This window comes from Haematobia irritans, chromosome 5, assembly GCF_050003625.1.
Source record: "Haematobia irritans isolate KBUSLIRL chromosome 5, ASM5000362v1, whole genome shotgun sequence".
Lineage (NCBI taxonomy): Eukaryota > Metazoa > Arthropoda > Insecta > Diptera > Muscidae > Haematobia > Haematobia irritans.
Genome location: NC_134401.1, coordinates 148,823,155 through 149,111,512, shown reverse-complemented (window position 1 = coordinate 149,111,512; position 288,358 = coordinate 148,823,155). Strand labels below are relative to the sequence as shown.

At 31.4% G+C, this 288,358-nt stretch overlaps 8 protein-coding genes and 1 long non-coding RNA gene across 12 annotated transcripts; 5 read left to right on the top strand and 4 right to left on the bottom strand.

Moving 5' to 3' along the window:
• Positions 1-77,490: 77,490 nt before the first annotated feature.
• Positions 77,491-79,195, bottom strand: Nup50 (nuclear pore complex protein Nup50). The gene has a single exon (XM_075310934.1). The coding sequence runs from the start codon at positions 79,109-79,111 to the stop codon at positions 77,669-77,671; it is 1,443 nt and encodes a 480-aa protein (XP_075167049.1). The 5' UTR covers positions 79,112-79,195; the 3' UTR covers positions 77,491-77,668.
• A 3,082-nt stretch (positions 79,196-82,277) lies between these two features.
• Positions 82,278-186,298, top strand: Asap (ArfGAP domain of ASAP). Of its 3 annotated transcripts, none has more exons than XM_075308769.1 (17): positions 82,278-83,117; positions 83,368-83,670; positions 137,617-137,689; positions 142,619-142,764; positions 142,832-143,086; positions 152,030-152,115; positions 155,335-155,774; positions 155,850-156,009; positions 156,157-156,432; positions 162,969-163,449; positions 163,513-163,632; positions 163,723-164,080; positions 166,628-167,143; positions 167,222-167,298; positions 167,492-167,539; positions 177,407-177,610; positions 184,830-186,298. In XM_075308769.1, the coding sequence occupies exons 2-17, from the start codon at positions 83,542-83,544 to the stop codon at positions 185,025-185,027; spliced, it is 3,567 nt and encodes a 1,188-aa protein (XP_075164884.1). In that variant the 5' UTR covers positions 82,278-83,117; positions 83,368-83,541; the 3' UTR covers positions 185,028-186,298. The 3 variants fall into 3 exon arrangements, with proteins under 3 accessions (XP_075164884.1, XP_075164886.1, XP_075164885.1); XM_075308770.1 differs by having other exon boundaries at positions 82,288-82,407; XM_075308771.1 differs by lacking the exon at positions 167,492-167,539 and having other exon boundaries at positions 82,278-83,670.
• On the bottom strand, positions 174,617-176,366 carry LOC142237449 (uncharacterized). The gene is made up of 2 exons (XM_075308772.1): positions 175,632-176,366; positions 174,617-175,579 (listed from the first exon to the last, which is right to left on the bottom strand). Exon 2 carries the CDS (start codon positions 175,319-175,321, stop codon positions 174,782-174,784), a length of 540 nt encoding a protein of 179 aa, XP_075164887.1. The 5' UTR covers positions 175,322-175,579; positions 175,632-176,366; the 3' UTR covers positions 174,617-174,781.
• Positions 186,299-208,751: 22,453 nt separating the features above from the next.
• On the bottom strand, positions 208,752-213,231 carry Mitf (transcription factor Mitf). Its single transcript, XM_075308730.1, has 2 exons — positions 213,055-213,231; positions 208,752-212,827 (listed from the first exon to the last, which is right to left on the bottom strand). Exon 2 carries the CDS (start codon positions 212,353-212,355, stop codon positions 209,668-209,670), a length of 2,688 nt encoding a protein of 895 aa, XP_075164845.1. The 5' UTR covers positions 212,356-212,827; positions 213,055-213,231; the 3' UTR covers positions 208,752-209,667.
• Positions 212,896-213,651, top strand: LOC142237422 (uncharacterized). Its single transcript, XR_012722484.1, has 2 exons — positions 212,896-213,118; positions 213,225-213,651. It is a non-coding gene; the product is annotated as an uncharacterized LOC142237422 (long non-coding RNA).
• A 3,289-nt stretch (positions 213,652-216,940) lies between these two features.
• On the top strand, positions 216,941-219,514 carry Sec6 (Exocyst complex component Sec6). Its single transcript, XM_075310572.1, has 3 exons — positions 216,941-218,041; positions 218,104-218,871; positions 218,941-219,514. The coding sequence occupies exons 1-3, from the start codon at positions 217,070-217,072 to the stop codon at positions 219,415-219,417; spliced, it is 2,217 nt and encodes a 738-aa protein (XP_075166687.1). The 5' UTR covers positions 216,941-217,069; the 3' UTR covers positions 219,418-219,514.
• Positions 219,515-224,259: 4,745 nt separating this feature from the next.
• On the top strand, positions 224,260-261,710 carry LOC142240300 (spermine oxidase-like). 2 transcript variants are annotated; one of them, XM_075312011.1, is made up of 2 exons: positions 224,260-224,483; positions 259,711-261,710. In XM_075312011.1, exon 2 carries the CDS (start codon positions 259,829-259,831, stop codon positions 261,338-261,340), a length of 1,512 nt encoding a protein of 503 aa, XP_075168126.1. In that variant the 5' UTR covers positions 224,260-224,483; positions 259,711-259,828; the 3' UTR covers positions 261,341-261,710. The 2 variants fall into 2 exon arrangements, with proteins under 2 accessions (XP_075168126.1, XP_075168127.1); XM_075312012.1 differs by lacking the exon at positions 224,260-224,483 and adding an exon at positions 224,724-224,807.
• A 7,925-nt stretch (positions 261,711-269,635) lies between these two features.
• On the top strand, positions 269,636-271,421 carry LOC142238625 (spermine oxidase-like). The gene has a single exon (XM_075310313.1). The coding sequence runs from the start codon at positions 269,692-269,694 to the stop codon at positions 271,354-271,356; it is 1,665 nt and encodes a 554-aa protein (XP_075166428.1). The 5' UTR covers positions 269,636-269,691; the 3' UTR covers positions 271,357-271,421.
• Positions 271,422-274,275: 2,854 nt separating this feature from the next.
• pyd3 (beta-ureidopropionase pyd3) lies at positions 274,276-286,308 on the bottom strand. Its single transcript, XM_075310913.1, has 4 exons — positions 286,040-286,308; positions 275,285-275,547; positions 274,596-275,215; positions 274,276-274,521 (listed from the first exon to the last, which is right to left on the bottom strand). The coding sequence occupies exons 1-4, from the start codon at positions 286,141-286,143 to the stop codon at positions 274,351-274,353; spliced, it is 1,158 nt and encodes a 385-aa protein (XP_075167028.1). The 5' UTR covers positions 286,144-286,308; the 3' UTR covers positions 274,276-274,350.
• Between the last annotated feature and the right edge of the window lie 2,050 nt (positions 286,309-288,358).

The following is a 288,358-nucleotide window of genomic DNA, read 5'->3' as shown; positions in this document are numbered from 1 at the left end:
TGAAAATTCTAAAAAATTCAAATTTTTTATATGAAAAACTTAAATTGGCCATATCTCCTTAAATATGCGTCCTAGAACCAAAAGGAGGTTAATTCGTGACCACCCCCCAAAAATCAAAATTTTGATGAAAATCCTCAAAAAATCAAATTTTTTATATGAAAAACTTAAATTGGCCATATCTCCTTAAATATGCGTCCTAGAGCCAAAAGGAGGTTAATTCGTGACCACCCCCCAAAAATCAAAATTTTGATGAAAATCCTAAAAAAATCAAATTTTTTATATGAAAAACTTAAATTGGCCATATCTCCTTAAATATGCGTTCTAGAGCCAAAAGGAGGTTAATTCATGACCACCCCCCAGAAATCAAAATTTTGATGAAAATCCTAAAAAATTCAAATTTTTTATATGAAAAACTTAAATTGGCCATATCTCCTTAAATATGCGTCCTAGAGCCAAAAGGAGGTTAATTCGTGACCACCCCCCAAAAATCAAAATTTTGATGAAAAACCTCAAAAAATCAAATTTTTTATATAAAAAACTTAAATTGGCCATATCTCCTTAAATATGCGTCCTAGAACCAAAAGGAGGTTAATTCGTGACCACCCCCCAAAAATCAAAATTTTGATGAAAATCCTCAAAAAATCAAATTTTTTATATGAAAAACTTAAATTGGCCATATCTCCTTAAATATGCGTCCTAGAGCCAAAAGGAGGTTAATTCGTGACCACCCCCCAAAAATCAAAATTTTGATGAAAATCCTAAAAAAATCAAATTTTTTATATGAAAAACTTAAATTGGCCATATCTCCTTAAATATGCGTCCTAGAGCCAAAAGGAGGTTAATTCATGACCACCCCCCAGAAATCAAAATTTTGATAAAAATCCTAAAAAATTCAAATTTTTTATATGAAAAACTTAAATTGGCCATATCTCCTTAAATATGCGTCCTAGAGCCAAAAGGAGGTTAATTCATGACCACCCCCCAAAAATCAAAATTTTGATGAAAATCCTAAAAAATTCAAATTTTTTATATGAAAAACTTAAATTGGCCATATCTCCTTAAATATGCGTCCTAGAGCCAAAAGGAGGTTAATTCATGACCACCCCCCAGAAATCAAAATTTTGATAAAAATCCTAAAAAATTCAAATTTTTTATATGAAAAACTTAAATTGGCCATATCTCCTTAAATATGCGTCCTAGAGCCAAAAGGAGGTTAATTCATGACCACCCCCCAAAAATCAAAATTTTGACGAAAATCCTAAAAAATTCAAATTTTTTATATGAAAAACTTAAATTGGCCATATCTCCTTAAATATGCGTCCTAGAGCCAAAAGGAGGTTAATTCATGACCACCCCCCAAAAATCAAAATTTTGATGAAAAACCTCAAAAAATCAAATTTTTTATATGAAAAACTTAAATTGGCCATATCTCCTTAAATATGCGTCCTAGAGCCAAAAGGAGGTTAATTCGTGACCACCCCCCAAAAATCAAAATTTTGATGAAAATCCTAAAAAAAATCAAATTTTTTATAGGAAAAACTTAAATTGGCCATATCTCCTTAAATATGCGTCCTAGAGCCAAAAGGAGGTTAATTCATGACCACCCCCCAAAAATCAAAATTTTGATGAAAAACCTCAAAAAATCAAATTTTTTATATGAAAAACTTAAATTGGCCATATCTCCTTAAATATGCGTCCTAGAGCCAAAAGGAGGTTAATTCGTGACCACCCCCCAAAAATCAAAATTTTGATGAAAATCCTAAAAAAATTAAATTTTTTATATGAAAAACTTAAAATGGCCATATCTCCTTAAATATGCGTCCTAGAGCCAAAAGGAGGTTAATTCGTGACCACCCCCCAAAAATCAAAATTTTGATGAAAATCCTCACAAAATCAAATTTTTTATATGAAAAATTTAAATTGGCCATATCTCCTTAAATATGCGTCCTAGAGCCAAAAGGAGGTTAATTCATGACCACCCCCCAAAAATCAAAATTTTGATGAAAATCCTAAAAAATTCAAATTTTTTATATGAAGAACTTAAATTGGACATATCTCCTTAAATATGCGTCCTAGAGCCAAAAGGAGGTTAATTCGTGACCACCCCCCAAAAATCAAAATTTTGATGAAAATCCTAAAAAAATCAAATTTTTTATATGAAAAACTTAAATTGGCCATATCTCCTTAAATATGCGTCCTAGAGCCAAAAGGAGGTTAATTCATGACCACCCCCCAGAAATCAAAATTTTGATAAAAATCCTAAAAAATTCAAATTTTTTATATGAAAAACTTAAATTGGCCATATCTCCTTAAATATGCGTCCTAGAGCCAAAAGGAGGTTAATTCATGACCACCACCCAAAAATAAAAATTTTGATGAAAATCCTAAAAAATTCAAATTTTTTATATAAAAAACTTAAATTGGCCATATCTCCTTAAATATGCGTCCTAGAGCCAAAAGGAGGTTAATTCATGACCACCCCCCAAAAATCAAAATTTTGATGAAAATCCTAAAAAATTCAAATTTTTTATATGAAAAACTTAAATTGGCCATATCTCCTTAAATATGCGTCCTAGAGCCAAAAGGAGGTTAATTCATGACCACCCCCCAAAAATCAAAATTTTGACGAAAATCCTAAAAAATTCAAATTTTTTATATGAAAAACTTAAATTGGCCATATCTCCTTAAATATGCGTCCTAGAGCCAAAAGGAGGTTAATTCGTGACCACCCCCCAAAAATCAAAATTTTGATGAAAATCCTAAAAAAATCAAATTTTTTATATGAAAAACTTAAAATGGCCATATCTCCTTAAATATGCGTCCTATAGCCAAAAGGAGGTTAATTCGTGACCACCACCCAAAAATCAAAATTTTGATGAAAATCCTAAAAAAATCAAATTTTTTATATGAAAAACTTAAATTGGCCATATCTCCTTAAATATGCGTCCTAGAGCCAAAAGGAGGTTAATTCATGACCACCCCCCAGAAATCAAAATTTTGATAAAAATCCTAAAAAATTCAAATTTTTTATATGAAAAACTTAAATTGGCCATATCTCCTTAAATATGCATCCTAGAGCCAAAAGGAGGTTAATTCATGACCACCACCCAAAAATCAAAATTTTGATGAAAATCCTAAAAAATTCAAATTTTTTATATAAAAAACTTAAATTGGCCATATCTCCTTAAATATGCGTCCTAGAGCCAAAAGGAGGTTAATTCATGACCACCCCCCAAAAATCAAAATTTTGATGAAAATCCTAAAAAATTCAAATTTTTTATATGAAAAACTTAAATTGGCCATATCTCCTTAAATATGCGTCCTAGAGCCAAAAGGAGGTTAATTCATGACCACCCCCCAAAAATCAAAATTTTGACGAAAATCCTAAAAAATTCAAATTTTTTATATGAAAAACTTAAATTGGCCATATCTCCTTAAATATGCGTCCTATAGCCAAAAGGAGGTTAATTCGTGACCACCCCCCAATAATCAAAATTTTGATGAAAATCCTCACAAAATCAAATTTTTTATATGAAAAATTTAAATTGGCCATATCTCCTTAAATATGCGTCCTAGAGCCAAAAGGAGGTTAATTCATGACCACCACCCAAAAATCAAAATTTTGATGAAAATCCTAAAAAATTCAAATTTTTTATATGAAAAACTTAAATTGGCCATATCTCCTTAAATATGCGTCCTAGAGCCAAAAGGAGGTTAATTCATGACCACCACCCAAAAATCAAAATTTTGATGAAAATCCTAAAAAATTCAAATTTTTTATATAAAAAACTTAAATTGGCCATATCTCCTTAAATATGCGTCCTAGAGCCAAAAGGAGGTTAATTCATGACCACCCCCCAAAAATCAAAATTTTGATGAAAATCCTAAAAAATTCAAATTTTTTATATGAAAAACTTAAATTGGCCATATCTCCTTAAATATGCGTCCTAGAGCCAAAAGGAGGTTAATTCGTGACCACCCCCCAAAAATCAAAATTTTGATGAAAATTCTAAAAAATTCAAATTTTTTATATGAAAAACTTAAATTGGCCATATCTCCTTAAATATGCGTCCTAGAACCAAAAGGAGGTTAATTCGTGACCACCCCCCAAAAATCAAAATTTTGATGAAAATCCTCAAAAAATCAAATTTTTTATATGAAAAACTTAAATTGGCCATATCTCCTTAAATATGCGTCCTAGAGCCAAAAGGAGGTTAATTCGTGACCACCCCCCAAAAATCAAAATTTTGATGAAAATCCTAAAAAAATCAAATTTTTTATATGAAAAACTTAAATTGGCCATATCTCCTTAAATATGCGTTCTAGAGCCAAAAGGAGGTTAATTCATGACCACCCCCCAGAAATCAAAATTTTGATGAAAATCCTAAAAAATTCAAATTTTTTATATGAAAAACTTAAATTGGCCATATCTCCTTAAATATGCGTCCTAGAGCCAAAAGGAGGTTAATTCGTGACCACCCCCCAAAAATCAAAATTTTGATGAAAAACCTCAAAAAATCAAATTTTTTATATAAAAAACTTAAATTGGCCATATCTCCTTAAATATGCGTCCTAGAACCAAAAGGAGGTTAATTCGTGACCACCCCCCAAAAATCAAAATTTTGATGAAAATCCTCAAAAAATCAAATTTTTTATATGAAAAACTTAAATTGGCCATATCTCCTTAAATATGCGTCCTAGAGCCAAAAGGAGGTTAATTCGTGACCACCCCCCAAAAATCAAAATTTTGATGAAAATCCTAAAAAAATCAAATTTTTTATATGAAAAACTTAAATTGGCCATATCTCCTTAAATATGCGTCCTAGAGCCAAAAGGAGGTTAATTCATGACCACCCCCCAGAAATCAAAATTTTGATAAAAATCCTAAAAAATTCAAATTTTTTATATGAAAAACTTAAATTGGCCATATCTCCTTAAATATGCGTCCTAGAGCCAAAAGGAGGTTAATTCATGACCACCCCCCAAAAATCAAAATTTTGATGAAAATCCTAAAAAATTCAAATTTTTTATATGAAAAACTTAAATTGGCCATATCTCCTTAAATATGCGTCCTAGAGCCAAAAGGAGGTTAATTCATGACCACCCCCCAGAAATCAAAATTTTGATAAAAATCCTAAAAAATTCAAATTTTTTATATGAAAAACTTAAATTGGCCATATCTCCTTAAATATGCGTCCTAGAGCCAAAAGGAGGTTAATTCATGACCACCCCCCAAAAATCAAAATTTTGACGAAAATCCTAAAAAATTCAAATTTTTTATATGAAAAACTTAAATTGGCCATATCTCCTTAAATATGCGTCCTAGAGCCAAAAGGAGGTTAATTCATGACCACCCCCCAAAAATCAAAATTTTGATGAAAAACCTCATAAAATCAAATTTTTTATATGAAAAACTTAAATTGGCCATATCTCCTTAAATATGCGTCCTAGAGCCAAAAGGAGGTTAATTCGTGACCACCCCCCAAAAATCAAAATTTTGATGAAAAACCTCAAAAAATCAAATTTTTTATATGAAAAACTTAAATTGGCCATATCTCCTTAAATATGCGTCCTAGAGCCAAAAGGAGGTTAATTCGTGACCACCCCCCAAAAATCAAAATTTTGATGAAAATCCTAAAAAAATTAAATTTTTTATATGAAAAACTTAAAATGGCCATATCTCCTTAAATATGCGTCCTAGAGCCAAAAGGAGGTTAATTCGTGACCACCCCCCAAAAATCAAAATTTTGATGAAAATCCTCACAAAATCAAATTTTTTATATGAAAAATTTAAATTGGCCATATCTCCTTAAATATGCGTCCTAGAGCCAAAAGGAGGTTAATTCATGACCACCCCCCAAAAATCAAAATTTTGATGAAAATCCTAAAAAATTCAAATTTTTTATATGAAAAACTTAAATTGGACATATCTCCTTAAATATGCGTCCTAGAGCCAAAAGGAGGTTAATTCATGACCACCCCCCAAAAATCAAAATTTTGATGAAAAACCTCAAAAAATCAAATTTTTTATATGAAAAACTTAAAATGGCCATATCTCCTTAAATATGCGTCCTAGAGCCAAAAGGAGGTTAATTCGTGACCACCCCCCAAAAATCAAAATTTTGATGAAAATCCTCACAAAATCAAATTTTTTATATGAAAAATTTAAATTGGCCATATCTCCTTAAATACGCGTCCTAGAACCAAAAGGAGGTTAATTCGTGACCACCCCCCAAAAATCAAAATTTTGATGAAAATTCTAACAAATTCAAATTTTTTATATGAAAAACTTAAATTGGCCATATCTCCTTAAATATGCGTCCTAGAACCAAAAGGAGGTTAATTCGTGACCAGCCCCCAAAAATCAAAATTTTGATGAAAATCCTCAAAAAATCAAATTTTTTATATGAAAAACTTAAATTGGCCATATCTCCTTAAATATGCGTCCTAGAGCCAAAAGGAGGTTAATTCGTGACCACCCCCCAAAAATCAAAATTTTGATGAAAATCCTAAAAAAATCAAATTTTTTATATGAAAAACTTAAATTGGCCATATCTCCTTAAATATGCGTCCTAGAGCCAAAAGGAGGTTAATTCATGACCACCCCCCAAAAATCAAAATTTTGACGAAAATCCTAAAAAATTCAAATTTTTTATATGAAAAACTTAAATTGGCCATATCTCCTTAAATATGCGTCCTAGAGCCAAAAGGAGGTTAATTCATGACCACCCCCCAAAAATCAAAATTTTGATGAAAAACCTCAAAAAATCAAATTTTTTATATGAAAAACTTAAATTGGCCATATCTCCTTAAATATGCGTCCTAGAGCCAAAAGGAGGTTAATTCGTGACCACCCCCCAAAAATCAAAATTTTGATGAAAATCCTAAAAAAAAAACAAATTTTTTATAGGAAAAACTTAAATTGGCCATATCTCCTTAAATATGCGTCCTAGAGCCAAAAGGAGGTTAATTCATGACCACCCCCCAAAAATCAAAATTTTGATGAAAAACCTCAAAAAATCAAATTTTTTATATGAAAAACTTAAATTGGCCATATCTCCTTAAATATGCGTCCTAGAGCCAAAAGGAGGTTAATTCGTGACCACCCCCCAAAAATCAAAATTTTGATGAAAAACCTCAAAAAATCAAATTTTTTATATGAAAAATTTAAATTGGCCATATCTCCTTAAATATGCGTCCTAGAGCCAAAAGGAGGTTAATTCGTGACCACCCCCCAAAAATCAAAATTTTGATGAATATCCTAAAAAAAATCAAATTTTTTATAGGAAAAACTTAAATTGGCCATATCTCCTTAAATATGCGTCCTAGAGCCAAAAGGAGGTTAATTCGTGACCACCCCCCAAAAATCAAAATTTTGATGAAAATCCTAAAAAAATCAAATTTTTTATATGAAAAACTTAAATTGGCCATATCTCCTTAAATATGCGTCCTAGAGCCAAAAGGAGGTTAATTCATGACCACCCCCCAAAAATCAAAATTTTGACGAAAATCCTAAAAAATTCAAATTTTTTATATGAAAAACTTAAATTGGCCATATCTCCTTAAATATGCGTCCTAGAGCCAAAAGGAGGTTAATTCATGACCACCCCCCAAAAATCAAAATTTTGATGAAAAACCTCAAAAAATCAAATTTTTTATATGAAAAACTTAAATTGGCCATATCTCCTTAAATATGCGTCCTAGAGCCAAAAGGAGGTTAATTCGTGACCACCCCCCAAAAATCAAAATTTTGATGAAAATCCTAAAAAAAATCAAATTTTTTATAGGAAAAACTTAAATTGGCCATATCTCCTTAAATATGCGTCCTAGAGCCAAAAGGAGGTTAATTCATGACCACCCCCCAAAAATCAAAATTTTGATGAAAAACCTCAAAAAATCAAATTTTTTATATGAAAAACTTAAATTGGCCATATCTCCTTAAATATGCGTCCTAGAGCCAAAAGGAGGTTAATTCGTGACCACCCCCCAAAAATCAAAATTTTGATGAAAAACCTCAAAAAATCAAATTTTTTTATATGAAAAACTTAAATTGGCCATATCTCCTTAAATATGCGTCCTAGAGCCAAAAGGAGGTTAATTCATGACCACCCCCCAAAAATCAAAATTTTGATGAAAAACCTCAAAAAATCAAATTTTTTATATGAAAAACTTAAATTGGCCATATCTCCTTAAATATGCGTCCTAGAGCCAAAAGGAGGTTAATTCGTGACCACCCCCCAAAAATCAAAATTTTGATGAAAATCCTAAAAAAAATCAAATTTTTTATAGGAAAAACTTAAATTGGCCATATCTCCTTAAATATGCGTCCTAGAGCCAAAAGGAGGTTAATTCGTGACCACCCCCCAAAAATCAAAATTTTGATGAATATCCTAAAAAAAATCAAATTTTTTATAGGAAAAACTTAAATTGGCCATATCTCCTTAAATATGCGTCCTAGAGCCAAAAGGAGGTTAATTCATGACCACCCCCCAAAAATCAAAATTTTGATGAAAAACCTCAAAAAATCAAATTTTTTTATATGAAAAACTTAAATTGGCCATATCTCCTTAAATATGCGTCCTAGAGCCAAAAGGAGGTTAATTCGTGACCACCCTCCAAAAATCAAAATTTTGATGAAAATCCTAAAAAATTCAAATTTTTTATATGAAAAACTTAAATTGGACATATCTCCTTAAATATGCGTCCTAGAGCCAAAAGGAGGTTAATTCATGACCACCCCCCAAAAATCAAAATTTTGATGAAAAACCTCAAAAAATCAAATTTTTTATATGAAAAACTTAAATTGGCCATATCTCCTTAAATATGCGTCCTAGAGCCAAAAGGAGGTTAATTCGTGACCACCCCCCAAAAATCAAAATTTTGATGAAAATCCTAAAAAAAATCAAATTTTTTATAGGAAAAACTTAAATTGGCCATATCTCCTTAAATATGCGTCCTAAAAAAAAAAACTTAAATTGGCCATATCTCCTTAAATATGCGTCCTAGAGCCAAAAGGAGGTTAATTCATGACCACCCCCCAAAAATCCAAATTTTGATGAAAATCCTAAAAAATTCAAATTTTTTATATGAAAAACTTAAATTGGCCATATCTCCTTAAATATGTGTCCTAGAGCCAAAAGGAGGTTAATTCATGACCACCCCCAAAACATCAAAATTTTGATGAAAAACCTCAAAAAATCAAATTTTTTATATGAAAATCTTAAATTGGCCATATCTCCTTAAATATGCGTCCTAGAGCCAAAAGGAGGTTAATTCGTGACCACCCCCCAAAAATCAAAATTTTGATGAAAATCCTAAAAAAATCAAATTTTTTATATGAAAAACTTAAAATGGCCATATCTCCTTAAATATGCGTCCTAGAGCCAAAAGGAGGTTAATTCGTGACCACCCCCCAAAAATCAAAATTTTGATGAAAATCCTCACAAAATCAAATTTTTTATATGAAAAATTCAAATTGGCCATATCTCCTTAAATATGCGTCCTAGAGCCAAAAGGAGGTTAATTCATGACCACCCCCCAAAAATCAAAATTTTGATGAAAAACCTCAAAAAATCACATTTTTTATAAGAAAAACTTAAATTGGCCATATCTCCTTAAATATGCGTCCTAGAACCAAAAGGAGGTTAATTCGTGACCACCCCCCAAAAATCAAAATTTTGATGAAAATCCTAAAAAAATCAAATTTTTTATATGAAAAACTTAAATTGGCCATATCTCCTTAAATATGCGTCCTAGAGCCAAAAGGAGGTTAATTCATGACCACCCCCCAGAAGTCAAAATTTTGATGAAAATCCTAAAAAATTCAAATTTTTTATATGAAAAACTTAAATTGGCCATATCTCCTTAAATATGCGTCCTAGAGCCAAAAGGAGGTTAATTCATGACCACCCCCCAAAAATCAAAATTTTGATGAAAATCCTAAAAAATTCAAATTTTTTATATGAAAAACTTAAATTGGCCATATCTCCTTAAATATGCGTCCTAGAGCCAAAAGGAGGTTAATTCATGACCACCCCCCAAAAATCAAAATTTTGATGAAAATCCTAAAAAATTCAAATTTTTTATATGAAAAACTTAAATTGGCCATATCTCCTTAAATATGCGTCCTAGAGCCAAAAGGAGGTTAATTCATGACCACCCCCCAAAAATAAAAATTTTGACGAAAATCCTAAAAAATTCAAATTTTTTATATGAAAAACTTAAATTGGCCATATCTCCTTAAATATGCGTCCTAGAGCCAAAAGGAGGTTAATTCATGACCACCCCCCAAAAATCAAAATTTTGATGAAAAACCTAAAAAAATCAAATTTTTTATATGAAAAACTTAAATTGGCCATATCTCCTTAAATATGCGTCCTAGAGCCAAAAGGAGGTTAATTCGTGACCACCCCCCAAAAATCAAAATTTTGATGAAAAACCTCAAAAAATCAAATTTTTTATATGAAAAATTTAAATTGGCCATATCTCCTTAAATATGCGTCCTAGAGCCAAAAGGAGGTTAATTCATGACCACCCCCCAAAAATCAAAATTTTGATGAAAAACCTCAAAAAATCAAATTTTTTATATGAAAAACTTAAATTGGCCATATCTCCTTAAATATGCGTCCTAGAGCCAAAAGGAGGTTAATTCGTGACCACCCCCCCAAAAATCAAAATTTTGATGAATATCCTAAAAAAAATCAAATTTTTTATAGGAAAAACTTAAATTGGCCATATCTCCTTAAATATGCGTCCTAGAGCCAAAAGGAGGTTAATTCATGACCCAAAAATCAAAATTTTGATGAAAAACCTCAAAAAATCAAATTTTTTTATATGAAAAACTTAAATTGGCCATATCTCCTTAAATATGCGTCCTAGAGCCAAAAGGAGGTTAATTCGTGACCACCCCCCAAAAATCAAAATTTTGATGAAAATCCTAAAAAATTCAAATTTTTTATATGAAAAACTTAAATTGGACATATCTCCTTAAATATGCGTCCTAGAGCCAAAAGGAGGTTAATTCATGACCACCCCCCAAAAATCAAAATTTTGATGAAAAACCTCAAAAAATCAAATTTTTTATATGAAAAACTTAAATTGGCCATATCTCCTTAAATATGCGTCCTAGAGCCAAAAGGAGGTTAATTCGTGACCACCCCCCAAAAATCAAAATTTTGATGAAAATCCTAAAAAAAATCAAATTTTTTATAGGAAAAACTAAAATTGGCCATATCTCCTTAAATATGCGTCCTAAAAAAAAAACTTAAATTGGCCATATCTCCTTAAATATGCGTCCTAGAGCCAAAAGGAGGTTAATTCATGACCACCCCCCAAAAATCCAAATTTTGATGAAAATCCTAAAAAATTCAAATTTTTTATATGAAAAACTTAAATTGGCCATATCTCCTTAAATATGTGTCCTAGAGCCAAAAGGAGGTTAATTCATGACCACCCCCCAAAAATCAAAATTTTGATGAAAAACCTCAAAAAATCAAATTTTTTATATGAAAAACTTAAATTGGCCATATCTCCTTAAATATGCGTCCTAGAGCCAAAAGGAGGTTAATTCGTGACCACCCCCCAAAAATCAAAATTTTGATGAAAATCCTAAAAAAATCAAATTTTTTATATGAAAAACTTAAAATGGCCATATCTCCTTAAATATGCGTCCTAGAGCCAAAAGGAGGTTAATTCGTGACCACCCCCCAAAAATCAAAATTTTGATGAAAATCCTCACAAAATCAAATTTTTTATATGAAAAATTCAAATTGGCCATATCTCCTTAAATATGCGTCCTAGAGCCAAAAGGAGGTTAATTCATGACCACCCCCCAAAAATCAAAATTTTGATGAAAAACCTCAAAAAATCACATTTTTTATAAGAAAAACTTAAATTGGCCATATCTCCTTAAATATGCGTCCTAGAACCAAAAGGAGGTTAATTCGTGACCACCCCCCAAAAATCAAAATTTTGATGAAAAACCTCAAAAAATCAAATTTTTTATATGAAAAACTTAAATTGGCCATATCTCCTTAAATATGCGTCCTAGAGCCAAAAGGAGGTTAATTCATGACCACCCCCCAGAAGTCAAAATTTTGATGAAAATCCTAAAAAATTCAAATTTTTTATATGAAAAACTTAAATTGGCCATATCTCCTTAAATATGCGTCCTAGAGCCAAAAGGAGGTTAATTCATGACCACCCCCCAAAAATCAAAATTTTGATGAAAATCCTAAAAAATTCAAATTTTTTATATGAAAAACTTAAATTGGCCATATCTCCTTAAATATGCGTCCTAGAGCCAAAAGGAGGTTAATTCATGACCACCCCCCAAAAATCAAAATTTTGATGAAAATCCTAAAAAATTCAAATTTTTTATATGAAAAACTTAAATTGGCCATATCTCCTTAAATATGCGTCCTAGAGCCAAAAGGAGGTTAATTCATGACCACCCCCCAAAAATAAAAATTTTGACGAAAATCCTAAAAAATTCAAATTTTTTATATGAAAAACTTAAATTGGCCATATCTCCTTAAATATGCGTCCTAGAGCCAAAAGGAGGTTAATTCATGACCACCCCCCAAAAATCAAAATTTTGATGAAAATCCTAAAAAAATTCAAATTTTTTATATGAAAAACTTAAATTGGCCATATCTCCTTAAATATGCGTCCTAGAGCCAAAAGGAGGTTAATTCATGACCACCCCCCAAAAATCAAAATTTTGACGAAAATCCTAAAAAATTCAAATTTTTTATATGAAAAACTTAAATTGGCCATATCTCCTTAAATATGCGTCCTAGAGCCAAAAGGAGGTTAATTCATGACCACCCCCCAAAAATCAAAATTTTGACGAAAATCCTAAAAAATTCAAATTTTTTATATGAAAAACTTACATTGGCCATATCTCCTTAAATATGCGTCCTAGAGCCAAAAGGAGGTTAATTCATGACCACCCCCCAAAAATCAAAATTTTGACGAAAATCCTAAAAAATTCAAATTTTTTATATGAAAAACTTAAATTGGCCATATCTCCTTAAATATGCGTCCTAGAGCCAAAAGGAGGTTAATTCGTGACCACCCCCCAAAAATCAAAATTTTGATGCAAATCCTAAAAAAAATCAAATTTTTTATAGGAAAAACTTAAATTGGCCATATCTCCTTAAATATGCGTCCTAGAGCCAAAAGGAGGTTAATTCATGACCACCCCCCAAAAATCAAAATTTTGATGAAAAACCTCAAAAAATCAAATTTTTTATATGAAAAACTTAAATTGGCCATATCTCCTTAAATATGCGTCCTAGAGCCAAAAGGAGGTTAATTCGTGACCACCCCCCAAAAATCAAAATTTTGATGAAAATCCTCACAAAATCAAATTTTTTATATGAAAAATTTAAATTGGCCATATCTCCTTAAATATGCGTCCTAGAGCCAAAAGGAGGTTAATTCATGACCACCCCCCAAAAATCAAAATTTTGATGAAAAACCTCAAAAAATCAAATTTTTTATATGAAAAACTTAAATTGGCCATATCTCCTTAAATATGCGTCCTAGAGCCAAAAGGAGGTTAATTCGTGACCACCCCCCAAAAATCAAAATTTTGATGAAAATCCTAAAAAAATCAAATTTTTTATATGAAAAACTTAAAATGGCCATATCTCCTTAAATATGCGTCCTAGAGCCAAAAGGAGGAGGTTAATTCGTGACCACCCCCCAAAAATCAAAATTTTGATGAAAAACCTCAAAAAATCATATTTTTTACATGAAAAACTTAAATTGGCCATATCTCCTTAAATATGCGTCCTAGAGCCAAAAGGAGGTTAATTCGTGACCACCCCCCAAAAATCAAAATTTTGATGAAAATCCTAAAAAAATCAAATTTTTTATATGAAAAACTTAAAATGGCCATATCTCCTTAAATATGCGTCCTAGAGCTAAAAGGAGGTTAATTCGTGACCACCCCCCAAAAATCAAAATTTTGATGAAAATCCTAAAAAAATCAAATTTTTTATATGAAAAACTTAAAATGGCCATATCTCCTTAAATATGCGTCCTAGAGCCAAAAGGAGGTTAATTCGTGACCACCCCCCATGAAATGAAAAATTTAAATTGGCCATATCTCCTTAAATATGCGTCCTAGAGCCAAAAGGAGGTTAATTCATGACCACCCCCCAAAAATCAAAATTTTGATGAAAATCCTAAAAAATTCAAATTTTTTATATGAAAAACTTAAATTGGCCATATCTCCTTAAATATGCGTCCTAGAACCAAAAGGAGGTTAATTCGTGACCACCCCCCAAAAATCAAAATTTTGACGAAAATCCTAAAAAATTCAAATTTTTTATATGAAAAACTTAAATTGGCCATATCTCCTTAAATATGCGTCCTAGAGCCAAAAGGAGGTTAATTCGTGACCACCCCCCAAAAATCAAAATTTTGATGAAAATCCTAAAAAAATCAAATTTTTTATATGAAAAACTTAAATTGGCCATATCTCCTTAAATATGCGTCCTAGAGCCAAAAGGAGGTTAATTCATGACCACCCCCCAGAAATCAAAATTTTGATGAAAATCCTAAAAAATTCAAATTTTTTATATGAAAAACTTAAATTGGCCATATCTCCTTAAATATGCGTCCTAGAGCCAAAAGGAGGTTAATTCATGACCACCCCCCAAAAATCAAAATTTTGATGAAAATCCTAAAAAATTCAAATTTTTTATATGAAAAACTTAAATTGGCCATATCTCCTTAAATATGCGTCCTAGAACCAAAAGGAGGTTAATTCGTGACCACCCCCCAAAAATCAAAATTTTGACGAAAATCCTAAAAAATTCAAATTTTTTATATGAAAAACTTAAATTGGCCATATCTCCTTAAATATGCGTCCTAGAGCCAAAAGGAGGTTAATTCGTGACCACCCCCCAAAAATCAAAATTTTGATGAAAATCCTAAAAAAATCAAATTTTTTATATGAAAAACTTAAATTGGCCATATCTCCTTAAATATGCGTCCTAGAGCCAAAAGGAGGTTAATTCATGACCACCCCCCAGAAATCAAAATTTTGATGAAAATCCTAAAAAATTCAAATTTTTTATATGAAAAACTTAAATTGGCCATATCTCCTTAAATATGCGTCCTAGAGCCAAAAGGAGGTTAATTCATGACCACCCCCCAAAAATCAAAATTTTGATGAAAATCCTAAAAAATTCAAATTTTTATATGAAAAACTTAAATTGGCCATATCTCCTTAAATATGCGTCCTAGAGCCAAAAGGAGGTTAATTCATAACCACCCCCCAAAAATCAAAATTTTGATGAAAATCCTAAAAAATTCAAATTTTTTATATGAAAAACTTAAATTGGCCATATCTCCTTAAATATGCGTCCTAGAGCCAAAAGGAGGTTAATTCATGACCACCCCCCAAAAATCAAAATTTTGATGAAAAACCTCAAAAAATCAAATTTTTATATGAAAAACTTAAATTGGCCATATCTCCTTAAATATGCGTCCTAGAGCCAAAAGGAGGTTAATTCGTGACCACCCCCCAAAAATCAAAATTTTGATGCAAATCCTAAAAAAAATCAAATTTTTTATAGGAAAAACTTAAATTGGCCATATCTCCTTAAATATCCGTCCTAGAGCCAAAAGGAGGTTAATTCATGACCACCCCCCAAAAATCAAAATTTTGATGAAAAACCTCAAAAAATCAAATTTTTTATATGAAAAACTTAAATTGGCCATATCTCCTTAAATATGCGTCCTAGAGCCAAAAGGAGGTTAATTCGTGACCACCCTCCAAAAATCAAAATTTTGATGAAAAACCTCAAAAAATCAAATTTTTTATATGAAAAACTTAAATTGGCCATATCTCCTTAAATATGCGTCCTAGAGCCAAAAGGAGGTTAATTCGTGACCACCCCCCAAAAATCAAAATTTTGATGAAAATCCTCACAAAATCAAATTTTTTATATGAAAAATTTAAATTGGCCATATCTCCTTAAATATGCGTCCTAGAGCCAAAAGGAGGTTAATTCATGACCACCCCCCAAAAATCAAAATTTTGATGAAAAACCTCAAAAAATCAAATTTTTTATATGAAAAACTTAAATTGGCCATATCTCCTTAAATATGCGTCCTAGAGCCAAAAGGAGGTTAATTCGTGACCACCCCCCAAAAATCAAAATTTTGATGAAAATCCTCACAAAATCAAATTTTTTATATGAAAAATTCAAATTGGCCATATCTCCTTAAATATGCGTCCTAGAGCCAAAAGGAGGTTAATTCATGACCACCCCCCAAAAATCAAAATTTTGATGAAAAACCTCAAAAAATCACATTTTTTATAAGAAAAACTTAAATTGGTCATATCTCCTTAAATATGCGTCCTAGAACCAAAAGGAGGTTAATTCGTGACCACCCCCCAAAAATCAAAATTTTGATGAAAATCCTAAAAAAATCAAATTTTTTATATGAAAAACTTAAATTGGCCATATCTCCTTAAATATGCGTCCTAGAGCCAAAAGGAGGTTAATTCATGACCACCCCCCAGAAGTCAAAATTTTGATGAAAATCCTAAAAAATTCAAATTTTTTATATGAAAAACTTAAATTGGCCATATCTCCTTAAATATGCGTCCTAGAGCCAAAAGGAGGTTAATTCATGACCACCCCCCAAAAATCAAAATTTTGATGAAAATCCTAAAAAATTCAAATTTTTTATATGAAAAACTTAAATTGGCCATATCTCCTTAAATATGCGTCCTAGAGCCAAAAGGAGGTTAATTCATGACCACCCCCCAAAAATCAAAATTTTGATGAAAATCCTAAAAAATTCAAATTTTTTATATGAAAAACTTAAATTGGCCATATCTCCTTAAATATGCGTCCTAGAGCCAAAAGGAGGTTAATTCATGACCACCCCCCAAAAATAAAAATTTTGACGAAAATCCTAAAAAATTCAAATTTTTTATATGAAAAACTTAAATTGGCCATATCTCCTTAAATATGCGTCCTAGAGCCAAAAGGAGGTTAATTCATGACCACCCCCCAAAAATCAAAATTTTGATGAAAAACCTAAAAAAATCAAATTTTTTATATGAAAAACTTAAATTGGCCATATCTCCTTAAATATGCGTCCTAGAGCCAAAAGGAGGTTAATTCGTGACCACCCCCCAAAAATCAAAATTTTGATGAAAAACCTCAAAAAATCAAATTTTTTATATGAAAAATTTAAATTGGCCATATCTCCTTAAATATGCGTCCTAGAGCCAAAAGGAGGTTAATTCATGACCACCCCCCAAAAATCAAAATTTTGATGAAAAACCTCAAAAAATCAAATTTTTTATATGAAAAACTTAAATTGGCCATATCTCCTTAAATATGCGTCCTAGAGCCAAAAGGAGGTTAATTCGTGACCACCCCCCAAAAATCAAAATTTTGATGAATATCCTAAAAAAAATCAAATTTTTTATAGGAAAAACTTAAATTGGCCATATCTCCTTAAATATGCGTCCTAGAGCCAAAAGGAGGTTAATTCATGACCACCCCCCAAAAATCAAAATTTTGATGAAAAACCTCAAAAAATCAAATTTTTTTATATGAAAAACTTAAATTGGCCATATCTCCTTAAATATGCGTCCTAGAGCCAAAAGGAGGTTAATTCATGACCACCCCCCAAAAATCAAAATTTTGATGAAAAACCTCAAAAAATCAAATTTTTTATATGAAAAACTTAAATTGGCCATATCTCCTTAAATATGCGTCCTAGAGCCAAAAGGAGGTTAATTCGTGACCACCCCCCAAAAATCAAAATTTTGATGAAAATCCTAAAAAAAATCAAATTTTTTATAGGAAAAACTTAAATTGGCCATATCTCCTTAAATATGCGTCCTAAAAAAAAAACTTAAATTGGCCATATCTCCTTAAATATGCGTCCTAGAGCCAAAAGGAGGTTAATTCATGACCACCCCCCAAAAATCAAAATTTTGATGAAAAACCTCAAAAAATCAAATTTTTTTATATGAAAAACTTAAATTGGCCATATCTCCTTAAATATGCGTCCTAGAGCCAAAAGGAGGTTAATTCGTGACCACCCCCCAAAAATCAAAATTTTGATGAAAATCCTAAAAAATTCAAATTTTTTATATGAAAAACTTAAATTGGACATATCTCCTTAAATATGCGTCCTAGAGCCAAAAGGAGGTTAATTCATGACCACCCCCCAAAAATCAAAATTTTGATGAAAAACCTCAAAAAATCAAATTTTTTATATGAAAAACTTAAATTGGCCATATCTCCTTAAATATGCGTCCTAGAGCCAAAAGGAGGTTAATTCGTGACCACCCCCCAAAAATCAAAATTTTGATGAAAATCCTAAAAAAAATCAAATTTTTTATAGGAAAAACTTAAATTGGCCATATCTCCTTAAATATGCGTCCTAAAAAAAAAACTTAAATTGGCCATATCTCCTTAAATATGCGTCCTAGAGCCAAAAGGAGGTTAATTCATGACCACCCCCCAGAAGTCAAAATTTTGATGAAAATCCTAAAAAATTCAAATTTTTTATATGAAAAACTTAAATTGGCCATATCTCCTTAAATATGCGTCCTAGAGCCAAAAGGAGGTTAATTCATGACCACCCCCCAAAAATCAAAATTTTGATGAAAATCCTAAAAAATTCAAATTTTTTATATGAAAAACTTAAATTGGCCATATCTCCTTAAATATGCGTCCTAGAGCCAAAAGGAGGTTAATTCATGACCACCCCCCAAAAATCAAAATTTTGATGAAAATCCTAAAAAATTCAAATTTTTTATATGAAAAACTTAAATTGGCCATATCTCCTTAAATATGCGTCCTAGAGCCAAAAGGAGGTTAATTCATGACCACCCCCCAAAAATAAAAATTTTGACGAAAATCCTAAAAAATTCAAATTTTTTATATGAAAAACTTAAATTGGCCATATCTCCTTAAATATGCGTCCTAGAGCCAAAAGGAGGTTAATTCATGACCACCCCCCAAAAATCAAAATTTTGATGAAAATCCTAAAAAAATTCAAATTTTTTATATGAAAAACTTAAATTGGCCATATCTCCTTAAATATGCGTCCTAGAGCCAAAAGGAGGTTAATTCATGACCACCCCCCAAAAATCAAAATTTTGACGAAAATCCTAAAAAATTCAAATTTTTTATATGAAAAACTTAAATTGGCCATATCTCCTTAAATATGCGTCCTAGAGCCAAAAGGAGGTTAATTCATGACCACCCCCCAAAAATCAAAATTTTGACGAAAATCCTAAAAAATTCAAATTTTTTATATGAAAAACTTACATTGGCCATATCTCCTTAAATATGCGTCCTAGAGCCAAAAGGAGGTTAATTCATGACCACCCCCCAAAAATCAAAATTTTGACGAAAATCCTAAAAAATTCAAATTTTTTATATGAAAAACTTAAATTGGCCATATCTCCTTAAATATGCGTCCTAGAGCCAAAAGGAGGTTAATTCGTGACCACCCCCCAAAAATCAAAATTTTGATGCAAATCCTAAAAAAAATCAAATTTTTTATAGGAAAAACTTAAATTGGCCATATCTCCTTAAATATGCGTCCTAGAGCCAAAAGGAGGTTAATTCATGACCACCCCCCAAAAATCAAAATTTTGATGAAAAACCTCAAAAAATCAAATTTTTTATATGAAAAACTTAAATTGGCCATATCTCCGTAAATATGCGTCCTAGAGCCAAAAGGAGGTTAATTCGTGACCACCCCCCAAAAATCAAAATTTTGATGAAAATCCTCACAAAATCAAATTTTTTATATGAAAAATTTAAATTGGCCATATCTCCTTAAATATGCGTCCTAGAGCCAAAAGGAGGTTAATTCATGACCACCCCCCAAAAATCAAAATTTTGATGAAAAACCTCAAAAAATCAAATTTTTTATATGAAAAACTTAAATTGGCCATATCTCCTTAAATATGCGTCCTAGAGCCAAAAGGAGGTTAATTCGTGACCACCCCCCAAAAATCAAAATTTTGATGAAAATCCTAAAAAAATCAAATTTTTTATATGAAAAACTTAAAATGGCCATATCTCCTTAAATATGCGTCCTAGAGCCAAAAGGAGGAGGTTAATTCGTGACCACCCCCCAAAAATCAAAATTTTGATGAAAATCCTAAAAAAATCAAATTTTTTATATGAAAAACTTAAAATGGCCATATCTCCTTAAATATGCGTCCTAGAGCCAAAAGGAGGTTAATTCGTGACCACCCCCCATGAAATGAAAAATTTAAATTGGCCATATCTCCTTAAATATGCGTCCTAGAGCCAAAAGGAGGTTAATTCATGACCACCCCCCAAAAATCAAAATTTTGATGAAAATTCTAAAAAATTCAAATTTTTTATATGAAAAACTTAAATTGGCCATATCTCCTTAAATATGCGTCCTAGAGCCAAAAGGAGGTTAATTCATGACCACCCCCCAAAAATCAAAATTTTGATGAAAATCCTAAAAAATTCAAATTTTTTATATGAAAAACTTAAATTGGCCATATCTCCTTAAATATGCGTCCTAGAACCAAAAGGAGGTTAATTCGTGACCACCCCCCAAAAATCAAAATTTTGACGAAAATCCTAAAAAATTCAAATTTTTTATATGAAAAACTTAAATTGGCCATATCTCCTTAAATATGCGTCCTAGAGCCAAAAGGAGGTTAATTCGTGACCACCCCCCAAAAATCAAAATTTTGATGAAAATCCTAAAAAAATCAAATTTTTTATATGAAAAACTTAAATTGGCCATATCTCCTTAAATATGCGTCCTAGAGCCAAAAGGAGGTTAATTCATGACCACCCCCCAGAAATCAAAATTTTGATGAAAATCCTAAAAAATTCAAATTTTTTATATGAAAAACTTAAATTGGCCATATCTCCTTAAATATGCGTCCTAGAGCCAAAAGGAGGTTAATTCATGACCACCCCCCAAAAATCAAAATTTTGATGAAAATCCTAAAAAATTCAAATTTTTTATATGAAAAACTTAAATTGGCCATATCTCCTTAAATATGCGTCCTAGAACCAAAAGGAGGTTAATTCGTGACCACCCCCCAAAAATCAAAATTTTGACGAAAATCCTAAAAAATTCAAATTTTTTATATGAAAAACTTAAATTGGCCATATCTCCTTAAATATGCGTCCTAGAGCCAAAAGGAGGTTAATTCGTGACCACCCCCCAAAAATCAAAATTTTTATGAAAATCCTAAAAAAATCAAATTTTTTATATGAAAAACTTAAATTGGCCATATCTCCTTAAATATGCGTCCTAGAGCCAAAAGGAGGTTAATTCATGACCACCCCCCAGAAATCAAAATTTTGATGAAAATCCTAAAAAATTCAAATTTTTTATATGAAAAACTTAAATTGGCCATATCTCCTTAAATATGCGTCCTAGAGCCAAAAGGAGGTTAATTCATGACCACCCCCCAAAAATCAAAATTTTGATGAAAATCCTAAAAAATTCAAATTTTTTATATGAAAAACTTAAATTGGCCATATCTCCTTAAATATGCGTCCTAGAACCAAAAGGAGGTTAATTCGTGACCACCCCCCAAAAATCAAAATTTTGATGAAAATCCTCAAAAAATCAAATTTTTTATATGAAAAACTTAAATTGGCCATATCTCCTTAAATATGCGTCCTAGAGCCAAAAGGAGGTTAATTCATGACCACCCCCCAGAAGTCAAAATTTTGATGAAAATCCTAAAAAATTCAAATTTTTTATATGAAAAACTTAAATTGACCATATCTCCTTAAATATGCGTCCTAGAGCCAAAAGGAGGTTAATTCGTGACCACCCCCCAAAAATCAAAATTTTGATGAAAAACCTCAAAAAATCAAAATTTTTATATGATAAACTTAAATTGGCCATATCTCCTTAAATATGCGTCCTAGAGCCAAAAGGAGGTTAATTCGTGACCACCCCCCAAAAATCAAAATTTTGATGAAAAACCTCAAAAAATCAAATTTTTTATATGAAAAACTTAAATTGGCCATATCTCCTTAAATATGCGTCCTAGAACCAAAAGGAGGTTAATTCGTGACCACCCCCCAAAAATCAAAATTTTGATGAAAATCCTCAAAAAATCAAATTTTTTATATGAAAAACTTAAATTGGCCATATCTCCTTAAATATGCGTCCTAGAGCCAAAAGGAGGTTAATTCGTGACCACCCCCCCAAAAATCAAAATTTTGATGAAAATCCTAAAAAAATCAAATTTTTTATATGAAAAACTTAAATTGGCCATATCTCCTTAAATATGCGTCCTAGAGCCAAAAGGAGGTTAATTCATGACCACCCCCCAGAAATCAAAATTTTGATGAAAATCCTAAAAAATTCAAATTTTTTATATGAAAAACTTAAATTGGCCATATCTCCTTAAATATGCGTCCTAGAGCCAAAAGGAGGTTAATTCATGACCACCCCCCAAAAATCAAAATTTTGATGAAAATCCTAAAAAATTCAAATTTTTTATATGAAAAACTTAAATTGGCCATATCTCCTTAAATATGCGTCCTAGAGCCAAAAGGAGGTTAATTCATGACCACCCCCCAAAAATCAAAATTTTGATGAAAATCCTAAAAAATTCAAATTTTTTATATGAAAAACTTAAATTGGCCATATCTCCTTAAATATGCGTCCTAGAGCCAAAAGGAGGTTAATTCATGACCACCCCCCAAAAATCAAAATTTTGACGAAAATCCTAAAAAATTCAATTTTTTTATATGAAAAACTTAAATTGGCCATATCTCCTTAAATATGCGTCCTAGAGCCAAAAGGAGGTTAATTCGTGACCACCCCCCAAAAATCAAAATTTTGATGAAAATCCTAAAAAAAATCAAATTTTTTATAGGAAAAACTTAAATTGGCCATATCTCCTTAAATATGCGTCCTAGAGCCAAAAGGAGGTTAATTCATGACCACCCCCCAAAAATCAAAATTTTGATGAAAAACCTCAAAAAATCAAATTTTTTATATGAAAAACTTAAATTGGCCATATCTCCTTAAATATGCGTCCTAGAGCCAAAAGGAGGTTAATTCGTGACCACCCCCCAAAAATCAAAATTTTGATGAAAATCCTAAAAAAATCAAATTTTTTATATGAAAAACTTAAATTGGCCATATCTCCTTAAATATGCGTCCTAGAGCCAAAAGGAGGTTAATTCATGACCACCCCCCAAAAATCAAAATTTTGATGAAAATCCTAAAAATTCAAATTTTTTATATGAAAAACTTAAATTGGCCATATCTCCTTAAATATGCGTCCTAGAGCCAAAATGAGGTTAATTCATGACCACCCCCAAAAATCAAAATTTTGATGAAAAACCTCAAAAAATCAAATTTTTTATATGAAAAACTTAAATTGGCCATATCTCCTTAAATATGCGTCCTAGAGCCAAAAGGAGGTTAATTCGTGACCACCCCCCAAAAATCAAAATTTTGATGAAAATCCTAAAAAAATCAAATTTTTTATATGAAAAACATACAATGGCCATATCTCCTTAAATATGCGTCCTAGAGCCAAAAGAAGGTTAATTCGTGACCACCCCCCAAAAATCAAAATTTTGATGAAAATCCTCAAAAAATCAAATTTTTTATATGAAAAACTTAAATTGGCCATATCTCCTTAAATATGCGTCCTAGAGCCAAAAGGAGGTTAATTCATGACCACCCCCCAGAAATCAAAATTTTGATAAAAATCCTAAAAAATTCAAATTTTTTATATGAAAAACTTAAATTGGCCGTATCTCCTTAAATATGCGTCCTAGAGCCAAAAGGAGGTTAATTCATGACCACCCCCCAAAAATCAAAATTTTGATGAAAATCCTAAAATATTCAAATTTTTTATATGAAAAACTTAAATTGGCCATATCTCCTTAAATATGCGTCCTAGAGCCAAAAGGAGGTTAATTCATGACCACCCCCCAAAAATCAAAATTTTGATGAAAAACCTCAAAAAATCAAATTTTTTATATGAAAAACTTAAATTGGCCATATCTCCTTAAATATGCGTCCTAGAGCCAAAAGGAGGTTAATTCGTGACCACCCCCCCAAAAATCAAAATTTTGATGAAAAACCTCAAAAAATCAAATTTTTTATATGAAAAACTTAAATTGGCCATATCTCCTTAAATATGCGTCCTAGAACCAAAAGGAGGTTAATTCGTGACCACCCCCCAAAAATCAAAATTTTGATGAAAATCCTCAAAAAATCAAATTTTTTATATGAAAAACTTAAATTGGCCATATCTCCTTAAATATGCGTCCTAGAGCCAAAAGGAGGTTAATTCGTGACCACCCCCCAAAAATCAAAATTTTGATGAAAATCCTAAAAAAATCAAATTTTTTATATGAAAAACTTAAATTGGCCATATCTCCTTAAATATGCGTCCTAGAGCCAAAAGGAGGTTAATTCATGACCACCCCCCAAAAATCAAAATTTTGACGAAAATCCTAAAAAATTCAATTTTTTTATATGAAAAACTTAAATTGGCCATATCTCCTTAAATATGCGTCCTAGAGCCAAAAGGAGGTTAATTCATGACCACCCCCCAAAAATCAAAATTTTGATGAAAAACCTCAAAAAATCAAATTTTTTATATGAAAAACTTAAATTGGCCATATCTCCTTAAATATGCGTCCTAGAGCTAAAAGGAGGTTAATTCGTGACCACCCCCCAAAAATCAAAATTTTGATGAAAATCCTAAAAAAAATCAAATTTTTTATAGGAAAAACTTAAATTGGCCATATCTCCTTAAATATGCGTCCTAGAGCCAAAAGGAGGTTAATTCATGACCACCCCCCAAAAATCAAAATTTTGATGAAAAACCTCAAAAAATCAATTTTTTTATATGAAAAACTTAAATTGGCCATATCTCCTTAAATATGCGTCCTAGAGCCAAAAGGAGGTTAATTCGTGACCACCCCCCAAAAATCAAAATTTTGATGAAAATCCTAAAAAAATCAAATTTTTTATATGAAAAACTTAAATTGGCCATATCTCCTTAAATATGCGTCCTAGAGCCAAAAGGAGGTTAATTCATGACCACCCCCCAAAAATCAAAATTTTGATGAAAATCCTCAAAAAATCAAATTTTTTATATGAAAAACTTAAATTGGCCATATCTCCTTAAAAGGAGGTTAATTCATGACCACCCCCCAAAAATCAAAATTTTGATGAAAATCCTAAAAAATCAAATTTTTTATATGAAAAACTTAAATTGGCCATATCTCCTTAAATATGCGTCCTAGAGCCAAAAGGAGGTTAATTCATGACCACCCCCCAGAAATCAAAATTTTGATGAAAATCCTAAAAAATTCAAATTTTTTATATGAAAAACTTAAATTGGCCATATCTCCTTAAATATGCGTCCTAGAGCCAAAAGGAGGTTAATTCATGACCACCCCCCAAAAATCAAAATTTTGATGAAAAACCTCAAAAAATCAAATTTTTTATATGAAAAACTTAAATTGGCCATATCTCCTTAAATATGCGTCCTAGAGCCAAAAGGAGGTTAATTCGTGACCACCCCCCAAAAATCAAAATTTTGATGAAAATCCTAAAAAAAATCAAATTTTTTATAGGAAAAACTTAAATTGGCCATATCTCCTTAAATATGCGTCCTAGAGCCAAACGGAGGTTAATTCATGACCACCCCCCAAAAATCAAAATTTTGATGAAAAACCTCAAAAAATCAAATTTTTTATATGAAAAACTTAAATTGGCCATATCTCCTTAAATATGCGTCCTAGAACCAAAAGGAGGTTAATTCGTGACCACCCCCCAAAAATCAAAATTTTGATGAAAATCCTAAAAAAATCAAATTTTTTATATGAAAAACTTAAATTGGCCATATCTCCTTAAATATGCGTCCTAGAGCCAAAAGGAGGTTAATTCATGACCACCCCCCAGAAATCAAAATTTTGATGAAAATCCTAAAAAATTCAAATTTTTTATATGAAAAACTTAAATTGGCCATATCTCCTTAAATATGCGTCCTAGAGCCAAAAGGAGGTTAATTCATGACCACCCCCCAAAAATCAAAATTTTGACGAAAATCCTAAAAAATTCAATTTTTTTATATGAAAAACTTAAATTGGCCATATCTCCTTAAATATGCGTCCTAGAGCCAAAAGGAGGTTAATTCATAACCACCCCCCAAAAATCAAAATTTTGATGAAAAACCTCAAAAAATCAAATTTTTTATATGAAAAACTTAAATTGGCCATATCTCCTTAAATATGCGTCCTAGAGCTAAAAGGAGGTTAATTCGTGACCACCCCCCAAAAATCAAAATTTTGATGAAAATCCTAAAAAAAATCAAATTTTTTATAGGAAAAACTTAAATTGGCCATATCTCCTTAAATATGCGTCCTAGAGCCAAAAGGAGGTTAATTCATGACCACCCCCCAAAAATCAAAATTTTGATGAAAAACCTCAAAAAATCAAATTTTTTATATGAAAAACTTTAATTGGCCATATCTCCTTAAATATGCGTCCTAGAGCCAAAAGGAGGTTAATTCGTGACCACCCCCCAAAAATCAAAATTTTGATGAAAATCCTAAAAAAATCAAATTTTTTATATGAAAAACTTAAATTGGCCATATCTCCTTAAATATGCGTCCTAGAGCCAAAAGGAGGTTAATTCATGACCACCCCCCAAAAATCAAAATTTTGATGAAAATCTTCAAAAAATCAAATTTTTTATATGAAAAACTTAAATTGGCCATATCTCCTTAAAAGGAGGTTAATTCATGACCACCCCCCAAAAATCAAAATTTTGATGAAAAACCTCAAAAAATCAAATTTTTTATATGAAAAACTTAAATTGGCCATATCTCCTTAAATATGCGTCCTAGAGCCAAAAGGAGGTTAATTCGTGACCACCCCCCCAAAAATCAAAATTTTGATGAAAAACCTCAAAAAATCAAATTTTTTATATGAAAAACTTAAATTGGCCATATCTCCTTAAATATGCGTCCTAGAACCAAAAGGAGGTTAATTCGTGACCACCCCCCCAAAAATCAAAATTTTGATGAAAATCCTCAAAAAATCAAATTTTTTATATGAAAAACTTAAATTGGCCATATCTCCTTAAATATGCGTCCTAGAGCCAAAAGGAGGTTAATTCGTGACCACCCCCCAAAAATCAAAATTTTGATGAAAATCCTAAAAAAATCAAATTTTTTATATGAAAAACTTAAATTGGCCATATCTCCTTAAATATGCGTCCTAGAGCCAAAAGGAGGTTAATTCATGACCACCCCCCAGAAATCAAAATTTTGATGAAAATCCTAAAAAATTCAAATTTTTTATATGAAAAACTTAAATTGGCCATATCTCCTTAAATATGCGTCCTAGAGCCAAAAGGATGTTAATTCATGACCACCCCCCAAAAATCAAAATTTTGATGAAAATCCTAAAAAATTCAAATTTTTTATATGAAAAACTTAAATTGGCCATATCTCCTTAAATATGCGTCCTAGAGCCAAAAGGAGGTTAATTCATGACCACCCCCCAAAAATCAAAATTTTGACGAAAATCCTAAAAAATTCAATTTTTTTATATGAAAAACTTAAATTGGCCATATCTCCTTAAATATGCGTCCTAGAGCCAAAAGGAGGTTAATTCATGACCACCCCCCAAAAATCAAAATTTTGATGAAAAACCTCAAAAAATCAAATTTTTTATATGAAAAACTTAAATTGGCCATATCTCCTTAAATATGCGTCCTAGAGCTAAAAGGAGGTTAATTCGTGACCACCCCCCAAAAATCAAAATTTTGATGAAAATCCTAAAAAAAATCAAATTTTTTATAGGAAAAACTTAACTTGGCCATATCTCCTTAAATATGCGTCCTAGAGCCAAAAGGAGGTTAATTCATGACCACCCCCCAAAAATCAAAATTTTGATGAAAAACCTCAAAAAATCAAATTTTTTATATGAAAAACTTTAATTGGCCATATCTCCTTAAATATGCGTCCTAGAGCCAAAAGGAGGTTAATTCGTGACCACCCCCCAAAAATCAAAATTTTGATGAAAATCCTAAAAAAATCAAATTTTTTATATGAAAAACTTAAATTGGCCATATCTCCTTAAATATGCGTCCTAGAGCCAAAAGGAGGTTAATTCATGACCACCCCCCAGAAATCAAAATTTTGATGAAAATCCTAAAAAATTCAAATTTTTTATATGAAAAACTTAAATTGGCCATATCTCCTTAAATATGCGTCCTAGAGCCAAAAGGAGGTTAATTCATGACCACCCCCCAAAAATCAAAATTTTGATGAAAATCCTAAAAAATTCAAATTTTTTATATGAAAAACTTAAATTGGCCATATCTCCTTAAATATGCGTCCTAGAGCCAAAAGGAGGTTAATTCATGACCACCCCCCAAAAATAAAAATTTTGACGAAAATCCTAAAAAATTCAAATTTTTTATATGAAAAACTTAAATTGGCCATATCTCCTTAAATATGCGTCCTAGAGCCAAAAGGAGGTTAATTCATGACCACCCCCCAAAAATCAAAATTTTGATGAAAATCCTAAAAAATTCAAATTTTTTATATGAAAAACTTAAATTGGCCATATCTCCTTAAATATGCGTCCTAGAGCCAAAAGGAGGTTAATTCATGACCACCCCCCCAAAAATCAAAATTTTGATGAAAATCCTAAAAAATTCAAATTTTTTATATGAAAAACTTAAATTGGCCATATCTCCTTAAATATGCGTCCTAGAGCCAAAAGGAGGTTAATTCATGACCACCCCCCAAAAATCAAAATTTTGATGAAAATCCTAAAAAATTCAAATTTTTTATATGAAAAACTTAAATTGGCCATATCTCCTTAAATATGCGTCCTAGAGCCAAAAGGAGGTTAATTCATGACCACCCCCCAAAAATAAAAATTTTGACGAAAATCCTAAAAAATTCAAATTTTTTATATGAAAAACTTAAATTGGCCATATCTCCTTAAATATGCGTCCTAGAGCCAAAAGGAGGTTAATTCATGACCACCCCCCAAAAATCAAAATTTTGATGAAAATCCTAAAAAAATTCAAATTTTTTATATGAAAAACTTAAATTGGCCATATCTCCTTAAATATGCGTCCTAGAGCCAAAAGGAGGTTAATTCATGACCACCCCCCAAAAATCAAAATTTTGACGAAAATCCTAAAAAATTCAAATTTTTTATATGAAAAACTTAAATTGGCCATATCTCCTTAAATATGCGTCCTAGAGCCAAAAGGAGGTTAATTCATGACCACCCCCCAAAAATCAAAATTTTGACGAAAATCCTAAAAAATTCAAATTTTTTATATGAAAAACTTACATTGGCCATATCTCCTTAAATATGCGTCCTAGAGCCAAAAGGATGTTAATTCATGACCACCCCCCAAAAATCAAAATTTTGACGAAAATCCTAAAAAATTCAAATTTTTTATATGAAAAACTTAAATTGGCCATATCTCCTTAAATATGCGTCCTAGAGCCAAAAGGAGGTTAATTCGTGACCACCCCCCAAAAATCAAAATTTTGATGCAAATCCTAAAAAAAATCAAATTTTTTATAGGAAAAACTTAAATTGGCCATATCTCCTTAAATATGCGTCCTAGAGCCAAAAGGAGGTTAATTCATGACCACCCCCCAAAAATCAAAATTTTGATGAAAAACCTCAAAAAATCAAATTTTTTATATGAAAAACTTAAATTGGCCATATCTCCTTAAATATGCGTCCTAGAGCCAAAAGGAGGTTAATTCGTGACCACCCCCCAAAAATCAAAATTTTGATGAAAATCCTCACAAAATCAAATTTTTTATATGAAAAATTTAAATTGGCCATATCTCCTTAAATATGCGTCCTAGAGCCAAAAGGAGGTTAATTCATGACCACCCCCCAAAAATCAAAATTTTGATGAAAAACCTCAAAAAATCAAATTTTTTATATGAAAAACTTAAATTGGCCATATCTCCTTAAATATGCGTCCTAGAGCCAAAAGGAGGTTAATTCGTGACCACCCCCCAAAAATCAAAATTTTGATGAAAATCCTAAAAAAATCAAATTTTTTATATGAAAAACTTAAAATGGCCATATCTCCTTAAATATGCGTCCTAGAGCCAAAAGGAGGTTAATTCGTGACCACCCCCCAAAAATCAAAATTTTGATGAAAAACCTCAAAAAATCAAATTTTTTACATGAAAAACTTAAATTGGCCATATCTCCTTAAATATGCGTCCTAGAGCCAAAAGGAGGTTAATTCGTGACCACCCCCCAAAAATCAAAATTTTGATGAAAATCCTAAAAAAATCAAATTTTTTATATGAAAAACATAAAATGGCCACATCTCCTTAAATATGCGTCCTAGAGCCAAAAGGAGGTTAATTCGTGACCACCCCCCAAAAATCAAAATTTTGATGAAAATCCTAAAAAAATCAAATTTTTTATATGAAAAACTTAAAATGGCCATATCTCCTTAAATATGCGTCCTAGAGCCAAAAGGAGGTTAATTCGTGACCACCCCCCATGAAATGAAAAATTTAAATTGGCCATATCTCCTTAAATATGCGTCCTAGAGCCAAAAGGAGGTTAATTCATGACCACCCCCCAAAAATCAAAATTTTGATGAAAATTCTAAAAAATTCAAATTTTTTATATGAAAAACTTAAATTGGCCATATCTCCTTAAATATGCGTCCTAGAACCAAAAGGAGGTTAATTCGTGACCACCCCCCAAAAATCAAAATTTTGATGAAAATCCTCAAAAAATAAAATTTTTTATATGAAAAACTTAAATTGGCCATATCTCCTTAAATATGCGTCCTAGAGCCAAAAGGAGGTTAATTCATGACCACCCCCCAAAAATCAAAATTTTGATGAAAATCCTAAAAAATTCAAATTTTTTATATGAAAAACTTAAATTGGCGATATCTCCTTAAATATGCGTCCTAGAGCCAAAAGGAGGTTAATTCATGACCACCCCCCAAAATCAAAATTTTGATGAAAATCCTAAAAAATTCAAATTTTTTATATGAAAAACTTAAATTGGCCATATCTCCTTAAATATGCGTCCTAGAGCCAAAAGGAGGTTAATTCATGACCACCCCCCAAAAATCAAAATTTTGACGAAAATCCTAAAAAATTCAAATTTTTTATATGAAAAACTTAAATTGGCCATATCTCCTTAAATATGCGTCCTAGAGCCAAAAGGAGGTTAATTCATGACCACCCCCCAAAAATCAAAATTTTGATGAAAAACCTCAAAAAATCAAATTTTTATATGAAAAACTTAAATTGGCCATATCTCCTTAAATATGCGTCCTAGAGCCAAAAGGAGGTTAATTCGTGACCACCCCCCAAAAATCAAAATTTTGATGCAAATCCTAAAAAAAATCAAATTTTTTATAGGAAAAACTTAAATTGGCCATATCTCCTTAAATATGCGTCCTAGAGCCAAAAGGAGGTTAATTCATGACCACCCCCCAAAAATCAAAATTTTGATGAAAATCCTAAAAAAATCAAATTTTTTATATGAAAAACTTAAATTGGCCATATCTCCTTAAATATGCGTCCTAGAGCCAAAAGGAGGTTAATTCATGACCACCCCCCAGAAATCAAAATTTTGATGAAAATCCTAAAAAATTCAAATTTTTTATATGAAAAACTTAAATTGGCCATATCTCCTTAAATATGCGTCCTAGAGCCAAAAGGAGGTTAATTCATGACCACCCCCCAAAAATCAAAATTTTGATGAAAATCCTAAAAAATTCAAATTTTTTATATGAAAAACTTAAATTGGCCATATCTCCTTAAATATGCGTCCTAGAGCCAAAAGGAGGTTAATTCATGACCACCCCCCAAAAATCAAAATTTTGATGAAAATCCTAAAAAATTCAAATTTTTTATATGAAAAACTTAAATTGGCCATATCTCCTTAAATATGCGTCCTAGAACCAAAAGGAGGTTAATTCGTGACCACCCCCCAAAAATCAAAATTTTGACGAAAATCCTAAAAAATTCAAATTTTTTATATGAAAAACTTAAATTGGCCATATCTCCTTAAATATGCGTCCTAGAGCCAAAAGGAGGTTAATTCGTGACCACCCCCCAAAAATCAAAATTTTGATGAAAATCCTAAAAAAATCAAATTTTTTATATGAAAAACTTAAATTGGCCATATCTCCTTAAATATGCGTCCTAGAGCCAAAAGGAGGTTAATTCATGACCACCCCCCAGAAATCAAAATTTTGATGAAAATCCTAAAAAATTCAAATTTTTTATATGAAAAACTTAAATTGGCCATATCTCCTTAAATATGCGTCCTAGAGCCAAAAGGAGGTTAATTCATGACCACCCCCCAAAAATCAAAATTTTGATGAAAATCCTAAAAAATTCAAATTTTTTATATGAAAAACTTAAATTGGCCATATCTCCTTAAATATGCGTCCTAGAACCAAAAGTAGGTTAATTCATAACCACCCCCCAAAAATCAAAATTTTGACGAAAATCCTAAAAAATTCAAATTTTTTATATGAAAAACTTAAATTGGCCATATCTCCTTAAATATGCGTCCTAGAGCCAAAAGGAGGTTAATTCATGACCACCCCCCAAAAATCAAAATTTTGATGAAAAACCTCAAAAAATCAAATTTTTATATGAAAAACTTAAATTGGCCATATCTCCTTAAATATGCGTCCTAGAGCCAAAAGGAGGTTAATTCGTGACCACCCCCCAAAAATCAAAATTTTGATGCAAATCCTAAAAAAAATCAAATTTTTTATAGGAAAAACTTAAATTGGCCATATCTCCTTAAATATGCGTCCTAGAACCAAAAGGAGGTTAATTCATAACCACCCCCCAAAAATCAAAATTTTGACGAAAATCCTAAAAAATTCAAATTTTTTATATGAAAAACTTAAATTGGCCATATCTCCTTAAATTTGCGTCCTAGAGCCAAAAGGAGGTTAATTCATGACCACCCCCCAAAAATCAAAATTTTGATGAAAAACCTCAAAAAATCAAATTTTTTATATGAAAAAATTAAATTGGCCATATCTCCTTAAATATGCGTCCTAGAGCCAAAAGGAGGTTAATTCGTGACCACCCTCCAAAAATCAAAATTTTGATGAAAAACCTCAAAAAATCAAATTTTTTATATGAAAAACTTAAATTGGCCATATCTCCTTAAATATGCGTCCTAGAACCAAAAGGAGGTTAATTCGTGACCACCCCCCAAAAATCAAAATTTTGTGAAAATCCTCAAAAAATCAAATTTTTTATATGAAAAACTTAAATTGGCCATATCTCCTTAAATATGCGTCCTAGAGCCAAAAGGAGGTTAATTCGTGACCACCCCCCAAAAATCAAAATTTTGATGAAAAACCTCAAAAAATCAAATTTTTATATGAAAAACTTAAATTGGCCATATCTCCTTAAATATGCGTCCTAGAGCCAAAAGGAGGTTAATTCGTGACCACCCCCCAAAAATCAAAATTTTGATGCAAATCCTAAAAAAAATCAAATTTTTTATAGGAAAAACTTAAATTGGCCATATCTCCTTAAATATGCGTCCTAGAGCCAAAAGGAGGTTAATTCATGACCACCCCCCAAAAATCAAAATTTTGATGAAAATCCTCAAAAAATCAAATTTTTTATATGAAAAACTTAAATTGGCCATATCTCCTTAAATATGCGTCCTAGAGCCAAAAGGAGGTTAATTCATGACCACCCCCCAAAAATCAAAATTTTGATGAAAATCCTAAAAAAATCAAATTTTTTATATGAAAAACTTAAATTGGCCATATCTCCTTAAATATGCGTCCTAGAGCCAAAAGGAGGTTAATTCATGACCACCCCCCAAAAATCAAAATTTTGATGAAAATCCTAAAAAATTCAAATTTTTTATATGAAAAACTTAAATTGGCCATATCTCCTTAAATATGCGTCCTAGAGCCAAAAGGAGGTTAATTCAAAATAAATAAAAAATTCAAATTTTTTATATGAAAAACTTAAATTGGCCATATCTCCTTAAATATGCGTCCTAGAGCCAAAAGGAGGTTAATTCATGACCACCCCCCAAAAATCAAAATTTTGATGAAAAACCTCAAAAAATCAAATTTTTATATGAAAAACTTAAATTGGCCATATCTCCTTAAATATGCGTCCTAGAGCCAAAAGGAGGTTAATTCGTGACCACCCCCCAAAAATCAAAATTTTGATGCAAATCCTAAAAAAAATCAAATTTTTTATAGGAAAAACTTAAATTGGCCATATCTCCTTAAATATGCGTCCTAGAGCCAAAAGGAGGTTAATTCATGACCACCCCCCAAAAATCAAAATTTTGATGAAAAACCTCAAAAAATCAAATTTTTTATATGAAAAACTTAAATTGGCCATATCTCCTTAAATATGCGTCCTAGAGCCAAAAGGAGGTTAATTCGTGACCACCCTCCAAAAATCAAAATTTTGATGAAAAACCTCAAAAAATCAAATTTTTTATATGAAAAACTTAAATTGGCCATATCTCCTTAAATATGCGTCCTAGAACCAAAAGGAGGTTAATTCGTGACCACCCCCCAAAAATCAAAATTTTGTGAAAATCCTCAAAAAATCAAATTTTTTATATGAAAAACTTAAATTGGCCATATCTCCTTAAATATGCGTCCTAGAGCCAAAAGGAGGTTAATTCGTGACCACCCCCCAAAAATCAAAATTTTGATGAAAATCCTAAAAAAATCAAATTTTTTATATGAAAAACTTAAATTGGCCATATCTCCTTAAATATGCGTCCTAGAGCCAAAAGGAAGTTAATTCATGACCAGCCCCCAGAAATCAAAATTTTGATGAAAATCCTAAAAAATTCAAATTTTTTATATGAAAAACTTAAATTGGCCATATCTCCTTAAATATGCGTCCTAGAGCCAAAAGGAGGTTAATTCATGACCACCCCCCAAAAATCAAAATTTTGATGAAAATCCTAAAAAATTCAAATTTTTTATATGAAAAACTTAAATTGGCCATATCTCCTTAAATATGCGTCCTAGAGCCAAAAGGAGGTTAATTCATGACCACCCCCCAAAAATCAAAATTTTGATGAAAATCCTAAAAAAATCAAATTTTTTATATGAAAAACTTAAATTGGCCATATCTCCTTAAATATGCGTCCTAGAGCCAAAAGGAGGTTAATTCATGACCAACCCCCAAAAATCAAAATTTTGACGAAAATCCAAAAAATTCAAATTTTTTATATGAAAAACTTAAATTGGCCATATCTCCTTACATATGCGTCCTAGAGCCAAAAGGAGGTTAATTCATGACCACCCCTCAAAAATCAAAATTTTGATGAAAATCCTAAAAAAAATCAAATTTTTTATATGAAAAACTTAAATTGGCCATATCTCCTTAAATATGCGTCCTAGAGCTAAAAGGAGGTTAATTCGTGACCACCCCCCAAAAATCAAAATTTTGATGAAAATCCTAAAAAAAATCAAATTTTTTATAGGAAAAACTTAAATTGGCCATATCTCCTTAAATATGCGTCCTAGAGCCAAAAGGAGGTTAATTCGTGACCACCCCCCAAAAATCAAAATTTTGATGAAAATCCTAAAAAAATCAAATTTTTTATAGGAAAAACTTAAATTGACCATATCTCCTTAAATATGCGTCCTAGAGCCAAAAGGAGGTTAATTCGTGACCACCCCCCAAAAATCAAAATTTTGATGAAAAACCTCAAAAAATCAAATTTTTTATATGAAAAACTTAAATTGGCCATATCTCCTTAAATATGCGTCCTAGAGCCAAAAGGAGGTTAATTCGTGACCACCCCCCAAAAATCAAAATTTTGATGAAAAACCTCAAAAAATCAAATTTTTTATATGAAAAACTTAAATTGGCCATATCTCCTTAAATATGCGTTCTAGAACCAAAAGGAGGTTAATTCGTGACCACCCCCCAAAAATCAAAATTTTGATGAAAATCCTAAAAAAATCAAATTTTTTATATGAAAAACTTAAATTGGCCATATCTCCTTAAATATGCGTCCTAGAGCCAAAAGGAGGTTAATTCATGACCACCCCCCAAAAATCAAAATTTTGATGAAAATCCTCAAAAAATCAAATTTTTTATATGAAAAACTTAAATTGGCCATATCTCCTTAAATATGCGTCCTAGAGCCAAAAGGAGTTAATTCGTGACCACCCCCCAAAAATCAAAATTTTGATGAAAATCCTAAAAAAATCAAATTTTTTATATGAAAAACTTTAATTGGCCATATCTCCTTAAATATGCGTCCTAGAGCCAAAAGGAGGTTAATTCGTGACCACCCCCCAAAAATCAAAATTTTGATGAAAATCCTAAAAAAATCAAATTTTTTATATGAAAAACTTAAATTGGCCATATCTCCTTAAATATGCGTCCTAGAGCCAAAAGGAGGTTAATTCATGACCACCCCCCAAAAATCAAAATTTTGATGAAAATCCTCAAAAAATCAAATTTTTTATATGAAAAACTTAAATTGGCCATATCTCCTTAAAAGGAGGTTAATTCATGACCACCCCCCAAAAATCAAAATTTTGATGAAAAACCTCAAAAAATCAAATTTTTTATATGAAAAACTTAAATTGGCCATATCTCCTTAAATATGCGTCCTAGAGCCAAAAGGAGGTTAATTCGTGACCACCCCCCAAAAATCAAAATTTTGATGAAAATCCTAAAAAAAATCAAATTTTTTATAGGAAAAACTTAAATTGGCCATATCTCCTTAAATATGCGTCCTAGAGCCAAACGGAGGTTAATTCATGACCACCCCCCAAAAATCAAAATTTTGATGAAAAACCTCAAAAAATCAAATTTTTTATATGAAAAACTTAAATTGGCCATATCTCCTTAAATATGCGTCCTAGAACCAAAAGGAGGTTAATTCGTGACCACCCCCCAAAAATCAAAATTTTGATGAAAATCCTCAAAAAATCAAATTTTTTATATGAAAAACTTAAATTGGCCATATCTCCTTAAATATGCGTCCTAGAGCGAAAAGGAGGTTAATTCGTGACCACCCCCCAAAAAAAATCAAATTTTTTATATGAAAAACTTAAATTGGCCATATCTCCTTAAATATGCGTCCTAGAGCCAAAAGGAGGTTAATTCATGACCACCCCCCAGAAATCAAAATTTTGATGAAAATCCTAAAAAATTCAAATTTTTTATATGAAAAACTTAAATTGGCCATATCTCCTTAAATATGCGTCCTAGAGCCAAAAGGAGGTTAATTCATGACCACCCCCCAAAAATCAAAATTTTGATGAAAATCCTAAAAAATTCAAATTTTTTATATGAAAAACTTAAATTGGCCATATCTCCTTAAATATGCGTCCTAGAGCCAAAAGGAGGTTAATTCATGACCACCCCCCAAAAATCAAAATTTTGACGAAAATCCTAAAAAATTCAATTTTTTTATATGAAAAACTTAAATTGGCCATATCTCCTTAAATATGCGTCCTAGAGCCAAAAGGAGGTTAATTCATGACCACCCCCCAAAAATCAAAATTTTGATGAAAAACCTCAAAAAATCAAATTTTTTATATGAAAAACTTAAATTGGCCATATCTCCTTAAATATGCGTCCTAGAGCTAAAAGGAGGTTAATTCGTGACCACCCCCCAAAAATCAAAATTTTGATGAAAATCCTAAAAAAATCAAATTTTTTATATGAAAAACTTAAATTGGCCATATCTCCTTAAATATGCGTCCTAGAGCCAAAAGGAGGTTAATTCGTGACCACCCCCCAAAAATCAAAATTTTGATGAAAATCCTAAAAAAATCAAATTTTTTATATGAAAAACTTAAATTGGCCATATCTCCTTAAATATGCGTCCTAGAGCCAAAAGGAGGTTAATTCATGACCACCCCCCAAAAATCAAAATTTTGATGAAAATCCTAAAAAAAATCAAATTTTTTATAGGAAAAACTTAAATTGGCCATATCTCCTTAAATATGCGTCCTAGAGCCAAAAGGAGGTTAATTCATGACCACCCCCCAAAAATCAAAATTTTGATGAAAAACCTCAAAAAATCAAATTTTTTATATGAAAAACTTAAATTGGCCATATCTCCTTAAATATGCGTCCTAGAGCCAAAAGGAGGTTAATTCGTGACCACCCCCCAAAAATCAAAATTTTGATGAAAAACCTCAAAAAATCAAATTTTTTATATGAAAAACTTAAATTGGCCATATCTCCTTAAATATGCGTCCTAGAACCAAAAGGAGGTTAATTCGTGACCACCCCCCAAAAATCAAAATTTTGATGAAAATCCTAAAAAAATCAAATTTTTTATATGAAAAACTTAAATTGGCCATATCTCCTTAAATATGCGTCCTAGAGCCAAAAGGAGGTTAATTCGTGACCACCCCCCAAAAATCAAAATTTTGATGAAAATCCTAAAAAAATCAAATTTTTTATATGAAAAACTTAAAATGGCCATATCTCCTTAAATATGCGTCCTAGAGCCAAAAGGAGGTTAATTCGTGACCACCCCCCAAAAATCAAAATTTTGATGAAAATCCTCACAAAATCAAATTTTTTATATGAAAAATTTAAATTGGCCATATCTCCTTAAATATGCGTCCTAGAGCCAAAAGGAGGTTAATTCATGACCACCCCCCAAAAATCAAAATTTTGATGAAAATTCTAAAAAATTCAAATTTTTTATATGAAAAACTTAAATTGGCCATATCTCCTTAAATATGCGTCCTAGAACCAAAAGGAGGTTAATTCGTGACCACCGCCCAAAAATCAAAATTTTGATGAAAATCCTCAAAAAATCAAATTTTTTATATGAAAAACTTAAATTGGCCATATCTCCTTAAATATGCGTCCTAGAGCCAAAAGGAGGTTAATTCATGACCACCCCCCAGAAATCAAAATTTTGATGAAAATCCTAAAAAATTCAAATTTTTTATATGAAAAACTTAAATTGGCCATATCTCCTTAAATATGCGTCCTAGAGCCAAAAGGAGGTTAATTCATGACCACCCCCCAAAAATCAAAATTTTGATGAAAATCCTAAAAAATTCAAATTTTTTATATGAAAAACTTAAATTGGCCATATCTCCTTAAATATGCGTCCTAGAGCCAAAAGGAGGTTAATTCATGACCACCCCCCAAAAATCAAAATTTTGATGAAAATCCTAAAAAATTCAAATTTTTTATATGAAAAACTTAAATTGGCCATATCTCCTTAAATATGCGTCCTAGAGCCAAAAGGAGGTTAATTCATGACCACCCCCCAAAAATCAAAATTTTGACGAAAATCCTAAAAAATTCAAATTTTTTATATGAAAAACTTAAATTGGCCATATCTCCTTAAATATGCGTCCTAGAGCCAAAAGGAGGTTAATTCATGACCACCCCCCAAAAATCAAAATTTTGATGAAAAACCTCTAAAAATCAAATTTTTTATATGAAAAACTTAAATTGGCCATATCTCCTTAAATATGCGTCCTAGAGCCAAAAGGAGGTTAATTCGTGACCACCCCCCAAAAACTTAAATTGGCCATATCTCCTTAAATATGCGTCCTAGAGCCAAAAGGAGGTTAATTCATGACCACCCCCCAGAAATCAAAATTTTGATGAAAATCCTAAAAAATTCAAATTTTTTATATGAAAAACTTAGATTGGCCATATCTCCTTAAATATGCGTCCTAGAGCCAAAAGGAGGTTAATTCATGACCACCCCCCAAAAATCAAAATTTTGATGAAAATCCTAAAAAATTCAAATTTTTTATATGAAAAACTTAAATTGGCCATATCTCCTTAAATATGCGTCTTAGAGCCAAAAGGAGGTTAATTCGTGACCACCCCCCAAAAATCAAAATTTTGATGAAAAACCTCAAAAAATCAAATTTTTTATATGAAAAACTTAAATTGACCATATCTCCTTAAATATGCGTCCTAGAACCAAAAGGAGGTTAATTCGTGACCACCCCCCAAAAATCAAAATTTTGATGACAATCCTCAAAAAATCAAATTTTTTATATGAAAAACTTAAATTGGCCATATCTCCTTAAATATGCGTCCTAGAGCCAAAAGGAGGTTAATTCGTGACCACCCCCCAAAATTTTGATGAAAATCCTAAAAAAATCAAATTTTTTATATGAAAAACTTAAATTGGCCATATCTCCTTAAATATGCGTCCTAGAGCCAAAAGGAGGTTAATTCATGACCACCCCCCAGAAATCAAAATTTTGATAAAATCCTAAAAAATTCAAATTTTTTATATGAAAAACTTAAATTGGCCATATCTCCTTAAATATGCGTCCTAGAGCCAAAAGGAGGTTAATTCATGACCACCCCCCAAAAATCAAAATTTTGATGAAAATCCTAAAAAATTCAAATTTTTTATATGAAAAACTTAAATTGGCCATATCACCTTATGAAAAACTTAAATTGGCCATATCTCCTTAAATATGCGTCCTAGAGCCAAAAGGAGGTTAATTCATGACCACCCCCCAAAAATCAAAATTTTGATGAAAATCCTAAAAAATTCAAATTTTTTATATAAAAAACTTAAATTGGCCATATCTCCTTAAATATGCGTCCTAGAGCCAAAAGGAGGTTAATTCATGACCACCCCCCAAAAATCAAAATTTTGATGAAAATCCTAAAAAATTCAAATTTTTTATATGAAAAACTTAAATTGGCCATATCTCCTTAAATATGCGTCCTAGAGCCAAAAGGAGGTTAATTCATGACCACCCCCCAAAAATCAAAATTTTGATGAAAAACCTCAAAAAATCAAATTTTTTATATGAAAAACTTAAATTGGCCATATCTCCTTAAATATGCGTCCTAGAGCCAAAAGGAGGTTAATTCGTGACCACCCCCCAAAAATCAAAATTTTGATGAAAATCCTAAAAAAAATCAAATTTTTTATAGGAAAAACTTAAATTGGCCATATCTCCTTAAATATGCGTCCTAGAGCCAAAAGGAGGTTAATTCGTGACCACCCCCCAAAACTCAAAATTTTGATGAAAATCCTAAAAAAATCAAATTTTTTATATGAAAAACTTAAATTGGCCATATCTCCTTAAATATGCGTCCTAGAGCCAAAAGGAGGTTAATTCATGACCACCCCCCAAAAATCAAAATTTTGATGAAAATCCTAAAAAATTCAAATTTTTTATATGAAAAACTTAAATTGGCCATATCTCCTTAAATATGCGTCCTAGAGCCAAAAGGAGGTTAATTCATGACCACCCCCAAAAAATCAAAATTTTGATGAAAATCCTCACAAAATCAAATTTTTTATATGAAAAACTTAAATTGGCCATATCTCCTTAAATATGCGTCCTAGAGCCAAAAGGAGGTTAATTCGTGACCACCCCCCAAAAATCAAAATTTTGATGAAAATCCTAAAAAAAATCAAATTTTTTATAGGAAAAACTTAAATTGGCCATATCTCCTTAAATATGCGCCCTAGAGCCAAAAGGAGGTTAATTCATGACCACCCCCCAAAAATCAAAATTTTGATGAAAATCCTAAAAAATTCAAATTTTTTATATGAAAAACTTAAATTGGCCATATCTCCTTAAATATGCGTCCTAGAGCCAAAAGGAGGTTAATTCATGACCATCCCCCAAAAATCAAAATTTTGATGAAAAACCTCAAAAAATCAAATTTTTTATATGAAAAACTTAAATTGGCCATATCTCCTTAAATATGCGTCCTAGAGCCAAAAGGAGGTTAATTCATGACCACCCCCAAAAATCAAAATTTTGATGAAAAACCTCAAAAAATCCAATTTTTTATATGAAAAACTTAAATTGGCCATATCTCCTTAAATATGCGTCTTAGAGCCAAAAGGAGGTTAATTCGTGACCACCCCCCAAAAATCAAAATTTTGATGAAAATCCTATAAAAATCAAATTTTTTATATGAAAAACTTAAATTGGCCATATCTCCTTAAATATGCGTCCTAGAGCCAAAAGGAGGTTAATTCGTGACCACTCCCCAAAAATCAAAATTTTGATGAAAATCCTAAAAAAATCAAATTTTTTATATGAAAAACTTAAAATGGCCATATCTCCTTAAATATGCGTCCTAGAGCCAAAAGGAGGTTAATTCGTGACCACCCCCCAAAAATCAAAATTTTGATGAAAATCCTAAAAAAAATCAAATTTTTTATAGGAAAAACTTAAATTGGCCATATCTCCTTAAATATGCGTCCTAGAGCCAAAAGGAGGTTAATTCATGACCACCCCCCAAAAATCAAAATTTTGATGAAAATCCTAAAAAATTCAAATTTTTTATATGAAAAACTTAAATTGGCCATATCTCCTTAAATATGCGTCCTAGAGCCAAAAGGAGGTTAATTCATGACCACCCCCCAAAAATCAAAATTTTGATGAAAATCCTAAAAAATTCAAATTTTTTATATGAAAAACTTAAATTGGCCATATCTCCTTAAATATGCGTCCTAGAGCCAAAAGGAGGTTAATTCATGACCACCCCCCAAAAATCAAAATTTTGATGAAAAACCTCAAAAAATCAAATTTTTTATATGAAAAACTTAAATTGGCCATATCTCCTTAAATATGCGTCCTAGAGCCAAAAGGAGGTTAATTCGTGACCACCCCCCAAAAATCAAAATTTTGATGAAAATCCTAAAAAAAATCAAATTTTTTATAGGAAAAACTTAAATTGGCCATATCTCCTTAAATATGCGTCCTAGAGCCAAAAGGAGGTTAATTCATGACCACCCCCCAAAAATCAAAATTTTGATGAAAAACCTCAAAAAATCAAATTTTTTATATGAAAAACTTAAATTGGCCATATCTCCTTAAATATGCGTCTTAGAGCCAAAAGGAGGTTAATTCGTGACCACTCCCCAAAAATCAAAATTTTGATGAAAATCCTAAAAAATCAAATTTTTTATATGAAAAACTTAAATTGGCCATATCTCCTTAAATATGCGTCCTAGAGCCAAAAGGAGGTTAATTCGTGACCACCCCCCAAAAATCAAAATTTTGATGAAAATCCTCACAAAATCAAATTTTTTATATGAAAAACTTAAATTGGCCATATCTCCTTAAATATGCGTCCTAGAGCCAAAAGGAGGTTAATTCGTGACCACCCCCCAAAAATCAAAATTTTGATGAAAATCCTAAAAAAATCAAATTTTTTATATGAAAAACTTAAAATGGCCATATCTCCTTAAATATGCGTCCTAGAGCCAAAAGGAGGTTAATTCGTGACCACCCCCCCAAAAATCAAAATTTTGATGAAAATCCTCACAAAATCAAATTTTTTATATGAAAAATTTAAATTGGCCATATCTCCTTAAATATGCGTCCTAGAGCCAAAAGGAGGTTAATTTATGACCACCCCCCAAAAATCAAAATTTTGATGAAAATTCTAAAAAATTCAAATTTTTTATATGAAAAACTTAAATTGGCCATATCTCCTAGAGCCAAAAGGAGGTTAATTCATGACCACCCCCCAAAAATCAAAATTTTTATGAAAATCCTAAAAAATTCAAATTTTTTATATGAAAAACTTAAATTGGCCATATCTCCTTAAATATGCGTCCTAGAGCCAAAAGGACCATGACCACCCCCCAAAAATCAAAATTTTGATGAAAAACCTCAAAAAATCGAATTTTTTTATATGAAAAATTTAAATTGGCCATATCTCCTTAAATATGCGTCCTAGAACCAAAAGGAGGTTAATTCGTGACCACCCCCCAAAAATCAAAATTTTGATGAAAATCCTAAAAAAATCAAATTTTTTATATGAAAAACTTAAATTGGGCATATCTCCTTAAATATGCGTCCTAGAGCCAAAAGGAGGTTAATTCGTGACCACCCCCCAAAAATCAAAATTTTGATGAAAATCCTAAAAAAATCAAATTTTTTATATGAAAAACTTAAATTGGCCATATCTCCTTAAATATTCGTCCTATAGCCAAAAGGAGGTTAATTCATGACCACCCCCCAAAAATCAAAATTTTGATGAAAATCCTAAAAAATTCAAATTTTTTATATGAAAAACTTAAATTGGCCATATCTCCTTAAATATGCGTCCTAGAGCCAAAAGGAGGTTAATTCATGACCACCCCCCAAAAATCAAAATTTTGATGAAAAACCTCAAAAAATCAAATTTTTTATATGAAAAACTTAAATTGGCCATATCTCCTTAAATATGCGTCCTAGAGCCAAAAAGAGGTTAATTCGTGACCACACCCCAAAAATCAAAATTTTGATGAAAATCCTAAAAAAAATCAAATTTTTTATATGAAAAACTTAAAATGGCCATATCTCCTTAAATATGCGTCCTAGAGCAAAATCAAAATTCAAAATTTTGATGAAAATCCTCACAAAATCAAATTTTTTATATGAAAAACTTAAATTGGCCATATCTCCTTAAATATGCGTCCTAGAGCCAAAAGGAGGTTAATTCATGACCACCCCCCAAAAATCAAAATTTTGATGAAAATCCTAAAAAATTCAAATTTTTTATATGAAAAACTTAAATTGGCCATATCTCCTTAAATATGCGTCCTAGAGCCAAAAGGAGGTTAATTCATGACCACCCCCCAAAAATCAAAATTTTGATGAAAAACCTCAAAAAATTAAATTTTTTATATGAAAAACTTAAATTGGCCATATCTCCTTAAATATGCGTCCTAGAGCCAAAAGGAGGTTAATTCGTGACCACCCCCCAAAAATCAAAATTTTGATGAAAATCCTAAAAAAATCAAATTTTTTATAGGAAAAACTTAAATTGGCCATATCTCCTTAAATATGCGTCCTAGAGCCAAAAGGAGGTTAATTCGTGACCACCCCCCAAAACTCAAAATTTTGATGAAAATCCTAAAAAAATCAAATTTTTTATATGAAAAACTTAAATTGGCCATATCTCCTTAAATATGCGTCCTAGAGCCAAAAGGAGGTTAATTCATGACCACCCCCCAAAAATCAAAATTTTGATGAAAATCCTAAAAAATTCAAATTTTTTATATGAAAAACTTAAATTGGCCATATCTCCTTAAATATGCGTCCTAGAGCCAAAAGGAGGTTAATTCATGACCACCCCCAAAAAATCAAAATTTTGATGAAAATCCTCACAAAATCAAATTTTTTATATGAAAAACTTAAATTGGCCATATCTCCTTAAATATGCGTCCTAGAGCCAAAAGGAGGTTAATTCGTGACCACCCCCCAAAAATCAAAATTTTGATGAAAAACCTCAAAAAATCAAATTTTTTATATGAAAAACTTAAATTGGCCATATCTCCTTAAATATGCGTCCTAGAGCCAAAAGGAGGTTAATTCATGACCACCCCCAGAAATCAAAATTTTGATGAAAATCCTAAAAAATTCAAATTTTTTATATGAAAAACTTAAATTGGCCATATCTCCTTAAATATGCGTCATAGAGCCAAAAGGAGGTTAATTCGTGACCACCCCCCAAAAATCAAAATTTTGATGAAAATCCTAAAAAAAATCAAATTTTTATATGAAAAACTTAAATTGGCCATATCTCCTTAAATATGCGTCCTAGAGCCAAAAGGAGGTTAATTCATGACCACCCCCAGAAATCAAAATTTTGATGAAAATCCTAAAAAATTCAAATTTTTTATATGAAAAACTTAAATTGGCCATATCTCCTTAAATATGCGTCCTAGAGCCAAAAGGAGGTTAATTCATGACCACCCCCCAAAAATCAAAATTTTAATGAAAATCCTAAAAAATTCAAATTTTTTATATGAAAAACTTAAATTGGCCATATCTCCTTAAATATGCATCCTAGAGCCAAAAGGAGGTTAATTCATGACCACCCCCCAAAAATCAAAATTTTGATGAAAGTCCTAAAAAATTCAAATTTTTTATATGAAAAACTTAAATTGGCCATATCTCCTTAAATATGCGTCCTAGAGCCAAAAGGAGGTTAATTCATGACCACCCCCCAAAAATCAAAATTTTGACGAAAATCCTAAAAAATTCAAATTTTTTATATGAAAAACTTAAATTGGCCATATCTCCTTAAATATGCGTCCTAGAGCCAAAAGGAGGTTAATTCATGACCACCCCCAAAAAATCAAAATTTTGATGAAAATCCTCACAAAATCAAATTTTTTATATGAAAAACTTAAATTGGCCATATCTCCTTAAATATGCGTCCTAGAGCCAAAAGGAGGTTAATTCGTGACCACCCCCCAAAAATCAAAATTTTGATGAAAAACCTCAAAAAATCAAATTTTTTATATGAAAAACTTAAATTGGCCATATCTCCTTAAATATGCGTCCTAGAGCCAAAAGGAGGTTAATTCATGACCACCCCCAGAAATCAAAATTTTGATGAAAATCCTAAAAAATTCAAATTTTTTATATGAAAAACTTAAATTGGCCATATCTCCTTAAATATGCGTCATAGAGCCAAAAGGAGGTTAATTCGTGACCACCCCCCAAAAATCAAAATTTTGATGAAAATCCTAAAAAAATCAAATTTTTATATGAAAAACTTAAATTGGCCATATCTCCTTAAATATGCGTCCTAGAGCCAAAAGGAGGTTAATTCATGACCACCCCCAGAAATCAAAATTTTGATGAAAATCCTAAAAAATTCAAATTTTTTATATGAAAAACTTAAATTGGCCATATCTCCTTAAATATGCGTCCTAGAGCCAAAAGGAGGTTAATTCATGACCACCCCCCAAAAATCAAAATTTTGATGAAAATCCTAAAAAATTCAAATTTTTTATATGAAAAACTTAAATTGGCCATATCTCCTTAAATATGCATCCTAGAGCCAAAAGGAGGTTAATTCATGACCACCCCCCAAAAATCAAAATTTTGATGAAAGTCCTAAAAAATTCAAATTTTTTATATGAAAAACTTAAATTGGCCATATCTCCTTAAATATGCGTCCTAGAGCCAAAAGGAGGTTAATTCATGACCACCCCCCAAAAATCAAAATTTTGACGAAAATCCTAAAAAATTCAAATTTTTTATATGAAAAACTTAAATTGGCCATATCTCCTTAAATATGCGTCCTAGAGCCAAAAGGAGGTTAATTCATGACCACCCCCCAAAAATCAAAATTTTGATGAAAAACCTCAAAAAATCAAATTTTTTATATGAAAAACTTAAATTGGCCATATCTCCTTAAATATGCGTCCTAGAGCCAAAAGGAGGTTAATTCGTGACCACCCCCCAAAAATCAAAATTTTGATGAAAATCCTAAAAAAATCAAATTTTTTATATGAAAAACTTAAAATGGCCATATCTCCTTAAATATGCGTCCTAGAGCCAAAAGGAGGTTAATTCATGACCACCCCCCAAAAATCAAAATTTTGATGAAAAACCTCAAAAAATCAAATTTTTTATATGAAAAACTTAAATTGGCCATATCTCCTTAAATATGCGTCCTAGAGCCAAAAGGAGGTTAATTCGTGACCACCCCCCAAAAATCAAAATTTTGATGAAAATCCTCACAAAATCAAATTTTTGATATGAAAAATTTAAATTGGCCTATCTCCTTAAATATGCGTCCTAGAGCCAAAAGGAGGTTAATTCATGACCACCCCCCAAAAATCAAAATTTTGATGAAAATCCTCACAAAATCAAATTTTTTATATGAAAAATTTAAATTGGCCATATCTCCTTAAATATGCGTCCTAGAGCCAAAAGGAGGTTAATTCATGACCACCCCCCAAAAATCAAAATTTTGATGAAAATTCTAAAAAATTCAAATTTTTTATATGAAAAACTTAAATTGGCCATATCTCCTAGAGCCAAAAGGAGGTTAATTCATGACCACCCCCCAAAAATCAAAATTTTGATGAAAATCCTAAAAAAATCAAATTTTTTATATGAAAAACTTAAAATGGCCATATCTCCTTAAATATGCGTCCTAGAGCCAAAAGGAGGCTAATTCGTGACCACCCCCCCCAAAAATCAAAATTTTGATGAAAATCCTCACAAAATCAAATTTTTTATATGAAAAATTTAAATTGGCCATATCTCCTTAAATATGCGTCCTAGAGCCAAAAGGAGGTTAATTCATGACCACCCCCCAAAAATCAAAATTTTGATGAAAATCCTAAAAAATTCAAATTTTTTATATGAAAAACTTAAATTGGCCATATCTCCTTAAATATGCGTCCTAGAGCCAAAAGGAGGTTAATTCATGACCACCCCCCAAAAATCAAAATTTTGATGAAAAACCTCAAAAAATCAAATTTTTTATATGAAAAACTTAAATTGGCCATATCTCCTTAAATATGCGTCCTAGAGCCAAAAGGAGGTTAATTCGTGACCACCCCCCAAAAATCAAAATTTTGATGAAAATTCTAAAAAATTCAAATTTTTTATATGAAAAACTTAAATTGGCCATATCTCCTAGAGCCAAAAGGAGGTTAATTCATGACCACCCCCCAAAAATCAAAATTTTGATGAAAATCCTAAAAAAATCAAATTTTTTATAGGAAAAACTTAAATTGGCCATATCTCCTTAAATATGCGTCCTAGAGCCAAAAGGAGGTTAATTCGTGACCACCCCCCAAAACTCAAAATTTTGATGAAAATCCTAAAAAAATCAAATTTTTTATATGAAAAACTTAAATTGGCCATATCTCCTTAAATATGCGTCCTAGAGCCAAAAGGAGGTTAATTCATGACCACCCCCCAAAAATCAAAATTTTGATGAAAATCCTAAAAAATTCAAATTTTTTATATGAAAAACTTAAATTGGCCATATCTCCTTAAATATGCGTCCTAGAGCCAAAAGGAGGTTAATTCATGACCACCCCCAAAAAATCAAAATTTTGATGAAAATCCTCACAAAATCAAATTTTTTATATGAAAAACTTAAATTGGCCATATCTCCTTAAATATGCGTCCTAGAGCCAAAAGGAGGTTAATTCGTGACCACCCCCCAAAAATCAAAATTTTGATGAAAAACCTCAAAAAATCAAATTTTTTATATGAAAAACTTAAATTGGCCATATCTCCTTAAATATGCATCCTAGAGCCAAAAGGAGGTTAATTCATGACCACCCCCCAAAAATCAAAATTTTGATGAAAATCCTAAAAAATTCAAATTTTTTATATGAAAAACTTAAATTGGCCATATCTCCTTAAATATGCGTCCTAGAGCCAAAAGGAGGTTAATTCATGACCACCCCCCAAAAATCAAAATTTTGACGAAAATCCTAAAAAATTCAAATTTTTTATATGAAAAACTTAAATTGGCCATATCTCCTTAAATATGCGTCCTAGAGCCAAAAGGAGGTTAATTCATGACCACCCCCCAAAAATCAAAATTTTGATGAAAAACCTCAAAAAATCAAATTTTTTATATGAAAAACTTAAATTGGCCATATCTCCTTAAATATGCGTCCTAGAGCCAAAAGGAGGTTAATTCGTGACCACCCCCCAAAAATCAAAATTTTGATGAAAATCCTAAAAAAATCAAATTTTTTATATGAAAAACTTAAAATGGCCATATCTCCTTAAATATGCGTCCTAGAGCCAAAAGGAGGTTAATTCATGACCACCCCCCAAAAATCAAAATTTTGATGAAAAACCTCAAAAAATCAAATTTTTTATATGAAAAACTTAAATTGGCCATATCTCCTTAAATATGCGTCCTAGAGCCAAAAGGAGGTTAATTCGTGACCACCCCCCAAAAATCAAAATTTTGATGAAAATCCTAAAAAAATCAAATTTTTTATATGAAAAACTTAAAATGGCCATATCTCCTTAAATATGCGTCCTAGAGCCAAAAGGAGGTTAATTCGTGACCACCCCCCCAAAAATCAAAATTTTGATGAAAATCCTCACAAAATCAAATTTTTTATATGAAAAATTTAAATTGGCCATATCTCCTTAAATATGCGTCCTAGAGCCAAAAGGAGGTTAATTCATGACCACCCCCCAAAAATCAAAATTTTGATGAAAATTCTAAAAAATTCAAATTTTTTATATGAAAAACTTAAATTGGCCATATCTCCTAGAGCCAAAAGGAGGTTAATTCATGACCACCCCCCAAAAATCAAAATTTTGATGAAAATCCTAAAAAATTCAAATTTTTTATATGAAAAACTTAAATTGGCCATATCTCCTTAAATATGCGTCCTAGAGCCAAAAGGAGGTTAATTCATGACCACCCCCCAAAAATCAAAATTTTGATGAAAAACCTCAAAAAATCAAATTTTTTATATGAAAAACTTAACTTGGCCATATCTCCTTAAATATGCGTCCTAGAGCCAAAAGGAGGTTAATTCATGACCACCCCCCAAAAATCAAAATTTTGATGAAAATCCTAAAAAAATCAAATTTTTTATATGAAAAACTTAAAACGGCCATATCTCCTTAAATATGCGTCCTAGAGCCAAAAGGAGGCTAATTCGTGACCACCCCCCCAAAAATCAAAATTTTGATGAAAATCCTCACAAAATCAAATTTTTTTATATGAAAAATTTAAATTGGCCATATCTCCTTAAATATGCGTCCTAGAGCCAAAAGGAGGTTAATTCATGACCACCCCCCAAAAATCAAAATTTTGATGAAAATCCTAAAAAATTCAAATTTTTTATATGAAAAACTTAAATTGGCCATATCTCCTTAAATATGCGTCCTAGAGCCAAAAGGAGGTTAATTCATGACCACCCCCCAAAAATCAAAATTTTGATGAAAAACCTCAAAAAATCAAATTTTTTATATGAAAAACTTAAATTGGCCATATCTCCTTAAATATGCGTCCTAGAGCCAAAAAGAGGTTAATTCGTGACCACCCCCCAAAAATCAAAATTTTGATGAAAATTCTAAAAAATTCAAATTTTTTATATGAAAAACTTAAATTGGCCATATCTCCTAGAGCCAAAAGGAGGTTAATTCATGACCACCCCCCAAAAATCAAAATTTTGATGAAAATCCTAAAAAATTCAAATTTTTTATATGAAAAACTTAAATTGGCCATATCTCCTTAAATATGCGTCCTAGAGCCAAAAGGAGGTTAATTCATGACCACCCCCCAAAAATCAAAATTTTGATGAAAAACCTCAAAAAATCAAATTTTTTTATATGAAAAATTTAAATTGGCCATATCTCCTTAAATATGCGTCCTAGAACCAAAAGGAGGTTAATTCGTGACCACCCCCCAAAAATCAAAATTTTGATGAAAATCCTAAAAAAATCAAATTTTTTATATGAAAAACTTAAATTGGCCATATCTCCTTAAATATGCGTCCTAGAGCCAAAAGGAGGTTAATTCGTGACCACCCCCCAAAAATCAAAATTTTGATGAAAATCCTAAAAAAAATCAATTTTTTTATATGAAAAACTTAAATTGGCCATATCTCCTTAAATATGCGTCCTAGAGCCAAAAGGAGGTTAATTCGTGACCACCCCCCAAAAATCAAAATTTTGATGAAAATCCTAAAAAAATCAAATTTTTTATATGAAAAACTTAAAATGGCCATATCTCCTAGAGCCAAAAGGAGGTTAATTCATGACCACCCCCCAAAAATCAAAATTTTGATGAAAAACCTCAAAAAATCAAATTTTTTTATATGAAAAATTTAAATTGGCCATATCTCCTTAAATATGCGTCCTAGAACCAAAAGGAGGTTAATTCGTGACCACCCCCCAAAAATCAAAATTTTGATGAAAATCCTAAAAAAATCAAATTTTTTATATGAAAAACTTAAATTGGCCATATCTCCTTAAATATGCGTCCTAGAGCCAAAAGGAGGTTAATTCGTGACCACCCCCCAAAAATCAAAATTTTGATGAAAATCCTAAAAAAATCAAATTTTTTATATGAAAAACTTAAAATGGCCATATCTCCTTAAATATGCGTCCTAGAGCCAAAAGGAGGTTAATTCGTGACCACCCCCAAAAATCAAAATTTTGATGAAAATCCTCACAAAATCAAATTTTTTATATGAAAAATTTAAATTGGCCATATCTCCTTAAATATGCGTCCTAGAGCCAAAAGGAGGTTAATTCATGACCACCCCCCAAAAATCAAAATTTTGATGAAAATTCTAAAAAATTCAAATTTTTTATATGAAAAACTTAAATTGGCCATATCTCCTAGAGCCAAAAGGAGGTTAATTCATGACCACCCCCCAAAAATCAAAATTTTGATGAAAATCCTAAAAAATTCAAATTTTTTATATGAAAAACTTAAATTGGCCATATCTCCTTAAATATGCGTCCTAGAGCCAAAAGGAGATTAATTCATGACCACCCCCCAAAAATCAAAATTTTGATGAAAAACCTTAAAAAATCAAATTTTTTATATGAAAAACTTAAATTGGCCATATCTCCTTAAATATGCGTCCTAGAACCAAAAGGAGGTTAATTCGTGACCACCCCCCAAAAATCAAAATTTTGATGAAAATCCTAAAAAATTCAAAAATTTTATATGAAAAACTTAAATTGGCCATATCTCCTTAAATATGCGTCCTAGAGCCAAAAGGAGGTTAATTCATGACCACCCCCCCAAAAATCAAAATTTTGATGAAAAATCCTAAAAAATTCAAATTTTTTATATGAAAAACTTAAATTGGCCATATCTCCTTAAATATGCGTCCTAGAGCCAAAAGGAGGTTAATTCATGACCACCCCCCAAAAATCAAAATTTTGATGAAAATCCTCAAAAAATCAAATTTTTTATATGAAAAACTTAAATTGGTCATATCTCCTTAAATATGCGTCCTAGCGCCAAAAGGACCTTAATTCATGACCACCCCCCAAAAATCAAAATTTTGATGAAAATCCTAAAAAATTCAAAATTTTAATATGAAAAACTTAAATTGGCCATATCTCCTTAAATATGCGTCCTAGAGCCAAAAGGACCTTAATTCATGACCACCCCCCAAAAATCAAAATTTTGATGAAAATCCTTAAAAAATCAAAATTTTTATATGAAAAACTTAAATTGGCCATATCTCCTTAAATATGCGTCCTAGAGCCAAAAGGAGGTTAATTCGTGACCACCCCCCAAAAATCAAAATTTTGATGAAAATCCTTAAAAAATCAAATTTTTTATATGAAAAACTTAAATTGGCCATATCTCCTTAAATATGCGTCCTAGAGCCAAAAGGAGGTTAATTTGTGACCACCTCCCAAAAATCAAAATTTTGATGAAAATCCTAAAAAAATCAAATTTTTTATATGAAAAACTTAAATTGGCCATATCTCCTTAAATATGCATCCTAGAGCCAAAAGGACCCTAATTCATGACCACCCCCCAAAAATCAAAATTTTGATGAAAATCCTCAAAAAATCAAATTTTTGATATGAAAAACTTAAATTGGTCATATCTCCTTAAATATGCGTCCTAGAGCCAAAAGGACCCTAATTCATGACCACCCCCCAAAAATCAAAACTTTGATGAAAACCCTCAAAAAATCAAATTTTTTATAGGAAAAACTTAAATTGGCCATATCTCCTTAAATATGCGTCCTAGAGCCAAAAGGAGGTTAATTCATGACCACCCCCCCCCCCCCCTAACATAAAATTTTGATGAAAATCCTCAAAAAATCAAATTTTTTATAGGAAAAACTTAAATTGGTCATATCTCCTTAAATATGCGTCCTAGAGCAAAAGGGACCTTAATTCATGACCACCCACCCAAAAATTAAAATTTTGATGAAAATACTCAAAAATTCAAATTTTTTATAGGAAAAACTTAAATTGGTCATATCTCCTTAAATATGCGTCCTAGAGCCAAAAGGACCATAATTCATGACCACCCCCCCAAAAATCAAAATTTTGATGAAAATCCTCAAAAAATCAATTTTTTTTATAGGAAAAACTTAAATTTCCCATATCTCCTTAATATGCGTCCTAGAGCCAAAAGGAGGTTAATTCATGACCACACTCCAAAAATCAAAATTTTGATGAAAATCCTAAAAAATTCAATATTTTAATATGAAAAACTTAAATTGGCCATATCTCCTTAAATATGCGTCCTAGAGCCAAAAGGAGGTTAATTCATGACCACACCCCAAAAATCAAAATTTTGATGAAAATCCTAAAAAATTCAAAATTTTAATATGAAAAACTTAAATTGGCCATATCTCCTTAAATATGCGTCCTAGAGCCAAAAGGAGGTTAATTCGTGACCACCCCCAAAAATCAAAATTTTGATGAAAAACCTCAAAAAATCAAATTTTTTATAGGAAAAACTTAAATTGGCCATATCTCCTTAAATATGCGTCCTAGAGCCAAAAGGAGGTTAATTCGTGACCACCCCCCCAAAAATCAAAATTTTGATGAAAAACCTCAAAAATCAAATTTTTTATAGGAAAAACTTAAATTGGCCATATCTCCTTAAATATGCGTCCTAGAGCCAAAAGGAGGTTAATTCATGACCACCCCCCACAAATCAAAATTTTGATGAAAATCCTAAAAAATTCAAAATTTTAATATGAAAAACTTAAATTGGCCATATCTTCTTAAATATGCGTCCTAGAGCCAAAAGGAGGTTAATTCATGACCACCACCCAAAAATCAAAATTTTGATGAAAATCCTAAAAAATTCAAAATTTTAATATGAAAAACTTAAATTGGCCATATCTCCTTAAATATGCGTCCTAGAGCCAAAAGGAGGTTAATTCGTGACCACCCCCCAAAAATCAAAATTTTGATGAAAATCCTCAAAAAATCAAAATTTTTTATATGAAAAACTTAAATTGGCCATATCTCCTTAAATATGCGTCCTAGAGCCAAAAGGAGGTTAATTCGTGACCACCCCCCAAAAATCAAAATTTTGATGAAAATCCTAAAAAATTCAAATTTTTAATATGAAAAACTTAAATTGGCCATATCTCCTTAAATATGCGTCCTAGAGCCAAAAGGACCCTAATTCGTGACCACCTCCAAACATCAACATTTTGATGAAAATCCTCAAAAAATCAAATTTTTTATATGAAAAACTTAAATTGGCCATATCTCCTTAAATATGCGTCCTAGAGCCAAAAGGATGTTAATTCGTGACCACCCCCAAAAATCAAAATTTTGATGAAAAACCTCACAAAATCAAATTTTTTATATGAAAAACTTAAATTGGGCATATCTCCTTAAATATGCGTCCTAGAGCCAAAAGGACCTTAATTCATGACCACCCCCCAAAAATCAAAATTTTTATGAAAAACCTCAAAAAATCAAATTTTTTATAGGAAAAACTTAAATTGGCCATATATCCTTAAATATGCGTCCTAGAGCCAAAAGGAGGTTAATTCGTGACCACCCCCCAAAAATCAAAATTTTGATGAAAAACCTCACAAAATCAAATTTTTTATAGGAAAAACTTAAATTGGCCATATCTCCTTAAATATGCGTCCTAGAGCCAAAAGGAGGTTAATTCGTGACCACCCCCCCAAAAATCAAAATTTTGATGAAAATCCTACAAAAAATCAAATTTTTTATATGAAAAACTTAAATTGGCCATATCTCCTTAAATATGCGTCCTAGAGCCAAAAGGAGGTTAATTCATGACCACCCCCCAAAAATCAAAATTTTGATGAAAATCCTCACAAAATCAATTTTTTTATATGAAAAACTTAAATTGGCCATATCTCCTTAAATATGCGTCCTAGAGCCAAAAGGAGGTTAATTCGTGACCACCCCCCAAAAATCAAAATTTTGATGAAAATCCTCAAAAAATCAAATTTTTTATATGAAAAACTTAAATTGGCCATATCTCCTTAAATATGCGTCCTAGAGCCACAAGGACCTTAATTCATGACCACCCCCCAAAAATCAAAATTTTGATGAAAATCCTCAAAATATCAAATTTTTTATACGAAAAACTTAAATTGGCCATATCTCCTTAAATATGCGTCCTAGAGCCAAAAGGAGGTTAATTCGTTACCACCCCCCAAAAATCAAAATTTTGATGAAAATCCTCAAAAAATCAAATTTTTTATATGAAAAACTTAAATTGGCCATATCTCCTTAAATATGCGTCCTAGAGCCAAAAGGAGGTTAATTCGTGACCACCCCCCAAAAATCAAAATTTTGATGAAAATCCTAAAAAATCAAATTTTTTATATGAAAAACTTAAATTGGCCATATCTCCTTAAATTTGCGTCCTAGAGCCAAAAGGAGGTTAATTCGTGACCACCCCCCAAAAATCAAAATTTTGATGAAAATCCTCAAAAAATCAAATTTTTTATATGAAAAACTTAAATTGGCCATATCTCCTTAAATATGCGTCCTAGAGCCACAAGGACCTTAATTCATGACCACCCCCCAAAACTCAAAATTTTGATGAAAATCCTAAAAAAATCAAATTTTTTATATGTAAAACTTAAATTGGCCATATCTCCTTAAATATGCGTCCTAGAGCCAAAAGGAGGTTAATTCGTGACCACCCCCCAAAAATCAAAATTTTGATGAAAATCCTCAAAAAATCAAATTTTTTATATGAAAAACTTAAATTGGCCATATCTCCTTAAATATGCGTCCTAGAGCCAAAAGGAGATTAATTCGTGACCACCCCCCAAAAATCAAAATTTTGATGAAAATCCTAAAAAATTCAAAATTTTAATATGAAAAACTTAAATTGGCCATATCTCCTTAAATATGCGTCCTAGAGCCAAAAGGAGGTTAATTCATGACCACCCCCCAAAAATCAAAATTTTGATGAAAATCCTAAAAAATTCAAAATTTTAATATGAAAAACTTAAATTGGCCATATCTCCTTAAATATGCGTTCTAGAGCCAAAAGGAGGTTAATTCGTGACCACCCCCCAAAAATCAAAATTTTGATGAAAATCCTAAAAAAATCAAATTTTTTATAGGAAAAACTTAAATTGGCCATATCTCCTAAATATGCGTCCTAGAGCCAAAAGGTTAATTCATGACCACCCCCCAAAATCAAAATTTTGATGAAAAACCTCAAAAAATCAAATTTTTTATATGAAAAACTTAAATTGGCCATATCTCCTTAAATATGCGTCCTAGAGCCAAAAGGAGGTTAATTCGTGACCACCCCCCAAAAATCAAAATTTTGATGAAAAACCTCAAAAAATCAAATTTTTTATATGAAAAACTTAAATTGGCCATATCTCCTTAAATATGCGTCCTAGAACCAAAAGGAGGTTAATTCGTGACCACCCCCCAAAAATCAAAATTTTGATGAAAATCCTAAAAAAATCAAATTTTTTATATGAAAAACTTAAATTGGCCATATCTCCTTAAATATGCGTCCTAGAGCCAAAAGGAGGTTAATTCATGACCACCCCCCAAAAATCAATATTTTGATGAAAATCTTAAAAAAAATCAAATTTTTTATATGAAAAAATTTTTTTATATGAAAAACTTTTTTTATAAGAAAAACTTAAATTGGCCTTATCTCCTTAAATATGCGTCCTAGAGCCAAAAGGAGGTTAATTCGTGACCACCCCCCAAAAATCAAAATTTTGATGAAAAACCTCAAAAAATCAAATTTTTTTTATATGAAAAACTTAAATTGGCCATATCTCCTTAAATATGCGTCCTAGAGCCAAAAGGAGGTTAATTCATGACCACCCCCCAAAAATCAAAATTTTGATGAAAATCCTCACAAAATCAATTTTTTTATATGAAAAACTTAAATTGGCCATATCTCCTTAAATATGCGTCCTAGAGCCAAAGCAGGTCAATTCGTGACCACCCCCCAAAAATCAAAATTTTGATGAAAATCCTAAAAATATCAAATTTTTTATATGAAAAACTTAAATTGGCCATATCTCCTTAAATATGCGTCCTAGAGCCAAAAGGAGGTTAATTCATGACCACCCCCCCAAAAATCAAAATTTTGATGAAAAACCTCACAAAATCAAATTTTTTATATGAAAAACTTAAATTTGCCATATCTCCTTAAATATGCGTCCTAGGAGGTTAATTTGTGACCACCTCCCAAAAATCAAAATTTTGATGAAAATCCTAAAAAAATCAAATTTTTTATATGAAAAACTTAAATTTGCCATATCTCCTTAAATATGCGTCCTAGAGCCAAAAGGAGGTTAATTCGTGACCACCCCCAAAAATCAAAATTTTGATGAAAATCCTCACAAAATCAAATTTTTTATATGAAAAACTTAAATTGGCCATATCTCCTTAAATATGCGTCCTAGAGCCAAAAGGAGGTTAATTCGTGACCCCCCCCCCCCCCCAAAAATCAAAATTTTGATGAAAATTCTAAAAAAATTCAAAATTTTAATATGAAAAACTTAAATTGGCCATATCTCCTTAAATATGCGTCCTAGAGCCAAAAGGAGGTTAATTCGTGACCACCCCCCAAAAATCAAAATTTTGATGAAAAACCTCAAAAAATCACATTTTTTATATGAAAAACTTAAACTGGCCATATCTCCTTAAATATGCGTCCTAGAGCCACAAGGACCTTAATTCATGACCACCCCCCAAAACTCAAAATTTTGATGAAAATCCTAAAAAAATCAAATTTTTTATATGTAAAACTTAAATTGGCCATATCTCCTTAAATATGCGTCCTAGAGCCAAAAGGAGGTTAATTCGTGACCACCCCCCCCCCCCGCCCTAAAATAAAATTTTGATGAAAATCCTCAAAAAATCAAATTTTTTATAGGAAAAACTTAAATTGGTCATATCTCCTTAAATATGCGTCATAGAGCCAAAAGGACCATAATTCATGACCACCCCCCCAAAAATCAAAATTTTGATGAAAATCCTCAAAAAATCAATTTTTTTTATAGGAAAAACTTAAATTTCCCATATCTCCTTAATATGCGTCCTAGAGCCAAAAGGAGGTTAATTCATGACCACCCCCCAAAAATCAAAATTTTGATGAAAACCCTCAAAAAATCAAATTTTTTATAGGAAAAACTTAAATTGGCCATATCTCCTTAAATATGCGTCCTAGAGCAAAAGGGACCTTAATTCATGACCACCCCCCCAAAAATTAAAATTTTGATGAAAATCCTCAAAAATTCAAATTTTTTATAGGAAAAACTTAAATTGGTCATATCTCCTTAAATATGCGTCATAGAGCCAAAAGGACCATAATTCATGACCACCCCCCCAAAAATCAAAATTTTGATGAAAATCCTCAAAAAATCAATTTTTTTTATAGGAAAAACTTAAATTTCCCATATCTCCTTAATATGCGTCCTAGAGCCAAAAGGAGGTTAATTCATGACCACCCCCCAAAAATCAAAATTTTGATGAAAACCCTCAAAAAATCAAATTTTTTATAGGAAAAACTTAAATTGGCCATATCTCCTTAAATATGCGTCCTAGAGCCAAAAGGAGGTTAATTCATGACCACCCCCCCCCCCCGCCCTAAAATAAAATTTTGATGAAAATCCTCAAAAAATCAAATTTTTTATAGGAAAAACTTAAATTGGTCATATCTCCTTAAATATGCGTCCTAGAGCAAAAGGGACCTTAATTCATGACCACCCCCCCAAAAATTAAAATTTTGATGAAAATCCTCAACAATTCAAATTTTTTATAGGAAAAACTTAAATTGGTCATATCTCCTTAAATATGCGTCATAGAGCCAAAAGGACCATAATTCATGACCACCCCCCCAAAAATCAAAATTTTGATGAAAATCCTCAAAAAATCAATTTTTTTTATAGGAAAAACTTAAATTTCCCATATCTCCTTAATATGCGTCCTAGAGCCAAAAGGAGGTTAATTCATCACCCCAAAAATCAAAATTTTGATGAAAATCCTAAAAAATTCAATATTTTAATATGAAAAACTTAAATTGGCCATATCTCCTTAAATATGCGTCCTAGAGCCAAAAGGAGGTTAATTCATGACCACACCCCAAAAATCAAAATTTTGATGAAAATCCTAAAAAATTCAATATTTTAATATGAAAAACTTAAATTGGCCATATCTCCTTAAATATGCGTCCTAGAGCCAAAAGGAGGTTAATTCGTGACCACCCCCCAAAAATCAAAATTTTGATGAAAAACCTCAAAAAATCAAAATTTTTATAGGAAAAACTTAAATTGGCCATATCTCCTTAAATATGCGTCCTAGAGCCAAAAGGAGGTTAATTCGTGACCACCCCCCCAAAAATCAAAATTTTGATGAAAAACCTCAAAAATCAAATTTTTTATAGGAAAAACTTAAATTGGCCATATCTCCTTAAATATGCGTCCTAGAGCCAAAAGGAGGTTAATTCATGACCACCCCCCACAAATCAAAATTTTGATGAAAATCCTAAAAAATTCAAAATTTTAATATGAAAAACTTAAATTGGCCATATCTTCTTAAATATGCGTCCTAGAGCCAAAAGGAGGTTAATTCATGACCACCACCCAAAAATCAAAATTTTGATGAAAATCCTAAAAAATTCAAAATTTTAATATGAAAAACTTAAATTGGCCATATCTCCTTAAATATGCGTCCTAGAGCCAAAAGGAGGTTAATTCGTGACCACCCCCCAAAAATCAAAATTTTGATGAAAAACCTCAAAAAATCAAATTTTTTATAGGAAACACTTAAATTGGCCATATCTCCTTAAATATGCGTCCTAGAGCCAAAAGGAGGTTAATTCGTGACCACCCCCCAAAAATCAAAATTTTGATGAAAATCCTTAAAAAATCAAAATTTTTTATATGAAAAACTTAAATTGGCCATATCTCCTTAAATATGCGTCCTAGAGCCAAAAGGAGGTTAATTCGTGACCACCCCCCAAAAATCAAAATTTTGATGAAAATCCTAAAAAATTCAAATTTTTAATATGAAAAACTTAAATTGGCCATATCTCCTTAAATATGCGTCCTAGAGCCAAAAGGACCCTAATTCGTGACCACCCCCAAACATCAACATTTTGATGAAAATCCTCAAAAAATCAAATTTTTTATATGAAAAACTTAAATTGGCCATATCTCCTTAAATATGCGTCCTAGAGCCAAAAGGATGTTAATTCGTGACCACCCCCCAAAAATCAAAATTTTGATGAAAAACCTCACAAAATCAAATTTTTTATATGAAAAACTTAAATTGGGCATATCTCCTTAAATATGCGTCCTAGAGCCAAAAGGACCTTAATTCATGACCACCCCCCAAAAATCAAAATTTTTATGAAAAACCTCAAAAAATCAAATTTTTTATAGGAAAAACTTAAATTGGCCATATATCCTTAAATATGCGTCCTAGAGCCAAAAGGAGGTTAATTCGTGACCACCCCCCAAAAATCAAAATTTTGATGAAAAACCTCACAAAAGCAAATTTTTTATATGAAAAACTTAAATTGGCCATATCTCCTTAAATATGCGTCCTAGAGCCAAAAGGACCTTAATTCATGACCACCCCCCAAAAATCAAAATTTTGATGAAAATCCTCAAAAATCAAATTGTTGATATGAAAAACTTAAATTGGTCATATCTCCTTAAATATGCGTCCTAGAGCCAAAAGGAGGTTAATTCGTGACCACCACCCAAAAATCAAAATTTTGATGAAAACCCTCAAAAAATCAAATTTTTTATATGAAAAACTTAAATTGGCCATATCTCCTTAAATATGCGTCCTAGAGCCAAAAGGAGGTTAATTCGTGACCACCCCCCAAAAATCAAAATTTTGATGAAAAACCTCACAAAATCAAATTTTTTATAGGAAAAACTTAAATTGGCCATATCTCCTTAAATATGCGTCCTAGAGCCAAAAGGAGGTTAATTCGTGACCACCCCCCCAAAAATCAAAATTTTGATGAAAATCCTACAAAAAATCAAATTTTTTATAAAGGGTGATTTGTTAAGAGCTTGATAACTTTTTTTTTAAAAAAAAACGCATAAAATTTGCAAAATCTCATCGGTTCTTTATTTGAAACGTTAGATTGGTCCATGACATTTACTTTTTGAAGATAATTTCATTTAAATGTTGACCGCGGCTGCGTCTTAGGTGGTCCATTCGGAAAGTCCAATTTTGGGCAACTTTTTCGAGCATTCCGGCCGGAATAGCCCGAATTTCTTCGGAAATGTTGTCTTCCAAAGCTGGAATAGTTGCTGGCTTATTTCTGTAGACTTTAGACTTGACGTAGCCCCACAAAAAATAGTCTAAAGGCGTCAAATCGCATGATCTTGGTGGCCAACTTACCGGTCCATTTCTTGAGATGAATTGTTCTCCGAAGTTTTCCCTCAAAATGACCATAGAATCGCGAGCTGTGTGGCATGTAGCGCCATCTTGTTGAAACCACATGTCAACCAAGTTCAGTTCTTCCATTTTTGGCAACAAAAAGTTTGTTAGCATCGAACGATAGCGATCGCCATTCACCGTAACGTTGCGTCCAACAGCATCTTTGAAAAAATACGGTCCAATGATTCCACCAGCGTACAAACCACACCAAACAGTGCATTTTTCGGGATGCATGGGCAGTTCTTGAACGGCTTCTGGTTGCTCTTCACTCCAAATGCGGCAATTTTGCTTATTTACGTAGCCATTCAACCAGAAATGAGCCTCATCGCTGAACAAAATTTGTCGATAAAAAAGCGGATTTTCTGCCAACTTTTCTAGGGCCCATTCACTGAAAATTCGACGTTGTGGCTCGTTAGTAAGTCTATTCATGATGAAATGTCAAAGCATACTGAGCATCTTTCTCTTTGACACCATGTCTGAAATCCCACGTGATCTGTCAAATACTAATGCATGAAAATCCTAACCTCAAAAGAATCACCCTTTATGAAAAACTTAAATTGGCCATATCTCCTTAAATATGCGTCCTAGAGCCAAAAGGAGGTTAATTCATGACCACCCCCCAAAAATCAAAATTTTGATGAAAAACCTCAAAAAATCTAATTTTTTATATGAAAAACTTAAATTGGCCATATCTCCTTAAATATGCGTCCTAGAGCCAAAAGGAGGTTAATTCATGACCACACCCCAAAAATCAAAATTTTGATGAAAATCCTAAAAAATTCAAAATTTTTATATGAAAAACTTAAATTGGCCATATCTCCTTAAATATGCGTCCTAGAGCCAAAAGGAGGTTAATTCATGACCACCCCCCAAAAATCAAAATTTTGATGAAAATCCTAAAAAATTCAAATTTTTTATATGAAAAACTTAAATTGGCCATATCTCCTTAAATATGCGTCCTAGAGCCAAAAGGAGGTTAATTCATGACCACCCCCCAAAAATCAAAATTTTGACGAAAATCCTAAAAAATTCAAATTTTTTATATGAAAAACTTAAATTGGCCATATCTCCTTAAATATGCGTCCTAGAGCCAAAAGGAGGTTAATTCGTTACCACCCCCCAAAAATCAAAATTTTGATGAAAATCCTAAAAAAATCAAATTTTTTATATGAAAAACTTAAATTGGCCATATCTCCTTAAATATGCGTCCTAGAGCCAAAAGGAGGTTAATTTGTGACCACCTCCCAAAAATCAAAATTTTGATGAAAATCCTAAAAAAATCAAATTTTTTATATGAAAAACTTAAATTGGCCATATCTCCTTAAATATGCATCCTAGAGCCAAAAGGACCCTAATTCATGACCACCCCCCAAAAATCAAAATTTTGATGAAAATCCTCAAAAAATCAAATTTTTGATATGAAAAACTTAAATTGGTCATATCTCCTTAAATATGCGTCCTAGAGCCAAAAGGACCCTAATTCATGACCACCCCCCAAAAATCAAAACTTTGATGAAAACCCTCAAAAAATCAAATTTTTTATAGGAAAAACTTAAATTGGCCATATCTCCTTAAATATGCGTCCTAGAGCCAAAAGGAGGTTAATTCATGACCACCCCCCCCCCCCCCCTAACATAAAATTTTGATGAAAATCCTCAAAAAATCAAATTTTTTATAGGAAAAACTTAAATTGGTCATATCTCCTTAAATATGCGTCCTAGAGCAAAAGGGACCTTAATTCATGACCACCCCCCCAAAAATTAAAATTTTGATGAAAATACTCAAAAATTCAAATTTTTTATAGGAAAAACTTAAATTGGTCATATCTCCTTAAATATGCGTCCTAGAGCCAAAAGGACCATAATTCATGACCACCCCCCCAAAAATCAAAATTTTGATGAAAATCCTCAAAAAATCAATTTTTTTTATAGGAAAAACTTAAATTTCCCATATCTCCTTAATATGCGTCCTAGAGCCAAAAGGAGGTTAATTCATGACCACACTCCAAAAATCAAAATTTTGATGAAAATCCTAAAAAATTCAATATTTTAATATGAAAAACTTAAATTGGCCATATCTCCTTAAATATGCGTCCTAGAGCCAAAAGGAGGTTAATTCATGACCACACCCCAAAAATCAAAATTTTGATGAAAATCCTAAAAAATTCAAAATTTTAATATGAAAAACTTAAATTGGCCATATCTCCTTAAATATGCGTCCTAGAGCCAAAAGGAGGTTAATTCGTGACCACCCCCAAAAATCAAAATTTTGATGAAAAACCTCAAAAAATCAAATTTTTTATAGGAAAAACTTAAATTGGCCATATCTCCTTAAATATGCGTCCTAGAGCCAAAAGGAGGTTAATTCGTGACCACCCCCCCAAAAATCAAAATTTTGATGAAAAACCTCAAAAATCAAATTTTTTATAGGAAAAACTTAAATTGGCCATATCTCCTTAAATATGCGTCCTAGAGCCAAAAGGAGGTTAATTCATGACCACCCCCCACAAATCAAAATTTTGATGAAAATCCTAAAAAATTCAAAATTTTAATATGAAAAACTTAAATTGGCCATATCTTCTTAAATATGCGTCCTAGAGCCAAAAGGAGGTTAATTCATGACCACCACCCAAAAATCAAAATTTTGATGAAAATCCTAAAAAATTCAAAATTTTAATATGAAAAACTTAAATTGGCCATATCTCCTTAAATATGCGTCCTAGAGCCAAAAGGAGGTTAATTCGTGACCACCCCCCAAAAATCAAAATTTTGATGAAAATCCTCAAAAAATCAAAATTTTTTATATGAAAAACTTAAATTGGCCATATCTCCTTAAATATGCGTCCTAGAGCCAAAAGGAGGTTAATTCGTGACCACCCCCCAAAAATCAAAATTTTTATGAAAATCCTAAAAAATTCAAATTTTTAATATGAAAAACTTAAATTGGCCATATCTCCTTAAATATGCGTCCTAGAGCCAAAAGGACCCTAATTCGTGACCACCTCCAAACATCAACATTTTGATGAAAATCCTCAAAAAATCAAATTTTTTATATGAAAAACTTAAATTGGCCATATCTCCTTAAATATGCGTCCTAGAGCCAAAAGGATGTTAATTCGTGACCACCCCCCAAAAATCAAAATTTTGATGAAAAACCTCACAAAATCAAATTTTTTATATGAAAAACTTAAATTGGGCATATCTCCTTAAATATGCGTCCTAGAGCCAAAAGGACCTTAATTCATGACCACCCCCCAAAAATCAAAATTTTTATGAAAAACCTCAAAAAATCAAATTTTTTATAGGAAAAACTTAAATTGGCCATATATCCTTAAATATGCGTCCTAGAGCCAAAAGGAGGTTAATTCGTGACCACCCCCCAAAAATCAAAATTTTGATGAAAAACCTCACAAAATCAAATTTTTTATAGGAAAAACTTAAATTGGCCATATCTCCTTAAATATGCGTCCTAGAGCCAAAAGGAGGTTAATTCGTGACCACCCCCCCAAAAATCAAAATTTTGATGAAAATCCTACAAAAAATCAAATTTTTTATATGAAAAACTTAAATTGGCCATATCTCCTTAAATATGCGTCCTAGAGCCAAAAGGAGGTTAATTCATGACCACCCCCCAAAAATCAAAATTTTGATGAAAATCCTCACAAAATCAATTTTTTTATATGAAAAACTTAAATTGGCCATATCTCCTTAAATATGCGTCCTAGAGCCAAAAGGAGGTTAATTCGTGACCACCCCCCAAAAATCAAAATTTTGATGAAAATCCTCAAAAAATCAAATTTTTTATATGAAAAACTTAAATTGGCCATATCTCCTTAAATATGCGTCCTAGAGCCACAAGGACCTTAATTCATGACCACCCCCCAAAAATCAAAATTTTGATGAAAATCCTCAAAATATCAAATTTTTTATACGAAAAACTTAAATTGGCCATATCTCCTTAAATATGCGTCCTAGAGCCAAAAGGAGGTTAATTCGTTACCACCTCCCAAAAATCAAAATTTTGATGAAAATCCTCAAAAAATCAAATTTTTTATATGAAAAACTTAAATTGGCCATATCTCCTTAAATATGCGTCCTAGAGCCAAAAGGAGGTTAATTCGTGACCACCCCCCAAAAATCAAAATTTTGATGAAAATCCTAAAAAATCAAATTTTTTATATGAAAAACTTAAATTGGCCATATCTCCTTAAATTTGCGTCCTAGAGCCAAAAGGAGGTTAATTCGTGACCACCCCCCAAAAATCAAAATTTTGATGAAAATCCTCAAAAAATCAAATTTTTTATATGAAAAACTTAAATTGGCCATATCTCCTTAAATATGCGTCCTAGAGCCACAAGGACCTTAATTCATGACCACCCCCCAAAACTCAAAATTTTGATGAAAATCCTAAAAAAATCAAATTTTTTATATGTAAAACTTAAATTGGCCATATCTCCTTAAATATGCGTCCTAGAGCCAAAAGGAGGTTAATTCGTGACCACCCCCCAAAAATCAAAATTTTGATGAAAATCCTCAAAAAATCAAATTTTTTATATGAAAAACTTAAATTGGCCATATCTCCTTAAATATGCGTCCTAGAGCCAAAAGGAGATTAATTCGTGACCACCCCCCAAAAATCAAAATTTTGATGAAAATCCTAAAAAATTCAAAATTTTAATATGAAAAACTTAAATTGGCCATATCTCCTTAAATATGCGTCCTAGAGCCAAAAGGAGGTTAATTCATGACCACCCCCCAAAAATCAAAATTTTGATGAAAATCCTAAAAAATTCAAAATTTTAATATGAAAAACTTAAATTGGCCATATCTCCTTAAATATGCGTTCTAGAGCCAAAAGGAGGTTAATTCGTGACCACCCCCCAAAAATCAAAATTTTGATGAAAATCCTAAAAAAATCAAATTTTTTATAGGAAAAACTTAAATTGGCCATATCTCCTAAATATGCGTCCTAGAGCCAAAAGGTTAATTCATGACCACCCCCCAAAATCAAAATTTTGATGAAAAACCTCAAAAAATCAAATTTTTTATATGAAAAACTTAAATTGGCCATATCTCCTTAAATATGCGTCCTAGAGCCAAAAGGAGGTTAATTCGTGACCACCCCCCAAAAATCAAAATTTTGATGAAAAACCTCAAAAAATCAAATTTTTTATATGAAAAACTTAAATTGGCCATATCTCCTTAAATATGCGTCCTAGAACCAAAAGGAGGTTAATTCGTGACCACCCCCCAAAAATCAAAATTTTGATGAAAATCCTAAAAAAATCAAATTTTTTATATGAAAAACTTAAATTGGCCATATCTCCTTAAATATGCGTCCTAGAGCCAAAAGGAGGTTAATTCATGACCACCCCCCAAAAATCAATATTTTGATGAAAATCTTAAAAAAAATCAAATTTTTTATATGAAAAAATTTTTTTATATGAAAAACTTTTTTTATAAGAAAAACTTAAATTGGCCTTATCTCCTTAAATATGCGTCCTAGAGCCAAAAGGAGGTTAATTCGTGACCACCCCCCAAAAATCAAAATTTTGATGAAAAACCTCAAAAAATCAAATTTTTTTTATATGAAAAACTTAAATTGGCCATATCTCCTTAAATATGCGTCCTAGAGCCAAAAGGAGGTTAATTCATGACCACCCCCCAAAAATCAAAATTTTGATGAAAATCCTCACAAAATCAATTTTTTTATATGAAAAACTTAAATTGGCCATATCTCCTTAAATATGCGTCCTAGAGCCAAAGCAGGTCAATTCGTGACCACCCCCCAAAAATCAAAATTTTGATGAAAATCCTAAAAATATCAAATTTTTTATATGAAAAACTTAAATTGGCCATATCTCCTTAAATATGCGTCCTAGAGCCAAAAGGAGGTTAATTCATGACCACCCCCCCAAAAATCAAAATTTTGATGAAAAACCTCACAAAATCAAATTTTTTATATGAAAAACTTAAATTTGCCATATCTCCTTAAATATGCGTCCTAGGAGGTTAATTTGTGACCACCTCCCAAAAATCAAAATTTTGATGAAAATCCTAAAAAAATCAAATTTTTTATATGAAAAACTTAAATTTGCCATATCTCCTTAAATATGCGTCCTAGAGCCAAAAGGAGGTTAATTCGTGACCACCCCCAAAAATCAAAATTTTGATGAAAATCCTCACAAAATCAAATTTTTTATATGAAAAACTTAAATTGGCCATATCTCCTTAAATATGCGTCCTAGAGCCAAAAGGAGGTTAATTCGTGACCCCCCCCCCCCCCCAAAAATCAAAATTTTGATGAAAATTCTAAAAAATTTCAAAATTTTAATATGAAAAACTTAAATTGGCCATATCTCCTTAAATATGCGTCCTAGAGCCAAAAGGAGGTTAATTCGTGACCACCCCCCAAAAATCAAAATTTTGATGAAAAACCTCAAAAAATCACATTTTTTATATGAAAAACTTAAACTGGCCATATCTCCTTAAATATGCGTCCTAGAGCCACAAGGACCTTAATTCATGACCACCCCCCAAAACTCAAAATTTTGATGAAAATCCTAAAAAAATCAAATTTTTTATATGTAAAACTTAAATTGGCCATATCTCCTTAAATATGCGTCCTAGAGCCAAAAGGAGGTTAATTCGTGACCACCCCCCCCCCCCCGCCCTAAAATAAAATTTTGATGAAAATCCTCAAAAAATCAAATTTTTTATAGGAAAAACTTAAATTGGTCATATCTCCTTAAATATGCGTCATAGAGCCAAAAGGACCATAATTCATGACCACCCCCCCAAAAATCAAAATTTTGATGAAAATCCTCAAAAAATCAATTTTTTTTATAGGAAAAACTTAAATTTCCCATATCTCCTTAATATGCGTCCTAGAGCCAAAAGGAGGTTAATTCATGACCACCCCCCAAAAATCAAAATTTTGATGAAAACCCTCAAAAAATCAAATTTTTTATAGGAAAAACTTAAATTGGCCATATCTCCTTAAATATGCGTCCTAGAGCAAAAGGGACCTTAATTCATGACCACCCCCCCAAAAATTAAAATTTTGATGAAAATCCTCAAAAATTCAAATTTTTTATAGGAAAAACTTAAATTGGTCATATCTCCTTAAATATGCGTCATAGAGCCAAAAGGACCATAATTCATGACCACCCCCCCAAAAATCAAAATTTTGATGAAAATCCTCAAAAAATCAATTTTTTTTATAGGAAAAACTTAAATTTCCCATATCTCCTTAATATGCGTCCTAGAGCCAAAAGGAGGTTAATTCATGACCACCCCCCAAAAATCAAAATTTTGATGAAAACCCTCAAAAAATCAAATTTTTTATAGGAAAAACTTAAATTGGCCATATCTCCTTAAATATGCGTCCTAGAGCCAAAAGGAGGTTAATTCATGACCACCCCCCCCCCCGCCCTAAAATAAAATTTTGATGAAAATCCTCAAAAAATCAAATTTTTTATAGGAAAAACTTAAATTGGTCATATCTCCTTAAATATGCGTCCTAGAGCAAAAGGGACCTTAATTCATGACCACCCCCCCAAAAATTAAAATTTTGATGAAAATCCTCAACAATTCAAATTTTTTATAGGAAAAACTTAAATTGGTCATATCTCCTTAAATATGCGTCATAGAGCCAAAAGGACCATAATTCATGACCACCCCCCCCAAAAATCAAAATTTTGATGAAAATCCTCAAAAAATCAATTTTTTTATAGGAAAAACTTAAATTTCCCATATCTCCTTAATATGCGTCCTAGAGCCAAAAGGAGGTTAATTCATCACCCCAAAAATCAAAATTTTGATGAAAATCCTAAAAAATTCAATATTTTAATATGAAAAACTTAAATTGGCCATATCTCCTTAAATATGCGTCCTAGAGCCAAAAGGAGGTTAATTCATGACCACACCCCAAAAATCAAAATTTTGATGAAAATCCTAAAAAATTCAATATTTTAATATGAAAAACTTAAATTGGCCATATCTCCTTAAATATGCGTCCTAGAGCCAAAAGGAGGTTAATTCGTGACCACCCCCCAAAAATCAAAATTTTGATGAAAAACCTCAAAAAATCAAAATTTTTATAGGAAAAACTTAAATTGGCCATATCTCCTTAAATATGCGTCCTAGAGCCAAAAGGAGGTTAATTCGTGACCACCCCCCCAAAAATCAAAATTTTGATGAAAAACCTCAAAAATCAAATTTTTTATAGGAAAAACTTAAATTGGCCATATCTCCTTAAATATGCGTCCTAGAGCCAAAAGGAGGTTAATTCATGACCACCCCCCACAAATCAAAATTTTGATGAAAATCCTAAAAAATTCAAAATTTTAATATGAAAAACTTAAATTGGCCATATCTTCTTAAATATGCGTCCTAGAGCCAAAAGGAGGTTAATTCATGACCACCACCCAAAAATCAAAATTTTGATGAAAATCCTAAAAAATTCAAAATTTTAATATGAAAAACTTAAATTGGCCATATCTCCTTAAATATGCGTCCTAGAGCCAAAAGGAGGTTAATTCGTGACCACCCCCCAAAAATCAAAATTTTGATGAAAATCCTAAAAAATTCAAATTTTTAATATGAAAAACTTAAATTGGCCATATCTCCTTAAATATGCGTCCTAGAGCCAAAAGGACCCTAATTCGTGACCACCCCCAAACATCAACATTTTGATGAAAATCCTCAAAAAATCAAATTTTTTATATGAAAAACTTAAATTGGCCATATCTCCTTAAATATGCGTCCTAGAGCCAAAAGGATGTTAATTCGTGACCACCCCCCAAAAATCAAAATTTTGATGAAAAACCTCACAAAATCAAATTTTTTATATGAAAAACTTAAATTGGGCATATCTCCTTAAATATGCGTCCTAGAGCCAAAAGGACCTTAATTCATGACCACCCCCCAAAAATCAAAATTTTTATGAAAAACCTCAAAAAATCAAATTTTTTATAGGAAAAACTTAAATTGGCCATATATCCTTAAATATGCGTCCTAGAGCCAAAAGGAGGTTAATTCGTGACCACCCCCCAAAAATCAAAATTTTGATGAAAAACCTCACAAAAGCAAATTTTTTATATGAAAAACTTAAATTGGCCATATCTCCTTAAATATGCGTCCTAGAGCCAAAAGGACCTTAATTCATGACCACCCCCCAAAAATCAAAATTTTGATGAAAATCCTCAAAAATCAAATTGTTGATATGAAAAACTTAAATTGGTCATATCTCCTTAAATATGCGTCCTAGAGCCAAAAGGAGGTTAATTCGTGACCACCACCCAAAAATCAAAATTTTGATGAAAACCCTCAAAAAATCAAATTTTTTATATGAAAAACTTAAATTGGCCATATCTCCTTAAATATGCGTCCTAGAGCCAAAAGGAGGTTAATTCGTGACCACCCCCCAAAAATCAAAATTTTGATGAAAAACCTCACAAAATCAAATTTTTTATAGGAAAAACTTAAATTGGCCATATCTCCTTAAATATGCGTCCTAGAGCCAAAAGGAGGTTAATTCGTGACCACCCCCCCAAAAATCAAAATTTTGATGAAAATCCTACAAAAAATCAAATTTTTTATAAAGGGTGATTTGTTAAGAGCTTGATAACTTTTTTTTAAAAAAAACGCATAAAATTTGCAAAATCTCATCGGTTCTTTATTTGAAACGTTAGATTGGTCCATGACATTTACTTTTTGAAGATAATTTCATTTAAATGTTGACCGCGGCTGCGTCTTAGGTGGTCCATTCGGAAAGTCCAATTTTGGGCAACTTTTTCGAGCATTCCGGCCGGAATAGCCCGAATTTCTTCGGAAATGTTGTCTTCCAAAGCTGGAATAGTTGCTGGCTTATTTCTGTAGACTTTAGACTTGACGTAGCCCCACAAAAAATAGTCTAAAGGCGTCAAATCGCATGATCTTGGTGGCCAACTTACCGGTCCATTTCTTGAGATGAATTGTTCTCCGAAGTTTTCCCTCAAAATGACCATAGAATCGCGAGCTGTGTGGCATGTAGCGCCATCTTGTTGAAACCACATGTCAACCAAGTTCAGTTCTTCCATTTTTGGCAACAAAAAGTTTGTTAGCATCGAACGATAGCGATCGCCATTCACCGTAACGTTGCGTCCAACAGCATCTTTGAAAAAATACGGTCCAATGATTCCACCAGCGTACAAACCACACCAAACAGTGCATTTTTCGGGATGCATGGGCAGTTCTTGAACGGCTTCTGGTTGCTCTTCACTCCAAATGCGGCAATTTTGCTTATTTACGTAGCCATTCAACCAGAAATGAGCCTCATCGCTGAACAAAATTTGTCGATAAAAAAGCGGATTTTCTGCCAACTTTTCTAGGGCCCATTCACTGAAAATTCGACGTTGTGGCTCGTTAGTAAGTCTATTCATGATGAAATGTCAAAGCATACTGAGCATCTTTCTCTTTGACACCATGTCTGAAATCCCACGTGATCTGTCAAATACTAATGCATGAAAATCCTAACCTCAAAAGAATCACCCTTTATGAAAAACTTAAATTGGCCATATCTCCTTAAATATGCGTCCTAGAGCCAAAAGGAGGTTAATTCATGACCACCCCCCAAAAATCAAAATTTTGATGAAAAACCTCAAAAAATCTAATTTTTTATATGAAAAACTTAAATTGGCCATATCTCCTTAAATATGCGTCCTAGAGCCAAAAGGAGGTTAATTCATGACCACACCCCAAAAATCAAAATTTTGATGAAAATCCTAAAAAATTCAAAATTTTTATATGAAAAACTTAAATTGGCCATATCTCCTTAAATATGCGTCCTAGAGCCAAAAGGAGGTTAATTCATGACCACCCCCCAAAAATCAAAATTTTGATGAAAATCCTAAAAAATTCAAATTTTTTATATGAAAAACTTAAATTGGCCATATCTCCTTAAATATGCGTCCTAGAGCCAAAAGGAGGTTAATTCATGACCACCCCCCAAAAATCAAAATTTTGACGAAAATCCTAAAAAATTCAAATTTTTTATATGAAAAACTTAAATTGGCCATATCTCCTTAAATATGCGTCCTAGAGCCAAAAGGAGGTTAATTCGTTACCACCCCCCAAAAATCAAAATTTTGATGAAAATCCTAAAAAAATCAAATTTTTTATATGAAAAACTTAAATTGGCCATATCTCCTTAAATATGCGTCCTAGAGCCAAAAGTAGGTTAATTCGTGACCACCCCCCAAAAATCAAAATTTTGATGAAAAACCTCAAAAAATCACATTTTTTATATGAAAAACTTAAACTGGCCATATCTCCTTAAATATGCGTCCTAGAGCCAAAAGGAGGTTAATTCGTGACCACCCCCCAAAAATCAAAATTTTGATGAAAAACCTCAAAAAATCAAATTTTTTTTATATGAAAAACTTAAATTGGCCATATCTCCTTAAATATGCGTCCTAGAGCCAGAAGAGGGTCAATTCGTGACCACCCTCCAAAAATCTAAATGTTGATGAAAATCCTCAAAAAATCAAAATTTTTATATGAAAAACTTAAATTGGCCATATCTCCTTAAATATGCGTCCTAGAGCCAAAAGGAGGTTAATTCGTAACCACCCCCCCAAAAATCAAAAATTTTGATGAAAATCCTAAAAAATCAAATTTTTTATATGAAAAACTTAAATTGGCCATATCTCCTTAAATTTGCGTCCTAGAGCCAAAAGGAGGTTAATTCGTGACCACCCCCCAAAAATCAAAATTTTGATGAAAATCCTCAAAAAATCAAATTTTTTATATGAAAAACTTAAATTGGCCATATCTCCTTAAATATGCGTCCTAGAGCCAAAAGGAGGTTAATTCATGACCACACCCCAAAAATCAAAATTTTGATGAAAATCCTAAAAAATCAAATTTTTTATATGAAAAACTTAAATTGGCCATATCTCCTTAAATTTGCGTCCTAGAGCCAAAAGGAGGTTAATTCGTGACCACCCCCCAAAAATCAAAATTTTGATGAAAATCCTCAAAAAATCAAATTTTTTATATGAAAAACTTAAATTGGCCATATCTCCTTAAATATGCGTCCTAGAGCCACAAGGACCTTAATTCATGACCACCCCCCAAAAATCAAAATTTTGATGAAAATCCTAAAAAAATCAAATTTTTTATATGTAAAACTTAAATTGGCCATATCTCCTTAAATATGCGTCCTAGAGCCAAAAGGAGGTTAATTCGTGACCACCCCCCAAAAATCAAAATTTTGATGAAAAACCTCAAAAAATCACATTTTTTATATGAAAAACTTAAACTGGCCATATCTCCTTAAATATGCGTCCTAGAGCCAAAAGGAGGTTAATTCGTGACCACCCCCCAAAAATCAAAATTTTGATGAAAATCCTAAAAAATCAAATTTTTTATATGAAAAACTTAAACTGGCCATATCTCCTTAAATATGCGTCCTAGAGCCAAAAGGAGGTTAATTCGTGACCACCCCCCAAAAATCAAAATTTTGATGAAAATCCTAAAAAATCAAATTTTTTATATGAAAAACTTAAATTGGCCATATCTCCTTAAATATGCGTCCTAGAGCCAAAAGGAGGTTAATTCATGACCACCACCCAAAAATCAAAATTTTGATGAAAATCCTAAAAAATTCAAAATTTTAATATGAAAAACTTAAATTGGCCATATCTCCTTAAATATGCGTCCTAGAGCCAAAAGGAGGTTAATTCGTGACCACCCCCCAAAAATCAAAATTTTGATGAAAAACCTCAAAAAATCAAATTTTTTATAGGAAACACTTAAATTGGCCATATCTCCTTAAATATGCGTCCTAGAGCCAAAAGGAGGTTAATTCGTGACCACCCCCCAAAAATCAAAATTTTGATGAAAATCCTAAAAAATTCAAAATTTTAATATGAAAAACTTAAATTGGCCATATCTCCTTAAATATGCGTCCTAGAGCCAAAAGGAGGTTAATTCATGACCACCCCCCAAAAATCAAAATTTTGATGAAAATCCTAACAAATTCAAAATTTTAATATGAAAAACTTAAATTGGCCATATCTCCTTAAATATGCGTCCTAGAGCCAAAAGGAGGTTAATGCGTGACCACCCCCCAAAAATCAATATTTTGATGAAAATCTTAAAAAAAATCAAATTTTTTATATGAAAAACTTTTTTTATATGAAAAACTTAAATTGGCCTTATCTCCTTAAATATGCGTCCTAGAGCCAAAAGGAGGTTAATTCGTGACCACCCCCCAAAAATCAAAATTTTGATTAAAAACCTCAAAAAATCAAATTTTTTTTATATGAAAAATTTAAATTGGCCATATCTCCTTAAATATGCGTCCTAGAGCCAGAAGAGGGTCAATTCGTGACCACCCTCCAAAAATCAAAATGTTGATGAAAATCCTCAAAAAATCAAAATTTTTATATGAAAAACTTAAATTGGCCATATCTCCTTAAATATGCGTCCTAGAGCCAAAAGGAGGTTAATTCGTAACCACCCCCCCAAAAATCAAAAATTTTGATGAAAATCCTAAAAAAAAAATCAAATTTTTTTATATGAAAAACTTAAATTGGCCATATCTCCTTAAATATGCGTCCTAGAGCCAAAAGGACCTTAATTCATGACCATCCCCCAAAAACCAAAATTTTAATGAAAAACCTCAAAAAATAAATTTTTTTATAAGAAAAACTTAAATTGACCATATCTCCTTAAATATGCGTCCTAGAGGCAAAAGGAGGCTAATTCGTGACCACCCCCCAAAAATCAAAATTTTGATGAAAATCCTCAAAAAATCAAATTTTTTATATGAAAAACTTAAATTGGCCATATCTCCTTAAATATGCGTCCTAGAGCCAAAATGAGGTTAATTCGTGACCACCCCGAAAAAATCAAAATTTTGATGAAAATCCTAAAAAATCAAATTTTTTTGTATGAAAAACTTGTTTTGGCCATATCTCCTAAATATATGTCCTAAAGCGAAAAGGAGGTTAATTCGTGACCACCCCCCAAAAATCAAAATTTTGATGAAAATCCTCAAAAAATCAAATTCTTTATATGAAAAACTTAAATTGGCTATATCTTCTTAAATATGCGTCCTAGAGCCAAAAGGTGGTTAATTCGTGACCACCCCCCAAAAATCAAAATTTTGAGGAAAAACCTCAAAAAATCAAATTTTTTATATGAAAAACTTAAATTGGCCATATCTCCTTAAATATGCGTCCTAGAGCCAAAAGGAGGTTAATTCGTGACCACCCCCCAAAAATCAAAATTTTGAGGAAAATCCTCAAAAAATCAAATTTTTTACATGAAAAACTTAAATTGGTCATATCTCCTTAAATATGCGTCCTAGAGCCAAAAGGTGGTTAATTCGTGACCACCCCCCCAAAAATCAAAATTTTGATGAAAATCCTAAAAAAAAAATCAAATTTTTTTATATGAAAAACTTAAATTGGCCATATCTCCTTAAATATGCGTCCTAGAGCCAAAAGGAGGTTAATTCGTGACCACCCCCAAAAATCAAAATTTTGATGAAAATCTTCAAAAAAATCCAAATGTTAATAAGAAAAACTTACTTTGCCCATATATCCTTGTGTATGCATCCTACAGGGTAAGGGAGGATAATTCGTCGATACACCCAAAAAACCAATGTTTGGATGATAACCTCAAAAAAATCAATTTTCTGTATGATAACTAGTTTTGTCCATATGTCGTTAAATATGTGTTCTGCTTATTTAGAGTGAATGTAAGTGCTACAAAATTCTGTTTGCAGGAATCTTGATAAAGTTAACTAGATCTTTAAGGATCGAAATGAATGGAGCTGCCGATGTGCCCCAATGCATGTAGTACAGATTCGCCCCTTTACTGTATCCATATTTCGGCTGTTTAAAGAGCTCTCTGCATTGTATTCCATTGTCCTAAAAAAGCCAACCAATTAGGGCGACATATTCTTAAAAGTAACCTCGCCTATGTATATTGATTGTGCGATAACTCAAGAGTGGTATTTCGGTAGATTTAATGACGAATAAGCAATTTTGAATGATTAGCCATTTTCTAACTAAGTTCATGTATTTCTAGATGGAATGTGAGTTGAAAATCTATGAAGCCTTCGAGGTTATTGATGCAATTCTATCTCTGACTATAGCTGATAATTTTGCCTCTTTAATGCTATCAGGAGAATGTGTAGCCTGAAACAGAAAAATGGAAGCATCTGGTTTGTTAATTATTCATGATGCAGAGTTGATACCTTACCAATAATATAAATATTTGTTGCCTATATTATATGGCAAATGTTCCTTGAAATAATTATTTGTTTTTTATAATAAAAACTTGTATTTTAATATCCTATTGTTTGTTTTTGGAAATCTAAAATAGAAAGTAACATGGCATAGGTATTTCCGTATATTTAAAGATAATTTTTGAAGTTCTTCATTTTGCAGTCCTTTGTAAGAATCAAAATAACTTCCATTTTTGCTCTCCTCGTCTATTTCTTATGTTTTTCAATTTCAGCCAATAAATCGTCAGCTTCTTCGCCATTTTTGACACGCAGTAACATAGGTGTTGGTTTTTCCACATCAGGTGTTGGGATACAAACCATCATTACATTATTCTTTCCCATTCGCTGGGCAGGAATGGCCGAACTTAATATCAGGTTAACCAATATGTTACCCAGATTAGTATCGGCTCTTACTATCAATTGTGTTTTTCCACTCGACTCTACTGGCTTCAGATAGAGTGTGCCTACACCTTTATCCACAAAGTTTCCATCTTTCTTAACATAGACTTTACATTTCTTTGAATATACGGCATCTTCTTCCACCACTTGCTTGAATTCATTTTTGGGTGGTTCCTCTTCTTCGTCATCATTGTCATTGGATGCCGTAGTTGCTGGAGCTTCTGGTGGCTTAATGTTTCCAAATGAGAATGGTGTGGCACCAGGTGTAAAAGAAAATGGTTTTGGTGCCGAGCTAGATCCTTCGGTAGTTGTGGTTGGTTTCCCAAAAGTAAAACCTGTACTAGCTGTGGTAGTTGATGAAGATGTTGCTGTTGAAGTTTCGCTACTAGATTTTAAGCCAAATGAGAAAGTACTGCTTGCTGCTGGCTTTGTTTCATTTGTTGATTTATCATCGGGCTTTTTCAAACCGAAGCTAAAACCATTTGTTTTTCCGGGGGATCCTGTAGATGCAGATGCATTGGTACCAAAGGAAAATTTAGGAGGTGTTGTTGCAGCAGCTGCAGGTTTTGCAGAGGAATTAGTATCAGAAAACTTAAACGTTCCAATGCTAGATGATGAAGTTGAAATGCTGGATAATTTATTGTCCCCCGTAGTTGTTGATGTGCCAGCACTTGTGCTTGACGATGTTGATTTCTCTTTATCTAGCTCAGCTAAATATTTTTCATAATCTTTAAAAATCGGAGTTAATATACATAAGGGATTTTTGTCCACATGGGTTTTTATCCATTCGCTAACCGCTTGATTCAGTCCCTTAAGTTTGGAATAGTATTCCGACGATGATTTATTGGAAGTATCATCTTTGGTTTCTTTAGAATTTGATGTTGCTGCAGAGCCCGATCCAAAGGTAAATGTTGATGTTGTAGGCTTTTGAGGTTCCACGGGAGCGCTAGGTTCGGTTGGTTTTTCGGCAGCAGGTATTTTTGATAGAAATGAAAACGGCGAAGATGCAGCTGTTGTTGAAGTTGCTGGTGTTTTTCCAAATCCAGAGAAACCACTAAATACACTTTTTGTTGCAGAACCACTGTCGCCGGTATCAGTTCCTGCCACTCGCCGCCTTGCTGCTTTCTTGATAACACGATTTTTGAGCTCGTCTTCATTGGCTGTCTTGAATGTACCACGTTCCTCTGGTTCTTCATCACGATCCCAGTTATCATGATTTAAATCTGAAGTTGCTTGTCGTTTACCAGACATGGCTTTTAATATCTTGTATTTTTACTCGCGCTTTGTAACCAAACTTGTGGTTGTCGGTTAGAGGCCCTAATCGATAATTCGGTAATCGAAATATCTTAACTCGTTATCGATAATAGTCGCTTTTAATCATTATGTTTCTTTGTATTATGCGCTTTACAGACAATCAGTTATTCCGGACGACAGTGCTCGCGTCGAACATATCCCATATATTGTGCACATTATAAGTTAAGTCCGAAGGCATAATCGATACTGCTGCATGTTTATGGGATCGATAACACATTTACCGATTATTTAGTCATCGCCGACAAGTCGTATCGATCCGACACACTATAAGATTCTTTACAAACACCGACATTCCGTCCGGAATAACTGATAGTCTGTAAAGGTGGGTATTAAGTTCGAGTTTAGCCGCTAAAATCGTAATTTTTTCACGATTACTTTTCTTTAATAATCCATTTGAAGGAATATAAACTTTGTGAAAATTTGCTTTGGGATATTCCCCATCAAGTTATAATGAAATCTGCGACAAATATGTATAATTTTATGACGTATTTTACTCATTTAGTTTTCACTTTAGTGAAAATTAGCGGCTAAACTCGAACTTAATACCCACCTTAAAGCGCATTAACGCCTTGCCCCGAAAGAACAGACCAAAACATTAATAGGCCTGTTTGCATACTTTGCAAATAAAAATTATCCAGTAACACCCATAAACAATAGAGTCAGATAGATGATTCATATTTCTACGGAAAAATGGGTCAAATATTGATTTTCTGACATTTCGTTTTGACTTTTTCGTAAAGAGTCAGTACGAAACATTAATTTTACGGCATTTACTTTGGTGTTTTTCGTAAAGAGCTCAGCTGTTCATATTACATTTCGCATTTGCGCGGTTTTGGTTACAATTTTTTGTGGACACATGAATATATATTTATTTATCGGTGCTCTTATCTCCTTTGTTTATTCTTAATCTTCGAAACTGTCCAACATAATTTGACATGGTTGAACCATCTATATCGGTATATGATCTATGGTAAAAACTTGAAAGAGAGTACGGATAGATGTTACTCTCTACGCTAAAATAGGCATACATGTACGCGAACGCGATCTTTACAAGCACAGACATTACGTCCGGATAAACTATAGTCGAAACGGCGCATAAAGTATCTTGTGCGTCGTTCACACTATATGTTTATCCGGACGATAATGCCTGTAATGCACTTTACAGACTATTAGTTATTCCGGACGGAATGTCGGTATTTGTAAAGAATCTTACAGTGTGTCGAATCAATACGACTTGTCAGCGATGACTAAATAATCGGCAAATGTGTTATCGATCCCATGGGCATGCAGCAGTATCGATTATGTCTTCGGACTTAATTTATAATGTGTCTAATATATGGGATATGTTCGACACGAGCACCTATGGTGGAGGGTATAAAAATAATTGAAAATTGTTAATGAAATCAATTAATTATACCCTGCGCCACACTGTGGAACAGGGTATTATAATTTAGTGCATATGTTTGTAACACCCAGAAAGAGATGAGATAGACAAATGGTGTCTTTGGCAATAATGCTCAGGGTGGGTCCCTGAGTCGATATAACCATGTCCGTCTGTCCGCCCGTCCGTCCCTCCGTCCGTCCCTCCGTCCGTCCCTCCGTCCGTCCCTCCGTCCGTCCGTCCGTCCGTCTGTCTGTGAACACATTTTTGTGATCAAAGTCTAGGTCGCAATTTAAGTCCAATCGCCTTCAAATTTGGCACATGTTCATGTGTGCGTAAAAGTGTTAAAAGGTCTGTAAATAATAAACAATTTATTTGAGGAATATTTGGAACATATATTAACAACTTTTAAAAGCGATTAGCTGGATTAAAATTTGTGTACACAGCCCTGTTTTTTTGTTGTAGACTTAAATGAATTTTTGCTACCGAAAATTTCGCTAGAGGTGCATACCGGCCTTTAGCCGTGAAGGACTAAAAGAAAACAGAGTACTCGTTTATCCAGGACAGCTCCAAAAATATACAACACTGTCATCAGCTGTTTAAAAACAATCACATAGACCAAGGAAGGTATAGACATCTCAAGTGAATTCACAGCGCTGTAGTTTGTCTGCACACCGTAGATGGCTCTTTTTCGTCTGCAATTGAGTGATTTTTTAATTTGGCTTTAATTTGTTTTCTTTTCTTTGTTCTCTCGTTGAAACACCAAATATTGTGAAAGTTTATAAAATACTATTCATCCACACCTTTTTTGTAATGCAAATTGACTAATTTATACGGTTATTCTCGTTTTCCAAAAATAAATTGAGTCACTTGACTGCGCAATTGAGTGGAATGACTGCGCACTGCAAATAAACAAAACCATGGTGAATTATCAAGGTATGTCTCTATATTTTCTTAGTCTATGACAATCACAGAAGAGAAGTGAAATCTTGCATTTTTAATGTATGAAATGCTCCAATTAGTAATAAATTTTACTGGTGCGATTATTTATGACACTATACCACTTTGAATTTCATGTTTTTCGATAAATTAGTCATAATAAAGCGCTATTGTGAATCGATGAAGCGTCACTTTATCAAAACACAATCTGGCAAGATCGGCGCGACTTGCACTGATGAGATGTTCTGGATAGAACACCAGTGCAACGATGTTCTGGATAGCCCATACAAATGTTGTATCCAGTGCAAAAAGAAAACAGGCCTAGTGTTCGTGTCGCACATATCCCAAATATTTGCCACACTATAAGTTATGCTCGAAGACATAATCGATATTGCAGATTGTTTATGGGATCGATAACACATTTACCGATTATTTAGTAATCGCCGACATTTCGAATCGATTGGCCACACTGTAAGATTCTTTACGAACACAGTCATTCCGTCCGGAAAAACTTATAGTCTGCTCGACTCATTATCGCTCTCATTAAAAAGTCTCAGAGTCGATGTCGTCGTACATATCTTATAGTGTGGCTAACATCTGGCATATGTCTAGTCCGGATAAACTTCTAGTTAGAATGACGTTTCAATTTAGTGATTCTCTATTAATATTTACGCTCCATTCATTTCAACAAAGCCGTTGCAATGTGTATTATGACGCCGTTGGACATATTCTATTTGCCTTGGCTTTGTTGCCCAGTCTCAATGGAACACTTTTGAATTTGGATGGGGTGAAAGAAGAAGTAATATCAAAAGTCTCGATGTATGAAGTGGTTGTTTCCGAAAAACGCAGTAATATCAAAAGAAACAGAAATGTGTAAAACATAATAATAGAGTGTCAAGTGATTTTCGCATAAGTGAGTGGCCATTCAATTAAAATATAGCAGAACAAAAATGCCAAAATTGTTTAATTCTTTGCGAGAAGTAGAGGCAAAAAATGGGTGTTGCTACAAACACCAATCAACAACAACAACGCTTCTGGCTTTGGCCAAGAAAGTAAAATAAAATTAAGAAAAAAAGAAGAAAAAACATACTAAAGTGTTATTGTAGTATAATAGTGAATGCTTTTGATCTGCAAAATTGTCAATAAGTGGAAAAATCATCTATGCAATGCGAAATTCATAATTACTTTTTTAACCATTGAGTTGAGTAGTATAATAAATTACAAACAATGATAAACAACCCTTCCTGTCGAAAATGATTACCTTTATTGCCATTGCCATCCATAATAATGTGGATTATTTAATGAAGTTCAAATAAAATATAAAATTAGGCATACTTTGGTGGTGATTCTAGGCAGAATCTTGGTTATTACAATAAACAAATAATTACAACAATAATGCACAAGAAAGAGGATTTTTAAGTAAAATGTCTATGGCTATCTGATGGCCAAAGTGAATTAAAATTGTGAATTAATTAAAAATTACCACATCACATCCAACATCACCGTATTATATTTATATTTGTTGAGTTGTAAACTCAAATCGCAACTATACCTCAAGCAGGATATTTTAGTTATAAACAACAACAACAACAACAACAACTGCCTATTGTTATACTCAAGAGTGTGAGACATCCATAATTGAACAAAAAAAAAAACATTACGTCTGAATTGATTGGTCTACTGTGTACATTGTGTTCTAATAAACCCTTCCTATTTATTCTCGGGTCGTTATAACTTTGCATGCTTGTGTGTGTGTGTGTGTCCGTGTATATTAACATCCTTTGTCCTGTTGTATCGCTTGTGTTAGACAGCTGTTTTAAATTTCTCAATCGCGCCTTCCTTTGGTATAATTCTGTATCATTATTGTCGCCAGCTGAATTTTCGAAGATCGTATATTAGTGTAGATCAAGGACAACAACTACACCATCACATATTAACTTGTGTATAGTATAGAGCACTGGACACCCCGCGGTGGAGGAATTAGAAATTCCCAACCCAATATACTAAGGAGTGTGCCAAGGGTACATTCATCTACTTGAAAAGAAAAATGCCTCCTGCACTTATAAATATTGCGGAGTTTGTGGAAGAAACTCGAGATGATTACAATTCGCCAACCACATCAACATTTGCATCTCGAATGCCGGAATGCCGTCAAACGATAGCAGTTTTAGAAGAGGTGAGTTAAAAAATTCTATATGTAGAGAGTATAGTGTTTAATGTGCCCATCAGTGGGATGAAATTGTGGTCGAAATTTTAAGGGAATCATTCCCTGGGAATGAAAAATTGCAAAAATCCATTATATTATTATTTATTTTTTTTTATTTCATATTTATACTTATAAGTAAATTGTAGGCATAAGCGAGGATAAAGCTACGACATCGAAGCTCTTAACCCTTCAAATTATATTATTATGTTTAAATTACCAGACTTTTTATATGTTTCCTACACTGATAACATATAGATCAAACCATAATGGTGTATTTGTCAGAAACTGGACACTCTTTCCAACAATAGTTACAATTTGATGACATATTTTAGAGGTGACATATCTTATTGTTTCAAAGAAGAAAGTTCTATAAAAAAGGACATTCCGACTCACACTTGAAAAGAAGCCACCTCGTCATTGAGCTAAACACCAAATTGCGTATCACTCATAGATAAGAGAGATGTGTGCCGCCTGTGGTCGGTCATGAGCATCGGTGGGTAGCGTATTCCACCTGTGGATTCTATTCAGGAACATTTTGTTCTGCATATGAAAGTATTTCGAATCGGTAAGGACGATACATCCACCAATTACAATTGTTATTTGTAAGAGTATCTTGTGTAGGACTATCTTGTATTCTGTCCTAAGAATCTGTTTCACATTCTTAATATTAACAAGTAAGAAAAGTCTAAAGTCGGGCGGGGCCGACTATATTATACCCTGCACCTCTTTCTAAATGTGTTATGCGCTATGTATAAGTGTGTATGTTCCCATATCGATATATTTAAATCTGACCCGATCTGGACAAAAAGTTGTTAGACTTCAATAATAATAAATTAAAAAGAAAATCATAGTTGTTAGACGTATACAAAATCTTTAGACCTAAAATTTTAGACGGCAATGTCCAGGGGTGGAACACAATGTGTGTAAAAAACAAGTAAGGAAAGTCTAAAGTCGGGCGGGGCCGACTATATTATACCCTGCACCACTTAGTAGATCTAAATTTTCGATACCATATCACATTCGTCAAACGTGTTGGGGGCTATATATAAAGGTTTGCCCCAAATACATACATTTAAATATCACTCAATCTGGACAGAATTTGATAGACTTCTACAAAATCTATAGAAATTTATGTCGGCTAATGCACTAGGATGGAACACAATGTTACTAAAAAAATATGGGAAACATTTAAATCTGAAGCAATTTTAAGGAAACTTCGCAAAAGTTTATTTATGACTTATCGCTCGATATATATGTATTAGAAGTTTAGGAAAATTAGAGTCATTTTTACAACTTTTCGACTAAGCAGTGGCGATTTTACAAGGAAAATGTTGGTATTTTGAACATTTTTGTCGAAATCAAAAAAAAACATATATATGGGAGCTATATCTAAATCTGAACCGATGTCAAGCAAATTTGGCAAGCATAGCTACAATGCTAATTCTACACCCTCTGCAAAATTTCAACTAAATCGGAGTTACAAATTGGCCTCTGTGGTCATATGAGTGTAAATCGGGCGAAAGCTATATATGGGAGATATATCGAAATCTGAACCGATTTCAACCAAATTTGGCACGCATAGTTACAATGCTAATTCTACTCCCTATGCAAAATTTCAACTAAATCGGAGCAAAAAATTGGCCTCTGTGGGCAATTGAGGGTAAATCGGGCGAAAACTATATATGAGAGCTATATCTAAATCCGAACCGATTTGGCTGATATTTTGCAAGTTTTTCGAGACTCATAAAATATTCGGATGTACGAAATTTGAGGAAGATCGGTTGATATACACGCCAATTATGACCAGATCGGTGAAAAATATATATGGCAGCTATATCTAAATCTGAACCGATTATTTCCAAAATCAATAGGGATCGTTATCACAATGGACTGAATAGTCTAAGTGAGCCTGAATCTTAATCGGGCTGCCACTTTAATCTAACCTTTGAGCCGAAACAGGACCCTATACCAAATTTTAGGACAATCGGACTAAAACTGCGAGCTGTACTTTGCACACAAAAATACAACAGACGGACAGACAGACGGACATCGCTAAATCGACTCAGAATTTAATTCTAAGCCGATCCGTATACTAAAAGGTTGGTCTATGATTACTCCTTCTTGGCGTTACATACAAATGCACAAACTTATTATACCCTGTACCACAGTAGTGGTGAAGTTTAAATCTAAACCAATTTTGAGACAACTTCACAAACATGTATTTATGATATATCGGTCGAGTATAAGAATTATAGGAAAACTGGAGGCATTTTTACAAGTTTTCGACTTAGCATTGGAGATTTTATGAGGAAATTGTGGGTATTTTGGCAATTTTTGCTCAGATCGGAAAAACATATATATGGAAGCTATATCTAAATCTGAACCGATTTAAACAAAATTAGGCATGCATAGCTATAATGTTAATTTTACTCCCTGTGCAAAATTGAATTACAACTTTGACCTCTGTGTTCATATTACGGAAAATCGGACGAAAGATATATATGGAAGCTATACCTAAATCTGAACCGATTTCAACCAAAATTAGCATGCACATCAACAACCCTAATTCTACTGCCAGTGCAAAATAAAATTTGGCATAGTTGACTACAGAACTACTAGTTTTCCATGTGCAAAATTTCAACCACCTTGGGATAAAACTCTGGCTTCAGGGGACAAATAGGCGCATATCGGGGGAATGATATATATGGGAGCTATATCTAAATCTGAACCGATTTCAATAAAATTGTGCATACTTGACTATAGTACAAATTGTTCTCCTCGTACAAATATTCAAGCAAATTAAGTAAAAACTATGGCTTCTACGGCCATATACGTGCATATCGGGCGAAAGATATATATGGGAGCTATATCTAAATCTAAACCGATTTCTTCCAAAATCAATAGGGTTCTATTCTGACCCAAAACCGAAACTTGTGCCAAATATGAAGTCGATTGGACTAAAACTGAGACCTAGACTTTGATGACAAAAATGTGTTCACTGACAGACAGACGGACATGACTAGATCGACTCAGGGACCCATCCTGAGCATTATTGCCAAAGACACTATGTGTCTATCTCGCCACCTTCTGGGTGTTGCAAACATATGCACTAACTTATAATACCCTGTTCCACAGTGTGGCGCATGGTATAAAAAGTGGACGATAAATAAAATTCTAAAAATATGCTCTGCTCTTTGTGGTCATAAGAATTTCATTAATATAAAATTCTTATACCTTAGCTCCCTGATAGGTGATTCTATTTTAAATCAATTGATTTAATTGTTACTATCATAGAATACAAATATATGACCGAGAAATGTTCGCTTAACATATGAATCAAATATATCTTTAAGGTTTTTAGGGGTCAATTAACAAATTGACTTTTCTCGAACTGTTGATTATAAAAATTCATTTTGGACAATTAGATTTTTGTTAAAATGAATACTCAATTGAATGTGAAGTCGCACGAATTACTATCAATAACATTTCTGAATGGTGTATAGACATGACCAAAACTAATACAAATAACCAAAAATATAAGGAGTTGATCAGAATGGATCTCGATTATCTATAGCCGAATGCTTAGCGGCTATAGCCTAATGCCTAGCGGCTAGTCGGGATACTGAATATATTATGGCTTATTTTTCATTCCATCCATCTGAAATTTGGAAAGTGATGTCGATATTCACCTCCAGGCAACAATATAGAAATTCGGAAAATGAAGTCTATATTCATCTCCAAGTAACCATACAAAAATCGGCCTAAATCGATCCATAGTTATATAGGCCTATATAACCCACTATAAGATTTGATAACTTGGTCCTCCTGTAGGCTTATTGTTCAGAAATTAAATTTGGAAACAGATGTCGGTACTCATCTTGAAGTAACCAAACGCACAAATATGACCCCGATCCAAAGAATTTACTTTTTGAGAGTCCTGCTCACCTTTAACCCGATCCGTTTGAAATGATGCCGATATTCATCTTTACAGACAAATTTTTTTTTCTGATTCAATCACGAAATTAATTGATCCAATAATTGGTTAACCCTTTCACAACTGATGTCCAAGTTTTCAGAGCAAGCTCATATAGCTCTTGAAGTAATTGAGGTAGGTTTTCAAAATGAAAATTTTTGTTCTACATGCTGTTAGTACAAGTAAAAACAGAAGAAAAATAAAAGTTTTTATCATTAGGTTTATTTCGGTAGTGAAAGGGTTAATTGAACTGTCTTCAATCACAAAATTGATAGTAACAACCACAGTGTTAATAGGGCATAAAAAATACTTAATTAAAAAACAAGTAAGGAAAGTCTAAAGTCGGGCGGGGCCGACTATATTATACCCTGCACCACTTTGTAGATTTACATTTTCGATACCATATCACATCCGTCAAATGTGTTGGGTGCTATATATAAAGGTTTGTCCGAAATACATACATTTAAATATCACTCGATTTGGACAGAATTTGATAGACTTTTACAAAATCTATAGACTCAAAATGTAAGTTGGCTAATGCACTAGGGTGGAACACAATTTTAGTAAAGAAATATGGCAAACATTTAAATCTGAAGCAATTTTAAGGAAACTTCGCAAAAGTTTATTTATATTAGAGTAATTTTTACAACTTTTCGACTAAGCAGTGGCGATTTAATAAGGAACATGTTGGTATTTTGACCATTTTTGTCGAAATCAGAAAAACATATACATGGGAGCTATATCTAAATCTGAACCGATTTCACGCATAGCTAGAATGCTAATTCTACTCCCTGTGCAAAATTTCATCTAAATCGGAGTTAAAAATTGGCATCTGTGGTTATATGAGTGAAAATCGGGCGAAAAATATATACGGGAGCTATATCTAAATCTGAACCAATTTCAACCGAATTTGGTACAATTACCGATTCTATTAAACGTACTCCTTGTGAAAAAATTTGAAGCAAGTCAGGGCAAAACTTTGGCTTTTGAGGCCATATAAGTCCAAATCGGACGAAAGATATATATGGGAGCTATATCTAAATCTGGACCGATTTCAATCAAATTTGGCACACATTGTACTCCTTGTGCAAAATTGCAAGCTAATCGGGATAAAACTCTGGCTTCTGGGTCCATATAAGTGCATATCGGGCGAAAGATATATATGGGAGCTATATCTAAATCTGAATCGATTTCAACCAAATTTGGCACATATAGCTACAATGCTAAATCTACTCCCTGTGCAAAATTTCAACCAAATTTTGCCAAAACTCTGGCTTTTAGGACCATATTAGCCCATATCGGGCGTAAGTTATATATGGGAGCTATATCTAAATCTGAACCGATTTCAATCAAATTTTGCACACATGACTATACTGCTAATTGTACTCCTAGTGCAAAATTTCAACCAAATTCGGCCAAAAATCTGGCTTCTGGGGCCATATAAGTCCATATCGGGCGAAAGATATATATGGGAGCTATATCTAAATCTGAACCGATTTCAGTCAAATTTTGCACACTTGACTATACGACTAAGTGTTATGTTTGTACAAAATTTCAAGCACATCGGTATAAAACTCTGGCTGCTGGGTCCATATTAGTGCATACCGGGCGAAAAATATATATGGGAGCTATATCTAAATCTGAACCGATTTCTTCCAAAATCAATAGGGTTCTATTCTGTCCCAAATTAGGAACATGTGCCAAATTTGAAGGCGATTGGACTTAAATTGCGACCTAGACTTTGATCACAAAAATGTGTTCACAGACAGACGGACGGACGGACGGGCGGACAGACGGACATGGTTATATCGACTCAGGGACCCACCCTGAGCATTATTGCCAAAGACACCATGTGTCTATCTCGTCTCCTCCTGGGTGTTACAAACATATGCACAAACTTATAATACCCTGTTCCACAGTGTGGCGCAGGGTATAATTAATTGATTTCATTAACAAATTTCAATTAATTTTTTAATTAATTCAAATAAAAATTTAATTAATGTTAATTGCAAAACTCAATTAATTTTTTACTTAAAAACTTAACTATTTTCAATTAATTTCTGAACTGGCTTTGTGTTTTTAGTTTGATTAAATTTTTTGAAATAAATTTTTAATTAATAATTAAAAAAAATCCATCACTTTTTAAACTGACTAACACAGAAAAAATTTCACGAAAATTTATCCAATTAAAATTTTAATTGACTTAAAAAAGATTCAATTAAAAGTTTAATTGATTCAACAAATTTTTTAATTGAAACAAAAACCAATCACAAAAATTAATAATATCAATTAATTTTTTAATTAGATCAATTAATTGGCTTTCAATTAATTTTTTAATTGATACTATCATTTCTGTGATTTAAGACATTTCAATTAAAAAATTAATTGGATCAATTAATTTCGTTATTGAATCAGAAAAAAAATTATTGTGCGTAGTCTTCCGAGTTTGATTAAAGAATTAATTTTATCAATTAATTTTTTAATTAAAAATTTATCTTAATGTTTTTACCTTGATTAAAAAAAGTTATTTCTAGCAATTAATGTATTAGTTGATAAATTTTTCAAATTCAATCAACTTTTTAATAGGAAATATTTTGGTGACATTAGTCAAACCAAAAAAATTGTAACAAAAATTGCTCCATATCGTTCCATAATTAGATATAGCCCCCATATAGAAGGATCAACAGATATGACTTCTCGATATTTCTGAATGTTTCGATCAGTTTGAATTTATTTCGATATTCATCCTTAAGTAAGCAAAAATTTTTCTATATCTGTCCATAATTGAATATAGTCGCCATATAGACCGATCTAAAGATTTGACTTCTTGATCGTCCTGAAGGCTTATTTTTCGCTTCTTTGGTCTTCAATAATTTTGATATTTATCAATAAGTAACCACACAAAAATTGTTCCAAGCCGGTCCATAATTAAATATAACCCCCATATAAACCGATCTACAGACTTAACTTCTCGAGGTTGTTAAATGCTTATAATTCACCTGAACAGCCTGAGATGATGTTGATATTCATAAATAAGTTACCATACAAAAATTGGTCCATAACCAAATACAGACAGTGACCAGGCCTCTGAAGGTCGACTTTTCAACCAACCTTTCGACTATTAGAAGGTTATGATTAAACAACTCGAAAAATGGATCGCCACTTAAAAGTACAAATATCTAAAATTGGCTTGGTGACTTCTGTAATATAGGCTAACTGAATTCGATGCATAAATACAATTTTTGCAAAATATTGAAAAAGCCATTAAGTCGATTTTATCAATATGGGGGAAAATGCAAAAAAATTTTTAAAAAGACGACAAGTCATATTTTTCCCGATTGCAAAGTTGACTTTCAAATATGATTCAAAATATGAAAGCGCCAAAAAAAAATAAAATGGTCGACTCTGATTGTTGCCTTAATGTTTGACTCATCACGTCAATGTGATCTGGGCTCTGGTTAGCAGACTGATATCGTTACTTGTTAGTACCAAAACCATTACTCCAATAATTCGAGAGATTTCCTGGCTAATAAGTATTAGTGGACGATGTGAGATATACCATACTTCGTCATTCCATATGCAACATAAAAAATTCTAATTAAATAAAATAAATAAATGATCAGATACATTCTTCAGGCGCCAAGATGTTTGTTCAACTCTTATAAAAATTCACCTATTAACAGCATAAATAGCACAGACACACAGACACAATGAGAAAAAAGTCGCATGTGATCTAGCACCAATATAATTCTGTATCCCCATTTGGAGGGTGCATTTAATTCGAATTGATAAAAAAACCTTTGGTTTTCGCTTATTTATTATTCCTCTATTTTCTTTTCGAAACTAGAACAGATTCCCTACCCAAAAGGGGAAAAATATTTCAAATTGTAGTATATGAAGGAGACATCATCATATTTTGAGTAACAGATGTGGAAGATGACCCAACGTCTAGAGATTCATGAATAAGTGTCCATGCTAAATTGGCATAATGCCAAAATAAAGTGATTTTCTTACATTTTTTCGTATGTATTTTTGCGTGAGTGTGCGAATGGTGTGAGCATTTAAAATGCCTCTAATAAATTTAAAGCTATTTCTACGGTAGTATGTGTGAGTGCGTGTATGTGTGTGTGTGTTTTTTTTTCTTCAAATTTTCCTTCTCACTGCAACAGAACGTAAACCACGGGCCCTCTTTCATTCCATCTGCTTGTATAACCGGGGGACTGACAGAATGTTTTGCCTTAATATTTGTCTGACCCAAAATCCATTGCATCCATCTCGTGAATAAAAGAAAATAACTAAAGGAATAACAAATACCACAACCACCACCACCATCATCATCATCATTGACAGCAACACCAGAAGCCAAGCAAAATCATCACCAACCGTAGCAGTTGTCGGCCGTATCAACAACAGCGCATTAGCCGCACATTTTTAAGCCAAGAAAAAAGAAAATAATCACGTCATTCGCATTGGCTCATCTTCGCGATACATATACCTATCTCCCTATTCACATCCTCTGTAAACGTGCCCCGCTTCTCTTTCGCCAAGGTATTCACATAGGTTAAGATGCCAGAACAAATTGATTTTATTTAATTAGTTTCAAATGTGAAATACATTTGGGATGCAACCATTTAGCCATTCGATTAGAAGATGTCTCTGTTTTTACTCAATTTTTTCTTCTCAATGAGATCTAGTACGGAAATAAATTGAGGATAGCTAATTAATTGAAAGAAGTTTTGCTTTTAATTCTCTAATTAAGTGGAATCTGAATTACACCAAAGTGATCCCGCAATCTTTACGCTGTTTTAACACTACGAGAAATTGATAAACCCCAGGATCGATATAGAACTCGTCATTGGCGTGCATGGAATAGTCTCAGTTAGGGTCCAAATGTAAGAAATGGACCGGTCACTAGTGTGTTGTCATTGACGGGGTAAATTTACACTGTAGGAAATGACATGGACTTATTCTAATGAACATGTCCTAGGATAGTCGTCCTTAGATGGGTCCCTATGAGCAAGACTTAGGAATCTGTTTCATTCATGAGGATGCGAACCGTCACCAGAAAGGAACAAGATGGTTCAAAAACAAAATGTTCTATAGAAATAAAATTTTGACAAAATTTTCTATGGAAATAAAATTTTGTGAAAATTATCTATAGAAATTAAATTTTGTGAAAATTATCTATAGAAATTAAATTTTGACAAAATTTTCTATGGAAATAAAATTTTGTGAAAATTATCTATAGAAATTAAATTTTGTGAAAATTATCTATAGAAATTAAATTTTGACAAAATTTTCTATAGAAATAAAATTATGACAAAATTTTCAATAGAAATAAAATTTTGACAAAATTTTTTATAGAAATAAAATTTTGACAAAATTTTCTATAGAAATAAAATTTCAAGAAAATTTTCTAAAGAAATACAATTTTGACAAAATGTTCTATAGAAATAAAATTTTGACAAAATTTTCTATGGAAATAAAATTTTGTGAAATTTATCTATAGAAATTAAATTTTGACAAAATTTTCTATAGAAATAAAATTTTGGCAAAATTTTCTATAGAAATAAAATTTAGACAAAATTTTCTATAGAAATAAAATTATGACAAAATTTTCAATAGAAATAAAATTTTGACAAAATTTTTTATAGAAATAAAATTTTGACAAAATTTCTTATGGAAATAAAATTTTGACAAAATTTTCAATAGAAATAAAATTTTGACAAAATGTTCTATAGAAATAAAATTTTGACAAAATTTTCTATAGAAATAAAATTTCTATAGAAGAAAATTTTATTTTCTATAGAAATAAAATTTTGACAAAATTTTCTATAGAAATAAAATTTTGACAAAATTTTCTATAGAAATAAAACATTTGACAAAATTTTCTATAGAAATAAAATTTTGAGAAAATGTTCTATAGATATAAAATGTTGACAAAATTTTCTATAGAAATAAAATTTTGACTAAATTTTCTATAGAAATAAAATGTTGACAAAATTTTCTATTGAAATAAAATGTTGACAAAATTTTCTATAGAAATAAAATGGTGGCAAAATTTTCTATAGAAATAAAAATTTAACAAAATTTTCCATAGAAATGAAATTTTGACAAAATTTTCTATAGAAATAAAATTTTAACAAAATTTTCTATAGAAATAAAATTTTGACAAAATTTTCTATAGAAATAAAATTTTGGCAAAATTTTCTATAGAAATAAAATTTTGGCAAAATTTTCTTTGGAAATAAAATTTTGACAAAATTTTCTATAGAAATAAAATTTGGACAAAATTTTCTATAGAAATAAAATTTTCACAAAATTTTCTATAGAAATAAAATTTTCTATAGAAATAATATGTTGACAAAATTTTCTATAGAAATAAAAATTTAACAAAATTTTCCATAGAAATAAATTTTTATTTAGAATTATAATATAAAATAAAATAAAAAAATAAAATTTTTGACAAACTTTTCTATAGAAATAAAATTTTGACAAAATTTTCTATGGAAATAAAATTTTGACAAAATTTTCTACAGAAATAAAATTTTAAGAAAATTTTCTATAGAAACAAAATTTTAAGAAAATGTTCTATAGAAACAAAATTTTGTATAGAAATAAAATTTTGACAAAATTTGTATAGAAATAAAATTTTGACAACATTTTCTATAGAAATAAAATGTTGACAAAATTTTCTATAGAAATAATATTTTGACAAAATTTTCTATAGAAATAAAATTTTGTTTGTTGTTTTGATCCCAGCTTTAAAACCATTGTGTTGACTAAACTACAAGAGTTGCTTAACCAACCGAGGAAAAGAATGTTTGTTAAATTTATTTGGGCAAAGCCTTATAGACTGCAAGATGGTTGGATGGACGCACGTTTCGGAATTACCACATTCCTCATCAGCATCCTCTACTTGTAGCAAAGCTATCAACCAATTATCATAATTTCAGGTAGTTCGCTAAACCCAAAGTGAACCACACTTGAACCTCAAATCGATGATTTGATGGTGGCAAAGGAAAAGAGGGATGTTTGTATGAATTTATTTCGGCATAAATTTTGAGATTTATATGTGAGAGATAGATCTTTGTAAAAGCGAATAATTCAAAACTTGTTTGGGATATTATTTTATGGCCTACGTGAAGGCAGTGCTACTGGAGAGAAATGTGCTCTATATGCGAAAGATATATTTTTGTTCTCTCTCCTGGTAAAGATAATTCTTTAGAGGAAGAGACATTGTACGAAATTTTTGGGTCCGCCAAGAGATCCTTGGACTATCCTAAGGCCTTCTCTTATAATTTTTAGCTTTTTCGTATTCATTAAACTCTGAATCGTAAAATCCATTACATCAAAAGTAGAATTTTCTAAATACATAAAAACAAAATGTCGACATTTCAAAGGTATTCAAGGGTAAATTTTGAAAAAACCGAAATTATACTTTGTTAAATTTTAAAAAAGTGCAAAGCCTTTATTTGATAAACTTATGGAATTTTTAAATAAACTATCTTTACAAAATTACTAAAAAATTCAAAAATATTGATAAGAGCACCAATTGATGTTGAGTTACAATTCCTATTCAGAATATGGAGAATTTCACACAATTTTCATTGGGTTTTTCATCACCCAAATGTTAAACATTTTATAATAACTTAATTTTATTTTATAAGGTGTCATATCATTTTGCTCCCATTTTAGGGTCTATGTTAATATATAGCATTTTTAAACACCTAATTAGGTTCCCGAAAAAAATAAAGAAAACCTAAAATTTTTTGTAATCTTTTGTGTTTGGGGAGGAGAAAAACACATAATCCGTTAAGTGTTAGTTTTGGGTGTTTGTTGAATACATTTTCCATTTCTCTAATACGATGATGATGACGGTTAGGTGGTAGCCTGTTCGTCGAAATCTTCATGTTGCTTGTGTTATTCTGCAAATTTGTTTCGATTGCCACTCGTGTTTCTTGGTCATAAAAACGAATATTATAATTTTTCTTCAATGTATTTTTGATGTTCTGTTCTAGTTTTCTATTTCTAGAAATGTGGGTATTATTCACTGAACACAACACTTTATACATCGGAAATATTATTTCATGTTTCTTGTGGTATTTGTGTATTTTGTTTGGATCGAAATATTTTTGAAATAATAAATCATTGCTATTGACAAACAAAAAAAAAAAAAAAAAGAAAAACATATTCGAATATATTTTTATTTTACATTATTAGGCCTGTGACACACTTATTGAGGGTGTGTAGTCACCAGTGGGTCGATGTGGCAGCATCCACTTAACATTAAATGTCTTAAGTGGTGATATTTTGAAATAATTGATGTTTGATGACAAATGTTTTAAAATATGATGACATCGATGAACTGTGATTTTTTTGAAAAGAATTCCCATATTTATCGTGATCATGTATTCAAGTTGTTTGATATTCCCAAACTGCTTGATCGAGTCTAAATTGTTTCTAATATTTTATGATCTTTGAAATTGATCTATTTTTTTTGTTGATATAATATAAATAGTCGATATGATCATATGGAAACAACCATGGAGTAATGCAAGTCCGCCTTAGATTGTCATGAATAAGAGTTTTGTGATGAACGCAACGATTTCATTATAGCCTCACAGGACAGGACTTCTCCCAATAATAGAAAACAGGCCTAAAGTGGACAATTAGGGAACCATCGTCATACAAAGGTTACCATGCCCTACTTGCAAAGAAAGGATCATGAGTTTATTCCCATTTTCGACCAAATACCAAAAACTTTTTTTAGTGGTAGATTATCCTCTCTCTGCAATGCTAGCGATATTTCTGAGTGTTTCAAAGCTTCTCTAAGTGATTCACCGCATAGTAAAACGTCGTTCGGACTCGGCTATGAAAAGAGGAGTATCCCCGTCATTAAGCTAAAATCGTTCATCAGTCATAATAAAAATGAAGTTAACAGGTTGGCTGATAAGTCCCCGGTCTAACAAAGAAAAATATATTTTGTTGTCAAAATTCGTTTTTATTATTCAACATAGTTCCCTTCAAGAGCGATACAACGATGACAACGACCTTCCAATTTTTTGAAACCATTTTGGTAGTACTCCTTCGGTTTTGCCTCAAAATAGGCCTCAGTTTCGGCGATCACCTCTTCATTGCAGCCACATTTTTTCCCTGCGAGCATCCTTTTGAGGTCTGAAAAAGTCGCTGGGGGTCAGATCTGGAGAATACGGTGGGTGGGGAAGCAATTCGAAGGCCAATTCATGAATTTTTTCCATCGTTCTCAATGACTTGTGGCACGGTGCGTTGTCTTGGTGGAACAACACTTTTTTCTTCTTCATATGGGTCCGTTTTGCCGTGATTTCGAACTTCAAACGCTCCAATAACGCCATATAATAGTCACTGTTGATGGTTTTCCCTTCTCAAGATAATCGATAAAAATTATTCCATGCGCATCCCAAAAAACAGAGTCCATTACTTTGCGCGCTTCGGAGACGGTTCACCGGTCGCGGTCCACTCAGCCGACTGTCGATTGGACTCAGGAGTGTAGTGATGGAGCCATGTTTCATCCATTGTGACATATCGACGGAAAAACTCGGGTGTATTACGAGTTAACAGCTGCAAACACCGCTCAGAATCACCAACACGTTGTTGTTTTTGGTCACCCATCTTGCACAGAGCTTCCGCATATCCAAATATTGATGAATGATATGACCAACACGTTCCTTTGATACCTTTAAGGACTCTGCTATCTCGATCAACTTCATTTTACGGTCGTTCAAAATCATTTTGTGGATTTTTTTTGATGTTTTCGTCGGTAACCACCTCTTTCGGGCGTCCACTGCTTTCACCGTCCTCCGTGCTCATTTCACCACGCTTGAATTTTGCATACCAATCAATTATTGTTGATTTCCCTGGGGCAGAGTCCGGAAAGTCATTATCAAGCCATGTTTTTGCTTCCACCGTATTTTTTCCCGTCAAAAAACAGTATTTTATCAAAACACGAAATTCCTTTTTTTTCAATTTTTTCACAATAACAAAAGTTGCTTCACAAAAGACGCTCTATCTCACAAACTAATTGACTTACAGACGTCAAATTTTGACACGATGCATTTAATACTAGCGACGCCATCTATGTGTCAGACCGGGGACTTATCAGCCAACTCTTGTAGTACCACAATAGACTGTGGATAGTCTAAGTGTGTCTAATATAACGCGCTGTCACTGCACCTAACCTATTCTATCCACAATTTTAAAAGTTCAAAATTCGGACACAGCGTCGGGTTATTTTTAAACCTTCAAAAACCCACACATTCCCATTAAAAACTGTTCCAACATGGGTTATATACATTCATACGTAAAGTCAATTGAATACTAAAGCTCATGAGCCAACTCCCATAGAGTCCTGTCATAATGTTGCTTTCAAAACTTCAGTATTATATCCCCGCTCTAGCCCCATGGTACATCTATGTGGAAACCAGAATCGTACCCTCTGTGTGAAGGCATATAATTGGCGCGAATAAGGACTCGCTATTAAATTACGTTTTCCTGATTTACGATAAATTTTTGGCTTCAAAATTGGAACCATCAACTTTTTTTCCTCACTACATTCTAGTGTAGTTTTTTTTATATCTTAGTACAGTTCCGGTGCACGTAAGGGAAAATAAATCCGTTTCAGCGACACCTAAAAGCCTGATTAATAAATTTCAGACTCACTTAGACTATTCAGTCCATTGTGAAAAAATGAGTTATATACGAAAGGTGACTATTGTGGCCAAATGGAAACAGATGGGGTTCCAGATTTATACGTCAAACATAGATATTTTAGTTTTCTATCAGTTGTTACATGTGGATATTGCAAAATGTGTCTGGGAGTCTCAATATATGGCTGGGAAAAAGTGGAGGCACTGCTTCTCGAGAGACATTTCTTCATGACTTCTGTGGAAAAAAGATGGGGTTACAGATTTATATGTGAAAGATCCATATTTTAGATATATAGCTTACCAAATTGTGTGGAAGGTGCTCTTCGAGATGCGTCCACAATTGTCAAATGGACATATGGAATTATGGACATCCAGAATTATATGTAAAAGATAGATATTTAATTTCTAGACTGCAAAATGGGAAAAATGTGCATCCATATATATAAGTAAGAAATAGATTTGTCAGGCCTCTACCCGATGGTAGAAACGACGATTTTCGACGATTTTTTTAAGTATTAGTAATATTCTCACAAAAAAAAATATTTTTTGTCTTCAATCACTAAATTTTTAATTGAAATGTTTTTAATCACAGAAATGATAGTATCAATCACCAAAGCCAATTAAAAATTAATTGTTCCAATTAAAAAAATAATTGATACAATTAATTTTTGTGTTTGTGATTGATTTTTGTTTCAATTAAAAATGTATTGCAAACATTAAATTTTTAATTGAATAGATTTTGAAATTCTATTAAAATTTTAATTGAAAAAACTTATTATATTCGAATTTCAATTTATTCACATATCAATAAAATATTTTTCTAATTACGAATGTTTAAAAAAAATGCATAGATTCTGTTTTCTTGTAATTTAGCATTGTTTTTTGCCACACATACTTCGTCTTCATTTTGTTGAACACTACGAAGAATGTGGTTTGAAGGAATGGAGGTTTACAACTTTGGATTTTGTGATGGCCGATTCCGACTAGCATCTCATATTTCTCTCCATTCTCCAATATCTTCTTTTTTATGTTTTTGTTTTTTTTACTGCTTCAAGTATGCATAACCTGAACAATATATGTATCCATACAGATATCGTTTCTTACGTTATCAGATAACGTCATTTGTTATTTGATAACAAATCGCTACTGAAATGGTGGTAGCTTTGAGACATAAGTACTACTACTACTACCATACATAGCTAACACCATCGATTGTATTGCAAAACTATGGGGTATTATTTCTTTATTTCTTTTTTTTTTGTATAATGGACTTGGTAATAAAAACAATGACTTATTGGACTTGTGATTATATTCTTTGGAATTTCATGACTGAAATTGTTCATAAAGAAGGTTGATTGATAAAAATAACTTTATTTCCTATATTTTATCACAATTTCAAAACAATTAAATGTCCTAATCAAATCGATTTTATTAGAATTCCAATCATTTATATTTTTAAAGAAAGTAGAACATAAAATAAATTCCTTACGTTTAAATAAAAACTCCTTATAAATTTAATACAGTTTCAGGATTATATACGAATACCAAAAAATTCCTGTCGATGAAATTTTCTTTCTGAATTATCCATCCAGTGGGGATAAGATTTAGAGAATATGTGGAAAGTGAAGGAAAATAAATCCGAAAATTAATATTCGTTTCAGCGCTACCTTTATGTGAAAAAATGCATTATAAACGAATACGAATATATACATAACAAACCCCCGTTTGATATAAATCTTCTGAATCATAGTAATGCAGCATATAGGAAAGAGAAAAAGTATATACAGTATTAAGTTCGGCCGGGCCGAATCTTAAATACCCACCACCATGAATCAAATATAATAGTTTCCTTTGAAAATTTCAGGGGGGTTTGATGACAGACATTTTCCCAAGCAGATCAGTTCAACAAGTGCGCTTCCCACAGATAAATGTAAAGATTTTACCTATGAAGACCAGATCAGATTCTGAATTTATAAGAACCATTTTTTGTTTGAGTTTTAGAGGAATCATAAAAATCTCTTGTAAGTGTGCAAGAAAATGATGAAATAACGCCTTGATTTAAAATCTATAATCTGTGGATTTTCATCCCAATTATTTAAATGACTATGAGAAGTAAAATCTGGAAATTTTGAATTCAGTTTCAAGCAATTTTCATGATCAGAGCGCCTTCTATACCCTCAATAAGTGAAATCGGTCTATATGGAGGCCTTACCAAATGGACCGATAAAACTAAATCATATACACTTTGTTATGTGTCTAAAATGCCAGTATATTTTCAGTTTGTGGCAAATCGGATAAAAACTAATATTTCTAGAAACCCTAGGAGTTAAATCGGGAGTTCGGTGTAATGGGGGCTATACCAAAACATGGAAATATACACACAGTATTCAGCACATTTAATTGTAGTTCTAGAATCTCGACCCCAAATCGGAGGGCCGGTTTATAAGGGGGCTATATCAAAAACTGTACCGATACTCAATATATTCGGCACACCCCTTTATGGTCCTAGAATACCTCTAAATTTCCAATTTCAAGCAAATTGGATAAAAACTACGGATTGTAGAAGCCCAAGAAGTAAAATCGGGAGATCGGTCTATATGGAGGCTATATCAAAACATGGACCGATACTCACCATTTCCGGCACACCTCCTTATGGTCCTACAATACCTCTAGATTTCCAATTTCAGGTAAATTGGGTAAAAATTACGGATTCTAGAGACCAAGAAATAAAATCGGGAGATCGGTCTATATGGGGGCTTTAGGGTCCTAGAGTACCTCTAGATTTCAAATTTCAGGTAAATTGTGTAAAAATTACGGATTCTAGAAGACCAAGAAATAAAATCGGGAGATCGGTCTATATGGGGGCTATATTAAAACATGGACCGGTACTCACCATTTTCGACACACGTCTTTAGGGTCCTAGATTACCTCTAGATTTCAAATTTCAGGTAAATTGGATTAAAACTACGGATTCAGAACCAAAACATGGACCGATAGGCACAATTTTCGGTACACTTTTTGATGGTCCTAAAATACCTCTAGATTTCCAATTTCTGGCAAATTGGATAAAAGCTACAGTTTTTATAAGCCCAAGACCCCAAATCGGGAGGTACTATATCAAACTTGGGGACTATATCAAAACTTGACCGATATAGCCCATCTTCGAACTTGACCTGCATGCAAACAAAAGACGAATCCGTGCCAAATTTCAGGACGATAGCGCATTTATTGAAGGCTGTAGCGTGATTACAACAGACAGACAGACGGACATGCTTATATCGTCTTAGAATTTCTCCCTGATCAAGAATATAAATACTTTATATGGTCGGAAATCGATATTTCGATGTGTTACAAACGGAATGACAAACTTATTATACCCCCGTCACCATTCTATGGTGGTGGGTGTAAAAATGTGACCATTGTGGCCTTTTTTGCAAAAGAACATCGGAAGTGGAAAAAAATCGATATGGGATCCAGGAATGCGCTTTAAAAGAAATGTGTGTGGACTTGTCTAAAAGGACTGCATGAGAAGTAAAAAAAATTGATGGGGGATTCTGGGATGCGCTTTAAAAGAAATGTTTGTGGAACAACTTCCAATTTTTTTTATTTTGCTAGGATATAGGCTCTGAAACGAATTTTCATATACAGATTTATTTTCCCTTTCATTCTATTTGATAAATTTATCTTAAAAATATTTGAATCGAAATTTTTATCAAAATTCTTAAATAAAGATACAAACCTTTGGATCCACTTCATTTTTTTTTTTTTGAGTGAAAGTAAAACTCTCGTTATTTTTTAGTTTAGTAAATAATGTGAATTGTCTTTGTAAATTCCATGTGTGCTTTCATTTTTTATGTCACATTCCATGATTAGAACTTAAAATTAAAAAAATTAATATGTAAAAAAATGTTTGCATCATTTTTTTTTGGCAGAGAGTAACAACCTGAAACACTTTCGCCTTATGCCGCCACAAAAAAAACACACATCTTGAAATTTTACTTTTGTTTTATGAAACGGTGCTTTTTCTTTGTTGCATGTATACCCCTTCTCATTCATCTCAAAAGACAATTTCATATGCAAATATTAACAAAATATGATAAACGAATTTCTCGATATTATTGTTCTTTAAATAATGTGAATGAGCTGAGATATAGTCGAGAAATCAGGTTTCAAGTGAGAATGAATAACGTACGACCAAACAAACAAACAAACAAAAAAAGACTACGCAGATTGTCAATGGATTTGAATACGACAACGACGACGACAACGACGTACACCAAGCAAAACGTCGACAATAACAAAATGCAAAACTATTGTTTTATTTCATTTGTGGTTGATTAAAACAATGAACAAAACACATAAAAATGTCAAGAGACTGAATTGTGAACCCGTTCTAAAACTAAAAACTGAAAATGAATGAATTGCTCTCTATGCATATAAAAGATGAAAACAATGTTCTTTTCTTCTTTTTTCAAGATTTATTGGGGTTAATAGAGTACAAAAAGTCTACAATGAATGGCATAGTGAGATTGCACTTAGCATAGTGTCAAATGTGTATTTTTGGCAACTAATCCTTAAAAGATCGAGGGTTATTTGAAAAGGATAACGTTAAAGAAATGTCGCTCTAACAAAATTTAATGTTCATACGTAATAGTGAGGGGTTAAATAATGTAAGACGCATGTGAAAATTTGTCCTGAGTTTTATTCGAAACAAAAAATGATTTTTTATTACGCCATTTAATAGAATCGTACAAGAGAGAATGTGTCATAGCTTAGGGAACGTCTCTTTTTTCGTTTTTTTGGAAATCAATCTCATATTTCTAGATTTTATTTATGATGTTAGCAGCCATATACTAGCGCAATGTGTTCCTCCAAGAGCTCCGGAGGTCAAATATGGGGGTCGGTTTAAATGGGGGTTATATATAATTAACACCGGTGTAGACCAATTTTTGCATGGTTGTTTGATACCATATACTAACACCACGTACCAAATTTCTACCGGATCGGGTAAATTTTTCTCTTGCAAGGGGCTCCGGAGCTCATATCTGGAGGTGGGTTTATATGGGGGCTATATATAATTATGAACCGATATGGACCAATTCCTGCATTGTTGTTAGAGACCATATACTAACACCACGTACCAAATTTCAACCGCATCGGATGAATTTTGCTCATCCATGAGGCTCCGGAGATCAAATCTGGGGATCGGTTTATATGGGGGCCATATATCATTATGGTTGTTAGAGACCATATACTAACACCATGTACCAAATTTCAGCCAGCTCGTATGAAATTTGCTTCTCTTAGAATCTCCGTTAGCCAAATATGGGGATTGGTTTATATGGGGGCTACATATAATTATACTCGATATGGACCAATTTTTGCATGGCTGTTAGAGGCCATATACTAACACCATGTACCAAATTTCAACCGGATCGGATGAATTTTGCTCATCCAAGAGGCTCCGCAAGCCAAATCTGGGGGTCCGTGGACCGATATGGCCCATTTGCAATTCCATCCGACCTACATCAATAACAACTACTTGTATCGGTATTTCTGTTTCGTATATGGAACATTACTCCGATTCGCGAAGTTTTTTGGCAAACATTTTTTATACCAATCGAAATCTATCGTTTCAGTGTATATCTGGCTGAAATTGGCTTTCATATCCCTTATCGTTTGGCCAATTTCTATGGAGGATTTTTTGTTTTCTTATATAACAAATTTTTCCATACATAGGTGGCGCTGAAACGAATATTCATATACGGAATTATTTTCCCTTACACCCTCATTCCAGAGCTTTCATTTTCAGTATCTCAATATGTCAAATTTCATTTGTTCTATTTATTATCAATTACAGAATTATCTACCTTTTGGGTTATCCAAGGTCTTGTCTCTCTATATAGTCCGATGAAATAAAAAATAAATAACTATAGCCGAGGTGAAGTACCAATATTGAAAAAAATTTTTTTTCTTGTTCCTTGGGCGATGCAAAGTGTATAGAATTCACAAATTGTATCGCCTTTTATTGTTGTTTCGCATTTCGTGTTAAATTTGCCAGGTGCTAATTTTTCAAAATGTCCCAAACATACGACTAAATACATTCGTTTCTAAATAACAAATGTTTCCAACAACCTATTTACCAAAAATTTTTGTATTTTATGACTTTGCTAATTTATTAATGACATAAGACACGGGTCTTAATAGTCACCATCAAAGATTATAGTAAACATTTTTGCTATATTGGTTGCTAATATTAGAGTCTATTTCGTAATTTACTTCTACTCCATTTCATTCAAAAGGGAGCTTTTGAAGGACGCGTGTTTTCTATGTTTATTGGTTCAGTAATCACCATCATTCGCCGGACAACACACCCTTTATTTGCATTCCAACATTCCATATTTTTGATTTTGCTTTTTTCTCCCTTTTTTTTATCAAATAATCATATAATTCTGACACTTGTGCTAATTGTACAATGGGCAGCTATTGTGAATGTTAGCTTGCATGCAGAGTACAATGAAAAGTTAAAAAAGTGATATAAATGAGGCCTTTTAATACAAGGCTCAACATTTCTATACAATTTTATCAAAAGACAAAATTCTTATAAAATTTTATCTAAAGACATATTTTCTATGAAATTTTATCTAAAAACAAAATTTCTATGAAATTTCATCTAAAGACAAAATTTCTATGAAATTTTATCTAAAGACAAAATTTCTATGAAATTTTATCTAAAGACAAAATTTCTATGAAATTTTATCTAAAGACAAAATTTCTATGAAATTTTATCTAAAGAAAAAATTTCTATGAAATTTTATCTAAAGAAAAAATTTCTATGAAATTTTATCTAAAGCCGAAATTTCTATGAAATTTTATCTAAAGACAAAATTTCTATGAAATTTTATCTAAAGACAAAATTTCTATGAAATTTTATCTAAAGACAAAATTTCTATGAAATTTTATCTAAAGAATCTCTATGAAATTTTATGTAGTCATATTTTCTATGAAATTTTATCTAAAGCCAAAATTTCTATGAAATTTTATCTAAAGACCAAATTGTCTTTGAAATTTTATCTAATGACAATATTTCTATGAAATTTTATTTAAAGACAAAATTTCTATGAAATTTTATCTAAAGACAAAATTTCTATGAAATTTTATCTAAAGACAAAATTTCTATGAAATTTTATCTAAAGACAAAATTTCTATGAAATTTTATCTAAAGACAAAATTTCTATAAAATTTTATCTAAAGACAAAATGTCTATGAAATTGTATCTAAAGACAAAATTTCTATGAAATTTTATCTAAAGACAAAATTTTTATGAAATTTTATCTAAAGATAAAATTTCTTTAAAATTTTATATAAAGAGAAAATTTCTATGCAATTTTGTATAAAAACAACATTTCTGTGGAATTTTATCTAAAGACAAAATTTCTATGAAATTTTATCTAAAGACCAAATTTCTAAATTTCTTATCTAAAGACAAAATTTTCTATGAAATTTATCACAAAAGAAAAATTATTAATTTTTATCTAAAGAAAAAAAATTATATTAAATTTTATCTAAAGACAAAATTTCTATGAAATTTTATCTAAAGACAAAATTTCTATGAAATTTTATCTAAAAACAAAATTTCTATGAAATTTTATCTAAAGAGAAAATTTCTATGCAATGTTATATAAAGACAAAATTTCTATGGAATTTCTATGCAATTTTTGTATAAAAACAAAATTTCTGTGGAAATTTATCTAAAGACAAAATTTCTATGAAATTTTATCTAAAGACACAATTTCTATGAAATTTTATCTAAAGCCGAAAAATTCTATAAAATTTTATCTAAAACAAAATTTCTATAAAATTTTATATAAAGACAAAATTTCTATGAAATTTGATCTACAGACAAAATTTCTATGAAATTTGATTCAAAGACAAAATTTCTATGAAATTTTATCTAAAGACATTATTTCTATAAAATTTTATCGAAAGACAAAATTTCTATGAAATTTTATCTAAAACAAAATTTCTATGAAATTTTATATAAAGACAAAATTTCTATGAAATTTTATCTAAAGCCGAAATTGGTATTTGATCTAAAGACAAATTTTCTACGAAATTTTATATAAAGAGAAAATTTCTATAAAATTTTATCAAAACACTAAAAATGTCTATAAAATTTTATGTAAAGACAAAATTTCTATGAAATTTTATCTAAAGCCGAAAATTTCTTTGATATTTTATCTACAGACAAAATTTCTATGAAATTTTATCTAAAGACAAAATTTCTTTGCAATTTTATATAAGAACAAAATTTCTATGGAATTTTATCTAAAGACAAAATTTCTATGGAATTTTATCTAAAGACAAAATTTCTATGGAATTTTATCTAAAGACAAAATTTCTATGAAATTTGATCTAAAGACACAATTTCTATGAAATTTGATCTAAAGACAAAATTTCTATGAAATGTTATCTAAAGACAAATTTTCTATGAAATTTTATCTAAAGACAAAATTTCTATGAAATTTTATCTAAAGACAAAATTTCTATGAAATTTTATCTAAAGACAAAATTTCTATGACATTTTATCTAAAGACAAAATTTCTATGAAATTTTATTTAAAGACAAAATTTCTTTGCAATTTTATATAAGAACAAAATTTCTATGGAATTTTATCTAAAGACAAAATTTCTATGGAATTTTATCTAAAGACAAAATTTCTATGGAATTTTATCTAAAGACAAAATTTCTATGAAATTTGATCTAAAGACACAATTTCTATGAAATTTGATCTAAAGACAAAATTTCTATGAAATGTTATCTAAAGACAAATTTTCTATGAAATTTTATCTAAAGACAAAATTTCTATGAAATTTTATCTAAAGACAAAATTTCTATGAAATTTTATCTAAAGACAAAATTTCTATGACATTTTATCTAAAGACAAAATTTCTATGAAATTTTATCTAAAGACAAAATTTCTATGAAATTTTATCTAAAGACAAAATTTCTATGAAATTTTATCTAAAGAAAAAATTTCTATGAAATTTTATCTAAAACAAAATTTCTATGGAATTTTATATAAAGACAAAATTTCTATGAAACTTTATCTAAAGACAAAATTTCTATAAAATTTTATCTAAAGACAAAATTTCTATGAAATTTTATCTAAAGACAAAATTTATATGAAATTTTATCTAAAGACAAAATTTCTATGAAATTTTATCTAAAGACAAAATTTCTATGAAATTTTATCTAAAGACAAAATTTCTATAAAATTTTATCTAAAGACAAAATTTCTATGAAATTTTATGTAGTCATATTTTCTATGAAATTTTATCTAAAGCCAAAATTTCTATGAAATTTTATCTAAAGCCAAAATTTCTATGAAATTTTATCTAAAGACCAAATTGTCTATGAAATTTTATCTAATGACAATATTTCTATGAAATTTTATCTAAAGACAAAATTTCTATGAAATTTTATCTAAAGACAAAATTTCTATGACATTTTATCTAAAGACAAAATTTCTATGAAATTTTATCTAAAGACAAAATTTCTATGAAATTTTATCTAAAGACAAAATTTCTATGAAATTTTATCTAAAGAAAAAATTTCTATGAAATTTTATCTAAAGCCGAAATTTCTATGAAATTTTATCTAAAGCCGAAAAATTCTATAAAATTTTATCTAAAGACAAAATTTCTATAAAATTTTATCTAAAGACAAAATTTCTATGAAATTTTATCTAAAGACAAAATTTCTATGAAATTTTATCTAAAGACAAAATTTCTATGAAATTTTATCTAAAGAAAAAATTTCTATGAAATTTTATCTAAAGACAAAATTTCTATAAAATTTTATCTAAAGACAAAATTTCTGTGAAATTTTATGTAGTCATATTTTCTATGAAATTTTATCTAAAGCCAAAATTTCTATGAAATTTTATCTAAAACCAAAATTTCTATGAAATTTTATCTAAAGACCAAATTGTCTATGAAATTTTATCTAATGACAAAATTTCTATGAAATTTTATCTAAAGACAAAATTTCTATGAAATTGTATCTAAAGACACAATCTCTATGAAATTTGATCTAAAGACAGAATTTCTATGAAATTTGATCTAAAGACAAAATTTCTATGAAATTTTATCTAAAGACAAAATTTCTATGAAATTTTATCTAAAGACAAAATTTCTATAAAATTTTATCTAAAGACAAAATTTCTATGAAATTTTATCTAAAACAAAATTTCTATGAAATTTTATCTAAAGCCGAAAATTTATTTGATATTTTATCTAAAGAGCCACCGTGGTACAATGGTTAGCATGCCCGCCTTGCACACACAAGGTCGTGGGTTCGATTCCTGCTTCGACCGAACACCAAAAAGTTTTTCAGCGGTGGATTATCCCACCTCAGTAATGCTGGTGACATTTCTGAGGGTTTCAAAGCTTCTCTAAGTGGTTTCACTGCAATGTGGAACGCCGTTCGGACTCGGCTATAAAAAGGAGGTCCCTTGTCATTGAGCTTAACATGGAATCGGGCAGCACTCAGTGATAAGAGAGAAGTTCACCAATGTGGTATCACAATGGACTGAATAGTCTAAGTGAGCCTGATACATCAGGCTGCCACCTAACCTAACCTAACCTAATCTAAAGACAAAATTTCTATGGAATTTTATCTAAAGACAAAATTTCTATGAAATTTTATCTAAAGACAAAATTTCTATGGAATTTTATCTAAAGATAAAATTTCTATGAAATTTGATCTAAAGACAAAATTTCTATGGAATTTTATCTAAAGACAAATTTTCTATGAAATTTTATCTAAAGACATAATTTCTATAAAATTTTATATAAAAACAAAATTTCTATGAAATTTTATCTAAAGCCGAAAATTTCTATGGAATTTTATCTAAAGACAAAATTTCTATGAAATTTTATCTAAAGACAAAATTTCTATGAAATTTTATCTAAAGACACAATTTCTATGAAATTTTATCTAAAGACAAAATTTCTATGAAATTTTATCTAAAGCCGAAAAATTCTATAAAATTTTAATAAAGACAAAATTTCTATGAAATTTTATCTAAAACAAAATTTCTATGTAATTTTATATAAAGACAAAATTTCTATGAAATTTCATCTAAAGACATAATTTCTATAAAATTTTATCAAAAGACTAAAAATGTCTATAAAATTTTATGTAAAGACAAAATTTCTTCGATATTTTATCTAAAGCCGTAAATTTCTTTGATAATTTATCTTTAGACAAAATTTCTATGAAATTTTATCTAAAGACAAAATTTCTATGAAATTTTATCTAAAGACAAAATTTCTATAAAATTTTATCTAAAGACAAAATTTCTATGAAATTGTATCTAAAGACACAATTTCTATGAAATTTTACCTAAAGACAAAATTTCTATAATATTTTATATAAAATTATATAAAATTGCAATTTTATCTAAAGCCGAAAATGTCTTTGATATTTTATCTAAAGACAAAATTTCTACGAAATTGTTTTGAATACGGGCATACATTTCTTCCGGCTGATAAGGATTCGAATGGCAATGCCTTGCAACATGCTTTATCAATATAATCAAACTTATAAATTCCCCGAGAATTTTTTTTTTATTATGATTGGTGGGTTGCTTGGTGGTGCTTTTTCGTCGTTTGGCGTTCTTGTTTTTATTGCATTTTATTCATTCTAAAAATGGGTTATTAAGTTTAATAACTGAAACGACCTTGTGTCACATTTTTGATTCGCTAAATAAGCTCAGCCACACCAACAAATATGCATTGATGATGATTGCGCTGTATGGGGTAGGTGTTACGGCTGCAACAATTGTTGGATTTGTGGGGATTGATTTAAAAATTTAATGGATATGGTCATAGAGGAATATAAAATATTCAACAACAAAAAAATGTACACAGAAAGAAGGTAAAAAAAAATCGAAAGCTCAAAAGAAATGCCAAAAATGGTTTATTGTGGAGGAGAAAAAGAAAATGGATAGAAACTGATGTTGATTACTGCTTATAGAGTTAATACGTAGAGTTTTGAGTTTTGTTCTTGGGTGAGAATGTATTTTGGGAAATTTAAATAATCGTAAGTTATAACTATGAAGGATAACAAATAGGTAATTGCCCTTAATTTAAAGTTTGTAGTTAAATTCTGCATTATCTCTTTAACTGGAGAATCAAAAAGAACACAGAATTTTTTTCTGATTCAATCGCGAAATTTATTTTTTAATTGCAATTACTTCAATCACAACATCAATCACAGAATTAATTATAAATAAAATTAAACTTCATTTTTATAATTATTTTAGCTCTACATCGAATAATTTTCTTGTAATTTTATAACAGTTTATGTATGCTTATCATAATTCCGATTATAATTATATAAATTTCGAATGTTGTTGCTCAGTTATTAGAGGCTAATTTTAATATAGCAAATGTCTCACGGCACGTCGTCCACTTTTGAGAGGTGTCCTGCTTTTTGTGAGGTTTCACTGTACTCATTTTAATTATTACAATATGTTGGTAAATCATTCTTCCTCTAATTAAAACTTATTTCAAATAATTTCGAAATTTAAAATAACAATAAATTCATTACATCCAAGCCGAAATTTTCTTCAGTGCAAGTTCTAATTAGGATTTCTTGCTTTAGGAATATCGCACAACAATGGCACGTAAAACAAAATGACGTTTTAACATCTAGGACAAATGATTGTTTTAGGTTATTCATCTATTGACGTAAATGCCCAACTATTACGAAAATTGCCAAATGTAGTCACCACTTGACTACATACAATCGAAAAATGCAAGAAATGATGCCAAATTATAGTGAAAAAATAGTGAACAGTAGTTGGAAACCGAGTATTCGAGTTTGCCATAAAATAAAAGTGACAAAATATAGACGGAATATAAACTCGATATAAAAGAGTACAAATGTCGACAAAAAAGTAGTAAAAATAAATATAAGAAAAAAAGAAAAAAATCATAACTATTTTCATGATATATAAAACTTAGCAAATCTTTAGATATACTCAAACATTTTCTAAAACGCACCACTGTTCCCCCTTTGTGAAGAATATAATCGATATAGCATCAAGTTTTCACCTTTTTGAGATTGTCGTTGTGGTGACGTTGTATACCTTATAAAGATGAACGTTGCAACTAAGGGAGAGACAGACGGAAACACATAGTTCTTGAGTTCTTGAGATACATTTGTGGCAGGCAAAAACCAATAACAACAACATCACTAAAGGATTCTGATGCAGTTGTTTTGTGCTGGCTTTTGTAGCAAAAGCAGATTTAACCACTTTTTCATTGCTGAATACTTCAAGGAAAGAATATCGTCTACCTTGGTGACAAAACTATAATCAAATCACGTCATTGGTTCATTTTTGCTGTTGTTGTTTTTTTTTTTTTTATAGTGACGTTGTTATAATCTTATATGGGAATTTGTTATTTTGAATATAATTTAACTTGAGAATAAATCGATTGTAATTTGTTGAGAAATTTAGAGGTCGTTTCGGTTTGTAAAAAATTGTTTGTTAGTAAGGGAATAAACTTCATGGGGAAAAAAAATTTTGACCGTGATTTTAAGGATTTTGTGGTTGGCTTCAAATTAAAGCGGTTCCTTTTTTCAATAACACAATTTGTTTTTTAGCTGTGTACAAAAATGAACCAACGTTTTGGAAAAGGTCTATTTTAAACAAGTATATACGGCCGTAAGTTCGGCCAGGCCGAATCTTATGTACCCTGCACCATGGATTGCGTAGAAACTTCTACGAAAGACTGTCATCCACAATCGAATTACTTGCACGCACAGAAAAAACATGTTTGGACATGGTTGCCGCATCCATTTAATGCTTATTTAGAGTATGTAATTGTCGCGAAAACCATGTATTTTGTCTTTGTAAAAATAATTTTCGAGCGGAGAAAAATATATGTTGGCAATAAGCATTTGAATGGTTATCAAATACCGCAAACATGTTCTATCATTTAAATGATAGAATTGGAGACCATTATATGGTCAGGAAAATCATGTACCTGACCATTCAATTTTTTTACTTTTTTGCAGAGAAAAAAGTATTTTTATAGTTTACGTATAGACATGTATACAACCATTACATGGCCATAAAGACCATGTACATTGTTTTCGTGACCATTTAATTTTTTTGCAGCGACAAGAATTTTATAAAAACATTGAGCAGGTACACACGATTTTCATTTTGCGCGTCAGTCGTGTGTTGATTGTTTCTTGGAATGGACGGAGAATACGGAATTATTGTGTTTTGTGTTAATTTATTTATTCACAAATGGCACGTGGTTTTATGTGAATACAAAAAAGGAAAGTGTAGTTGAAAAAAATGTACCTGGTTTTTGTTCTGCATTTTGATATATGGTATAATTTATTTTTATTTGCAGTTACATGATGTCTGCGTTTGTACATTTGATGGGCACGAAGTAAATATGGAATGATTACTTATTGTTGAAATTGAACCAAACTAGAGTGTGTAAAAATATAAGATGTTTGCTTGCTCGACATTATAAATAGAAATAAGCAATGAATTAGTTTATAAATAAATAAAAACAAATAAATAAAGTTGATTTTGTGTTTTCTTTTCTCAAGTGGCGTCCTTTTTTCGACGACGAAAATAGTTTTTTCATAAAAATCAAAACATTTTAGGTTGTGACCATGTTCTTTTAACTAGAAGAAAAACATTTTTGACGAATAACATAACATTTTAGATCGTGACCATTGTCTTTTAATGGAAACAAAATTCTTTTTATCAATATAATAACATTTTAGATGAGGACAATTGTATTTTTCTTAGAACCGTGTTCACTGAGCCAACATGGTTGCAGGTTAAAATGTTACATGGTCGCCGCAAAAATAGTTCCTATCATATTATTTTGCTCTTCGAATATGATTGTGACAATCATGTTTCTTCTCTGCGTGTGGGTTGTGGTATCTTAAAACTTCTTAACATCGTTTTCCATACGTGGTATATATTAGACAAAAAAGTTAGCTATAGGTAAGTCTACAAATAATTACGAATCGATATGGACTTTTTGCATGGTACGTAGGGAGCCATAATTGAAATATGGGGGTCGCTTATATGGGGGCTATATACAATTATGAACTTGATATGGACCAATTTTTGTGTGATTGGGGATCGATTTATCAGAGGGCTATATATAACTATAGACCGATATGGACCTAGTTAGGCATGGTTGTTAACGGCCATATACTAGCACGATGTACCAAATTTCAATTGACTCGGATGAAATTTGCTCCTCCATGAGGCTCCAAAACCAAATCTCGGGATCGGTTTATATGTGGGCTATATATGATTATGGACTGATATGGACCACTTTTGGCATGGTTGCTAAATATCATATACGACCACCACGTAACAAATTTCAACCAGATCGGATGAATTTTGCTTCTCCAGAAGGCGGTCAAATCTTGGGATCGGTTTATAGGGGGGCTATATATAATTATGGACTTGTAGGAACCAATTCCTGCATGGTTGTTGGATACCATATACTAACACCACGTACCAAATTTCAACCGAATGGGAATAATTTTGGTCTTCCAAGGGGCTCCGGAGGTCAAATCTAGGGATCGGTTTATATGGGAGCTACACCCTCAAAAAAAATCGCTTCTTTAACATATGTTCCAAACATATTTTGCAGGAAGCACATATATTATTGGATACTGCCGAAACATTAATATGTTTGTTTTATGTGAGCATATTATATGTTTGGAAGCATTTTGAGTCCAAAAACAGTATATGCTTGGAAGAATTCCTCAAAGAATATTGTGCTCATTCCCTCACATAATTTTCACTTCCACGAAATTTTTGAGTTCTTCGAATCTTTTTCTGTAAACAAATATACTGCTTTTTTTTCAAATGTCTATTCTCTTGGTTCCGAATGTCTATTCTCTTTATTCCGAATACTTATTCTAATATTCAAATTAAATAATATTTAGACTTAAGCTTATTAAGTTTTTGGCCTTATCATGAAACAGTTTTCCGAAACAACATACCAGCGGTTTCACAGAAATTGCTCTCATTTCATTCTCTCGCTGTGTTATGTTGATATCTTTTTATTCAACCCTCCCGGTTTCCATCTCTATTTCTTTCTATATACTAACTCTCTCTCTGTCGCTCTCTGAATAAAGTATCACAACATATATATGTTTACTCGAAATTTGTAAATTGATATATGTTTACATTCACACATACTATTTTTATGAAACATTCATGCCCCAAACATAATATGTTCTAACATATTAACATATGTGTCCCAAACATTTTGTGTTAGTTTAGCAACATTACATGTTTGCACTTAAATATATTGTGTTTAAAAATTGTGCCCGAAACACATTTTGTTTATATCGGAACATATGAAAAACATATTTTTCTAACAGTGTATATATAATTATGGAGTGATAGGAACCAATTCCTGCATGGTTGTTGGATACCATATACTAACATCACGTACCAAATTTCAACCGAATGGGAAGAATTTTGCTCTTCCAAGGGGCTCCGGAGGTCAAATCTGGGGATCGGTTTATATGGGGCCTATATATAATTATGGACCGATATCGATCAATTTTTGCATGGGTGTTTGAAGCCATATATTAACATCACGTACCAAATTTAAACTGAATCATATGAATTTTGGTCTTCCAAGAGGCTCCGATGGTCAAATCTGGTGATCGGTTTATATGGGGGCTATATATAATTATGGACCGATGAGAACCAATTTTTGCATGGTCATTAGAGACCATATACTAACATCATGTACCAATTTTGCTCTTCCAAGGGGCTCCGGAGGTCAAATATGGGGATCGGTTTATATGGGCCTATATATAATTATGGACCGATGTGGACCAATTTTTGCATGAGTGTTTGAGGCCATATATTAACATCATGTACCAAATTTCAGCCTGAACGGATGAAATTTGCTTCTCTTAGAGGCTCTGCAAACCAAATCGGGGGATCGGTTTATATGGGGGCTATACGTAAAAGTGGACCGATATGGCCCATTTGCAATACCATCCGACCTACATCAATAACAACTACTTGTGCCAAGTTTCAAGTCGATAGCTTGTTTCGTTCGGAAGTTAGCATGATTTCAACAGACGGACGGACGGACGGACGTACGGACATGCTCAGATCGACTCAGAATTTCACCACGACCCAGAATATATATACTTTATGGGGCAATATTTCGATGTGTTACAAACGGAATGACAAAGTTAATATACCTCCCATCCTATGGTGGAGGGTATAAAAATAGTATCATTTTAAATCGATCCAATTTCCTCTCGTTCTTCAGGCGTCCGTGGCAGCGATGACCTTGAAACCAAAATAAATTCCACAGAACCGAATCAGGATAAAACGGACCATGTGGTTGCAGTTCATTGAAATTACAAAAACTGAAACCAGGTGTTTTGAAACCTGGAAAACTACACAGAAAAAAATATCACCAAAATATTTCCAATTAAAAAGTTAATTGAATTTAAAAATTTTTCAATTAATAAATTAATTGATACAATTAACTTTTTAATCATGATAGAAACATTAAGTTAATTAAGTCAATGATTGAAAATTTTAAAATTTTTAATTAAAAAATTAATTGATACAATTAACTTTTTAATCAAATTCAGAAGACTAAGTCAGTTAAAAAAAGTGATGAACATTTCTTAATCCAAATAAAAACTCTAAGCCAATTCAGAAAGTAATCGAAAATAGTTACCTTCTTAAATAAAAAATTATTTGGGGTTTGCATTCAAAATCAATTAAAAAATTCAAAATCAATTAAAAAATTACTTGAAAATTGCTAATGACATCAATTCATTTTTTAATCAAGGATTTTTCCCATGCCCAATTAAAACTGTGATTGACACTATAATTTTCGTGATTGAAAACATTTCAATTAAAAAATTAATTGGATCTATTAATTTCGTGATTGAATTAGAAATTTTTTGTGTGTGTGTACTGATTCTATCGGTTCACCGAAAGTGAAATTTTCATTAAAATCGACAATCGGTGTGAAAAGATAATCTGGTCCACCGGTTTACGATATAACCATGTAGTTGATATTGATATTGACCGACATTCATTACGATTTATTATGAAATAAACATCCGATTCGATTTATCTCAAAAAAAATCAATGGTTTTAATATACTTCCTAATGGGAACCCTTTGTATATTTTCTCTTACTCTAATTTATTTATGCATTACTGCTAACACTCATTAGTATAAAACACAATGTGGTTTATTTCTTTATTTATTTATATTTGATATCATGAATCTTTTATTAGGCAAATGTATAAATTAATAATATGAAATGATTCAACTGAATGATATTTGTTTAAAAAAAAATCTCATTGAATAAAACGTAATTTTCTCATTAGCATACATCGTTTTGTTTTAGTCTGTTGTTACAGCTGAAACGAAAATTAATTCAATTTTGTATTTTTGTGAATAATTTTTAAAGAGGAAAATATAAACGTAAATGAACTTTATAATTCCCTAAAAGAACCTAAATTAATATACATAATTTGTTGACCTGAGAATAATATGATGAGTTGGATTTAAATAATTTGCCAATATAAGGCAGTGAAAGTTCTTTAAACGTTATATGTCTTGAGATGAAAATTGTTTGTGGTAATCGGAAGAGAACAAAAAATATCATTGGACACATTTTCCTTTCAATTCTCTAAAATGTTCTCCGCGATTATATTTGCTTATTCAATTAAAGCAATTAATAAAAATAAAAAGTCAACTGGACTAAAACTGCGATCTATACTCTGATTATAAAAATGTGTTCACAGACGTAAAGACGGATTTGGCTAGATCGGCTCAGGGATCGGTCCTGAGTGATATTGCCAAAGATACCATGTGTCTGGCTTGTCTCCTTCTGTGTATGTTGCAAACATACACTCTAACTGATAATACCCCAGTTACACTGAGAAGTTCAGGGTTTAATAATCGTGAAGATAATTGTTTATTTCGCGAAAAGGAATTAAAAGAAGAAAAGTTTGGTGTCTAACATATGTTTTGAACTCTCCAAAAAATGATATTAAATGCCATCATTTCGAATTTCGGAGTATGAATTGTTGTACTGTATTATTTTGTTTTTTGCTTTTTTTTGTGCGTGTACAAATTTATGAATGATTGAATTAGCAGATTTGAATTTTCTTTTGTAAACCATCCTCAATTAATGAATTCTTTTTTTAACATTTTGTATACAAGAAAAGACGCCGTTTGGTACCCATATTTTAATATTCATAGAGTTGATATATAAATTAAAATTTTGAATTTATGAAACATCCGATTATTTCTTGTTCCATGTGCGCACATAAATAAAAAGAAATACTTTCAGTTCATTCACCATTGGGTTATTAAAAATTAAAATTAAAAAAATATTTAAAAAAAAACATATATCTACACGCAGAGAAGAAACATGATTGTCACAATCATATTCGAAGAGGAAAATAATATGATAGGAGCTATTTTTGCGGCGACTATGTAACATTTTAACCTGCAACCATGTTGGCTCAGTGAACATGGTTCTAAGAAAAATATAATTGTCCCCATCTAAAATGTTATTATATTGGTAAAAAGAATTTTGTTTGAATGAAAAGACAATGGTCACGATATAAAATGTTATGGTAAAATGGTATGGTATTAAAAATGTTTTTCTCCTAGTTAAAAGAACATGGTCACAACCTAAAACGTTTTGATCTTTATGAAAAAATTTTTTTTCATCGTGGAAAAAAGGACGTCACTTGAGAAAAGAAAACGCAAAATTAAATTTATTTATTTGTTTTTTTTTTTTTTTTTTTTTTTTTGTATTTATAAACTAATTCATTGTTTATTTGTATTTATAATGCCGTTCAAGCAAACATCAAATATTTTTACACACTCTTTTTTTCAATTTCAACAATAAGTAATTATTCCATATTTACATCGTGCCCATCAAATGTGCAAACGCAGACATCATGTAACTTTTTTGTGTTCACCTAAAACCACGTGCCACTTCTGAATAAATAAATTAACACAAAACACATTAATTCCGCATTCTCCGTCCATTCCAAGAAACAATCAACACACGACTGACGCGCAAAATGAAAATCGTGTGTACCTGCTCAATGTTTTTATAAAATTCTTTTCGCTGCAAAAAAGTTAAAAAATTAAATTGTCACGAAAAAAATGTAAATGGTCTTTATGGTCATGTAATGGTTCTAGACATGTCTATGCTTAACTTATAGAAATACTTTTTTCCTTGTAAAAAAGTAAAAAAAAAAAACAAGTAAGGGAAGTCTAAAGTCGGGCGGGGCCGACTATATTATACCCTGCACCACTTTGTAGATCTAAATTTTCGATACCATATCACATCCGTCAAATGTGTTGGGGGCTTTATATAAAGGTTTGTCCCAAATACATACATTTAAATATCACTCGATCTGGACAGAATTTGATAGACTTCTACAAAATCTATAGACTCAAAATGGGAGCTATATACAGATATATGGGAGCTATATACAATCTGAACCAATTTTGACTAAATTTGACATGCATAGTTAGAATAATAATTCTGCTATCTATGCGAAATTTCACGTAAATGGGAGTATAGCTATATATGGGGGCTATATCTAAATCTGAACCGATTTCCACCAAATTTGACACGCATAACTATAATGCTAATTCTACTCCCTGTGCTAAATTTCAACTAAATCGGAGCAAAAAATTGGCCTCTGTGGACAAAAGAGTGTAAATCGGGCGAAAGCTATATATGGGAGCTATATCTATATCTGAACCGATTTGGATGAAAATTTGCAAGTTTTTTGAGACCCATAAAATATTAAGATGTACAGAATTTGAAGAAGATCGGTTGATATACACGCCAATTATGACCAGATCGGTGAAAAATATATATGGCAGCTATATCTAAATCTGAACCGATTTTTTCCAAAATCAATAGGGATCGTCTTTGAGCCGAAACAGGACCCTATACCAAATTTTAGGACAATCGGACTAAAACTGCGAGCTGTACTTTGCACACAAAAATACATCAACAGACAGACAGACGGACAGACAGACAGACAGACAGACAGACGGACATCACTAAATCAACTCAGAATTTAATTCTAAGCCGATCCGTATACTAAAAGGTTGGTCTATGATTACTCCTTCTTGGCGTTACATACAAATGCACAAACTTATTATACCCTGTACCACAGTAGTGGTGAAGGGTATAAATAGAATGGTCAGGTACATGATTTTCCCGACCATTTAATGGTCTCAAATTCTATCATTTAAATGATAGAACATTGCCACCATACATTTTTCTCCGCTCGAAAACTATTTTTACAAAGACGAAATACATGGTTTTCGCGACAATTACATGCTCTAGATAACCATTAAACAAGTGACTTATTTCTCTTCAGCTTCTTAACTTAACTAAACTTTTGAATTCATTTTGGTTTTAACAAAAGGTAAATAAAGGCAAAAGAAAACGGTATTCATGTACAAAAAAAGGGAGATAGAAGCATAACAACAAAATGGAATATAAGTAAGTAAAAATAAAAAGTAAATTCAGGATGAATGTGGAAAAAGATAAATACGTATATGAATGGGAAAACAAATAATAAAGGATAAATAGAAAAATATTGGTGCGAAACCATTTGAGCTCTTCGTACGTAAGTCGATAATGCCGTCAGTTCAACAATATTTTTTAATTTTATTGTTCAAAAGCAAAAAATGTAGCAAATAACATGAAATTTTAGAATCAATTTAGATTTGTTGGAATTTGCTAATTTTACCACGAATTATGACCTTCAAACACCGAGAAAAGCATGACCGGTTCCAAAGATTTTGCTTTGTTTGACACTAATGATATTGGTATTAATTCCGAACCAAAGAGAACCGGAGAATTGAATTAAGGATACATTTAAGACAAAATTCTCTTGTAAATTTGATTTTTGTGTACTTAATTCTAGGAAACAAATTTTAATTTATTTGTTTTCACAGCTTTTTAAAAAGAAGAACACGTTAAAACCGTGTTAACGACAACTTACATTTCCAAACTCAGACTCAACTTCAACGACTTTACAACACTTTCAAAAATTTTCGATTTTTAGACTTTTCCAAGATTTGGAAAAACTGATCTACCGACCTCTGACCGCATATCTGAATATTTTTTGTCTTCAATCACGAAATTAATTGGTCCCATTTTAATTGAAATGTCTTCAATAACAGAAATGATAGTATCAATCAACTAAGTCAATTAAATAATTAATTGTCCCAATTAATTGTGATAGATTTTTGTTTCAATTAAAAAAAAATATGTTGGACCAATTAAATTATAATATTTATAATATAATAATTTATAATATAATAATTTATAATATAATAATTGAATATATTTTTTTAAATCCAATTAAAATTTTAATTATAAAAATTTTGGTGATATTTTTTCTGTGCGTATCAGAGAAAGAAAACTCGCGAGATAATATAACCCAATACTTATTCATATCGTGATACATATTGAATTGAATCATAGATTATAAATTACATAGATGGTTCAAGAAATTGCGACAAAAACCACGAAAATACGAAATTAAATTTTGATCAGATTTGTTCTTTACGAGTGACACAAAAGCAAATTGATGTTTGGGACTGATTCATTACGAAACAAGTATATACGGCCGTAAGTTCGGCCAGGCCGAATCGTATGTACCCTCCACCATGGATTGCGTAGAAACTTCTACACAATCGAATTACTTGGGTTGTGGTAATATTTGCCGATAGCAAGGTATCTTAAAACATTTTAACATCGCCTTCTAAACTGTAAGTTAGTCCATTAGGTTAGGTTAGGTTATGTGGCAGCCCGATGTATCAGGCTCACTTAGACTATTCAATCCATTGTGATACCACAGTGGTGAACTTCTCTCTTATCACTGAGTGCTGCCCGATTCCATGTTAAGCTCAATGACAAGGGACCTCCTGTTTATAGCCGAGTCCGAACGGCGTTCCACATTCCAGTGAAACCACTTAGAGAAGCTTTGAAACCCTCAGAAATGTCACCAGCGTTACTGAGGTGGGATAATCCACCGCTGAAAAACTTTTTGGTGTTCGGTCGTAGCAGGAATCGAACCCACGACCTTGTGTATTCAAGGCGGCCATGCTAACCATTGCACCACGGTGGCTCCCATACGTGATATATATTAGACAAAAAAGGTGATTAAATACGTATATATTTCAATTCTTGACCGGTATATATAGGGAAGTCTACAAATATTACAATCCGATATGAACTTTTGCCAGGTAATTAGAGAGCCAGAATTGAAATATGGGGGTCGCTTTATATGAAGCTATATACACTAATGAATCGATATGGAACTATTTTTGTGTGATTGGGAATCGGTTTATCTGGGGGCTATATATAACTATAGACCGATTTGGATGAATTTTGCTCTTCCAAGGGTCTCCGAAGGTCAAATCTGGGGATCGGTATGGGGGCTATATATAATTATGGACCGATTTTGTCCAATTTTTGCATGGGTGTTTGAGCCCATATACTAACACCATGTACCAAATTTCAACCTGATCGGATGAATTTTGCTCGTCCAAGAGGCTCCGCAAGCGAAATCTGAGCGTCAGTTTATATGGGGGCTATATATAATTATGGACCGATGTGGGTCAATTTTTGCATGGTTGTTAGAGACCATATACAAACACCATGTACCAAATTTCAACCTGATCGGATGAATTTTGCTCGTCCAAGAGGCTCCGCAAGCGAAATCTGAGCGTCGGCTTATATGGAGGCTATACGTCCGACCTACATCAATAACAACTACTTGTGCCAAGTTTCAAGTCGATAGCTTGTTTCATGGAAGTTAGCGTGATTTCAACAGACGGACATGCTCAGATCGACTTAAAATTTCACCACGACTTAGAATATATATACTTTATGGGGTCTTAGAGCAATATTTCGATGTGTTACAAACGCAATGACAAAGTTAATATACCCCCATCCTATGGTGGAGGGTATAAAAATGTAACAAATGTGCTCCGATTTAAATTAAAATTATCAAAAAAATATTTCCCTTTTTTCTTCGTATAGCAAAGATTTATAATATCAAAGTTACCCCAATAGCAAGATTTTCCAACTTGCATCTCAAATGGAAGGTAACTAATCAAAGACGTACGAATTATCCTTCTTACCTAGTTTTTGTCTAACGTTCTTTTTTTCCTCTCCTATATAAGTGTATATAACGTTGTTAATACTTCTGGAGTTTATACTTTGTTGTATACTTAAGTTTTACTTAACTGCATTTTTTTGCCCCAAGATTTTTTTCTTAAGTGCCTGTTGCACTTAAACTACATAGGACTTTTGTAGTACATGGTACTTGAGAACAGGTACACAAAAACCTATAGAATATTTGTGTCATGTAAAACATAATAATGAATGTATACAGTTTTGTGTATACATTAGATACATATAAAATATACAGATATCCGTATATATGGGACATTTCGTATAAAAGTGGGTATTGTGGCCATCATAAAGAAAAGTTGGGATTTTTTCACGAAACTTTTTGTGACAGATGAATAACATTTTGTTTTGTAATTTAAATTTAAATCAGAGTACATTTGTTACATTTGTATACCTTCCACCATAGGATGGGGGTATATTAACTTTGTCATTCCGTTTGTAACACATCGAAATATTGCTCTAAGACCCCATAAAGTATATATATTCTGGGTCGTGGTGAAATTCTGAGTCGATCTGAGTATGTCCGTCCGTCCGTCCGTCTGTTGAAATCACGCTAACTTCCGAATGAAACAAGCTATCAACTTAAAACTTGGCAAAAGTAGTTGTTATTGATGTAGGTCGGATGGTATTGCAAATGGGCCATATCGGACCACTTTTACGTATGACCTCCATATAAACCGACGCTCATATTTGGCTTGCGGAGCCTCTTGGACGAGAAAAATTCATCCGATCAGGTTGAAATTTGGTACATGATGTTAGTATATGGTCTCTAACAACCATGCAGGAATTGGTCCATATCAGTCCATAATTATATATAGCCCTCATATAAACCGATCCCCATATTTGACCTTCGGAGCGCCTTGGAAGAGCAAAATTCATCCGATTTGGTTTAAATTTGGTACGGGATGTTAGTATATGGTCTCTAACAAACATGCAGGAATTGGTCCATATCGGTCTATAATTATATATAGCCCCCATATAAACCGATCCCCAGATTTGAACTCCGGTGCCTTTTGGAGAAGCAAAATTCTTCCGATCTGATTGAAATTTTAGTACGTGGTATTAGTATATGGTATCTAACAACCATGCAGGAATTGGTCCATATCGGTCCATAATTATATATAGACCCCATATTAACCGATCCCCAGATTTGGATTGCGGAGCCTCGTAGAAGAGCAAAATTCATCCGATTCGGTTGAAATTTGGTACGTGGTGTTAGTATATGGTCTCTAACAACCATGCAAGAATTGGTCCATATCAGTCCATAATTATATATAGCCCTCATATAAACCGATCCCCAGATTTGAACTCCGGTGCCTTTTGGAGAAGCAAAATTCTTCCGATCTGATTGAAATTTTAGTACGTGGTATTAGTATATGGTATCTAACAACCATGCAGGAATTGGTCCATATCGGTCAATAATTATATATAGACCCCATATTAATCGATCCCCAGATTTGACCTCCGGAGCCTTTTGGAGAAGCAAAATTCATCCGATTCGTTTAAAATTTGGTACGTAGTGTTAGTATATGGTCTCTAACAACCATGCAGGAATTGGTCCATATCGACCCATAATTATATATAGCCCCCATATAATACGATCCCCAGATTTGACCTCCGGTTCCTTTTGGAGAAGCAAAATTCATCCAATCTGATTGAAATTTTAGTACGTGGTGTTAGTATATGGTCTCTAACACCCATGCAAAAATTGGTCGAAATCGGTCCATAATTATATATAGCCCCATATAAACCTATCCCCAGATTTGACCTCTGGTGCCGTTTGGAGAAGCAAAATTCATCCGATCTGATCGAAATTTTTGTACGTGGTGTTAGTATATGGTCTCTAACAACCATGGAGGAATTGGTCCACATCGGCCCATAATTATATATAGCCCCATATAAACCGATCCCCAGATTTGACCTTCGGAGCCCCTTGGAAGAGCAAAATTCATCCGATTCGGTTGAAATTTTGGTACGTGGTGTTAGTATATGGTCTCTAACAACCATGCAGGAATTGGTCCATATCAGTCCATAATTATATATAGCCCTCATATAAACCGATCCCCAGATTTGAACTCCGGTGCCTTTTGGAGAAGCAAAATTCATCCGATCTGATTGAAACTTGGTACGTGGTGTTAGTATATGGTCCCTAATAACCATGCAGGAATTGGTCCATATCAGTCCATAATTATATATAGCTCCCATATAATACGATCCCCAGATTTGACCTCCGGTGCCTTTTGGAGAAGCAAAATTCATCCGATCTGATAGAAATTTTGTACGTGGTGTTAGTATATGATATTTAATAACCATGCCAAAAGTGGTCCATATCAGTCCATAATCATATATAGCCCCCATATAAACCGATCCCGAGATTTGGTTTTGGAGCTTCTTGGAGGAGCAAATTTCATCCGAGTCAGTTGAAATTTGGTACATTGTGATAGTATATGGCCGTTAACAACCATGCCTAACTAGGTCCATATCGGTCTATAGTTATATATAGCCCTCAGATAAATCGATCCCCAATCACACAAAAATTGGTCCATATCAAGTTCATAATTGTATATAGCCCCCATATAAGCGACCCCCATATTTCAATTCTGGCTCTCTAAGTACCGTGAAAAAGTCCATATCGCAGCAACAATTTTTTTCAATAAAACTTTATTTAAATTTGACTTAATAAAATTTCGTATAAAAGTGGCCATCATGAATGAAAGTTTGGGGGTTGTTCAGGAAATTCTGTTTGAGAGACGAATAACATTTTTTGTCAATTTAAATATAAATCGGAGTCCACATTTCATGAATTTTTTCAATATTTATATTTTAAATTTTTTTTTCAATAAATCTTGATTTAAATTTGATTTAATTAAATTTAATTATCATTTCCGTGACTGAAGCAATTCCAATAAAAATTAATTGGATGAATTAAGAATTAATTAAATTAATTAATTTCGTGCTTGAAACCCAACATTATATTTGCTGTATACTCTTAAAACTTAGCTCTAGATATGTCTGTAGAAAAGTACTTTCCTCATAGGATATGTCATTGTAAAAATAAACTAGGGTTCTATATAATAGTAAATATTTGCCAGTTTGAAAGAATTTCCTTCAAGATTATTTGATAATGAGCATTTTGTTCGTGTGTCGCCTCAAATATTCCTCAATATTGAATACCCGTGAAATATCTCATATCAAGCCGGATGTAAGTCATTGTTCGAAAAATAAAATTGGGGACTCTAAAATGTTGATGTATTGGATTTTTACAGAGATTTCTTTTCGTCTTTCGTTTCGTTTCGTATTGTTTTGTTTTGTTTCGCTTAAGTAATCCACATTCGTCTTCAAGTCATTTCTATAAAATATCTAGACTTTTACCATTGAAAATGCAAGTTGTGAGTATCAATTATCAAATGTTTTGAATTATTCAAATCTCGCATGAATTGACAGACGGCAAGTGTCTAAAAGTATTTCCCCTTTTTTTCTTCATTGTTATGTATAAGCAGCATAAAAGTCGATCTTTTTCGCATTTGCTGCTTTAATATATGAATGAATCTGTGAATCAATTTACTTTGGGGATTTCTTATCTTCATTTCATATTTTCTTTGAAAATCCCCTCAGGATGGTTTTATTTTATATTACATATGGTGCTGTTGCATTTAATTTATCCATTCATACATTCACAATTTGTATCTACAATTAGAAGTACGAGGACTGTTCTGCTTTTTTTTTTTTTTTTTTGTGGGAGGTATAGTGTCATGTATCGTGCAATTTACAAAACTCATTGAAAAATTTGGGTTAATGTATCACTCTCTTATTATAGTCTTACTCAGATAATCAGTCTATTGTGAAAGAACATAGACATAGTAAAAATACCTATAGTGCCATACACGCAATGATATACACACAGCAAAAATAATTCTGTTTCGAAATGTAGAAATATTTACCTCGAAAGCCCAAAAGCTAAATAATCGCTTGGAACCATTTGAAAAGAAGCCCGATGTATAGGCGTGAAATGAGTTAACTAAAAAACCTTTATAGGCCGAATTTCTATATGGAAACCATCTTAACTTTTTTTCAAAAGAAATTATGGCTTTGATAATAGGGTGATAACGTTAAAAATGGCAACTAGTTATCGAACAAAAGGACGGATATTTTGCCTAAATCGGATTATTCAAACTATGATAATCATTTTGTCTTTACACTAATAAATTTGGTATTATTAATTCGAAGCCAAAGAAGCGTAGAATGGAAGTATTGCGTACTTAATCCTAGGAAAAAAAATTATTATTTTTCTCAGCTTTTTCCTATATGTGACATCAGAGTTCTTTAAAGTCATGTTAACGCCAACTTAAATTTAGAAATGCGGATTCAAGTAGAAATTATGCTATGTTTCAAGTAAAATAGTCTTTAAAATAAAGTGTTGTAAATATCGCCTATTTTTAAATGCTTTTTTGTTTTATAGTCAAGATGCAAAAAGTCAACAAATTTAAACACGATTTCATTAATTCTGAAGAATTGTTCACAATTATTAAAGTCATGTTGACCTTAGTTAAACAAAACTTACTTTTATTTTGGGATACACAATTTTAGGTCGAATCACTTAACTATAAGGACAAAACGACTTCATTGAAAAGTTCATTGACATTTGGTGGACAAGGAAAAAAACAACATCAAACATCAAAACTTCTTCTATGCTAAGCAAAATTCGAATTCATATTTTAAGGATATGAAATCTTTGGACAATGAATTTCATTTAACTTCGCCTGAGCATTAATGCCAAAGACACCATGTGTCTACCTCATCTCCTTCTGGTTGTTTCAAACATATGCACTATAAGTTAAATACCCTGTTCCACAGTGTGGCGCAAGGTATAAAAAAACGCTTAAAAATTGTGAACGGACGGTAACAAAATAAAACGGAATCGTTCTCGAAAAATCAAAACGGAATGTTCACGGTTTCGTCCACTGTCGTTTTTCTTTCGCCATGAAAAATCTTAAAATATTCGTTAGATGTTTTCATGGCAAGTCCGTCGGTGGTGCAATGTGCCAAGGCGACTAATAACGCATATGGAACAAACAATCCAGGTTCGAGTCACGGTAGCGGATTTATTTTTTATAAATTCGTAATCATTACGTTTTCAGATCATGGGGCTGGTTGTTTTGACAACGCAACTGTTCCAAATTGAGCAGTTTGTGAACAAAAACAAGTATATACGGCCGTAAGTTCGGCCAGGCCGAAGCTTATGTACCCTCCACCATGGATTGCGTAGAAACTTCTACTGAAGACTGTCATCCACAATCGAATTACTTGGGTTGCGGTAACACTTGCCGATGGCAAGGTATCTTAAAACTTACTAACACCGTAATATATACCACATAGTCCCTACGTGGTATATATTAAACTAAAAGAGGCCGATTAAATACGTATATAATTAAGTTTAAAGTTTCTATAGAAATAAAATTTTGACAAAATTAAATTTTGACAATATTTTCTATAGAAGTAAAATTTGGAAAAAAAATTCTATAGAAATAAAATTGTGACAAAATTTTCTATAGAAATAAAATTGTGACAAAATTTTCTATAGAAATAACATTTTGACAATGTTTTCTATAAAAATATAATTTTATTTTTGGCTCGAGTGGCAACCATGATTATAAACCGATATGGACCAATTTTTGTGTGATTGGTGTTCGGCTATATATAACTATAGACCGATATGGACCAATTTTGGCATGGTTATTAGCGGCCTTATACTAACAGCACGTTGCAAATTTCAGCCGGATCGGATGAATTTTGCTCCTCCAAGAGCCTCCGGAGATCAAATCTGGGGAACGGTTTATATGGGGGCTATATATAATTATGCACCGATATGGACCAATTCTTGCGTGTTTGTTAGAGACCACATTCTAACAACATGTTCCAAATTTCAACCGGATCGGATGAATTTAGCTCCTCCAAGAGGCTCCGGAGGACAAATCTGGGGATCAGCTTATATGGGGGCTATATATAATTATGGACCGATATGGACCAATTTTTGAATGGTTGTTAGAGACAATATACTAACACCACGTACCAAATTTCAGTCGGATCGGATGACTTTTGCTCTTCTAAGAGGCTCCGGAGGTCAAATCTGGGGATCGGTTTATATGGGGGCTATATATAATTATGGGCCGATGTGGACCAATTTTTGCATGGTCATTAGAGAACATATACCAAATTTCAATCGGATCGGATGACGTTTGCTCCTCTTAGAGACTCCGCAAGTCAAATCGGGGGATCGGTTTATATGGGGGCTATATGTAATTATGGACCGATATGGACCAATTTTTGCATGATTGTTATAGACCATATACTAACACCATGTACAAAATTTCAAACGGATCGGATTAAATTTGCTTCTCTTAGAGCAATCGCAAGCCAAATTTGGGGGTCCGTTTATATGGGGGCTATATGTAAAAGTGGACCCATATGGCCCATATGCAATACCATCCGACCTACATCAATAACAACTACTTGTGCCAAGTTTCAAGTCGTTAGCTTGTTTCGTTCGGAAGTTAGCGTGATTTCAAAAGACGGACGGACGGACATGTTCAGATCGACTCAGAATTTCACCACGACCCAGAATATATATACTTTATGGGGTCTTAGAGCAATATTTCGATGTGTTACAAACGGAATGACAAAGTTAAAAATGATTGGGTTTACTTGCCAAAAAAGAGGTCAGCTGAAAATGTACACCTCCGATTGGTCAACAGAACTCAATCGCTGCCGATGGAAACGGTGTGGGCCGCTTGTATTCTTCGACCGTGGGATCAAAATAAATGCTGAATATTATCGGGAAAATTGTATTGAAGCCCTGGGTAGACAAACATTTGGCCCGCAGACCATGGACATTCAGCACAATCGCATTCGACTCAAGTCAACCAAGAGTGACTTGAAAAGGCGGTTCCCCGCTTCAACCACATAAGGGCCACCAAAATCTTCGGATCTCAATCGGTTAGATTTTTGCGACTGGTGCATTTGGAACTACCAAACTTACTCTCCGAAAAAAACAAATTGTCGAACTACTCAAGACGGCGCTTCATCGCGAATGCGCCAAAATAGGTAGAGTCCTTTACTTGCAATGTGTGATGGCTTTGTTAGCCATAATTCGTGCCTAATCGAACAAATCTAAACTGATTCTAAAATTTTATGTAATTTCCAAATTTTTTCCTTTCACAGAAAAAAGTATTTTTTGTCATCAATCACCAAATTAATTCATTCAATTAATTTTTAATTGAAATATCTTCAAACACAGAAATAATAATATCAATCACCAAAGTCAATTAAAAAATTAATTGTTCCATTAAAAAATTAATTGATACAATTAATTTATGTGATTGATTTTTGTTTCAATTAAAAAAATTGTTGAACCAATAAAATGTTTAATTGTATATTTTTTTTTAAATTCAATTAAAATTTAAATTGGAAAAAATTTGGGGATATTTCTTTCTGTGTTTAAACAATAAAAAAAAAATATAGAGTGTTTTCAAATTAAAATAAATAAAATAATTATTGTCAATTTTGTTCAGCATAGGCAAAAGCTTGTATTGTACCTGTGAATCACTTAAAATATATTGTCTGTTTAGTATCAAAATTTTGCATCGTACAAATACAAAAATATAAAAACAATACAGTTTTTTCACATTGAAAAAAGAAACGAAACTATTAAAAATGAAATGAAAATGGGGAAAATTTACTATACTTTGTGCATTAAAGACCAATAATAACCTCATTTAACACAAACCATTTGAGGCGACTTAGCACCAAATGATGGATGGCTGGAGGCACTCATGTGGAAACATTGCTCACAAGAAACTGAACACAATAAACGACGAAACTTAACATACTACACATATGACGAATAAAGTTTCCAGTGCCCCGATACTACAATTAATAGACACTATTAGTAATGAAAATCATTTGCTAGATGGATAGATTTCTACACTAAGCTCTTTTTTTTTTTGTATGCATATTTTTGTAATAAATAATTCATTACATGAATTGAGTAGTGGATCCTTTTTTTGTTGTGCTTCTATTGTTGCAATGGAATAAAACGCATATAAAGAACCTATGAACATTTGGAGGTCAAACCCCATAAATTTTCTAATTTATTTCAAGTACATGAATCATTTGTGTGTTGGATGTGCATAGAGAAAATGAATGAACATCTAAAAAGTCTTTACAAGCATGAGGAGTGAACTTTTGAAAAAAAAGTTTTTTTTTTGCGTGGTCAAAATATTTGAGACTACACTCAAAGAAATTTGGTGACTATACCCTAAGAGCATTGAGCTTAACATAGAATCGGGCAGCACTCAGTGATAAGTGAGAAGTTCACCAATGTGGTACTACAATGGACTGAATAGTCTAAGTGAGCCTGATACATCGGGCTGCCACTATACCTAACCTAACCTATACCCTAAGAAATTTTTCAGAAAAAGAGTGGGTTGAAAAAGGCAAAGTAAAGTCGCTGTTTGTTTAACGGCCATTTTCATGTAGCTCCGTTAGGCTTTAACTGCCAGTTAACAGAAAGAAAAATGGAAATATCTTTTCTCCGGTTAACTTTAACTGAACAATTTTCAGCAGTTAAGTTTCTAAGTGGCATATGGAATATATACGCAAGATGACAGATATGTAGATATCACGGTTTAAAAGTTCGTTAGCTAACGTAGCAAAAACGGAGCTTCATGAAAATGGGGGTAAATAATAAAAAACTGTTTGCTGTTGTTAAACTTGAATACACTAGGAAAACGTAAACTAAGGGCTATGGTGAAGAGTGATCCATCTTTGACGGTTAGTTTTCCTGATTTCTTGGAAACAACTGACAGACAAATTATTGTGTACTACTCTGTATTCACTTTTCTGCATTGTTCGACATGTCCAGTTTTAGAAAAAAGGAGCGATCATTTTCTTGGAACTTCTTCGTGCGCGAGCAACTTTTGATGGATTTGGCCCATCTTGAAACATCCATACAGTGGACTGCTGTTTACACAGAAAAAAATTTCACGAAAAATTTTCCAATTAAAATTTTAATTGAGTTTTAAAAAATATTCAATTAAAAATTTAATTGAATCAAAAAATTTTTTAATTGAAACAAAAATCAATCACAAAAATTAATAGGATCATTTTATTGGATCAATTAATTTTTTAATTGACCTTCAATTAATTTTTTAATTGATACTATCATTTCTGTGATTGAAGATATTTCAATTAAAAAATTAATTGGATCAATTAATTTCGTGATTGAATCAGAAAAATTTTTTTTTGTGTGTACTTTTGGGGTCATATGCATAAATACACTATTCATCCCACACACAAAAATTTTTTTTCTGATTCAATCACCAAATTAATTGATCCAATTAATTATTTAATTGAAATGTCTTCAATCACGAAAATGATAGTATCAATCACAGTTTTAATTGGGCGTAGAAAAAATTCTTGATTAAAAAATTAATTGATTTTTTTCAGCAAATTTCAATTAATTTTTTAATTGATTCCATTAAAAATTTAATTGATGTTGATTGCAAAACTCAATTAATTTATTAATTAAAAAAGGTAACTATTTTTAATTTAACTTTTGATGGATTTGGCCCATCTTGAAACATCCATACAGTGGACTGCTGTTTACTTTTGGGGTCATACGCATAAATACACTATTCATCCCACACACAAAAATTTTTTTTCTGATTCAATCACCAAATTAATTGATCCAATTAATTATTTAATTGAAATGTCTTCAATCACGAAAATGATAGTATCAATAACAGTTTTAATTGGGCGTAGAAAAAATTCTTGATTAAAAAATTAATTGATTTTTTTCAGCAAATTTCAATTAATTTTTTAATTGATTCCATTAAAAATTTAATTGATGTTGATTGCAAAACTCAATTTATTAATTAAAAAAGGTAACTATTTTTAATTACTTTCTGAATTGGCTTAGAGTTTTTATTGGGATTAACAAATGATTGTTTTAAATACATTTTTAATTAAAAATTAAATAAAAATCAGCACTTTTTTTAACTGAATTAGTCTTCCGAATTTGATTAAAAAGTTAATTGTATCAATTAATTTTTTAATTAAAAATTTTAAAATTTTCAATCATTGACTTAATTAACTTAATGTTTCTATCATGATTAAAAAGTTAATTGTATCAATTAATTGATTAAAAAATTAATTGATTTTTTTCAGCAAATTTCAATTTTTAATTGATTCAATTAAAAATTTAATTGATGTTGATTGCAAAACTCAATTAATTTATTAATTAAAAAAGGTAACTATTTTTAATTACTTTCTGAATTGGCTTAGAGTTTTTATTGGGATTAACAAATGATTGTTTGAAATACACTTTTAATTAAAAATTAAAAAAAAATCAGCACTTTTTTAACTGAATTAGTCTTCCGACTTTGATTAAAAAGTTAATTGTAGCAATTAATTTTTTAATTAAAAATTTTAAAATTTTCAATCATTGACTTAATTAACTTAATGTTTCTATCATGATTAAAAAGTTAATTGTATCAATTAATTTATTAATTGAAAAATTTTCAACTTCAATTAACTTTTTAATTGGAAATATTTTGGTGATATTTTTTTTCTGTACATAGACGTGTTTCGTGATCGTATTTTTGGAGCGATTGACAAATTTTGTGGGATCCAATAGTGTGGGGCCAAAATGCAGTAACACCTGATTTTGTCAGTATTTTATATGGCCCAATTGAAATTTCATTTGTATTAACTAATTGAATTGGCAAATTTCAAGTAAGCAAAATTTGTTGCAAATCTATGCAGATTTAGATAGCCGCCATATATATCGTATCTATTGTCCGATTTAGTTTCCGGTGGTCATGTAAGTGTATTACATGACCACCGGAAACTAAATTCTCACTCCGAGACCACAGTTTCACTCCGATTTACTTGAAATTTTGCACAGATAGCATAATCAAAATTCTAGCTACGCATGCCGCCATATATATCTTACGCCGGATATGCACTTATACAAGGGCAGTTCGGAAACTTCTTAGCCTATCAATGAAAGAGAATAGTTAGTTTTTCACACAGAAAAAAATTTCCGTAGTTAAACTAACGCTAAATTTAACTTATTTTTATTGGAAAAAAATTATTTGCTTGTAGTTCAATTTTATTATTTTTATCGAAATTTTACACAGCTTAATGAAATTTTACTTTTTTTAAGTATGTCTCCAAATTTTTATGAACTAAACGTGGGTATAAAGTTCAATGACCGTAAACATATGTTCAATATGAACTAAAACAAATGAAAATTTTCGTACGATTCCCAAAAATAGTATGAATGAACTACTACTGTTGGGAAAATTTTATTTTTTCTGGGATCATAGGATTTTATTTTGTGGTCATTTTCTTTTATTTAAGGAAAATCCTTTTTTTTTAATCAAAACATTTTAATTTGGAAGTTTTTCCTATTCAATCAAATCACAAAATTCTATATTATTTTTTTTTTTCTCCTCGAAAATAATATTTAAACTACATTAAGAGCATGTTGTTTTCAATGCCTTTTAATAATGCAAATAAAATTAAATAAATAAATAAATTAATTTGAGAATGTATTACTCGAGTAATACATTCTCAAATGAATAAGATCTTATTGTATTTTTTTCTCCAAAGCCATATAAATATGTATATCACCCATATATATACATTTGATATGAATTAGTAACCATCTTTTTTTAAATGTTGTTTATATTATGATAAAGGAAAGTGACGACGAATTTGTTTACATTTTGATTCTTTATTGCTTAGAAATTGTAGATGAAATATAAGCAAACACCTTGGCATATGGCAAATTATGATTAATAGTTTCTATTTGTTTAAACTTTATAATTTGCACACAAACTGAAATAACAGTCCAAGATAAATATTTAAATAAAACTATTTTTTTATTCATTTTATATGTTTTTCTAAATAAATTTAATTAAAGGTGTTATTTAACCCTCTAGTGTTCATTTAATAAGAAAGCTTTTAGTAAAACACACCTTAAGATAACAAAAATGGGCAAAATAAAAAGAAAACTTATTTGAAACTATTCAAGAGGCTTTGCAGCATATGCTGAAATTTACCGTATAATTTTTTCTTGCTTAGTTCTCTTGCTTTTGTGTCGTTAACATTAAAATTTTAATCAGCTGGCAAAAAAATTGGGGCATTAGAGGGTTAAGAAATGAAAGATAATAAAAAAAACAGAAATTAGTTAATACACAGAAAAAAATGGAGTTGGATTAAAAAATATTACATATCCTACATCTCGTGATAACAATATTTAGATACAGGAAAAAATGCTAACGTCAGATTCTCACTATCTTACAGACTACCAAACCAAACGTACACTTTAAAATGGGAACCTTCATATATAATTATATTGAACTTAGGTTAGTTTATTGATTAGGTCAAAAATGGGAAATAAATATTCAATATTATTGAACGGACGCCTATATGTTTCTCTTGTGTTGGTCTTTTCAAATATTCCCGAGTACCGTCATATGCAGTGTTGCCAATTTGGTCCCATCTAGAGTGATAAAAAAACCGTTTTTTTGAAAGTCTGTTTTTATCGCTTGGCTGTAATTGCGGTAACAATACCGTAGATAATTAAAATGTTTTTTTTATACCCTCCACCATAGGGGGGTATAATAACTTTGTCATTCCGTTTGTAACACATCGAAATATTGCTCTAAGACCCCATAATGTATATATATTCTGGGTCGTGGTGAAATTCTGAGTCGATCTAAGCATGTCCGTCCGTCTGTTGAAATCGCTCTAACTTCCGAACGAAACAAGCTATCGACTTGAAACTTGTCGCAAGAAGTTGTTATTGATGTAGATCGGATGGTATTGCAAATGGGCCATATCGGTCCACTTTTACGTATAGCCCACATATAAACGGACCCCCAGTTTTTGCATGCGGAGCCTCTAAGAGAAGCATATTTCACCCGATCTGGCTGAAATTTGGTACATGATGTTAGTATAGGATCTCTAACAACCATGCAAAAATTGGTTCGTATCGGCCCATAATTATATATAGCCCCCATATAAACCAATCCCCTAAATTTGGCTTGTGGAGCCTCTAAGAGAAGCAAATTTCATTCGATCCGGCTGAAAATTGGTACATGGTGTTAGTATATGGACTCTAACAACCATGCAAAAATTGGTTCACATCGGTCCATAATTATATATAGCCCCCATATAAACCGATCCCCCGATTTGGCTTGCGGAGCCTCTAAGAGAAAAAAATTTCATCCGATCCGGCTGAAATTTGGTACTTGGTGTTAGTATATGGTCTCTAACAACCATGCAAAAATTGGTCCTCATCGGTCCATAATTATATAGCCCCCATATAAACCGATCCCCCGATTTGGTTTGCAGAGCCTCTAAGAGAAGCAAATTTCATCCGATCCGGCTGAAATTTGGTACATTGTGTTAGTATATGGGAGCCACCGTGGTGCAATGGTTAGCATGCCCGCCTTGCATGCACAAGGTCGTGGGTTCGATTCCTGCTACGACCGAACACCAAAAAGTTTTTCAGCGGTGGATTATCCCACCTCAGTAATGGTGGTGACATTTCTGAGGGTTTCAAAGCTTCTCTAAGTGGTTTCACTGGAATGTGGAACGCCGTTCGGATTCGACTATAAAAAGGAGGTCCCTTGTCATTGAGCTTAACATGGAATCGGGCAGCACTCAGTGATAAGAGAGAAGTTCACCACTGTGGTATCACAATGGACTGAATAGTCTAAGTGAGCCTGCCACATAACCTAACCTAACCTAGTATATGGTGTCTAACAAAGAAGCAAAAATTGATCCACATCTGTCCATAATTATATATAGCCCCCATATAAACCGATCCCAAGATTTGACCTCCGGAGCCTCTTGAAAGAGCAAATTTCATCCGATCCGTTTGAAATTTGGTACGTGATGTTAGAATATGGTCTTTAACAACCATGCAAAAATTGGTACATATCGGTTCATAATTATATATAGTAATACCCCAACCTCAAGTAATTCGATTGTAGGTGACAGTCTTTAGTAGAAGTTTCTACGCAATCCATGGTGGAGGGTACCTAAGATTCGGCCTGGCCGAACCTACGGCCGTATATACTTCTTATTTCTTGGTTCCATCTGCTTTTTGCGAATATTTCTGAAATGTTATATTATAGACGGTGTTGAAGAGTCTCGACAACTAAAAATTTGTTTGCACATACTGCATTTGGCTTTCGAAGAATCATTTTGCTCATTTTCTACAGAAAGGTACACCAAATTAAGTCGAATAATAATAATGTGGAGATATCATAGATTTTGTTGACAAAATATACGCTCCTAATTGAACAAGCACGATTTGCTTATGCTGAATATTGAAATATCTCTGGTATTTCTTTAGAAAACTAACGTATTTTTTTATCTTGGACAAATACTATGTCGGAAGTGTTCAGAACGGATGTTTTCTTATTTCAGTTTACATAGAAAATAAAAAACCGAAAACCGGTTTTTATGATATTAAAACAACGGTTCTAACGGTCCACCGAAAATGGGATTTTGTACAAAATCGACAATCGGTGCAAAACGAAAAACCGGTCCACCGGTTTCCACCGACCGGTTTTGATTACTCTAGTCCCATCTGACCAAAAGTGGTCCAAAAGATTTTTAATTTTTAAATTTGGTCTGATGGTAGGACCAACGGAATTTACCCCATTTTTGGTCCATTTTCATAAATTTTGCCAAATTTATCCATTTTTTCCTGGGGTAGTAAGCTCCTCTCATTTTTACTCATACTTACATTTTCTAATTACCTTCTTTTTCCAATAACGTATATTGATTATAAACTAAATTTAATCCTGAAAGTAATTTCTTAATTAATAAAAAAATGTTCTGATTTTTTTTTATTTTAGCGTTTGGAATTCGACCGTGAAGGACTAACAAAATTGAAGAAAGCAGTCAAGGCCATACACAATTCAGGAAATAGTAAGTTTTTTTCCTTCCACCTACACATAAACATTTAATCTTTCACACAAGCCAACACTCAAAACGAAAAGTACCTGCATGGCCTAGAGATTGCAATCGAAATATAAAAAATGATGTTTGACTAATGGATTTTCCGACTTGTTGACTAGTTATGTCAAAGCCACATGTACCTTAAACATGCAGAAATAATCAGTTACACACGCACACCCTCAGTAATGGTGTTATCGACTAAAAATCCGGCTATTCGCTGTTCTGTTGCCATTGAATCTCATTAATCATTCAGTTATTCGACTCTGCCGGCAGATTCAATTTTATTCAGTCTGTTGGGACCTTGATATACCCACCTCCAGTATTGGGAGTTTTTCTCCAAATTGGGGATATTTGGAGCAACTTGTATGATCATTGCGTCTTCTACCTCCTCAAGGCTATATGGAGGCTTTACGGGACCGAAAAAAACTAAATTCGACACAGTGTCTTGGTGGGCCCGATATATATAGCAAGATTCCTAATTTCAGGCAAATTGGATAAAAAATTGCAGTTTGTAGAAGCCCACACAGAAAATAATACTATAATTTGTGAGCTAACAATAAATTGTTGTTACAGAAAATTTTGAAGCTCAACTAAAGTTTTGTTGATATAACAAAATGTTTGTTGATATAACAAAATTGTTTGCTATAGTGACTAAAATCGTAATTGTATTTACAAATTACGTTGTTAGCTCAAATTTAAACATAATTTTAATTGTATTGACAATCAAATTAATTGATATTTTTTGTGTGCAATAAGTCAAATCGGTCTATATGGGGGCTATACCTTTACATACAAAAAAATATTTTGTGTCTTCAATCACGAAATTAATTGATCCAATTAATTTTTAATTGAAATGTCTTCAATCACAGAAATGATAGTATCAATTAAAAAATTAATTGAAAGTCAATTAAAGAATTAATTGATACTATTGTAATTGATTTTTGTGTCAATTAAAAAATTTGTTGAATCAATTAAATTTTTACTTGAATATTTTTTGAAACTCAATTAAGAATTTAATTGGAAACATTTTCGTGAATTTTTTTTTCTGTGTAACTACAATCCCTTAATCTAATTTTTATATCCACCACCATAGGATGGGGGGTATATTAACTTTTTCATTCCGTTTGTAACACATCGAAATATTGCTCTCAGACCCCATAAAGTATATATTCTGGGTCGCGGTGAAATTCTGGGTCGATCTAAGCATGTCCGTCCGTCCATCTATTAATATCACGCTAACTTCCGAACGAAACAAGCTATCGACTTGAACCTTGGCACACGTAGTTGTTATTGATGTAGGTCGGATGGTATTGGGCCAAATGGGCCATATCGGACCACTTTTACGTATAGCCACCATATAAACCGACGCTCAGATTTGGCTTGCGGAGGAGCAAAATTCATTCGATCCGGTTGAAATTTGGTACATGGTATTGTATATGGCCTCTAAAAACCATGCAATAATTGGTCCACATCGGTCCATAATTATATATATCCCCCATATAAACCGATCCCCAGATTCGGTTGAAATTTGGTACGTGGTGTTAGTATATGGTCTCTAACAACCATGCAAAAAATGGTCCATATCGGTCCATAATTATATATAGCCCCCATATAAATCGATCCTCAGATTTGAACTCCGGAGCCCCAGGAAGAGCAAAATTCACCCGATCCGGTTGACATTTGGTACGTGGTGTTAGTATATGGTCTCTAGGTTAGGTTAGATTAGGTGGCTGCCCGATGTATCAGACTCACTTAGACTATTCAGTCCATTGTGATATAGTATATGGTCTCTAACAACCATGCAAATCGGTCCATAATTATATGTAGACCCCATATAAACCGATTCCCATATTTAACCTCCGGAACCTCTTGGAGGAGCAAAATTCACCCGATCCAGTTGTAGTTTGGTACGTGGTGTTAGTATATGGTCTAACAACCATGCAACAAATGGTCCATATCGGTCCATAATTATATATAGCCTCAAATAAATCGATCCTCAGATTTGAACTCCGGAGCCCCTTGGAAGAGCAAAATTCACCCGATCCGGTTGACATTTTGTACGTCGTGTTAGTATATGGTCTCTAACAACCATGCAAATCGGTCCATAATTATATGTAGCCCCCATATAAACCGATCCCCATATTTAACCTCCGGAACCTCTTGGAGGAGCAAAATTCATCCGAGTCGGTTGAAATTTGGTACATTGCGCTAGTATATGGCATGGTTGCCAAAATTGGTCCATATCGGTCTATAGTTATATATAGCCGATCCCCAATCACACAAAAATTGGTCCATATCGCCAAAAATAATCTACCAAAATTTTATTTCTATAGAAAATTTTGTCAAAATTTTATTTCTATAGAAAATTGTGTCAAAATTATATTTCTATAGAAAATTTTGTCAAAAATTTTTTTAAAGAAAATTTTGTCAAAATTTTATTTCTATAGAAAATTTCGTCAAAATTTTATTTTTAAAGAAAATTTTGTCAAAACTTTATTTCTATAGAAAATTTTGTCAAAATTTTATTTCTATAGAAAATTTTGTCAAAATTTTATTTCTATAGAAAATTTTGTCAAAATTTTATTTCTACAGAAAATTTTGTCAAAATTTTATTTTTCTAGAAAATTTTGTCAAAATTTTATTTCTATAGAAAATTTCGTCAAAATTTTATTTCTATAGAAAATTTCGTCAAAATTTTATTTATATAGAAAATTTCGTCAAAATTTTATTTATATAGAAAATTTTGTCAAAATTTTATTTTTCAAGAAAATTTTGTCAAAATTTTATTTCTATAGAAAATTTTGCCAAACTGAATTATATACGTATTTAATCGGCCTTTTTTTGTTTAATATATACTCCGTATGGACTAACTTACATTTGGAAGACGGTGTTAAGAAGTTTTAAGATACCTTGCCATCGGCAAGTGCTAACGCAACCCAAGTAATTCGATTGTGGATGACAGTCTTTAGTAAAGGGTGATACAGTCAAAATTTGGTCAACGGAAAACGCGTGTATATCGGTGAAATCGTTTATTTAAAAAATCAAATTAAATTTCTTTTTCAAGTTCAATTAGTATAAAATTCAGGAAAAATATTCAGTTAGGCTTTCGCTTTTCCAAATCCGAATTGCCGGGCCTCTCGCTTGACACCTGCCATCAGATTTTGTACAGCCACCTTGTCCACCTTCTTCGCCGCAGAAAGCCAGTTTGCCTGCTGCTCGTCCTTAGCAGTTTTTTTGGTCTTCTTTAGGTTCCGCTTGACAATAGCCCAGTATTTCTCAATTTGGCGGAGCTCTGGCGTGTTGGGAAGGTTCTTGTCCTTGGGAACTACCTGCACGTTGTTGGCGGCGTACCACTCCATGGCCTTTTTACCGTAATGGCAAGATGGCAAATCCGTCCAAAACAGTACGGAACAACAGTGTTTCTTCAGGAAATGCAGCAGACGTTTATTCCAACACTCTTTCACGTAAATTTCTTGGTTGACAGTCCCGGAAGCTATGAAAATGCTGCTTTTCAAGACACAGGTACAGATGGCTTGCCAAACCAGATATTGCTTTGCGAACTTTGCCAGTTTTATGTGCTTGAAAATATCTGCTACCTTTCCCCTTCCTTTTGCCGTATAAAACTTCTGTCCCGGAAGCTGCTTGTAGTCGGCTTTGACGTAGGTTTCGTCGTCCATTACCACGCAGTCAAACTTCGTCAGCATCGTCGTGTACAGCCTCCGGGATCGCGCTTTGGCCGTCGTATTTTGTTTATCATCGCGATTTGGAGTCACTACCTTCTTGTAAGTCGATAGTCCGGCTCGTTTTTTGGCTCGATGCACGGTTGTAGACGATACACCCAGCTTATTTGCGGCATCTCGGAGAGAGAGGTTAGGGTTTCGCTTGAAACTACCGGCAACTCTCTTTGTCGTCTCAGCCGCTTCCGGTTTTCGATTTCCCCCCGATCCAGACTTCCTTGCTATCGACAAACGTTCCCCAAACACTTTAATTACATTTGTAACGGTTGATTTGGCAACTTTTAGCGATTTTGCCAGCTTTGCGTGCGAGTAGCTCGGATTTTCGCGATGCGCGAGCAAAATTTTGATACGCTGCTCTTCCTGCTTGGACGGCATTTTGACAACTGAAGAGTGAATTCCAAAATCAAAATAGGAGCAACATTCTACACACACACACCTTCAAAATGAGGGGTTTTCAGGTTTTTTAAATGCAAAATTGAAAGAAATTTTGACCGTATCACCCTTTAGAAGTTTCTATGCAATCCATGGTGGAGGATACATAAGATTCGGCCTGACCGTATATACTTGTTTTATTTCGGTTTGTTACTACACTAATTTGCTGTCTGTAAAAAGACGTCAGGACTTGAATTCGAAATTCTCTAAAGAATCATCTTAAAAGTTACAATTTGAGGGTATTGAAAAGTCGATTTTTTATATAAAAAACGAGTTTGTAATCCCTATTCTGGCCTACAGTCTAAAACAAACATTTTCGTCGCTACATGTGTGCAATATGCAGTAACTACATGAAATTGCAAACAAATATGGGTGTATATATACGGGTGTAGTGCAAATATGATGTAAACCAATTTTTCCACAGCCCTTGAACATATCTGCACACCACAGATACACTATCTCCTGAAATTTCCGAACCTACAAAATAAAATCTACATAGCTTCCTTTAATATTAAATGGCTCACGTGCAAAATACACATTCAACTTTCCAACAACCACTTGACACACTCTTTCGCCAAAAGTATATCCCCTTGTAACTTGGCTATTGGAGTTAATGGGTTTCCAAACACACACACACACACAATATACGCGAATAGTTTATTAAGTTTACCTTTTAATTAATTGAACAAAATGTTTTTTTCTTTCTTTTTTCATTCCACCATTTGTGTAGCTCATGTAGACAATGAAATGTTTCTGGTTAGAGCCCTTGAGCGTTTGGGTGGCAAGGTAATTGATCAAGATGAACCTGATATTGGGGCGGCATTTCTTAAATTCTCTGTGGTGACAAAGGAATTGAGTGCATTAATGAAGACATTGGTAAGTATGAACTTGTAATTTTATTCAAAATAAGTTTTGTAAAACAATTTCGTTTGTTTTCTTATAGATGCAAAATATCAACAATATTGTCATGTTTCCAGTGGATTCCATGTTGAAAAGTGAATTGCGTGGTGTCAAGGGCGATATGAAGAGGCCTTTTGACAAAGCAGCCAAAGATTATGAAGCAAAATTCATTAAAATCGAAAAAGAGAAGAAGGCTCAGGCCAAAGAAGCCGGCATGGTACGAACTGAAATCGATGCAGCCGTTGTGGCCGATGAAATGGAAAAGGAACGTCGTCTCTATCAACTGCAAACATGTGAAGTATGTATTCATAATGAGTGAGTGGACGGATGGGTGATTGTTCACTAGGGTTGTCAGATGATGAAAATGGTAAAGCTCTCTGGGAGGAATAAATCATACCTATTTACGAAGATATATAAAAACTTATATAAAAATAGGCTCGAGAACTCATGGAACAAATTCTACATAGTTTCAAGCAAAATGACAAACAAACAAATTGTCCCCAAACAAATTGTTTTTTTTTTTTAGTTTATTTTATATTCTACCAAGAAAACGAAACGTCTTCTTTTCAAGTCGAAGGCTAATATTAAGGACCCTCTAATGAATTTATAAATTATAGTAGAATCTAGGAAGACATTCCATTATTTTTTTTAATTTTGGTTTTACATTCCTTTATCAACACCATTAAACGAACAATAGATTCCGAATTTTGAGTTGTCACTTTTTATCAAAAGCTTCGTTGGTTTCCATCAGTACCATAAAAATGGTTCCAAACAATTCTAACAGTTTTTCTTAGCTTGTTTGCTATCGCCAGCATTACGATGGCTAGTAACCACCATTGTCATAATTTTTGTATTTATCAAAGTCCGCTATTGAATCAAGACCCTTGAATACGAGGTTTGTCTCTGGATTGGGAAACCCTAGTGCTGCAATATGTCCACTAATAGCTTTTGTAGTAGTAAGTTCGGCCGGGCCGAATCTTAAATACCCACCACCCTGAATCAAATATAATAGTTTCCTTTGAAAATTTCAGGGGGGTTTGATGACATATTTTCTCAAGCAGATCGGTTCAACCAGTACGCTTCCCGAAGATAAATGTAAAGATTTTACCTATGAAGACTAGATCAGATTCTGAATTTATAATAAACATTTTTGGTTTTAGAGGAATAATAAGTGATGAAATAACGCCTTGATTTGAAATCTAAAATCTGTAGATTTTCAATCCCAATTATTTAAATGATTACGAGAAGTAAACTCTGGAAATTTTGCATTCAGTTTCAAGCAATTTTCATGATCAGTGTGCCTTCTATACCCTCAATAAGTGAAATCGGTCTATATGGAGGCCTTACCATATACACTTTGTTATGGATCTAAAATGCCAGTATATTTTCAATTTGTGGATAATCGGATAAAAACTAAAATTTTTAGAAATCGGGAGTTCGGTGTAATGGGGGTTATACCAAAACATGGAAGGATACACACAGTATTCGGCACCTATAATTGTAGTTCTAGAATCTAGACTCCAAATCGGAGGGCCGGTTTATAAGGGGGCTATATCAAAAACTGTACCGATACACAATATATTCCGCACAGCTCTTTATGGTCCTAGAATACCTCTAGATTTCCAATTTCAGGCAAATTGGATAAAAACTACGGATTCTAGAAGCCCATGAAGTAAAATCGAAGATCGGTCTATATGGGGGCTATCTATATGAAAACATGGACCGGTACTCACCATTTTCGGCACACGTCTTTAGGGTCCTAGAGTACCTGTAGATTTCAAATATCAGGTATATTGGATTAAAACTACGGATTCTAGAAGCCCATGAAGTAAAATCGAAGATCGGTCTATATGGGGGCTATCTATATGAAAACATGGACCGGTACTCACCATTTTCGGCATACGTCTTTAGGGTCCTAGAGTACCTGTAGATTTCAAATATCAGGTATATTGGATTAAAACTACGGATTCTAGAAGCCCAAGAAGTAAAATCGAAGATCGGTCTATATGGGGGCTATCTATATGAAAACATGGACCGGTACTCACCATTTTCGGCACACGTCTTTAGTGTCTTAGAGTACCTCTAGATTTCAAATTTCAGGTATATTGGATTAAAACTACGGATTCTAGAAGCCCGAGAAGTAAAATCGGGAGATCGGTCTGTATGGGGGCTATATCAAAACATGGCCCGATAATCACCATTTTCGACACACCAATTTGTGGTCTCAAAAAAATGGTCCTAAAATACCTCTAGATTTCCAATTTCAGGCAAATTGGATAAAAACTACAGTTTTTATAAGCCCAAGACCCCAAATCGGGAGGTTGGTTTATATGGGGACTATATCAAAACTGGGACCGATATAGCCCATTTTGGAACTTGACCTGCCTGCAAACAAAAGACGAATCTGTGCCAAATTTTAGGACGATAGCACCATTATTGAAGGCTGTAGATTGATTTCAACAGACAGACAGACGGGCATTCTTATATCGTCTTAGAATTTCTCCCTGATCAAGAATATATATACTGTATATAGTCGGAAATCGATATTTCGATGTGTTAAAAACGGAATGACAAACTTATTATACCCCCGTCACCATTCTATGGTGGTGGGTATAAAAAAATGCGCTGTGCTTCGAAACACGTCTGTGACATCGTGACAGATGATAAGTCTAGGATTTACGTGTATGAGTCCGAAAGTAAACAGCAGTCGACTCTATGGGTGTTTCAAGATGAGAACTTACAAGAAAACGACCACCTGTTTCTTCGTGAAAAGATATGTCGCAATCAAAGCAGAATAGTCAATTCCAAGTGATATACAAACATTTGCCTGTGATCTTCCAAAAAATCGAAAAACCACCGAAAACGGATCACTTCATCACGACAATACAGGATCTCAAACATCGGCTCAAACAACTGCATTTTTGAGAACTCAAAACATCCGCAGTATAGTCTGACTTGGCACCGAATGACTTATTTTTATTCCCGTATGTGGGACATTAAATGAGAGTTCAGCGTTTTTCGACACCTGAAGAAACGGTTGATGCAAAAGTACTTCGACAATTCAAAGGCATATAAAATTGTATGGATTTGGTGAATATTTTGAAAAACAATAAAGCGATTTTCGAAGATTAAAATTTGCCTTATTCTCTAATCCAGAAATATAAGAAGAAAACCTCGTAGAATTATTGAATATCGATTTAATTAAAATGTATAATATTTTTATTTATTCATTCAGAACATGTAATTCTAAGCCTATTTGGCCAAAATAAAATAATTACAATGGACTACCCTTGCACTCAAAAGCAAATGTGGTGATGGTCCATATCTCACCATTTTTTTATATATAACTCTTATACAGATCGATCGCACGATTTCGTTTTTTGGGCACATAGAAGCGGAAATTTTGATCCCATTGGATAAGAATTTTTAATTTGGTTTCCGTTTCAACCCATACATCAATATGCTTTGGGACGGGTTTATTACCCCTCCAACAGTTTTCCCCAAAATTGTTGGAGAAGAAGAAATTTTAATATAATAAGGGGTGGTTAAAATTTCAAGGGCCGATGTTGATTTTGAATAAAATACAAACTATTTAGGAAATTATTGTAATTTTATTTTATTATGATATCTTGGTATTACGCAATTATGTATGGAACAAAATATCGGCCAAATGGGGGCCGCGACCTCGGTGGCACACCTTCATCCGATGGTCCAAATTTTCGATGACGCTGAGGCATAATGGAGGTTCTATGCCGTTAATGTGCCGAATTATCTCATCCTTTAGCTCTTGAATTGTTGCTGGCTTATCGACGTACACCTTTTCTTTCCAATAACCCCAAAGAAAAAAGTCCAACGGTATCAAATCACATGATCTTGGCGGCCAATTGACATCAACATTACGTGAGATAACAAGGCCATTGAATTTGTTGTGCAAAAGAGCCATTGTTTCGTTAGCTGTGTGGCAAGTGGCACCGTCCTGCTGAAACCACATATCGTTCACATCCATATCTTCCAATTCGGGCCATAAAAAGTTCGTTATCATCTCACGATAGCGAACACCATTCAAAGTAACTGCCTGACCGGCCTCATTTTCCAAAATGAGGCCGCCCCATAAACCGCACCAAACAGTCACTCTTTGTGGGTGCATTGGTTTTTCGACAATCACTCTTGGATTCTCATTCGCCCAAATGCGGCAATTCTGTTTATTGACGAATCCACTGAGGTGAAAATGTGCCTCATCACTGAAGATGATTTTCTTCGAAAATTGAACATCCACTGTTGCCATTTCTTGGAACCATTTAACACGTTGTTGGATTGTGTACCTCTTCATGGTTCAAATTGAGTAAGTCTGAAATAGAGAAATGTCAAATAAAATTCGGAAAAAGACTTGGCGTTTAGGTGTGGTTCACATTCAACATCGGCCCTTACAATTTAACCACCCATTATTTGATTTTCCTGTTTGGACACACAAATAGATATATTAAAATTTATTTATTTAAAATTCACATTTGTGATACATCATCCATGAAGAAATTAATATTCTGAAGATCTGTCCATTTTTTTACATCATTACATGGACCAACTGAAAGGTTTTGGGTGGTGGTTTATCTCTCGAAATCGAATTTTGTATATATAAAAAAATCGGAAATTCGAATTCAACTTTTTAGTCTTCAAATTCAATTTCTGATGTTTTATGAAAATCGACTCATATTGATATTTCATATGGCTCATATCGACTAATCGGAATTCTTTGTAGACATAATCGAAATTTAACGCTGTAGTAAAATTTACATTTTGTTCTCCGGCAAATAAAATGACATTCACAAGTGAAAATTCACCGTGAAAATTTTTTGGTAATAAATTAAATTCCCAGCAAAAAAAGCGTCGCCAAAAAAGTAGTGAAAATGTTCTTTTTGTATCCGGAAGTGATGCAAAATTGGCGCAGAAGCGATGAATTTAACATGGGCTTGTCATAGGACCGATGTCCACCATTTCAACAGCCGTTGCACTGAATATGCACCACTTCTTTAAATGTGATCCGAATTCAGTGTTTTGGATGTGAATTAAAAAATTTTGTGGTATTTTGACAAATAATTAATTTTTATAATTTTTTATGATTTTTAATGCAATCTAACAGTTGTCTGAAACCCTTGACCTCAAATATTTTCAAAATTTCGCAATTTTTCTAGAATGAATTTAGATTTTACGGATTCTAGAAGCCCATGAAGTAAAATCGAAGATCGGTCTATATGGGGGCTATCTATATGAAAACATGGACCGGTACTCACCATTTTCGGCACACGTCTTTAGGGTCCTAGAGTACCTGTAGATTTCAAATATCAGGTATATTGGATTAAAACTACGGATTCTAGAAGCCCATGAAGTAAAATCGAAGATCGGTCTATATGGGGGCTATCTATATGAAAACATGGACCGGTACTCACCATTTTCGGCATACGTCTTTAGGGTCCTAGAGTACCTGTAGATTTCAAATATCAGGTATATTGGATTAAAACTACGGATTCTAGAAGCCCAAGAAGTAAAATCGAAGATCGGTCTATATGGGGGCTATCTATATGAAAACATGGACCGGTACTCACCATTTTCGGCACACGTCTTTAGTGTCTTAGAGTACCTCTAGATTTCAAATTTCAGGTATATTGGATTAAAACTACGGATTCTAGAAGCCCGAGAAGTAAAATCGGGAGATCGGTCTGTATGGGGGCTATATCAAAACATGGCCCGATAATCACCATTTTCGACACACCAATTTGTGGTCTCAAAAAAATGGTCCTAAAATACCTCTAGATTTCCAATTTCAGGCAAATTGGATAAAAACTACAGTTTTTATAAGCCCAAGACCCCAAATCGGGAGGTTGGTTTATATGGGGACTATATCAAAACTGGGACCGATATAGCCCATTTTGGAACTTGACCTGCCTGCAAACAAAAGACGAATCTGTGCCAAATTTTAGGACGATAGCACCATTATTGAAGGCTGTAGATTGATTTCAACAGACAGACAGACGGGCATTCTTATATCGTCTTAGAATTTCTCCCTGATCAAGAATATATATACTGTATATAGTCGGAAATCGATATTTCGATGTGTTAAAAACGGAATGACAAACTTATTATACCCCCGTCACCATTCTATGGTGGTGGGTATAAAAAAATGCGCTGTGCTTCGAAACACGTCTGTGACATCGTGACAGATGATAAGTCTAGGATTTACGTGTATGAGTCCGAAAGTAAACAGCAGTCGACTCTATGGGTGTTTCAAGATGAGAACTTACAAGAAAACGACCACCTGTTTCTTCGTGAAAAGATATGTCGCAATCAAAGCAGAATAGTCAATTCCAAGTGATATACAAACATTTGCCTGTGATCTTCCAAAAAATCGAAAAACCACCGAAAACGGATCACTTCATCACGACAATACAGGATCTCAAACATCGGCTCAAACAACTGCATTTTTGAGAACTCAAAACATCCGCAGTATAGTCTGACTTGGCACCGAATGACTTATTTTTATTCCCGTATGTGGGACATTAAATGAGAGTTCAGCGTTTTTCGACACCTGAAGAAACGGTTGATGCAAAAGTACTTCGACAATTCAAAGGCATATAAAATTGTATGGATTTGGTGAATATTTTGAAAAACAATAAAGCGATTTTCGAAGATTAAAATTTGCCTTATTCTCTAATCCAGAAATATAAGAAGAAAACCTCGTAGAATTATTGAATATCGATTTAATTAAAATGTATAATATTTTTATTTATTCATTCAGAACATGTAATTCTAAGCCTATTTGGCCAAAATAAAATAATTACAATGGACTACCCTTGCACTCAAAAGCAAATGTGGTGATGGTCCATATCTCACCATTTTTTTATATATAACTCTTATACAGATCGATCGCACGATTTCGTTTTTTGGGCACATAGAAGCGGAAATTTTGATCCCATTGGATAAGAATTTTTAATTTGGTTTCCGTTTCAACCCATACATCAATATGCTTTGGGACGGGTTTATTACCCCTCCAACAGTTTTCCCCAAAATTGTTGGAGAAGAAGAAATTTTAATATAATAAGGGGTGGTTAAAATTTCAAGGGCCGATGTTGATTTTGAATAAAATACAAACTATTTAGGAAATTATTGTAATTTTATTTTATTATGATATCTTGGTATTACGCAATTATGTATGGAACAAAATATCGGCCAAATGGGGGCCGCGACCTCGGTGGCACACCTTCATCCGATGGTCCAAATTTTCGATGACGCTGAGGCATAATGGAGGTTCTATGCCGTTAATGTGCCGAATTATCTCATCCTTTAGCTCTTGAATTGTTGCTGGCTTATCGACGTACACCTTTTCTTTCCAATAACCCCAAAGAAAAAAGTCCAACGGTATCAAATCACATGATCTTGGCGGCCAATTGACATCAACATTACGTGAGATAACAAGGCCATTGAATTTGTTGTGCAAAAGAGCCATTGTTTCGTTAGCTGTGTGGCAAGTGGCACCGTCCTGCTGAAACCACATATCGTTCACATCCATATCTTCCAATTCGGGCCATAAAAAGTTCGTTATCATCTCACGATAGCGAACACCATTCAAAGTAACTGCCTGACCGGCCTCATTTTCCAAAATGAGGCCGCCCCATAAACCGCACCAAACAGTCACTCTTTGTGGGTGCATTGGTTTTTCGACAATCACTCTTGGATTCTCATTCGCCCAAATGCGGCAATTCTGTTTATTGACGAATCCACTGAGGTGAAAATGTGCCTCATCACTGAAGATGATTTTCTTCGAAAATTGAACATCCACTGTTGCCATTTCTTGGAACCATTTAACACGTTGTTGGATTGTGTACCTCTCCATGGTTCAAATTGAGTAAGTCTGAAATAGAGAAATGTCAAATAAAATTCGGAAAAAGACTTGGCGTTTAGGTGTGGTTCACATTCAACATCGGCCCTTACAATTTAACCACCCATTATTTGATTTTCCTGTTTGGACACACAAATAGATATATTAAAATTTATTTATTTAAAATTCACATTTGTGATACATCATCCATGAAGAAATTAATATTCTGAAGATCTGTCCATTTTTTTACATCATTACATGGACCAACTGAAAGGTTTTGGGTGGTGGTTTATCTCTCGAAATCGAATTTTGTATATATAAAAAAATCGGAAATTCGAATTCAACTTTTTAGTCTTCAAATTCAATTTCTGATGTTTTATGAAAATCGACTCATATTGATATTTCATATGGCTCATATCGACTAATCGGAATTCTTTGTAGACATAATCGAAATTTAACGCTGTAGTAAAATTTACATTTTGTTCTCCGGCAAATAAAATGACATTCACAAGTGAAAATTCACCGTGAAAATTTTTTGGTAATAAATTAAATTCCCAGCAAAAAAAGCGTCGCCAAAAAAGTAGTGAAAATGTTCTTTTTGTATCCGGAAGTGATGCAAAATTGGCGCAGAAGCGATGAATTTAACATGGGCTTGTCATAGGACCGATGTCCACCATTTCAACAGCCGTTGCACTGAATATGCACCACTTCTTTAAATGTGATCCGAATTCAGTGTTTTGGATGTGAATTAAAAAATTTTGTGGTATTTTGACAAATAATTAATTTTTATAATTTTTTATGATTTTTAATGCAATCTAACAGTTGTCTGAAACCCTTGACCTCAAATATTTTCAAAATTTCGCAATTTTTCTAGAATGAATTTAGATTTTTTTTGGACAAAATTTAAATAATTTATACCATTTTATTAATCCTTACCCTGTTTTTAACATATTTAAAACAAAAAATGTTAAAATTGCCCTTTAAAAGTATGAAAAATGCAAGTTATAAAAAATTGAATTAAAAGAACTTCCTGAGTAGTTAAAATAAAGAACATCTCTGGATGGACATTTTTGGAAGTGCTTTTAAAGTTGTGCATTTAGAAGTACTTCCAAATTTTTTTGCTGGGTTCGTATTTTGAGGCGACATTTGGCAACCCTTGTGACAATCACTCATAAAATTTAATAACCCATAGACGTAATGTGAGACACATAACGTATTTCTCACTTCTTCTTTTTGCAATCAATACTTAATCCCCTTCCTTGGTCATCGAAACCCACATTTCATATACTCTTAACAAATTGTTTACATTTTTTTTTGTTTATTTCCATTTAATGATATTTTTGTTTTTCATTTTTTTCACATATCTTTCAGTATTTATTGAAATATAAGGAAATCAAAACAAAAACGGGCATTGAGCTGCTGCAGCATTTCATTGAATATTATCATGCTTTGAATAAGTAAGTATACTAAACAACGTACATACCCTTACCGAATATTATTTACTATAACACATATTATCAATTGTCCATCGTTGTCATTGTTGGTGCGGGTTTAGTTGTTGCCTTTAATTTGTTATTGTTATGATGTGGTTGGTGACTGGTGATGAACATGAAACGCCGCGTTGCTGTGACTCTTAAGATAAAATAAGTGCGACCAAAACAATGCCTTTGGGCCACATGAGCAAATCGCATCACACCAATAACAATAGAATGTCCCATACCAAGCCCTCTCCAAATATAGTGAAATTTTATATTTACATGTCCCACCATGTCTCACTCTCTATGCTATGGTTGTATTGTGTTTTCTTACTCTACAGTGTAGGTATGTTATATTGCAAAAACCTGATTTGAATAGTAATATGCAGTTTTTTTGCGATATTTATCCGAAATAGTAAGAAACTAAAACCATAGATTGAAACGACTAAATTTGAATACGCTGTAGATTTATTTTTTTATCTAGGAATTTTTTGGAAACGATTTTCGTTTTTCATCATGATATATTGGGAGGGGAAAATAAAAATGTAAGATTTAGTCTAAATTTCAGAATTTATTATGAAAAAATTGTAACAGGCTGATCAAATGAATTATTTTCCATCTCTAGCCACTACTTTTAAAATCATTCTAGTAAAATACGGATAACGCGACGAGAAAACGACTCGCCTTGAGACTCAATCCGCGAAACTGGCCAATTTTTGACTTTTGGAATATGCTGATCAGCCAGGTCATGCGTGGGATAGGAATCACGGTTGTCCCAGTTGGTAGAATTCAAAACTGGTAGATTTTTTAGTGTTTGATAGATTGGCTGAATTCATGATGTTTTGGTAGATTTTCTTCTCCAATTTCAATTTTCTATAGAAATAAAATTTTTATTGTTGTTTTTGATCTCAGCTTAAAACCATGCATTGACTAAACTACAAGTGTACACAGAAAAAAATATCACCAAAATATTTCCAATTAAAAAGTTAATTGAAGTTGAAAATTTTTTCAATTAATAAATTAATTGATACAATTAACTTTTTAATCATGATAGAAACATTAAGTTAATTAAGTCAATGATTGAAATTTTTAAAATGTTTAATTAAAAAATTAATTGATACAATTAACTTTTTAATCAAATTCGGAAGACTAATTCAGTTAAAAAAGTACTGATTTTTTTTACTTTTTTAATTAAAAATGTATTTCAAACAATCATTTGTTAATCCAAATAAAAACTCTAAGCCAATCTAACTAAGTAATTAAAAATAGTTACCTTTTTTAATTAATAAATTAATTGCGTTTTGCAATCAACATCAATTAAATTTTTAATTGAATCAATTAAAAAATTAATTGAATTTTGCTGAAAAAATCAATTAATTTTTTAATCAAGAATTTTTTCTATTGCCAAACTCAAATCATCGATTTGAATGTAGTTGGCTGGGTTTGTTTTTGAGCGTGCTTCCTCTATCTGGCAAAGGAAAAGAGATATGCTTGCAAATTTGTTTAGGAAGTAGCCGACTATCAAACCATTTTTCGGAAGGTTCAAGTGTAGTTCACTTTGGGTTGAGTGAATTACCCGAATTTATTCTGATAATTGGTTGATAGTTTTGCTGCAAGTAGAGGATGTTTATGAGGAATGTGGTAATTCCGAAACAGCTGTACATTCAACCATACTACTGTTGATTAAGCTACACTTGTAGTTTAGTCAATGCATGGTTTTAAGCTGAGATCAAAAACAACAATAATGATTGAAGAGAAACCAACAATAACAAACAAAACGAAAGAAATAAAATTTTTAAAAAACTTTCTTTAAATTCAATACGAAATTTTCTAGAGAAATAAAATTTTGAAAAAATTTTAACAAAATTTCCTATAGAAATAAAATTTTGACAAATTTTTCTGCAGAAATAAAAAAAAAACTTTTCTATAGAAATAAAATTTTGACAAAATGTTCTATATGAATAAAATTTTGACACAGTTTCAATAGTTATAAAATTTTGACAAAGCTTTCTATAGAAATAACATTTTGACAAAGCTTTCTATAGAAATAAAATTTTGACAAAATTTTCTATAGAAATACAATTTTGACAAAATTTTCGAAAGAAATAAAATTTTGACAAAATTTCTTATGGAAATAAAATTTTGACAAAATTTTCTATAGAAATAAAATTTTGACAAAATTTTCTATAGGAATAAAATTTTGACAAAATTCTATAGGAATAAAATTTTGACAAAATCCTATAGGAATAAAATTTTGACAAAATTTTCTATAGAAATAAAATGTTGACAAAATTTTCTATAGAAATAAAATGTTGAAAAAATTTTCTATAGAGATAAAATATTGACAAATTTTTCGAAAGAAATAAAATTTTGACAAAATTTCTTATGGAAATAAAATTTTGACAAAATTTCTTATGGAAATAAAATTTTGACAAAATTTTCTATAGAAATAAAATTTTGACAAAATTTTCTATAGGAATAAAATTTTGACAAAATTCTATAGGAATAAAATTTTAACAAAATTCTATAGGAATAATATTTTGACAAAATTTTCTATAGGACAAAAATTTCTATAAGAATAAAATTTTGAAAAAATTTTCTATAGGGACAATCTTTTTGCAATATTTTCTATAGAAATAAAACTTTGACAAAATTGTCTATAAAAATAAAATTTTGACAAAATTTTCTATAGAAATAAAATTTTAACAAAATTTTCAATAGAAATAAAATGTTTACAAAATTTTCTATAGGAATAAAATTTTGACAAAATTTTCTATAGAAATAAAATGTTGACAAAATTGTCCATAGAAATAAAATTTTGACAAAATTTCCTATAGAAATAAAATTTTTACAAAATTTTCTAAAGAAATAAAATTATGACAAAAATTTCTATAGAATTAAAATTTTGACAAAATTTTCTTTAGGAATAAAATAAAATTTTTACAAAATTTTCCATAGATATAAAATTTTGACAAAATTTTCTATAGATATAAAATTTTCTATAGAAATAAATTTTAGACAAAATTTTCTATAGGAATAAAATTGCGACAAAATTTTCTATAGAATTAAAATTTTGACAATATTTTCTACAGAAATAAAATTTTGACAAAATTTTCTATAGAAATAAAATTTTGCAATGATTAGCATGATCATCTTGTCACAAATTATTAAAATAATTTCTCTCTATTTTCTATGTTCTAGCTACTTCAAAGACGGCCTGCAAACCATTGAACATTTTGGCACATACATTAGTGATTTAAGCGATAAATTACAAAAAATAAAACAACGTCAAGATGAAGATCGACGTAGTTTGCTTGAATTACGAACACTGCTTAGAAGTACGCCAGATTTTGAACGTGTCGAAAATGTGCCCACCGACAAGGGAGGAGGAGGAACTGGCTATTCATTACATCAGCTGCAGGGAGATAAACATCATGGTGTCACACGTTCCGGCCATCTACTAAAGAAGAGTGAGGGAAAAGTAAGACGAGTATGGCAAAAGCGACGATGTCGTGTTACCAGTGATGGTTTTCTGGATATATGTCATGCCGATGAAACAAAACCGCCAACACGTGTAAATCTATTGACTTGTCAAATAAAGCCAGTACCGGATGATAAACGGGGTTTTGATTTAATTAGTTGTAAGTAATTGAAACATATTCATACGATAAATCATAGAATATTTTATTCATTATGTTTGTTTTGTTTTTCGACAGATAATCGTCCATATCATTTCCAAGCCGAAGATGAATCCGATCAAAAAGCCTGGATGGCTGTTTTGGTGAATTGTAAAGAAAAAGCTTTAGCTAAAGCATTCCAGCATGCAAATCCACAAATGAGCCCTAGTTTAGTGGAGTTACAAAAGACTGTTATCAGGTAAAATGTCACCTATAGAAGGAGTTTTAATTAGGGATAATGAAATAAGAAACTAGCATCGACGTTCCCACTTTTATTAATGGTCCATGGACAACAGGAAAATCCTTATAAAATTCATAAAATTTTTGTTTCTCTTTCTTTTTTCAGATACGTCCAACTTTTACCGGGTAATGATCAATGCTGTGATTGTGGTTCACGCAATGATGTTACCTGGATAAGTCTGAATTTTGGAATTCTCGTTTGTATACAATGCTCAGGCGTCCATCGTGATCTCGGTGTACATCATTCACGAATACAGAGCTTAACGTTAGACAATTTAACAACAGCCAATCTATTAATAGCTCGTGCCATGGGAAATCATGCTTTAAATGAAATAATGGAAGCTAAAGTGGGAAAGGGTAAACTAGCACCAGATAGTACAATGTAAGTATGAGAACATCTACAAAGTTGTTTAATTTAGTTTCATATCACATTTCAAAATTACAAATGAATAAATTACAATTGTTGTGCAGTTATAATAGCCCCCACAATTTAACAATTGATATAGATGGGGAATTTTTTTTAATATTCGTTGACGCTTTTACTTTGTTATGACTGCGGTGACGCCTATATGCAAATTTGAACGAATTTCTAATTCGTTCTTGCAATATTTAGGAGAATTTAAAACTATAACCAATTATTAGGAAAATTTTACTATACTAATAAGACTAAAAATCTGGTTTTCAATATATGAGTACCAAACAGTAAAAACATACATTCTATCAAATTTTAAAAGGAGGTTTTAAAAAATGGAACCAAAAAAGTTTTTCAACTGTGTATTATTCCCTCTCAGTAATGCAAGTGACTATTTTGAATTTTTCAAAACTTCTCTAAGTTGTTTCATCGCAATGTGAAACGTCGTTCGGACTCGGCTATAGAAAAGAGGTCCCTGTCATTGAACTGAATATGGGCAGCATTCATTAATAAGAGAGAAGATCACAACTGTGGTATCACAATGGACTGAATAGCTTTAGTGAGCCACAAATTCCGAGCTGCCACTATGTCTAACCTTGCCTAGGTGCAATTTTGCCAGTATTAGTGATTTTCCCCAAATTGGGGATATTTTTTCGTGAATGGGGACGAAATTTTTGAGTTGGCGATTTGGTCGGGAATTTCCATAAATTTGGGGGTTTTTGTGGGGATTTTGCAAAAATTCTATTTCTATAGAAAATTTTGTCAAAACTTTATTTCTATAGAAAATTTTGTACAAATTTTATTTCTATAGAAAATTTTGTACAAATTTTATTTCTATAGAAAATTTTGTACAAATTTTATTTCTATAGAAAATTTTGTACAAATTTTATTTCTATAGAAAATTTTGTACAAATTTTATTTCTATAGAAAATTTTGTACAAATTTTATTTCTATAGAAAATTTTGTACAAATTTTATTTCTATAGAAAATTTTGTAAAAATTTTATTTATATAGAGAAAATTTTGTCAAAATTGTATTTATATGAAGAATTTTGTCAAAATTTTATTTATATGGAAATTTTTGTCAAAATTTTATTTCTTAGAAAATTGTGTCAAAATCTTATCTCTATAGAAATTTTTTTCAAAATTTTATTTCTATAGAATATTTTTTAAAAATTTTATTTCTATAGAAGATTTTGTCAAAATTTTATTTCTATATAGAAAATTTTGTCAAAATTTTATTTCTATAGAAAATTTTGTACAAATTTTATTTCTATAGAAAATTTTGTTAAAGTTTTTTTTTCTATAGAAAATTTTGTCAAAATTTTATTTATATAGAGAAAATTTTGTCAAAATTTTATTTATATGAAGAATTTTGACAAAATTTTATTTCTATAGAAAATTATGTCAAATATCCTATAGAAATTTTTGTCAAAATTTTATTTCTTAGAAAATTGTGTCAAAATCTTATTTCTATAGAAAATTGTTTCAAAATTTTATTTCTATAGAAGATTTTGTCAAAATTTTATTTCTATATAGAAAATTTTGTCAAAATTTAATTTTATATAGAAAATTTTATTTCTTTATAGAAATACATTTTTACAAAATTTTCTATATAGAAAATTTTTTCAATTTCTATATTCATTCATAAATACAAGGAACTCCGAACTCGCATTTTCATGTCTCCAGTCTCTTGGTGTTGTGGTTCGAAATCTTATTGCAGCTTGCTGGATTATTATTACTGAGACTTTTTTGAGTTGGGGATTTGGTGGGGAATTTCCATAAATTTGGGGATTTTGCAAAAATTCTATAGAAAATTTTGTCAAAATTTTATTTCTATAGAAAATTTTGTAAAAATTTTATTTCTATAGAAAATGTTGTTAAAAATGTTTTTTTCTATAGAAAATTGTGTCAAAATTTTATTTATATGAAAAATTTTGTCAAAATTTTATTTCTATAGAAAACTTTGTCAAAATTTTATTACTATAGAAAATTTTGTCAAAATTTTATTTCTTAGAAAATTGTGTCAAAATCTTATTTCTATAGAAAATTGTTTCAAAATTTTATTTCTATAGAAGATTTCGTAAAAATTGTATTTCCATAGAAGATTTTGTCAAAATTTTATTCCTATAGAAAGCTTTTTCAAAATTTTATTTCTATAGAAAATGATGTCAAAATTTTATTTCTATAGAAAATTTTCTCAAAATTTTATTTCTATAAAAAATTTTGTCAAAATTTTATTTCTATAGAAAATTTTGTCAAAATTTTATTCCTATAGAAATTCTTGTCAAAATTTTATTTATTAGAAAATTGTGTCAAAATCTTATTTCTATAGAAAATTGTTTCAAAATTTTATTTCTGTAGAAGATTTCGTCAAAATTGTATTTATATAGAAGATTTTGTCAAAATTTTATTTCTATATAGAAAATCTTTCCAAAATTTTATATCATAGAAATACATTTTTACAAAATTTTCTATATAGAAAATTTTCCCATTTCTTTTCTATATTCATTCATAAATTCTAGGAACTCCGAACTCGCATTTTCATGTCTCCAGTCTTGTGGTTGGTGTTGTGGTTCATGTCTCCAGTCTTGTGGTTGGTGTTGTGGTTCGAAATCTTGATCTTATTGCAGCTTGCTGGATTATTATTACTGAGACTTTTGCTTTATTTATTTAATTATTTTTTTTTCAAAACAAAAAGTCAAAAATGTATTGGGGATTTTTGTGAGGAATTTAAATTTAAATTGGGGATTTTTGGGGACGAAAACATCATAATTTGTCCCCAAAGAACCAAAAAAGTACTGGCAATACTACCTTGGTGTACAATTTTGACCGAATGTATCTGTGAATTGCGAAGATATAGCTGACTTAAGTAAACATTTTCCAATTCCGTCGGTTCTGTAAAGCAATAAAATATTCGGTGCAAAGTACAATCTTCGGTCCTTTCAAATGCAGGCCATTCACAAATTCGTGTTTGATTGCTTCCTTCTCCTTGAGATCGTGACATGCTCTTGGAAGTTAGAGGATTATCAATATATTCCAAAGGGTAAATTTTTAAGAGCTATAGAAAAAGTAAAAGAAAGTATTTCGGCCGGTATCTCACAAATAACTGCTTAAATGTTGTCTTCCAATGCGTCAATTGAAGCAGGCTTGTCTATATAGGCATGCCCCAAAAAAAAGTATAAATGCATTAAATCACACGATCTAGGCGGTACCGAATGTGAAATAAAATGTTCACCGACCTCGCCTCTCAAATACTCCATTGTTACGCACGCTGTGTGACATGTGGCACCGTCTTATTGGAATCAGATGTCATGCATGTCAAGCTCTAGCATTTTGGACAAAAAAAAAGTTGGCTACGATTCGCATCATCTTTTAAGAAGTATGATCCAATAATGCCACCATAGGTAGCTTTTGCAATGCTTCTGGTTGATCTTCATTCCAAAACCGACAATGCTTCTCATTTACGTAGCCATTGAGCCACAAATGATTGTTGATTTTCTAATCGTCGCTGAACATGATAATAGGTGGATTTCGGCCAACTTTCCAAGAGCCAATTCCAAAAAAAAATTGCGTTGGTTAGTTCTTTCTGCTTAAATTCTTTCATCAGCTATATTTTGAAAGGCGCGCAAAATTTTCCACGTTGTTGATTAAAAGAGACCCAATTGCTGGAACGGCGACGAATCGATCGATGGTTGATGGTCATCATTAACACTGGCCGGAACAGCTGGGATATTTTCTTTAGTTCACACTCTACGTAAGCGTGTTGGTGGTTTAATGTCCAACAACGTAACGTGCGAAATTTACTCACAATAGTCCGAATAGCCGTATCAGTGAGTCGATTAAAGTGACCATAACATTAACAAAACTTTCTTAACAAAGCACGCATGTTGGTAATAAGAGTTGTTGGTTAAATTATAGACAAAACTGAAGACGTTGGAAGTGCAACAAAATAAACCATTTCAAAATGCTGAAGAGTTGACTTATGTAAACATTTTCCAGCCCCTTCAGTTCTCTAAAGCCATAAAAATGTTCTTAGTACCTTACAACGTAGGGCACTCAAACAAAAGATGCTTGCTTGCTTCCTTCTCTTTCTGCTAATGAGGAGACGTATTTCGGCCACACTAGGACAAGCAAACATACAAAGGTATGTGAACAGAGGCACTCCCCAAGGAGGAGTTCTATCACCTCTTCTTTGGAATGTTGCTATAAACACCCTTCTGGTTCCCCTAGAAAAAGAAAGGATAAAAGTGGTGGCATACGCAGACGATGTGGCTCTAGTAGTCAGGGGAAAATTCCCATGCACAATCAGAGATGTTATACAGAGAGCCCTCAGGATGACTGAGAAATGGGCGAAAGAGAATGGTCTTGGAGTAAATCCTGCAAAGACAGAATTAGTCATGTACTGCAAAGATCGCAAAACTCCCACGGTTAAGCCCATATCCTTAGGGGCTATTTAAATTCCCTTTGGTGAGTGTGCAAAATACCTTGGCGTTATTCTGGACTGAAAGCTGAACTTTACGCTTAATATTGAAGAAAGAGCGAGGAAAGCCACGATAGCTTTGTACTCGTGCAAAAAGGCAATAGGAAAAAAGTGGGGACTAAAACCGAAACCGTGTATTGGCTATACACGGCAGGATTAGATCTATAATGCTATATGGTGTTGTAGTCTGGTGGCCGGCACTTCAGCAACCGACAGGTTTAGTTAGATAAAGTTCAGCGTATGGCGTGCTTGTGTATCTCAGGCGCATTCAGTAAGATAGGAACAGATTCCCTTAATGTCATTCTGCATGAATTACCTTTAGACATTTTGGCCAAACAGTCAGCTGCAACAACGGCTGTGCGGTTGCGCGAGCTATCGCTGTGGTCGGAAAAAAATCGATCCTCAAAATAATGCCAGATGTACCTAACGTAGTGTATTACTCTCTGGCGAAACCACTTTTCGACAAAAAGTTTGAAACTCTAATTCCCAACAGTGAGGCGTGGTGTACACAGACCCCGGGGAATAAAAGATATATAGATTTCTACACTGATGGCTCCAAATTGGATGGACAAGTTGGTTTCGGAGTATATTCTAAAGAACTGGAATTTCGAATAGCGAAAGGATTACCTAATCACTGTAGTGTTTTTCAGGCTGAAATATTAGCAATAAGAGAGGTGGCGAATTGGTTGAGAAGTAATGTTCCCAAAAATGTTGGCATTAATATATACATAGACAGTCAACCTGCAATAAAATGCTTGGACTCTGTGTTCCTTAACTCGAAAACGCCCATCGACTGCCGCAAATCTCTCAACGAGATGGCTGAGCAGTACAATATTCACCTAATATGGGTGCCTGGCCATAGGAACATACCGGGGAACTGTCAAGCAGATGAGTTAGCAAGGCTAGGAACTACCTAACATATTCCAGGGGAATTAGAATCTGTTGGTATGTCTTTGGCCACCTGCAAGCTCTTACTGCGTGAGAAGGCTGTCACGATGGCAAATGTTCGATGGGAGAATTGCAAGGGTTGTAACGACACCAAACAAATATGGCCCCATTTAAACTTGAACCGCACACTAGATATGCTAGTGTTCTCAAGACGTCAGATATCACTTCTAATATCTGCTATAACGGGTCGCTGCCTGATAGGCGAATTTGCAAAAACTATTGGTGCGAAGTATAATGACTACTGTATGAGCTGTCATGATGCGGAGAAAAAGGAATCAATTAAACACCTCTTGTGTGAGTGTTCTGCATTATGTGTAAAGCGTAAGCGAATTTTAGGGGCATATAGCTTTAGATTACTGGCGGACCTGGAAAACGTTAACTTAAGCAGTCTGTTAATGTTTTGGAACAATCTGGTTGGTTCAACAAAATAAAATAATAGTGAGGGTTCAGTAGATAAATCCAGAAGTGCCCATATGTACTAGGTACTTTTAGTTAAATGTGGTATCACAATGGACTGAATAGTCTAAGTGAGCCTGAAACTAAATCGGGCTGGCACTTTAACCTAACCTTACCTAACCTTCTCTTTCGGATCGTGGCAGTTCAGCTTACAAGTAGTTAGCCACAATTAACATACGAATTGGCCTAACGGTAGCATGAAGATGGTGTCGGGCTAGTTTCCCGGTCGGGGTGGCACTGGCAAAAATATTTTACATACTTAAATTAATAAAGTTATGTTACTACTTGTTCGATTGTCTGCTGAAAAAAATTAATACCGGTCGCACAAAAAAAAGCTATAAATAGAACTAACCAGCAATGCCTCTAGGGCAGAAAAATTGCGAAACTCGACCACCATTCTGTTATCCCTTAAAATTGTCGAAGTACCGGTTTCCAATTTTAAATAATATGCAAAAATATAATTTCTAATTAGGCCATTGGATAATTGTTTATGTTTAATAATAGTTGTTATAGATATAATTTAATTAATTGTCGAATTTCCTCGCTATCTAATATAATATAAGAATAATACTTTAATATCATTACTTATGACATGCCTTTATTTGGTTTTTATATTATAGGGAACAACGTTACGATTTCATACGAGCTAAATATGTGGCCAAACGTTATGTTATGCGCACATGTGCCGATGAGAATGATTTACGCTGTGATCTAGAACAGGCTGTTGCCAATGCCGATATGAGCCAATTACTTCAAGTATGGGCCGAAGGTGCTGATCTCACTTGTTGTCTACCCTCATGGGATGACGGTGTTACTGCCTTACATTTAGCGGTACTACGAGAAACTGGATGTACCCTACACATTGTGGATTTCCTTATACAAAATATGCCACCGAAGGGTTTAAATAAAATGACAAATCCACCCAGTATACTAAATGTGACGGGTAAAAATACTGCACTCCATTTGTGTGCTTCACATGATAAGCGGGAATGTATCAAACTATTGCTACGTTCAGGAGCCGATTACGAAATACGCAACTCACAAAATAAAACAGCTTTGGATATAGCCAAAGAAATGGGCCATAATGTTTGCAAGGAGTTGGTAAGTTCGAAATAAATGTCACAATTTCATAGTAAGTAATTTTTTTTTGGTTGTTCGCCGTAGATTGAATGTGCCATGCGCCGTGAAAAGAGTGCTTTCGATCACATCAACACAGATTGGAATTTACCAAATGAAGATGGATCTACAGATTTTTCGGACGATGATACGGTTATAGATGAGCGTGTATGTATATTAATTTTTTTTTGTGTCAATTATTCTTGTATTTTCAATTAAATTGTAATTTCTATTTGCTTTCCTTTCTTGTCCTTTCAGAAACGTTCTCGTCCCCCTAGCTTTGCCGGTGGTGATTCTCCGGTTTTACGTTCACGTTCCTCAACTTGTGATTCAATACAAAGTAGTTCTAGTCCTATAGCGAATTGTCCCAGTCGACAATTTACATTGCCAATGTATCAACAATCGGCTGGCACGTCGCCAAAACAACAAATGTCCTTGGGTCAGTATTTAGGCAGTGCTGGCAATATTAATGCCGCCGTTGCCAGTGTTGTGGGTGGTAGTAGTTCCGTTGGTGGCGGTGGTTCAAGTCCCAGTTCAGCCTCAAGTCAAAGTGGTCGCCTAGCGTCAAGAAGCAACAGCGAGTTTGGTGGAGGAACAAGAAAATCAACTTCAACAGGTAAGCCACATCCTCAAATGAATGAAATAGAGATTTCATCAAAAATTGTCCCAAGAAAATTTTGGATTGGAATGAAATTATCAAAGCAAAACAAAAATCATTACCATTAATAAGGAATTTTCCCTTGGAATTTTCATAGAATTCTCATAGAAAATTTCTTGAACATTTTCTATTGAAGTGGTATTTTCGAAGAAAATGCTATATCGAAATAGAAAGTTTCCCATTGATGATGAATTTTCCATTTATAAGAAATTTTCATAGAAAAATTTCTATTAAAAATTTGTTGTTTAAATGTTCTAGTAAACATTTTCGTGTACATTTTCTATTAAAATTTTTTTGTGAAAATTGTCCATTAAAAAATTTCGTGGAAATTTTCTATTGAAATTAAAATTTCGGAGAAAATGCTACATCGAGTATGCATTTTTATAAAGAAAAATTTGGTATTTTCATTTCACAAATATTCCATTAAAATGGAAACTTAATAACAAAAAATTTTCTATTGAAAAAAACAAAAAACATTTCATAGAAAATTTTTCATGTATAAGGATGTGGAATTTTCCATTTATAAGAAATTTTCATAGAAAAAGTTATATTAAAAATTTGTTGTTTAAATGTTCTAGTCAACATTTTTGTGGAAATTTTCTATTAAAGTTTTTTTTGTGAAAATTTTCCATTAAAAAATTTCGTGGAAATTTTCTATTTAAATTAAAATTTCGGAGAAAATACTACATCGAGTATGCATTTTTATAAAGAAAAATTTGCCATTGAAATGGTATTTTAATTTCACAAATATTCTATTAAAATGGAAAATTAATAACAAAAAAAAAAAACAAAAATATCAATCTATTAAAAATGTTCGTGGACATTTTCTATTAAAAATTTTTGGGGAAGTTTTCTATTTAATATTTTTGGGGCAGTTTTCTATTATTTCTATTGAAATGAAAATTTTTGGAGAAAAGCCTACGTCGAAAAAAAAAACTTTTTATAAAAAATTTCCCATTGATATGGTATTCTTATAGAAAAATTTCATTCAAAAGGAAAATTCATAAAAAAATATAGAAAATTTTCTATAAAAAAATTTCTTGGAAATTTTATATTAAAATTTTTTGTGTAAATTTTATATTAAAATGTGGAAATTTTAGCTTAAAATAAAAATTTTCGTTGAAATTTTCTATTGAAATGAAATGTCTACATCGAGAAGGAATTTTTATAAAATTTATTTATTTAATCAAACTGAGCCCCATGGGTCAATTTCATTGAAAATTCATAAAAACTATAAGAAAATTTCATAGAAATTTTCTATTAAAAATGTTCGTGGAAATTAAATCAAAACTGAATTTTATAAAAAAAAAATTAAATGGAATTTTCATTGAAATTGTTCACATTGAAATAGGAAATTTAATACAAATGTTCCTTACAATAGAATTTAATAGAAATTTCGGATTTTTAATGGAAAATTTAATTGAAAATCTATTTTCCTTGAAATGAAATTTTCGTAGCAAAATTAATTCAAAATTTTTCATTGAAATCAAATTTTAATAAAAAAAATATATTAAGATAGAAATTTCATAAAATAATGGATAAAAATTCCATTTTCATTCAATATTTAATATCTTCTTTCCCAATTCAGCTAAAAAATATACGAAATTTTCATAAAAATTTTCTATTAAAAATGTTCGTGGATATTATATAACGAAATGGAATTTTCGAAGAAAATGCTAAATCAAAATGGAATTTTTATAAAAAAAAATATTGAAATGGAATTTTCATGGATAATCTTCACATTGAAATAGGAAAATTCATAAAAGTTTTCCTTATAATAGAATTTAATAGAAAAATTTCCGTCCATATGGAATTTTTAAAGGAAAATTTTATTGAAAATGTATTTACCTTGAAATGGAAAAAATTTTTCATTGAAATCAAATTTTAATAAAAAAATAATATAAAATATTTAATAAAAATTGCATTTTCATACAATATTCAATTTCTTTTGTTTTCCAATTCAGCTAAAAAATATAAGAAATTTTCATAGCAATTTTCTATTAAAAACGTTCGTGGATATTTTATAACGAAATGGAATTTTCGAAGAAAATGTTAAATCAAAATGGAATTTTTATAAAAAAAAATATTGAAATGGAATTTTCATGGATAATCTTCACATTGAAATAGGAAAATTCATAAAAGTTTTCCTTATAATAGAATTTAATAGAAAAATTTCCGTCCATATGGAATTTTTAAAGGAAAATTTTATTGAAAATGTATTTACCTTGAAATGGAAAATATTTTTCATTGAAATCAAATTTTAATAAAAAAAAATTATAACATATTTAATAAAAATTGCATTTTCATACAATATTCAATTTATTTTTTTCCAATTCAGCTAAAAAATATAAGAAATTTTCATAGCAATTTTCTATTAAAAACGTTCGTGGATATTTTATAACGAAATGGAATTTTCGAAGAAAATGTTAAATCAAAATTTCGAAGAATATTTAATAAAAATTTAATGTTCATACAATATTAAATTTCTTTTATTTTTCAATTCAGCTAATATGAATTCACTAAAGAAACGAACAGCCCCAGCACCTCCGCCTGGCACAAGTTCATCTTCCTCAAATTTCTATGGTACATTACCGCATCCACCGAGACATTCACAAAATTTCGATACAAATGATATACGTTCGCACAATCATAAAAATCAATCAATGGACAATTCCTCATATGGTACCCTACCTCTGTTGCGTTCGGTCGACAGTAGTCCTCGTATAATGGGTGGGCACAATAGTTCGACATCACATGGTGGTAGTGGTGGTGGCTTTTATGAACGCTTGGATAAACTTGTCTCTCAAGATCCAAATGGTGGTCCATCAAGTCATCATATAATTCCAGCCATGACAACATTTGGCCATAAACGTTCACCCAGTGGCGAATCATTAAATCGGAATTTACATTTAGCCGGGGCGAAATTAGTTCTACCACCAGCTGGTGAAATACCAACACTAAAGCATGTAGATAAATCAGCTTTGGCAAGACCAAAAATTCCACCACCAGGACCACCTCCAGGTGAGTTGTGATTTAAAGAGAACCTTAAAAATAGGTTTGTGTTTTGTATTCTATTAAAATAAATTTTAAAATTTTCAGAACGTGAAATTTCCAATGGACAATCAAATGAAAGTATTAGCTCTATTGATGAAGGTCCCATTGCGCCTCCCCGTAAGGTAAGTGCTATAGCATATATGAATGCTTTTGGCATTTTTTCGACAGTCGTTTCTTTTTTTGCAAATTTATTGAAATTTCATTTGCTTTTGCCTCAGCTTTATTTTATACAAAATACAAAAAATTATTATTGTCTTTGTTTGCATATTGGTTTACTTTGTTTTCTTTTTTCAAAAACCTTTTCCGTTTTTCCAGCGCAAACATAGTAAATTATTGAAATTATCACAAGCCAGTGAAGAAACGGTAAAATTAGACTTGTGTTCATTATTTGTTAGTTCCTTTTATATTCTTTAGCATTGTTGTTGTTGTCGTTTTCTTTCGTCAAAACAAAAAATTACTAAAATCTCTCCAACCTATTTACATAATAATTTGGAGAGCATTTATTGTGCAATCAAAAGCCGTACTAATCGATTGTGCATGAATATGCTTATTTCTATTTTACTGTGTGTTCGTCTTCCATTGTTTTGTATGGCGTTCTTGTTCTATCCTTTAAATAATATTAAATTATAGAGGAAATTTCATTGATTTTTAGTTGCTTTAATTTCGCTGTCTTAAATATTTATTTATAAAATATATAACCATAAAAAATATCGATATAAATAACTAAAAAATACAAGCTTTTTCTATCCGGACAAGAATCAAAATCAGCTTTCGATTTTTTTATACTTTTCATGTGAATTAAAAACTCGATTTTTTTGATTTTACCAATTTTTGAACTGTGGTTTAGCCGTGACTTCGAAGTTCTCAGTGATTAGATTGAAACAAAGGTGTCCAACTTATTTGGATTACTTGATTAACCGTTATTACATTTTCCAAACCCATGGGGTAATCGAGGTTGAGGGCCTGTCTAATCGTTGGTTTGTTTGGTTGTTTCGATATACCGAAAATGCTTAAGTAGTCAAATTTGTAACAAATAGATGACCATACCAATGGACTGTCAATATAAATTTAATTTCAATAGAAAATCAAGTCGTGCAAAAATAAAGTGTAGCCAAAAAAGCAATGAAAAGTTTTCTTTTGGATTTGGAAGTTCTTCAAAATCGGATCAGAAGTAGTGAATTTTACATGGCTTTGTCATGGGGCGGAAATCATATTTTTAAGCATCCGTGGCATTGATTTCGCATGAGTTCTTCAGATGTGATATTATGTCAAAAATTTCGGAAATCAGGTGAACAACAAATTAAAATGTCCCCTTACTTTTCCATTTTTATACCCTCCACCATAGGATGGGGGTATATTAATTGTGTCATTCCATTTGTAACACATCGAAATATTGCTCCCAGACCCCATAAAGTACACAGAAAAAAATTTCACTAAAAATTTTCCAATTAAAATTTTAATTGAGTTTTAAAAAAATATTCAATTAAAAATTTAATTGAATCAACAAATTTTTTAATTGAAACAAAAATCAATCATGAAAATTAATAGTATCAATTAATTTTTTAATTGAATCAATTAATTTTTTAATTGACCTTAAATTAATTTTTTAATTGATACTATCATTTCTGTGATTGAAGACATTTCAATTAAAAATTAATTGGATCAATTAATTTCGTGATTGAATCAGAATTTTTTTTGTGTGTATATATATTCTGGGTCGTGGTGAAATTCAGAGTCGATCTGAGCATGTCCGTCCGTCCGTCCGTCTGTTGAATCACGCTAACTTCCGAACGAAACAAGCTATCGACTTGAAACTTGGCACAAGTAGTTGTTATTGATGTAGGTCGGATGGTATTGCAAATGGGCCATATCGGTCCACTTTTACGTATAGCCCCCATATAAACGGAACCCCAAATTTGGCTTGCCGATCCTCTAAGAGAAGCAAATTTCATCCGATCCGACTGAAATTTTGTACATGGTGTTAGTATATGGTCTCTAAGAACCATGCAAAAATTGGTCCACATCGGTCTATAATTATATATAGCCCTCATATAAACCGATCCCCAGATTTGGCTTGAGGAGCCTCTAAGAAGCAAATTTCATCCGATCCGGTTGAAATTAGGTACATGGTGTCAGCATATGATCTCTAACAACCATGCAAAAATTGGTCCACATCGGTCCATAATTATATATAGCCCCCATATAAACCGATCCCCCGATTTGGCTTGCGGAGCCTCTAAGAGGAGCAAATTTCATCCGATCCGGCTGAAATTTGGTACATGGTGTTGGTATATAGTCCCTAACAACTATGCAAAAATTGGTCCACATCGGTCAATACTTATATATAGCCCCCATATAAACCGATCCCCCGATTTGGCTTGCGGAGCCTCTAAGGGAAGCAAATTTCATTCGATCCGGCTAAAATTTGGTACATGGTGTTAGTATATGGTCTCTAATGACCATGCAAAAATTGGTCCACATCGGTCAATAATTATATATAGTCCCCATATAAACCGATCACCAGATTTGACCTCCGGAGCCTCTTGGAAGACCAAAATCCATCTGGTTCAGTTGAAATTTGATACGTGGTGTTAGTATATGGTCTCTAATGACCATGCAAAAATTGGTCCACATCGGTCAATAATTATATATAGTCCCCATATAAACCGATCCTCAGATTTGACCTTCGGAGCCCCTTGGAAGAGCAAAATTCATCCGATTGGGTTGAAATTTGATACGTGATGTTAGTATATGTTATCCAACAACCACGCAGGAATTGGTTCATATCAGTCCATAATTATATATAGCCCCCATATAAGCCGATCCCCAGATTTGACCCCCGGTGATATTTAACAACCATCCCAAAAGTGGTCCATATCAGTCCATAGTCATATATAGCCCTCATATAAACCGATCCCGAGATTTGGTTGTGGAGCCACTTGGAGGAGCAGATTTCATCCGAGTCAGTTGAAATTTGGTACATTGTGCTAGTATATGGCCGTTAACAACCATGCCTAACTAGGTCCATATCGGTCTATAGTTATATATAGCCCTCAGATAAATCGATCCCCAATCACACAAAAATTGGTCCATATCAAGTTCATAATTGTATAATGGGGGGCTACATATTTCAATTCTGGCTCTCTACGTACCGCGCAGAAGTCCATATCGATTCGTAATTATTTGTAGACTTACCTCTTTTTGTATAATATATACTCACAATTTAGAAAACGATGTTAAGAAGTTTTAAGATACCACAACCTAATTAATTCGATTATGGATGACAGTTTAATTTTCCCTTTATGTAAATGGAGAAATATTTTTTTTTTTGGGAAATTTCCATTATATTTGTTTTTTTTTATTTATATACCCGTTAAAATTAAGAAAATTGTTACGTGTTGCAAAAACTGCATAAACCAAAAGTTGTTATATGTCAAAACAAAAGAATTTGTTATGAAGTTAATCTTAGAAGATGATTTTGGATATAAGAATTTCTTAATTTTTTGTTTTCTGGGTTATAGTTAAGGATTTAACCCTAAACAGCTTATCTACGCCTGAGAGACGTATGCGTTTTTTTAGTTTTTCGCTCTCTCTCATGAAAATGAGTACCGAAAATGTGATTTTTTTGTTACATAATAAATACAATTTTGGCCAAAAACATTTTTAAATGATAAGGATTTGTATATAGAATCGATGTAAGTACAAAAATTTAAAACAAAAATTCAAAAATTTTGACCACGTGATGGCAAACTATGATACGTGCCAAAGACGTATGTTTAGCTTATCCGTGACTTTCAGTAGGATAAGCTTTCTAGGGTTAAAAAAAGCTTAATTATTGTACTGAAACGTTAGCTAGGATGTTTATTCGATTTATCGTGAATATTTTTTAAGCAAAAACACAATATTTTAAATTATTCGGTTAATCGAATGCCCATGATCAAATAAAGTTTAATCGAATTAACAACTTAGTCGATACTAGAGGTGTGCACGTGACACGAAATTGTCGTGACTCACGCGTCGTGCTGGAGCGTAAGTCACGAAAATAATATCTTCGTGAGTGTGCGTGAGTAACGAATTTCGGAAAAAACGCTCACGAAAAGAATCCCGCTTACGAACATAAAATGCTTACGAGTTGAATTCATTTGTAATTTTAGTGAGTGTTAAGTGATTTATAACGCTCTCGATTTTAATCATACTCATGTTTTCACTCTGGTTCTATTGGTAAATTACTCATAAAATTATTCGTGAGTCACGAGGTTTTTCGTGAGTCACGACATTTAAAAGATTTTCGTGCCTGAGTGTGCATGAATACAAATTTTCTTTTCGTTAGCGTGAGTCCTACCAAATAATATAGCGCGCGAATAAGATTTCTCCGTCGTGAGTGTGCGTGAGCAAAATATTACTCACGTGCACACCTCTAGTCGATACCTATAGGTATGCAGCTTACAAACAAATATTATAACTCTCTTCTTTCGTTGTTTCCTGTTGATGTTTGTTATAAATAATTTTTATTTCTAATTATAACACATTTCTTATGAATGCAATTTTCAAAATACGTAGAGAATTGACCAAGTTACTGATATGATTGATTTAATGCAATATTTCCATAAATAAATAACATTCAACATCCATCTATCATTATAAAATATATTCTAACTCTGATTATATAAACAATTATTATTGTTTTATTTTTTAAATTCATTGATACTAATATTACACTTTGTATGTATGGTTCTTTTCATGACAACAAAAATATATTTCGTTTCAAAACAAATTTAAGTTTAAATGAATAAGTAGTTTTAACTTAATTTCATTTTAACATATACATTCTTGGGTAGCTACAATAGGTTAGCTTATGCCACTAGTGGTAACTTTTATCTCACTTAGTACCGTTCAATCGAGGCAAAAATTTAGGATCTCCAGCATATCTGAGAAGAAGGGAATTTTCAGCGAAAAACAAAAATCTGTATAAAGATATTTGGGTCAGTATTAAAGCTTCATTTTCCGGCATAAGTTTATCAGACGGTGGATTTAAAAGCAAAGGTTATAGGTTAGGTTAGGTGGCAGCCCGATGTATCAGGCTCACTTAGACTATTCAGTCCATTGTGATACCACATTGGTGAACTTCTCTCTTATCACTGAGTGCTGCCCGATTCCATGTTAAGCTCAATGACAAGGGACCTCCTTTTTATAGCCGAGTCCGAACGGCATTGCAGTGAAACCACTTAGAGAAGGTTTGAAACCCTCAGAAATGTCACCAGCATTACTGAGGTGGGATAATCCACCACTGAAAAACTTTTTGGTGCTCGGTCGAAGCAGGAATCGAACCCACGACCTTGTATATGCAAGGCGGACATGCTAACCATTGCACCACGGTGGCTCCCTGGAAAGGTTGTAGTCAGATTTATGATATATGCGGTTTTTTGAAAATCGGACGTAAATATTGAGAAATATTGATTTTACAAATATTGGGATTTTCTATTTCATAATTCGTGTATTTGACTCTTTTATAACATTCAAACCCGACACAAATTTCCTAATCATCACCCTTATTCCTGAAGTCGCCCTCGCCGTCGCTTTTCGTGTGTCACTACTAATAGGTATTCCGTTCGTCGATATATTCTGCTGTCAACGAAAATCGATATTCCTGACGTCGTCGCCAATATCGTCACTTTTTGTCGCCGTTAAATTTACCAGCGACGAGTTTGGTGATTAAATTTTGAAGAAGTTTTTTTAGATTTTATTAATCGAACAATTGAAAAATAAATTTAAAAAATGGAAATTGGTAAGAAGTAATGTGACTAATCTTCAAAAATTACAAAAAATAAAAAAAAGGATCTAGAGATCAGCCATAAGATGAGCTAGACTGACTCCAACGATTTAAACCCGGTTGGAACAAATTGTTTGTGTTCAATGCCTTTGGCCTTTAGAGACAAATTGCAATAAATGGTAGAAACGCTGTAACTATTATTAAAAATCTATATTGTTCAAGTATATATTGCAGCTTCCACTCTTTGATTGGAAGCAGTTTCCACTCTATATCAAAGAGTCCTGAGCTGACCACGATTACAAATCTATAAAAATGCGCTATTTAACAGCCATGTTCTTATTTTCGAGTCTATTCCGAATCCGAAAAAATAATAAAATCCGCTCTAATTATTTTCGGTACAAATTTCCTGTTCTTAAATTAGAGTGGTTTTGGATTTCATTTTCGAGTCAGCTGTTTAAAAAAGTATTTCTTCTGAAGTGTTATTAAAATGCCGTGCGGATTTTTATTATCTGTTTTGTTGTTAAAGAAGCGCAAATTTCAAGAGTCCCGTGTTATGAGACGATGCCTTAGGAATTCTTTAGATCCCATGGACATTCCAGATGCTGCGTAAGTCTATATAAAGCAATTGTTGTGCTATATTCAAAATTATAATTATCCGCACATAGCTTTGTTGCTTTATATCGCCTTAACAAGGACTCATTCGTGTCAGTTCTGCGAGAGGTAGCCCCGCGTCTAAGAAAATATTCCATTCCACCAATTCTACAATTAACGGCCACCCTTAGATATTTGGCTACCGGATCATTTCAAGGAGTAATTGCCAATGACCTCAATATTAGCCTTGCACGTACAACCTTCTGCAAACTTATGTGGCGTGTCATAAATTTGTTGGAAGACACGATATGTCCGATATGGATAAAATTGGAGATGACTGGTGAAGAAATAAGATCTAGTAAAAATTTCTTCTTTACAAAATATGGAATACCGGGCGTGATTGGATGCATCGATGGAACACACGTTCGTATAATCAAGCCCCCATCGGATGAATCTTTATACTACAACCGCAAAGGTTATTTTAGTTTAAATGTTATGATTGTGAGTGCATAAGCCTCATACATGCATTAACATTTTGTTTAAAAAAAGTTTTTCTTTAGATTTGTGATAACACAATGAAAATTAGAGCAGTAGATGCAAGTCGTCCTGGTTCATGCCATGATTCATTTGTGTGGGGCCTAAGCGCAGCGAGAAGTTATTTCATGGATCTACATCAAAGCAGCGAATATAGTGGATGGCTTTTAGGTGATTCCGGATATGCACTAGAACCCTTTTTGATGATACCCTATAGAGCTCCAAGTTACGGTAGTACACAGCATAAATTTAACAAGAGACACTGTTCTGCCCGAAACATTGTCGAGCGAACTATAGGAAATATAAAAAGCCGATTCCGGTGCCTTCAACAAGGCGCCCTTCATTATATACCATCAAAAGCTGTGAAAATAATCAACGTGTGTTGTGCATTGCACAATATTTGCAAACATTATAATGTAATTTTTGACGAAGAACCCCCACAGCCAACAGAAGAATCTGGCGAAGATGAGCAGGAATTTTTTACCAGTGAGGAAGCTTTATCTATTAGGGATAGCATTGCCGCGTCACTAAGATAGAAAGCCACATTTTAAAATAAAATCAGTTCCATTTTTATTAATATTATTAAAATAAAAGAAAAAAACAATAACGATAAAAACAAAAAATAACAATTCATTTTCGGTCCAGCCGAGTTTAGCTATCAATATCTTATAATAGTAAACATATTTTTTTAGCATTAAAAATGGGTTGATTTAATTCTGTTTCCCATAGGCCATGGTTTCCATTATGTCTAGTTTCAGTTTTTTAAGTTTGATAAGTTCAAGTTTCATCTCGTTTTTTTCTGCTAGTTTCTTCTCAATCTCTATATGATGTCGTTTGTTTTCCTGAATTTCTTCTTTTTTGAGATAACGTAGCTTGTCTAGAGAACTATCTATATTTTTAAGTCTTTTTAAGAGGCACTCATTTTGTCCGCATAGCTTTTCAATTTTTTCTCCTAAGAGATTAAAGTTTTTGGACTCTTCTTCCATTATGTGCGTTACATCGTTAAGAGCTTTCTTTTTTTTCGGTGACGGTGGAGCATATGGACTAGGAGTTTCGATTTCCTGTGTACCGTTTGTAAATGATACGTCTACTTCACCGATCGTTCCATTTGTGAAGTCGACAGACACGCTACCATCTTCTGTAGCAAGGACTTGAAAATTGCTGGAAGACATGCTATTAAAATCCATGTCCGCTTGATTGGAAGTAACACTTTTCTTGGATGAATAAGCACTTTGTTTTGATGTACACATGTCTTTATGTACTATGTCCGATTCACTTTTTTTTGATTGACCAACAATAATTTTCTTCCCCGGCACTTTTTGAGAACAACCAAACGTTTTAGCTCCTTCTATTCCTTCTACTGCTGCATACAATCCACATATAACAGCCAACTCTTCTTCCGTGCGTGTTAAGTGGTGCTTGTTGAAGGGTCCTCCTCCAGTACGACGGTCTTCAGCTTTATTATCTGCAAGTTTCTTCTTAATATTGAGCCGCCAGTCCTGCCATGCCTGAAACAAATTCAAATAATTTTATGAAACTTAAATAAATGACATCAAAAACCTTCTTCCAATTGCTAGCATCCTTCACTGGTGGTCCTGACGCATTTAGTTCTTCAGATAATTTCAGCCATAGCTCGTCGTGAACCACACGGTCTCCCTTCTCAAATCCTCTTGCTAATCCAGGATGTATAGTAAAAAAATCTAAAAATATTTGATCTTGGGCAGCAGTTTTATGTTTTCCCCTGCAAAATGAGAAATTGTTAGTAGTTTTATTATCAACATATTTATTTACTTACATTTTACAAACTTTCTTTCCCGCGTCACTGACTGCAAATGTTTTGTTTATTTTTTGTCATATGTTTTTACCATTCGGGGTTACCAAATTGCATTTTTTCTGGTTGCAATGGTTTTTACATACAGTCTGCAGTGCACACGAAATACTAAGGCAACTCTAACTTCTCTCGAACGTTTTTTTCCGGGCATTTAGAGAAAATCACACTCTAAATATTCACAGGAAAAAGAGACCTATTTATTTTTAAAAATTACTTGTATTTAATGTTATCCAACAACATATATTATGTAAGAAATAGCTAGAAAACATATTGTACTTTATAAATATACGCCTTTTAATGCTATTTTGGATGAGAATTTTTTAATATATTGTCATTCTAATTGGTTTAGATTACTTGTGTTTGCTCTAAAATATTTAGAGAATTTTTACTCTAATTCGGATTGAAGAACACCTTGACAATCGGAATATTCTCTAAATGAGCTAAATCGAAATGAAGAACATGGGCGTAACTAAATTAAAGTAAACGTGTTGATTTTCAATTCCATTTTAATAGAAACCCTTCAAGGCCAATGTATTTCATTTAGCACCAAACTTAGATAATGTAAACCATTTCCAAAGTCAAATTTATTTTGATTTTCCAGTTTTGCACATCAGCTGATTGTTTTCTTTCACTATGATCCTTGTGCCATTGATTTCAGCGTCGTCGCCATTTTTATAGTTTTGGAAGCTTTTACTGTCCTTGAATATATATCCACATTTTTCCCGCGTCAAATTAAATATTTTTTCTTGATTTTCCGACATAGAATTGCGCCAGTAATAAAAATATTATAAACCGAACAAAATAATATTCATTTTTTGCACATCAGCTGACTGTTTTCTAGTGATATCGGACTTTTATTACCGAGCATTGTAATCGTCGTCGCCATCGCCACTCTACAGGTATACCAAAATAAATGACGAGACGACTTAAAAGCGACAGACGACAAAAAGCGACGGCGAGAGCGAGGACGACTTCAGGAATAAGGGTGCACAATTTTAAGAATTAAAAAAGTGGAAAATTCGACTTTTATTCAATCCTTTATTGTTAAACTCATCAAATTTTTATGTGTACCTTTATTTTCTTGTAGTAGTTGGCGCCTAAAAAGGGTCGTTTTGTTTCATTTTATCATCTTCGCCATATGACCTCTTACGAGTCCCGTTTAGGTACTGTAATAAGTATTAAACAAATGAAATAGTGAACTAGTTGCCATAAAATTGGAATTTTCATTTTACTTAAAAAACAAAAAAATATGTTTGCTATATGTTATATGTTAATGGAGTTAGATAGATTTTTAAATCTTTCCATGATAATTACAATAAATTACATATACATCACATCATCTTTAAAAAATATGCTTTAATGTTTAATATTCTCGTTTTTATATGCGTGTATGTATTGTCTTAATTCAATTGTTATCTAAAATCTTTTCCATTGTTTATTACAATAATAATTTCCTATGTGTACGAATTGTTTTTTGTTTATTTTTCTTCATTCTTTCTTATAGTTAATGAATCAGTCTACAAATTACACCGAATATGAAGCATGGAACACTGATATGGACTCCTCAGGTGGGGGTCTAGATCATTCAGCCGATTCAAATTTATCATCAAGTGATAACGATCGTATTAATTCCTCGCCAGATAATCTGTTAAAAGGTCCCAGTGGTAGTAGTGGAGGTGGCAGCAGCGGTAGCAATAAATTTAACTATGTAAGTGTGAAAATTAAAAACTAATAGACACTATCTTTAAATTGATGTAGTTATAATTTGACATGCATAATCCTATTTTATTTCTTTAGAAATTAGCACCAAAATTTTATTTCTACAGAATATTTTGTCAACATTTCTTTCTATAGAAAATTTTGTCAAAATTTTTTTCTATAGTAAATTTTTTCATCATTTTATTTCTATAGAAAATTTTGCCAAAATTTTATTCTATAGAAACTTTTTTATAGTAAATTTTTTCATCATTTTATTTCTATAGAGAATTTTGTCAAAATTGTATTTCTATAGAAAATTTTGTAAAAATTTTATTTCTATAGAAAATTTTGTCAAAATTTTATTTCTATAGAAAATTTTGTCAAAATTTTATTTCTATTGAAAATTTTGTAAAAATTTTATTTCTATAGAAAATTTTGTAAAAATTTTATTTCTATAGAAAATTTTGTCAAAATTTTATTTCTATAGAAAATTTTGTAAAAATTTTGTTTCTATAGAAAATTTTGTCAAAATTTTATTTCTAATAGAAAATTTTGTCAAAATTTTATTTCTATAGAAAATTTTGTCAAAATTTTATGTCTATAGAAAATTTTGTCAAAATTTTATTTCTATAGAAAAATTTTTTTCTATATAAAATTTTGTCAACATTTTTATACCCTTCACCAATACTGTGGTACAGGGTATAATAAGTTTGTGCATTTGTATGTAACGCCAAGAAGGAGTAATCATAGACCAAACTTTTAGTATACGGATCGGCTTAGAATTAAATTCTGAGTCGATTTAGCGATGTCCGTCTGTCTGTCTGTCTGTTGATGTATTTTTGTGTGCAAAGTACAGCTCGCAGTTTTAGTCCGATTGTCCTAAAATTTGGTATAGGGTCCTGTTTCGGCTCAAAGACGATCCCTATTGTTTTTGGAAAAAATCGGTTCAGATTTAGATATAGCTGCCATATATATTTTTCACCGATCTGGTCATAATTGGCGTGTATATCAACCGATCTTCCTCAAATTCCGTACATCCGAATATTTTGTGAGTCTCGAAAAACTTGCAAAATATCAGCAAAATCGGTTCAGATTTAGATATAGCTCCCATATATAGCTTTCGCCGGATTTACACTCATATGACCACAGAGGCCAATTTTTAACTCCGATTTAGTTGAAATTTTGCACAGGGAGTAGAATTAGCATTGTAGCCATGCGTGCCAAATTTGGCTGAAATCGGTTCAGATTTAGATATATCTCCCATATATACCTTTCGCCCGATTTACACTCATATGACCACAGAGGCCAATTTTTAACTCCGATTTAGTTGAAATTTTGCACAGGGAGTAGAATTAGCATTGTTACTATGCGTGCCAAATTTGGTTGAAATCGGTTCAGATTTGGATATATCTCCCATATATAGCTTTCGCCGGATTTACACTCATATGACCACAGAGGCCAATTTTTAACTCCGATTTAGTTGAAATTTTGCACAGGGAGTAGAATTAGCATTGTAGCCATGCGTGCCAAATTTGGTTGAAATCGGTTCAGATTTAGATATATCTCCCATATATACCTTTCGCCCGATTTACACTCATATGACCACAGAGGCCAATTTTTAACTCTGATTTAGTTGAAATTTTGCACAGGGAGTAGAATTAGCATTGTTACTATGCGTGCCAAATTTGGTTGAAATCGGTTCAGATTTGGATATATCTCCCATATATAGCTTTCGCCCGATTTACACTCATATGACCACAGAGGCCAATTTTTAACTCCGATTTAGTTGAAATTTTGCACAGGGAGTAGAACTAGCATTGTAGCTATGCGTGCCAAATTTGGTTGAAATCGGTTCAGATTTAGATATATCTCCCATATATAGCTTTCGCCCGATTTACACTCATATGTCCACAGAGGCCAATTTTTAACTCCGATTTAGTTGAAATTTTGTACAGGGAGTAGAATTAGCATTGTTGCTATGCGTGCCAAATTTGGTTGAAATCGGTTCAGATTTAGATATATCTCCCATATATAGCTTTCGCCCGATTTACACTCATATGTCCACAGAGGCCAATTTTTAACTCCGATTTATTTGAAATTTTGTACAGGGAGTAGAATTAGCATTGTTGCTATGCGTGCCAAATTTGGTTGAAATCGGTTCAGATTTAGATATAGCTTCCATATATATGTTTTTCTGATTTCGACAAAAATGGTCAAAATACCAACATTTTCCTTGTAAAATCGCCACTGCTTAGTCGAAAGGTTGTAAAAATGACTCTAATTTTCCTAAACTGCTAATACATATATATCGAGCGATAAAGCATAAATAAACTTTTTTGAAGTTTCCTTAAAATTGCTTCAGATTTAAACGTTTCCCATATTTTTTTTACTAACATTGTGTTCCACCCTAGTGCATTAGCCGACTTAAATTTTGAGTTTATAGATTTTGTAGAAGTCTATAAAATTCTTCCAGATCGAGTGATATTTAAATGTATGTATTAAGGGAGAAACCTTTATATATAGCCCCCAACACATTTGACGGATGTGATATGGTATCGAAAATTTAGATCTACAAAGTGGTGCAGGGTATAATATAGTCGGCCCCGCCCGACTTTAGACTTTCCTTACTGGTTTTATATAGAAAATTATATCAAAATTTTATTTCTATAGACAATTTTGCCAAAATTATATTTCTATAAAAATTGAAGTACTTCTTAGTTCGAGAGGAATAAAATCTACCAAAATATCAAGAATTCTACCAAACAATAAAAATATTTGCAATTTTTGGTAGAATTCTACCAACTGTGGCAACCGTGCTCAAAATCTGCTAGTACACACAAAAAAACTATTTTTTGTCTTCAATCACGAAATTAATTTATCCAATTAATTATTAATTGAAATGACTTCAATCCCAGAAATGATAGTATCAATTAAATTAATTGATACTATTAATTTTTGTTTCAATTACAAAATTTGATGAATCAATTATTTCATTTCATTTTATTGAGTACCTACACAACAAGATTAAAATCTTATAATTACAGTGCAGGATTATAAATGTTAGGTTAGGTTAGGTTAGGTGACAGCCCGATGTATCAGGCTCACTTAGACTATTCAGTCCATTGTGATACCACATTGGTGAACTTCTCTCTTACACATTGCAGTGAAGCCACTTAGAGAAGCTTTGAAACCCTCAGAAATATCACCAGCATTACTGAGGTGAGATAGTCCACCGCTGAAAAACTTTTTGGTGTGCGGTCGAAGCAGGAATCGAACCCACGACCTTGTATATGCACCACGGTGGCTCCCATTATAAATGTTAAAATATCTCCGATTTATAATAAGTATATACAATAATTAAATTTAAAGATAAAAAGAAAAAAAAATTAAAATTTAAATAAATAAAAAAAAATTGTATTAATAATAATAGAAAAAAATATATATATAAAGAAATTACTTTTAATATTCAATTGCATTGTATTATTGATGATTGAAATTGAAATTGTGATACTATATTATATCTACAAGCAAATTTTTAATGATAAATATTTTAATTTTGAAATAAATTTTGAATACTCTTCTTAAAAGATGATGCGTTGCTGATGCATTGTATATCGGGTGGTACAGTGTTCCAGAGACGTATTGTGCCAATAAAGAACTGCCATTCGGATACAAGAATTGTCCTTATAAAGGATATTATATTCCTATTTCTATCAGATCTGGTAAACCGAATTTTATCATAGAGATAGCTGGGTTTCCGTTTGTAAATCAATTTATGTAGAAATACTAACGACTTGACATTAAGCAGGGTATTAAAACTAAAGTCAATGAGGGAGTTTGTAACATGCGAAACATGATCGGTCCTGCGTAACCCATACACATAACGAACTATACTATTGAATGCCACGTTAAGTCTATTTTTGCTCACGGAGTCACAATTCGCGAAGAGTTCAGATCCGTAAATTAAATCCGGTAACAAAAGACTTTTCGCCAGGAGAAGTCGAATATTGACTGGTGTGTAGGAATGAGTAACCCATAAAGCACGAGTTTTGCATATGTTTGTCCAACGGCTGTGTTTACATGACTTGGCCAACTCAATGTGCTATTGAATACTACTCCAAGATTCTTAGCACTAGTGACTACATCGATTTTCTGACCATTCATCATAATGTCAGCATTGGACAAAGAGAACCTTCTATTCTTGTGTATAATCAAACATTTAGACTTTTGTGGATTTAGTAGCAGACCATTTGCTGTTGCCCATCGAAACACACGATCAAGGTCGTGGTTAAGTTTCCCCAAACACTCACTAGTATCACCTACCGGACTACTTAAAAAGATTTGTATGTCGTCTACATACATAAGTATCTGACTATGGACTATTTCTAGAGGTCATTTGCGTACATGCACAATAATAGAGGTCCAATTATAGAATCCTGTGGAACCCCTTTCGTAACTGGTAATGGCAATGAAAAAGTATCTCTGGTGTAAACCGTCTGTAACCGATTGTTAAGATAGGAAGTAATAAGAGAGGTAGCAGTAGGTGAGAAATTGAAAAATCTTTGAAGTTTTAGACATAACATTTTGTGATCAACAGTATCGAAAGCCTTTGAGTGATCTAAGAGTACAAGAAAACTAACATGGTTCTCATCAGTATTTCTCCTAATTGACTCCGATACTTCGATTAGTGCACTCACACAACTATGATCTCTGCGGAAACCAGACTGCCTTTCAGATAACAAGATACTGCGAAGAAGATAATCATATATCTGCTTATGTAAAATCTTTTCGAACACTTTAGAAACATAACACAAAATAGCAATGGGTCGTGACTCTGAATTAGATTTCGGTATCGGAATAATCGTTGCATGCTTCCATATCTTGGGATAAGTACTGGAGGTCAGAATTGTGTTAAATAAGTAGGTGAAAAGAGGTATAAGTTGAGGGAGCAGTATTCGTATAAACCTGGTGTCCATTCCATCCAGGCCAATAGCATACGACTTCACCATGAAAAAACTCTCTATGACCTCATCTTGGGAAACGCACCTGGACTCGAAATCGTTCCTCTCAGATAAGTTTCCTCCTATACCGTCATCCGTGTCATAGAAGGATGTGTCCGTCGGAGGGGCAGGGATATTAGTAAACATCTTGTTCAAGTCATTTGGATCACCTTGATAACCGCCCGATGACCTAGACTTCCCAACGCCAATATCATGTATAATTCTCCATTTTTCCCTGAAATCTACAGCAGAATGGAAACGCATAGAGTAATATTCAGTCTTCGCCGCATTGATATTTATGTTCGCTATTCTCCGCGCCGATCGATACTCCTCTAGAAGATGTGGTAATCTAAAGCGCTTCTATCGTGAGTATGCAATATCCCTTTCCCTAATAGCAGTCTTAATCGTGTCGTTAAACCATGGTTTAGTACCTGATTTCACTTTGATCCTCTTAATAGGCACAGTTGCGTTATATAGATCACACATAGCATTTCGCAAAAAATCAAATTGCTGGTCAACAGATATGAGTCCATACATGTCATGCCAATCTATTTGTCCAAACATATCCTGCAGTCCAATATAATTCAAATTACGAAAATCACGGTACGTGTATTCGATCTGATCCTTCATTAATTCAAGATTATAAGACAGGAATATAAGGTCGTGTTTCGAGAAACAAGGAGCCGAAATCTGGTCGTATAGGAGGACGTCAAACAAATTATTTACAAAGAACAAGTCCAGAAGAATTTCTGTACTAAAAATACAGACCTTGAGCTTTAAGTAAACGCAAAGTCAAAAGGAAAATTCGATGTGTATCTGTTTACGTCGAGAATTCATCAAAAGGACGAAAGTAGCGACATCAAAAGTCAACTTGTAAATGTTGACTTTTCCAAATTTGAAAGCTAAATTTTTTAAATCAAAGAAAAAAATTTAATTTTTTTCAGGAGGTGATTCTGAGTCGATCGGTATACATTCTAAATATAGTCTAAAATCAATATTTCTGGTACACGGATGAAAAAGACTGTTTTTCATATGTTTGGCTATAAACATTATATGTTTGGAACACAAATTTTTAAACACAATATTTTTGAGTGCAAGCATATAATGTTCATAAACTAGCATAACATGTTTGGGACATATATGTTAATATGTTAGAACATATTATGTTTGGAACATAAAATGTTTGTAAATATAATATGCTTGGATGCAAACATATATTAATTTAGAAATAGCCTATAAACATATATGTGTTTATTAGCTTGGAGCGCTATTTAACAGGGAGCGATATTGAATTAAGTTGGTGGTTGTTGCTTGTTATTACAAAATTAACATTTTATTTTTCCTTGGGCAATTGATCAGCTACTTCCTTGATCCTTACAAACTGTGTGGTCCGCTGTTCGAATCCCCGTTCGGCAAAAGGTAAAATTAAAATAAAAACAAATCATACAATTGAATAATTTCTTCTACAATGTTTGTATTACAGAAAAAGGTGCTAAGAACTAAAAAATCTCGTGGAAGTGAGAAAGATGTGGGGGAATATACAATTGGGCAGAAACAAAATTTTGAGCATTCAGGTCGAAAACCTATGTTGTTAGCACCTATATTACCTGTTTATTTTCATAATTCATTATGATTGTAAATATATAAATAAATAAATAAAATTTTGAGCACAATATTGTTTGGGAGAATTCTTTTTAAGCTATAATATTTTTGGGTGCAAAATGCTTCCAAACATATTATATGTTCACATAATAACATATTGTTTTTTGGAAGACAACATTATTGAATTTGGATGCAAAAATACAAAATGTTTGGAACTTAGACTACCCAAACATATATTGTTTAGACCAATATGCTTTCAAACATATTATATATTGGAAGAGATCAAACATATAAATGTTTGGGCAATACCCAAAAATGTATATGCTTGAAGCAAAATATGTTTGGGAGTATATGTTACAGAAGAGATTTTTTGTGAGCGTGTAGGCACATTTTTTGGCAGATCAAAATTATTATGCCCTGGTATAGGGTATAAAAAAATTTTTTTCTATGTACCGGCTCTCTAACATTCTCCTAAACGAAAAAAATAACGTTTTATTGTAATCGAGTTAAAAAATAGCATAAATGTTTCTATTGCAGCAAACTGTGACTGTTTTAGCAGATTTTCTGCTGTGTCTACTAACAAATTTCGTATCTTTACTGATATTTGATTATTCTTTCTATTTCCAGGCTGGCCATCGACGTTGTCGCGCTCTCTACGATTGTTCAGCCGACAATGATGACGAGTTGGAATTCAAAGAAGGTGAAGTATTAATTGTTCTAAATGAAAGAACGGATGATGAAAATTGGATGGAAGGTGTTATAGAGGGTAATCCATCAAGACACGGCATGTTTCCCGTAAGTTTCGTCCATATGTTACCCGATTAAGTAATAACATTAGGGTTTATCAAATAATCCCATGGGTGTACGTAAAAAATTACTCTGTATATGTAGATGATGATGACATAGAAAGTAGAAACAAACAAACAAACAAACAACAACAATAACACAAAACAATCGTTACAAATCGTATACATACATATATGAAATGACAAATTTATAATGATGTTGTAATTAATGGAAGACAATGTAGTTTATTTTTTAGATCATAATTAATATGAAAAACAAAACTAATTTTGTTTCACTCCTAAAATTTTACTCAAGGTAATTGTGTACTCATACAAAAACATACATATGTACTATTACATTAAAAACAAAGAAGTAATGTTTTATAACAAAACGCAAACGTATTATATATGATGTAATTATTATTAATATTACTATAATATTATGCATAAAGAAAAGGAAAAAAACGAACAAACAAAAAAACAAAAATGGCAAAAAAGAAAAAGGCCCAAAAATATTTACAAAACAAAATAAATTATATTTCAATTAAATTTATGTTTCTTCAAAACAAAAAAATATTCATGCTAAAGCAAAAAAGAAGCCGAATTATATATGTGACCTATTATTTGTACATGTACATATCCTTTTTCTTGTATAGTATTTTCTATGTTTTCCTTTTTTTTTGTAACTTTTATCTTTAGATTGTCCTAAAACATACATATATACATATTGTAAAAAAAAAAACATATTGCTTTATTAAGTATTTACTACCTTTTATGTATTACAACTAATCATAGTTATGAAAAAAGAAAAACAAAACTCATATAAAACAAACAGAACAAATGCAAAACAAACAAAAAACACTTCCTATGTAATGTTACAAAATTGCTATGCTATATAATCCATAAATATTTCATTAATCTAGAGTCTAATCATACCATTCGATATCGAGAAAATATTTAATAACAATAATTTTATTATTTTCTTTTTTTTTTCTTAGCATTTTTCTCTATAATAATTGCTTGTTATAAAAAGTATTAGTATTTATATTATTGTCAAATATACATTAAAAAAAATAAAATCTTCATTCAAACAGTATTTTAATAGAAACATTTTTCGATATCGAATGTTATGATTACGACTTTACCGTATTAAAAAACAAAAAGTAATAAGAAAACTAATTTTGGAATTGCCTAAACATTGAATTGATGAAATGTTGTGTGTAGTTATTAATGATTTTATGAAATATCTACTTGGGGAATATTATAAATATTTAAAAACAAAAGAAATAAATTCGAATACTAGAATGTTAACTTTTATTTTATTTGCGGGCAAGGCAATTAGTAATGACTGCAGTATTGTATTAAAATAAATGTAAAATCAAAAAAAAAAATGTATCATTAATAACTTACAGTCAGCAAAAAAAAAAAAAGTTGTAAACCTATCAACTTGAAATAAATTGTGAAACGACAAGAAAAATACGAACTAAGTATATATGTATCAGAGAACTGCAACAGGTGGCTTTTTTCGTATTGCAATCTTACCCACAAAATTTCGGTGGCAGTGAGTACGACAGCAACTATCATGCGATCTTTTATATTGATACAAATGCGAGAATAAAAACACCATTAGTATATAACAATGTTCGTATGCAGTGTCTTGAAATCTTAAACCAATCGACATCGTAACAACCAGGGCTGTGGAGTCGGAGTCTTGGAGTCGGAGTCTGAAGATTTTGCTGGAGTCGGAGTCGGAGCCGGAGTCGTAGAAATTTTGCTCGACTCCGACTCCGGCAAAACAAACTTTGCCGAGTTCGAAGAGGGGTCATACCGGACAATTTTGTGATATACAACCTACATATGAACCCATCTTCCGATTTGTTTTAAAAAGTTTTCCCAGTCTAAAATTTTCATAAGATTTGTCAGAAATTTTGAATTTAGAGTTATTTGAGATTCATAAATAAATGCGGAAATTTCCCGTCGGCCCAGATTTTGTATATAGATATTATTAATTGAGAAATCTCCATATACACCCGATGTCCTTGGAAGCTGTAATTTTAAACAAAACCTCTGCCAACGTGTCATCTGAGCCGGTCTTTTGGGAGAATGTTTGTTTCATCAAAGCCACTCGAAATTCTTTACATTAAATTAATTGTTCATAACTGATAGACCATTTATAAATCGATGTTTCACAATTTTATTTCTATAGCAACAATATTCGTAACTGCCTAGTGGTAGTGGTTATTTAAAATTTGTTTCTATATCCGACACATTACATTTTCTGATTAGCCTGACATTTAGATTTTTGTGTATTTTTAATACCAGGATTTTACTTCTTAAAGGGTGATACGGTCAAGATTTGGTCAAGGGAAAACGCGTGTAAATCGGTGAAATCAAATTAAATTTCTTTTTCAAGTTCAATTAATATAAAATTCAGGAAAAATATTCAGTTAGGCTTTCGCTTTTCCAAATCCGAATTGCCGGGCCTCACGCTTGACACCTGCCATCAGATTTTGTACAGCCACCTTGTCCACCTTCTTCGCCGCAGAAAGCCAGTTTGCCTTGAACTGCTGCTCGTCCTTAGCAGTTTTTTGGTCTTCTTTATTTAAACTTCTGGAAGCCTAATTATTTTTTGAAATTTTTTCTTTTTAAAAATACATATTCTGGAGATTGTTGTTATCTACCCATATTTTGATGTGGTCTCTATATTGTCTTGTGTCGTATTTTAATTTATTGGCCTGACACTAAAATACTGAGATTTATCGTTGAGTCGTATCAAAATTTAAAATTAGGGTTCTTTAGGACATATAAACAGATATGGCAAAATAGAACACTTATATCGGTCAATTTTTGGAACACTACACCTTAATATTAAAATTGGAATACTGTTAAAATGAGATTTAGGTACACCACCTGGAGTCGACTCCGGAGTCGGAGTCGAGGCTAATAAGAAATGCTGGAGTCGGAGTCGGAGCCGGAGTCGAGCAAAATTGTCTCGACTCCACAGCCCTGGTAACAACGCTAGGTAAACAAAAAACGAGTGTGGTACTTAAGTGCAGGGATGGAAAATGCAGTACTATAGTACTTTTTTCCAGTACCGTAGTACCCCCGCGAATGATTTAGTACCTTTGTGTACATTTTTGAGCCGATAGCAGATTTATGGTACAATAGTTTGGACAAAATATTTTAATATTTTACAAACATTTATTTCTTCAGAAAGTTTGCTCAAAATTTTATTTCAACAGAAAATGTTGTCACAATGTTTTCTTTGAGAAAATTTTGTCAACATTTTATTTTATTTTTGTCAACATTTTATTTCTGTAAAAAAAAATGTATTTCTATAGAAAATTTTTTCAAAATTTTATTTCTATAGAAATTATTTTCAAAATGTTATTTCTATAGAAAATTTTGTCAAAATTTTATTTCTAGAGAAAATTTTTATTTTTTTAGAAATTTTTGTCACCATTTTATTTCTATAGAAAATTTTGTCAATATTTTATTTCTATAGAAAATTTTATTTCTTTAGAAATTTTTGTCGAAATTTTTTATCTATGGAAAAATTTTGTCAAAATGTTATTTCTATAGAATATTTTGTCAAACTTTTATTTCTATAGAAAGTTTTGTCAACATTTTATTTCTATAAAAAGTTTTGTCAAAATTTTATTTCTATAGATTTTTTTTAATATTTAATATCTATAAAAATTTTTGTCAAAATTTTATATCTACACAAAATTTTGTAAAAAATTTATTTTTATTTATCTACAGAAAATTTGTAAGCGGATGTGAAACTAAAGAGTGATACGGTCAAAATTTGGTCAAGGGAAAACGCGTGTAAATCGGTGAAATCGTTTATTAAAAAAGTCAAATTAAATTTCTTTTTCAAGTTCAATTAGTATAAAATTCAGGAAAAATATTCAGTTAGGCTTTCGCTTTTCCAAATCCGAATTGCCGGGCCTCACGCTTGACACCTGCCATCAGATTTTGTACAGCCACCTTGTCCACCTTCTTCGCCGCAGAAAGCCAGTTTGCCTTGAACTGCTGCTCGTCCTTAGCAGTTTTTTGGTCTTCTTTAGGTTCCGCTTGACAATAGCCCAGTATTTCTCAATTGGGCGGAGCTCTGGCGTGTTGTCCTTGAGACCCACCTGCAAGTTGTTGGCGGCGTACCACTGCATGGCTTTTTTACCGTAATGGCAAGATGCCAAATCCGGCCAAAACAGTACGGAACAACCGTGTTTCTTCAGGAAAGTCAGCAGACGTTTATTCAAACACTCTTTTTACGTAAATTTCTTGGTTGGCAGTCCCGGAAGCTATGAAAATGCTGCTTTTCAAGCCACAGTTTGGCTTGCCAAACCAGATATTTCTTTGCGAACTTTGACAGTTTTATGTGCTTGAAAATATCGGCTACCTTTCCCCTTCCTTTTGCCGTATAAAACTCGTGTCCCGGAAGCTGCTTGTAGTCGGCTTTGACGTAGGTTTCGTCGTCCATTACCACGTAGTCAAACTTCGTCAGCATCGTCGTGTACAGCCTCCGGGATCGCGCTTTGGCCGTCGTATTTTGTTTATCATCGCGATTTGGAGTCACTACCTTCTTGTAAGTCGATAGTCCGGCTCGTTTTTTGGCTCGATGCACGGTTGTAGACGATACACCCAGCTTATTTGCGGCATCTCGGAGAGAGAGGTTAGGGTTTCGCTGGAAACTACCGGCAACTCTCTTTGTCGTCTCAGCGGCTTCCGGTTTTCGATTTCCCCCCGATCCAGACTTCCTGGCTGTCGACAAACGTTCCCCAAACACTTTAATTACATTTGTAACGGTTGATTTGGCAACTTTTAGCGATTTTGCCAGCTTTGCGTGCGAGTAGCTCGGATTTTCGCGATGCGCGAGCAAAATTTTGATACGCTGCTCTTCTTGCTTGGACGGCATTTTGACAACTGAAGAGTGAATTCCAAAATCAAAATAGGAGCAACATTCTACACACACACACCTTCAAAATGAGGGGTGTTCAGGGTTTTTAAATGCAAAATTGAAAGAAATACGTCAAGTTTATATAGACCAAATTTTGACCGTATCACCCTTTAAACAAGAAAAAGTATTTAAAATTGAAGAGTTGACAAACAAAACTTTATTTTCTTTAAAATTCTGTCTAAAGGAGCTCTTCACAATAATCTTCCAATAGAATTTTTGTTGAAATTTAGTCAAAAGTACTTTTTCGTGATTGCACTCAACAACAACAATTACCAGCAGTTGGCATTGCCTCAAGAGAATGGAGAGAGTACCAAATAAGAGAATACCAAACTGCTGAGATATTGGTAACCAATTTGTGTGATTGCTTTACTGTTTTCGAAAGACCAACATTCATACTAAAAAACACCGACAGTCGTCGGTTGCATTGAATTGGTTGAAAATTTTTTTTACCAATTGGTGTTTTAAGATTGCAAATATCGGTGTTTACTAAATACACTGGTCGGTTGCGGTAGATCGCAACAGTTCTCTGATATGTTTTATTCCTTAAATTAAAGCTTGAGATCCGGGCTACAATATAGAATTCAGTTTTAAATCTGTTTAGAGAAATAAAAAAACCAAAAACAAAAAAGGGTTATTTTCACTTGGCCAAAAAAAACTTGTACACTAAAAATAAATAAAAATTGTTGGTTTAAACGCTAAATATTATAAATTTTTAATAATTTTTGTATGATAGCCCTCAGTGTTTTATACTGCCTGGAGTCTATTTGGCATTGAGTGGGTTAGGGTTTTCGTCAATTCTACGGGAATTGAGCTCCATATATCCATAAGGACGTTTTTGAGAGTTTCTTTGCTAAAAATGTTAAAGTTATTCAGCTTTGTCTTCACATATGCCCACAGGTGTTCAATGAGATTCATGTCCGGGTTCTGCGGAGGGTGATGTATTACTTTTTTGGTGTTGTATAGCAAGTATTCCTTAAGAATATAGGACGAATGCTTCGGGTCATTATCTTGGACAAACACAAATCCGTCTTCCAGACCCATTTTTTGGGCAAATTCGGCCAAATTATTCTTCAGAATATATAAATTATCTATTTTGTGTATAGTTCCTTCAAGAAATGTGAGGTTTCCAACGCAATTTGAATGCCGTCACATTCTCACCTACGTGGTTAACAGTATGCGTTATATTTCGTTTCCCCCCTTTATCACCCACTCAATTCCAAATAGACTCCAGGCAGTAGAAAATACTAAGGGCTATCATACAAAATATTCACCCGTATTCCTGAAGTCGCCCTCGCCGTCGCTTTTCATCTGTCGCCACTAATTGGTATTCCGTTCGTCGATATATTCTGCTATCGACGAAAATCGGTATTCCTTTCCATATTGTAGCCCGAATCTCAAGTTTTAATTTAAGGTATAATACATATATATTTAGTTCATATTTTTCTTGTCGTTTCAAAATTTATTTCAAATTGACAGGTGTACAACTTTTTTTTGCTGACAATATAGGTCAATTGAAAAGATCGCGACCTACCATAGGAAAACATACACGTTTTGTTTTTAATCCTTTTTCAGTAAATTATATTTCACTTAAAGCGATTCTGGACATTTTCGTTAATAATTTTGTAGTGCGGTTTTAGCCTTCCTTTTTTGATTTCGGGATTAGAGAACAAAAACAATTGCCGAAAATCGCTTATTGTTTTTCAAAATATTTACCATTTATATATTTACACTTTTGGATGCGTTTGAACCAGAGTGGCGCACTCTGATTGAGGTAACTCCATTTAGAACGCATCTACCACTGCCTCGTCGATGCTAGGTCTAGTTCAGACCTACTAGGTCTGAACTTCTGGAAAAGTGTCCGGAAATACGCCATTATGTTAAATTTATGCTTCCACAGTATTTTTTCATATTTTATCAACACGTGAAATTAGGTTTGGACATGTTTGTTCATTGAAGGGATTTCTCTTTTTCTGATCCAGTGAACTAGTTCAATCAGTTAGTTCCAAATAGGACGCAACTGTTATAGCCTCGGAAAATGTTTACAGCTCTTGAGGTAAGTGAATACTTTAAGTGCGAAAATTTTGTCAGGCCGTCAGTTTCAAAAAAATTTTTAAATTCGAAGTTTTCAAATAAGACTAGAATGGAATTTTTTTATTACCACTTACAGGTCACCCAAATTGTTTTTTACTACACAGAGTAGCATATTTTGAGAGTATATATTTAATTATGAAAATTTAAATATTTTGAACCAATTTTAGCTGTTGCTTCGAGTTTAGTTTAGCAAAAAAGTTAAAGAAAACTTAAAGTCTACTTTTGGCATATAAATTCATTCCATAAACTGTCAATAAATTGCTTTCCATATGGGTATAGACCTTTTTTAGCTATAGTGAAAAGTCGATTATTCTTTTAACATACAGGAATATAAATGGTGTCTTCGATGACATTTTTGGCTTCAAGACTATGTAACCGAATGTAACCCTAATTAAACATAGAATGCTGGACCTGCATTCAGGGGTTCCACTCGTGCCAAAAAAAATTACCAAAAATTGAAAAAAATGTACCACAAATCTATTAAAGAAAATACTTCTATAGAAAAAATTTGTCCAAATTTTATTTCTATAGAGTATTTATCGAAATTTTATTTCTATAGAAAATGTTTGCAAAATTTTATTTCTATATGTTACAAAATTTTTGCAAAATTTAATTTCTATAGAAAATTTTTGAAAAATTTTATTTCTACATAAAAGTTTTGCAAAATTTTATTCCTATAGAAAATTTTTGCAAAATTTTATTTCTATAGAAAATTTTTGCAAAATTTTATTCCAATAGAAAATTTTTGCAAAATTTTATTTCTATTGAAAATTTTTGCAAAATTTTATTTCTATAGAATTTTTTTCCAGAGAAAAATTTTATTCCTATAGAAAATTTTTGCAAAATTTCATATTTCTAGAAAATTTTTACAAAATTTTATTTCTATAGAAAATTTTTGCAAAATTTTACTTCTATAGAAATTTTTTGTAAAATTTTATTTCTATAGAATTTGTTTGCAAAATTTTATTCCTATAGAAAATTGTTGAAAAATTTTATTTCTATATAAATTTTTTGCAAAATTTTATTCCAATAGAAATTTTTTGCAAAATTTTATTTCTATAGAAAATTTTTGAAAAATTTTATTTCTATATAAATTTTTTGCAAAATTTTTTTCCTATAGAAAATTTTGTCCAAATTTTATTTCTACAGAGCATTTATCGAAATTTTATTTCTCTAGAATATGTTTATAAAATTTTTGCAAAATTTTATTTCTATAGAAAATTTTTGCAAAATTTTATTTCTATAGAAAATTTTTGCAAAATTTTATTTCTATATAAATTATTTGCAAAATTTTATTCCTATAGAAAATGTTGTCCAAATTTTATTTCTACAGAGCATTTATCGAAATTTTATTTCTATAGAATATGTTTGTAAAATTTTATTTCTATAGAAAATTTTTCAATAATTTTATTTCTATAGAAAATTTTTGCAAAATTTTATTTCTATAAATATTATATATAATATAAAAAAATATTATATATATAAATATTTCTATAGAATATGTTGTAAAATTTTATTCCTATAGAAAATTTTTGCACAAGATTTTTTTTGAAAAATTTTTTTTCTATAGAAATTTTATTTCTATAGAAAATTTTGCAAAAATTTTATTCATATAGAAAATCTTTGCTAAATTTTATTTCGATAGAAATTTTTTCAAAAATTTTATTTCTATAGAAAATTTTTGAAAAATTTTATTTCTATATAAAATTTTAGCAAAATTTTATCCCTATAGAAAAATTTGTCCAAATTTTATTTCTATAGAATATGTTTGTAAAATTTTTATTTCTATAGAAAATTTTTGAAAAATTTTATTTCTATATAAAATTTTTGCAAAATTTTATTCCTATAGAAAATTTTGTCCAAATTTTATTTCTACAGAGCATTTATCGAAATTTTACTTCTATAGAAAATTTTTGCAAAATTTTATTTCTATAGAAAATTTTTGCAAAATTTCATTCCTATAAATATTTCTATAGAAAATATGTGTAAAATTTTATTCCTATAGAAAATGTTTTGTAAAATTTTATTTCTAAAAAAATTTTTGCAAAATTTTATTTCTATAGAAAGTTTTTGCAAAATTTTATTTCTATAGAAAATTTTTGCAAAATTTTATTCCTATAGAAATTTTTTGCTAAATTTTATTTCTATAGAAAATGTTTGCTAAATTTTATTTCTATAGAAATTTTTTCAAAAATTTTATTTATAACATATAGTAAAATTTGCAAAATTGTATTTCTATAAAAAAATTTTGCAAAATTGTATTTCTATAAAAAAATTTTGCAAAATTTTATTTCAATAGAAAATTGAAGTACCTCATCAAAAATTCTACCAATCTAACAAACAGTGAAATATCTACAATTTTGGTAGAATTCTACCAACTGTGGCAACCGCGCCTGCATTACCACCATAATGGACTTGAAAGTCTAAATGGGTATATATGCCATCCGTATATGACATCCGATTATGCCATATATGACATCCGATTATGAACTGAAAAAACTTACAATTTGTGTTTTGTAGTTAAAAAAAAAAACAAAAATCAAAGACGTTCATAATTATGATACTTTTATATACAAGGTGGTCTCAATTCATCAAGTGACTATAAAGGGCTCATCAAAACGTCAAAATATATGGTTGACATTTTATTTCTTGTTGTTGTTAAGAAAAATTAAACTAAAATTAGAAATTTGGAAATAACTCAAATACAAGGAAGTAAAACGTAAATGTTGTCTTTGTTACAAGAGAGCATATTGTGAAAATGGTCAAAAATCTTGCGCACAGTTGAATATTTTTCACTCAAACATTTCTCATGAGAGATACAGAATTCAAAAAAATATTTTTGTATTTGTTTGATTACTTTTTACTGGCATTGTGATGGGCTGTTTCTATATTTTTGGGGCTAGTAAGGCTAGCTAACAAATAATTGTACGATGGTTCATAATGAAATATAGGTTTTGTAGAAATGTTTTTTTATCATTGTTCGAAAAATATTCATCTGTGCAAAAAATAAAATTCAATAAAAATCGTCAATAAACTTATGACTACTAAACATAATATTTTTAAATTGTTCCTGTACAAAACGAAACAAAAACTTTTTTTTTTACCATATTTTCAACTGTTTGGATTGCTATAACAACTTTTGATTAAGCAGGGGTAGTGAAAAGATGGGAGGCCAACTTTTGATTAAGCAGGGGTAGTTAAAAGATGGGAGGCCAACTTTGGATTAAGCAGGAGTAGTGTGAAGTTGGAAGACCAACTTTTGATTAAGCAAGGGTAGTGAAAAGATGGGAGATCATAGGTAAATTGTAATTTCCTTAGTTTCATCAGTTCAATCAGTTGTAAAAAATTATTTTTTATTTATTTTTAACTCTGTTATTATGTACACAAGGAAACAGAATGGTTACCATTTTTTTGTAAACTTCAAAATAATATAAAATCTTATATAGTTTTTGCCATCGAAAAATTTCTAATTAATTAACCTTAAACCTACTAAATATTTAAGTTAATGCATTAAACAACAAAATATTGTGTCACTAGGCCAGTAAAACAAACTAAGATTGTTGCCACCGAAACTACTCTAAAAAAGAAAATGATTTATTTTCAAATCGATATTAATGTTTTCATGCTGTCATTGGTCGTTACTTTGCACACGCATCATAAATTGCTAAAAACAAATACTAGAAGCACACGAAACTAAATATAAAAATAACTTGAAATATAATGATTTTATTGCCCCCTCTACGGCAATTGTTTGCTGTTTATAACAGAAACTCGTTTGATTCTTTTTGTTTTATTGTTTTGTTTTTTTTTTTTTTTCTTTTCTTTTTATCAAACAGGAACCTTATAGGAGGTGAAAGATTTGTTAAAACCCCGTAAGCAAAAAAACAAATAAAAATTAATATCATTCTTAAGAACTATAAAGATGATAAATATAAAACAAATACTTATATAGAGCTGCCATAATCAATTCATTTCACACATAGTCCGGACTTGGTCCAGCTAGAGTGAACTATTAAGCAAAATTGACATAGTTAAAAAATATCCCCTTTTTGTAGAAACACTTAAACGAAGAAATACAATTTTTTGTTAAATTTCTTAAAAAAACAAAATCTCTCAAACAAAAAGTAAGATAAACGTTTATAAAACAAGTTTTTTTAAGAAGAAAAAATATTAATTATGAAAAAAAAATACGAAAAACAAACAAATCGTTATTCCTGCTTATCAGATAATTAATAAACAATAATTATAATAAGAAAAAACGAAGGAAAAATATAAAAACAAATTTAAATGCTTTTAAATATCGCTTCGATATTATTTATATAATTGCGTTATATCTTTATATACCTAAATATTTAGAGTTAAACTATGAAAATCAACAAATAAATAAAAAAAAAATAAAAATTAAAACCCTTTTGCTAAGTACCTCAAAAAAACTATATATTAAACTGATATTTATAGAAACCCAAAAACACATAAACGAGTCTATACTCTCTCTATATATAGTAGAGATATATATCCTATAAGTTTGCTAAACCATCTTTCCGCTTTCTTTATGCATTTTTTTTAGTTTGTGACAAAATGTATGTGAAATATACAGAAAGATTATTCAGCATTGCTAGAATGACCAAAACCGATACCGGTATACCGGCTTATCTTCTTATAGAGATTACCAACTTTGGTGACAATCCCATTGTCGGTGGACCGTTAGAACTGGCATTCGGTTCTTATATTTTCAATGTAAAATTGCAAATTCAATGCTAATTGTAGGTACTTACATCTGGATTTTTTAATAAACAGCAATGAAAATTTCCAAATAGGTGCAATAGTTTCGTATTTTTAAAACTGAGAAAATCTCGAGTTTTCCTATAGAAATGAAATTTTGACAAAATTTCCTATAGAAATGATATTTTGACAAAATTTCCTATAGAAATGAAATTTTTACAAAATTTCCTAAGAAATGACATTTTGACAAAATTTCCTATAGAAATGTAATTTTAATAAATTCTTCGTATAGAAATAAAAATTTGATAACATTCCCTTTGACAAATTTTCGTATAGAAATAAAATTTTAACACATTGTTCCTATAGAAATGAAATTCTTAGAAAATTTCCTATAGAAATAAAATTTTGAGAAAATTTCTTATAGGAATGTCATTTTTGACCAATTTTTCCTATAGAAACGAAATTTTCCCAAAATTTCTATAGAAATTTAATTTTGAAAAAAATTCCTATAGAAATATCATTTTGAACAATTTTTCCTATAGACATGAAATTAACACCAAATTTTCCTATAGAAATGAAATTTTGACAAAATTTCCTATAGAAATTAAATTTTAAGAAAATTTCCTGTGGAAATTAAATTTTGACGAAATTTCCTATAGAAATGAAATTTGGACAAAATTTCCTATAGAAATGAAATTTTGACAAAATTTCCTATAGAAATGAAATTTTAACAAAATTTCCTATATCGAAATGAAATTTTGACAAAATTTCTTAAAGAAATGAAAATTAGACACAATTTCCTATAGAAATAAAATTTTAAGAAAAATTTCTATAGAAATAAAATTTTAAGAAAAATTTCTATAGAAATTAAATTTTGAGAAAATTTCCTATAGAAATGAAATTTTGCCAAAATTTCCTATAGAAATGAAATTTTGAGAAAATTTCCTATAGAAATGAAATTTTGACAACATTTCCTATAAAAATGAAAATTAGACAAAATTTCCTATTGAAATGAAATTTGACATAATTTCCGATAGAAATGAAATTTTGACAAAATTTCCTATAGAAATAAAATTTTAAGAAAAATTTCTATAGAAATTAAATTTTAAGAAAATTTTCTATAGAAATTAAATTTAGAGAAAATTTCCTATAGAAATGAAATTTTGACAAAAATTCCTATGGAAATGAAATTTTGACAAAATTTCCTATAGAAACGAAATTTTGCCAAAATTTACTATAGAAATTAAATTTTAAGAAAAATTTCTATAGAAATTAAATTTTGACAAAATTTCCTGTTGAAATGAAATTTTGACTAAATTTCCTATGGAAATGAAATTTAAATTTTGAGAAAAATTTCTATAGAAATTAAATTTTGACAAAATTTTCTATAGAAATGAAATTTTGACAAAATTTCCTATGGAAATGAAATTTTAACAAAATTTCCTATAGAAATGAAATTTTAACAAAATTTCCTATAGAAATGAAATTTTAACAAAATTTCCTATAGAAATGAAATTTTGACAAAATTTCCTATAGAAATGAAATTTTGACAAAACTTTCTATAGAAATGAAATTTTGACAAAATTTCCTATAGAAATGAAAATTAGACAAAATTTCATATTGGAATGAAATTTTGAGAAAATTTCCTATGGAAATTAAATTTTGACAAAATTCCCTATAGAAATGAAATTTTGACAAAATTTTCTATACAAATGAAATTTTGACAAAATTTTCTATAGAAATGAAATTTTGACAAAATTTCCTATAGAAATGAAAATTAGACAAAATTTCCTATTGAAATGAAAGTTTGAGAAAATGTCCTATGGAAATGAAATTTTGACAATATTTCCTATAGAAAAAAAATTTTGAGAAAATTTCCTATAGAAATTAAATTTTGACAAAATTTCCTATAGAAATGAAATTTTGACAAAATTTCTTATAGAAATGAAATTTTGACAAATTATTCCTATAGAAACGAAATTTTAGCAAAATTTTCTATAGAAATACAATTTTGACAAAATTTCCTATAGAAATTAAATTTTAACAAAATTTCCTATAGAAATGAAATTTTGCGAAAATTTTCTATAGAAATGAAATTTTGACAAAATTTCCTATAGAAATGAAAATTAGACAAAATTTCCTATTGAAATGAAATTTTGAGAAAATTTCCTATAGAAATGAAATTTTGACAAAATTTCCTATGGAAATGAAATTTTGAGAAAATTTCTTATAGAAATGAAAATTAGACAAAATTTCCTATTGAAATGAAAGTTTGAGAAATTTTCCTATAGAAATGAAAAATTGACAAAATTTCCTATAGAAATGAAATTTTAACAAAATTTCCTATAGAAATGAAATTTTGACAAAATTTCCTATAGAAATGAAATTTTGACAAAATTTCCTATAGAAATGAAATTTTGACAAAATTTCCTATAGAAATGAAATTTTGACAAAATTTCCTATAGAAATGAAATTTTGAGAAAATTTCCTATGGAAATGAAATTTTGACAAAATTCCCTATAGAAATGAAATTTTGACAATATTTCCTATAGAAATGAAAATTAGACAAAATTTCCTATTGAAATGAAAGGTTGAAAAAATTTCCTATAGAAATGAAATTTTGACAAAATTTCCTATAGAAATGAAATTTTGACAAAATTTCTTATAGAAATGAAATTTTGACAAATTATTCCTATAGTAAAGAAATTTTAGCAAAATTTTCTATAGAAATATAATTTTGACAAAATTTCCTATAGAAATTAAATTTTAACAAAATTTCCTATAGAAATGAAATTTTGAGAAAATTTTCTATAGAAATGAAATTTTGACAAAATTTCCTATAGAAATGAAAATTAGACAAAATTTCCTATTGAAATGAAATTTTGAGAAAATTTCCTATAGAAATGAAATTTTGACAAAATTTCCTATGGAAATGAAATTTTGAGAAAATTTCTTATAGAAATGAAAATTAGACAAAATTTCCTATAGAAATGAAAAATTGACAAAATTTCCTATAGAAATGAAAAATTGACAAAATTTCCTATAGAAATGAAATTTTGAAAAAATTTCCTATAGAAATTAAATTTTGACAAAATTTCCTATAGAAATGAAATTTTAACAAAATTTCTTATAGTAAAGAAATTTTGACAAAATTTTCTATAGAAATAAAATTTTAAGAAAAATTCCTATAGAAATGAAATTTTGAGAAAATTTCCTATAGAAATGAAATTTTGACAAAATTTCCTATGGAAATGAAATTTGACAAATTTTTCGTAAAGAAATTAAATTTGGACAAAATTTCCTATAAAAATGAAATTTTGGAAAAATTCCTATGGTAATTAAATTTTGAGGGAATTTCTTATAGAAAATGATTTTTAAGAAAAAATCTAATCGACTACCATATTTAAATCTAATATTTTTTAAAGGCATAGTTTGAGCCTATAACACTCAAGACGACTTTATGTTCATACAATATGCATTTTAGCTACATAATTTCCAACCGATTCGCTCACTGAGATAACTTACGATGAAATAAGGTACCAGCTATTGCTTCCATATACTCAACTTTAGAACCTAATCAATCAATTGTTTCAATATGTCGACTGTGCACACTACATTCCACTCGTTTTCCTCTTAGAACTCTATCACCCGCATTATTAGAATGTCTCCCCATTAACTTTATCTTGAAATACAGTATCGGTATATGACTATAATTAGCGTCTAATTTCTGATTTAATTGATGTGCCTTCATGTTTCCCATAGTGATTTGTTAACAGAACAACTATAGAAAAATATAAACTATAAATTACAAACAAAAATTTAAATATTTCTTAATTTTATATAAACAAATTTCATATATATAAAATATCGCGGTCATAATAGCTAAACCGAATACTGTTAAAGGCTTTGGAAATGTTGGTTTTCTTGTAAATCACTTTGATAGGTTTACTGTTTCTCACTTATCTTGATTAATTGGCATGTAATACAACATCACTACAAATTTCTATTCCGCATTCAATTTGTTTCTTGGTATTGATAATGGTTTTACCGCCACCCTTAATATTTCCCACATTAGTATCTATCAAACTTCACATAAATGATGGTTACAAACATACCAAAAATTCCATTCATTCATTTTTATTAATAAAAAATTGAACAAAAAAAAAAGAACAACTAGCTCAAAAAATGCTAAATGAAAAGCAAAACGAAATTATCATTAATGTCATATCAATTTATCATACTCTGTATTCTTTATTTAATTGCAACAAAACTAATTATGGCATACGAATCATGAATAAAATAAAACATAAAATGAAAAAAAAAAACATTAAATATGTGTATATATAAATTTTCTATAATTTTCCCCCCATTTAATTTATTATTGTTCAACAATCAAAATTGTATTTTATTTTATCAACACAATTTAAAGGGAAATCTACAATCGCAAGTATTACAATTTTCAACATTCTTTTGTGTAAATTTAAAACTATTAATTTTGTTATTAAATTGCTATAAATTTTAAGTTTATCTTTACACTTCTTTAAAATGTGTATTGCATTCTTCTGCACCATTTCCATTGAAATGTTTTATTTTGTACAAAAATTAAATTTTGACAAATTTCTTCTGTAGAAATTGTATTTTGACAAATTTTCTTATAAAAACGAAATTTTGACAAATTTTTCCTATATAAATGAAATTTTGAGAAAATTTCCCGTATAAATGAAATTTAGAGAAAATTTCCTATAAAAATGAAATTTGGACAAAATTTCCTATGGAAATGAAATTTTGACAAAATTTCCTATAGAAATTAAACTTTGAGAAAATTGAAATGAAATTTTGACAAAATTTCCTATTGAAATGAAATTTTGACAAAATTTCCTATAGAAAATTTTGACAAAATTTCCTATAGAAATGAAATTTTAATAAAATATTCCTATAGAAAAGAAAATTTGCCAAACGAAACTTTGACAAAATTTCCTTTAGAAATGAAATTCCTATAAAAATGAAATTTTGACAAAATTTCCTATAGAAAAGAAATTTTAATAATTTAATTTCTATTGAAAAATTTCCAATAGAAATGAAATTGTGATAGAATTTTCTATAGAAATGAAATTTTGACATAATTTCTATATAAATGAAATTTTGACAAATTTTCCTAACGAAACGAAACTTTGACAAAATTTCCTTTAGAAATGAAATTTTGATAAAATTTCCTAAGGAATGAAATTTTGACATAATTTTCTATATGAATGAAATTTTGCATAATTTCCTATAAAAATGAAATTTTGACAAATTTTCCTAAAGAAACGAAATTTTGACAAAATTTCCTATAGAAGTGAAATTTTGACAAAATTTCCTATAGAAATTAAATTTTGACATAATTTTCTATTGAAATGAAATTGTGACTTATTTTTCTATGAAATTTTTACATAATTTCGTATAAAAATGAAATTTTGACAAATTTTCCTAAAGAAAGGAAATTTTGAAAAATTTCCTAAAATTTTGACAAAATTTCCTATAGAAATTATATTTTGACATAATTTTCTATATAAATGAAATTTTGGCATAAAAATGAAATTTTGACACAATTTCCTATAAAATTTAAATTTTGACAAATTTTCCTAAAGAACACAAATTGTGACAAATTTTTCCTGTATAAATGAAATTTTGACAAAATTTCCTATAGAAAATTTTGAGAAAATTTCCTATAGAAATGAAATTTTGAGAAAATTTCAAATAGATATTAAATTTGACATAATTTTCTATATAAATGAAATTTTGACATAAAAATGGAATTTTGACATAATTTCCTATAGAAATGAAATTTTGACATAATTTCCTATAGACATAAAATTTTGACATAATTTCCTATAGAAATGAAATTTTGACAAATTTTCCTAAAAACCGAAATTTTGACAAAATTTCCTATAGAAATGAAATTTTGACAAAATTTCCTATAGAAATGAAATTTTGACAAAATTTCCTATTGAAATGAAATTTTGACAAAATTTCCTATTGAAATGAAATTGTGACTTATTTTTCTATGAATTTTTACATAATTTCGTATAAAAATTAAATTTTGACAAATTTTCCTAAAGAAACGAAATTTTGACAAAATTTCCTATAGAAATTAAATTTTGACATAATTTTCTATATAAATGGAATTTTGGCATAAAATTAAAATTTTGACATAATTTCCTATAGAAATGAAATTTTGACATAATTTCCTATAAAATTTAAATTTTGACAAATTTTCCTAAAGAACAGAAATTGTGACAAAATTTTCCTATATAAATGAAATTTTAAAAAAATTTCCTATAGAAATAGTTTTGAGAAAATTTCCTATAGAAATTAAATTTTGATAAATTTTTCCTAGAGAAATGAAACTTTGACAAAATTTTCTAAAGAAATGAAATTTTGAAAAAATTTCGTATAGAAATGAAATTTTGAAAAAATTTCGTATAGAAATGAAATTTTGACAAAATTTTCCATATAAATGCATTTTTGACAAAAATTTCCTCTTGAAATGGAATTGTGACTTATTTTTCTATGAAATTTTGACAAAATTTCCTATAGAAATGAAATTTCAACAAAATTCTATAGGAAAAATGAAATTTTGAGAAAATTTCCTATAGAAATGAAATTTTGAGAAAATTTCCTATAGAAATGAAATTTTGACAAAATTTCCTATAGAAATGAAATTTTGACAAAATTTCCTATAGAAATGAAATTTTGACAAAATTTCCTATTGAAATGAAATTTTGACAAAATTTCCTATTGAAATGAAATTGTGACTTATTTTTCTATGAAATTTTTACATAATTTCGTATAAAAATGAAATTTTGACAAATTTTCCTAAAGAAAGGAAATTTTGAAAAATTTCCTAAAATTTTGACAAAATTTCCTATAGAAATTATATTTTGACATAATTTTCTATATAAATGAAATTTTGGCATAAAAATGAAATTTTGACACAATTTCCTATAAAATTTAAATTTTGACAAATTTTCCTAAAGAACACAAATTGTGACAAATTTTTCCTGTATAAATGAAATTTTGACAAAATTTCCTATAGAAAATTTTGAGAAAATTTCCTATAGAAATGGAATTTTGAGAAAATGTCCTATAGAAATGAAATTTTGAGAAAATTTCAAATAGATATTAAATTTGACATAATTTTCTATATAAATGAAATTTTGACATAAAAATGGAATTTTGACATAATTTCCTATAGAAATGAAATTTTGACATAATTTCCTATAGACATAAAATTTTGACATAATTTCCTATAAAAATGAAATTTTGACAAATTTTCCTAAAAACCGAAATTTTGACAAAATTTCCTATAGAAATGAAATTTTGACAAAATTTCCTATAGAAATGAAATTTCAACAAAATTCTATAGGAAAAATGAAATTTTGAGAAAATTTCCTATAGAAATGAAATTTTGAGAAAATTTCCTATAGAAATGAAATTTTGACAAAATTTCCTATAGAAATGAAATTTTGACAAAATTTCCTATAGAAATGAAATTTTGACAAAATTTCCTCTAGAAATGAAATTTTGACAAAATTTCCTATTGAAATGAAATTTTGACAAAATTTCCTATTGAAATGAAATTGTGACTTTTTTTTCTATGAATTTTTTACATAATTTCGTATAAAAATTAAATTTTGACAAATTTTCCTAAAGAAACGAAATTTTGACAAAATTTCCTATAGAAATTAAATTTTGACATAATTTTCTATATAAATGGAATTTTGGCATAAAATTAAAATTTTGACATAATTTCCTATAGAAATGAAATTTTGACATAATTTCCTATAAAATTTAAATTTTGACAAATTTTCCTAAAGAACAGAAATTGTGACAAAATTTTCCTATATAAATGAAATTTTAAAAAAATTTCCTATAGAAATAGCTTTGAGAAAATTTCCTATAGAAATTAAATTTTGATAAATTTTTCCTAGAGAAATGAAACTTTGACAAAATTTTCTAAAGAAATGAAATTTTGAAAAAATTTCGTATAGAAATGAAATTTTGACAAAATTTTCCATAAAAATGCATTTTTGACAAAAATTTCCTATTGAAATGAAATTGTGACTTATTTTTCTATGAATTTTTTACATAATTTCGTATAAAAATTAAATTTTGACAAATTTTCCTAAAGAAACGAAATTTTGACAAAATTTCCTATAGAAATTAAATTTTGACATAATTTTCTATATAAATGGAATTTTGGCATAAAATTAAAATTTTGACATAATTTCCTATAGATATGAAATTTTGACATAATTTCCTATAAAATTTAAATTTTGACAAATTTTCCTAAAAAACAGAAATTGTGACAAAATTTTCCTATATAAATGAAATTTTAAAAAAATTTCCTATAGAAATAGTTTTGAGAAAATTTCCTATAGAAATTAAATTTTGATAAATTTTTCCTAGAGAAATGAAACTTTGACAAAATTTTCTAAAGAAATGAAATTTTGAAAAAATTTCGTATAGAAATGAAATTTTAAAAAAATTTCGTATAGAAATGAAATTTTGACAAAATTTTCCATATAAATGCATTTTTGACAAAAATTTCCTCTTGAAATGGAATTGTGACTTATTTTTCTATGAAATTTTGACAAAATTTCCTATAGAAATGAAATTTCAACAAAATTCTATAGGAAAAATGAAATTTTGAGAAAATTTCCTATAGAAATGAAATTTTGACAAAATTTCCTATAGAAATGAAATTTTGACAAAATTTCCTATAGAAATGAAATTTTGACAAAATTTCCTATAGAAATGAAATTTTGACAAAATTTCCTATAGAAATGAAATTTTGACAAAATTTCCTATTGAAATGAAATTTTGACAAAATTTCCTATTGAAATGAAATTGTGACTTATTTTTCTATGAAATTTTTACATAATTTCGTATAAAAATGAAATTTTGACAAATTTTCCTAAAGAAAGGAAATTTTGAAAAATTTCCTAAAATTTTGACAAAATTTCCTATAGAAATTATATTTTGACATAATTTTCTATATAAATGAAATTTTGGCATAAAAATGAAATTTTGACACAATTTCCTATAAAATTTAAATTTTGACAAATTTTCCTAAAGAACACAAATTGTGACAAATTTTTCCTGTATAAATGAAATTTTAACAAAATTTCCTATAGAAAATTTTGAGAAAATTTCCTATAGAAATGGAATTTTGAGAAAATGTCCTATAGAAATGAAATTTTGAGAAAATTTCAAATAGATATTAAATTTGACATAATTTTCTATATAAATGAAATTTTGACATAAAAATGGAATTTTGACATAATTTCCTATAGAAATGAAATTTTGACATAATTTCCTATAGACATAAAATTTTGACATAATTTCCTATAAAAATGAAATTTTGACAAATTTTCCTAAAAACCGAAATTTTGACAAAATTTCCTATAGAAATGAAATTTTGACAAAATTTCCTATAGAAATGAAATTTCAACAAAATTCTATAGGAAAAATGAAATTTTGAGAAAATTTCCTATAGAAATGAAATTTTGAGAAAATTTCCTATAGAAATGAAATTTTGACAAAAATTTCCTATAGAAATGAAATTTTGACAAAATTTCCTATTGAAATGAAATTGTGACTTATTTTTCTATGAATTTTTTACATAATTTCGTATAAAAATTAAATTTTGACAAATTTTCCTAAAGAAATGAAATTTTGACAAAATTTCCTATAGAAATTAAATTTTGACATAATTTTCTATATAAATGGAATTTTGGCATAAAATTAAAATTTTGACATAATTTCCTATAGAAATGAAATTTTGACATAATTTCCTATAGAAATGAAATTTTGACATAATTTCCTATAAAATTTAAATTTTGACAAATTTTCCTAAAGAACAGAAATTGTGACAAAATTTTCCTATATAAATGGAATTTTAAAAAAATTTCCTATAGAAATAGTTTTGAGAAAATTTCCTATAGAAATTAAATTTTGATAAATTTTTCCTAGAGAAATGAAACTTTGACAAAATTTTCTAAAGAAATGAAATTTTGAAAAAATTTCGTATAGAAATGAAATTTTGACAAAATTTTCCATATAAATGCATTTTTGACAAAAATTTCCTCTTGAAATGGAATTGTGACTTATTTTTCTATGAAATTTTGACAAAATTTCCTATAGAAATGAATTTTGGGCAAAAATTTCCTATAGAAATGAAATGAAAGTGTGACAAAATTTCCTATAGAAATGAAATGTTGACATAATTTCCTATAAAGATAAGATCATTTCCTGTAAAGAAACGAAATTTTGACAAAATTTCCTATAGAAATGAAATTTTAGAAACTTATTCCGATAGAAAATGGTGTAATAAATGATTTGCTTCTAATCGCTATATAATAAATAAAATAAATTCCAATTAAGTTTCTTAGTCAGCTATGTTCAACTTAATTTCCCTCCTTTCCGTTCCCTGAAAGACCACTTACTAAACACACCTGCCAGATACTCCTTTCGCTATCAACAACAAGATATTGTTGAGATTTCTTGGTATAAAAACAAAAGCAAAAACAAAATGAAATATTAAACATATGTATGAAATTATTATAATAGCAGTAGAAAAAAACTCATTATCAAGAGAAAAAACGTGCAAAATCGATAACTAGAAGCAGATAGTTTAATTTCATTTAAATTTTGTTACTCCTCTATACAAGTGTTGACACTTGCCCAGTAGATTACCGACAAGATTTATATTTACTGTAAAGAGCAACATATAAGATATGATAATTATGCCATGTACTTTTATTATATTGTTAATGAAATGAAGAGCAAGAAAATTCGGAATGAAGAACAAAAAACTGGTACACAATACCTTTATTTATTAATTATGTATTTACTTTTTTTTTTATTTTTACTGTCCTAAAGAAATTGATTAATTTAAGTACAATATATAAATGATAAGTAAAGAAATTAAAGTATGTACTATATTGATATATGTCGTGAGGAAATATAAAAAAAGTGATCATTAAAAAAAAATATGAAAAATAATGTGAAATATAAAATAAAATTGTTTTATTTTTGAAATTCGATTGTCAAATAAAAATAGTTAGTTCATAGTTACAATTTCCGAAACAACTAACTGTTTGCTGTTGTTAGATGATTTCGCGTGTATTTGCTATTTTCGAAAACATGACTGCTTTTCCCTTTCCAGCAGTTTTTTCTGCTGTATCTACTAACAAACTTCTTAGGTGGGGTTGTGCAAGGCATAAAAAATTAAGTTTTAAAATTTGAACAATAACAAGTCTTTCTTGGCGTTGAAAAAATCAAATCATTTAATACAAATCATCATCATCAAACTTTTTACTGGAAATGTACTTTCCAAATTGTACAATTCTATTTACTACAATCCCATAGATTTAAAAAAGTCAATATTTTTGCAAGTAAAATTTCAAATTTTGATCAGAAGGTCGAAAATATTTCTAGCACGTGTGATGGAAAACATTTGGTTGAAAGCGATGAGATCAGAATCGAATGCGTTTTTTTTTTTTAAATTTTGAAATGGCTCCAAAGTATGATCAAAAATCCGTATTTTCCAATAAATGTGTGATGGGTAAATGAAGCGATTGCAGTTACAGTAGCTTACTCTTCAAAATATATGGACTATCTATACAACTACCATTATTTTAAGAAAAAAAAGTAAAGAAAACTTGCGATTTCATAAAAACGTGAAACACAACAAGTTCTTGTTTGCCGGTGATTTTGAAGAATTATGGAATTCCCCAACAATAATTAAATCTCATTTTCTTAATACTCTTTGATTGATGTTTATGGGACTCGACTTGTCTAGGTGGTGAATCAATTTCTACACGTTTTCATTCAAGATAAACAAATACAATAAAAGCCAACATATAGAACCCAATGGGTTTGTCCATTCAATGGTACATACTTACGCCATGGAAAATACAAAATAAAATGTTTATTTGTAGCAGAAAATTGATTTTTTAAATCCTAATGTTTATTTTAAACATTATTTTTTTCTTTTATTTGATTTTTATTTCTTTTTTATTTTTGATAAAAATAATCAACAATTGTTCTTATAGTTCTTTTTAAAAACTTTAGCTTGGCGACAAGGTCGATACTTAAAAATTATATTTTGTATATTAGAACGAAAATATTCGTTGACAAAAGGAAAAATTCTAATATTAATAGATGTAGTAATAGTAATAATGCTAACAATAAAACAATTTGCGGTAATTGAAGGCGACAAACGAAGACGAAAATGTCGTCTCGTCGTGGGAACAAAAGAAAAAAATATCGCACTATACTGGTGGAACGACCATATCTTCAAAATTTCAAACGCAATTTCCATACAATATTGTATTATTCAAAACAATTTCCATACAACAAAATAATAAAAAGTTTAAAACAAAATAATACATAAAAAACATGCAAATTTCCAATATATATATAAAAAAATTTGTGTCAAAGTAATTTGGCCGCCGTTCCTTAGAAACAAATAATAATAATAATAAAAAATAGATATGTATTTTTTTTTTGATGTATGTTCTATGTATAAAGTAAAATATGAAGTAGTCATTGCTTTCATTTTTAAAGTACATATATGTATATAAAGTAAGTCCTAAATGTACATAGATAAGTCTAAAGAAGTGGTTGGGGTGGTAGGAGGACAATATGGTTTGTTTGATCACCAATATTGATTGAGCACTCTAAAATTTCAAATGAATAAGTAAGCGCTTAGAGTAGACATATAGGTAGGGGTGGGTGGGTTTGTTTTTGTGTTGGTTAGTTGATTTTGGATACAAGGGAGATTTGTGTGTTGTATTAGTTTCAGAGGTTTTGTGACATCGTAACAACATATACATTTGCAAATGGGCTCCGAGCACATTCATCAAGGCATATCTATGTCCAAAGAATCCGGTGACAGTAATAAGGACTCGTTGGGGCCCGATGTAACCATGGACAGTTGATCGCTCATGATGGCGTGTGAGAGATCTACATGGTGTGAATGATCGTCAAGATGCAAATGATGGTGTTGCGTAGGATCCAAGGTATCCAAATGATTTTGAGCATCTAAAGCATGTTGATGCGAGGAAGAGAGTAATGGATCTCGGCCATGTTGTAATGATGATGGTGATGTTGGATAACTATCGCTGGTGGGATAACATCGGTGATGGTAATGCAAATGTCCATGATCGCCTACAGACAACAATCCGAAATTCGGACTACTACCCGAGCTGCCATTGCTGGGACTTGGTGGACATTGCAATAGGCTATTATTCGTTTGATGATGATGACTAAGTTGATGGCCACTGAGAGACATGTGATTATGGCCACAATTGTTTGAGCCTACACTGCTACCATTTAAGTTGCAACAACTACTGTTTACAACTAGCGTGGTTGCAGTATCGCCACAACAGGCATCTGATGTTTTGTATGTTATGGAACTATTGATATTAGAGGCGCACACATACAAATCATCTATGGATAGATGGTGATTGCTATTATGCACATGCTCACCACAATCGTTGCCATTTGTCAAACCATGTAAGCCACATTGCATTTGTAGGGATGAATTATTATTGTTCTGGGGATTGGGTGAATGAGGAGCTGACATTAACTGGCAACCGCCGCCACCACCATTATGAGAGGAAGATGAAGAAAACATGGGATCATCGCCCTGTATCACAGGTTTGGTGTCCTCCATCATTTCTTCATTTGTATTAATACTGTGGTTGCTTTTATTGCTTTCTATGACCGGCATTGGTTTTGAGTCCATAGGTTGTTGTTGTGCTTCGTTGATGAGCGGCGTTGAATGATGATTCAAAGACGTTGGACTAGGGCACTTTAAAAAGGATGTTCTTGGTGTTGGTGCCGACACTGATGTTGCACTAAAGTCTGTCAATGGTAATCCATGAGATTTAGCCTGCATTTCTAATTCCTTTATGCGGTTCATTAGACGACGATTTTGCACCTCTGTCTGTCGATGACGATATTCATTTTGCTTTAAACGTGATATTTCATGTTTCAAACACTTTATATAGTCCACGGAGCTTTTCAAAATTGTACCCTTGTTGGGTCGTATATCACGTACTACTTCATAGTATGGATCATTGGTTTTGGGCAAAAGAGTACCCAGTTCTTTGATACGATCGTTTATATTAAAACGCCGGCGTCTCTCGATCATATTGTGATTGTCTTTCTTTTGGCGATCCTTGGCGAGGGCATGAGCCTCAACTTCTGTAAAGGAATTGGGTTCTTGTTTAATATTCAATTCGGCTGAAAAGTTGCTGCCCCCACCACTACCACCGTCATCCATTCTGAGAGTGTCATTCAGATTGCTAGAATCCATATGAAGTATATCATCCAAATCTAAATCGGCATCGCTTTCGAATGAAGGCAACTCCGAGGTGCTTGTGGCCACTGAGCTGAGACTGGGCGACATAGGCGTTGAGTGCATAGGACTGGTCACATTGCTGGGAGCTGAACCATTTGTTGTGGTGGCCAATAGATTTGTGTTGCGCATAAGAGTAACAAGATTCCCGGGATTTGAACGGCTAGCAACTGAAATTGATGCTGCTGCACTATTGGATTTTTTGTTCGCTACTACAGTTTTTTGGCCTTCTCCACCGCCATTGCCACTCATACTGTTGTTGTAATAAGATACCGAATTATTGTTACTACTACCACCCACACTGTAGGGTGACAATGTAATGGCATCATCCATCATGGAGACTCCACTATTCGGTGTTGTGGACGCTGTTGGTGTCAAACGCACTTGTCTGGGGGAATTATTATTGGATTCACTTGCATTGTTATTGGAGGTCATGCCACCTGTATAGCTGCTACAACGATCTGTTGTATTCAAATTTTGTTGAGCTGAATTGGCCACGGCAACCTTAAGATTACCCGCAGACGACGATGTGCCCGAATGTTTGTTCTGAAATAATTGGCCATTCCATTCCGATTGCTTGAAAGACTCGCTCAAATACTGGCGCACCTGATTTTTTTGCTTTTGTATCACATGGTATCTGGTTGGATTTTCAAGAAGTGTTCGCACTTGCAGGACCTTTTGCGGAACATCCACTTCGATGGGTACTTTTAATGTTATGGGACTTGATTGTGGAGTACTAGTAGAGTTGTAGCTATTGTTGTTCGAGTGATGATCAAAGCGGCGATTTGTGCCGCCATTACTACCGTTACTATTGGCCACAATTTGGGGAGAACTACTCTGATGTTGTTGTTGCTGGAGACTGTAGATTTGATGTTGCTGTCGCTGAACTAATTGCTGAGTCTCGGCCTCTCGTCTTTCGGCTTCCAAACGTTCCATCTCTTGTTGCTGCTCCCGTTGCAATTGTAATTTTAATTGTGTCCTTGAGGTGGGTGTGACTGTTTTAAATGTCGGTATACTATCCGGCCTGATCGATTGTGTGGCAGACTTCAGCTCATAGAACTCCACTTCGTCCGAATGGGGGCCGGATACTTTGACGGCCGGTAAAACATCTTCCAAGCGGTCCTCGTCCATTAGACTATAATCGATCTCGAAATCGAAATCTAAATCTATACCTGATTCAGCCATGTTGAGTTGATGTGTCCTCGTCGTTTTCGTTTCTCCCAGGGATTTACGTCTGATCTTCGCCCCGTAAGAGCTTATAATACTTTTAATGGTATTTAGTGTGTTTTTGTTCGTATTTTCTCCTTTAAGATATTCTCGATAATTATGTTAACTTTCGACGACGACTATACTTTCGAAGCATTCATGTTATTTTCTATATACACTGCGTCGTCGTTGTCGACGACGTTTTCAGCTGTGGCAGCGGGGGAGGTGGCGATTGACGACAAACTTGATGAATTTTTATATCTTTGTATAATAGTATTAACAAAACAAAAAATCTGATAGATTATCACAAAGTTTCACTCGACTCGATTTCTTTTGGGGGAGATATACATGCGAGCCCGTTTTTATTGCACCATTTTTTTTAATTATCTCAAACGACGTTTGTATTTTACGTCTTTGCCACCATTTCACTCCTTTTTCCAAGAATTAAGAACTAAAATAAGATAGCAAATGGCAAAAACAACACAGAATTAACAAAAATATATGCGCAACAATTAAAGATTACTAATAATAATTAACAATTAACAAAAAGGAAAAAAAAGAAAAAGAAAACGAAAAAATGTTAACATTCCCGAGAGAATGAACGAAAGGAATGAGAAAAAAATTCGATCACTCTTTTGGCTTTGTACGAAAACTACACACAAAAGAAAATATCTTTACCATATCGTTCTGAAATAATGAGTTCCACATAGCGGTTAGGTGGCAAGTTTTCTAACTTTGTTATGTAAGTTTACGAGAAAACTTTACAATTCACTTGTTGTTTTGTTTTTCATCAATATTTGTTTTGCAGTCTACTGTAATGTGTTTCACTTATTTTTCCTGATTTTCAGATAATTCAAAAACAATTTTCTAGCAACGTCAGTTTTAACAGGGCTCACTTGCAAACGATCACGCCGATAGCAACGATTTTAAAGAGTTTACTTTTCTGACTTTACCCACGATCAACTAGTTTTAACGTTTACCCCCACCGACTGTCTTTGAGCAGTTATGGCGTTGCCATATCAGATGTTTCTGTAGTCGGCCCGAAGATAATGTTAAGAAAATTCCAAAATTCCCAAACATATAGGGACAAAATATAACATTATTAACAAATCACCCATTGTATGGATCATGATAAAACAAACTCTTATATATATAAACAAACTCTTATTCTATCAAGGTATGGATAACAGTTCCTGTCCATAGTAATAATATCAATATAAAATGTCATATATCATACAAAATATATTGAAAATGACTGCACTCTAATAAAGAAGATTTGCCATGTGTTTCTTATGGGAGCAAAATGTAACAATCGATAATGATTTCCGTTAGCAAATGTAGCAATGCCTTTGTTGTGGATAGCGCAAATATTCTGTGCATTTCAGGCCTAGACCCGATATGCGCCACTAGCAATATATCTGCTATCCATAAAATATGCGTGGACGTTTTTGTCAGCGAAATAAGGACGACGTTGTTTCCGTTATTTATAATAAATTCTAAGTTATTTTTCTAGCTACAGTCTTATTAATTGTGTACAGTTTGCTCCCCTAAATAATACATGGCAAAACTGTGTTATTGGAACGCAAAAGAAACTACAGCTGGAATCGTATACGGGGCTACACGAAAAAACTGCATTATCGTCCTACAACAAGCATTTTGGAACGACTTGCATAAATTCTGAGTATTCATTTCGCAAGAAGATACATACCAAGGATTCGAAAAGATTCGTTCGTTTAAAATGAAACCAACGTTTTGAAAGAATCTTGCCGTAAATATGATTGTGTGATTTTTGACGAATCGTCTCGAGTGATGGAAAATTTCAAGAACAGGAAGCGGCCAAACTTTTTTTCCGGCATGTAAATGAAATTTTTGGTTGGGGTTTTTTCATGCGGCGCATAGGTTTGCCGCTATTTTGTCCCCACACATGGAAGAAAATGTGTAATATGGTAACACCCTTCGTACTTTCATCGATATATCTCTTCTTCTTCTTCACACACATAAACCAAATTAGCACAAATTAATTATTAATTAACACAATTATTACCAAATCAAATTCAACACGATTCTTTAAAACTCCCTCGTATCAATACCAAGTGGTGGTACAATCGTTATTCTTTACAAATGCATTATTGCTACCGGTAGATAAGTCTTTCAGCGCTTTATTGATGCTTAGACTCGATTTGAACAATGGATGGACGTTATGTATTTGCCATGGACCACATAAAATATGAAATAGTTCTTCGGGGCTATATGTATGTCCAGATTTAAGAGACACTTGTTCAGTGGAAAGCACCGTTATATTATTCCAGCGTCAATTAACGTACATTATTATATTTTAAAGCCCAGCCTGTACCTCCATCGAAATTGCTGTTACCCTCAAAGGTTGGAAGTTTGAAAGTTATAACGATGTTAACGAATGTTTATATCATGACTGAATAAGGAGGTTGAATCACGATAACAAAAACAACAAATTTCAATATGTTGTTTACAATTTTAAGAAGTCAAAATCAGCTGATAAAAGAATCGTATGGCATTGGTAAAAGTGGCAATTATTTATTCTTTCGATTGTCCTGAAAAAATAATTCAAATCCAGAGAAAAATAAAGGTTCAAATTTAATTGCGTCACCTATGAGTGATTGTGAAGTGGATAATTCATCCGAGGAACGTCGATATGAGACAAATAAGACTATAGTAACCACCAAAGTTAAGAATGGAAGTCAGTCAAATGGATCTTCGCCATCTATTAACAAAAACAGTTTATGATGCAGTTTAAAAACTGATGTGCATGGTATTTTGGGTCTGGAATATGTTATCAAGATACTCAAGTCATCTTCGAACAATTCTCCAGTTATGAATGAGCGAGTTTGTTTGAGATGCATTTGCTATGCAGTGTCATTTGGAGAGCTGCAATTACCATAAACATATGATTTTGACATCTTAAAATTTTGTCGAAATAAAAAAATTGTAATCATATGGGCCCATGATTTAACCTTCTTGTTCAGCCATGGTTTATATATTCTCCCAAAAGAAAATCATAGCAAAATGGCTTTGTTGGCATGTATATCGCGCTTAAAATCCGGTAAGTACATCTAGCGGAAACGTCGTTTATTACATTATCGATAAGAGCTCCTCACGGAATTTTTGTGTGCAAATATAATAATGAATTTCTTAAGCATGCCAATAACACAGTTTTGCCGTGTATTTCTTATTGGAGCAAAACTTAAACAATCGATAATAAGGCCATATCGCATCAAAAAAGAGTCTGCTACCAAATAGTTACACTTTTGATACGTTTTCTTTTGGAAGAAAAATGTAGACAATCGATAACATCGACCTAACAACATTTTCGGTAATTCCTTGTTCACAGCTTTTATGATTTTATTGGTCGTACACCAACAAAAACAAATATCCTGTTCGTTTGGATGAAAAAGATCCCAATCATTGCTTCCCAAACATTTTATATATCTAAATTCCTGGATTCAAAAAGCTTCAGGGGTTTCGGCTGGAGTACTGAACATACCCTGCCAACATTTTTTGAATTTGGGGGCGCTACAGAGAATCCCCACTACGTCGAAAACAGTCGTATACGATATCCAAAACTCCTCGGAAAAGCGCCGTCACTATTGAGAAGTTGTACCACGCCAAGTTACTACAAAAAAGTATCGCATGAGTGCAATTATTAGGAGCCCTTCTGGATACATTTAGAAGGACGCCAATAAGAGCCCCTTCAAACAATCAGACAAAGTGCATTTTAAGATAGTTGTAAAAGAATCATTGTGGTCAAGTAAAACACGATTTTTTAGATGTTTAGTAATTTTATGAAACAGTTATAAATTCTCATAAATATAACATTTATACGGCTATCGCATCACATTTAACACATTTTTATGCATTAATAAGAGATTGATGTTGAGTTACAAGTTGTAAGTTCAATGTTGTAGCGTCTATCAGCCAGTACTTTTATTCCCAATGGAGGCAGCGTGTCTGGAAAAATATTTGAAAAACTATCACTTTATTCCATTTGGAAAGTCAAAAATTGTTCACCAATTTACTTTTCACAATTTCAAGCGTAATAACTATGTTTTCAGCACTTTATTTTCGTTTTCATTGAAATAAATTATAATAAGCCAGTTGCGCTTGGTGTTTCACAAAATGTAAAATGGCTCTTGTAACAATAGTGATGGCAAAATACTTTCATGCGAATAGTGATGGCAAAATACTATCACAGTTGGCGATTGTTGCAGTGTCACTTACGAGTCTGTGGTAGCGATGAGGATGAAATGGAACATTGAAATGCTGGCAGGGTAGTACCCACATATTGGCATTAAGCCCGGTATGCACCTCTAGTGGAAATTTTGTTTTGCAAGCCAATAACACAGTTTAATAATATGTATACAATCGATAATAACGTCGTTGGCTAATATATAGCAATGTATATCTGATGGTTAGCTGAAATTTCCGCTGGAGGTGAATACCAATTTTTTTTAATATAGCGCCATCTACAATTTATTGGTTTTCTTATCTATGTTGTTTGTAGTCTTCGGGTAGCTAATGAAAAACATATGTTTTGTAGTGAGGAATCAAAACAAATTTTATGCATTGTTTGCTAAAACTGAGTCGGACATTTCTTCGTAAAGTTATACGCCCATATTGTATTGTTAAAGCTGGAACATAAATTCCAATTGTTATCAAAATGGACTTGCAACAATTAGAGGAAGAAGCGAAACAAGCAGCTTTAAAAGATATAATCAACATGCTGCAACGCCCTGGGCAATTGGAAAAAGTTGAACAATATCGACATCGAGTTGCTCGAAAGAAAGCTTCAGTTGAGGCTCTACTAAAAACCGGAATGCAAAATCAACTAGATGGTGTCAGAGTTGGGGTCAAACAGTTGAAAACTTGTCTGGAAGATGTACGCGAGGTCAGACGCAGTATGGGGGCTGTGGAAGAACTTTTACAAGTTGTGCCGGAAATATATGATACCCTCGAAGATGTACGCGAAGAGAATACTAAACATTCACAGTATGCGACAGCAGTGGAAAATCTCAAGCATATCTATAACGTCGAAGCAAGTGTTCAGAAGACAATGGCCTTGATTGAAGAAGACAAACTTCTAAATGCCCACCAATCGTTGGCTGACTTGGAGAATGCAAGAGATGACCTTTTGTACGAATTGCATAAACAGCCAAAACAGCATGCTTCTGATAAAATTACACTCAAACGGCATTTTGAGAAAATCGATACGGTCTCACAAGCCTTGGAAAAGAAATTGCGGCTGATTTTGAGTCGAACATTGAACACGGTCCGCAAGGAGCCCAAATTTATTGTTACAGCATTGCGTATTGTGGAACGTGAAGAAAAAAATGATCAATTTGCTTTACAGCAACAGAAAGTGACGTCATTTTTGCCTCCAGGCCGTCCTCGTCAATGGCGTGCAATGGCTATGAATGTCTTAAAGGAGGCCGTGATAACCAGAATCGAAGGTTCAAAACTTGAGGAAAGAGAGGACAATAAAATGTGGCTTGTCAGAGACTTGGAAATATTACGCCAAAACATATTGGTGGATCTGCGAGTTGTGAAGTCACTCTGTGTTCCTTGCTTTCCAGAGCACTACAACATATTCGAGGAATATGTAAAAATGTACCATGAGGGTTTGTCGAATTATGTGAGTGCCACTTCCTTTTTATATGGCATTTCGTTCTGTAAATTTTTTCTATTTAATTACAGATTGAAAACATAGCCAATAGTGGTTTACAAGGTAATGAATATGTGTCATTGCTTTCCTGGGTAATTAATACCTATCCTGGTTATGAATTAATGCGAAACCCCGACTTACAAGTAAACATCCATCAACTGGTTGGACCACTGCTGCAGCCAAGTCATTTAAGAGCTCTAGAAGATGAATATTTGGGTAATATGGAACGTGATTTCAATAAATGGATGGCCACCACAGCTGAAGGTGATAGAAATGATTGGTTCTCAGAACGAACCCCCGATCAAGACGACCAATATTACCATAGCTCGGCATCGGTTATTATTTTTGACATGATAAGTCAATTGCTACAGGTTACCGAAACCATACATAATGATTTGACCTTTAAAGCTTTGGTAATGAGTATCCGACAACTGGATATCTTTGGTCAAACCTATTTGAAACATGTGGTGGATCTTAAAGAACATCATTTCCGGAATCGAGATCAAATCAAATTTTTCACTCACCACATCATAGCCATTGTTAACAACAGTCAACAAATATTAGATTTAGCTCATCAATTGAAACAGAAATACTGGCCCAATTCTCGTACCGAACATTATGAAGATTTTGAGAAATTAATTCAGACATTCCAGCGTATACGTGCACAGGCAGGTGGATATTTGCTAGAGGAGGCCTTCTTGGATTTGGATGGACATTTCAATGAATTGTTTACACAGAAATGGTTAACTTCTTCGATTTCAGTTGATACAATTTGCATTACGTTGGAAGATTATTTCCAGGTAAGAATTCATAAAATATACGACGAGACGGTTTGATGGTTTTAACAAATTTGATTTTTTTTGGTTTAGGATTATAATCATCTAACACCATGTAACTTTGAAATGGTTATCAATGAGGCACAAAAACAATTAGCCAAACGTTATATACGTGCTATGCTGTCAAAGCGTTTAGCCAGACCATCTACGGATTGCGAAGCTATTAAAAATAAAATTAACTTGGAAGCCAAGCGTTTGGAGAGATTTTTTGAAAAAATTGCTCCCAACTTATCGCTTAACGATTCTCCTCTAAAACTGATATCAATGCTTTCATCTCTTTTAGTTTGTGATGTTGAAGTTTTGCTATTGGATTTGCATACATTACTTGGCAATTATCCTTCATTGACTGAAGATCAAATTGTTAGACTATTCTATATACGCAATGATGTGAAATCGTCGGAGATACGTCAAAAGGTTCAAGATGCAAATCAATCGAAAAAACCAATGGTTACAATAGACAAACAAGATTGTATATTTAAGGAAATTGTGTTCAATGATAAATTATGGTAAATTTGATATTATCTAATTTTAATTCTTTCTATTCCATAGTATTATTTGTATGTACTGGGAGCTTATGCAATATTCAATATATGTACATATGAACAAATATTTTCGTGATTTATTTGGGAAAATCAAAATATAATTTTTTCCGAGAATTTCGCCTCCAGCAATCAACACTAAACTGGACGATATATGACATGTTACCATCCATTTTTGTCGGCGGTACTTGACACAAAATTTTTTAAGTCGCCGAAGGGGGCTGATACAAATATTCATTATCACAGTAAAATGGAATAAATTCTATTAAAACAAAAAAATCTACATAAAAATACATTTCTTGATGAAATAGGCAAAAATTTAAAATTATTACAGAAACGACTTGAAATCGTTGATTTAACGGCCAATAAAAAAACTGTTAAAAATGCCTTACATTTACAATTTCATTTCATTTATAAGACTTGTAATACAAAAGCCTTCGCGGCCAATAAATATATTAAGCTGAGTACTGAGTTGAAAACCAGCTTGTTTTCACGGTTACTTTTTTTAATTAACTAATTTAGAAATATAAAATTATTTGCAATCAATTCCTTGGATTTTTTCCCATTATTTGGCAAGACTCGATCAAAATATAATCGTCTTCATAAATATATTTGTACGTTTAATTTAGTGTTTTGGTGAAAAAAACGAACATAGTACTCACCTTTACATAGAATTCTTAAACCTGAGTATACAACTGAATGATAATTTATTCTAATGTTAACAATAATAATATACAAAGGAATGATAACTTATTCTAATATTAACAACAATAGCCGAACGCGCAGCCATAACAAACTATGAGAATCTAAAAAAAAAAAAACAAATAGCAGTAAGTATTAGAGATACAAGGTACCTACAGTAAGCAAATATTTGTAAAATTGAAATAAAAATTATCAAATGTCATTCAAATAATAATTCAACAGCCTAAGGCGAAACACGTTATTAGAGTGAGAAAATACTCGTAGATCGTAAGGCACAGTTCCAACTACGTGCAATTCTAACGACATAGGCCCTTGCATAGAGTGATCTAGCAACCCTATTAATCAACATTTGAGGGTTCCTCGTAGATCTCGAAAATTTAAATTTCCCATATAGAGAACGATGGCCTCCCCCATCCTGACTATTTTATAGAAAAAAGACAAATTTCTAAATATCACAAAATCAGCAAAGGAACAACCGAGAAAACGCTTAACATGACTTGTGATATGCTCCCTTAGGTTAGGTTAGGTGGCAGCCCGATGTATCAGGCACACTTAAACTATTCAGTCCATTGTGATACCACATTGGTGAACTTCTCTCTTATCACTGAGTGCTGTATATGCTCCCTTCTACCCACATTATAAACTAAAAGTACGATCCTGTTACCCTGATCCTGTTCATAACATTCGAACCGCAACCCGAAACAATCTCCAATACATATATATTGTGACTTATTAGGAGAGATTTCGCCACCCTAAATCTGACATGAAGAGGTAAATATATGTTAGCAGCATATAAAGGGTAATACGGTCAAAATTTGGTCAATATAAACTTGACGTATTTCTTTCAATTTTGCATTTAAAAAACCTGAACATCCCTCATTTTGAAGGTGTGTGTGTGTAGAATGTTGCTCCTATTTTGATTTTGGAATTCACTCTTCAGTTGTCAAAATGCCGTCCAAGCAAGAAGAGCAGCGTATCAAAATTTTGCTCGCTCATCGCGAAAATCCGAGCTACTCGCACGCAAAGCTGGCAAAATCGCTAAAAGTTGCCAAATCAACCGTTACAAATGTAATAAAAGTGTTTGGGGAACGTTTGTCGACAGCCAGGAAGTCTGGATCGGGGGGAAATCGAAAACCGGAAGCCGCTGAGACGACAAAGAGAGTTGCCGGTAGTTTCAAGCGAAACCCTAACCTCTCTCTCCGAGATGCAGCAAATAAGCTGGGTGTATCGTCTACAACCGTGCATCGAGCCAAAAAACGAGCCGGACTATCGACTTACAAGAAGGTAGTGACTCCAAATCGCGATGATAAACAAAATACGACGGCCAAAGCGCGATCCCGGAGGCTGTAAACGACGATGCTGACGAAGTTTGACTGCGTGGTAATGGACGACGAAACCTACGTCAAAGCCGACTACAAACAGCTTCCGGGACAGGAGTTTTATACGGCAAAAGGAAGGGGAAAGGTAGCAGATATTTTCAAGCACATAAAACTGTCAAAGTTCGCAAAGAAATATCTGGTTTGGCAAGTCACCTGTACCTGTGGCTTGAAAAGCAGCATTTTCATAGCTTCCGGGACTGTCAACCAAGAAATTTACGTGAAAGAGTGTTTGAATAAACGTCTGCTGCATTTCCTGCAGAAACACTGTTGTTCCGTACTGTTTTGGACGGATTTGGCATCTTGCCATTACGGTAAAAAGGCCATGGAGTGGTACGCCGCCAACAACGTGCAGGTGGTTCCCAAGGACAAGAACCCTCCCAACACGCCAGAGCTCCGCCCAATTGAGAAATACTGGGCTATTGTCAAGCGGAACCTAAAGAAGACCAAAAAAACTGCTAAGGACGAGCAGCAGTTCAAGGCAAACTGGCTTTCTGCGGCGAAGAAGGTGGACAAGGTGGCTGTACAAAATCTGATGGCAGGTGTCAAGCGTGAAGCCCGGCAATTCGGATTTGGAAAAGCGAAAGCCTAACTGAATATTTTTCCTGAATTTTATACTAATTGAACTTGAAAAAGAAATTTAATTTGATTTTTTAAATAAACGATTTCACCGATTTACACGCGTTTTCCCTTGACCAAACCGTATCGCCCTTTATACGTCGCAATGCTGCCCAAACACGTCCTGATACCAAATTGACATGATGGTCAAAGTTCAACCTCGTATCAAGAACAAGACCAAGACATCTATGATGATCAACAAAATCAATTGGAGTATTTCCTAAAGAAATTGTAAAGTCATGAAGAAACAGCTAATAGAAACAGCAAAATAGAGGGCTTTAGTTTTAGATCGATTCACAAAAAGCGAGTTGAGTTCAGACCATTCAAGAAAACGAGTCAAAGTGTCGCTAATATCATACTGAAATCTAAATAAATCTGAACGTTCACATTTAAAAAGTAGGAACACATCATCGGCAAATAGAAAAGCTTGACATCTAGGTGAGTTTACCATCCGAGCCAATCATTAACATACAAAAGGAACAAAATGGGCCCTAAAACGGAACCCTAAGGGACACCAGAATGAAGGGGAAGTACTCCAGACTGAGAACCCCTTGGGGCAACAAATTGGCATCGACCGGAGAGGTATGAAAAAACAAGTTTACAAGCATGGAATGAAAAATCGAATTCATGTCTTAGTTTGGAAACCATGCACCTAAAGTTGACAGAATTGAATGCCTTAGAAAGGTCGAGTGAAACCAGCACATTGGGTTTATCACTATTAACATTCTCACGAATAGTTGCAACTCATATATCTTTGACCCAGAAGTTTCCAAAATATGATCTTTCATAAGGTTCTCGAATACTTTCGAAAGAGCAGGCACAATAGTAATGGGCCTAAGATCCTCAGGACCCCGAATATGGCAACCCTTAGGAATTGGGACTACACGTCCAGTCTTCCAAGCCAAAGGAAAGGCAGATGTGGTAGAAACCATATTGAAAAATCCAAAATGTAAGAAGAAACGTAGGCAAATATCAATTTAATAAAATATATCGGAATTCCATCCACACCTAATGATTTTGACCTAACTTTATTCTATAAGAAGTTTATAACATCCAACAGAACTTCTCTAAACTGCGGTCCGTGTAGGGATGCCAGATTTTAAAGAAGCAAAAAGAGCACATTCAGCTTATAAAAAGAGAACATACGAAAGGAATAGAGCACACTTTTTCAAATAAAAGAAAATCATTTAATTTAATTGAAATATAATTCATTTAAACAAAGCAAAAAGGTACATACCATAAACATAAAATAAGTCACTTTCAACTCATGCTAATTTTCTTACAATACTTTGTAAGTCATTTTTTGATGTTTTTGTGAAAAACGTTATTGAAGAAGTTTGTTTACATTTAGAACATAGTACAAAGTGAAGCAACATCGGCATGCTCTTCTACGACTCTGATATATAAAGTAACACACTATTTAATTAGAAAATAACGGCTAGGAAAATCTCTTAGTGCGACATTTACATATTTTCAGTTTACTTTTACCATTTGATTCATATTTGTTGTGATGCAGAAAAAAGAGCACTTTCGCGTGCTCTTTTGGCCTGTCTTGTTTTAAGAGCACATTTTGTAAAAAAGAGCACATGTGCTCTTTAAAAGAGCACGTCTGGCATCCCTAGGTCCGTGGAATCCTTTACTCGCAAAATAAATTGAAAATACAATTTTCCGCGCCTTGAAACATTCTTTAATCATAAAGACCTTTCCATGCGAGTTTTAGAGTTCTACTTTCACGCCCATCATCTTCGATGCCATAAATTCATACATAATATTGTATTCAAGTTCGTGTTGGAGGCTCCTTTCATCGTGACTCCATTTTCGCAACCAATTAATTTGTTCACAAGCTTATTTTCCATCTTCAAAGGCTAATGGTTATATTTTAGCTTTATGTTTGTTGATTTGTGTCGCTACTATATAATTCGGTTCTTTGAGATGGCCATAACCGTACATCACTAATGTTGCTGCAACATCTTACATCGTGTAAACGATTTTTAAGGATGGCTAAATAAAAATAGAAGCAACAATATTTACAGAACTCACCTAACATGTTGTTATTGTTGTACTGCTTATTCTCACAGAAATGGGGGGTAAATGAAAACTGTCGGATACTATATTGAATCAGTACGATAAGAGAGATTTTGCTGAGTTCTTGTTGAGGAAGGTACGCGCGTGGTGCGTGGCAACGTCATCGCCTACTAACGAAAAAATAGTCTGTGTTTTTTTTTTCTTTCATTCGGTATACCAACACCACCCAAAACAGGATAAATATTGAATATTGTATATTCGTTCAACTATTAAATATTTTATAACATAAGGAATTTAAAGTGATTAAATATTAAAAGTGAGTTCTACATATTAATTTTAGATTACTTTGTAAAACAAAATAACAATTTAAATGAAGAAAAAATTAAAATAAATTGTTGCCAGTACACGTGAAAAGGTTACGAGATGAACAAAAAAAAATCAAATGTTATCAAAACATATACATGTACTAATGCAATGAAATAAAAAAGTGTTCATATATTTAATTTAGTACCGAAGAAGAAAATAAAAAATTTACATTATAATTATCATATGCGAAATTGATTATGCGAAATAGTTTTATCAGTAGAGTGCTAACATACGCATAATTTCATAACCATAGCACCGGCGGGAAAGTTATGAGGTGAACAAAAAATATTAAATTTTTGCCAAGTAAATAAAAAAATCAATTTTAAAATTTAGCCAAAAATACTCACAGTTATTCTTGTTGCTTCTCTCCCGATCCTTCTACATATTATCACCCCTCGCCTTTGTGGGAAGGCAGGAAAAACACTCAACCACAACCTAACGCATTGTGTAGCAACAACAATTAGTAGCACATTCAATCAAAGCGGTTTGATGACGTTGCCAGATTCGTATTATTGTACGTATTGCGTTAGGCAACATTACTACTTCTGACTTGATTTCCCCCCTGTGGAACTCCACATATAACGACGGTGACAAAAAAAATCAATCAAAGGCTTAAATCTACTTTAGTACAAGTGGTCCGATTTGGTCCACTTTTTTTACTTAACATTTTCGGTTTAAAATCCCTTCTTATACACTCCAAAAAAAATTGTTTGTCTTTAACAACTTTTGCTAAAGTTGATTTGTTCCCTGGTTACAGTAGATAATGGTTATACCCTGCCAACATTTTTTGATTTTGACGGCGCTTCTGAGAATCGAAAACAATCGTATACGACATCCAAAACTCGTCGGAAAACCGCCGTCACTATTGAGAAGTTGTACCACGCCAAGTTACTACAAAAAATATTTTCTATAGAAACAAAATTTTGACAAAATTTTCTATAGAAATAAAATTTTGACAAATATTTCTATAAAAATAAAATTTTAACAAAATTTTCCATAAAAAAAATTGACAAAATTTTCCATAAAAAAATTGACAAAATGTTCTATAGAAATAAAATTTTGACAAAATTTTCTATAGAAAAAAATTTTTTACAACATTTTCTATAGAAATAAAATTTTGACAAAATTTTCTATAAAAATAAAATTTTGACAAAATTTTCTATAGAATTAAAATTTTGTCAAAATTTGTGTGTTATCTGTACTTCATCTTCTTCCAATTCCTGTTCTTATTTTTCACTTATTATATTCTAGTGTAGTCGTTGAAAAAGAACAATAAAATACTTTTTTTATAGGAATTATATTTTTACTATGATTGTCATCTAGCATGATTGTGAAATTGTTCTTTTACAAGTTTCGTTTTTTTGTATCAAAACCCTGCCAACATTTTTTAAATCCCCACCACGTCGAAGACAGTCGTATACGATATCCAAAACTCGTCGCAAAAGTGCCGTCACTATTGAGAAGTTGTACCACGCCAATTTACTACAAAAAACATCGCATGAGTGCAATTATCGGCTAAGAGTCGCTTCAAACTGTTAGACAAAGTGCATTTTAAATATAGTTCTAAAAGAATCATTGTGGTCAAGGGATTAAACATTTATAAATTCTTACAGCCGTATTCATAAAAAGTTAATTGACGTTTATGAACGATTGATAAATTATTTCGTGAAAAATAGCATTCATAAACGATTAATAGCTTACCAAACCTTTAACAAGTCTTTGGTAAATTGTAAAAATTTATTGTAGGATGTACCCTTCTTTAACTCTTTGATAAAATTGCAAAATGCTTTTTTTGGGCAATACCTATAAATTTATCGCTGTTTTATGCTATTTTGTATATCATTATATGCCAATGCGTATAAAATGGGCGATCTTTTCTTATAAAAACCCTATTTTGATGTAATTTTTCAAAATACTAATCCAAATAAGAGAACTGCAGAAATAGACGTACAAAATTCATACCAACCAATATTATGTAAATTTAACGTCATCTTAAACTTCCTTTTGTTACTTTAATGAAAAATGCGTCGAAAATTAGCTCGAGAAATTAAATAGATGAATTCCATTAGATTAGTGATGTGTTTTTAATAACAATAGACTTTAAATTCGAATACAATCCGGTTCGATTAATACTAATATTGATACTAACATATTGACTATTTATAAAATGATTGTATATTGTGAGTAATGCATTCTGTATAAATTAATTTAGCCTGGAAAATTATGTTTCGCCACAAAATCATTAAAATGTTGAGACTTTATTTTTATTAAGATCAACCGGTTATAATTCGATCTTCATCACTACGATGAAAATGACAAGATGTAACGACATGTGTTGCCACCTGATCACTAAAAACGCATGATAACTATAATAGTGTTATTAATGATTAATGAATACCCATTTTTATATAAGGCTTATAGAATAAAAAGAGCATGATAGCTATCACTGGTTTAGAGTGCGCGTTAATGATTTTTTATGAATAAGGCCGTTATAATATAACATTTATAAGTATGCACTCATGCGATACTTTTTTGTAGTAACTTGGCGTGGTACAACTTCCTAATAGTGACGGCGGTTTTCCGACGAGTTTTGGATGTCGTATACGATTGTTTTCGATTCTCAGAAGCGCCGTCAAAATCAAAAAATGTTGGCAGGGTATAACCATTACCTACTGTAACCGCGGAACAAATGAACTTTAGCAAAAGTTGTTAAAGACAAACAATTTTTTTTGAGTGTAGAAGAAGGGATTTTAAAGCGAAAATGTTAAGTAAAAAAAGTGGACCAAATCGGACCACTTGTACTAAAGTATATTTAAGTCTTTCATTAATTTTTTGTCACCATCATTATATGTGGAGTTCCACAGGGGGAAAATGAAGTCAGAAGTAGCAAAGTTGCGAACGCAATATAGAAATAGAATTTTGACAACATTTTCTATAGAAATAAAATTTTGACAAAATTTTCTATACAAATACAATTATGTCAAAATTTTCTATAGAAATAAAATTTTGACAAAATTTTCTATAAAAATAAAATTTTGACAAAATTTTCTATAGAAATAAAATTTTGACAAAATTTTCTATAGAAATAAAATTTTGACATAATTTTCGATACAAATAAAATTTTGATAAAATTTTCTATAGAAGTAAAATTATGACAAAATTTTCCATTAGAATAAAATTTTTACAAAATTTTCTATAAAAATAAAATTTTGACAAAATTTTCTATAGAAATAAAATTTTGACAAAATTTTCTATAGAAATAAAATTTTGACAAAATTTTCTATAGAAATAAAATGTTGATAAAATTTTCTATAGAAATAAAATTTTGACATAATTTTCAAAAAAAAAAAAGGAATTTTGACAAAATTTCCTATAAAAATACAATTTTGAAAAATTTTCTATAAAAATAAAATTTTGATAAAAATATCTATAAAAATAAAATTTTAACAAATTTTTCTATAAAAATAAGATTTTGACAAAATGTTCTATAAAAATAAAATTTTGACAAATTTTTCTATGAAAATAAGATTTTTACAAAATTTTCTATAAAAATAAAATTTTGACATTTTCTATAGAAATAAAATTTTGACAAAAAATATTTTTTTGTTTGGCAAAATTTGCTCCAAATTTTGGTAGATTATTTTTGGCTCGCGTGGCAACCATGATTATAGGCCGGTACTATGTTCAGTTTTCGAGTTGAAAATCACTAAACCAATCAAAATTATAAATGAAAATAATAATATATTTCTGATGCGCACATCTTCTTCGTCGAAATTTCGTAAAGATTTAATAGGAATATGTTTGGATTGATCCAAAGCAACAATTGAAAAAAAAAATAGTTAACTTTATGAATTTTAGATGTTACAGCATATATGTTAGATATGTTATATGATTGGGACATAACACATTTTTAAATATAATATGTGTGGATGCAAAGATATATTAATTTAGAAATTGCCTATATACATATAGGCTCGAGAGTTGACGAATTAAAGCCCGAAAAAATTTATGTACAAATAAAAAAAAAAAACAAAATATATACACAAAGAAAATTTCATTAAACATTTTTTCTATCAGTTTATGCCTAAGGTGAAACATAATAAGTTTGAACAATACAAACAATACTTTATTTGGACCAATCCTGAAAATATATATACTTGAAGCAAAATGTGTGTGGGAATATATGTTACAGAAGCGATTTTTTTGAGGGTAGAACGTATTACAATTTTCGTATACGACCCGTTATGGATACAGTAACAAGACCAATATTGTTTGGTTTGCCTTTTAAAATAAAAGACCATTCGCCGGCAGGCAAAAATGGAGGATATTTATTGTCGTCAATTGTATAATTCCTCACAAAATAGAGTTTATTCTAAAAAACAAAGAAAAAGTAATTACAATCCTGAGATACACCACATTTTGTTTTTTGGGCTAGCTTACCTTAAGTAGAGGACATTTCTTTGGGAAATTGGAATTTCGTAGGAACTCCTTCATGAAAACAGAAAGAAAAACATTCTTAGTTCCCTCTTCCAAAAGGCGACATACTTCCGATTTCATTTGCAATACGACCATACGACGGCTCCCTTTGGTAGGGATAACAACTGAGACTTCTCCAGGTATCTCTAATATGTCTTCGCTGGATAGCAAATACATGCTAGATACTTTACGGTCTATTGTACTCACATTGACATGCTTGATGAATGTTATATCTTTGGATATGTTATATAAAATATTTATGACTTCAATGGTGTAATCACGCTGTATTAAGGATAAAGTTTGCGAGTTTTAATTTGAATATGAAAAAAAAACTTAAATTCGCACTAACGACATACCTCTGCATGTACCAAAACCAATACGAAAATGAATAGAAATCCCAATATAGAAACGATTTTACAAAACATTTTCGATAGATTCGAAAAGCGACTCTCCTACTGCAATTGTGAATACAAACTATGAAAATTTTGAAACTATGATAATGTAATATAATATAAACAATGTTCAATGTGGACAATAATTACAATAAATTTTCATAATTGTCCATTTGTTGCTGCCAAATTAGTTAATTGTTCCATTGGTTTTAATATCTATCGCGTATGGAAATGATCTACCATTTTGTTATAAATGGATCAAAGCTGACATCTATTAAAGACTTTAATAACAATTTAAGATATATGCGTCAGCAAAAAAAAGGTTGTACACTAATATGAAATAAATTGCGAAAAGATATGGAAAATATGACGTGAATATTTATTTATTTTACCTTAAATTAAAGCTTGCATCTCAAGCTTTAATTTAAGGTGTAATTTATAGAAAATGTCAAAATTTTATTATAGAATTTTTTTTTAATTTTATTTCTGTAGAAAATTTTGTCAAAAAAAATTTTTTTTGAAATTATTGTCAAAATTTTATTTGTATTGAAAATTTTGTCAATTTTTTTTTTAATTTTATTTCTATAGACTATTTTGTCAAAATTTTGTTTTTATAGAAAATTTTTATTTCTATAGAAAATTTTGCCAAAATTTTATTTCTATAGAAAATTTTGTAAAAATTTTATTTCTATAGAAAATTTTGTCAAAATTTTATATCTATAGAAAATTTTCTCAAAATGTTATTTCTATAGATAATTTTGTCAAGATTTTATTTCTATAGAGAATTTTGTCAAAAGTTTATTTCAATATAAAATTTTGTCAAAATTTTATATCTATAGAAAATTTTTGTCAAAATTTTATTTCTATAGAAAATATTGTCAAAATTTTGTTTTTATAGAAAACTTTGCAAAAATTTTATTTCTATAGAAAATATTGTCATAATTTTATTTCTATAGAAAATTTTGTCAAAATTTTATTTCTATAGACAATTTCGTCAAAATTTTATTTTTAAAGAAAATTTTGTCAGAATTTTATTTCTATAGAAAATTTTGTCAAAATTTTATTTCTATAGAAAATTTTGTCAAAATTTTATTTCTATAGAAAATTTTGTCAAAATTTTCTTTCTATAGAAAATTTTGTCAAAATTTTATTTCTAAAGAAAATTTTGTCAGAATTTTATTTCTAAAGAAAATTTTGTCAGAATTTTATTTCTATAGAAAATTTTGTCAAAATTTTCTTTCTATAGAAAAATTTGTCAAAATTTTATTTCTATAGAAAATATTGTCATAATTTTATTTCTATAGAAAATTTTGTCAAAATTTTATTTCTATAGAAAATTTTGTCAAAATTTTATATCTACACGGATGAAAAAGACTGTTTTTCATATGTTTGGCTATAAACATTATATGTTTGGAACACAAAATTTTTAAACACAATATTTTTGAGTGCAAGCATATAATGTTCATAAACTAGCATAACATGTTTGGGACATATATGTTAATATGTTAGAACATATTATGTTTGGGACATAAAATGTTTGTAAATATAATATGCTTGGATGCAAACATATATTAATTTAGAAATAGCCTATAAACATATATGTGTTTAGTAGCTTGGGGCGCTATTTATCAGGGAGCGATATTGAATTAAGTTGGTGGTTGTTGTTTGTTATTACAAAATTAACATTTTATTTTTCCTTGGGCAATTGATCAGCTACTTCTTTGATCCTTGCAAACTGTGTGGTCCGCTGTTCGAATCCCCGTCCGGCAAAAGGTAAAATTAAAATAAAAAAATCATACAATTGAATAATTTCTTCTACAATGTTTGTATTACAGAAAAAGGTGCTAAGAACTAAAAAATCTCGTGGAAGTGAGAAAGATGTGGGGGAATATACAATTGGGCAGAAACAAAATTTTGAGCATTCAGGTCGAAAACCTATGTTGTTAGCACCTATATTACCTGTTTATTTTCATAATTCATTATGATTGTAAATATATAAATATATAAATAAATAAATAAAATTTTGAGCACAATATTGTTTGGGAGAATTTTTTTAAGTATATAATATTTTTGGGTGCAAAATGCTTCCAAACATATTATATGTTCACATAATAACATATTGTTTTTTGGAAGACAACATTATTGAATTTGGATGCAAAAATACAAAATGTTTGGAACTTAGACTACCCAAACATATATTGTTTAGACCAATATGCTTTCAAACATATTATATATTGGAAGAGATCAAACATATAAATGTTTGGGCAATACCCAAAAATGTATATGCTTGAAGCAAAATATGTTTGGGAGTATATGTTACAGAAGCGATTTTTTGTGAGCGTGTATAGAAAATTTTCTCAAAATTTTATTTCTATAGATAATTTTGTCAACATTTTATTTCTATAGAGAATGTTGTCAAAATTTTATTTCTATAGAAAATTTTGTCAAAATTTTAAATTAAAGCTCGCATCTCAAGCTTTAATTTAAGGTGTAAAAAATTCAAAATTTATTTTAATAGAAAATGTCAAAATTTTATTTCTATAGAAAATTTGTTAAAATTTTATTTGTATTGAAAATTTTGTCAATTATTTTTTTTTTTCAAAATTTTATTTCTATAGACTATTTTGTCAACATTTTGTTTTTATAGAAAATTTTGCTAAAATTTTATTTCTATAGAAAATGTTGTCAAAATTTTATTTCGATAGAAAATTTTGTCAAAATTTTATTTCTATAGACTATTTTGTCAAAATTTTATTTCTATAGAAAATTTTGTCAAAATTCTATTGCTATAGAAAATTTTGTCAAAATTTTATATCTATAGAAAATTTTCTCAAAATTTTATTTCTATAAATAATTTTGTCAAATTTTTATTTCTATAGAAAATTTTGTCAACATTTTATTTCTATAGATAATTTTGTCAAAAGTTTATTTCAATAGAAAATTTTATTTCTATAGGGAATTTGTCAAAATTTTATTTCTATAGAAAATTTTGTCAAAATTTTAAATTAAAGCTCGCATCTCAAGCTTTAATTTAAGGTGTAAAAAATTCAAAATTTATTTTTATAGAAAATGTCAAAATTTTATTTCTATAGCAAATTTTGTAAAAATTTTTTTATCTATAAAAAATTTAGTCAAAAGTTTATTTATATAGAAAATTTTGTCAAAATTTTATTTGAATAGAAATATTTTTTTCAAAATTTTATTTCAATAGAAATTTTTTTTCAAAATTTTATTTCAATAGAAATTTTTTTTCAAAATTTTATTTCAATAGAAATTTTTTTTCAAAATTTTATTTCTATAGAAAATTTTGTCAATTATTTTTTTTTTTCAAAATTTTATTTCTATAGACAATGTTGTCAAAATTTTATTTCTAAAGAAAATTTTGTCAGAATTTTATTTCTATAGAAAATTTTGTCAAAATTTTATTTCTATAGAAAATGTTGCCAAAATTTTATTTCTATAGAATATTTTGTCAAAATTCTATTTCTATAGAAAATTTTGTCAAAATTTTATTTCTATAGAAAATTTTGTCAAAATTTTATTTTTATAGAAAATTTTGTCAAAATTTTATTTCTATAGAAAATTTTGTCAAAATTTTATTTCTATAGAAAATGTTGTCAAAAATCGATGTTTACAAACAGTAGTGTTCTACCAACTGTGGAAACACGGTAGTCTTTGTAAGCGGATATACAACTAAAATAAAAATTAAAATTGAGCAGTTGCCAAACAATATTTTATTTTCTTTAAAATTCAGTCTAAAGGAGCTCTTGACAATAATCTTCCAATGGAATTAGTATCAAGTTCGTGTTTAGCCCCTAAAATCACAATTTTTTCACAATATCTTTTCTTTAATAATCCATTTTAATGAATATAAACTTTATGAAAAGTTGCTTTGGGCTATTCCCCATCAAGTTATAATTAAATTTGCATAAAAAGGTATAATTTTATATTTTTTTTTTGCTGGCTTATTTTTGATTTTAGCGGCTAAACTCGAACTTAGTACCCACCTTTAGTAAAAAGTACGTTTTCACTCAAAAAATTACCTTATTGTATTTTCTTTAAAATTGTATTTTCCATCCCTGGTTTATACCCATAATAATTTGGAAGACTTCTAGCCATCTCTCGATATATGTGATGATGACATTATATTTTGTTTAAGTAAAATCAATGTCAAATAAAATGAAATTCCTATCAGTATGGTAACATTTTGCGACCATAACCACTCATTACTCTCCTACCGACATCAACCATTCTGAGGATGTATCACAGGTTATACATTTTTGTTTTATTCTTCCGGGTGAAGTGTTGTACGGTTTTAACATTCAGGCTAATGGCATTGGAAAGCACATCATGTTCCTCGATCTGAACAATTTTCACATTACATGCTCATCACACACATCCTATAGCTTGGATTTTAACTTTTTAGGATGTGATTCATACAACAAAAATGCTATGTACTCTGTGAAGAGAAATAGACAAGGTACACAAGTACAGCATTTAACTTTTAAATAAAATGCGGAGTGACAATTGTTAGCCTATGTGGCCTTCTGATGCTACTGCTCGTTTCTGGTTTGACTCGTGAACATAGGACAAGTGCTTCCTTGTGTGTCTCCCTTCTCCATACTTTCTCTTTTCCCATTTTTCAAAGACAATGAATGGCATACAATGAAAATGAAAATGGTGCCGGGTATCCCCATCCATCCTCCCAGCGCTGTGGCACTATGTTTTGATTTTATATTCGATATTTTTCATTTTGTATATCAAGGACATTGGCTCTTGGGTGAGTTATATAGTGTATGCGAGTGAAAGGGAATATTGCCTGTCTACGAAACATAACTACAGGCTATTTTCATAACGTAGATATATATGATGTGACCAAATCTTTCCAATCTGTGGAAGTATAACTGTTTTTCACTGATCAATAAATTTAGGGAAATTTTATTGGGCCCAAGTGATAAGTGTACGCATTCAGTATTGAAATTAAAAAATTGTATAGCCTATCTATAATATCCTATCCAAAACATTTGTATGAGATATCCCGAATAGAATATTTCCGTGAGCGTGAGTGAATGTGTATATTACGAAATTAAAGTGTTGTTTTAGTATCTTTAGTACGTGTCTAAATTGATACATTGCAGCGTTTCATATAAGTGTCTTTAACACCATACGATTGTCATTTTTGATTTTCGCCTTTTTGCGCGATATCAATTTTTCACGGTAATTTTTCTTTAATAATTAATTTTAAGGAAAATTAAAAATGCAAATATACTCAGTTTAAATTGATACTTTTTAATATACATACATATATTATGGTCTTCTATATTCACTTACTATATAAAAAACGTTTCATGTAATTATGTTTATCATATAGGATAACATGCGCTTTATATAGAAACGTTCTTTACATACGGCAGATAAATACCAAATAATTTATTATTCTAAACCGTCAAACGATTGGGGTGGCCATGTATTTTTTTTTTTTAATATTTCACAAACCAATAAAGGGTGATACGGTCAAAATTTGGTCAAGGGAAAACGCGTGTAAATCGGTGAAATCGTTTATTTAAAAAATCAAATTAAATTTCTTTTTCAAGTTCAATTAGTATAAAATTCAGGAAAAATATTCAGTTAGGCTTTCGCTTTTCCAAATCCGAATTGCCGGGCCTCACGCTTGACACCTGCCATCAGATTTTGTACAACCACCTTGTCCACCTTCTTCGCCGCAGAAAGCCAGTTTGCCTTGAACTGCTGCTCGTCCTTAGCTGTTTTTTGGTCTTCTTTAGGTTCCGCTTGACAATAGCCCAGTATTTCTCAATTGGGCGGAGGTCTGGCGTTTTGGGAGGGTTCTCCTTGGGAACCACCTGCACGTTGTTGGCGGCGTACCACTCCATGACCTTTTTACCGTAATGGCAAGATGCCAAATCCGGCCAAGACAGTACGGTACAACCGCGTTTCTTCAGGAAAGGCAGCAGACGTTTATTCAAACACTCTTTCACGTAAATTTCTTGGTTGACAGTCCCGGAAGCTATGAAAGTGCTGCTTTTCAAGCCACAGGTACAGATGGCTTGCCAAACCAGATATTTCTTTGCTAACTTTGTCCCGGAAGCTGCTTGTAGTCGGCTTTGACGTAGGTTTCGTCGTCCATTACCACGCAGTCCAACTTCGTCAGCATCGTCGTGTACAGCCTCCGGGATCGCGCTTTGGCCGTCGTATTTTGTTTATCATCGCGATTTGGAGTCACTACCTTCTTGTAAGACGATAGTCCGGCTCGTTTTTTGGCTCGATGCACGGTTGTAGACGATACACCCAGCTTATTTGCGGCATCTCGGAGAGAGAGGTTAGGGTTTCGCTTGAAACTACCGGCAACTCTCTTTGTCGTCTCAGCGGCTTCCGGTTTTCGATTTCCCCCCGATCCTGGCTGTCGACAAACGTTCCCCAAACATTTAATTACATTTGTAACGGTTGATTTGGCAACTTTTAGCGATTTTGCCAGCTTTACGTGCGAGTAGCTCGGATTTTCGCGATGCGCGAGCAAAATTTTGATACGCTGCTCTTCTTGCTTGGACGGCATTTTGACAACTGAAGGGTGAATTCCAAAATCAAAATAGGAGCAACATTCTACACACACACACACCTTCAAAATGAGGGGTGTTCAGGTTTTTTAAATGCAAAATTGAAAGAAATACGTCAAGTTTATATTGACCAAATTTTGACCGTATCACCCTTTAGGTTTCATTTGCGCGGCAATCTGTTTGCATTATTTATTTGTCCTATATCTCTCATTAGCTCCTGAGGTTGACAGTCCGTATGTCCATCGTGCTGTTGTTTGTATGATTAAGATTGACATCTTGAATTTAAACCATGGAAATGCTTTAAGTTATTAAAGGTGTACAGGGTGGCTGATATGTTTTACAACCAACTTCAGGTTGCTATAATTTCCTAACCATTTATTTGACAGCTGACATAATAATTTTATTGTCTACAAGCTTACGAAATCATTTTGATCTATTGCATTCAGAAATAAAGTTTTCGTGATAGAATTCAAGCGTGGTAGTGAGTTTGCTTTATATTTGGTAGCAATGCCAGAAAAAATCTGAAGGCCAGATTTGATCGGAAAAAACTTCTCTTAATATATCGCCATTCCAAACTGAGTACTTTCTGAACAAAAAAAATGATCGGGTATAGGTAAGGTATAGTGACAGGCCGTTATTTTGAGTTCACTTGACTGAATAATCTACAGTCCACTTTAGTACCGCAGATGGTGAACGTCAGGGTACCCCCTCTTATATCCGATTCCAAACGACGTTTCACATTACCGTGAAACCACTTATAGTAGCTTTGAAACACTCAGACATGTCATCAGCATTACTGTTAACTGTTATCAACATGTTAACCTATGTTGGCTGATAAGTCCCCGGACTAACAAAGAAAAACACATGTTTTTTTGTCAAAATTCGTTTTTATTATTCAACATAGTTCCCTTCACGAGCGATACAACGATTATAACTACCTTCCAATTTTTTGATACCATTCTGGTAGTACTCCTTCGATTTTGCCTCAAAATAGGCTTCAGTTTTGGCGATCATCTCTTCATTGTAGCCAAATTTTTTCCCTGCGAGCATCCTTTTGAGGTCTGAGAACAAGAGTCGCTGGGGGCCAGATCTGGAGAATACGGTGGGTGGGGAAGCAATTCGAAGTCCAATTCACGAATTTTTGCCATCGTTCTCAATAACTTGTGGCACGGTGCGTTGTCTTGGTGGAGCAACACTTTTTTCTTCTTCATATGGGACCGTTTTGCCGCGATTTCGACCATCAAACGCTCCAATAACGCCATATAATAGTCACTGTTGATGGTTTTTCCCTTCTCAAGATAATCGATAAAAATTATTCCATGCGCATCCCAAAAAACAGAGGCCATTACTTTGCCAGCGGAGATTTGAATTTTTCCACGCTTCGCTGTCCACTCAGCCGACTGTCGATTGGACTCAGGAGTGTAGTGATGGAGCCATGTTTCATCCATTGTCACATATCGACGGAAAAACTCGGGTGTATTACGAGTTAAAAGCTGCAAACACCGCTCAGAATCATCAACACGTTGTTTTTTTGGTCAAATATGAGCTCACGCGGCACCCATTTTGCACAGAGCTTCCGCATATCCAAATAGTCTAAGTGAGCCTGATACATCGGAAACGTCGTTTGGAATCGGATATAACAGGTTGGCTGATAAGTCCCCGGTCTGACACATAGATGGCGTTGCTTGTATTAAATGCATATTATTTTTATATAGTACCAACCTTCAAATGTTTCGACGTCAAAATACTGTTTTCTGAAGGGAAAAAATACGGTGGAAGCAAAATCTTGGCTTGATGATAAGTTTCCGGACTCTGCTCCAGGGAAATCAACAATAATTGATTGGTATGGAAAATTCAAGAGTGGTGAAATGAGCACGGAGGACGGTGAACGCAGTGGACGCCCGAAAGAGGTGGTTACCGACAAAAACATCAAAAAAATCCACAAAATGATTTTGAATGACCGTAAAATGAAGTTGATCGAGATAGCAGTGGCCTTAAAGATATCAAAGGAACGTGTTGGTCATATCATTCATCAATATTTGGATATGCGGAAGCTCTGTGCAAAATGGGTGCCGCGTGAGCTCACATTTGACCAAAAACAACAACGTGTTGATGATTATGAGCGGTGTTTGCAGCTGTTAACTCGTAATACATCCGAGTTTTTCCGTCGATATGTGACAATGGATGAAACATTGCTCCATCACTATACTCCTGAGTCCAGTCGGCTGAGTGGACAGGGACCGGTGAACCGTCTCCGAAGCGTGGAAAGACCTAAAATTCCACTGGCAAAGTAATGGCCTCTGTGGGATGCGCATGGAATAATTTTTATCGATTATGTTGAGAAGGGAAAAACCATCAACAGTGACAATTATATGGCGTTATTGGAGCGTTTGAAGGTCGAAATCGCTGCAAAACGGTCCCATATGAAGGAGAAGAAAGTGTTGTTCCACCAAGACAACGCACCGTGCCACAAGTCATTGAGAACGATGGCAAAAATTCATGAATTGGGCTTCGAATTGCTTCCCCACCCACCGTATTCTCCAGATCTGGCCCCAGAGACTTTTTCTTGTTCTCAGACCTCAAAAGGATGCTCGCAGGGAAAAAATTTGGCTGCAATGAAGAGGTGATCGCCGAAACTATTTTGTGGCAAAACCGAAGGAGTACTACCAAAATTGGTATCAAAAAATTGGAAGGTCGTTATTTTGACAAAAAAAATGTGTTTTTCTTTGTTAGACCGGGGACTTATCAGCCAACCTGTTATATATAGCTCCCATATAAACCGATCTCCAGATTTGACCTCCGGAGCCTGTTGGAGTAGCAAAATTTATGGGACCCGGTTGAAATTTTGTACGTGATGTTAGTATGTGATCTCTAATAACCATGCCATAAATTATCCATATCAGTGTATAGTTATATATAGCCCTCAAATCAACCGATCCCCAATCACACAAAAATTGGTCCATATCGGTTCATAATTGTATATAGCCCCATATAATTCGATTATGGATATATAATTACAGCGTAAAAGTTCATATCGGTTCGTATGAAGACAGTTATGCTAACATATTCTGAGGAAAATATTTCACTTGTTTGGATATATCAACAGGATAACGACCCGAAATACCCATCAAAGTTGGTGAGTGAATGGTTTCTGGATCAGAATTCGAACGTTATTGAGTGGCCAAGTCAGTGCACCGACCTCAATCTCATTGAAAAACTTTGGGGCGAACTCAAGAGAAAATTCTGCAAGCTTCTCTGCAGATACAAAACATATTTAATGGGAAAATATTCAAAAAGTATGGTATAATATACAAGTAGAGATTTGCCGTAAGTTAAGTCCTTGTTGTTGTTTTTTCTGATTTCAGCCTAAAACCATACATTGACTAAACTACAAGTGTAGCTTAACCAACAGAGGAAAATAATGTTTGTCAAATTTATTTGGGCAAAGCCCTATAGACTGCAAGATGGTTGGATGGACGCACGTTTCGGAATTACCACATTCCTCATCAGCATCCTCTACTTGCAGCAAGTCCTTAAGTCCTTAAAAATCCCGGTGAATATACAGGATATTAGCGACCTAGTTTGATGCTTAGTGCAAAAACTAACTTTAATGTACAAATTCTTATAATATTTTAATTTTTTTTACACCTATTTTACTGTCCACATAAACGACGATTTTTTTGAATTTACTTTATTTTAAGTTATTATTTAGTTCTATCTGAAATATTCCGCAATATTCAATAAAAAACATAAAATAGAAAAACCGTGGCCTCGTTAAAAAAAAATACTTACACCTATTTTTCTCTCCACATGTGTATTTATGCTTCTCATGGGTATAAACATACTCTACCATATAGAGGCACTTCGTTCAGAACTCAGGGAGTCTTCTATAAAAACCGAAAATATTTATTCAGGATTTTCAAAGTCCGTTCGTATAAAGTAAAACCGATCAAATGGAATTTTGCATTTTCGGGATTTTGGTCGCAATATTTTTAACCATATATGTATTATTTATTTATTTACAATTAACTTAAGATTACAATTTTAAGCTAATTGGAAGCAAGGAGCTATGGCTTCGTAGGCTTTAAGCTTAACCATCTATGTTATTTGTAATCTATGATGCAATTCGAAGTATATCTCATTAGGAGTAAGTATTGGGATATACTCTCTCGTGAGTACTCTTTTACATTTTCTGATATACAAGAGAGAGAGAGAGAGAGAAGAGAAATAAAAAAATATCTGATAATTCAAACTCCACCGAATAAAATTTAAGCTACATTTAGGAGAGTCCATATAAAATAGCTATAGTGTGCAATAAAAACAATGTATGTGTTATATTAAAATATATCACATAAACAAATATGGTCACTCTGAAACCAAAAAAAGATGTATAACAATATTAGGCCACATGTACACGTGCCGTTTTGGTTTTTTTGTTTGTTGTCCTTGTCTGAATATTCGCAATATGCTTTGGGCCTTTTAAAAATAAAATGGAATGGGATAAAGGTTTGCCGAGTGTTGTAACCCTAAATACAAAGCGGTTTTGCTGAATGTTTAGTTGCAATGCTGCCATAATAAACCATTTGAACGTACATACATATCTATTGATGTTTAAGAGGAGGGGGTTCGTTTATAGGTAATATGTATATGTAGCAATATAGAATAATTATACATGTGTAGAAAAACATAAAAAAACTAATAAATACGAAGGGCCGTACATGCTTTATTATTTGAGGATAACTTGTGCTTGCTAATAACAAAGTCATAAATTTCTTTCACCGTTTTTATTTGCATTCGCTCTCTCTCTTTATGTCTCTCAACAAAACAAGCAAAGAGATATCATTACAACATTTTGTTTACACACCTCTCGAATATAGGAAATATGAGAAACGAAATGAATAGATGAATTGGCGCCATATAGGTTCTAGTAACGGGATGGGTAATCGACATTGTGGCTTATGGCCTGGCTCCTAATGGGAGAAAATTTAAACTATCGATAACATTGTCCTAATGAAAATGTCGGTAGCAAAAATGCTTTTACATACCGGGCTTTATATTATAAATGCCAAGGAATATACAGGGTGGATGATATGTAATGCAACTAAGTAAAGCGATATAGTTTTCTAATTTGTTATTTTTCTATTTTTGTTTTAATTTCAAAAGCAAAAATATCGGAAATAGTAACAAATATTGGAATCATTTTTGATTTGTTAGAATATCGCCTTCAATAAGTCGACAAAGCCGTCACTAGTTGTGCGAATGTAGCTCTACGGTATTTTGGCTCATTCTCGGTAAAATGGCGTCTTGAGATAATCGAAGATATGAAATTTGAAAAAAGAGTTGGATAGATGAATTGGCACCATATCGGCTCAAATAGCAGTATATGTAATCCACATGCTGGATTAAGTCCTGGCTTCTAATGAGAGAAAATATAAACATCGCCCCAACGAAAATTTCGGTAGCAAATCTGTCTTTACATATCGGACTTTATATTATAAATGCTAAGGATATGCAACAAAGTAATGCTCTATATATATATTTTTTTTTTATTTGAAAAGCTAAAATGTCGGAATAAATCATAACATTTTAGACAGTGTTGCCAACTCCCCAAGGCCAAAAAGCACCAAAAATATATTATGAATTCTAACATACCACCTTCCACCACAAAATCGAAAATTAAATGCTCTACTAAAAAAAAAAAAAAAAAAAACTTCCAAAGATGTTTTATAGAACTTTTGTGAATTGAATTTTAAGAAGTTAAGGTGGGTATTGAGATCGAGTTTAGCTGCTAAAATAGTCATTTTTTTCACAATTACAACTTCTTTAATAATTCATTTTAAGGAATACAAACTTTGTGAAAATTTGCTTTTGGCTATTCCCCATCAAGTTATAATAAAATTTGCAGCAAATATGCATAATTTTATGCCTTTTTTACTGATATAGTTTTCACTTTAGCGGCAAAACTCGAACTTAGTACTCACCATTATGAACCGCTATTCAAGTATACACTTTGATTGGTTTTAATGCTTTCGTCCAATTCATTTTGATCAGTGATGTTTTTCAACTTTCAAAATATTAATATATGGAAGGAGTCTATTGCTTATTTCAGTTGTGCGTGCTTTTGTGAATTTAATACAAACTTGTTTAATGACATCTTTACCAAATTCAAAAATTCGATACTCATCGCTGGACTTTCCTACAGAATACCCTAAATAACAATATTAATTAAAAAATAATCAATACCAACTTCATAACAATCAAATTCTATATTTGGCAATAAATTTGAGTTTCTTCGGCTCTTGAAAGTCTAATCAAAATTTTTGTATCAATTAAACTTAATACTGTTCAAAATAAAAAAAGCACCAAAAGCACTAAATGAAAATGCCAGAAAGCACCAAGTTGGTGCTTTTTTTGAAAAGGCACCAAAAAGGCAATTTGGTGCTTTTTAGAAATCAAAAAGCACTAAATTTGGTGCTAAAAGCACCAAATTGGCAACACTGATTTTAGAACAGCGATGGGCAAAGAGACTACGCGGCGTTTTGCTCTTGCTCACCCAAATATTCTCTCGCTCAGTTAAGTCTCAAAACAGGTTTTTTACACACGACGAAATGAATTTGTATTTTGAAAACACATTTCAGTCTCGCTTGAGCAACCGATAGAGCTGGGTGTGTTGTCGCATGTTGTTCAGCGATTACATGAAATTCGAAATAAATGAGTACTTGTAATATAATCATTTGTTTCCAGAATTCATAACTTTCAATTAAATAATAACCAGATGTAATAAAAAAATATTTTTTTTAATAATTATTGAATTTTTTCTATTGTGCGTATTTGAAAACCTAAAAATATCATTTATTTTACTATTGCGAATCAAATAAAAATATACAATAAACAAAAAACACTTAATATTTTACGATTTTATATGGTAATTTTTTAGTACAGTGCCTCTTTGGACATCCAAATAATGTTTCGTTTCGTTAAAAAGTTAATTATATTAAAATTCTGTATCAATGACAGAAATACACCTTTAAAGTCTTTCATAAAAATCTCATAAAAAAACTAACTTAATATAATTATTAAGTATCATTTCTCGAAGTGCATAAAGAGAGCGATCAATTGAAAACGCACACAAACAGACATCCTCTCTGCCCATCCCTGTTTTAGAATCAGTGCACACTAGTTCAAATTGGCTACCTTTGGCATAGATCCTGGCCCTCAAATGGCCGGTATGTTGGCTCATTTCCGAAACGACACTATCCAAAGTCTAACAGTTTGAGATCAAGAGCTTTTGGTGACTATTGTGTGAGTGAAATGTTTGTCAGCATATTCAGTATTTATTTTGACCCAATGAATACGAAGGGCGGGCATCGACTATCGGCCTATACGGCAGCCCACATTCTCATTACCATCTACGGCGCTTGAGTTCTGGTGGCCAATAGAAGTTGAACATTTTCAGCTGACCTCTTTGGCAAATAAGACCGAATATTTTGCTTAATTTGGAATGGCTTTCCATTGGAGAAAACCAAATTCGATACCTGTAGACTTTTGTGCAAGTGAAACAATGCCATGGCTCTTTACAGTTTAACTTTTTTGTGCGTCGTTAAGCTCTTCCACTTTTTGGAACTCAATCTTTTTCAATAATCGTTCAATTAGTTCACATGATATGTTCAGATCACGAGCAAGTTTTCTACAAATGCATCGTGGATTTCAAACAAATTTGGCTATCACTTTTCGGATCTTATATGGTGATCTTATCGGAGTTTTTCTTCCAAATTTTGGACGTGATGCGACACGGCCAGTATCACTGGAATGAATCCGTCAGCAGTGCTGCCGCTGGTGAAAAATTGAGTGAAGTAGATTTTGGAAAGAAGTGGAGTAGATTGAATAAAATAGAAGTAGCATACATTTTTGAAAACAAAACAATAGCATTCATTTTATTATACCCTCCACCATAGGATATATTAACTTTGTCATTCCGTTTTTAACACTTCGAAATATTGCTCTAAGACCCCATAAAGTATATATATTCCGGGTCGTGGTGAAATTCTGAGTCGATGTGAGCATGTCCGTCCGTCCGTCCGTCCGTCTGTTGAAATCACGCTAACTTCCGAATGAAACAAGCTATCGACTTGAAACTTGGCACAAGTAGTTGTTATTGATGTAGGTCGGATGGTATTGCAAATGGGCCATATCGGTCCACTTTTACGTATAGCCCCCATATAAACGGACCCCCAAATTTGACTTGCGGGGACTCCGATCCAGCTGAAATTTGGTGCATGGTGTAAATACACTCAAAAAAAAGTGAACTCTCTATTTCACTAAAGCCAATTTAACTTTATTTTAGTTCATGGAATTATTATGTTTGGAGAAAGTTTCCTCTACTCTAATAATTTTTTGTGTACGTTAGTTAAATTAACTAAAACAGAGAATAAAATATAAACAAATGAAGGATAAAGATTAACTAAATTCGTGTCTTCCAAAAAATAGTTCAATATTTCTTTAAATTTGTAAATTTTACTACAAATGCGTTCATCATGAACTTCGTATGTCACTAAAGACATTCTTGCAATTTTGAACTCCATGTTTTTCCTTCAAACTACAAAATTTTCTTTAACAAGTGAAAAAACTTAATTATGTCTAATAAATTTTCTTGAATTTGTTGAAAAATATTTACTTATTTTTATGACATCGGCGTGATGCCAGCGTTTGTTATACTGTTTAGTTAAAATTTTCTAAAAATATTCAAAATTTTCTAAAATTAACCGAAATTTTTCTTCCTGGTGGGTTCGCTGTTTTTTCAGTGTATATGGTCTCTAACAACTATGCAAAAATTGGTCCACATCGGTTAATAATTCAATGATTAAAACCACTATGTTCATCGTAGTTAAAGGAATAGGAAAAACAATTAGGTTATATGGGGAAAATTTTAAAAATTTGAAGCAGAACAAAAAGTGAAGCAGATTTTTGGAAGAAGGAGTGACGAAGTAAATTTTGTGAAAATAAAGCAAAATACTTCGATTGAAGTAGTAGCGGCAGCACTGTCCGTCAGACCTCAGAGGAGCAGTTTAGTTGTGATAGCAATGTGAAGTCGGTTTCAAGTGTTTGTTATTCAGGGGATATGCTACCATGGTTGCCACTCGAGCAACCAAAAAACTACCAAACAAAAAAATCTTATTTCGCAAAATTTTATTTCTATAGAAAATTTTATAAAAATTTTATATCTATAGAAAATGTTATCAAAATTTTATTTCTATAGTAAATTTTGTTAAAATTTTTTTTCTATAGAAAATTTTGTGAAATGTTTATTTCTATAGAAAATTTTGTGAAATTTTTTTCAAAATTTTATTTCCATCGAAAATTTTGTCAAAATTTTACTTCTATAGAAAATTTTGTCAAAATTTTATTTCTATCGAAAATTTTGTCAAAATTTTACTTCTATAGAAAATTTTGTCAAAATTTTATTTCTATAGTAAATTTTGTAAAATGTCATTTCTATAGAAATTTTTGTGAAATGTTTATTTCTATAGAAAATTTTGTTAAAATTTTATTTCTATAGAAAATTTTGTGCAATTTTTATTTCTATAGAAAATTTTGTGAAAATTTTATTTCTTTAGAAAATTTTGTCAAAATTTTATTTCTGTAGAAAATTTTGTGAAATGTTTATTTCTATAAAAAATTTTTTGTGCAATTTTTATTTCTATAGAAAATTTTGTGAAAATTTTATTTCTATAGAAAATTTTGTCAAAATTTTATTTCTGTAGAAAATTTTGTCAAAATTTTATTTCTATAGAAAATTTTGTCAAAATTTTATTTCTATCGAAAATTTTGTCAACATTTTATTTCTATAGAAAATTTTGTAAAAATTTTATTTCTATCGAAAATTTTGTCAACATTTTATTTCTATCGAAAATTTTGTCAAAATTTTATTTCTGTAGAAAATTTTGTCAAAATTTTATTTCTATAGAAAATTTTGTAAAAATTTTATTTCTATAGAACATTTTGTTAAAATTTTATTTCTCTAGAAAATTTTGTCAACATTTTATTTCTATATAAAATTTTATTAAAATTTTATTTTTCTAGAAAATTTTACTTCTTTAGAAAATTTTGTGAAATTTTTATTTCTATGTTATAGAAAATTTTGTCAATTTTTTTTTATTCCTAAAGAAAATTTTGTCAAAATTTTATTTCTATAGAAAATTTTGTCAACATTTTATTTCTATAGAAAATTTTGTTAAAATTTTATTTCTATAGAAAATTTTGTTAAAATTTTATTTCTCAGGAAAATTTTGCCAAAATTTTACTTCTATAGAAATTTTTGTCAAAATTTGATTTCTATAGAAAATCGTGTCAAAATTTCATTTCTATAGAAAATTTTGTCAACAATTTTATTACTATAAAAAATTTTTTTCAAAATTTTATTTCTATAGAAAATTTTGTCAACATTTTATCTCTATAGAAAATTTTGTCAAATTTTTTTTGATTCCTAAAGAAAATTTTGTCAAAATTTTATTTCTATAGAAAATTTTGTCAACATTTTATTTCTATAGAAAATTTTGTTAAAATTTTATTTCTATAGGAAATTTTGATAAAATTTTATTTCTCTAGAAAATTTTGTCAAAATTTTACTTCTATAGAAAATTTTGTTAAATTTTTATTTCTATAGAAAATTTTGTCAAAATTTCATTTGTATAAAAAATTTTGTCAAAACTTTATTTCCATAGAAAATTTTGAAAAAAAATTATTTCTATAGAAAATTTTGTCACAATTTCATTTCTATAGAAGATGTTGTCAAAATTTTATTTCTATAGAAAATTCTGTCAAAATTTTATTTCTATAGAATTTTTTTTTCAAAATTTTATTTCTAATTAAAATTTTGTCAAAATTTTATTTGTATAGAAAATTTTGTCAAAATTTTAGTTCTATAGAAAATTTTGTCAAAGTGATGTATCAAGCTATGAGAGACGGACGCACAAAAGGAGTATATCCCACTTATGAAAATAGAATCGCAATGTACTCACCGATATCATAGAAGCTTATCGTTAAAACGGAAATATGCAAGTATATATGTTCTACATTTCAGAACACTCAACTTAAATGGACAGATATGCATATAAAAAAACTATTTTATGAATTAAATCGCAGTCACAGTAAAATTTGCTGAGATAACAATTTACTTTTCATTCAAACAAGTTTCACATTATTATCACATTAGACGGTGCATAGTTCATTGGTAAGGCGATTATATTTCAATTTACACTGGATAATACCCATGTACTAGTTGTCTGCAGGTTTTGTTCCACCGCCAACATGACCCAAGACTGTTAGAATTGTAAAGAGATTACGCTAAGCTTAAAAAAAAGGTCATTGACTGCAAGACACATTTATAGAATTTTTGCTTATTTATATATTGAAGATACAATAAACTATCTATACACTACAAGGTAAAAGAGGTTCGGAATAAGTTAGTAGGTTAGGTTAGGTATAGAGGCAGCCCGATATTTCAGGCTCACTTAGACTATTCAGTCCATTGTGATACCACAGTGGTGAACATCTCGCTTATCAATGAGTGCTGCCCGATTCTATGTTAAGCTCAATGACAAGTGTACGAGACTTCATATGGATGATTATGTGGACCTCAATTTTTGTCAAATTTTCTCTATTTATGTTTTTTCCTGTTATTGTGAATTCAGAAAATTTAAATTTTGACAAGATTCAAAAATATAGTAAACCCCAAATATTTGAACACAAAGATAGTCTATGTAGCATAGTTCTAAATAGTCATACATAAATATAATCTGGCGAAATGTTCTGGAATGAAATTTCTAGGTGATGTTTAGGATAAAAATATAACCATAATTTTATTAGCTGTATTAAATTGAAACATTTTTATATGTCTTTCATATGCTCTCTGTTCTCCTCTTTTCATTTCATTCAATTTAAATACTTTGCTAAATAAAAGAAAAACAAAAGACCCTTTAATGTATTTATGTTCACTTTCATTCATGTCCATATTACCTTCTGACTGTCGGAATTGACTTTAGTCCTTAGTGAAAGAACCAAGAAGACGTAGTTTCTTCCTCCACCATATGTTTTCACCTACATAAAAGATGTGCGAATAAGTCGTTAGCTATCACTATCCACTACTATGTTCAGTGGTTTTCACAAGGTGTTGTAACAGTTGAAGGTGATCAAGAACCCAATTGGAAACGTTTCTAGATTTATCTGACTGCATGAGAAGATTGAATTTTTTGTCATAAAGATCGAAAGAAATGGAATGAGTACAAAACGAAATGAATATAAGAGGTTGGCTGATAAGTCCCCGGTCTGACACAAAGATGGCGTCGCTAGTATTAAATGTATATTATTTTTTATATAGTACCAACCTTCAAACGATTCGTGTCAAAATTTGACGTCTGTAAGTCAATTAGTTTGTGAGATAGAGCGACTTTTGTGAAGCAACTTTTGTTATTGTGCAAAAAAATGTTTCGTGAAAAAGTGTTTCGTTAAAAATACAGTTTTCTGAAGGAAAAAAAATACGATGGAAGCAAAAACTTGGCTTGATAATGAGTTTCCGGACTCTTCCCCAGGGAAATCAACAATAATTGATTGGTATGCAAAATTCAAGCGTGGTGAAATGGGCTTCGAATTGCAGATCTGGCCCCCAGCAATTTTTTCTTGTTCTCAGACTTCAAAAGGATGCTCACAGGGAAAAAATTTGCCTGCAATGAAGAGGTGATCGCCGAAACTGAGGCCTATTTTGAGGCAAAACCGAAGGAGTACTACCAAAATGGTATCGGTGTATCGCTCTTGAAGGGAACTATGTTGAATAATAAAAACGAATTTTGACAAAAAAATGTGTTTTTCTTTGTTAGACCGGGGACTGATCAGCCAACCTGTTAATGAACTGAGGAGCTGAAAGAGTAAAGGTATCGGATCAAGAGCATTTTGTTCCTGCCACGGAATAGTTCCATAGAACTAATTCGCTCCGGAACTACCCAGTAGTACTAAACATTAACCGAGAGCATAAGAATGTCGACCCGAAATATTTTTCCATCTCAAGTGATGGAAAATTGCTGACATCGTGTCCGCCGTTGGTTTTTATTCTTCGACATTGGACAAGTGGAACCTACGTGATTACTAAAAATGGAAGGATGAACGCCTCGAAAAGAACGTCGAGTCCTTATTGATTAGGTCCTTTAAAAGCCTGAAAATGAATGGCAGTTCCCTCCTTACCTTTGTTTGAAAATAGTCGCATATATGTCACCGAAAAATTAAGAGTTATTGTTCAAAAGCCTCTACATCCTAAACGTATATCTGGTTAGCGCGTTTTATGGTACGGCAGGTTCTTTGGACCATACTTTTTCGAACATAAGATTGGCTCTCTTACGATCTGGACAGAGTTTTCAACGAAACCATTGCTCACAAAGGTAAATCACAATTGTCATTGAGTCATTGAAATCTTATGGTTTAGAATTTTTCTACTTCTCTTTTGGTGCTACGTGAAAGATAAGGTCTACCCCATTGACATTTAATTACTAACTTGCTTTTTCTTCTTTGGTGCTACGAGAAAGACATGGTATACAGCCATGACTTCAAAGATTGGTTGAATTTCGCCACCATTCTGCCCTAAAGGCGTTGGTAGTTATTTCTAGCTTCGTTGTTGATGTTAGTAAAGCGTTGTATCTCCCCTCTTTTAAGACTTGTTTTAATTATAGAATAGAAGTGCGATCGGTTGTACATGTATCAGCAGACAATTGATGAATTAAATAATTTGCGTATGTAAATTATTTTTCTCATGTACCCTGGGCGGAAATCAAACGCACCACTTAAAATTCTTAGTAATCACGCCGGTTAACTTGAATAAAAATTGTCATAATTCCAGGCTTGACTTTGGTCCTCATATTGAGGAATGTGTTAATAAGGCTACAGGTGTTTTGGGTTTCATTAAGAGTTGGTCTAGTGAGTTTGTTGTTCTGTATCTTACAAAAAGGCTCTTTACGGCTTGTTAGGCCTATACAAATTTTTCTATAGAAATAAAATTTTGGCAAAATTTTCTATAGAAATAAAATTTTGACAAAATTTTCCATAGAAATAAAATTATGGCAAATTTTCTACAGAAAAAAAAAATTTTTGACAAAATTTTCTATAGAAATAAAATTTTGAAAATTTTTTTATAGAAATAAAATGTTGACAAAATTTTCTATAGAAATAAAATTTTGACAAAATTTTCTATAGAAATAAACTTTTGACAACATTTTCTACAGAAATAAAATTTTGACAAAATTTTCTATAGAAATAAAATTTAAACAAAATTTTCTATAGAAATAAAATTTTGACAAAATTTTCTATAGAAATAAAATTTTGACAAAATTTTCTATAGAAATAAAATTTTGACAAAATTTTTTATAGAAATAAAATTTTGACAAAATTTTCTATAGAAATAAAATTTTCTTTAGATAAAGGGTGATACGGTCAAAATTTGGTCAAGGGAAAACGCGTGTAAATCGGTGAAATCGTTTATTTAAAAAATCAAATTAAATTTCTTTTTCAAGTTCAATTAGTATAAAATTCAAACTCGGAGAGAGAGGTTAGGGTTTCGTTTGAAACTACCGGCAACTCTCTTTGTCGTCTCAGCGGCTTCCGGTTTTCGATTTCCCCCCGATCCAGACTTCCTGGCTGTCGACAAACGTTCCCAAACACTTTAATTACATTTGTAACGGTTGATTTGGCAACTTTTAGCGATTTTGCCAGCTTTGCGTGCGAGTAGCTCGGATTTTCGCGATGCGCGAGCAAAATTTTGATACGCTGCTCATCTTGCTTGGACGGCATTTTGACAACTGAAGAGTGAATTCCAAAATCAAAATAGGAGCAACATTCTATACACACACACCTTCAAAATGAGGGGTGTTCAGGGTGTTCAAAATTTTCTATAGAAATAAAATTTAAACAAAATTTTCTATAGAAATAAAATTTTGACAAAATTTTCTATAGAAATAAAATTTTGACAAAATTTTCTATAGAAATAAAATTTTGACAAAATTTTCTATAGAAATAATATTTTGACAAAATTTTATATAGAAATAATATGTTGACAAAATTTTCTTTAGAAATAAATTTTTCTTTAGAAATAAATTTTTCTTTAGAAATAAAATTTTCTTTAGAAATAAAATTTTGAAAAAAATTTCTATAGAAATAAAATTTTTACAAAATTTTCTATAGATATAAAATTTTGACAAAATTTTCTATAGATATAACATTTTGACAAAATTTTCTATAGAAATAAAATCTTGACAAAATTTTCTATAGAAATAAAGTTTTGAAAACAATTTCTATAGAAATAAAATTTTGACAAAATTTTCTATAGAAATAACATTTTGACAAAATTTTCTATAGAAATAAAATTTTGACAAAATTTTCTATAGAAATAAAATTTTGAAAAAATTTTCTGTAGAGATAAAATTTTCTTTAGAAATAAAATTTTGACAAAATTTTCTATAGATATAACATTTTGACAAAATTTTCTATAGAAATAAAATCTTGACAAAATTTTCTATAGAAATAAAATTTTGGCAAAATTTTCTATAGAAATAAAATTTTGACAAAATTTTCTATAGAAATAAAATTTTGACAAAATTTTCTATAGATATAAAATGTTGACAAAATTTTCTTTAGAAATACAATTTTGACAAAATTTTCTATAGATTAAAATGTTGACAAAATTTTCTATAGAAATACAATTTTGTCAAAATTTTCAATAGAAACAAAATTTTGACGAAATTTTCAATAGAAATAAAGTTTTGACAAAATTTCCTATAGAAATAACATTTTGACAAAATTTTCTATAGAAATAAAATTTTAACAAAATTTTCTATAGAAATAAAATTTTAACAAAATTTTCTATAGAAATAAAATTTTCTTCAAAATACGATTTTTTTTTTAATTTTTTGGTTGTTTGGATTTTGTTAGATTATTTTTGGAACGAGTGGAAACCGTGATCAGAATACCATGGAACAAGTGCTACCACGGCCACGGCAATCGGTCCCAAAACCTTTTTCATGCAAAACTAATGCACTTCCACTGTGCTACCGCCGACCATTTAATTTTCGTAGTTATGCCACCGGCTAATTTGAATGAAAATTCAAGTCGACAACATTAAATTGCTAGTTTCGATCGGATACAAAGAGAATATCTACTGCTTATATTCTCAAAATCTCATTACTCAAAGTATCCTTAATATGGAAATTTGAATCACACTTTGACACAAAATCAAAGACCAAATTATTCCAATTGGGTAGGAAAAAAAGAGAATGAACTTGTTTGTGTGTACATTTAATAATTTTATGTTGACTGTAATGTTAATTTCTTAGTACAACAAGAAACAAGTGGTTACTTCTTAACATATTCTCATCAAGTGAGAGCAGGCGTCATACATATTTCAAAAAGGATTTCAGTATAGTTGTGTGTTAAATGGGAAAATATTAGGGTGTAATGTCACAAGTACAATGAGAATCATTTATTACTTGAAAACAAAAGCAATCTAGAAGCGATGGTTAGAAATTAAGCTTTGCAAAACAAAAAGTACTGATTTCAATTCCACACTTTCTGGACCACCTACATATTTGCAATTGTTAGGCTTTTATTTTACTAAAATCGTAGAAATTACCCAAATTCTTTACAGCCTACCGTTCCTTGTGAATTTTAAGAAAGAGGTGTCACGGAAATTGTTTTGTCATATAAATTTTAAAATTGTCTAATCATTCAACCCACGATGCCATATTAAATTCATTCCCTGGATACTCTATTATTCGCGTTTTCTTTAAGTTCTTCCGTTTAGAAAATCTGAAAATTGTTTGAAAAGGACAAACAAAAATTGCAGTTTCCTTTCTGCGAGGACTTTCAACTATACAAAAAAGAAAAAACTGTTTGCTTAGTAATGTACATATGAGCCGTTAGATGATTTTCTTTAAATGGCTTGGATTGCTTGGACTGGAATAGCAAGGCTGCCACAATTTTATGGGCATTGCAGTGAGGGGGAGCTGTGATAAAATATTATAAGTGTGCATAATATGGAAAATTATGCACATTCAGTGAAATGAGAAAATACACAGAAATGGCAACAATGAAAATGAAAAGAAAACAGCCAACTCATGCTCACCCACATTCTTTTGAGGATAAAATTCTTTAAAGGATAAAATGACTTAGACCATGGAGGAAGGAACAATGTACATGGGCGGTGGGCTGCCAGACAAACGCACAACATCGTCGTCGTCGTCATCATCATCATCATCTCATCGTCCTCGTCAGTGACAAAAAGGCTTTTTGAATAAGCACTTATATCTGCCGGCTGACGACATTTAGGCATACGTGTACTGTGAGTACTACATATAGGATATATTCATATTTCTGGTGTTTATTTACATTTGAATTTGCAATTTTTGTGAATGCTTTACACAGCTGGAGATAAGACATTGAATTTCGTTGAAAGTATTAAATGAAATTGAATTTTATGACAATGGCTAAAAAAGTGGATAAATTACGAAAAAAATGAATTTGTATCAAAAGATGTTGAGCAATTTGGTTTTGGAAATGTGATTATTTGTTTTTAAACATAGCCTCATTTTAATTCGATACATTTAGATCAGCGATGCTTCATTTTGATAAAACCAAACTTTGGGTTAAACAAAATAGGCCTCTGTAGCGGCAATGACCTCATCATTCTACTGATATTTGGGCGCAGCAAGTTTAGAAAATAAGTTGCTCTGGCCTAATTCAGGAGAATCCGGTGGATGGGGCAGCAGCATATAGCCCAATTTGACTGTGGTATGGAGGGAGGTATAAAGCGGTGCTTTATCATGGTCTGTGGCTGTTTTTTTTTCTTCAAATATGTTGCGAATCATTGCATTACATACAGCCGGTAACATAGAAATCGTTTTATATGCACACCTTGAGGTTCTTAGAAAGCGGAAGTATTTGTCTTTTGTGGATCACATTCTTCGGTTGCCCTTCACTGTGTAGCATTGTAGGGCTACACAAGTCGAAAATCGATTTTTCGACTAAGTCGAATTGGAATTGTTGTATTCTTGAAACTCGCCAACTCGACTATTGAAATTTTTGAAAATCAACTCAAATCGACTAATCGAATTTTTATGTCGGTCTTATAACCGCGGTTGCCACAGTTGGTAAAATTCTACCAAAAATGGTACATTTTTTATTGTTTGGTAGCTTAGTTCTTCTCCAACTAAGAGGTACTTCACAAAATAAAATTTTGACAAGATTTTCTATAGAAAAAACCAGTAAGGAAAGTCTAAAGTCGGGCGGGGCCGACTATATTATACCCTGCACCACTTTGTAGATCTAAATTTTCGATACATTTCACATCCGTCAAATGTGTTGGGGGCTATATATAAAGGTTTGTGCCAAATACATAAATTTAAATATCACTCGATCTGGAAGAATTTGATAGACTTCTACAAAATCTATAGACTCAAAATTTAAGTCGGCTAATGCACTAGGGTGGAATACAATGTTAGTAAAAAATAAATATGGGAAACGTTTAAATCTGAAGCAATTTTAAGGAAACTTCGAAAAAGTTTATTTATGATTTATCGCTCGATATATATGTATTAGAAGTTTAGGAAAATTAGAGTCATTTTTACAACTTTTCGACTAAGCAGTGGCGATTTTACAAGGAAAATGTTGGACCTTTTTGTCGAAATCAGAAAAACATATATATGGGAGCTATATCTAAATCTGAACCGATTTCAACCAAATTTGGCACGCATAGCTACAATGCTAATTCTACTCCCTATGCAAAATTTCAACTAAATCGGAGCAAAAAATTGGCCTCTGTGGGCAAATGAGTGTAAATCGGGCAAAAGCTATATATGGGAGCTATATCTAAATCTGAACCGATTTTGCTGATATTTTTCAAGTTTTTCGAGACTCATAAAATATTCGGATGTACGGAATTTGAGGAAGATCGGTTGATATACACGCCAATTATGACCAGATCGGTTAAAAATATATATGGCAGCTATATCTAAATCTGAACCGATTTTTTCCAAAATCAATAGGGATTGAGCCGAAACAGGACCCTATACTAAATTTTAGGACAATCGGACTAAAACTGCGAGCTGTACTTTGCACACAAAAATACATCAACAGACAGACAGACAGACGGACATCGCTAAATCGACTCAGAATTTAATTCTAAGCCGATCCGTATACTAAAAGGTTGGTCTATGATTACTCCTTCTTGGCGTTACATACAAATGCACAAACTTATTATACCCTGTACCACAGTAGTGGTGAAGGGTATAAAAATTGACAATATTTCTATAGGAATACAATTTTGACAAAATTTTCTATAGAAATAAGATTTTGAGAAAATGTTTTAAATAAGTTAAATTTTTGAGAAAATTGTCTACAGAAATAAAATTTTGACAAAATTTTTTTATAGAAATAATTTGTTTTAGTAAATTTTCTACGGAAATAAAATTGTGAGAAAATTTTCTATAAAAATAAAATTAAAAAAAAAAAATCACAATAGAGTAAAATCTTTTCTGTAGAAATAACATTTTGACAAAAGTGTTTGCACAACTAAAATTTTGACAAAAGTATCTATGGAAATAAAATTTTGAGAAAATTTTCTATGAAAATAAAATTTTGAGACAATTTTCTATAGAAATAAAATTTTCAGAAAACTTTCTAACATATAGAAATAAAAAATGTGGCAAAATTTTTTGTATAAATAAACATTTGACAATTTTTTAGAAATAAAAATTCGACATTTTGTAAGGGAATAAAAAATTTGTTAAAATTTTCTAGAGAAATAAAATTGATTTGATTGATAAGATTTTTTTTTGTTTGGTAATTTTTTGATAACATTTTCTTCAAATTGTGGTATATTATTGTTGGCTCGAGTCTTATAACCACGATTGCCACAGTTGGTAAAATTTTGACAAATTTTTTTATAGAAATAACATTTTGGGAAAATTTTCTACAGAAATAAAATTTTGACAAAATTGTTTATAGAAATAAAATTGTGAGAAAATTTTCTATAGAAATAAAATTGTGAGAAAATTTTCTGTAGAAATAAAATTTTGAAATAATTACTATAGTTGTAAAATTTTGACAAACTTTTCCGTAGAAATAAAATGTTTAGTAAATTTTCTACGGAAATAAAATTTGTACAAGATCTTCTATAGAAATAAAATTTTGACAAAATTTATTATAGATATAAAATTTAAAAAAAAAATCTATGAAAATAATATTTTGAGAAAATTTTCTATAGAAATAAAATTTTCAGAAAACTTTCTATTGAAATAAAATTAGACAAAATTTTTTATAGAAATAAAAATTTGCAAAATATTTTTTTTTTGTTTGGTAAAATTTTCTTCAAATTGTGGTATATTATTGTTGGCTCGAGTCTTATAACCACGATTGCCACAGTTGGTAAAATTCTACAAAAAATTGTAGATTTGTTACTGTTTGGTAGCTTGGTAGAGTTCTTGATGTTATGGTAGATTTTGCAAAATATTCCTCTCCAACTAACAATTACTTCACATATGTTCTGTACAAATAAAATTTTGACAAGATTTTCTATAGAAAAAAAAATGTTGACAATATTTCTATAGGAACACAATTTTGACAAAATTTTCTTTAGAAATCAAAACTTTGACAAATTTTTCTATAGAAATAAAACTTTGGGAAAATTTTCTATATAATTTAAATTTTGAGAAAATAATCTACAGAAATATATTTTGTCAAAATTTTTATAGAAATAAAATTTTTAGTAAATTTTCTACAGAAATAAAATTCTGAGAAATTTTTCTATAGAAATAAAATTTTGAAAAAATTCACAATAGAAGTAAAATTTTGACAAAATTATCAATAGAACTAAAATTTTGAGAAAATTTTCTATACAGATAAAATTTTGAAAAGATTACCAAAAGAAAAAATAAAATTAAAATTTCTATAGAAATACAATTTTGACAAAATTTTCTTTAGAAATCAAAACTTTGACAACATTTTTTATAGAAATAACATTTTGAGAACATTTTCTACAGGAATAAGATTTTGACAAAATTGTTTATAGAAATAAAATTGTGAGAAAATTTTCTATAGAAATAAAATTTTGAGAAAATTTTCTATAGAAATAAAATTTTGAGAAAATTTTCTATAGAAATAAAATTTTGATAAAATTGTTTATAGAAATAAAATTTTGAAAAATGTACAATAGATGTACAATTTTGACAAACTTTTCCGTAGAAATAAAATTTTTAGTAAATTTTTACAAGATCTTCTATAGAAATAAATTTTTAACAAAATTGACTATAGTAATAAAATTTTTAAAAAAGTTTTCTATGAAAATAATATTTTGAGAAAATTTTCTATAGAAATAAAATTTTCAGAAAACTTTCTATAGAAATAAAATTCGACAAAAATTTTTATAGAAATAAAAATTTGACAAAAACTTCTATAGAAATAAAAATTTGCAAAATAATTTTTTTGTTTGGTAAAATTTTCTTCAAATTTTGGTATATTATTTTTTGGCTCGAGTTTCAATAACTAAATTATAAAATTAGCGCTTCGACTGCAATGCGATCAATGTGTGACATCTATACGATTGCCATGTGTTTTCTTTGCAGAAGAGAAATTTTGTCCTTTTGTATTTCCTCCTCTCTGACGTCAAAGTCGACATGCTTTTAAAGGGAATATCTGGTACTCCTAAGAGTATTTGTAGACGAACACAGTTACTTTAAAAATGATTTTAAAAGGTGAATATGAGTGCGTAAAATTAACAGGTTGGCTGATAAGTCCCCGGTCTAATAAATAAAATCCCATTTTTCTTTGTCAAAATTCGTTTTTATTATTTAACATAGTTCCCTTCAAGAACAACGAACAATGATTATAAGGACCTTCCAATTTTTTGATACCATTTTGGTAGTACTCCTTCGGTTTTGCCTCAAAATAGGCCTCAGTATCGGCGATCACCTCTTCATTGCAGCCAAATTTTTTCCCTGCGAGCATCCTTTTAAGGTCTGAGAACAAGAAAAGGTCGCTGGGGGCCATATCTGGAAAATACGGTGGGTGGGGAAGCAATTCGAAGGCCAATTCATGAATTTTTGCCATCGTTCTCAAAGACTTGTGGCACGGTGCGTTGTCTTGGTGGAACAACACTTTTTTCTTCTTCATATGGGGCCGTTTTGCCGCGATTTCGACCTTCAAACGCTCCAATAACGCCATATAATAGTCACTGTTGATGGTTTTTCCCTTCTCAAGATAATCGATAAAAATTATTCCATGCGCATCCCAAAAAAACAGAGGCCATTACTTTGCCAGCGAACTTTTGAGACTTTCCACGCTTCGGAGACGGTTCACCGGTCGCTGTCCACTCAGCCGACTGGCGATTGGACTCAGGAGTGTAGTGATGGAGCCATGTTTCATCCATTGTCATATATCGACGGAAAAACTCGGGTGTATTACGAGTTAACAGCTGCAAACGCCGCTCAGATTCATCAATACGTTGTGGTTTTTGGTCAAATGTGAGCTCGCGCGGCACCCATTTTGCACAGAGCTTCCGCATATCCAAATATTGATGAATGATATGACCAACACGTTCCTTTGATATCTTTAAGGCCTCTGCTATCTGGATCAACTTCATTTTACGGTCATTCAAAATCATTTGGTGGAGTTTTTTGATGTTTTCGTCGGTAACCACGTCTTTCGGGCGTCCACTGCGTTCACCGTCCTCGGTGCTCATATCACCACGCTAGAATTTTGCATACCAATCAATTATTGTTGATTTCCCTGGGGCAGAGTCCGGAAACTCATTATCAAGCCAAGTTTTTGCTTCCACCGTATTTTTTCCCCTCAGAAAACAGTATTTTATCAAAACACGAAATTCCTTTTTTCCATTTTTTTCACAATAACAAAAGTTGCTTCACAAAAGACGCTCTATCTCACAAACTAATGGATTTAATACTAGCGACGCCATCTATGTGTCAGACCGGGGACTTATCAGCAAACCTGTTATCTACATTTGGAAAAATGGCCCTTCGACCTTTTGAATTGTGTAAAAGTCGAATTTTAAAAAGTACGAACATCGATTTCAAATTTTGAAAAAAATCGAAATCTCGAAAAGTCATTTTTTTAGCTTTAACCAAAAGCTCAAACATTTGATAAATTCGGAACTCAATTTTTCCAAATTTTTTAAAAGTCGAAATCTCGAAAAGTCTATTTTTACAATTTTTTTCAGTTTTCGAGAATTCCACGTTTTCAAAATTATGAGCTGTGGTCAAATTCAAAATTTTTTAAAAGTCGGAAAGTCGATTTTTCAAATTTTGAAAAAGTCGAAAAGTCTGCTGTTTCGCTTAAAAATTGCTCGGATATGCGTCTGGCGTTCTTACTGAGTAAACGCAGAATCGATCCCGCCGATAGCATTCTCATGCTCAAATCCCACACATCTTTTGTAGAGCCTAGTAACCCAGATAACCTGTGACACTTTACACTCCGTGGTAGCCGTCTTAATGTGGCTTATAAAAAATTTTATTTAGAATATAATACACTATAGAAAATTTGATCTTGCGATATTCTTGTATCAGACAGTGAGGCATACATTTCTCCGGATTAATAAATATAGAAAACACAAATTTTAACTAAAGATACACTGAAAAAAAAAAAACAAAAAATATATAAAATCTAATTAGACTTTTATTTCCAATCTTTTTTTCAGATAAATTCTCGCCATTTGGGTCTCCTCCCTTAGTACTCTTAGGCGCCTTCCTAAGCGCTTCATCTTCCCATCTCATTACCCTCATTTGTACACAATTTCCCAGCAACGCTGGGCAGACATGAGCACCCCCAAAATCGTAATTGTCGGAGCTGGAGCATCCGGCATTGCATGCGCCACAAAACTCTTGGACTATGGTTTCGAGAATGTTGTAATTGTTGAGGCTGAACCGCGTATTGGGGGTCGCATACATACTATACCATTTGCCGATAATGTAATCGATCTTGGGGCTCAATGGTGTCATGGTGAAAAGGATAATATGGTCTATGAGCTGGCCCATAAACATGATCTTCTGGAGTCGACTGGAGATGTTTATGAATCATATCAATGTGTGCGCTCAAATCGTGAAGTTGTACCTGAGGACGTAAGCCAAAGACTTAAGGATATTGTGAACGATAGTCTGGTAACGCGACAAATGGAATTGCGCAACTGCAATGGTTCGCTGGGCAGTTATTTGAACAATAAATTCTATGAGGCCTTGAGAAGACCCGAAAATTCTGACATAGACATGGCGATAGCTAAAGAGTTCTTTGAGAATTATAAGAAATTCGAAAATTCTGTAGAGGCTTCGGACACCTTAGATGATGTATCCGGTAAGGGCTATCTAGAGTATTGGGAATGTGAAGGTGATATCTTATTGAATTGGAAAGATAAGGGCTATGTGGAATTCCTGCGTTTATTGATGAAGTCACGTGAACTGAAAACGGAATGGGGAATTTTGGAAAAACGTATATTGGTGAATAAGAAAGTGACACGAATTGAATGGAATCGCAATGACTGTTGCGTTCAGATACGTTGTGCCGATGGTGATGTATTTGTGGCGGATCATGTCATATTGACGGTATCATTGGGAGTCCTTAAAGAGCAACAGCTCAGGTTATTCGAACCGAAGTTACCGGTGGAAAAGCAAAGAGCCATTGATGGTTTAGCCTTTGGAACGGTTAATAAGATTTTCATAGAATTTCCACAACAATTTTGGCCTGACAAATGGACCGGATTTACAATGTTATGGCGTGATGAGGATATAGCCGAGATACGTGGTACGTCAAGAGCTTGGCTGGAAGATGTATTTGGCTTCTATTGTGATCACAATCAACCTAGATTGCTAAGTGGTTGGATGATTGGTGCCAATGGCCGGCATATGGAAACACTGCCCGAAGATGAGATTCTGGCCGGTTGTATGTATTTATTTAGGAAATTCTTGCAATGGAATATACCGGAACCGTGTAATTTTAAAACCTCCACTTGGTATACTAATGAAAATTTTCGCGGTTCCTACTCATTTCGTTCCATGTACACCGAAGAAGTGGGTACCAGTGCCCGAGAGTTGGCTCAACCGTTGCAGGTGGTCACCACGAAGCCGGTTTTGAATGGTGAACCAACCGTTGAGCCGCTATACAACCAATCACGTTGTGATAAACCCATAGTGCAATTTGCCGGTGAGGCAACCAGTGATCATTACTTTTCCACAGTTCATGGAGCTGTGGAGGCTGGATGGCGTGAAGCCACTCGTTTGGCTGATTTCTATGGTATGCTTAGGAAATCCCATAAACTGCCCAAATCATCCTTATAACAATTTTAGGACTTTGAATATCATTAAGCCTTTGATGTTGTGAGCAATCAGTTGAGGTGAGCCTTTGTTGGGGTGGGCCTTTGTTGAATGCTCAGTAATATCGTTAATGATATTTAAAGTCCTGAAATAAAACGGGAAAAATACAATAAATCATTTGGTTTGTTAGAAAAAAACAACAACAACAAAAAGAAAAACCACTTAATACAAAATTATCGGTTACTTTATGATGCTTGGAACATTAATGTTCTGCCACCGGCTTTTTGTTTCACAGTTCCTTTACATTGCAGATACAGTGGTGAGCACAAAAACCAAACCCACACTTTATGTTGGAAAGAAAATATCATTAAAGCGATTACAGTCGATTTAAAACTATTTCAAATGTCACAACACATTTTTGAAAAGTTTTTTTTTTTTTTTTGAAAGAAAAATAAAGAAACATTTTATTTCTATAGAAAATTTTGTCAAAATTTTATTTCTATAGAAAATTTTGTCAAAATTTTATTCCTATAGAAAATTTTGTCAAAATTTTATTTCTATAGAAAATTTTGTGAAATTTTTATTTCTATAGAAAATTTTGTGAAAATTTTATTTCTATAGAAAATTTTGTCAACAATTTATTTCTATAGAAAATTTTGTCAACAATTTATTTCTATAGAAAATTTTGTCAAAATTTTATTTCTATAGAAAATTTTGTCAAAATTTTATTTCTATATAGCAAATATTGTCAAAATTTAATTTCTATAGAAAATTTTGTCAAAATTTAATTTCTATAGAAAATTTTGTCAGAATTTTATTCCTATAGCAAATTTTGTCCAAATTATATTACTATATAGAAAATTTTGTACAAATTTTATTTCTATAGAAAATTTTGCCAAAATTTTATTTCTATAGAAAATTTTGTCAAAATTTTATTTCTATAGAAAATTTTGTCACAATTTTATTTCTATAGAAAATTTTCTCAAAATTTTATTTCTATAGAAAATTTTGTCAAAATTTTATTTCTATAGAAAATTTTGTTAAAATTTTATTTCTATAGAAAATTTTGTCAAAATTTTATTTCTATAGAAAATTTTGTCAAAATTTTATTTCTGTAGAAAATTTAGTCAGAATTTTATTCCTATAGAAAATTTTGTCAGAATTTTATTCCTATAGCAAATTGTCCATTTTTTTTCTATAAAAAACTTTATTTCTGTAGAAAATTTTGTCAAAATTTTATTTCTATAGACAATTTTGTCCAAATTATATTACTATATAGAAAATTTTGTCCAAATTTTATTTCTATAGAAAATTTTGCCAAAATTTTATTTCTATAGAAAATTTTGTCAACATTGTATAATTAATTGTATAATTAGACATTTTATTTCTATCGAAAATTTTGTCAAAATTTTATTTCTATAGAAAATTTTGTCAAAATTTTTATATCTATAGAAAATTTTTTTCAAAATTTTGCATCTATAGAAAATTTTGTCAAAATTTTATTTCTATAGAAAATGTTGTGTAAATTTTTTTCTATAGAAAATTTTGTCATGATTCTATTTCTATAGAAAATTTTGTCAAAATTTTATTTCTATAGAATATTTTGTCAAAATTTTATTTCTATAGAAAATTTTGTCAAAATTTTATTTCTATAGAAAATTTTGTCAAAATTTTATTTCTATAGAAAATTTTGTCCAAATTTTACTTCTATATAAAATTTTGTCAAAATTATATTTCTATAGAACATTTTGTCAAAATTTTATTTCTATAGAAAATTTTGTCAACATTTTATTTCTATAGAAAATGTTGTCAAAATTTTATTTCTGTAGAAAATTTTGTTAAAATTTTATTTCTATAGAAAATTTTGTCCAAATTTTATTTCTACAGAAAGTTTTGCAAAATTTTATTTCTATAGAAAATGTTGTCCAAATTTTATTTCTATAGAAAATTTTGTCCAAATTTTATTTCTATAGAAAATTTTGTCCAAATTTTACTTCTATATAAAATTTTGTAAAAATTTTATTTCTATAGAATATTTTGTGAAAATTTTATTTCTATAGAATATTCTGTCAAAATTTTATTTCTGTAGAAAATGTTGTCTAATTTTTTTCTATAGAAAATTTTGTCATGACTCTATTTCTATAGAAAGTTTTGTCAAAATTTTCTTTAGAAATAAAATTTTGACAAAATTTTCTTTAAAAATAAAATTTTAACAAAATTTTCTTTAGAAATAAAATTTTGACAAAATGTTCTATAGAAATAAAATTTTGACAAAATTTTATATAGAAGTAAAATTTGGACAAAATTTTCTATAGAAATACAATTTTGACAAAATTTTCTATAGAAATAAGATTTAGGAATAAAATTTGGACAAAATTTTCTATAGAAATAAAATTTTGCAAAATTTTCTGTAGAAATAAAATTTTGACAAAATTTTCTATAGAAATAAAATTGTGACAAAATTTTCTATAGAAATAAAATTTTGACAAAATTTTCTATAGAAATAATATTTTGACAAAATTTTCTATAGAAATAAAATTTTGACAAAATTTCCACAAGGAATCGCTTTGGTGATTTTCTAAATTTTCTTCTACTCCTTATTGAACCACTGTGATGCTATCAACTCATATGCATGTAGCCGCAATTTTTTTTGTTATTTTGACTGCTTATGATTTGCATTAAAATTGGCCAAATTTTGATTTATTATTTTTGTCGTTTTATTTCTGGAGTTATATATATGTTTTTTTTAATTTTGTATAAATTATATTTTTTATGTACAATAAAAAAAAATAATAATCAATTAAAAAAAAATTAATTGATTCAATAAAATTTGTAAACAAATAAATATACAATTAGAAATATTTAATATCTCTAAATTATATATACATACATAGAAAAAATTTCACGAAAAATTTTCCAATTAAAATTTTAATTGAGTTTTAAAAAATATTCAATTAAAAATTTAATTGATGCAACACATTTTTTAATTGAAACAAAAATCAATCACAAAAATTAATAGTATCAATTAATTTTTTAATTGGATCAATTAATATTTTAATTGACCTTCAATAATTTTTTAATTAATACTATCATTTCCGTGCTTCAAGATATTTGAATTAAAAAAATAATTGGATCATTTAATTTTGTGATTGAATCAGAAAAAAAATTTTGTGTGTACCATCATGATTCAAGCATTTTCATTTTTCAAATTATTTGGATCAATTAATTTTTTTTATTATTGAAATCGAAAAAATGTCTACACAAAAATATACAAAAAAATAGTAAAATTTTTATTTATGTATACTTTAAATACATATTTTCTTTTACCATTTCATTTGTATTTATTTTAAATATAAGATAAAAATGTAAAATGACTTTTTTTTTTGGTTTAAAAACTAACTGACATAAATATACCACATATATATTTTCCAAACCTTCAACGCCTCTCAATATGAAAATTAAATTGTATTGATAAAAATAAAACTAATTGTAAACATTATGATGAAAACAAAAGGAAACTTTTAAAATGATATCGTTGCTATGCAATTGTGAAAATAAAATTTATATATGAATGCAAAAATTATTAACTATACTACATACATTTGCAAATGTTGAAATATGTATCATTCAGGATATATAGAAATAAAATGCAAAAAAAAAAGAATATAAAATTTGTAGAATTCAATAAAAATTGACAAAAAAAAAAATAATATCAAAATCAGCACATATACATAGATGATTAGAAATTGTGTTTTACTTAAAAGTGATATAATTAAAGGTAAGATTTTATGGCTGTTATTGGATCTTAAAAGGTTATAAGATTATTATATAATTTTTATACCCTGCTCCACACTGTGGAACAGGGTATTATAAGTTAGTGCATATGTTTGAAACACTCAGAAGGAGATAGACACATGGTGTATTTGCTCAGGGTGTGCTCCTGAGTCGCCCAGCAAAAAATTTGGAAGTTGTTTCATAAACATTTCTTTTAAATCCCATTCCAGAATCCCCCCTCGAGTTTTTTTCGACTTCCGATGCAGTCCTTTTGGACAAGTCCACAAACATTTCTTCTAAAGCGCATCGTGGGATCCCCCAATACATTTCTTCCACTTCCGATGCAGTTCTTTTTGGACAAGTGCACAAACATTTCTTCTAAAGCGCATCTTGGGATTCCCCCAATGATTTTTTCTACTTCCGATGCAGTCCTTGTGGACAAGTATTAGAAAGAACGCAATCAGGCTATCTTAAGTGCACATTTTTTATAATTAAATTTTACAAAAAAATAGAAAACTAATAAAAAACCAAAAAAAATATATGAATTAATAAAAAAATAAAAAATAATAAAAAAAAAAATAAATTTCATCCCCACTGTGATTTGAACCTGTGCCGTTTGACTTTTTCGCCTCCATGGAAGTTCTTTTGAAAAGGTTTTGCAAATTACAAGAATTTTTAATTTTTTTTGTTGATTTTTAATGGAAAAAATATATTTATATGAAAATATATGCCGAAAATAAAAAATAAAAACGATGCATGACATAAAAATAATTTTTTAGAAAAATATTTGATAAAAAAATTGCCGCTGTTGAGATTTGAACCTGCGTTTCTTATTTTTTCGTTCATACTAATAAAGAACATCTCGAGAAGCAATTAGAATGTTATTCCTTGGTGTCGTATTACGATCATATCACAAACATTTGAATTGACCTTTCGACGCTTTATGTTCAATGGCGTTTGTGGCTGAGTGTGCTAAGGCGTTCTGTTATGTTGCCAGCAAACCCAGGTTCAACCCCTGGTCGGAGCGAAAAAGTTTTTCAAATTGTAAAAATTAGATAATAGGAAAATAATTGTGTAATAAAACATATTGATGAAAAAAAAGTGAAATTGGTAAAAATTTTTTTTCGCTTTTTAAATTTCTTCATTCAAATTAACTTACAGGGCACAACTTCTAAAGCAATGCAAAGGATCCAAAAAGGGAGTACTTCCGTCCTATGACAAGCCCATGTAAAATTCATTCATTCATTCAATTCCAAGTTTGCACTACTTCCGGATCACAGATTGGGGATCCAAACTACTTTTTTGGAAGCTCTTTTTTTGCTGGGCGATATACCCATGTCCGTCTGTCCGTTAACACATTTTTCTAATCAAAGTCTAGGTCGCAGGTTTAGTCCAATCGACTTCAAATTTGGCACAAGTATGTGTTTTGGCTCAGAATAGAACCTTATTGATTTTGGAAGAAATCGGTTCCGATTTAGATACAGCTCCCATATATATATATATTATATATATATATATATATATATATATATATATATATATATATATATATATATATATATATATATATATATATATATATATATATATATATATATATATATATATATATATATATATCGCCCGATATGGACTTATATGGCCCAGAAGCCAGAGTTTTACCCTAATTTGCTTAAAATTTTGCACAAGAAGAACAATTAGTACTATAGTCAAGTGTGCCATATTTTATTGAAATCGGTTCAGATTTAGATATAGCTCCCATATATATCTTTCGCCCCATATGGACTAATACGGTCCCAGAAGCCAGAGTTTTACTCCAATTTGGTTGAAATTTTGCATTAGGAGTACAATTAGTAGTGTAGTCAAGTGTGACAAATTTTATTGAAATTTCAGATTTAGATATATCTTCCATATATATCGTTCGCCCGATTTACACTCATATGACCACAGTGGCCAATCTTTTACTCCGATTTAATTGAAATTTTGCACAGGGGGAAGAATTAGCATTGTAGCTATGCGTGCCAAATCGGTTCAGATTTAAATATAGCTCCCATATATAGCTTTCGCCCGATTTACACTCATATGACTACAGAGGCCAATTTTTTGCTCCGATTTAGTTGAAATTTTGCATAGGGAGTAGAATTAGCATTGTAACTATGCGTGCTAAATTTGGTTGAAATCGGTTCAGATTTGGATATATCTCCCATATATAGCTTTCGCCCGATTTGCACTCATATGACCACAGAGGCCAATTTTTAACTCCGATTTAGTTGAAATTTTGCACAGGGAGTAGAATTAGCATTGTAACTATGCGTGCCAAATTTGGTTGAAATCGGTTCAGATTTAGATATATCTCCCAATATAGCTTTCGCCCGATTTACACTCATATGACCACAGGGGCCAATTGATTGCTCCGATTTAGTTGAAATTTTGCACAGGGAGTAGAATTAGCATTGTAGCTATGCGTGCAAAATTTGGTTGAAATCGGTTCAGATTTAGATATATCTCCCATATATAGCTTTCGCCCGATTTACACTCATATGACCACAGAGGCCAATTTTTAACTCCGATTTAGTTGAAATTTTGCACAGGGAGTAGAATTAGCTTAGTTGCTATGCGTGCCAAATTTGGTTCAGATTTAGATATAGCTCCTATATATATGTTTTTCTGATTTCGACAAAAATGGTCAAAATACCAACATTTTCCTTGTTAAATCGTCACTGCTTAGTCGAAAAGTTGTAAAAATGGCTCTAATTTTCCTAAACTTCTAATACATATATATCGAGCGATAAATCATAAATAAACTTTTTCGAAGTTTCCTTAAAATTGCTTCAGATTTAAATGTTTCCCATATTTATACCCTTCACCACTACTGTGGTACAGGGTATAATAAGTTTGTGCATTTGTGTGTAACGCCAAGAAGGAAAAGTCTGAGACCCATCGTTTAGTATACCGATATATATATTTTTCACCGATCTGGTCATAATTGGCGTGTATATCAACCGATCTTCCTCAAATTCCGTACATCCGAATATTTTATGAGTCTCGAAAAACTTGCAAAATATCAGCCAAATCGGTTCAGATTTAGATATAGCTCCCATATATATAGCTTTCGCCCGATTTACACTCATTTGCCCACAGAGGCCAATTTTTTGCTCCGATTTAGTTGAAATTTTGCACAGGGAGTATAATTAGCATTGTAGCTATGCGTGCCAAATTTGGTTGAAATCGGTTCAGATTAGGATATATCTGCCATATATAGCTTTCGCCCGATTTACACTCATATGACCACAGAGACCAATTTTTAACTCCGATTTAGTTGAAATTTTGCACAGGGAGTAGAATTAGCATTGTAGCTATGCGTGCAAAATTTGGTTGAAATCGGTTCAGATTTAGATATATCTCCCAATATAGCTTTCGCCCGATTTACACTCATATGACCACAGGGGCCAATTGTTTGCTCCGATTTAGTTGAAATTTTGCGCAGGGAGTAGAATTAGCATTGTAGCTATGCGTGCAAAATTTGGTTGAAATCGGTTCAGATTTAGATACATCTCCCATATATAGCTTTCGCCCGATTTACACTCATATGACCGTAGAGGCCAATTTTTAACTCCGATTTAGTTGAAATTTTGCATAGGGAGTAGAATTAGCATTGGAACTATGCATGCCAAATTTGGTTGAAATCGGTTCAGGTTTAGATATAGCTCCCATATATATGTTTTTCTGATTTCGACAAAAATGGTCAAAATACCAACATTTTCCTTGTAAAATCGCCACTGCTTAGTCGAAAAGTTGTAAAAATGACTCTAATTTTCCTAAACTTGTAATACATATATATCGAGCGATAAATCATAAATAAACTTTTTCGAAGTTTCCTTAAAATTGCTTCAGATTTAAATGTTTCCCATATTTTTTTTACTAACATTGTGTTCCACCCTAGTGCATTAGCCGAATTAAATTTTGAGTCTATAGATTTTGTAGAAGTCTATCAAATTGGGATGTGATATGGTATCGAAAATTTAGATCTACAAATCTATATATATATATATATATATATATATATATATATATATATATATATATATATATATATATATATATATATATATATATATATATATATATATATATATATATATATATATATATATATATATATATATATATATATATATATATATATATATATATATATATATATATATATATATATATATATATATATATATATATATATATATATATATATATATATATATATATATATATATATATATATATATATATATATATATATATATATATATATATATATATATATATATATATATATATATATATATATATATATATATATATATATATATATATATATATATATATATATATATATATATATATATATATATATATATATATATATATATATATATTTTTTTTTTTTTTTTTTTTTTTTTTTTTAATAATTTTTATATATAATTTTTTTTTGGGCAGTGTACATTATGTCAAATTACCTCTCTAAATTAAAGTCATTGTATTATTTTTTTTTTGAGTAATAATAATAATAAAATAACTTCATTAAAAATTGTTCATCTCAAATGTGTCTTAAAAGGATTTTTCAAAAATATTTTGGTAAAAAGAAAAAATCTTCACATCGTTTCCTAGAGCCACTCATCAGGGATTCATTTAGTATTGCAAGTTGTTTGGTTATGAACAAAAGCAATTCCACGCCAATTTCGAATCGTATTCCTTACGAACCAAAAATCATTATCATCGGAGCCGGTGCAGCTGGTCTAGCATGTGCCACAAAACTTTTCGAATTCGGTTACAATGATCTATTGATATTGGAGGCTGAGAATCGTATTGGTGGTCGTATTCATACTCAGAGATTTGGTGATAATGTTATCGATCTGGGAGCTCAATGGGTTCATGGTGAAGTCAATAATATTGTCTACGAAATGGTTAAGAATCATGGATGTTTAGAGACATCAGGAGAAATCTATAAAACCTATGAATGTATACGTTCCAATGGCGAGGTGGTGCCTGACGACACAATCGATCTTTTGAAGGATATTTTGATTGACATTTATGAAAATTGTGCCCATGAAACTGTCAATTATGAAGGTTCTTTTGGTGATTATCTAAGTGCACGTTTCCAACAGGCTATGGATTTAGCTGCGATGCAAAATCTGGACCACAATGTGGCACAAGAATTTTTTGAAAATTTCAAAAAGATTCAAAGCTCCGAGACATCGTCGCGTATGGATCAGGTTTCGGCCAAAGGTTTTCATGAATATTGGCAATGTCCCGGAGAGTATCTTCTCAATTGGAAAGACAAAGGATATGTGACATTTTTACATTTACTCATGGGCTCCAATGATGAGAAAATCTTTGGCATGCTTGAGGAACATATTCTATTCAATTGCCATGTCGACTATATACAATGGGATCGCGTTGACCACAAGGTCATTGTGAGTTGCAATAAGGGCATGCAAGAATATGAAGCAGATCATGTGGTGCTAACCATTCCCTTGGGTGTATTAAAGGAAAATGTGGAGACCATGTTCCATCCCCAATTGCCATTGCAAAAGAAACAAGCCATTGTGGGTTTGGGTTATGGTAGTGTTGGTAAAATTTTCCTAGAATTTCCGGCGTCATTTTGGCCTCCCAATTGGTATGGCTTCACCTTACTTTGGATGCAAGAAGATCTCAAGGAATTACAACAAACCTCCTTGGAATGGGTTGAAGAGATCTACGGTTTCTATTGTGTCAACTATCAGCCCAGGGTTCTGTTAGCTTGGCTAGTGGGTCCATGGGTTGCAAAAGTTGAACAAATGCCTTTGGACCAAGTAAAGTTGGGTTGTATGTATCTGCTGAAACGTTTCCTTCGCAAATGGCAAATTCCCGATCCACTAAATATTCAAGTAAGCCAATGGCAAAGCAATCCAAATTTTTTAGGAGCCTACTCATTTCGTTCGATGTTGAGTGAGGAACTGAAAGTCTCAGCTTTGAAATTATCCGAACCTTTGAGCGTGCTTATACCCGGCGATTTACGTCATAGCTGTTCAACAGTATCCCATTTGAGTGACGTCAGTAGTTTCAATTCCGACAAGGTCTCTGATATATGTCCCCTGAATTTTAAACCAATTTTATTATTTGCTGGTGAGGCCACAAGTATGCATCATTACTCCACTGTACATGGAGCTGTGGAATCCGGACATCGTGAAGCGAATCGTTTGATTTATTATTATAGTGAGAATTGAGATAAACCAATTAGGTTTTTTATTATAAAATAAATAAAACAAATGGGATGTTTTTCCATAAAGAAGGGCAGAAGTAGAAATATTTTATACTGTTTAGGAAAGACGCGAGGGTGGTCTGAAAAGTATTGTCTGATGCAAAAGTGTCGTGTAGTATATTCCATAAAAACCCTCAACAATGTGTTTATCGAGTTTCATCGATGACTGACAGAGGATCCTCAAAAATCAAATTTTTTATATGAAAAAATTAAATTGACCATATCTCCTTAAATATGCGTCCTACAGCGAAAAAATCAAGTATTTTATATGGAAATTTTTTTTTGGGCATATCTCCTTAAATATGCGTTCTAGAGCAAAAAGAAGGTAAATTCATGACCACCCTCAGAAAAATACAAAATTTCGATGAAAGTCCTAAACAAATCCAAATTTGTATATCTACTGCCCTGGAGCGAAAACGAGGTTAATTCGTGACCACCTCGAAAAAATCAAAATTTCGATGTAAATCCTAAAAAATATTTTTTTTATTAATATTCTTTTTAAGAAAAATGTAATTAATCCTATCTCCTTAAATATGTATCCTAGAACGAAATTTGTGCCCACCCCGGAAAATTCAAAATTTCGATGAAAGTCCTCAAAAACTCAAATTTTTTTAATGAAAAACTTAAATTGGCCATATCTCCTTAAATATGCGTCCTAGAGCGAAAAGAAGGTAAATTCGTGACCAACCCCAAAAAATCAAAATTTTGATGAAAATCCTCAAAAAATCAAATATTTTATATGAAAAATATGCGTCTTAGAGCGAAAAGAAGGTAAATTTATGACTTCTCAAAAAAAAAATATGAAAATCTTCAAAAAATATTTTTTATATCTCCTTAAATATGCGTTCTAACTTGTGACCACCCCCAAAAAATCAAAATTTTTTAAAAGTACCAAAAAATCAAATTTGCGTACTAGACCCAAAAGGGGGTAAATTCGTGACCACCCCCAAAAAATCTAAATTTGGATGAAAATTTTCATGAAAATCCTTAAAAAATCATTTTTTATATGAAAAACTTAAATTGGCCATATCTCCTTAAATATGCGCCCTAGAGCCAAAAGGAGGTTAATTCGTGACCATCCCCCAAAAATCAAAATTTTGATGAAAAACCTCAAATAATCAAATTTTTTATATGAAAAACTTAAATTGGCCTATCTCCTTAAATATGCGTCCTAGAGCCAAAAGGAGGTTAATTCGTGACCACCCCCTAAAAATCAAAATCTTGATGAAAATCCTCAAAAAATCGAATTTTTTATATGAAAAACTTAAATTGGCCATATCTCCTTAAATATGCGTCCTAGAGCCAAAAGGAGGTTAATTCGTGACCACCCCCTAAAAATCAAAATCTTGATGAAAATCCTCAAAAAATCGAATTTTTTATATGAAAAACTTAAATTGGCCATATCTCCTTAAATATGCGTCCTAGAGCCAAAAGGAGGTTAATTCGTGACCACACCCAAAAAATCAAAATTTTGATGAAAATCCTCAAAAAATCAAATTTTTTATATGAAAAACTTAAATTGGTCATATCTCCTTAAATATGCGTCCCAGAGCGAAAAGGAGGTTTATTCGTGACCACCTCCCAAAAATCAAAATTTTGATGAAAATCCTAAAAAAATCAAATTTTTTGTATGAAAAACTTAAATTGGCCATATCTCCTTAAATATGCGTCCTAGAACGAAAAGGAGGTTAATTTGTGCCCACCTCGAAAAATTCAAAATTTCGATGAAAGTCTTCAAAAAAATCCAACTTTTTATATCTCCTGCTCTAGAGCGAAAATGAGGTTAATTCGTGATCACCTCGAAGAAATCAAAATTTCGATTAAAATCCTCAAAAAATCAAAATTTTGATGAAAAACTTCAAAAACTCAATTTTTTTATATCAAAAACTTGTTTTGGCCATATCTCCTTAAATATGTGTCCTAGAGCGAAAAGGAAGTTAATTCGTGACCACACCCAAAAAATCAAAATTTTGATGAAAATCCTCAAAAAATCTATTTTTTTTATATGAAAAACGTAAATTGGCCATATCTCCTCAAATATGCGTTCTAGAGCGAAAAGGAGGTTAAGTCGTGACCACCCCCAAAAAATCAAAATTTTTAGGAAAATCCTCAAAATCAATTTTTTTAATGAAAAACTTAAATTGGAAAGAAGGTTAATTCGTGACCACCTTGAAAAAATCAAAATTTTGATGAAAATCCGCAAAAAATAAAATTTTTAATATGAAAAATTTATATTGGCCATATCTCCTTAAATATGCGTCCGAGGGCGAAAGGGATGTTAACTTGTGACCACCCCCAAAAAATCAAAATTTTAATAAAAGTACCAAAAAATTAAGTTTTTTATATGAAAAACTCAAATTGACCATATCTCCTTAAATATGCGTACTAGACCCAAAAGGGGGTAAATTCGTGATGAAAGTTTTCATGAAAATCCTTAAAAAAATATATCTTTAAATATGCGTTATAGAGCGAAAAGGATGTAAATTCGTGGCCACTCCCAGAAAATCAAAATTTTGATGAAAATCCTCAAAAAAACAACATTTTTATATGAAAAACTTAAATTGGCAATAGCTCCTTAAATATGCGTCCTACAAAGAAAAGGAGGTTAATTCGCAACCATTCCGAAAAATCAAAATTTTGATGAAAATTCTCAAAAAATCAATTTTTTATATGAAAAACTTAAATTGGCCATATTTCCTGAAATATGCATCCCAGAGCGAAAAGGAGGTCTATTCGTAACCACCAAAAAATCAATATATCGATTTAAATCCTTCAACTATTTAGTTTTTAATGAAAAAAATTAACTCCATTTCATCGGCAGCACTCATTGATAAGAGACAAGTTCACCACTTGGGGTAGAAATTTTTATAATTGATTTCTTCAGTTTATCTGCATAATAATTGACTTTATTTATACATTACTTAGTTTCTACTTTAATACACTTAACTATCAATAATTTCTATTCTTTAACAATTTGTGGTTTAAAATCTAACTGGGAAGCACGTTTGAAGGATTCAGCATAGAGGTCGAGCCTTTGGGTCATACGGAATGTCCAGAAGTCTTTGATTTGTCGGCATAGATTCAAATCGAGTTCAGTAACCAATAAACCATCTTTGTCACGAGAAAGACCCTGAACGAAAGAAAACAATGAAAATACGTATTAAAAAAATGAAATCTCTAATAACTCTAATAACCTTAACCTACCGGTGTTCTACTGCCATCGGGTCCTGCCACATAACTAGACCCATAGAATGGTCCAAATACTTTATGTGCTGCCTTGCCATCACCCGATGTATATTCATTGGGGAATTCCTCATTACCCACACGATTAATGGCCACTGTGAAATAACTATTGGCTATGGCAGCATTTCTAGCCTCAATCGACCACAAAGGTTCACTTAAAGCACCCACTGTGGCCGAAGGATTGAAAACTATTTCAGCTCCATTCAAACCAAACATCATCCAATTTTGTGGATGATGACGTCCATAGCATATGTTAATGGCAATTTTACCAAATTCTGTTTCGAATACCGGATGTCCCGTGTTGCCTTCCAAATAATAGGTGGACTCATTGAAATCACCAACACGTGGTATATGATTTTTACGATGTTTACCCATATAACGACCACGATTCGATATAACTACTGCCGTATTCCAAATGATTTCTCCATGTTCCATATCACGCTCCAATATGGAAGAAATGATTACCATATTATAGGTTTTGGCTAATTCTTGTAACATTTTGGTAGTGGGACCATGTTCGGCCTCTTCGGCAAAATCACACCAGGGGAATTTTTCGCGGGTACAAAAAGCAAAGGGCATAGCTGAAAAAAAATATATTTTTCGTATTTTTGAGAATTGTTCTTTATAAAAAAACTATCGAAATTTCTTACTCCAAGCTTCCTGCATACACACAATATTAACACCAGCAGCTGCTGCTGCCTTTATCATGGTGGTGATTTTCTTCCAGATGGCTTCTCGTTGTTTTTCCAATGGAGCATCTGTGGGTAGGACAATAGAATTTTGTATGGCTCCGATTTTGACAAGGCGTGGCTTACGCATTTGCTCTTGTTTGGCTGTAATGCGATATCCTTTTATTTCAAAACCATTTTCGGTGGCAATCTGTTTGGCTTCCTCAGGAAGTTCAAGAACATTGCTGTAGATGAAATAAGGAAACAATTGTAAAAAAATATAGCAAATTAATTTTGTACCAGTAATATATGTGAATGTGGCAAGCCGAAGTCAGTGACCACAGGAACTAATTCTATGATTCTTGAATCCGATTAAGGATATCGTGTAAAAGGTAAGCCACTATCCCAACCCCATATATTAAAATGGTCAAAATTTAAAGTCAATTTAACAGAAATTGTAGATCGAACGTCTCTGAAGGAACAAAGGAAAACTTTTTTCATCAATGACTCCGATCCGAAGTCCGATTCCATGTTCATCTGAATAAATATGGGCCTCTTGTGTAAGGCAGCACTTGCAACAAAGTTTTGATTGCCTAAGAACTCAAATAAATCGCCAGAAATTCCATGTGCCAGGTTCTAACTACATGTTTTTAATTATTGAAGCGCTACATTTTTTAATTTTTATACCCACCACCATAGAATGGTGATGGCGGTATAATAAGTTTGTCATTTCGTTTGTAACACATCGGAATATCGATTTCCGACTATATAATAATGGAGATATCATTCTGCAATTTGGCACAGATTCGTTTTTTGTTTGCAGGCAGGTCAAGTTCGATGATGTGCTATATCGATCCAGGTTTTGATATAGCCCCACATAAACCGTACCCCCCGATTTGGGGTCTTGAGCTTCTAGAAACCGTATTTTCTATCCGATTTACCTAAAATTGGATATCTAGAAGTATTTGAGGACCACAAATAGGTCTGCCGAAAATGGTGCCTATCGGTCCATATTTTGGTGTAGCCCCATATAGACTGATCTCCCGATTTTACTTCTTGGGCTTCTAGATACTGTATTTTCTATCCGATTTGCCTGAGATTGGAATTCAAGAAGTATTTTAGACCCACAAATAAATGTATCGAAAATTGTGTCTATCGGTACATGTTTTGCTATAGCCCCCATATAGACCGATCTCCCGATTTAACTTTACTTAGTTAGAAACCGTATTTTCAATCCGATTTGCTTGAAATTTGAAATCTAGAGGTATTTTAGAACCACAAATAGTTGTGCCGAAAATGGTGAGCATCGATCCATGTTTTGGTATAGCCCCCATATATACCGATCTCCCGAGTTTACTTCTTGGGCTTCTAGAAACCGTATTTCCAATCCGATTTGCCTGAAATTTAAAATCTAGAGGTATGTTAGGACCATGGCGAAAATGGTGAATATTGGTCAATGTTTTGGTATAGTCCCCATATAGACCAATCTCCCGAGTTTACTTCTTGGGCTTCTAGAATCCGTAGTTTTTACCCAATTTGCCTGAAATTGGAAATCTAGAGGTATTTAAGGACCATAAGGATGAAAATGGTGATTATCGGACCATGTTTTGATATAGTCCCCATATAAACCGATCTCCCGATTTTATTTCTTGGCCATATTTCCTCAAAATTTTGATGAAAAGCCTCACAAAATCAATTTTCTTTATATGAAAAACTTAAATTGACCATATCTCCTTAAATATGCGTCCTACAGCAAAAATAAGGTAAATTCGTGACCACCCTCAAAAAATTAAAATTTTTATGAAAATCCTCACAAAATCAAAAATTTTATATGAAAAACTTAAATTGGCCATAACTCCCTAAATATGCCTTCTAGATCGAAAAGGAGGTAAATACGTGACCATCCCCAAAAAAATAAATTTTTATGAAAATTCTCACAAAATCAATTTTTTTTATGAAAAACTTAAATTGACCATAACTCCCTAAATATGCGTCCTAGAGCGAAAAGCAGGTAAATATGTGACCATCCCCAAAAAATCAAAAATTTGATGAAAATTCTCAAAAAATCAAAATTTTTATATGAAAAACTTAAATTTGCCATATCTAATTAAAGGTAAATTCGAAAAGGATGTAATTTAGTGACCACCCACAAAAAATCTTAATTTTGATGAAAATCTCCACAAAATCAAATTTTTCTATATGAAAAACTTAAATTGGCCATATCTCCTTAAATATGCGCTCAGAACGAAAAGGAGGTTAATTCGTGACCACCCCCAAAAAATCAAAATTTTGATGAAAATCCTCAAAAAATTAATTTTGTTATATTAAAAACTTAAATTGGCCATATCTCCTTAAATATGCGTTCTATAGCGAAAAGGAGGTAAATTCGTGATCACTCCCAAAAATCAAAATTTTGATGAAAATCCGTAAAAACTCAAATGTTTTATATGGATTTTTTGGCAATATCTCCTTAAATATGCGTCCTAGGGCGATAACCTAGATAAAAACCATAGTTTTTATCCAGGTTTGCCTGAAATATGAAATCTAGAGGTTTTTTTAGGGCCATAAATAGGTGTTCCGAATGTATTGTGTATCGGTAGAGATTTAATTCCTTGGGCTTATATAAACCGTAGTTGTTACCAAATTTGCCTGAAATTTTAATGGATTTAGTTTTTATCGGTCCATTTGGTAAGGCCTCCATATAGACCGATGTCACTTCTATATAGAGTACAGAAGGTGCAGAGTTCATAAAAATTGCATGAAACTAAAAGCAAAATTTCCAGATTTTATTTTTTTTAATTACTTGAATAATGGGGGTAAAAATCTACAGATTTTGGATTTCAAATCAAGACGTTAGTTCATCATTTTCTTGCACACCTACACGAGATGTTTGTGATTCCTCCAAAACTCAAACAAAAATGGTTGTTATAAATCCAGAATCTGATCTAGTCTTCATATGTAGAACCTTTAAATTTATCTTCGGGAAGCGTACTGGTTGAACTGGACAGCTTAGGAGAATATCTGCCATCAAAGCCCCCCCCATGAAATTCTATATATTCTCAACCCGCTACAACTAAGAGTTTTCTAGTCTTCATATGTAAAATCTTTAAATTTATCTTCGAGAAGTGTACTAGTTGAATTGCTCTGTTTGGGAGAATATCTGTCATCAAATCCCCTTGACATTTCAAAGGAAACTATAATATTTGATTCATGGTGGTGGGTATTTAAGATTCGACCCAGCTGAACTTATTGTTGTATATACTTGTTTTATTTCATTGTTCAAAAACAAAATATATCAAAAAAATTTTTTTTTGGATTTGTTCGAATTGGCTAATTTTGCCATGATTTATGGCCTTCAAGCGGACAACAAAGTTATTACACGCTACACGAAAGCGGCTGTGCGGAAATTTGGCCCATTACCGACGAGGAGTTGTCTTGAAGTGATCAACACTTTGGTATTTTTAGTATCAAAACTTTCCAAAATGCCAGAGGCGCTAAAGTCCAAGTGCGGCAGAAATAAAATAAGCGAGACAAGGCGGTGATAAAAAGAGTGTATAACGGCGATATATAACATGCAAACCTGTCTCTGCTCTCACTTGTCTAAACAGAAAAAAAAAATCACAAAAAATTTTCCAATTAAAATTTTAATTGAGTTTTAAAAAATATTCAATTAAAAATTTAATTGATTCAACAATTTTTTTAATTGAAACAAAAATCAATCACAACAATTAATACTACCAATTAATTTTTTTAATTGACTTTCAATTAGTTTTTTAATTGACTTTCAATTATTTTTTAATTGATACTATCATTTCTGTGATTGAAGACATTTCAATTAAAAAATTAATTGGATCAATTAATTTTGTGATTTAATCAGAAACATTTTTTTTGCGTATATGTCTGTGAATTTTTTCAGCTGCTCTTTTAAATGTTATTTTTTCCGTGTACATTGTAAAACATTAAGAGTACGCTCTCACGCTCTCTTTTATACATAAACGAAAAGATTCTCTGCTCGCCTATACAAACAGAGATTTTATTCAAGCTAAATATCATGGACCCCTACATTATATCTTTCTCTATCGTGCTCTTTGCCTTACATTTGTTTTGTTTTGTTTCCATTTCGTTTACAAACAAATCGTAAAATTAAATGTGTAATGAAAAAGCTATATACTCTTGTTGCTATTTTTCACACAAACTAATATTTAAAAGATACTTTGTATTTCAATTACACACAGACACACATTGGCCACAGTTTTCTCTAGATTCTCTTGTCACTTTATTCTCTTCGATAGATGTGTACCAATATTTAGAAGAAAGGAAAACTAAACACAGAAACGTAATAAAATTCCATTTGTTTTGATAGAATTTCATTAAGAAAAAATCCAGAATGTACGAATAGTAAACCATGCGTCGCAAAGTTGTCACGATGCCATCTGATTATATACGACTACATACCTATAAAGATAGGGGAATGATTATGGCATTTTTTTTGGCGATTAAAATTATTTAAATAAATGCCACCCAACAATATATATTTGTATATTCAAATTATTTGTTCCCTTTTTTTTGTATATGCTCATAAAAAACAACAACAACACCAAATTAAATAAACAACAAGTGTTTATTTGTGTTTATTATGTTGAGGGTATATGTGTATGTATACGCGTTTATATAAACTAGAAGAGATAATTGTTGTAGATATGAATTATTGCTACTATGGTAATTAGCTAAGTAAGCTGCTTAAATTGTTGCAAATTAGAATTACTTAAGAAAAACCATTGTATGGAGTGAATGCAAATTTTTTGAAATAATTATGTTAACAACATTTTTTGTCATGATAAGGTTAAAACCCATTTCAATAGGCGTTTAATTTGTTTAATAAATATTTAATTCGCAAAAAAAAATCAGAAAAGAAAAAATATAAAATAGGGAATTTTAAAATGCCGCATAATTGTATTCTAAATTTTCTCCATCTCGATTATTGTAGAAAAAATTCTCAATCTTAATCGTTAAAAATGAGTATAATTTAAATTTTTTAAGATCAAATGTACTTATCTCAATTTTTTTTTTATTTTAAATTTGTTGATATAAAGATTTTAATGTTAAGATTTTAATTTTAATGTTAATTTTTAATAAATGAACAAAAATTTAATTGATATCGTAAAATTGTATACATATATTTATATCATGAAATATTATACACTCAAAAAAGTGAATCAATCCATTAGGAAAGATAGGTAAATTTTAGAGAACTTTTTTTGTTATAAATATTTACTAAACTATATTATAAACGTAGATCACAATCACAAAAGTAAGTAAATATTTCTCAACAAATTCAAGGAATCTTTTTTAGACAGAACATAATTTATTTTATTCATTTGTTAAAGAAAATTTCGTAATTTGAAGGCAATAATTGGAGCTCATAAGAACCCAGCAAAAAAATAGAATTTGGTCCACAAACATTTCTTTTTTCACTTCCGATGCAGTCCTTTTGGACAAGTCTTAGCAAGTACGGAATTACCCCGTTTTAAGTGAAAATTAAAGTTTTGCACAATTAAATTTCGCAAAAAGAATAGAAAATCAATAAAAAAGTAAAAAACAATAATATACAGCAGTAAGTTCGGTCGGGCCGAATCTTAAATACCCACCACCATGAATCAAATATTATAGTTTCCTTTGAAATGTCAGGGGGATTTGATGACAGATATTCTCCCAAATAGAGCAATTCAACTAGTACACTTCTCGAAGATAAATTTAAAGATTTTACCTATGAAGACTATATCAGATTCTGAATTAATAAGAACCATTTTTGATTGAGTTTTAGAGGAATCATTAACATCTCTTGTAAGTGTGCAAGAAAATGATGAAATAACGCCTTGATTTGAAATATAGATCTAAAGGATGATAGGTCAAAATTTGTTCAATATAAACTTGACGTATTTCTTTCAATTTTGCATTTAAAAAACCTGAACACCCCTCATTTCGAAGGTGTGTGTGAATGTTTCTCCTATTTTGATTTTGGAATTCACTCTTCAGTTGTCAAAATGCCGTCCAAGCAAAATTTTGCTCGCGCATCGCAGAAATCCGAGCTACTCGCACGCAAAGCTGGCAAAATCGCTAAAAGTTGCCAAATCAACCGTTACAAATGTAATTAAAGGGTTTGGGGAACGTTTGTCGACAGCCAGGAAGTCTGGATCGGGGGGAAATTGACACCCGGAAGCCGCCGAGACGACAAAGAGAGTTGCCGGTAGTTTCAAGCGAAACCCTAACCTCTCTCTCCGAGATGCCGCAAATAAGCTGGGTGTATCGTCTGCAACCGTGTATCGAGCCGGACTATCGACTTACAAGAAGGTAGTGACTACAAATCGCGATGATAAACAAAATACGACGGCCAAAGCGCGAACCCGGAGGCTGTACACGACAATGCTGACGAAGTTTGACTGCGTGGTAATGGACGACGAAACCTACGTCAAAGCCGACTACAAGCAGCTTCCGGGACAGAAGTTTTATACGGCAAAAGGAAGGGGAAAGGTAGCAGATATTTTCAAGTACATAAAACTGTCAAAGTTCGCAAAGAAATATCTGGTTTGGCAAGCCATCTGTACCTGTGGCTTGAAAAGCAGCATTTTCATAGCTTCCGGGACTGTCAACCAAGAATAAATAATAAAATTCTGCTGCCTTTCCTGAAGAAACACGGTTGTTCCGTACTGTTTTGGCCGGATTTGTCATCTTGCCATTACGGTAAAAAGGCCATGGAGTGGTACGCCGCCAACAACGTGCAGGTGGTTTTCAAGGACAAGAACCCTCCCAACACGCCAATCAATTGATAAATACTGGGCTATTCTCAAGCGGAACCTAAAGAAGACCAAAAAAACTGCTAAGGACGAGCAGCAGTTCAAGGAAAACTGGCTTTCTGCGGCAAAGAAGGTGGCTGTACAAAATCTGATGGCAGGTGTCAATTGCCGGGCCTCACATTCGGATTTGGAAAAGCGAAAGCCTAACTGAATATTTTTCCTGAATTTTATACTCATTGAACTTGAAAAAGAAATTTAATTTGATTTTTTAAATAAACGATTTCACCGATTTACACGCGTTTTCCCTTGACCAAATTTTGACCGTATCACCCTTTAATTTTCACCCCAATTATTTAAATGATTACGAGAAGTAAAATGTGGAAATTTTCAGTTTCAAGCAATTTTCATGATCAGTGCGCCTACTATACCCTCAAGACGTGAAATCTGTCTATATGTAGGCCTTACCAAATGGACCAATAAAAACTAAATCCGAAACACGTTTTAATGAGTCTAAAATTCCAGTATATTTACAATTTCAAGCAAATCGGATATAAACTACGCTTTCTAGGAGTCACATCGGGAGATCTCACCATTTTCGGTACATGTATTTGTGGTCCTACAATACATCTAGATTTCCAATTTTAGGCGCACCTCTTTATGGTCCTAAGATAACTATAGATTTTAAATTTTATGCAAATTGGATAAAAACTACGGTTTCTATAAGCCCAAGAAGTAAAATCGGGAGATCGGACCATATGGGGGCCAGAGAATGAAGCCGACCCATTTTTGTCGGCGGCGGCTGATACTAAATTTTTCCCTCCGGCGGCGGCGGCTTGACGGCTAAGCCGATAAAAAATTGTCTATTCGGCGGCGCAAAATTATCTATTATAAAATCAATTTGAAGTTTTCCGAATTGTAATGAGATTAGTTGTACAACCAATCGTACAATCAAATTTACATTTCATTAAAATTTTTTGAGCTAAATTTTTGTAAAACTATTATAGCAACTTGATACGAATTGATTGAAGGTGGAAAGTTCAAAATTTTGGCAAAAACTATAACAAATATTATTAATTTTTTTGATATAAATCAATGTTTTAGATTAATTGGCGGCTAAATTTGAGTCGAGATGAGTCGACATATTCGGCGGCGGCGTCGACTGCTAAAAACGGGTCGGCGACGGCTAAAATCGGCGGCGCGACTCGGCGGCTTCATTCTCTGATGGGGGCTATACCAAAACATGGACCGATACTCACCATTTTTGGCATACCACTTTATGGTCCTAAAATAATTTTAGACTTCAAATTTTATGCAAATTGGATATAAACTACGGTTTCTATAAGCCCAATAAGTAAAATCTAGAGTTCGGTCTATATGGGGGCTATACCAAAACATGGACCGATACTCACCATTTTTGACACACCTCTTTATAGTCTTAAATACCTCTAGATTTCGAATTTCAGGCAAATTGGATAAAATCTACGGTTTCTAGAAGCCCAAGAAGTAAAATCGGGAGATCGGTGTATATGGGGGCTATACCAAACCATGGACCGATACTCACCATTTTTGGCATACCACTTTATGGTCCTAAAATAATTTTAGATTTCCAATTTCAGGCAAATTGGATAAAGTCTACGGTTTCTAAAAGCCCAAGAAGTAAAATCGGGAGATCGGTCTATATGGGGGCTATATCAAAACATGGACCGATACTCACCATTTTTGGCACACCTCTTTATGGTCCTAAAGGACATCTAGATTTCAAATTTCAGGTGAATTGGATAAAAACTACGGTTTTTATAAGCCCAAGACCCCAAATCGGTAGGTCGGTTTATATGGGGACTATATCAAAAGCTGGACCGATATAGTCCATCTTCGAACTTGACCTGCCTGCAGACAAAAGACGAGTTTGTGCAAAATTTCAGCACGATTGCTTCATTATTGAAGACTGTAGGTTAGGTGGCAGCCCGATGTATCAGGCTCACTTAGACTATTCAGTCCATTGTGATACCACATTGGTGAACTTTTCTCTTATCACTGAGTGCTGCCCGATTCCATGTTAAGCTCAATGACAAGGGACCTGCTTTTTATAGTCGACTGTAGCGTGATTACAACAGACAGACAGCTAGACAGACGGACATGGTTATATCGTCTTAGAATTTCTTCCTGATCAAGAATATATATACTTTATATAGCCGGAAATCGATATTTCGATGTGTTACAAACGGAATGACAAACTTATTATACCCCCGTCACCATTCTATGGTGGTGGGTATAAAAATACCGATAAAAACCCAGCAAAAAAAGCGTCGCCAAAAAAGCAATGAAAATGTTTTTTTGGATCCGGAAGTGGTGCAAAATTGACGCAGAAGCGATGAATTTAACATGGGCTTGTCATAGGACGGAAGTCCTCCATTTCAACAGCCGTTGGACTGAATTTGCATCACTTCTTTAGGTGTGATCCGAATTCAATGTTTTGGATGTAAATTAAAAAATTCCGTGATACTTTGTCAAATAAATAATTTTTATAATTTTTTATAATTTTTAATGGATTCTAATGTTTGTCTGAAACGTTTGACCTCAAATATTTTCAAAAATTCACAATTTTTTCAGATTGGATTTAGAATTTTTTCAACAAAATTTAAAGGATTTGTACATTTTTATGAATTCTTACTCTGCTTTTAACCTATTTGAAGCAAAAAAAGTTAAAATTACCCGTTAAAAGTATGAAAAAAGCATGTTATAAAAAATTGAATGAAAAAAACTTTCTGGGTAGTTAAAATAAAGAGCATCACTGGGAGTGCATCCACTGGAAGTGCTTTTAAATTTGTGCCTTTGGAAGAACTTCCAAATTTTTTTGCTGGGAAATAAAATGTGAAATTGGAAAAAAATTCATTTTTTAGTTTTTTAAATTTCTTCATCCAAATGAACTTCCAAGGTATAATTTCTAAAGCAATGCAAAGGATCCAAAAATTTAGTACTTCCGTCCTATGACAAGCTCATGTAAAATTCATTGGAGATGATCCAAGTTTGCACTACTTCCGGATCACAAATTGGCGATCCAAACTACTTTTTTGGAAGTTCTTTTTTTGTTGGGAAGTTCAAGATGGGTATCAGTTGTGGTAAATTTTAAGAAATTAAGATATGTTTTGTGGTAAACACGAATTTAGAAAATTTGGTTCATTTGACTAACGTACATAAAAAAATTATTAAAGTCAAGAAAACTTTCTCAAATTGGACACATTTTTACTAAAAACCGAATAAATTCCATGAACTAAAATATAAAATATTAAGATATGTTTTATGGAAAACACGAATTTAGAAAATACATCATTTGTGTATATTTTTTTCATTACTTTGCTTCATTTGACTAACGTACACAAAAAAAAATACTAAAGTCAAGAAAACTTTCTCAAATTGAACACATTTTTACTAAGACATAATAAATTCCATGAAATCAAATATAGTTAAATTGGCATTAGTGTCCTGCAGAGTTCCTTGTTTTTTGAGTGTATTGACCAGGTGCCATGTGTTGGGCTTTAACCATATACCAGAGCCAATTTTTTCTCCATTTTGGAAAATTAAAAAAAAATATTGCAAACCTAAACAAAGAATTTACATTAGTTTTCGTAAGCAATTTGAATATATTTTTTGATGTGATTTCGTAAATACTATTGACAGAAGTGCTATTTATAAATGTTGGCGTATTTGTAAAGATATTTAGCAAGCTTTTGCTGGTATATGCATTTTCATATCCAATAGAAATATGGAAATGAAATTTTTTATTTGTTTATATATTTCAAGTGATAGATTTTTTGTTAAATTAAAAAATCAAAACAAAAACAAAGAAGATCAAAACAAATTTAAATAAATTACCTATCTCTAAATTGTAATAATGACAAACTATAATTTTGCTTATGTTATATATATGTCTGTATACACTTACTCATCTGATCTCCCATAAAGTATACGTTTCACTTCTTTCAATTCATCCGCCGGTATGTGTTTTTCCAGACATTCTTCTAAACTTTTAAAATTTATACTAGACATCTTGAGTTTTGTGTTTTTTTTACTTGATTTCCTTTAAACTATCACAATTCACTAACACTTCACTGGTATATATGTATGTGTTTGTATCTTCGTATTACAATTACACCGATCCGATTCTACAATGCTGTTGCAGAAACAGTTGCGAGCAGAACGTCTTAATCGTTTGCTAACTAAACTACAAATGATTTGTTTGAGTGAATTGTGTTCGATTGTGACCTCCCATTGTCAATGAATTTGACAACGACTCAGATCAGTAAACAGTGTTTCTCAAATGTTTTAGTGGATTTCTGTATCACTCTTAGAGAAAGTGAGATAAGATAAGAGAGTAAAAGAGTGGTAGTTGCAACAGGTGTTAGCGATTAAAGAAAATGCGATATGTTAGGTAGATATGTTACAGGTAGAAAAATGTCAGGTAAAATGTGAAATATCTAGAAAAACAGCCATCTTGGTATTTCTTTCTTAAAATGAAATGTGTAGTCTAAAGGATTAGGTTGATGCGTGAGTAAAATATTACTCACGTGCACATCTCTAGTATATAGAAAAGAATGAGAGGGTTTGGTATACAAATAAGTATTTCTTATTAGACATGTCAAAAATCCCTGGTACAATTATTTTTTTTACAGGAAAAAATTATAACAAACATTATAATTTTCTACATAAAGTTTGCTAATTACAACTAGGACAAAACTATATCAAGTGATTAATACACAGAAACAATTTCACGAAAAGTCTTAATTGAGTTTTAAAAAATATTCAATTAAATTTATTCAACACATTTTTTTTAAATTTAAACAAAAAATCAATCACAAATATTAACTGTATTAATTAATTTTTTTAATGACTTTTTTAATTGGTACTATCATTTCTGTGATTGAAGACATTTCAATTAAAAAAATAACACTAGTTTACAAAAAAAAATTTTTTTCATGTACATTTGATGACATGTGACTCTTCTTATGTATTTTGATCTGCTGCACTCAAAAAAAAAGTGAACTCTCTATTTCACTAAAGCCAATTTAACTTTACTTTAGTTCATAGAATTATTATGTTTGGAGAAAGCTTTCTTTACTCTAATAATTTTTTGTGTACGTTAGTTAAATGAACTAAACCCGAAGAAAAAAATATACTCAAATGAAGCATAAAGATTATCTAAATTCGTGTCTTCCACAAAATAGTTCAGAATTTTTTTTAATTTGTAAATTTTACCAAAAAGGCGTCCATCTTGAACTTCGTTTGTCACTAAAGACATTCTTGCAATTTTGAACTCCAAGTTTTTCCTTCAAACTACAAAATTTTCTTTAAAGGTAAGTACTAAGTTCGAGTTTAGCCGCTAAAATCGCTAAAGTGAAAACTAAATCAGTAAGAAAAAGGCAGAAAAGTATACATATTTGTTGCAAATTTTTTTATAACTTGATGGGGAAATTCCTTAAAATGGATTATTAAGGAAAAGTAATCGTGAAAAAATGAGGATTTTAGCGGCTAAACTCGAACTTAATACCCACCTTAACAAGTAAAAAAACTTAGTTATGTCTAATAAATTTTCTTGAATTTGTCGAAAAATATTTACTTATTTTTATGACATCGGCGTGATGCCAACGTTTGTAATACTGTTAAGTTAAAATTTTCTACAAATATTCAAAATTTTCTAAAATTAACCGAAAGTTTTCTTCCTGGTGGGTTCACTGTTTTTTCAGTGTGAATTCGAAAAAATTTTCAAAATTTTCTACAGCTTTTAAGATATCCCGTTATTTTTAGTTTTTCGCTCTTTTTTTCACTAAACAAATTACATCTGGAGTTAGAAATGTCCGATTATATCCAATTATACACGATTATTCGTCATCTCAATACCTTTAATTTAAGTACCAACAACGATCTAATCGGACATTTCTAACTCCAGATATAATTTGTTTGTTGAAAAAGAGCGAGAAACTAAAAATAACTGGATATCTCAAAAATTGTTCCATAAATTTTGTTTTAACATATTTTTTCGAATTCAGCAGATCAAAATACATTAGAAAAGTCACCTCTCATCAAATGTACATTTTCAGTGTAAACTAGTGTAATTGGATCATTTAACCCTAAACAGCTTATCTACGTCTGGGAGACGTATGTGTTTTTTTAGTTTTTCTCTCTCCATTATGAATCAGAAAAAAAAAACAAAATTTTTGTGTGTAAAGGGTTGAAGTTATTTATTTAGAAAATTAAAAACTCGTTT

Excerpts from the sequence above, each read along its gene's own strand:
- Asap (XM_075308769.1), top strand. The coding sequence starts at position 83,542 with ATGCCTCCTGCACTTATAAATATTGCGGAGTTTGTGGAAGAAACTCGA. Across the intron at positions 137,690-142,618 it reads CATACACAATTCAGGAAATA|CTCATGTAGACAATGAAATG; the intron begins GTAAGTTTTTTT and ends CCATTTGTGTAG. Across the intron at positions 142,765-142,831 it reads GTGCATTAATGAAGACATTG|ATGCAAAATATCAACAATAT; the intron begins GTAAGTATGAAC and ends GTTTTCTTATAG.
- Nup50 (XM_075310934.1), bottom strand. The coding sequence starts at position 79,111 with ATGTCTGGTAAACGACAAGCAACTTCAGATTTAAATCATGATAACTGG.
- LOC142237449 (XM_075308772.1), bottom strand. The coding sequence starts at position 175,321 with ATGTGTACATCAAAACAAAGTGCTTATTCATCCAAGAAAAGTGTTACT.
- LOC142240300 (XM_075312011.1), top strand. The coding sequence starts at position 259,829 with ATGAGCACCCCCAAAATCGTAATTGTCGGAGCTGGAGCATCCGGCATT.
- pyd3 (XM_075310913.1), bottom strand. The coding sequence starts at position 286,143 with ATGTCTAGTATAAATTTTAAAAGTTTAGAAGAATGTCTGGAAAAACAC. Across the intron at positions 275,548-286,039 it reads CTTTATGGGAGATCAGATGA|CAATGTTCTTGAACTTCCTG; the intron begins GTAAGTGTATAC and ends TTTCATCTACAG. Across the intron at positions 275,216-275,284 it reads GTGTATGCAGGAAGCTTGGA|CTATGCCCTTTGCTTTTTGT; the intron begins GTAAGAAATTTC and ends ATTTTTTTTCAG.
- Mitf (XM_075308730.1), bottom strand. The coding sequence starts at position 212,355 with ATGGCTGAATCAGGTATAGATTTAGATTTCGATTTCGAGATCGATTAT.
- LOC142238625 (XM_075310313.1), top strand. The coding sequence starts at position 269,692 with ATGTGTCTTAAAAGGATTTTTCAAAAATATTTTGGTAAAAAGAAAAAA.
- Sec6 (XM_075310572.1), top strand. The coding sequence starts at position 217,070 with ATGGACTTGCAACAATTAGAGGAAGAAGCGAAACAAGCAGCTTTAAAA. Across the intron at positions 218,042-218,103 it reads ATGAGGGTTTGTCGAATTAT|ATTGAAAACATAGCCAATAG; the intron begins GTGAGTGCCACT and ends ATTTAATTACAG. Across the intron at positions 218,872-218,940 it reads CGTTGGAAGATTATTTCCAG|GATTATAATCATCTAACACC; the intron begins GTAAGAATTCAT and ends TTTTTGGTTTAG.